This window comes from Molothrus ater, chromosome 2 (assembly GCF_012460135.2).
Source record: "Molothrus ater isolate BHLD 08-10-18 breed brown headed cowbird chromosome 2, BPBGC_Mater_1.1, whole genome shotgun sequence".
In the NCBI taxonomy this organism is placed as follows: domain Eukaryota; kingdom Metazoa; phylum Chordata; class Aves; order Passeriformes; family Icteridae; genus Molothrus; species Molothrus ater.
The window spans coordinates 7,620,778-7,909,135 of record NC_050479.2 but is presented as its reverse complement, the minus strand read 5'-3'; the positions used below and the strand labels follow the sequence as shown (position 1 = coordinate 7,909,135).

General features: G+C 40.5%; 5 protein-coding genes across 11 annotated transcripts; 4 read left to right on the top strand and 1 right to left on the bottom strand.

Moving 5' to 3' along the window:
- Window positions 1-11,605: 11,605 nt before the first annotated feature.
- On the top strand, window positions 11,606-29,089 carry DDX3X (DEAD-box helicase 3 X-linked). The gene is made up of 17 exons (XM_036389593.2): window positions 11,606-11,766; window positions 13,853-13,910; window positions 14,891-14,941; window positions 19,587-19,710; window positions 20,893-21,036; window positions 21,119-21,218; window positions 21,736-21,871; window positions 22,227-22,312; window positions 22,947-23,045; window positions 23,120-23,280; window positions 23,453-23,597; window positions 23,714-23,858; window positions 24,153-24,334; window positions 24,425-24,542; window positions 24,961-25,117; window positions 25,964-26,091; window positions 26,569-29,089. The coding sequence occupies exons 1-17, from the start codon at window positions 11,722-11,724 to the stop codon at window positions 26,649-26,651; spliced, it is 1,962 nt and encodes a 653-aa protein (XP_036245486.1). The 5' UTR covers window positions 11,606-11,721; the 3' UTR covers window positions 26,652-29,089.
- Window positions 29,090-57,803: 28,714 nt separating this feature from the next.
- On the top strand, window positions 57,804-62,723 carry NYX (nyctalopin). The gene is made up of 2 exons (XM_036388006.1): window positions 57,804-57,825; window positions 61,258-62,723. Exons 1-2 carry the CDS (start codon window positions 57,804-57,806, stop codon window positions 62,655-62,657), a joined length of 1,422 nt encoding a protein of 473 aa, XP_036243899.1. The 3' UTR covers window positions 62,658-62,723.
- Window positions 62,724-77,717: 14,994 nt separating this feature from the next.
- CASK (calcium/calmodulin dependent serine protein kinase) lies at window positions 77,718-266,355 on the bottom strand. Of its 7 annotated transcripts, none has more exons than XM_036391774.2 (27): window positions 266,123-266,354; window positions 217,015-217,127; window positions 186,569-186,674; window positions 179,878-179,955; window positions 178,505-178,577; window positions 160,622-160,724; window positions 151,106-151,281; window positions 148,836-148,958; window positions 146,444-146,527; window positions 144,803-144,902; window positions 139,678-139,695; window positions 131,900-132,021; window positions 116,332-116,409; window positions 114,953-115,033; window positions 111,029-111,217; window positions 110,473-110,551; window positions 108,109-108,194; window positions 107,006-107,074; window positions 101,448-101,516; window positions 100,029-100,064; window positions 97,039-97,235; window positions 95,692-95,807; window positions 90,797-90,877; window positions 90,623-90,703; window positions 88,999-89,201; window positions 87,122-87,205; window positions 77,718-81,392 (listed from the first exon to the last, which is right to left on the bottom strand). In XM_036391774.2, exons 1-27 carry the CDS (start codon window positions 266,179-266,181, stop codon window positions 81,216-81,218), a joined length of 2,781 nt encoding a protein of 926 aa, XP_036247667.1. In that variant the 5' UTR covers window positions 266,182-266,354; the 3' UTR covers window positions 77,718-81,215. The 7 variants fall into 7 exon arrangements, with proteins under 7 accessions (XP_036247667.1, XP_036247676.1, XP_036247684.1 ...); XM_036391783.2 differs by having other exon boundaries at window positions 90,797-90,862; window positions 266,123-266,352; XM_036391791.2 differs by lacking the exon at window positions 139,678-139,695 and having other exon boundaries at window positions 266,123-266,355.
- Window positions 162,336-166,931, top strand: GPR34 (G protein-coupled receptor 34). Its single transcript, XM_036391840.1, is given in 3 exon segments — window positions 162,336-162,437; window positions 163,910-164,166; window positions 164,169-166,931. Coding segments are annotated over 2 exon segments (1,143 nt in total). The 5' UTR covers window positions 162,336-162,437; window positions 163,910-163,931; the 3' UTR covers window positions 165,077-166,931.
- Window positions 172,103-173,146, top strand: GPR82 (G protein-coupled receptor 82). The gene has a single exon (XM_036391851.2). It carries the CDS (start codon window positions 172,103-172,105, stop codon window positions 173,144-173,146), a length of 1,044 nt encoding a protein of 347 aa, XP_036247744.1.
- Window positions 266,356-288,358: the final 22,003 nt, after the last annotated feature.

Here is a 288,358-nt window from a genome sequence, read left to right as displayed (position 1 = left end):
TAACCCCAAAGTATACAATTCCTTGATGAAAACATCAATGAGCATTAAGAAAACTGTGTATGCATGCTTAGGTCAGTGAAGGTTACATCTTATGTAAGGCCATTTAAAAGACAGAGCTCTCACAAGAATTACAAATTATTTGGGGCCCATGAAAATCATCCTGGTTTCAATTACAACATTAAAGACAAATCCACAAAGTTGTAAGTTCTGCTGGCATGGCAAGCAACCATTATAAATCTGGACAAGGGATCACACAGAAATTGTAAGTAATGACTGTGAGAGATTTCAGTACTAGCTATTTTTGTCTTTAGAAATGTTTTTCATTTCAAAAAGTCATTAGCACTTGTGCTCAGCCAAAACTTGCTCATAAGACTAAGCAGGATTTCTTAACATAAACTGTCCTTAAAAGGACACTGTCAGCTTCCCACTAGCCTGTTTTTAGGAAGAATTTTAAAGATGTTTCAGTACATGAATCCCTGGGGTGATGCCTGTCCTTTTATCACAGTACTTTACCTTTCTCTCTGGTGCTTTACCTTGCCCTTTTGCAGCATCAAAGACACCATATGAACTCAGGGAACCAAAAAATAGGGAGGTGAAACTGAGAGCCTGGAAAGCACTGTAAAAAGCTGAAAACAAGCCAGAGGAGCTAAACAAAGAACTGAAAAGGTGTATCTCCTTTTATTAATTTTAGGTTCCAGATATTGTTTGGAAAAGAGACAAAAAATGTCAGGTAGCGATGTCCCTGTATTTTAAAGTTTCATTACAGCCAATACTGCAATTAAAAAGTGGAAATCTGGACAAAATTTAAAATTCTCTTCTGATATTAAGATGACTTTGAAAAAAAAAAATTAAAAGACAAAGAAATCAGCCAAAGCAAGAGTTCAGCACATTTTAGAACAGGCATACAACAGAGTTCCTGTATCCTGAAATTTGTTATGTAAATCATAACCAATGATACAAACCAGACATTTGTTATGTATATCATGATCCAATGTCATGATGGAGGTGATAGCTCAGTGGGTACGGAGGGGCAGACTGGGAGAGGAGTCCCTCAGATCCTCAGACAAGAGTTACACAACTCTTCACTGCATTTTATTATATTGCATTTGTGTCAGCAGCCCTGTCCTGCCAGTGGGATTTGTACAGCTGGGACTTCCTCTTGCTGAGACCCTAAATGACAGCAACAAAAATCTTTGATAAGGCTGGCACTGTGAGGCTGGGGCCTGAGCTGGTGGAACAATGGAGCGGTTGAACAGGATGGAAAGTTCTCTAAGGCTAAAGGTCTAGAGTTTAAACCACACTGATTCTGCCAGGTTTATCTCAGTACTACTCATTTAATCAGTACCACTCAGCAGAAAACTCCCTTGACTTTCTGATTCTAGCTGTACTGTCATTTGGCCTGGAGTGTGACTGGGATAACTGTGTGTTTATGCAACTTTTGGTGATGACTTCTTGAGAAGTTATTTGCAAAGACGGAAAAACCCTAACTCTTCCTGCTCATTGGAATAGTCTAGATGCCAGAAATTTTGTGACTGACTAGACAGAAACTCGTACAACTGGACCTGTACAATAAGAAGTATCAACTATTTTCATGCGCTGATAAATAGGAATTCACACCATTAAAATACCAGCCAAGAATCAGTTCCAATGAGAGTGGAAGGCAGAGGTGGGTGAAGAGGTAGAACTGCTGACAGTGGGGCAGAAACATCTGCAGTGTAACCCTTTCCCTTCTCCTGACCCCTTTTTAGCAGCTCCCTTCTCAGATTCCAAAACACTCTGAAACCCACACAAAGGTTTCAGCTGGATTCAGGTTCATTGCCCCTCTGTAATGAACCTGAATCCAGCTGAAACCTCTTGGGCTTTTCTTACCTTCTGCATTGGCTTGAGAAGGGCTGCAAGGAGAGCCCTGAGGAGCAGCCCCAGTGAGCCTTGCCCAGTCCAGTGCCAGCTTTACTCCAGATGAAGAGACCTGGAGCTGGTAATCCAGACCATCCATGCAAAATGAATTCCCTGCATAAATGAGCATGCACATGAGCCTGTCATTATAGACTCCTACCATGTAACTTCAGCTGCCTAACGCTGAACACCCAGCAGGGAAGAGCCCTGTTGGAGGTGCTGTGTCTCCTGCTGACTCAGCAGGATGACAAACCTCCTCACTGGTGCCTGCAGCCAGCCTGGCCATGCTCCCCCTCCCACTGTGCCAATCCCTCCCTAGGCACTTTTCCATATACAGCAGGCAACTCACATGCTACATATACATCACTCCTGGTGCCTGCTGCTATCCTACAGACAATTATAAAATTGTTATTTGGAAATGGCAGAGCTTCTTAAAGAGACAGCCTGCTAAATCTTGGGATGCAACTCTTCTTTCTCTGCTTTCTTCTTTCCATTTGTCTTCTCAGCTGCTCTTGTCCAGCATTTGGCACTGCTCTAAAAGCTGTTGTGCCAGAGGGTTTAAAAAATAAGATAACCTTCTCCTGTGTTTTGTATAGGTCCATTCATAAAGACCAGAACTTTCTGTCCTGCAACAGCAAAGAGCTAATATCCCTGAGATACTCCACTGTTCTACATCTGTAAAAAAGAAGCCAAAGCAAACCTGAAAGAATTTAGTATGGAAAACATATTCCAGCTTCAATGACACACTGGGGTTTTGTTTAGGTTTCTTTATTACGATGAGTCACAGTATGTAAACTTCACATGCAGTTACTGAAGTCATGTGTCTGCCTTATTTTAGCTTCAAAAACAGCAGCAATGCCAACATCCTTTGCTGCCTTTGAGACTTGAGAAGTCCTGAAAGCCAACGTTATGGTCCCCTTGTAAGCACTGTGTTGCTTTTTCACCCTTTGGCTAGAAAATAAAGGGGATGATTCTCCAGGTGAGCCTGCTCCCCTTTGGTGCTCCTTTTGGAGCATTGGTAATGCTGGCTGGGCTCTGCTGCTGTCAGCAATGGAGGGATCCCCATTTGGATGGTCTGACAAAAGGATGTCTCATTCTCTGTCTCTCCTGCCTCAAGAGGAAGTGAGCCACACACAGGTGAAATCAGCAGAGTTGTTAGTGCTGGAAGTTGCACTGCTACTTGTACTACTGGAGTTGTTCCAATCAGAAGTCCAGTCAGGGTGAGTGGAGTCCAAATCCAACTCCCCACCCCTGTCCCCACCTTTCAGGCAGGCCCTGCAGGAGGCTCAGACTAACAGGGAGATTCCCTCTGCTGCCATTCCCCAGTGAGGCCCGAGCAGTGCAGCTCTTCAGCCCCGTTCACAGACAGGCAGAGCAGATTCCCCTGGCTCAGTGAGTGCAGTGCCCATCCTTGCAGGTATAAAAGGGCAGCATGCAGCCATCTATATAAAGAATGTTCTTCAGATGGGTTATGTATAAACTGCCTGCTGGCAAGGGTATCAAATGAAGGTTGAACATCAGAGACCTTTAGGCTATTACGAAATATGACTCATGGATTAGTTAACTGCCTGTCAGATTTTCCATTATGAAATTTAACCACAGCCCATATCTGCACAGCAGCAACACCTGTAGAAGTGCAAACAAACAAGTGGTTATATATGCACTCGCACTGAAATGGGTCAGAAGATGTGCTATGGTATCAAAAAAATCTTTTCCCTTATTAATGAACTATTAGCTAAAGAACAAAAATGAGAAAAGGGGGAAAAATGCTGTGGGAGTAAAAAGCCATTGTTTTGAAGTTCCTGTTTGCCAAAAAATCTGCAAGATAAATCTTTACAGTTCAACTGTATCAGATGAATTAACATAAAAATTCCCCTCTGCAGAATATCATTATTATAGCCATGATGAATATCTGTGCTTCCTAATCCAAGCATTTGCTTTTCATGAGCAGAAGTCAAAAAGCAGCTATTCCTGTTCTAGAAAATTACTATTTACACACTAAACTAAAAAAGAAGAATATAATAAATTTTGTTTCTGAAAATCAGTGAAAATATTTAGCCATTTGTTGGAAGACCCTCATAATTCTCTCAGCTGGTTGTTTGGAGGTGGCTGTAAATTCAGAAAGGCAGAAGATGTGCTCTGAAGGTTCGCCATGGGAAGTACAGCTTTTGACCTGTGTGTCACTGGGTTGACTCCACAGGTGAGAGAGACTTAGCTCACCTACTTTTAGGTGTCTTCTGTGTCTATCAATGCATCTGAGCCTGTTGCCCTGTAGGCAATTTAAAGGTATGTCTTATCTCATCTATTTTAAATATCTACCTTAGGATGAGATGATTCATGACCTCAGTGTCTTTTTTTGCTGTGGCTATATCAGGGGCTGGAGGTGACTGGCTTGGCTGCAGAGCCTTTCCTGTGGCCAGAGATGAACTCTGCCTGAGTGTTCTGCCCTCACAAGGCCAGCAGTTTATGTGAAATGAGTTGGTTAACACAGCTCCTTGCTATGCAATGGTTTGTCCATATCACGAAGCCACCAGCACATCTGGCACAAATGAATGCTAGCAGCCTGAAACAGCCTAGAGGCTACTGATTAAAGAGGAAACCTGAGCCACCTTGATGGATTTCATCATTACATCCTATTCTTGCCTCTAGAGATGTTCCAGATCACAAGGTAGGCATGGAGTTCTCACTCCTCCTACCACTGTGGCATCTAATCTGTGAAGACATAAGTCTCCATTTCTATGCCTGTCAGTCCAGATCATTCCATAAACACTACATTCATTGAAATGCTAAACTGCTGCTCTACAAGAAGTTCAGAAGACATAAACTGTAAGGCACAATGAAAAACAATTCAGTCTCAAGAAGCAAAGTCTGAAGAGGGACAAAATAGCAGCATACAAATACATAAAAAGCAACTGCAAAGAGGAAGGAAATAAACTATTCTTCCTGTTTACTATGGAGACTTAAGTTACCCCACAGTGAGGTGACATACAACAATCTGTGCAGCCACTGCTCACAGCTGAACAGCAGCATTTTCCCATCTTTTAGAGCACGGGGAAGCCACCAGGAGCTGCTGTCTCCCAGAGAGGCAGCAGCAGCTCCCACCTCACTGCAGGCACTGAGCTGCCTGCCTTGGAAAGGGGTGGGAGGGTTACAGCTCCACCGTGTCCGTGGGTGTCTGAAAGGAGCTGGGAGCCCTTGGCTCACTAAGCAGCTTTTCAGTCTCAGCATGAAGCAGGGGTTCCTTCCTCACAGCTGGGGAGCAGTGGCTGTGGTGATGTGCCAGCATCCTGGGGTCCTGCCCCTCAGGAGAAGCCAGTCAGGGCTGGGAGCCCTCCCCCAGTTTGGGGATGCAGTTGGTATTCTGGAGATCCAGTCTGAGGAGCATCCACCCAGAGTGGATGGATATATTTAGTCTTAAGGCAGTGTGATGGACTAGATGTCTCCAAAACCCTTTATCTTTAATTATTTAAGTGGAAAGGTTGCAATAGGAACACTGAAGCCTGAGCTAAGCCTCTTACAAGGGAGTGGGCCAGAGCTCCAGCTGTGTGACCTGCACTGCTGACCAAAGCCAGCAAGAGGGACAGGGTGGCCTTTGAAGACGCATCCAGAAAAAGAGAGACTTTTCTCCTGACAGTAGATTTTTAAATAAAACCTGCCTTTTAGATGGTAGATTCTTTTTCTGCTGCCATCTGAAAGATTATGCTTCTGGGTGCTCCTCTTTACTACTCCTTGTTCCTCTATAGGAAACACTGCTCCAACATGGTATAAACAAGGTGGAAAACATTAGGAGAGGTGGGGATGAGGGGGAAAGGGGAAGAAAGTGATTTAATTTAAAATAAAACCAGAAACAAAACAGGTTTCACTCAGACATATACCTATTCTCACACTCACATGAGCAGCCACCAGGCACCAGGCCAGCATGTTTAAGCCATTTAACCAAAAATTCAGGCAATATGAAGTTTGTGCCCAGGTAATGGTTCCAGGATCTGTGTGATACCATAGAGAACTCAAGGGATGCCAGCTCTGAAGTCCTGGATTATTCTGGGATTGGTGACTATGCACAGGGTTTGGATATCTTTTCGTAGCTCTTTGGAACTGTCAGTATCTCCACCTGTCTCAGCTCTGGCAGTCGTCAGGACTAATCACGTTTTTTCCACATCTGAATGCCCTGAGAGACAGCAGGTCAATGCCCTGTGGTCTTGATGACCTGCTAACCTGGTGACATTAACTCAGGCCACCAACCTTTGTATTACAAGTCCCCACACCACCCCCATTCCCTTGCTGGTGATCCTTTCCCTGCCAAATGACAGAAACAACACTGCAGCATCTGGGAGGAAAATGGGAAGAGGGACCTTCTTTCCCCTTTCTCCCAAAGACCAGTGTTGGCTTTGCCTCATGGGCTTCATGGTTTGTCCTTTCAGTTCCTGGCAGGGCTGTGGGGAGCTGGGGGTGTCCTCAGGACCCTGACAATCCTGCCCTGACAGGCATTTCTGAGCTGTCAGTCACCCTCTCACTAAGGAGCAACACTGGGCATTCCTCAGATGGCTGAGGCCACTCTCTCAACCCAAGCACTCCTGGCAGCTGCAGCACACTGCACAACCACCATCTGCAAGGGTCAGACCTTGCCAGGTGCTCACAGCTGGCAGCTGAAGTCAAACCCCTGCACACCAGAGGGGAGAGTGCTGGCAGGTGGTACTTGGTCAGTGAGGCTCTGAAGGGCTTTCAAAGAAGACTCTAATGTTACATCTATGTTACATAACATAGAAGTTGCACTTGGTATTTAGAAATGGTAATTAGAAAAGGCTTACAGAAACTGAAATGAGAAACATTAGTGCCTCCTTCAAAGTAGAACTGATGCTGATTAATGTAGGAGCCATCTTGACTAGGTGCCTATTTTGATTTAGGCAATTAAGAGCTTACTAGTTCAAACCAGTTCACAATGAGAATGTGAATCCAAGATTTACTGATGTGCCTCTTTTCTTTCTTCTTGCTGCTATGAGCTTCTCTTCTTTTGTCTTCACCTTCTCTTTTTTGGGCTTGCCTACAAGAGAAAGGCATACTCATAAAGTTACAATCTACTTGTAAACCAATAGTTAACTCCAGGCATTCACTCAAAGAGGGGCAGTAGATGGATACTCATGGCTTTGCCATATTGAACAACATCATAAGGATTTTTTTTTTTTTTTTTTTTTGCAAAGGACTCAGTTTTTAATAGCTACATGAACAGAGTGGAAGGAAATATCTTGCACAGAGGCAGCAGTTCCTACTTCTGTTCTGTGAGTGCTGTGGATTGGGCTGTCCTAGTAGGGAAAAAGCCGCAGTGGGCAAGAGCTGCTCCACAGCCCAAGGCAGAGCAGCAAGAGCAGCAGTCACCTGGTGCTGTGCTACCCTTGCCCAGCAGACTGGGGCTCCTGCAGAGATCAGGACCATCCCCCCAGCCTTTCTTCCCATTTGGAGGTTGCAACCTGCAGAAGGAGCTGCTGGACTCTCTTTGTTCTGATGTAGGAAAACGTACTGCTTTGCAAGTTCTTCCTGCTCCTAATTGACCTGATCTAACCTGAAATAAGCCATTTGTATTCCTGCAGAGGAATACCAGGGACTCCACGTGGCTTTTTGCCCAGGTTTAACTTAATTTCTTTAAAGCAAACTGCAAATTAATAGTAGTGTAACTTTCCTGTGCAGGCAAGCCCTTAATCTAATTGGAACATGTAAAACAGCATTTGGGAAGACAAAGCAGTGCATAGACTTGGAGAGTGAAAGAGGGAGGCAATATAATTTGGAGTCCAGTGGGGATGATGCAGAAATCTGAATGCAGAGAAATAAAAATTATTAAGGTTTTTAAAATCCAAGCTAGCAAGGAGTCTAGGGATGCAAAAACATAGAGCCCAACTCAGAAATTTTCAGTGTTCAGAGAATTGCCACATTCTCTCCATTCATTCTTCCACTGGGGAGAACAACCCTTGTCATTTTAGTCAAAAAATATTCTCTCTTCCATCCCCTAAAAGTCTGAGTCCAAATTCATGGCTTCACTTTCCCCTGTGTCTGATCCTCACGTAACAAGACATATTGCTCATATGTCTTGAACAATGTGTTCAAGAAATATGAACAAAACTATGCTTGTACTTCCTCAGTTCTCACAGAAACCTGTGACTGCTTGATCTTGTCACTAAACCATTACAGAAAATAAAAACAGGACTTCAGTAAAGAAAGAAAAAAAAATGAGAGAGACAGAGAAGCCTTGAGTGCTGCCTCAGATAAAGACTAGTGTATGTTTGAAGTGACTAAATCTTTTGTGTGTGCCCTGCTCTAGAGTCATAACTTATAAAATTTCCTGATTCTGTCTCTCCTTTCAGCTAAGAGTCCCTGCTTTCTGTAAACAGTCTTTTGTGGTTTTTCAGGACAAGATGAGAATTTCTTTGAAGCTTGAAAACAAACTCCAGGCATCTCTTTGGAGAATAATCATGAATCTGCTCTCCACTAAGCCCCCTCCAATTGATTGTGTGCATTCCACCTACCAGTCTGGGAACATGGAGAGACAAGGGAAGGGGAGCCAGCAAGGCTTGGGGGGCAGCACTGGCCAAAGGATGAGCAGCTCTTTATCAGATTGCCTTCAATTCTTCATGTGAATTAAAGGCATTATGTGCTAAGATTGAGGATAGAGGTGTACTCAGCAAAGGCAGTGATAGTACAAAGTGGTGCAGCACTGGGGAGTATTTTGTAAGAATTCTGTCAAATGTTGTCCAAGCACAGTTTAGTAATCACTGGAAATGCCAGTGAGAGGAACCATTGGCCCCACACACTGAATAAGATTCTACCTTTTGATGCTGAAAAATGTCCACAGAAATTCAGGAACTGATCAGATGGAACATGTGGAAATTATGCTGCTAAAGACAGATCTCTGATATAAAGGAGAGATATTTACTGTTGACTAAAGACTGTTTCCAAATCCCTTTACTAATTTCTGGCTGGACACCATTAAATTTATATTTTGATTACCCTATCATCTTACAGTATTAAAGACTCACAAAAATACAGTATGGGGTCTTAGCCTCATAGGCAGCTGTGTAGAACAAGAACCAAGTCTTCACTACTGTGACTTGAGAATTACATCCATGGTGGGATCATTTTTTATCAGACTCTGGATGTCTGAGCTGCTTTACCATTAGTGAAATACCTCCTTTCCTTAGAAGTGAGTCCATAGCTGTGTACAGTGAGAAACCTGCTTGTTAAGATGTTCAGCAGTGTAGGACCTGTTGATAGTTTCAAAGCAGATAAAGAAACTCACGTACACAAGGTCAGTGTCTGTCAGCATTGGGTAAAACACTCAAAAACTCAGATACAACTTCATAAACACACTGACTTCACAGCACACATGGCTTGGTGGCAGTGGGTGATATTGGCTTCCTAACACAACCTCCTCAAGACTCAGTTGCATTTTGTGCTGTTTTGGGGCTTTCAGTGGAGCCTTTCAGAACTCCTGCCAGATGGGGCTCTGCAGGTGAAGGAATACCAGATTTGGGAACTTGCTGGGATTTAAGAACTCAGTGTCCAAGAGCCCAGCAGTGTCAGCTTCTGAGGAGTTTTGGTTGAGCCCACTGGCAAAATCTGAGTTTAACATGAGCAGGGCTTGTGAGGACTCTGGTGTTGACTCAAGTGCTCATGAGCTGCTCAGCTTCCTCCAGGGAATTGTGTCTGAGTCAGCTGTGGGAGAATTAAAAGTGAAACTGAGAATAGTCCTGCTTAGTGCAGATGGCAACTCAGAGGGAAAACTGACTTCCCCAAGAACTGCCTTCCCTGACTGCAGGATCAAGGTTTAAATTGCTGTGATACTTCTAAAACAGCAAAGGATAAATTAATGTAATTTTCTAGTGCATATGAGTTATCACAAACAATGCCCTTGTTTGTAAAACACTGCAGACCTTGCAGGGATGTAAAGGGAACGGCACAATTGTTTAGAAGTTAGAATTGTCTGCAAAGTTATAAGAAGAAAAGGAATTAAAAGTATTACTTAAAACTTGCTTTCAAAAAAAAAAACCCCAAATTTGGGCTTACATCCAGTAATAGCTTCTTAAAAAATACAGAAACCTTTTCCTTTTAACTGTCAGGAAGCCTCAATGAAGAAACCTGTGAGCTTTTAGATGATATAAATAGGTGCACCTGGGGAAGAAACACAAGCATAAATCTTTAACTCTGGAGCTGTAGCTGGCTGGAGAAGTATTATGGAAGGTGAAAGCAGAGGACTGGTAAATATTTTGTTTAAGATTAGAGCATCACAGAATGCAGTGATTTGTCTGTGAGGAATATGTGTTGTTCATTCAAGCACTTGTTTGTGGATATTTAAATCTTAAATGTCATTTAAACTTTGTCTCATAGTGACAAAAACTTCAACAACAGTTTCTAACCTATTTTTAACAATTGGGCCTAATTTCTGCATCAGGAAGACTTTGGCTCTAGAGCTCCAATTTTAAGGGCAGGAAAAACCTAGGCAGAGATGGGCTGTTTAATGTGTGAGTACTGTGGAAAAGTCCTGTCTTGTTTTTAAATTCCATGACGAGTCATCCTTCTGGAGAATGGGTCTTCCGTGTGGTTTTCTTCTTGGAAGAGGCAGGAGCCTGAGGAGGAGGAGGGAAATGGAGGAATAATTGCAGTGTGAGGATCAAGGACAGCTCAACCCCGAGTCCTTTTCCCTGTGCTCTCACGGCCCCGGCCATGTCCTGATCCCGAAGCACGTTCATCACTGCTTTTACTGACCCAAATTCAAGGAAGCAGCTTTACTATTCTGTGTCAGCAGGCTGTGAAAGAAGGGAATGGGGTTATTTGTGTTATTTTTTTTCCTAATGACAGTTTAATGTTAACTATTTGACTGACGCTTAGTCTAAAACTCCTGATGAATCCAAGGTACGGCTATTTGTGGATGCAGAGATAGCTGGCAAAACTGACACTACAAAGGGCAGTCCTTTGGCACGTCAGTGTGTTCGATGGCTGAGGGGCTTGGAGAAAGAGCTGATGAAGATGTGGTGACTACCGGAACCCAGCAGCAGTGCGCTGGGGTGAGCGGCTCACAGGGCAGCAAGCACAGAGGATAGTCTGAGCCCTGCAGAGCCGCCGGTTGGCGTGTCCAGGCCTGCTCTAGGGGCAGGCGGGGGCAGGAGGGAGGCCGGTGTGTTCCGGGCACAGTCGCCCCTCCTCCCCGCCGCGCCGCCATTACGCGCTGCGCCACTGCCCACCGAGGGGGGAGCGACAAGATGGCGGCGGCGCCCGCCCACGTGACCCAGGGCCCGCCTCCTTCTAGAGGTGTCTGGGCCGCGCGCGCGCGCGTAGTGCGCTCTCGCGAGAGCGGCGAACAAAAGGACAGCGCGGCGCAGGCTGTGTGTTGGGGTGAGGGGGAAAAGTGTGTCGTGATCTCGCGAGAATTCGCCGCCGCTCTCCTCCCGAGCAGAGCCGGGCGGGAGCGGGGGGAGGGGAAACCTCGCGGTACCGCCGGGGACTCGGCGCGGGCCCGGCGCCCCGAAATCTCGCGACAGCTCCGGGAGCGCGTCCCTCACCAGCCGCTGGGCTGCGCGGAGTTCTCGCGATAGCACCGGGAAGGGAGGGCGGCGGGGGGGGGGGAGGGGGGGGGCGGTCGCCGTGCGCGCTGAGGTCAGCGCGCGCGGCCGGGCGCGCGGGGGGCGGGGCCTATATAAAGGCTGGGCCCGCGGCGGGGGGGGCTCAGTCAGGGCAGCGATTCGTGGCGGAACCAGTGACACCCACGGCAGCGACCTCCCGGCCCAGCGGATCCCCATTTCTCGAGGCGGAGCGGGACGAGCCCGAGACCGATCTCTCGTTATGAGTCATGTGGCGGTGGAAAATGCCCTCAGTCTAGACCAGCAGGTGAGGGACGAGAAGCGGAAAGGCCGCTCCGTTACCCGGAGGAGGCGCGCGTCGGAGCTCTTGGGGCAGGGAGGGCGGCAGGGACGGTCGGGAATCTTCGCGCGGGGCTCCGCTCCTCGCTCCCCGGCGTTGGTGTCGCAATTCCCCCCGCGGTAACCCCCACCTCCCCCCCTGCGCGGCCTGTTGTGGCGCACTCGGTCGTTGCGCAGTTAACGCTGTGCGGCGGCCCCGCGCCGTTCCGGGCCGCCCCCCGCGGGGGTGCGTTGTCCCCGTGGCCGGGGCAGCGTTGCGGGGGTGTGGGACCGCCGGTGCCGCCTGGCCCGGCCCCGGTCCCGCTTGGGCCCCGTGGCCCCCGCGCCGCGCTCGGACCCGCTTTGTGTGGGAGCGCCGGGAGCGGCAGCGGCCCCCGGCGGCCGCAGCGGGAACTGCAGCGCGGGGGGAGGAGGAGGAGGAGGAAGGGGCGGTCAATGGCCGCCATTGTGCGGGGCGGGGGAAGGGGGGACACACACACACACACACGACACCGCGCTATGTGTGACGCCCCTTCCCCGGGGAGGCGGCGCTGGCGGCCGCCTTTGTTCGAGCTCCGGTGCTGCCGGGCCCCGGTGACGCAGTTGGGCCTGGAGTCGTGTTGGTCCGCACCATTTTTTTATTATTTTCTTTACATTCCTGCATCCCCCCCCCTCCCTCCCCGCGCTGGGCGGGATCGATGGTTATCTATGGTTATCCAACCCTCGGGCGAGGCGGCAGGGGCAGGAAGAGCCCCATCTGCCCGAGGGGCAGCGCTCTCCCTCGGCCTCTCCCGCGAAGTAGGTCATGGAGACGATCCTGCCCTCCCCTTTCCCTCTCCCTTCTCCCCCGCGCTCCCCCCGCGCCACACGTGACGGGCGCCGGCAGCCGGATTAGCCGCTCCCGCTGCGCCGGGAATCCAGCCCGCAGTGCCGCACTGAGATGGCGCCGGGGCTGCGCCACCGGGGCCCCCGGCAGCGCCGGGGAAGTGTTGCCCCCACCGCGGGGATCCACTGAGAGAAAATTCATCCATCGCTTCTTGCTGATTGTGGAGAGCCTTTAAAGTGCTGTTAAAAATAAGAAGCATTCTTGAACGCTGCGTTGATGCTTCGATCAACTAGAAAGATGGCGTTTTAAGTGGTAGCTCTAAAGAGGATGTTACGATGTCAGCCGTGGGAGAATTCGTAAAGAATTAAACGCTCCTGCAGCTGAGCGCTGGAAAGCACAAGGCATTGGAGTCTTTGCTTTGGACTAATTCAGCTCATGTTGGAAAATACCTCTGCGCAATACAAAATTTATTTGTATTTAAACATGCCTTATTTTTCTCATACGTGTTTATAATCCCTGACATGCAAACAAACAACTGTAATAAGTTGGTTCTTAAACTTTATTGGTTTCCCGCTGCTTTCTGCTGAAATGAGTCCATATTGTGTTTGACTTAACACCTCTGAGCGGCACACCAGCACTGCGTAAACTGAACATCTGTTGGGTAACTTTACTGTGAGACCGAAGGCTATAAAGGCTATTGTTGTTTTTGGAAAAATAACCCAAAAATGTGTTTGCCAAAGATGTCGGCAGACATCACCTAATGTTTTGGGGGCAGTAGTTGCCTCAAGTGTGAAGACTGTAATGTCTTAGTAGTGTTAATGCAGCTGAAATTACCTTGAGTCTCTACAAGTAAAGTGCCCAATTAAATTGGCATTACTTCTGCTGAAGTTTCTGTAGCAAAAAAAAAATTGTCACTGACCCAAATCCGAATGCATTTGACTGAAACAGACTGAAATTCAGTCTTATTTAAAAGGGCTCTTTAGCCTGCAGGTAGTGTGAAGCAGAAGTCTGTGGTAGTGATTTGGTGGGTGTGAGATACTCTGCTGGCCTTGCTGCCCGTGTGGGTGTCTGTTTATTGGTGGTTATAAAAACATTAAACATGATACAGCCTGAGTAATAATAGGAAACCTAATTTGGCACGATATAAAAAAAAAATTGCAGTAGCTCGTTCTGATAAATGAAAGGGTTCTTTTGTATCTTAGCATAAATTCATGGTACAACATGTTGATACTTGTCTTATTTCTTCTAGTTTTCTGGTCTAGACTTGAATTCCTCAGACTCTCAGAGTGAGGGAAGTTCTACAAGCAGTAAGTACATGCAAATTCTCAAGCTTACAAACACACTTTTAGAAATTGGGGGCTTGCAGCTGTGAAAAGCAGTTTCTAAAGCCAAAGTTTACAGAGACTGATGAGGAAATAGGAGGTTGCCAGTTAAGCTTGCTTTGAAAACACTGTGTGTTTTAGATAGAAGTACTTAATTTTGTAGTGGTACAGTATGTGTGCACATTTCTGAGGCACTTAATTAGCTGGAGAGAACTCAGTGTTCCAGTTCTGTCCCAGATTGTCAGTTGCCTCTCATCTGAGGCCACTGACTGTAGTAATGTGGTGATTTGTCTTCTAAAGATGCCAGGTGTAGAGCAGGAATGTCAACTCTGCTGATCTCAATTCACTGAATAGAAAGTGATATTGATATACAAGGCTTAAGTATGTTAGGAGGGGAGAGTCTTCCAGGAACTCACATTCAGCTTGTGGCTGGTATTTTCTCATTCATGTTGCTGTAGCAGACAGATGTTTCTGGATTGTAAGTGAGGAATGCTATTCAGAGGCAGTTCGTTGTGGCTTCTGGTTTGATCTGACCTGAACGGAGGGGATGGGTGAATTTAAAGGGAAGGAAAAATACTGGTAGTAGTACTGTGAGTGCCAGTATTTGAATGTCACAGTAAATACCTTGAGCTGCTCAAGTATCTGGCACCAGCTTAAGCCTTAAGGGGTTCCAGGAAGACAGGTTTTGTCGTAGACACTGTAACACCCATAAATGGGTGTGGGATTCGGTCAGGAACACAAGACATCTGTGCCTTAAACCAGCTGTCTAAGTGTGTATGCAGGACCTTTAAACTTCAACTGAGAGCATGCTACCAAGTGCTGTATTAAAGATTCTTGTTTAAAATGCTGCAAGAGGCCTTAAAGGCAGATGTTTTTACTAAGCAGAAGCTGTCGTTGACGAGATGAGCATTTCAGGGTGTGCTGACCCCACGGGCCTGTAACACTGCCTCTCTTTTGTCCTTCAGAAGGCCGATACATTCCTCCTCACTTGCGGAACAGGGAAGCTTCAAAACAGGGTAAGTATCAGAAACACTGTGGCAGCACCAAACTGGCTCTGGCATCTCCAGGAGCAGGCTGTGGGGGTTCTGACAGTACTGCTGAAGGCAATTACACACACTGCTTGACTGTCCTGTGCTGCTTTTAGTGTGCTCTTCTAGATCCCTTCACCAACTGATATCCTAAGCTCAAGTTCAGTATCTAACTGATGAAATACCTTCTGGGTCTGTGTAATGATTAGCTGTGACTGAAGCAAGATGGAGTCTCCTGTCTTAACTTGCTGTGTAATCTTGAGTGTTGGTCTGAATGGATTTTGTGGGTACTAGTTTTTCTGCTAGTGACAGTGTTGTGGAAGTCACAGCAATCAGTTGTTTATTATGAACAAACAGCACAGTTTCACTTTGTAAGTGCATACCTGTACACAAAGAGGTGTCGTCCTTTTTCAACTTCGTGCAGTTTTTATGGAAGCCCCTGGGAGTACTTGCAGAAGGAAATGGAGGCTGTTGGTGAAGCAGACAAGAAGTACATGACCTGTTTTGGTCACATGTTTACATAGGTGTTTATGTTGAGAAACTGCCCTTCCTCCTTCTGTTTGAGTCTCTAAACAGAACAGAATACAGAAGAAACGTTTCTTGGAACACTTCAGTGAAGTAAATCATGACTTTTCTGTGTAAGATCCCAAGGGGGAAGGTGCTGCAGCACATGTTGTCATGTCTGGTGACTTGGGTGGATATGAGAGAAGCATTTCCTCTATGAAATGCACCAGAATGCAGCAGCTAAAACACTTCCTACAGTGCTACAACATAAGAAATTGAGGTTTTGTGGCATGGGAGGACTTGGATCTCATCTGTATCTAAAGCTGTAAACTTTCACAGATTCTTCTCCATACTGCAGGAGGATGGCTTCCATTATGAGTGGGTGGGAGGGCAGTCATTATATGCTAATATATCTCACAGTGATTTTGGAGCTATATCACTTTTAACTGACTAGATGAGAAAATGCTCCATTCTAGCCTTAAACCAGTTGAAGAAAGAACAGTCTGTTTTTGTCTTGCCTTCATATGTGTCCAAGCTAGTATTGGGTTTTCAGGGTTTGGGTTTGTTTTTTTTCTGTGGTTTTTTTTTTTTTTTTTTTTTTGTTGTTGTTTTTTTGTTTTGTTTGTTTTGTTTTTCTGGAGTTGTTTATTTGGGTTTTTTCTTCTGTTTGGTTTGGGGTTTTTTTTTGTTATGTAAAGAAGCATGGCCTGAAGCACCAAGTGATGAACAGCGTGTTACCAGAGCTGAATGTTCTGGGCAAAGGAGAAGGACTATTGGTTGGCAGCCAGTTCAGTGCTCTTGTTCCCAGTCACACCAACCTCAAATATGAGCAATCTTGCAAGAAACTTGACTTGCCAAATCTAAAGGATTGTGCAGGTTTCTCAAAAGCAGGGATCAGCTCTAAGGTGGTTGTGAACATTTGCTGTTCATAGATTTCTTCTTCTTGTATGATGTTTAGTACCTAAGTTTTGTGGGCAAAAGATGTATAACCTTGACTTCTACCATGACCTATTATGGGTAGGACTGGCATTGTACTTGTGTGCAAGATCAGAGTTCAGACATGGCACTGTGGGTGTGATTACATGAGGCTTTTCTGAATACTTAAGCTTCACCTTGCAAGAAGGTAAATAGGTCACGAGACCATAATCTGACCTGTGGCTTGTCCAGTTAATAGAACTTTGCCTGCCAACTTCCCTTGGTAAACCTAATGTTCAAAAATTGCCTTTAAACCTGAGTGCTGTACCACTGGCATCTTCCTGGTTTCCTGGGACAGGGTTCATAATTGCTGAATAGAAAAGTTCCAGTTCAGCATCCTCTTGGAAGCATCACGAGTTTGGGCTTGTAAAGCTGAGCTATCTTGTAGGATGATTTGAAGTCTGTTCTGCAGTTGTATTTCTATTAAAGTCAGGTTTGCTTCTGTTTACATAACTTAAAGATTTCTTCATTGAGGTGCATTGGAACTTCTGAATTTTGGCTCCTCCTTGGAATTTTTAGTGACAGATTTTTCAAAGCTTACACATGAGGCAGCAGCCTTGCATGGTAGTGTTTAACCACACAACAAACTCTTAAAGCAGCCTTATAAGTGTGGTAACCGGATTGGAAAAATCTTCCACTTAGCTGCAGATCTGTCCCACTAGTACAAATCTATTATCTTTGTAAGTGGGGAGTAGGGCAGTACAGAACTGCAGGAAATAACAGCCTGCATCAAAATAATGTTCTTAGGTTACTTAATGGCAGTTGATTTCTAAGCTGTGGCAGCTCAGTATGCAGGGCTGCCTGGCCTGAATTGTCTTGCTTCCATGAGCTCACTTGGTGATACTAAAGCTTGTTGTCATTTAAGTTTCTTCTTAAACTTCCTGGAAGCAGCTTCTGGATATTTAAACTGTAATCTGATCTATAGTAGATCAAAAAGTAAATGTTAAGAATTCACCTTAAAGGTCTTATCCTCCCTAAAGGAATCTATCATTCTGTTCCTCCTATCTTAAAAAAAAAAGATTATTGCTACTTTATGTGGCAGGTTTTCAAGTGAGCTGGCAGTGATTAGTGTTACAAAACGTGAATTAGAATACTGGTTGAGGGAGATGCATTGACATCTGTAATGCTGTTCATAGGTGCAAGGGGTACAGAGCTGCTCTGGAAGTTGATTAACTTAGTGAGTTCTTATCCCTGCCATGAGGAAGGTGTGCTGGATGGAATCTCTACAGGTTTTTACTTAAAACCAAAAGCACTGACATTTTAAGGAATTTCCTGGTAGTCTTTAAGCAGCATTGTAGTCATTCTCTTCACTTTAGAGGAGTTGATCTCTGGTCTGTTATGGGTTTTCTCAGGGCATTTACTTCCAGTTTTAATTTACCATTTCATGTCTGAAATTCTGACTATTATGCCTGTCATTTACTTCAAATTGACTTGTGTGGCCTGGTCCTGTGTTCTGTGCTGATCCACAAATAAAGGCAGAGTAGGAATGCCAGACTGAAGGGCCTGGCATTGGTGAAGCAGGATGTGCACACCTGTCTTCGGTGTAGAAGTTGCTGTGCTACCTTAAAGTTTTGGCAAAGTACCAGCTTCAGAAATGAGTTATTCACCTGCTCTAATGAGCTAGGTGAATGAGGTTACTTTGTAGGCTATTTGGAGAAAAAAAAATTGACTCCTTGGTAGAAAATGTGAAATAGTGTCAGTTAAGTTTTTTCACTGTTAAGAAACTACATTTATATCTCTGAAGATGGCTCTGTCAGTACCACTGCTGTTAGATCTCATGGCAGGATGACGTATCCAAATAGTTGTAGTGGCCTGAAAGTTACTCATAATAAAATCTGTATTTAGCTATCTTTTAAACAAGCCAAAATAACCTTCTTGAAATTAATATCTTTAAGGACTATACTGCTTCTTTAAGCACTTTGGAGGTCTTAAAGTGTATTCCATGATCTTGGGTACTAAAACTGAATGGATGGATTGTTTTTGGTGTCTGTTTCAGTTATCCAGACAAAAGAGTTACAGTGAATCACAGTAGTTTTCTAAAGTTCCCTTGTGACCTGTACATTTCTGGATTCTGGGTACTAGAATTCTTAATTAAAAAACAGAGAGGCAAGGTGAATGGCACTCTTTAGAGAACATGGAAAAAGGTAGGGTAATTCTGGTAGCAAAACCTTTTCAGAGAGACTGGGCCTAGAACAACCCCTTTCTTTGGAATGAATTTGTTCTGTGGTTGCTGTTATTGTCTCATGAATAGGTCTGGACTGGTTTTGTGCTATGGAGCTGGCAAAGCATGCTCACAAGAGTGACATTATTTGTTTATCTGTTCTGTTATTTAACTTACTCTCTGCTGGAATCCCATAGCTGAGATCAAATACGTTGCACAAAGTTGGGGAGGTTGGACCTCTGAAAGAGAATTTAAAATTTCTTAGTCCAGAAACAGAGTAGTGTTTAAAGCTTCACATTTCTGCTACCTCACAGGCCCTGGTAGCAAAAGAAAAGTGTGGTTTTTTTTTACTCTGGTATTGGCAAGCTGAGGTGCTTTGTATTCTTTTGAGTTAACGTAAATAAGTAGGCACCTGCTGTAGGCAAAGGTAGAAGTGCTGTGGAAAAATACAGTGTGGTTAATTTGTTGTGAAGAGCTTCATATACCTTCTCTGAGTATGGTGCTGTTAGTTATAGCCTGTGCAGATCACATAGCTTTGTGTACTTGCAGGATGATAAAACATTCTAATCTCTGTTTGGATTTCTGATACCATTTATTGATCTGAGAGGCCTTGTTAACCTCCAGAAACTAAATGTGTAGTCAAGGATTTGTGTTGGAGAGATGACATAGACGAGGCTTGGCAAGACTCAGCATCTTAAAGTTTCTTCTGATACCCATCTTTCTGGGGTAGGCAGCTAAAATACTTGTACTAAGGCAGGTGCATGTTTTTAAAAAAATCCAATGGGCTTGTGCATGCAGGGAGCAATTTCAGTTCTGATGGTTGGTGAGAAATGCTCAGTCCCTTGTTGAACAAGTCTTAACATTCATGCATCTTGTGTTCATGAAGGAATTCAGTCCTATAGATCTTTCAGTGAAGGTTTCATGGGCAGAGGTGTTTTTTCTTGCAAAGGCCTGTGCTGTGCAGTGTTTGGCTGAACTGCCTGTGTGTGCTAGGTTTCGATAGCGGTGGCTGGAGCTCCAGGCGAGACAAGGATGCCTACAGCAGCTTCGGCGCGCGCTCCGACCGCGACTCCAAATCCAGCTTCTTCGACCGCGGGACCGGCTCCAGAGGAGGGAGGTGAGTGCCTCTTGGTCTGGGTGTGCACACTGAGTCTGCCTCAGCTCTAGCACTGCACTTGTAATCTTGATGTTAAAATTAGGGTTCCAGGTGTGAGCAGCATGAGGTAGGAGGAGCCTGGGAGGGGAGGAGAGAGGGAGAGAACCTTGCCTTTAAAGCTACGTGATGTCAAAGATGGGCAATTTGCATGTTGAAAAATGTGCCCTGTAGTCTGCCACCAGCCACTCACTGCAGCTGTAGTGCCTGGCTGATTTCAGCATTCACCAAAGAAGTGCTAGGTGGGTGGCTACTTCCAGGAGAACCATGAAGAGCTGTTGGGAAGCCCACACAATACATCACTATGGATTTTTTTTTTATTTCAATATTTTTTTCTTGTTTAAAAAGTGTAGTTAATAAAACTGGGTGAGACTCTTGCAGGTTCTCTGCCTTACTTGAGCAGTCTTACACACATCATGCGTTGTATGCACAAGTGTGGTGAGAGTGACCTTTACCGACTACTTAGTAAAGCTGACCTAGTCCTGTATCCAGACTTTTCTCAAACATGATTTACCAGGCCAAAAACTAAACAGTTGAGGTAAGGACTTCTTCCACCTTCTTTCCAAGTCAGTAATACAGGTGAGCTCCCTCTTTATGCAATAATTATATGACATAATGGAGGTATTTGGTCACATGTGCGGTGGGGGAGTAAAGGAAGAAATTGTAGCCCTGGAGGGTTTTGTCTGGACATGGGAAACCTGTGTAGAATGAGGCAGAGGAAAGGGTGGGGGGAATACAAAATAATGCTGCTTAGGAGGTTTGAACAGAGCTCCCCACAAAGAAATGGCAAAGACTGAGCAACTTGGATTGCAGCTCCACTGGCAGATGGCTGTTTATATTTGTTATGCTTAATCAAATAAAACTGGTGATACAAAGTTCACTGTGTTAAGCTAAACTGAGCTCTGAAATCATGACAGACTCTCCTGTCTGACACAGAAAAATGTGACCTGGTCTGATGGCCAGGACTAATTTCTGTGCTTAGGTCAAGAAGCAAGTGTAGATAACCTGCTGTGCTGATTCTGAATTGTTCCACAGTTGTGTGTGATATACACAGAGCATACAGTGCTGCATTGTTATGGCTTTGATTATGCATGCCAGTGCCCCCTGTTGCTGGGAAGGGTGGTCTGATTCTCGTGCTGTGTTTAGATACGAGGAGCGTGGCAGAGGTGGGGACTATGACCGGAGTGGCTTCGGCAGATTTGACCGTGGCGGCGGGAACAGCCGCTGGTGCGACAAATCAGATGAGGATGACTGGTCCAAGCCTCTCCCCCCGAGTGAACGCCTAGAACAGTAAGTCATGGAATACTGATTGATGGGAGGGGGTCATTTGATAATTCCAGCAAGTAAAAATACTTTACTCTTTTGTTTTTAGGGAACTCTTTTCAGGAAGCAATACTGGCATTAACTTTGAGAAATATGATGATATTCCTGTTGAAGCAACAGGCAGCAACTGTCCTCCACATATTGAAAGTGTAAGTTTTTTTTTAAAAGTCTGTTATGCTAATATATCTAATAGTGACTATTTTGATGTCTTGATGTCTGGAGTTTAGGGAGGAAAGGGAACATTGTCTTCCCTTCCTACAGCGAAGCTGTTTTGCAGAAGAGAGTTGCATATGATGAACTAAGGGAAGAAATTGTGTAAGCTTTTTCAGTTAGCACTCATAGCTTACTTTTTAACTGTAATTTGTCCTTAAACAGTGAACCTGTGAAGAGGTGCTGACTGGGGAGCAGTTGCTAAGGCATGGGCAGTGTTATGCTAAGCACAGTGTGTGCTAGTGCAGTCTGCACTTCAGGCTTGGCTGGCTTTTTTAAGAATTGCTTAGAAAACTGAACTAAGTATCTATGTGACTGTAACTTTATAGGCAATTTCTATTTGAGGGGCTTAAACAAGAGGTATATGTTATATAAATGACTTGTTAAACTGAATGTTGTGTTATATGGTAGTTGAAGAGAAGGATTCTGATGTTACTCCTTTTAAATATCTTACAGTTCAGTGATGTTGACATGGGAGAAATTATCATGGGAAACATTGAACTCACACGCTACACCCGTCCTACTCCAGTCCAGAAACATGCAATACCTATTATTAAAGAAAAGAGAGACTTAATGGCCTGTGCTCAGACAGGTAAGTCAGTAACTCTTTGCTGTTCAGTCACAGTAGAAGTGGGGTCTTGTCTTACTGCAGGTTAGAGGTAAAACCTCCTGTGCACTGTAGAAATAGTTGTGTGTTGGGAGCTAATTTTAGTTTTATTCTTGCATCTTCTTTAGATGTGACTTGACTAGATTTTCTGTGTTTGTCCTGAGACGTGTTCATGTCTTAAACCACATTTGCTTCAGAGTTTTGGGCTGCTGAGGGTGCTCCAGTGCCACAAGTAGCAGCCATAGTCCAATGCAGGTGTTATTGGGAGTGTGCTCCTGATACAGGGTTAGTGCTGTAGTTGATAGTAACTCTTAATTAATACTGGCTTGTATTCTACTAGGGTCTGGGAAAACAGCTGCATTTCTTCTACCAATACTGAGCCAGATATATGCAGATGGTCCTGGTGATGCCTTGAGAGCAATGAAGGCAAGTATTTAAATACCCAGTCCTGGGAAAGCGATGACCAGTGTCATAGGTTTGGGATTTTTTTCCCTCCCTACATGAGCTGATGTGTGCTACTGAACACAGTAGCTGATCTTGAATGTTGTCATCATTTTGGTATGATAGTCAAGCATCTCAGCTTCTTGAAGACTTCAGCTGTTTCTCTTAAAAAATCCAGACTGTGGATTACTTTTTTCCCTACCTGAGGAGTTGGATGCATAACTGTCCAATTTTTTTAAAATGAATGGTTTTGTTGTTGCATAAGTTTAAAAGACAGTTCCCTTGCTACCAAAAGCTATTTGGTCACACATCAATGTCATGGTAAATTCAGAATAGGAAGTAACTGCTTCTGTGGCTGTTACTTCTCTGCTGCTGAAGTTTGGGATTGCAGTGCTTGTTGTAGAGACCAGGGTTGTGCAGCTATTGCCATAGTAACCCACAGCTGAACCTTGGGCACTGTAATAGAGCTGTCTTCAGGGGCAGTGCTCAGATTGGCTCTCAGCCATGCTTGGTCTTTCTTAAACTTGATGACCTGTCTTAAATATTGCCTGTAGTAGCTTTTTCCTTTCCCTTTGTGTTTTGGATGCTCATGCCAAGGTGTTTTTTTTTCTTTCTTCAGGAGAATGGGAGGTATGGGCGCCGTAAGCAATATCCAATCTCACTGGTCTTGGCTCCCACTAGAGAACTGGCTGTGCAGATCTATGAGGAAGCCAGAAAGGTAGATATAACAGTTTATTATTATAACATAGCTCAAGTAGAATTTTTTTGGTGCTAACTTCCTTTGCTTTACAGTTTGCATACCGCTCCAGAGTTCGCCCCTGTGTTGTATATGGTGGTGCAGACATTGGCCAGCAGATCCGTGACTTAGAACGTGGGTGTCACTTGCTTGTAGCAACTCCAGGACGGCTGGTTGACATGATGGAGAGAGGAAAGATTGGACTGGATTTCTGCAAGTAAGTGTTGCTTGTCCATGTACAAATGACTTGAGCAGGATACAGTTAAGGACCTCAGATTGGAGCTTTTGGACTGTCTAAACATCTAGTTGAGAATTCGTAACCCAGTGCAGACACCGGAGCACAGCTTACAGAAAAATGTTCTGAAGATGTTTTTTTTACTGCTGTTTAGGTACCTGGTCCTTGATGAAGCTGACAGAATGCTTGATATGGGGTTTGAACCTCAAATTCGTCGAATTGTTGAACAAGATACTATGCCACCAAAGGGGGTTCGTCACACCATGATGTTCAGTGCTACTTTCCCCAAGGAAATCCAGGTACTTAACGAGAATTTAAATACTTTAAAAGCTCATAAAGCCAAAGAAATTTCACCTTTGAAAGAAAGGAAAAAGTATTATTTGATTTAGTTTTTTTTCCCCCTCCTGCTTTTTAGATGCTTGCTCGTGACTTCCTTGATGAATACATCTTTCTGGCTGTTGGCAGAGTAGGTTCTACATCTGAGAACATCACACAGAAAGTAGTATGGGTGGAAGAGCCAGACAAACGATCGTTCCTGCTTGACCTGCTAAATGCCACAGGTAAAGAACAGATGCAGATAAAAATTTAGAATAGGCAAATCTAATGACTCAAGCAATAAGAATTTTATTGATTAGGTGAATGAAAGGGTATTTTGTTGACATGCAGTGATACTGGTTAAATGCCAGTATCAAGTTGATGTAAGGATGTCTTAATAAAAGAAGGAAGGGAGGTCCCCAGTGACGTTACTTTAGAATAAACAGGCAGAGAATTGAAGCTGCCTCTTACCAGGTTATGGAGTCCATATTTGTCTGTGCAGCTTTTCTTCTGCTAACTTGGGCTTTAATTTTTATTAGGTAAAGATTCCTTGACTCTGGTGTTTGTGGAAACTAAAAAGGGGGCAGATGCTCTCGAGGACTTCCTGTACCACGAAGGCTATGCCTGTACAAGTATCCACGGAGATCGCTCCCAGAGGGACAGAGAGGAAGCACTGCACCAGTTCCGCTCTGGCAAGAGCCCCATTCTTGTTGCCACAGCAGTAAGTGAAATCTGTAAAACTCGAGCATGTGAGCCTATTTCTTGGCCTGTGGAGTCTTACTGAGGTTTGACTGAATCATTTAACCACTAGGTAGCAGCAAGAGGACTGGATATCTCAAATGTAAAGCATGTCATAAACTTCGACTTGCCAAGTGACATTGAGGAGTACGTACATCGCATTGGCCGTACAGGCCGTGTAGGAAACCTTGGTAAGTATCACCTGGGGTTTTCACAGACAGCACTTCATACCTAAACTGACAACTGCAGTCATATAGGCTGAGTAATAAATTTCAATTAAGTACTTGAGAGAAGCCTGTGAGCTGCTTTCTGTGACCAAAAACTGGTCACTGCTGTCTAGCCACTGTGGAAAGTTTACCAGTTCCTTTGGGTAATATTCTTAGTGCCATCAAAAGACTCTCTTACTACATGTAAGCCTGGTGTCTGCTGTGTCTGTCAGTCCACATGATTTTGTGACTAGCTGTGGTGGAGTAATGGTCTCAAACAGCTTTCTCTTTAAGTAATTGTAGTGTTTTCAGGCTTGGCTCTAAGGAACTGGAATGTGGAATGGGTTTTAAGTGCTGTGGTGTACTTGGATTGTGTGGAGCCAAAACTGAGTATCTCCTTCAGGTCTTGCCACTTCATTCTTCAATGAGAGGAACATAAACATTACAAAGGACTTGCTTGATCTCCTTGTGGAGGCTAAGCAAGAAGTACCATCTTGGCTGGAGAACATGGCCTATGAGCAGCATCACAAAGGAGGAGGCAGCCGTGGGAGATCTAAGAGGTAAGAGGCACAGCTTTGGCTAGAGATGTATATTCAGTCTGTTAAGAGACAGTTCTGTTATTGTTTCTCAGTCTGAAAATACACTTAGAGGATGATAAGTGCAGTAGAAGCTGAGCTTGGTGTGTGCAAAGGTGACAGGGTCTGTCTGGTTCTATCTATTCATAAGGCAGTTAACACATGAAACGTCTTTCCTTTTAAGCAAGCAGCTAGATACAGCAGAGATAGAATGATGTTATCAAAAACCATTTTAGAACTGTAAAAGCAGCTATAAAACACAGAAATGCATACCCCTCCCTGTGCCAGAGATGTACCTTAAACAGCTGTTCTTATGTTCAGGAGAATGTAATGCAGTGCCTCCTGACAAAACAAGGAGAGAGAAAAGAATGAAGGTGTGAGGCCACTTGTTAAATAGTTTTGCTGTGGAAACCTGAAACACTGTGATACAAACCTTTGTTTCCTGGCTTACCAGGGGTAGGATGAGAGAACACTTCTCTTAATATAGTTAACATGATCCAACCACATTTGGTTTGGTGTGAGTTTTTTTTTGTTTTCCATTTTGCAGTATGCTTATAAAATACTCATTGTGTACATCATAAGATAGAGTCATAAATGCATCATTTAAACACTGAGATAGGGTTGGAAATCTTTTAAGCGGCAGAGATTTCACCAAATCAGATCTTTCCGGGTAGCCTTGGGATGCTTGTAAAGTGTGCTCACCTCAGCAGTGGCTGTTGGCCTGCTGAGGTTGGTACCCAGAGTCAGAGCACATGACTCTCAGTGTGTGCAGTGCTCAGAATGCCCTCTGTTTGTTGACCCCAGTGTTTGTTTGTCTCCTGCCCTCTGCAGCAGTCGGTTCAGCGGAGGCTTCGGAGCCAGGGACTACCGGACGAGCAGCGGCTTTGGCAGCAGCAGCTCCAGCAGCAGCCGCTCCACCAGCAGCCGCAGCGGCGGGAGCGGCAGCCGGGGCTTCGGAGGTGAGAGGGAGGGGCTGGCCAGCTGCACACACAGTGCTTGCTGGGCTAGAACTGGGTGTGATCTTGGAATAAGAGATCAACTGGTGCTTGTCACACAGTCTCAGCACGCTGCTTCACACACAGTGCTTGCTGGGCTAGAACTGGGTGTGATCTTGGAATAAGAGATCAACTGGTGCTTGTCACACAGTCTCAGCACGCTGCTTCACACACAGTGCTTGCTGGGCTAGAACTGGGTGTGATCTTGGAATAAGAGATCAACTGGTGCTTGTCACGCACTCAGCATGCTGCTTGGATCCTAGTGCAGGTTATCTGATTGATGGTTTGATGCTACCTGCCTTTCCAGTGTTATTTTAATGTTGTGCATTTGGCAGTACTGCTGGGTGGGGTTCTTTAATAGACAGCAGATACCTGGGTTGTTGTGGTAAAGGTGCAAATCTTTAGAGTTAATTAAGCGTCACTTTCTCTTGCCTTTCATAGGTGGTGGTTATGGAGGCTTCTACAACAGTGATGGATATGGAGGAAACTATAACTCCCAGGGGGTGGACTGGTGGGGCAACTGATCTGCTTGCAGCAGATACCCCACCAAACAAGCTAATATGGAAACCACATGTAACTTAGCCAGACTATACCTTGTGTAGCTTCAAGAACTCGCAGTACATTACCAGCTGTGATTCTCCACTGAAATTTTTTTTAAGGGAGCTCAAGGTCACAAGATGGAAATAAAGGAACAAGTAGCCCTATCTCGAAGGTGGTTTTGAAGACTCTTATTGCTGTAGTCAGGATTAACTCCCCTCCCACCCATCCCCACCCAGAAACTGCATTTATAATTTTGTGACTGAGGATCATTTGTTTGTTAATGTACTGTGCCTTTAACTTTAGACAACTTTTATTTTGATGTCCTGTTGGCTCAGTAATGCTCAAGATATCAATTGTTTTGACAAAATAAAAATTACTGAACTTGGGCTAAAATCAAACCTTGGCACACAGGTGTGATACAACTTAAACAGGAATCACTGATTCATCCATAATATTACAAAGAAAAACTTATGCGGTAGCCTGCATTAGGGCTTTTGGTATCTGCAGATTTGAAAAATAAAACATCTTGAAGCATATCAATGCAATTAGTTTCTAATGTGGCAAAACTGTACTAAGTTAAAGTTCTGATTTGCTCACTCTATCCTGGATAGGTACTTAGAACCTGATAGCCTTTAATAAGCCATTCCAGTCATGATGAGATGATGTATGGATACATGCATACATTAAAAGCACTGTTTTTGAAGTTAATGCAAGTAAATACAGCAATTCCTTTTTCAATATTTAGGCAGATCATTAATGTGAGCTAGCCAAATGTGGGCAGAACATTACAGGGAACGTTTAAAGGTCTGATAACTTGAAATAGTTTTTAGGAGAATTCATCTATTTAGACTTTTTAAAAATGCCTGCCATATGAAATTGAAATGGTAGAATGGCTGACCATGGCAGTGATTGGTCCTCCGTAAGGGCCTGACTGAATTTTTGGTCTAATAACGCATGCTAGTGTTGATGTTTTTTGGTCAAGAGGGTATGAACAGGAAGAATTATGCAGCAGGCTTTATTTTAATGCAGATTCACATTACTCTGTTCAAGCTGCGTGGAGATGTTAAACTGGCTTACTGTAGACTTTGTAAAATGGCTCCAGAAGAGTAACAAACAAACCTGAGATCACAGAGGTTGGAAATGTACATAAACTGCACAAGGTTTCAATTCTGCTATTAAAGTGCAGTTTTAGTCAGTTTTAGTTGCATAGGTTTCCATTGTATTTATAGTCTGTTATGCTAAATCTGGCCAAAGATAAGTATTGTCCACCAGAAAAATGCCTCTGCCACTTGGAATTTCTGTGCTAACTTTGCGGCCAGAGCATTTAACAACTAATCTACAGTGGCATAGGAAAATGGCAAAAATCTCCTAAAGTGCAATAGATTTTTTCAAGTGTATTGTGCCTTGTTCTAAAACTTTTATTAAGTAGGTGCACTTGACAGTATTGAGGTCATTTGTTATGGTGCTATTTCAAGTCTAGGTTTAGGCCCTTGTACATTTTGCCCATAACTTTTTACAAAATACTTCTTTTATTGCACATTCAGAGAATTTTATATATGTCTTGTGTGCGTGTCCTTAACTTCCAATCTTATTTTGTCTCTTGGAGATTGAACGCAGCTTGTTTAAGGAGAAGGAAATAGATTCTAAAACTTATTTGGGACCATGGGAATGATAGCTGGGAAGAAAACTATTTGCACACGACAGATTTCTAGATACTTTTTGCTGCTAGTTTTGTGTAATATTTATTGAACATTTTTGACAAATATTTATTTTTGTAAGCCTAAAAGTGATTCTTTGAAAGTTTAAAGAAACTTGACCAAAAGACAGTACAAAAACACTGGCACTTGAATGTTGAATGTCACCGTATGCGTGAAATTATATATTTCGGGGTAGTGTGAGCTTTTAATGTTTAAGTCATATTAAACTCTTAAGTCAAATTAAGCAGACCCGGCATTGGCAGTATAGCCATAACTTTCTGATAGTAAAACAAAAATTGGCAACTTAAAATTAAACATGCCAAGGTTTTGATACACTTGTCTTAAGATATTTATGAAACACTTCTAAACACTGATGTGAAGTGTCCAGATTCTCAGATGTTTGTTGCGTGAGTTTTGTTTAGTTGTGTGTTTTTTTTTTCAGTGAATGTCTGGCACATTGCAATCCTCAAACATGTGGTTATCTTTGTTGTATTGGCATAATCAGTGACTTGTGCATTTTAGCAAGTTTTATCAGCCAGCAATATTTTCAGTTCAGATACAAGGATTCAAACCAATATGCAAGAATGGATTTAAACTTGCTGAATGTGAAAATTGAATTTCAAGTCACTGTAGGTTTAGAATTGCTTATTGTATTAGTTTAGATGCTAGCACTGCATGTGCTGTGCATATTCTTGATTTTATTAAAATAAAAAAGTTGAACTGCACAGTCTATTCATTTGTGAAGCGTCACTCCTGGTTTCTGAGCTCTGTAGCCCCAGCAGTCTCATTCACGTGCAGCTCTGGAAGCAGGTGACTCTAGTGTGGCACATGTCAGTGTGGTGGCAGATGGCAGCCAGGCTCAGGGCTGTAGCTGGAATAACCTAAAGTGGCCTGTGCCCCCCAGTGCAGGGTTACTGTCAAGTGTCAGAGGTGAGACAGACAAAAACCACCTGGGTTTGTTCATTAGGGGAACCAAGTGAGGCTGTGACAACCTAATTAAACCTTGTGGAGTTGGGCTTGCTTCCTCAGCCCCTGACTGCTCATCTCACAGTTGTCCCTCTGAGTTTCACAGGAGTACCTTGTTAGAGAGCCTTGAGTTTTGGGGTCATACTTGTTCATTGTTCGTAGGTATTGAAAAGCCAAAATGAGGTGAAATATTGGAATATCCAAGGGAGTAGAGCAAAAGGAATAGATTCAGGTGTTTCGAGATTCTTTGAAGTGAGATAAATTCCCTTAATTTGAAAGAAAGTGATTTAGAAAAAGCCCGGGTTTCAAGTTTGGTGCTGAAATGACTGTAGACATTTGTGACTTTCTGGTTGGTGAGTAAGGAAGAGGGTGGGGGGGAAAAATAATGCCTGGGACCTCTGATCCATAGAAGTGTGATGCAGGTAATGGCATGGGGTAAGGACTGGTAAAGGTGTGATGTGCCCCTGCAATCCTGTATCTCTACAGGAAATAAAACCTACCCCACCAATGCAGTGTATGGGCCTTGGAGAATAATGGACAGCATGGACTGATTGCCAGGATAGCTTGCTGGAGCAGCTGCACTGAGCACACTGACTGGACCACACTAAATTTACCTGCTTTAGACTTGCATTATCAACCTCATCATGCAGGGCTTTGTGTTGTCATGCGATGTCCCTGGATGTGCAACATGCACTTAAATACCTTCCAAAGGCAGTTCTCCCTCCCCTGTGTATCTGTAGAACCACACTTAGGAGATGGATGTGCCAAGGGAAATGTGCACTGTGGAGGTGGCCTGTGGGATCTGGAACTCCAGCTTTGAGTGTGAAGGTCTGCATTTGGTGCTTTAGCTTAGGTTGGTCCCTGGCAGAGTGCAGGAGTGGCAGAGGAGTCATTTGGCAGCCAAATCCCCAGGAGCACAGGGCTGTGAGCAAGGCTCTGCACTGGGGCTTGCAGAGGTGGTGGAAGGGCTAATGTAATGCAGTAATGGGCACAAAGTGGGTGAAAACCAAAGGAGGAGGTCTGGCCACAGGAAGACAGTTCTTACAGATTGGAGGAAACCATTTACCTCTGGAGATGGAAGTTAGGCTGGGGAAAAGGCAGAGATGGAGAGCCTTGAGACACCAAAGCTACTGGCTAAGAGAAGCACAGAGGAGGTTCCCACAGAGATGGAAGTTTGTATCTCAGTAGTTCTTTGCATACTGGGCAGTAACATTTTTCCCCACAGTAAATAAAAAAGGTTTGGGAAGAGGTGGGCAAGGCATCCTAAGTTGTAAAGAAAAAGGCTTTGAAGTTAAATGGTAAAAATGATTATTTATTTGTCTTTGTGAAGCTTTGTTGTGTGGGACCTTCAAAATGTGCAGTAAAGTCAGTCTTTGGGCAGTAAATGTGCATGTGCCAACAGTGGCAGAGGTTATGGCAGGAAGGTTGTAGTAAATCCTGCTCTTGGTTTGCCAGTGAGGTTACTGTGACCTGTGCAGATAAGGAGAGGTCTTGAAACTATTTGACTAATGGTGACAGGGGTGGGACTTGGGTTGATGTCCTGGTGTGGAGTTCATAGAAGTGGAGAGAGCAATGGGGTTACCAGAGAGACTTGGTTACTGTTTGTTTGGTGTGAGGGTTGAGCACAGGAGAGGCAGCTTGTACAAGCAGGATGCTACTGGGGCTGTGGCAGCCAAAAGTTGCCCTATAAACCTCATTAAAGCTGTGTGTCTGTAGCCTTCCAAGTTTGTGAATCCTCATCCAGTGCAGTGTTCAGTGTTGCTCATATTGATCAATGTGTTCATGAAATAGCCTGCAGTCAGTTACTACAGACCACATTGAATTACACATCCCAGGTGTTGCTGCTCATTCTTAGGTGGAGGGGAGCAAAGGATGGGTCAGGAGTTTCACTGTGCTGTGAGCTCTGTGAACTTCAGTGAAGCTGGCTGGAGCTGTCACACCAGCACTCAGACCAACCTCACAGCCTGTCCGTGCATTGTTTTTGAGGGGTGGATTGCCAAGGCTGTTGAGGTGACAGTTTCATGCTGTGTTTTCTGTCTTGGTTACCACTTTGTGTCAGAAAACAGCAGTACAGATCCTGTCTGGTTCTGCCAGCCCTTGGCTGGTTGCTTCATGGAATCTGTGGCCTTGTGCATAACATGGGTAGCAGTTGTGTAAGCAGTCCCAGGAAGTGGGAAGTGGTTTGTGTAATTATCCTGTGCTCACAGAAAGATGACCCTTAACAAGCTGAAGTCACCTGCTGGTGGTTAATGAGGCAGGCCTGGAGCAGAGCCAAGGCCAGGAAAAGTGTAAGTGGTGAGAGGCCTTTGCTGATGTACCATGAAGAGCTCCTCTGCTGCTGTCCTTAGCTCTTTCCTGGCATTATTTAGGGAAGGTCTGGAAAGGCTATCAGTGCTATGGACCTGCAAGTCTGGCCTGTCCATTTAGGATAAGCAAATTCTGCTGTGTATTTAATCATTAAGGGCACTGCACTTCCTCAGACAGTTTTTGTAAACAATTGAAATTCTGCTCTAAACTGCATTCTAGCAAGGGTTTGTTCTTTGTCCTGCTACTTCAGGGGAAATTCACCATCACCTGATTTGTCAGCAAAAAATATTGCTGCTGAAGGAATTGCATGATTCAAATAAACATTCATTGTGTTCAGAGCATAGATTACCCTGTTCTGGGCCTGATTAATGTGCAAGTTTCAGTAAGTGATGCCATCAAATGATGTATTTGGTGTGATGAAAGCTTTGCTCCCACTGGACTTTCATGCAAACTAGAGTTTGTCATTAAGGGTTACAGGGACTACAGGCTTTGCAGGGAAGGCTGAAGTACAGCCTGGAGCAAGTATTGGCATTACTTAGATACTCAGTGCAGAGAATGAAACTGTTGCTTCAAGGTGGGACCTGATTACCAGGGTTTTTTTCAGAGGCTAAAGGGTTTGTCTAATCTCCTTCAGTTGATGATTCACTGGCAAAGAAGGAGTAGTGATAAATTTGAAAAGGAAGCAGAATAAAAGGTTTGGCAAAGACACAAAACATCTGCTCCCAGCTGTGCTGCTGCTCTGGGTAACCTGAGGTCAATCACATCGTCATGCTGCAACTGTTCTCTTTGTCTCTTGTTCTTCCTGTCAGTGTAAAGACATCAGCTTTTTCAATCAGCAATTGCAGCACCAGTATCCAGTCTCATCTGTTATCTCACCTGGGACTTGTAGGTTCTACTTGAAACCAGTAATTTGCAGGTACATTCAGTTTAAAAAATGACAGCCCAGTGAGTGCATAGGACACCCTGGCATATTCCTTGATTATTCTACTCTAACAAGAGAGAGAAATGAGATTTCTGATAGCTTTTCTCAAATATTTACCCTAATTCTTTCTAACCCAACTTCCTTTGTTTACTTTTCTTTTTTTTCCCTACATGCTTGCAGTCAAAACAAACATTGCTTCTGATGGCACTTGAGATCTCAGAGGCTCATGTGATTGAAAACATTTCTTGTGCAGCAAGGGAAACAATCTCTCAGGGTTATTTACAAAGAAGGAACAGTGAGAAATTCAGTGGCCTGGGACTCTTAATGGAAGCAGTTTGTTAAATACCACTTGTGTGCTGAGCTTAGTCAGAGATTAGATGCAGGTTAAGGGAAGTGTTCTCTAAAGAAATAGAAAAACATTGGAGATCTGAGAACTGGCTTATGGAAACAGAGAACCACATGGCTGATCTTTTCCAGCTCTCCATTTATGCATGAAGAAGATATGCCCAGGACTCTGGGTGAAAAGACTGTACTTAATTATGTTGAATTGTGTGAGTCTACAAACATAGCAGGATCATGTACTTGAAAGCTTGCCTGAATTTTCTGACTATATCAGCTGGTCTGAGGAAGGATGCAGCCTCTTCTCACAGCTCCTTAAGCAGCTGAGGAATCTGGTAATTAGGCTACTGTTAAATCACAGTGTGCATTATGAAAATTCCCACAGGGACTCAAGTACTTGCCTATCTCATGTGGATAAATTAAAATGATGGGCGCATTGCAACCACTGGTGCTTCTACAGAACTTCTCAGGAGTAAATCTCAGCAAAGTTTGAAGGAGGTCAGCCTTGCCAGGAAATGGGGAGACAGAGCAGCCAAGCAAGGGGCCAGTGGCCGAGTTAGTGTGGAAGCCCAGCTCTCCTCTGAGTGAGTGACCCCGTGTGGCTCAGACACACAAACATCAGCTTCCTCTCACCATGACCTGGGGATCTGGGAGCAGCCCAGGCTCCTGGTCATAGCATGGGAACTTCACTCAGCCTGCAGCCACTGCCCTTGCCTTGGGACTCATTACCCTTTGGGAGTAATTCCCTTGGGATCAGAGTTCTTCGTGCAGGATGAGCCTTGTGGCGGTCACCAGGCTTTTACGAGGTTTTCTGCTACTGCTCTTTGCTCTTTGGTTTAGCACCAGAGTGATTTACTTTTGCTTCACTTGCTATAAACCTCTGAGGTGTTAACTGTGAGGTTTTTAAAGGAGTTAATTGTGACTTTGAAATGCCCTTGACAGGATCCCATCACAGACTGGTGGCAGCTTTCAGTGCTGCAGTCCATGACAGCATCCCCAAAACTCACAGCAAATGGAGCTGAACCCTGCAGTGCCTGATGAATTTTCTGGCCTGGTCTGTGCTCTAGGATTATGAATGTCTTAACAAGCTGGAAGCATCAGGACATTGTTGTTGATGTTGTTGACATCTGCTTGTTGATGTATGCCAATAGAATGTCTGTGATAACAGCAGTCACTTCTCGAGGGCCTTGTTAACTCAGTGGAGACTCTGGGATGCACCAGAGGTCATACCATGCCTTTTAGTTTGGATACTGGAGTCTCCCTTCCATGTCAGGAAAGGATGATACTACTCTGACCAGTACTTATAATATTATTGGCACAGATTTTGGTTTAGAAGTCTGATCATCTTTCTTAACTGAAGCCCATGTGGACAGGCTGTAGACACCAAATACAGGTTCATCCCTACCTCAGTTTCAGTTCTTGTGCTGAAGGCAATGGATTGGAGATGGATCCTGCAGCAGTGGAAACATCTGAAAGCAGTTTAGGTTATCAAGAAAACTTATCAAGAATTATGTGAATTAATTATAAATTAGGTTTAGGGACAAGGAATGTGTTTCCACATGGATGGTTCAATTGGAAACCCAAATTATTTTTTATGGTGCACTCAACCTTGGCTGTTGGAGTGGTTTTCTATTTGCAGTCACCAGATTCTCCATGATTATGCTGTGCTGTGCTGGGTTTTATATCCATCAGTGTGTGGGTAGGGTGTTAAATTGCCAGCCGTGGAGCTGGGGACCACCAGTCATTTACTGCTGTGTGTTTGTGCCATTTGTCCCCTTGGCCTAAAACCCTTTTGTTTTCCTTCTGTCCTCCCTGATTCCTTCTTCTAAGCCCAGGAACTTACACTTTCCTCTGAGTCCCAAAGACATGCCCTCATCCTCCTGCACCAGGTAACCCTTCCTTTTCCCCCAGACTCTGCCCACCAGCTGCAACCTCTGCTTGGTTTGGGTAATTTCAGAGATCCACCTGCCTTCTCAAAGTCAGAAATTTTCCATGCTGTTGTTTCCCTCCGTGTTCCTGCTCCCACAGGCCTGCTCCTAGAGGAATAGTTTGCAGGGCTGCTCAGGCAGCATCTGATAAGTAACAGCTGCAGGAATATGGCTGTGCAAGGCTTTTCTCAGCAGATTTGTTACTGGAGGTTATTTAAACATAGCTCTGCTGGGTCACTGAATTCTTTCAGCCCAGAGCACTAGCTGGCAGGACTGTAAATGGATATGGCTGTCAAATTTGCATGTAGTCCTCAAAAACTGCTTTATGAACTACTAGGTATTTGAATTTTCATCAGTTCAGGAGAAGATACAGCTGCTTAGGGTTTTTACTATTATTTTACCAATAGCATAAAAATTAAAAGAATACAATGACTGATAAACCTCCAAAATGAGGAAGAGGCTGGTTTTTATTTACATTTCATATTTAATTTTGTTTACTAGAGCATGCCGTGTTATTAAAATTAGACCTGGATGAAATGTTTTTCCTTTTCCATGGAATCTTTCAACTTTAAAATATTTTCTCCTTGCCAATACAGATCAAAATAGCATGTCTTTGATGCAACATAAAGTCTGGGTGGTTTGATAGCTTTGGGCTTTGTTCTATTGATAATTAAAAATTGCAGTAACATGGTTTTAGTTTCTAAATCCAATTCTCAAAACACACCCTTTTAAAGAAGGGTGACATTTTGACAGTTCTGAACCAGTTTTCACAGTGCCCCCACCTTATAAATGTTTTTTCACATATCAGCATTTTCTAACAGCCACAGAACAGTTTTGTTGAACAGCTGCTGTCCAGCTCTGGGGTCACTTCATGTCAGTGTGTGACACCATTTTCTTTGTCACAGCGTGACTCAACATCTGCTGTGCCTGTCACCAGTTCAGCCTTGGGTGCTGTAGGTTCAGGTATCAATGCAGGGTGACCCCAGTGTAGGGAATCAAGAGTCTTGACTCCATGGTTGAGAAGGTTGAATAAAAATGCTTTATTCAAGCTATACTATATTACATTATTCTAATTTTATACTATACTAAAGCAAACCCTGTGACCCCTTACAGAGTCACAACACAGCTTTGACCCAATTGGTCAATCAGTCCAAACAACCATCAGCAGAATCTAATTAACAAATCCCTTTGGGTAAACAGTCTCTATAACACATTTCACATGTGCCAAACAACAAGAACAACAAGTAGAGATAAGAATTGTTTTCTTCTCTCTCTGAGCTTTCTCACTACCTTCCCCAAGAAAAATCCTGGGAGAGAGAATTATGTCTCTCTCTGTTCAAAAAGTCTGTAAATACCACATTCAGGGCTCCTGTGTGGGTGACACCTGGCAAAAAAACCCTTATTTTAGCTCCAGTGAGCAGCAGGGTTCCTGTTTTGCTTTGCTATTCACTGTACTGTTCTATATTTTCATTTTACAAAGTTAGCACCAATTTACAAATGTACAGCTTCAGCAGTCTATGTGTTCAGTATGTGGATTGCAAAATATATCTGATTTATAGCCCCATCCTGGTGTCAGAAATGTAGAGAAACTGTCTATTGGATTTTCTCAAGAACAAAAGTGGTCCTTTAAGCTCTGGGTTAATTTGTCTCCTTCTGTGCATTGTGCAAGGCTGATTCTGCTGAGGCCAACACTAGTGTTACATCATCTCTATTAATGCTCTTGCAAAGCACTTTTCCAGGCTCAGAAGAGACAGTTGAGGCAATATTTCCAAAGCATCCTGCCTCTTGCTATGCCTTCACCACTGTTTTCTTGAAAGGAGTTCCCTGCAGATGCTGAGTGGGAAGAAATCTCAGCAGCACAACTCTGCTGACACCTCCCCACAACCCAGCACGGGCAGAACGGGGTGAGAGGAGCACCAAGGTCAGGCAAGAAGGGATGAGAGGAGCACCAAGGTCAGGCAAAAAGGGATGAGAGGAGCACCAAGGTCAAGAAAAAAGGGATGAGAGGAGCACCAAGGTCAGGCAAAAAGGGATGAGAGGAGCACCAAGGTCAAGAAAAAAGGGGGACTTCCCTTAGGGGGACTGGGCCAGGAGAGGTGTTCAGTGGCCTGCCAAAGACACCAGTGTCAAATTCAGAGTTTTTGTTGGTTTTCATACAACAAAAGGTTTCCCCTTCCCTCAGTGTTACTGAGTGATGCTCTTTGGACACTAAGCAACAACTGCAGAGTTGAATGAACAGCTCCTCACATCTTTTCATGCAGTAAAGAGCAGGCTAATGTCACCTGTGGGCACTGGGCTTTGGCTACCAATGAGCCTGGCTTTTTCCCCCAAAAAAGAGAGATCACAGAATCTTTGTGTCCAGGAGGCTGAGGCCTACTCACCTGGCTTGTTGCAGAATTACAAAGCCCAGTGAATAAAATTGCAGTGCTGCCCCTCAATACCCAACAACTGCAGGAAGACATCCCTTAAAGAGACCCTTGGGGTTCTGGTATCAACTTCCACATCCCTGTGGGAGCAGCTACAGAGATCAGGAGAACTTTTTGCCCCACCCTGTTCTATTAAGGGCTGCCCTTTTCTTCCTGGTATCTCCTGTCCTGAGGATGTCAAAGTAACCAGGAGGAAAAATGCCATTCCATGTTTCATTGTGTCTGCAGCCTGCAGCATCCATTCAGAACCAGGCACTTTCTGGAAACCATGCTGCATGACTCTTGTTTTCAGGAGGAGGTTTGTTATCAAGGCAGGAAATTGTATTTGGATAGTAAATAAAAGTAGTAAAAGCTTCAGAATTCTTGATTTCTGTCCCCTTCCTTTTTAGTAAATTCCACTTTGGTTTTCAGAGTGGCACCTTCTCAGCTTAGTGCTCTTTGTGTCTTCCTATCTCTTCTGCCTTTATTTCCTGCTCTGTTTCTTTCCTAGTGTCTGACTTTACCCATGGCAGCTCCAGCCAAGAACCCTCCCCTTTTTTTTTTTTCCCCATTCCATTTGCTGAAACAGCCCTGGGTGAAGTCATGAAGGCTGGCAGTGAAATGTCATGGTAAGATCTTGATCCACTTGGGTTTCAGCCCTTTCAGAGCTTTGCCTTAGAGGGCAGGAACATCTTTTCCTTGCTGGAAACTGGAATTCCAGACCATTGCAGTGTGTGCCAAGGATCACAGAGGGGAATTACTGAGGCTCCTGGGGTGCTGTTTCTGCTGTGCCTCCCAAGGGTGCAGGTGACAAGGTGACAAGCTGGACCACAGGAACCTCACGAGCTTCAACAAGCCCAAGTGCCAACTTCTGGGTCAGGGCAATCCCTGAGTCCTGGATTCATCCTTGCTTTTGCCATTTTCTTGAAAGGAAAGTTTCCTGCTGGTGCTGAGTGGGAAGAAATTTCAGCAGCTCTCACCACTGCTGATGGGGAGTTCCTGGTGGGCAGCTGAGGGTGATCCCTCCTCTGCTGTGCCAAGGGGCTCCTCTGAAGGAGGGGACAATCTCAAGCCTTGAAGGCAGCAGGTGCTCAGTCATGGGGTTGGTTCTGGCCGCTCTCAGTGAGGTCTGCAGTGGGTATGACACCCAGGGGGAGGCAGCTCAGCCTTGCTGAGGAAATTGCAGCGTAGGCTTTGCCCTCCAACGTCAAAAGCAGAGAGTGGGAATGAGATCAAAGCTTTGGATGTTCCTGCTTTTAGTCACGGGACAGATCCCAGTCTGTGTCCTGGTCTGTGTACCATGGGGGCCGGCTGGAAGCAGCAGAGACGCTCAGGGGGAGGATGGAGGATGGCAGCTGTGTGTGCTGGCACTGGTGCAAGCTGGCTGCTGCTGACGCTTGCAGGCTGGCAGGAGGATGTGCTTGATCAGCTTTGTGGGTAGAGAAAATGTCCTGGATCAGTTCGTGCTGGCAGGAGATGAAGTGAGAAAAATACTGAGACTGAAGTGGTGGAAGTGAGTCCTTCCCTGGTTTTCCACGCCGAGTATTCCTCAGGCCCCCTGCTCACAAGGTACATAGCACATTTTTCTTTTGAAAATCACTAAAATGATCCTCTCCATACAGAAATTATCTGTTTCCTTCTCACAGTGGGAGTTATTTAGCCATTTAACTTGTGAGTGGCTGGTGCTACCCTTTATTCCCATTACCCCCCTTGAAGTTCAAAGTTGTGTTTCCTTGGGCTGGGAGGTGAGGAAAACCTTGTGGCTCTGGGGTGACACCTCCCACCCAGCCTGATTTAACCTGTGGTGCTGCCCTCAGATTTAGTCTGGAGTGGGCTGTACTTTTCCTTTTCTCCCAGCAGAAAGGTCCCACTATGGTTCTGCTGGAATCACTAAGGGGTCCTCAGAGTTCTGGCCTGCAATAGTGCTGGGCATGGCAGAGTGAGCAAAGCAGCAGCTGAAATGAGTGTCTTGGTGGGTTTGATTTCTGTTGTTCTTGTACACCAGTGACTTTCAGAGCACATTTTCAGGTATGCTGGGATGCTTACCTGCAGGATAACAGGACATTGTTAATAAAGGAGCAGGCAGAAAAGAAACATGCTCAGGTTCTTGCAGATCAAACTGGAAAAGAAGCAGCTAGGGAGTGAGGAAACCATGATTTCAGTACAGTAGAGAAGGATGTCAGGCTTGGCTGGGTGGTTGCTGATGGGCAGGAATGGAGTGCAGCAGTGTCAGAACATTCCTTCCCCTGTTGCCTCAAGTTTCCAGGGCCCAGCTGGTGCAGGATGCATATTTGCATTGTGAAGTGCCAGTAAACCAGGCTAGAGAGGAGTCAGGCTTCTCCTAGCTGACTTAAATAACATAAAACTACTGTCCTTTAGTGAGAGACACTAAAAATCCCAGGGATAGTGATCAAAACCCTTTTGTGTGATGAGAAATTAATTCCATTTCAAATTTAACACCATATAGCCAATAGTGAGCTTAATTTATGCTTCAATTTCTAACATTAATCTTTAATTTAGCCCAGTGCCTCTTCATCTAGCTGAGAGCTCAGCTTTTGATTAAAGATGCTACTCCTCAAGGGCTAGAGCCCCTCACACTCTACAGTCACACACAGCAGATGGTTACCCAGGGGAGCAGAGACAGTCCTGTCTGCTCAGATTGCTCAGTCTGTTCAAAACTGACAGCTTGTGGATTGGAAACTGGATGTTCTATTAGTTTTGGAGCTGAGCTCTTAAACAGTGCAAGAGTCCTTCCTTTTTAACTGAGGATAATTCAGTTTGAACTGGACAAGGATTTTGCATGTTCAAATACAACTTTTCACTCTTTCCTTCCAGCTTTCCTGTTTTGCTGTACAGTCATGTGTCACCTGTGTCACAGCTGCTCATGTTCTGATGGACAGAAGCAATTTCAGGGGAAATCTGAGGCCCCAGAGCACACAGGGGTGTAAGGCAGAGAACCAGGCTCCAAACTTCTTCCATCTCTTTCATTGTCTCTCACTTACCTTGTTGCCAGGTGCTTTGGTTTTAACACCACAGAACTCCTGCATAAACTCTTTCTTGGACCATCTTTTTCTACCTCATCCCACTTTGTCAGCTGTGAAATATGTCTCCTTTCCATTATTTACCTCCTTTGCCCAAATGGGATCACAGAAGGGTTAGGGTTGGGTGGGACCCTAAAGATCACTCAGTTCCAACCTTGGTGCCATGGCCTGGGAATTTTCCACTAGACCAAATTGCTCAGAGCCCCATCCAGCCTGGCCTTGAGCACTTCCAGGAGCAGGAACTGCACCTCTCTGAGCAAACCTCTCTGGGATCATCCCTCTGGAGGGTGACAGTGTGCATGCCAGGACTTGTGGGACAGCAGGAAACCTGTGGAAACTCACAGGAAAGCAGGAACACAGTCCCAGGACCTCTGTGATGTCCTGCAGCCTTTTGCTCCATGTTTGTACAGCATCTAGGGAAGTAGCATCTTATCTGAATTGCCTTGCAAATCCATAGGATTAGCCATGGGAGCAGGGAGGTTTAACTGTGTAATTCAGAGTGATGCTAATGAGAGCTCAGAGAGGGCATTTCATAGTGCTCTCTTAGGTCTTCTTCTCTCCAGGTCTCACCTGTGAGCTGTGAGAGTGTGGCTGACAAACTGTAACCAGATGTTACAGAGCTGAGCAGAAATCCCTGTCTGGGGAATAAACAAGCAGTGTTTTACACTTTGCTGTAGGAAATTCAGGGATTAGCTAAGGCTGTGTTTTAAACCTCCTCCATAAACAGACTCCAGCTGTGGCAGTCCTGGGATCTGAGCCCTCTTGCTCCAAGCTGCTGTGCCAAATTAGAAACAGGCTTTTTCCTGGGCAGGCTTTGGTTTGTGAGTGTGTTCTGACTTGGCAGAAACCCAGTTGTTTAAAATATTCATTGAGCCAGCTGTGAACCTGCACAGGCCCGTGGTGCAATGAGTGACCACAGGAGCCACCAGAGCCTCAGCCAGTGCTGGTGTCAGGGCTCACAGCTCCAGCCCAGGCCAGCTATGAACCCCTCATCACCCTCACCTGTCACAGCTGAGAGATGGAGGTACAGCTTCTTCTAGGAGATAAAAGACAAAAGGAAGTAAAATCCATCAGCAGCCTGGAAATGCCTTGCAGTGTTTGCATTGCAGTCTTCTATGTGCTAGGCTAAAATAGGACATGTCTGTGTCTAGCTTAACAGGGACAGAGTCCTCCAGTGACCTTCCTGGACTGTAAACCTCAGACTGGATCATGATGTCTATTCACAGGTATAGAATCAAATGTTTGGTCCAAAAGGCTTGCTGCCAATTTGCTGTGCAGGCTGTTTGATTAAATCTCAATATATAATTTTCCCTTTGATGGAAAAGAAAAGGCCATCCCTTACAACAAACCCCTGCGTAGTGTATTTGTGACAGCACAAGTTAGGCAGATGAATAACAGTGTTTGGAGGAAATTTCTGTAAGCTGCTTAGTGGTTACAAGAGCCAGTGCTGAATTACATGTGCCATTTGTCCAAGTGGAGCCACTGCTGTGTCCCCCTTTGCCCCACACACAGCACCACAGACACACTGCCTGCATGGCTGGGTACCAATGATGCCACTTCTCTTATTTAGGGATGATTATCTGCATCTTTCACTTGGCCTTTCATGTCAGTCCCAGGTGAGAGCACTGAGTTTTCCAGGCTTATCAGTGGATTAAAGCTGGCAAGAAAGTAAAAAAAAAAAAAACCCAATAATTTCTTCTTAGCTAGCTTATGATAGATAAAGGAACTCTGAAGTATTTCTATTTCTCCCCAAATAGGGAACTGTTTCCTGCCTTTCCTCTCAGAAGAATATGGTGTGGGAGGTCTCAGAAGTATTAAATTATTTTTACTTAATCAGGAAGACAAGAGTCTTGGAGCCTTAATAGAGACATATTTTCCTCTCAACGCTTCTCAAACATTTGAGCTACATCAGATTTAATGATACAGGAGTTTTAAAGGGGCTGAATCAATCACTGCTTTTCATTTTGCTCAAGTGACATGCTGGTGATAAAGCTTCTGTTAAAAACCTGGTAGACCTTTCAGGAAAAAAACAGCATTAAAACCAGACTGAATTCACTGTGTTTGAAACACAGCAGTGGAAAAACATGTCTCAATTACATAAATGTTACTGTTCAGCACAAGAATGTCAAATGTGCAGGAGGTTCTTGGAGACCTTGGTTATATTCAGTAAATATATTCAGTTACTAGTGGTAACTTGGAAGACAGGAGCAGGGGAGAGAAGGAGGGATCACTGAGCAGAAAGCTGACAGGGGCTGCAGCTGTGCAAGCATGGCTTGGCTGGCTGGAGCTGCAGCATGGAGGCTCTGGCAGGTCACAGCACAGTTTGTTCTTTCTGATTTAGGAGTCCCACACTTTGAGCATGTCCTGGCTTTGCTGTGTTAATGGCTTTGAGTGCCCAGGAGTGTGTGCATGTCTCATCAGGGGTCAGTGTATCACCAGTGTCAATCATGGGGCAGCAGCTCTCTGCACACACTGCTGCATTCCCACCTGCTCAAAAAGCTTTTGCTTTGCAAAATGCAGAGCCAGGGCTGTGTCACTGCCCTCCAAATGGGACCCTGAAGGGAGCAGTCAGCAGATAGAAAGGGCACAAGAGATTCTCATTGCTGTGGGCAGTCAGACCAAGCTTGTGGTGCGTTGCCAGGTGAACATTGCACCCTGTATTTCCAGCCCAGCTCAGCTCAGGTGCTGTTAAGCCCGGAGAAGGAAAATAAATAAAGCAATATGCTTGCATGTACTGCTAATACATCACATCCTGTTTATTGCATAGAACTCCTCCCACCCTATTAATAAAACGTCCCTAAGGTTTCAAAGTGAAAACTCAGCAGCTGCTGATGCAAAATGACAAGAGCAGAGTGATGGTGCTTTATACCACGCACAGATCAAGACTGAAAGCTTTATTTACATGCTGCAAAGCTGTTTGCACAAGGCCTTACCCACTTTGGAGCATGAGAAATCCGGCGGTGAAACAATTCAGTTGTGTTACAAAATTGAAAATCCTTCTAAAGACTTAAGGCATTAAGTGCTCTTTGTGTGCTGCTGTATTACATTCATAAAATACCCAAGCCTGGCTCTAATGGGCTGTAAATGAACTCTTGGTGAAAAATATATCAAAATAAAACTACAGGCAGCCTGAGAAAATGCCTTCCAGGTTCCTCATAAAGACTTCATACTAATTAGCAAAGCCAGTCCCAGGGAGCACATAACAGGCTTTTTACACGAGGCCTTGCAGATACTGGGATGTTACTTTATTTTTTGCAGTATCAGTATTTACACCAGCTGTGGCTTTAGCGAAAGAAACGCAAGAATTTCTGTGAGAGCAAGGAAACGGTATCATTTACAACAGAAGATAAACAAAATTGCTACTACCAGGAAAATGGGAAGTCAGAGCTGTGTGGGCTGAATTCTGTCCTTATTTGGCTTTGGGGAATTATGTGATTTTATTCTATGACTCAGAGTTGTTCTTACAGCATTTGCGTCATCCAGAGAAGTTGAATCTGCATAAGACCCATCATGTTCCAGGAGACAATATTTTGTTCTGTAATGTGAACTGGCTAGCAGGCACTGACAGGTCTCATGTTTAGCTTTATTATTATTGTTATTGTTGTCATTTAAGCATAAACTGCAAGATGTCTCAGAGCTATCAGTTTGTGTTACTGCAGCAAGTAAGTGCAGTATCAGGGAAAATCCTAATACTTGGAGAATCATTTTACAAATCAGCAGCAGTGAATTCCATTTGCTTTCAGTTTGCCTCCTTTGACCTCAGTTCACATGTGGAAAAACACAGCCTGTGTCTGACGTGGATAATGGAACTTCCCTGCTCAGTTCCACCCGGATCTCAACATATTATTTCACTTGCAGAGCCTCACCCATTATAGGTGCCACAAGTCAGCCACTGCCCTGAAGTGCAAATGCTTGTGTTTTTCCATCCAGGAGGCTGGTTAGAGAATTTGGCACATAATGCTGCAATGAGTTGGCAGAACTGAAAGTAGGTGAGCTCAGACACTGGTCTGAAGAATGCAGCAAATCCAAATTTAGGGCTCTGGAGGCTGGATCACAAGAGCTGCAGCCCTGTGATACAAAGTGCTGATCTGATACTGGCTCATTCTGCTCGTTCAGATGTGCTCTACTGTTTCTGAGAAGTTATTTTTGTGCTGGCAGGCTTTGTGAGAGATCAGGTGGTGTCTGCCCATGAGGCTCTGTCTTTCTGCAAGGCTGGAGATCATTTCTCTTCCTGCAGCTGCCTCAGAGCTGTCATTAACTGTCTGACACTGCTCTGGCTAATTAGCAGTGAGGTTGTGTGCCTGCACCCAGCCTGGGGCATCCTGGCAGCTGTGGAGGAGCCTCACCCCCATCCACTGCTTCCACTGCTCAGGACACAGGAACAGCTTGGGCAAGGCTGAAATCCAAAGCAAAATGAGTTTGTTTTCTTGTTCCCAAGGGTGGGACACTCATCTTTGACCCCTCCTCCTTTGTGGAGAGCGCTGGCATTGGACTTTGACTCCAGTTCCCTGTGTTGCTGCTTTGGCACCAAGTTTGGGCCTGAGGGTGCATCGTGGTCCTGAGGGCCATTCCTATAAAGCAAACTTCCTTCTCTCTCACCTACTAATTTTTTAAAAAAAATTCTCTAACAGTGTTTTGCTAGTGGTCTGCTTTTGGCTTTTGCTTTCTGGTGGCTCAGGTTATGTCAGAACAAACGGGGACATCTCTGCAGCCTGGGAGAGGGAACACTGCAGTAATTTCCTGCTCTCTGTCTCTCCCCTTGTGTCCAGAGGAGAAGACAATGAAGCCTGACATGATTATCAGATAGCTCATTAACTGAATCCCATCAGAAGTGGTCACTCTGCAAATTCTTGCTCATTCAATTCCCCCATTTAATTAATTCCTCCCCTAGGAATTATCAGCTCACATTAGAGGCAAGTTACCTGTTAATTTTCCATTTGATAATTAGTGCTCTTCTAGGCCTTAGTTAGGCTTTCTTGCCTTATGTCAGATTTGATCAAAAGGAGACACCTGAGCCTTTGATTTGTGTTCCTGCTAATGTCAACATTTCCCCTTCTATGTGTGAGCTCAGGCTAAGGCAGGGTCTGACAATGCCCAGGAACCTCCTGCACAGAGGGTTCCCTCCCCACTTCTGCTGGGGGCACTTTGCATGGCCTGGGAGAGACAAAAGGCAAAACACCCACCCCAAAATGATTACAGTGCACCCCTGTGACCTTTGCAGCTTCTGCTCTGCTGGTGCCCAAGGCCTCTGAGCGCTGATTTTTTATCTGCCAGGGGCAGAGGCCTGCAGGGGGTGGCAGTGCAAGGGCAGCATGGAGGGCTGTGGTGGTGGATGGGGGAACCCTCTTGGGCTCTGGCTCTGCCCCCGAGGCTGCTGCTGTATTTTATCTACAGATTTGTTCCGTGCAAAATGCAGAAGCTGCCCAGGAAACAGAAGGCGCTGCTTCCCCCGCCATCCCCCCGGAAGTGTTTGCAAATCCCTTCTCCTCTTTCTGTGTGCTCCTGCCAGAGGCTGCTGGCACTTTATTCATTTCACTGCTCAGTGTCATGGTTTCAACTATTTATTCATTTCACTGCTCAGTATCATGGTTTCAACTATTTATTCATTTCACTGCTCAGTGTCATGGTTTCAACAGGAGGGGGGGATAGTCCCCTTTTGATCTGTGCTGGCCCATGCCTTCTGTTGGTGGGACACTTCTCCAGGGGAAATAATGGGGCGGGTTTGGCTCTCCTGGAGCTTGGACCTGCTGCCCTTGGGGCTCTGCTCCCCAGGCAAGCACTGAAAAAGCTGCTGGTTGTCCATCCTGGGGCTGGTGTCACTGATGGGGAGGGTTTGCTGTGCTGCACAGTCTGTCCTTGCACCCTCCCAGGGCAGGGAAAGGCTCAGTTCACGGCTGGTGTGGGACAGAGCTCAGAGCACTTGCTGGGGAGGCTGCAGGGCTGGGCTCCCTGCAGGAAATGAGGTTTGAGAGCAGGGTCCCAGTGATGCCAGACAGAGCCTGTTTGGACTGGACTGCTTGGTCATGAACAGGCATGATGGACAAAAGGCAAAGACCCTGCAGATTTTGTCATGGAAAAGTGATGGGCACATTCCAGGCTTGGATAAATAAAATGTTTAGATCTCCTTGAGGTGCTGCCTGGGTCTCACAAAACACTCCTGATCAAACATTCAGGCCCAGAACCTTGAGGATGTTTCAGCATCCGTGCTGCTGACATTCCCTGGCATACACTACATCCTTTTTAGTGCCACCCAAACACAGGTGCTGCTGCCTGGCACAGCCCCAGAGCTGCAGGTGAGGGTCTCAGGCAAGGTGTGTCCAGATCTGGGCTTTGCTAGCACAAGCCAACCTCTCTGAACTCTGTCAGTGCCCTGGCTGCTCATTCTGCTCCCCAGGGGATGCTGCTGCCCACTGAGTTGTGTGTGCTCTTCTTCTCCACAGCCTGAGCTCAGGCTGGTGCTGCAGTCCTTAGCTGGAGACTCTCAAGCACCTCACAGCCAGCTTGAGGCCCTGGTGGGGTCCCCCAGGCTCGGTGGGATGCTCTCTCAAGGCACCCACTGAGCATCTTCCCCAAATAATGGTCTGAGAGCATCCCAGCTTGGTGCTTTCATTCATTGCTTCCACAGTCTGCTCCTTATTTTGCAAATTTGAAACTGCACCAATTGCAGCCCCAAGCAGCAGGGTTTCCCTTTCCAAGGGAAGCATTTCTGTAGCACTGGTGGGTCCATTGCTCTGGTGAGAGAGAGACTGTAGAGGCTGTCACCAAGGGCACCTGAGTGGCTGCTGTGAATGCTCAGAGTGCCAAGGAGAGAGAGGGGATGGTTTGGATGCCCCAGAGGTGCTGCCCTATGTGGCCCAGCAGCTCCTTCCCCCTCCCACACCCTCAGGTGCCAAATGTATCTCCTTTGTACAGTCCAGTGAGGCTCAGGGAAGTGTGAAAGTGCTGTTGAAATCAAAGGGAAATTATAATCATGGTGAGAAATTCTGGGTGGAACACAGGTTTTTTGAGGGCTGTTGTATCTTGCAGAGCCCTGGTGTGATTTATTTTTAATGCTGAATGCCTGGCCCTCCATCTCATTTCCCACCTGTGTTGTTTACCCCCTCATTTACTTGTTTCCCACCATAAAAGGTGGGCAGACACTCTCTATCTCTGTTATAACTCAAACTGGGCACTGTAGCTCCAACAGCTTGCTGCTACACACTTGTGGCTAAAGCCCAGCTGTTGTGGCACAGCTTCTCTGGCAGGAGCACAGAGGGTTTCCCCCACCTGCCTGCATGAGCCCAGCACAGCCTGCATCCCTGGATGCAGCCCAGAAATGGTCAAGGGATGAGCAGGCTGTGGTGCTGCTGCTGTTAAGCTTGCAGGAGTGGAGCTTTCCCTTCCCCTTGCCAGTTGCTGGGTCTGGGACTCAGCACTGATTCTATCCAGGAGTGTACTTGCCCTGCTGCACAGGAGCTGCATCCTCTGCCACCATCAATTTGATGTCTCAGAAAAAGGTGCTAAACTCCTTGTGCCTCAGGTAATGTCACAGACATCTTTTATGAAAAATCCTTTCCTTAGGATTTTTCCTCCTGAGAAGCTGAGGGCCCTCAGGAACAAAATGTAACCAATGGTTATCTACAGCTGTGGGATGCAACAGCTGGATTTTGATTGGTCTCATGTGGTTGGTTCTAATTAATGGCCAATCACAGTCCAGCTGTCCAGACTGTCTCAGTCAGTCACAAGCTTTTGTTATCATTTCTTCTTTTTCTATTCTTAGCCAGCCTTCTGATGAAATCCTTTCTTCTATTCTTTTAGTATAGTTTTAATACAATATATATCATAAAATAATAAATCAGCCTTCTGAAACATGGAGTCAACATTCTCATCTCTTCCCTCATCCTAAGACCCCTGTGAACACCACCACAAGGTAACCAGGCCTTCTGCAGCTGGCAGGAAACAGAGTCTTTTGCATGAGCAGAAGTGCTGTACTTCTGTGATCCATAAATACACCCCAGTGTGGGGGATCTGCTGTCTTTGCCATGTCATGGCTGTGGGGGCTTTTTTTGGCAACAGCCAGGGTTGGGATGGAGGAGGAGGTGTCGGCAGCCCATAAAAGCCCAGGCAGGGAACGAGTGGGAAGCAGAATATGTGGGTGTAAATGTGAGCTTATCTCCTGCAGTGGCTGTCCCCTCCCACCCCCAAGCTCTGCTAGCTTTAATCATCTTAGACCCGTGCAAAAACTCTGCACATGTCAGCTGCAGGATGTTTGAGCAGCTGAATTGCTGAGCTGCAGGATCTAAACCCCTTGAGTTTGGGCTTTGTGGAGGTGGCAGACAGCTCCCAATGGCCACAGCCCCTGACCCCAGTGACTGCTCCCTCCCCCTCTGGTGTGCCCTGGAGCAATGAGTGTTTCACATCTGGGCTTGATATATTCAGAGAATGCTCAGCCACTGCATATTCAGTAAGGCATGATAAGTTCATTTAACAAATCTTCCACATCATCTGTGAGTGTACACTGCTCTAACCTCCTGTTTAATGTGCTGATTATTGTACTATTGAAGTTTATTTCTGATTTGATGCTTTCCTCCTTTCCTGCCTGCCAGCATCTTTGACAGACAACAGAATTCTATTTCAGATCTGTACCAGGTAATTGTGTTTGCTTGGCATGTTGCAGTGCTCCTTGTTACTTTGCATTCAGAAGTGTTACTCAGGCAGGGCAAAGTGCCATGGCAGGTGGAGTAAAATCACATTGCAGCCCAGCTGTAGCCCCCAGGTCCCTTCCTCCAAGACTCCCAGGGCTTGTGGTTCATTCTCCCAAGTATTTAACCTGGCTACAGAGCAGGATCCTGACATAAATGCCTGGGTTAAGCAGAGACAGGTAAAGTGATGAACCTGACCCAAATATTGACTCTATACAGGGGTGAGAAGGTGGCACTCATCCTACCCTGGAGGTGGGAGAGATGAATTACCAGGAGGTAAATAAAGTGTCTGGTGAGTCCTGGGAGGGCTGTTGGCTTGGATAATGGATGGCCTGTTGTGCCTTTACTGCAGAAAGGCTTTTCCAAAAGGTGTTTGCAGAGCTGTGCTCAATTCATTGTGCATTGCCTGGATGTGGCTGTGGAGGATTTTGTTAGGATGAATGGAGCCATGAGCACTAAGGGAGAGTTAAGCAGAACTCACTGCCATGTCCTTGCCTTCCTGTGTGCACTGTGCAGGCTGCCCAGGAGATCACAAGGAGCTGCAGCAGCCTGTGGGAAGCATGGCACAAGGACCTCAGCAGGACATGAGCAGCTCCCTGCCATTGTCCTGGCTGGGAGTGGGAGCCCCAGACAAAATTTACTAGAGAAACCCTGCCACTGAGCCATGAGGTGCAGAGAGGACCTCCTTGCTTTTTAAACTTCTCAGAGAGGAGCCTGAAGGTGGCTGGATCCAATCTTAGCCTCAGACTGTCAACAGTTCAAGTAACTGTGACCTGAAAAATTTAAAGATGGATTTAAAGATGGCAAAACAGATATATGTTTATATAAAACAAATTATTCATTATGACAAATGATTAGACAAAAGGTCTTAATCAGAATTACTAACTACACAGAATAAAAGCTGAAAGTACTAATAATTATATAGCATAGTGCACTAAATTAAAGCAATTGTATTAAAGGTAGCAAAAAGAAACAGTTACTAAGTAGACATTGATGTAACTCACCATACCAACACAGAGTGGACAGGTCTCTTTCTCTTAACATTGAAGACCAACCTTGAGGGCCATCCTATTCAAGGGAGAATATCCAAATGCAGTCCAAAAAGTCAGAAGAACCTCCTATATAGAAATTGGACTGGATTTTTAGAGTGTAAAGGGGCTGACTGTCAGTCACATGCTGCAGGCCAGTTTAGCAGCTTATCTGCCAAAGCTTTGCCTTACTGTCAGGATGTCCATTTGGGCTTGGTGTGCCAGACTGAGTTTCAGCATAATTCAACACCAAAGCAACACATAGGACCCCTCTCAATCCACCCTGATAGATTGCAAATAGAACATTGTCCACTGAGTTTTTGACCACATTCCAGGTCAAAACAGGAGGGGGTGTGGGGGGAAAGCATCCTGCCACAATTGCACAGGATAGAAATGACTCCCCAGATGGGCTGGAGCAGAGCAGAGCAGCTCCCCAGCTGCTGGGAAATGCACCAGGAGCCCACACTCCCCCAGGGCTCCCCGGCTGTGACTGCCCACATCAGTGGCACCCTCGGGTGGCACCTTCAGCAGGGAGGGCAGGCTGAAGGTCCAGGTGCTACCAGTCTTGGATATCCCCATCTGCTGTGTGACACGGGAGCAGCAGCTGCTCCTTGGGTGCACTCTGGATTCCAGTGATGCCCTGCTGCACATGAGGGCTGCTCAAAGGCAGGAGGGAGGGCAGGGCTCCCCTCACCCTGCAGAGGAAGAGGATGCAGCCCTGTTCAGGCTTCAACAGCAGCAGCTTTTCCCTGAACAGAGAACCCTGAGCACAGCTGGCCAGTTTTAATCAAAGCCAAGAGTCACAGAGTGGATGTGGGAAACATGGATCCAAGTCCCTCTTCAGTTCTGATTAATGCAGACCTGAGCCCAGCTTCCCTCCCCTTCCCCAGGACTGCTCTGGGTATTGAGGAGAGTTACCCAGCAGCCCAAATGATGTTGTTTTTCAGCACTGCATCCATACACACATCCTGCAGTGGGGAGCAGGAACTTGCTTCCATGGCAAACACCCAGCCCCTCACTGCAGAGCAGCCCTCACTGCTCCTTTCTTGCTGGAAATGTTTGATTGGCATGAGAGAGACATGAAACCACATCTGCAGGATGGGCTGGGAGAGACCTTGTGAGCTGATGTAAAATCCAGTGGCCTGGACAGACATGGAGAGGATCTCTGTCCTGCTCTTAGCAAGCAGTGAGAGGATTTGACCTTGGTGGAGCTACACTCCATGCCCAGGGCTCCTTGTCCTCTTTGTGTGGGGTCTGTGGTGTCTTACAGAGCTGCTGGCAGAGTTTGGGCTGGCAGATGAGTGCACTGGCTGTGCTTTGCTGTGCACTGCATCTGCTTCAGGCTGCCTACCCTAGAGTGTGCTGTTCCCTTTCAGAAATGCTCCTGCTGCAGCTGCTCCTGCAGCACGGCTTGGCCATCAGGCACCACCCGGGCTGGGGCTGAGATCTGGTGCCCAGCTTGACCGTCTCTTCTTCCTGCTGCTTTATTTGCTTTAATTCATCACTTTCCACGTGATTAAGTGGCTTTTTGGTGGCTATTTCTTGCCAAGTGCTGCTGCTGGCTGCTGCTGGCTGCCTATCTCATCCACAGACCAGGTGGTGAAGAATTCTCCTGCAGGATTGCTCCTGCAGGCAGCTGCCAGCTGCTGTGCCCTTGGGCTGGATTTGGGCATCGTGAGGTGCTCTCAGTCCACAGTCAGGTGTCCATCAGGAACCTGTCCCCACTCAGGCCACTCTGTGATGGCAGAGATGATGTGTCTGTGTGTGTGTGCTGGGGACATGGCTCAGGTGGGATGGTGCTGGGAGCTTGAGGCCCTCCTTGCTGAGGATACACAGGGAGGACCTCGTGGGGGAACCACAGGAGCTCTTCTGTCCAAGGGATGTCTTGAAGTGGTGTTGGTGTTCTGCAGGGGGGGGAGCAGGAGAAGGCAGGCTGGCAAGGACAATGCCTGGGTGTGGGAACCCAGAACACCCCTCTGGCTGTCCAGGATGGCCAGGACCCCTGCCAGGGGGCTCAGAAGCTCTGGCACAGAGCCCAGAACATCTGTGGGTTTGATTATGACCCGTGGAGCAAATCACCAACCTTAGATGAAGATCAGCAAGCCACAACAGTTTAGGCAGAATAACAGTGAAGTTATCACGGGGTGGAAAAGTAGACTTTGGGGTTTCTGGTGTGGGGGTTCAGGGGGCAAGATGGAGGGAACTGGACGTGTCCAGCCTTTCTCCTTCTTCTTCTTCTTGGCCTCCATCTTCTGCTGTGATGTTGGCACTTACAGATTGGTTTAGAGTAGAAGCTCAGTGTCTAATATAGGTGATAGGTATTGGAAAGTAATTGTAAACATTGTACACGTAGTTTTTAGTATAAAGACATAACACTGCCCCAGGGGCAGGCAGAGTGCCTGGAACTGTCTTGCTGAGCAGACCTTGGCAGGACAGGAGAAAGAATTTTATAGATAAGATACAATAAACAACCTTGAGACCGAGAAATGAAGAGCTCTGACTCCTTCTTCAAGCGCCAGGCTGGGAAAAGAGACTTTTAACATTTCTCAGGGTCACTCTGACAAGCCAGAAGCACCAACACCTGGGCAAAGTTTGGTGGCCTCAGTCTACACAAAAATGAAACCCCTGCCTGCAGATGGAAATCTGTCCTCTCTTCAACTCCTTGCTCTCAAAGTCCTGGTTGGCTCCTCAGCTGCTTCTGCAATCTCCTGTGAGCAGCCACATCCCACGTGTACCGAGTATTTCTGGTGGCAGTGCAGGCTGTGCTGCAGCTGCAAACCCCAGAACAGCCACACTGGTCCATCCTGTCTGCTCACAGCTCTGTGATCCTACCACAGGACACATCCTCTCTGCCCCAGCTCACCCCAGCCAGGGCTCTGTGACCATCCTGTGTGCAGCCTGGTCCCACAGGCAGTGCTGACAGCAGGAGCTCTGCCAAGAAACGCTGAGGCAGCTCCTTCAAAGGTCACCCTGGTGATTATGAGCACAGGAAGGGCTCAGATGTGACACAGCTGTGGCTGGGAGATGAGGGGAAGTGTGCACTGAGCTGTGACTGCTCTTACAGGAGCTCAGGAAACCAAAGCCTGCAGAAGGCAAAGGGGCTCGGGGCTCTGTGGCACGAGGACCTCACCCCAGCACTGGTCCCATGAATGCAAGCAGCTGGTAGAGATCAAACCCAGGGGAGTGGAGATGTTCAGCCACCAGAGTCAGGCAGCAGCTCTGCTCCTTCACTGCCCAGCACTTGGCTGGATGTGCTGGGATGTGCAGTGCTTGGGTTCCAGCCAATCCAGCACTGGTGTCATCAAAGCTGCACGTCCTTGGCTGTCTTGCCATCCTGTCAGAGAAAGTGAGCCCTGCTGAGGGCCATGGTGGTGCCCACAGGGAAGTGGCCAAAGTGGGTGAGATGAGACCTGTCACCTCCAGTTAGGTAAAATGAGTCCCACCAGCTGTTCTTGGACAAACTTGGAAGAAAACAGGAGTATTTTAATATGCAAGCAGTGGTCTCCAGTGATAATTTAAAATAATATCAATGTATATTAGAGATAGGACATACCTACAGATTCTTAAGTCAGCATCATATTAAATGCCTCTGGCCATGAAGACATGGGCTTTTAGAAGCAATCTTTGTGCTGAGTCTGCACAGGATTGCCCTGCAAGGCAGACTTGTCCTCACCCCCAGCTGGTGAAGCTGTGCCAAGGTTTATGTCCTCACAGCACACAACTCTGGAGCAGAGTGGGTTCCTTCAATGAGGACCCAATTCTCCAAATTCTTTTGGTGGAAGATGAGATATAAACATCTATTGATTTTTTTTTTTCCAGTGGCAGCATATCTCTGCAGCTTTCTGGTCTTGCTCCACTGCTCTGTTTACCACTGGCTCCTCAGAGTTTCCAGAGATGAAAAAGAGCAGGATCGATCATAAGAAAGAACTCTTGGTGGCAAAAAAAATTTAACAGCATAGGGCTGCAGTAGCACAGTCTGTGGCTTCTGACTCTACTTCCAGCCTGGCAGCCACAGCAGCTTCCCAACATGAGCATCTCTAGTGTGGTCAACCCTCAGCATTAACCAGCCACGAGTCATGCTCTAAATAATGCTGAGATGTGGTTTAGAGCTCAAGTTTGTTTCTTTAGAGAGTACATGCTGTGTCCTTTATGTACACTATGGTATTTAAGTTTTCCTACCTAAGATGACAAGAAACTTCTCCTTTTCAGGCCTCTTTCTCACATTGTCATGCCCTTTCGGGGCCAGGGGTTATCAGGAAATGAGTCAGGAGTCACCAGAAGTTCAAGAGGGCACGAGGTGCCTGCTTGGTGCACCTGCAGTGCTCTGCTGAAGCCACTCCCAGGGCAATACTCCCTGACTTTCCTGGAAATAGGGACCTCATCCCAGGGCAATGCTCCCTGACTTTCCTGGAAATTGGGACCTCATTTGCCTCCCAATCCCTGCTCCCCAGCCTCCCCCCAGCACATGCTGAGATGTTCTCTGTGCCAAGGGCTGGAGGTGTGCAAGGCTGCTGCCCATGGGTGGTGCAGAGGAGCACAGGGCTGTGAGCTGTGGAGCTGCTGCTGCTGCTGCTGGGCGGGCAGGAGCTCTGGGTGTGCCAGCACTGCTGAGGCTGGGGCTGGGAGGGCTCCTGGTGGGGCAGGACAGAGGCTCTTCCAGCTGTTTGACCTCCAGCCACAGCAGGAAATGCAGAGTGGGGCTGGGCTGGCTGCAGTCGCTGCTCTGTGTGTGGGGTGGATGCTGATGGCACAGCTGCTGGCAGAAGCTCCTGCAGGAGCAGATGCTGTCTGTGCAGCTCTCTGGTGAGGCTGCCTGCTGCAGCAGCTCTCTCAGAGGTGTTCCCTGCCTGCTTTCCTCCACTGCTTCAGCAGCATCACCTCTCAGCACCGGGGCTGCTGATTCTGCAGTAGGCACTCACTGCCACTGCCCCTCGCCCCCAAAAGGGGCTGCTGAGGTGCTCACGGGTCATCAAAGCCACCAAGGCCCAACCCACCAGCCCCCCCCACCTGCTGTGCACAGCAGAGGGTCCCAGTGCCCTTCATTGGGAATTGTGCTGGTCCTGCAAGCTGCTCCTCTGAGGGAGGTGGTTCTGCTGATCACAGAAACACTTCCCAGGGCTCAGTGGGCCTTCATGTCCCATCCCTCCAGCCCTTCTACGTGCACATGGAAAAGGAGCAGTGAGGCACAGGGGAAGCCCCAAAAGCTCACAGTGAGATTTTGTGGTGCAGACCAGCCCCTCCATGTTCCCTGTGAGCAGGTTTAGTGCTGCTGTGTAAACCCAGCTGCAGGTCTAATCCCTGGGGAGCTGCCAGCTCCTCTGACACCAGTTTGTCCCCAAATCCCACACACCCTCCTTGCTCTCTGCCTTCCCCCTTGCCAACAGCATGTGTGCACCTGGGGAGGGACATTCCTGGTACCCCTGATAAGGCTCTTGCAGATACTGGGGAAGAAAGAAGTGGGAATAGCACTTCCTCCACCTCCCCTCTCAGTTTCTTCATGGCTGAAAGTTCAGTCATCTCCTTTCTGTGATCAGGGAGTTGTGGCTTCCTGGTATTCCCATGGGAGCCAGGGCTTCCAGAGCAAACATCAGCTGCCCCAGCACTGCTGAGGACACAGCTGGTGCTGGTTCTGGTTCTGTCACCACAAGGTCTCCAGCAGCTTCAGCTCTGTGCTGGAGGCTGCAATGTGCCTGTCTGTGGCTTTGCAAATCTCTTTCCTCGTCTGCAAAACAGCGCCCTGCAAAGCACTGAAGTGCAAAGCTGGAGGGTTTATTACAGCAGGTGGTGGAGAAAGGCTTAAAATCTAAAATACAGCTGAAATCTGTGCTCCATGGGTCACCCCCTGCCCTCCAGCCTCACCCCAGCACAGCCTGCTTACAGACTGTTGGGACAGACAAATTTCCTGAGGTGCTGACCAGATGCCTTAAGACTGAGGGAAAGCCAAACCAAAATAAACCTGATGTAGCTGGGTGCTTTAATTTGTGGAAGAACTGTGCAACAGCAGGCTGAATATTTCTTGCTGTATCAAGCATAAATTCATCAGGTATTCCATTTCCTGGGAAAAAAAAATAAAGCAGAATAATTCACTTGGAAATAAAGAGTGGGGCTATTTTTCCCTCTGACACGGTGAATGCAATTACCTAAGGCATGGGAGGCTGAGATAACTCACTGATTCAGCCCCCACTCTCCAAAGAAACCATCATCATTCTGTCAGAAAAGGCTTTAAACTCCAGTTCACATCCTGAATGCTAAAACATCACCACATACAGAAGCTGTCCTTATGATTTCCATGCACCAGCTGCTGCATCACAAGGAAAACACACTCAGAGACAGGCCAGAATTTATTATTGTCGAGGCCAGTGCAAGCTCCCTGTGTTTGCTGGCCCTTTTCCTGATGCTGTTGGTGTCTCCTTGTCCATCAGGAGCAATGTTTCCTAGTGAAACAAAGCCCACTGGCACCCTGTATAGTAGTGTGTGAGCCATGCTGGGGCTGGGAAAATGTGCATGGGGGTTGAGAGTCTCGAGCTGTGTCTGTTTGTTGCAGACATCTTTTATGAAAAATCCTTTCCTTAGGATTTTTCCTCCTGAGAAGCTGAGAGGCCTCAGGAACAAAATGTAAACAATGATTATCTGCTGCTGTGGAATGCAACAGGTGCATCTGGGATTGGCCCATGTTGGATGTTTCTAATTAATGGCCAATCACAGCCCAGCTGGCTCAGACAGAGAGCCCGAGACAGAGCCTTTGTTATCATTCTTTTTCTATCCTTAGCCAGCCTTCTGATAAAATCCTTTCTTCTATTCTTTTAGTATAGTTTTAATGTAATATATATCATAAAATAACAAATCAAGCCTTCTGAACCATGGAGTCAGATCCTTGTCTCTTCCCTCATCCCAAGACCCCTGTGAACACGGTCACATCTGTTTGTAGAGCTCAGTGCAGGCAAGCCATAAGCCTGTGATTGCCCCCAAATTTAATTCCATTTGGGCAGCACTCTCCCACCTCTTCTGCCATTACATAATGGGGAGCAGAGTAATGACTTTCAGCAATACTGTTTGAGTGGCAGCAGTCCAATTCTGGACTGTATTATTTTTTTTAATGGTGGGGGGAGAGCAGGTTGGCAGAGGGGAGGAAGCATCCGTTTGTTTCGTCTGCAATCCCTGTTTCACTCTGGGAGCTTTAGAGGACAGACACATTCTTCCATCTCTGCTAATCCTCCTCTGATACAGAGGATTTTCCTGCCATTAAATGATAGCTTGTGAGAAAAAAATGCCAACTTTTCAGGGACTGACTCATGTGGCTAAGGGCAGCCTCATGAGCAGGAGGGAGGACACAGCCACCTGCCTGGCCAGGTAAGAACGCATCCTGTCGGGATTTCTGTTGGGAATTTTGGTTTCCACCATTTAATGCTGAGCTGGTTACACTCCTCTGTACCAGCACCTATTTCCTGGGGATAGAGCCAGTCCCTTACTGTTGGTGATCCTTTCCCACCTCAGATGAGAGGAATCTGCCTTTGGCATGGCTTGTGGGAAGGACGCAGATGAACTCCTGAAAAGCAGTGGCACAAAGCTGCAGGATTCCCTGAGAAGGTCAGTGGTGGAAGACAGATACTCACCAGGAAGGTGCTGGGGACTTCTTCAGTTTGAAAGTGTGTGAGAGAAGAGCGTTTTCCTTCATCTTCCTTTCTAAACATAGATCTTTTTGTGGAAAAATGATGCAGGGAAATGACAGAGGATGAAACCCGTCTCTATTCTTCCTGTGTGCTTTTAGATCCCTTAAGTTTGCTTGCCAGACCTGAAATGCCAGTAGAGAATAATCAAGGTAATGTTTGCCATCGTTCTAACTGGTGAGTATACTCTTATTCTGCATTATCCAGTAGTGGATTAGACAGATCATTTGGAAAGGTGGTGGTTAAATATTCAATTATTGTAATCATTGTCTCTTTACTCTTCTTAAGACCTGCAACCTTTATTTTTTGTTTCTTTTCCTTTGGTCTCTCACTCTTTCTTCCAAATATTGAGTTACTGTAGTATTTAAAAGAGTGAAAGATATCATCCATGGGAGGTGATTTTTTTATTCTTTAATGTCACAAATGTTTTTGACCTTACTGCTCTATTTCACACATCTCATTCGAGTGCTCAAGTGTGTCACTGAGGGGCTGAAAGCTTCCAGCTGCTGCCCTTTTTTAGGGAAGGGGAAGGAGTGAGGTGGGAAAGATGGGAATGTTTCAGGCTATGTTGATCAGAGGAGATCTCACAAATGGGGAAGAGCTGATCTCTTTTGCCCTGAGCAAAAGCTCTCCCAAGGGTTAGGTGCAGTTCATGTGGAGGATTTTTTCCAACTTCTTTTCCAGGGGAGAGAGGGGAAATTGCCCATTGCTGAGGGGTTTCTCTGAGCTCCTGTTGCTGGGGGGATATTTTCTCATTGGATGGTTCTTACACTCTTGCTGTCCACGTCCCACACATTGCAAAATGCTCTTGTAAACAGAGATCTTAGAAGCCTGCTATGAAAAGCCCCTAGCAGAAGACCCCGATTTGGCACTTGTGTATAAGGAAAACAGGCTGGATATGGCTTGGGGCAGACATTTCCTTTATTGAGTGATAGAGGGGAAGCAGGGGGGAAGGAGGGGATCTGGTTATCAGCAGGCTCATTCCTACACTGCCCACCATGGGCACAGCAGTGGGTGGAGGTCTGCTCTGAAGGCCAGGAACGTGACTGAGCTTGGGGCAGCTGGAGCTTGCTCAGGACAGCCTCACCCATGGGACAGCCCATGCACAAATGCCCCTCTGGATGTCACCCTGAACCCACACAAGGCTCCCTACCAGCGGCAACCCTTGCATCCATCATTTTCCAGACAACCACCTGCAGCCAGACATTTGGGAACAGGCAAATCCTTAATCTGTCTGGCCCTGAGTTTATGTAACAGCCTAACAAAAACAACATATGCCCCTGCTGACAGGCAGAGGGTGGGCTGGTGCAGAGGGGAGCAAACAAGGCAGCCCCTGGGCAGACTGCACAAAGAAAGAGCAATCTGAGACCAGCTTATTGTTCCTCTTCTTGTCCTTAAACTCCAGCTGTTATCAGGAGGATTGAAGGGGACTTTCCTTTAGCTGTGGCTCTTAGATAAGGGCATGGGGAAAAGGGGAAGAGCAGACAAACAAACCTGACAACCTGTCTGAAATCCTTTCCACCTCCCAGAGTCCTTCACTATCATTTATCCTTGAAGTGATGTTGTTTTGCTAATTCTCCAGTCACAATAGTGTGCCCAGGCATGATGAGACCTGAATTTTGATGAAGAGGCCCCAGCTCATCCTTTTGTGATGCTCTCTGTGTATCTGAATACCTTTCCTACATGCAATAACCAGAATGGTTTGAACAGACCCAGGCTCCAGGGCAGCTCCTGGGTTGATGCCCTTCAGCAGGGACTTGCCCAACAACTGGTTTTGCAAGTCTCTTCTACACAGGTAGTGTAAAACTCCTAAATACAGCCCCATGCATGTTGTCTTTAGAAAGGATGGAGGAAAGGCAGAGCAAGTGCAGCCCAAACTATCGTTTGTCCTGTACATTAAAGCCTTAAGGACTGCAAAATTAAAACTTGATGCTTGCTGAAGCTGATGCTTCTGGGCATATCACCTCACAGGCCTGTCCTGTTAAAAATGCCCATGGGAATGCAGCTGTAGTGGGCAATCCCTGTGCTGCCAACCACAGGGAGAGGCAGCTCAGCTGCTGGGAGCTTCCCCCTCTGGACACTCAGCAGGAGCATGGGGGAAACCCCCCTGATCCCAGCAGCACAGTAGAGGTGGCTGTTGGTAAAGCTGTTGGTGTCTCATGTTTTGCTGAAAAAAAAGAAAAAAAGGGTTGTGATTGTGTGGGAGCTAATAAACTGCAGCAGAAAACTAGTCAGCAGCAATAGCACCATTTTGTGCTTGTGACTACACAGAGGTTGCTGGTGTGGCTGCTGATTTTGTGGAGGAGGAGGTAGGGTGTGTCTGGGACAGCAATTAAGGAAACTGCCTTCAGTTCTTCTCTCTAATGAGTTTATATTCATGGAATCAGAGAAAGGAAGGGACCTAAAGGATCATCTCATTCCAGGCCCTCTACCACGAGCAGGGACACCTTCACTAGCCCAGGTTTCTCAGAGCTTCATCCAGCCTGGCCTAGAGCACTGCCAGGGCTGAGGCATCCACAGCTTCTCTGGGTACCCTGTGCCAGGGCCTCACCACCCTCACAGTACAGAATTTCTTCCATATATCTAACCTAAATTCCCTCTCTTTCAGATGGGAAAAGCATTTTGAATTAAAAAAAAAAAAAAAAAATCACTTTTCAGATTTTTTTTTGACTGGATTTTTTTTCACTGCAAAAACCCTGTCTGTGGAGGCTGATGTCTCCCAGTCCTTTTGCTCCTTTTTGCTCTTCTTTCAAGAACCTTCTTCTCTTCCTTGTTGTTCACCCACCTGTGTGGGACTAACCTGGGAGGAAACCACAGCCTTGCACCTCCCATGTCAGGCTGATCAAGGACAAAGTGGCTGCTCCCATCAAACATAAGGCACTATGGTGACTCTTGAGAACTGGCAAAGTAGCAAAAACTGCTGGAGATGCAGAGTTTCTCATCTATGATGAGATCATGAAGCCAGCAGTTGAACAATATCTCTTAGTTTGTTTTCACTCACGCTGTTTCCCACACAGTGGGAAAATGTTTTCAAACACTCATTTCATCTCCTTGAGAGCTGAGAGTTCCCCTTCCAGTGCTGCACCAGCTCATGGCTCTGGTGGAGAAAGCAAGGAAGGAAGGAAGGAAGGAAGGAAGGAAGGAAGGAAAAGAAAGAAAAGATGAATTTGGCACACTTTGGGCAATTAATTGATCTCCCCTGCCCATTGCCAGACTCAGCATACACTGCCATCCCCTTTTCCACACCCAGGAATGCTGTAACCCCCCCACAGCTGCTGGCCTTCAATGCATTTCTGCCTGCTCCCTGGCCAAACCATGTCCTCATCAGGCAGCAGAGAGAACCCAAAAGAGACACTTGAGAAACACTGAATTCTAGGTGAGCCCCCTCTTGGGGAGAGGGATTAATCAGTCTGTGTTCCAGGTGACATATTCTCAGCAGGTTTAGAAAGTCCAGAAGATTTTTAGGAATTTTCCACAAGAGCTCCTCAGTCAGCACTGGTGTACAGGTGGCAATTAGCTTGGCTAGAGGGGAGGAAAAGAGAGTGTGATGTCTTTTTACTGCTCTAATTAATTTGCTAATGATGCATTCTTTTCTCTGTGGGGTGGCAGTGATCCTTTGGCTCCCACAGGTGCACGGGGCATGGGCCTGTGTGCGCTCCTGCCCTCCCAGCTGTGTGTGCACCCCGGAGAGGAGCTGCTCCGTGCGCTGCGACCGCGCCGGGCTGGGCCAGATCCCCAGCGAGTTCCCCTGCGAGGCCTCCTCCATCAACCTGGATAAAAACAGCATCAAGTTCCTGTCTGAGAGGGCCTTCGGGACGCTGCCTTCCCTCAAGTCCCTGTCCCTCAACCACAACAACATCTCCTTCATCACGCCGGGCGCCTTCAAGGGGCTGCCCAGCCTGACGGAGCTGAAGATGGCCCACAACGAGTACATCCGCTACCTGCACACGCGCACCTTCACCGCGCTCCGGCGCCTCGTCAGGCTGGACCTGGCCGACTGCAACCTCTTCAACATCCCAGACAGGATCTTCATCGAGCTGCCTGCTCTGCAGGAGCTGTTCTGCTTCCAGAACAACTTCCGAAGGATCCCAGGCGCCATCAGGGGCATGGAGAACTTGACCCATGTGTACCTGGAGAGAAACAGGATTGAAGCGGTGGCCTATAACTCCCTGCAGGGCCTGACCAAGCTGAAATACCTGAATCTGCAGGACAACAAGATAAATGTCATCCACGAGCGAGCTTTTCAGGGCTGTCAGAGGATGGAGTACCTGTACCTGAATGACAACTTGATCGCTGAGCTTCCAGAAAACTCCTTTGATGGCCTGAGGCACCTAAAGATGCTCAACCTGGGGGGGAATTTTCTCAGGAACATTTCCAACACCTGGTTCCGGGACTTGGGGGAGCTGGAGTTCCTCTACCTGGACCGCAACAGGATCAGCTACATCGAGGAAGGGGCTTTTGAGAACCTCACCAGCCTGGTGGCTCTGCACTTGAACAGCAACAACCTGACGACGCTGCCCTTCTCCGTGTTCGAGCCCGTGTACTTCCTGGGCCGGCTGTACCTCTTCCGCAACCCCTGGGAGTGCGACTGCCGCCTCGAGTGGCTCAAGGAGTGGATGGAGAACTACAGGCTGGTCAGGGACATCCCGTGTGCCTCCCCCTCCTCGGTGGCTGGCGTCGATCTGACGGACGTTCTCTTCGAGAGGTCTCCTGAAGGTTTCTGCCTGGACCCGGAGGAGCTGAACGTCACGTCCGAGCGGCCGACCCCCAGCGAGGAGCCTTGGTCCACCACAGAGAGCAAGTTCAACAGCCTTATCTCCAAACTCCTGCTCCACATGGGCCTTCCTGAAGAGGTGGCAAACGCCACTGAAGTGTACAGTAACAGCACGCAGCCGGACGGACAGACTGAAGGGGTTTCTTCCGGCGTGGGGGAGGACAGAACCGAGGCTGACTCCTGTTCCTTGTACCTCCCAGCACTTTTGGCAGTGATTGTTCTGCTGTGCAAATAATCCAAGGGCTGCATGGAGCAGGGGTTCTGCTTAAGTGTTAGACCCTGCACCTACTTAGTCATCAGAGTGGGCCTCTGATAGGTAAAGGGCTCCAAACTCTTCCAGGTTGGATTTGTTGGATCTGCCTCCAGATTCCCCTGGGAGCTGGTGAGATCTGGGTCCCACTCTGGGTGACAAACCTGCCCTGTGGGTGTCCCAGAGCCTCCTGGATGCTCACAGGGAGATGAGCAGCACTAAGGCTGAATTTTGCCCACAGATGTGTGATGTTCCTGCTGGGAAAGGAGGGAAGAGGGGTCTGTGGGGTGTTTGTCCCATTGGGCCAGCTTGAGAGAGCAAGATGTTCCATGGTGACTGAGCTTCATGAGAGCAAGAGGAGGCTTCGTGTCCTGACAGACACCCACACCCACGGCAGGTATTGCTGAACAACAGGAAACTATTCCTGATTCCCCCAGTGGGTGCAGGAGGGAGCAGGGCAGTCCTGGGCAACATCCAGGGGTGCAGCACTAGGCCTCATGAAAACATCCAGGGATCATGTACAGGCCTCATGGAAAGATCCAGGGATCATGTACAGACCTCATGGAAACATCCAGGGATCGTGTACAGGCCTCATGAAAACATCCAGGGATCATGTACAGGCCTCATGAAAACATCCAGGGATCATGTACAGACCCCATGGAAACATCCAGGGATCATGTACGGGCCCCATGGAAACATCCAGGGATCATGTACAGGCCTCATGGAAACATCCAGGGATCATGTACAGACCTCATGGAAAGATCCAGGGATCATGTACAGGCCTCATGGAAACAAGGAAAGTGCCCAGGGGGGCACCTGCCCCAGGCAGATCTGGGATGGGCACAGTATTTTGGCTGTGACCACAGGCAGGAGTTTGATGCTTTCTCCCCCCCTGTTATCCTGTTACTGGTGCAGGAGAATCAGATGGACCTGTGTTTGTCCAAACATTCTTCTCTGAGGCAAAGCTACTTAACCTACTTATTCCAATAATTTCAATGTGTTTAATTTTTCAGTGAATATATTGTTTCAAGGAATACATTTTTTTATTTGTAGATTGTTTCATGGCATGGCTGCAAGGGCAGAGCATGGTGATGACAAATGCAACCAGGGCCTGTGAAACATATGTACCATGTAGTGTGTACTATCATGCCATACTGATAATTTTCTTTTATATGGTATCTTAAGTGTTTTATCTTTGAAATCTTCAATGAAAGCTGCTAATATGACCAGAAAAGATGATGTTTTATGTATCAAAGCATATTAATAAAATAATTTGATATTTTACTTACAAAAATAAATTAAGTGCTCAAACCTAGGTTTTGGGTTTTTTTGAGATCCTTGAACAACTCTGGTGATTTCTTTTGTAGGTTGTTCAAATGGGTGCACACTAGTGTCCTTTCAGGCCTAGAGCAAATGGCAAGCTATTTATTGCAACATAAGTACTTTCACTTAGAACCTGACTGTGCTTATGTTTGTGTTAAGCAGCAGCACTTGAAAATATAAGTGACTATATAGAGATACACTTCTGTCCAAAAAGATCTACTGCTTTCTAATTAGTGCCAGAGATTTCCAGAGGAAAGCTGAATACAGGGAAAACCAAGCCTGCAATGGCTTCTCAGTTATCTGTAGCTTGAGCACAGTTTCCCCAGGGAATCAGAATGCCAGATGGTTTGATAAATGCCTATTTGACCTGTTCCCTGAACTAAATTCAATGAGTTTGGATTTCCAGGCTATTTATGAATCCATTAATCTTCTTAAGTGCTAAATTCATCTGAGTATTATAAGAGGCTGTTTTTCAAACCTAGTCCAGCCTGGTGCTGTAGAGGCATATTAGGCTAAGGATGCCTTTAGAGGAGCACTGTTTCATCCTGTCAGGGGAGGTTTAGCAATAGGCCTGGTACAGATGGTAGGACACAAATGGTTGTATTTCACTTCCTATAAGTACAGACGCCTCATGAGTGAATTGTTTTTATAACCCACAAATTCATTTTCTGTGCTGGGGCACATTAAAGCTTGTTGCAGTGTGATGCCATTTCCTGTTTCACCTATCCCAACCCCCCAGGTGTGCCAACCTCTCCTTTCCCCTCCCGCTGTCCCCAGGCTTAAAAGGAGACGGGGTCGGGATTCTGTTGGGAGCTGTTACAAGATTCAGAGGTCTGTCATCCTGGAATAAAACTCTGGATTAAAACTCTACAATTGAATCCTCTCCTTTCCTCTTCACTGTGGCCTGAACCTTTTCCACCAGAGGTAAACTGAGTTCCTGCTACGCTGGATTTGTTCTGAGTGCCCAGGCTGCAGTACCCAGCTGGCCAAAGGTATCTCTGGGGTGAAACACCAACCACAGCTGCTGCCTTTGGTGCAGCAGCAAGGGCCAGACGAGCCCAGGCACGTCCCACCAGGTAATACTGGGATTAATATTCCTATAAAAGCTGAAGATCACCTCACTGTGCAATTGCTGAGTGGCTTTCAAGTCAATCAGTGCTTCAAAGATGCTCCTGCTTTACCTGCAAGATGCAGATCTGAATGTGAAGCATCTTAAAATGTTGTTTTTAGCAGAGGTTGTGCTGTCAGGTGATGGGCAAGAGGGCTGGACATTGTACTCAGCTGTGTGACAGCAGGGACACTGACCTTGGGGCCGATGGTTTAAGTGTCTCTTGTGCTCAAACACCTGCCTGGCCCAGAGAGCTTTCCCTGTGCTGCTCTGACACAGCCTGGAGAGAGTGGCTGACGTTGTGCTGGGTGTAATGTCTTCATCCTCCCTGCAGGAATGGGGACAGACTCTCTGCTCTCCTGCTCTGAAATCCTGCTCTGAGCTGAGAGATCAGCAAAGTGTGTTTCCAGTGGCACAGAGCAGCTGCACATGGCACTCCAAGTGGATTGGAAAGGTCTGTGAGCCTGTGGCTGCTTTTCTCCTCTACTCTGGGTTGCTCATTCCGTGAGGAGACACTAGAACTGCCTGCTTCATTCTTTCATGATCCTTGTTTCTAAACTCTTAGCAAATGGCTTGTTTCTCTGATTACTCAGGCAGGTGACAACTCACAATTACATTTTGTTGGATAAATAGTTTGGGTTTTTTCTTTATTTTCTTAGACCAAACTCTGCAAAATTGTGCTTCAGCTGGTAAACCTGAACCAGCTGGTTACAAGTCCATGGCTCAGAATCCCTTCACAAATCAGTGCTGTTTTCAAAATCTCTCTCTGGACTGGGACACCTCCAAAAATGCCAAACCTTTGTCTGTTTAGAATAACTGCTAATATTTTTCAGCAAAGTGGTGCTCCCAGCCCTGCCCTCAGCATGAGGTGCTGAGATTTTATTTGAAACAGTGGGAAGGGATGGTTGTGAGCTGCCTGGAGTTAGGATACAGCTTCTGACTGAAGTTTATTCAGAGAGCTGGTGTCCCCAGGCACCTGAGGTCCTGGAGAAGGAAATTTGTTGTAATGTGTGGTACCTGCTGACACTGCCCTGCTCTGCACTGGTGCAACTGGTTTTCATGCTTTACCAGAGTTACTGTTGGAGCAGAGGGGAGAAGTTTTCAGTGTAAATAGAGGAAAGAAACAACTGGACTTTTGGATATAACCTGTGAGTCTCAGAATTCTGTTGCTATGTTGCTCCCCTTGGATCATACTCAATGTTTTAACATGAACACCTTTGTGTCCCCTCTATTTTCTTTAAATTTGCAGCTACTGCCTGTAACTCTCCTGTGAAATGAAGCTATTGGCTGTTTTGCTTCTTTTGTGGATTATCATATTTCCTGCTTTGGAAAAAAACATGAAGTGCAGGACATGAGGAACTGCTGTCCTTTTCTAGAGAGGCAGCAGCTGCTGTCTGAGACTGACAGCACCTGGCCAGCCAGCACTCAGGAACTTCATGGCCAATTTACAAGGGTGCTCTATTTTGGCTAATTCTTGTCTTCACAACATCTGGCTGATAGCTTTTTAAAAAATTAAATGTTAATTTGTTGGGTTTTCCTTAAATAGTTTTTTGTGCTCACAAATTCAAGAAGAACCAAATCAACTGAGTTAAATTCCAGAAAACTCTTGTGCCTGCTCTGGAGGATATTAAGCCTTGCAAGGAAATAGTCTGTCATGGTCACTCCTGCTCCAGTGTGAGCTTCAGGAGACAGGGCTAGTTTGGGTGAGAAAACAGAGATTGTAAATGCCTGCTTTTGCAGAATCAAGGAATGGGTTTGTTGCAGAAACACTACAAATACTGATCCTTCCTCTTCCCCCACCCAGATCTGATAGAGATCAGTGGAGTTTGAAGGATCTGCTGCAATAACCTTCAAAGTAGTTTTAAAAGAACTTTAAAGAAAATGGTAGCCATGGAATAAAGACCAGAAATTATAATTTAAAAAAAAAGGTATCACAAGTATTACTTCAAAGAAAAACATATAGCTAATATTTAAAACATTAACCTAAACATGTGCAAGATCAGCACCAAAATTCCATTTCTCATGGGACAAGGCTGGTAATTTAAACTCCAATGTAACAGATGAAACAGAAAATAGATATTTCTGGACAGAGAATTATCATGCCTCTCACCCAAAGCCTAATGTTGTTGACCCTGTGGTTACTTGAACCAGTCTGATCTTGTACTCTGTGGTTAGTTTTAGCCTTGAATGGGAGAAGTTTATTTCTTCTGCAGTTCTTCTCAACTTTGACCTTCACCACATCCTTTGATTTTTGTTGTACTTCCTTCTTCATCTGTCCTTTAAAAGACTGTTTCAGAGTTAGTTCTTAACTTGCACATCATAAATCTTATATTTTTAATGAAAAATACTGAAGTTTTAGGTCTACAAAAAGACCTAAAACTACCATTTGTTTTTCTGTACACACCTGATGGTTTACTCTTCGTGCATATTCTATATATTTGCCATTTGGACTAACAGCTGATTTCACTTTGTGCTTGTTCAGTAGGTTTTGTCCTGTGTCAGGAGCTTCTTGACGTGGCTGAGGTTTGCAATGAGGCTCGAGGCATCCTTGTTCTGCCTCCCCTTGTGTTCCACACCCTCCTTTCCACTCCTCCTTCCTCTTCTCACCTGCTTGTTTCTGCTCTGTGCCCTCACTGTGCTGCTCCAGCAGGGCCAGCTGTGATTGAAACTGGATCAGTTAAAACCAACATTTAACCCTTCCCTCCTTTTTCTTGATGTTTAGATTCCCTATTATTTCCCCTAATATTTTGTAAGTCAGGTTGGCCCATAAGTGGGTTAAACTGGGGATAACTGGAACAAAATGTTATTGTTGTATCTGAAAGGGGGACAAGCTAAATGGGAAAGATGGTGCTCAGTTGCTGCTAAGTTTGCTTAGGCTGAGGGCAGACCCACAGGCACAAGGATATTGGGAAGAGGCTTAGAGAGTTCTTGGGGGCAGAGCAGGGGATAAACAAGTAAACACTGAGCCCCTGGTGAGATGAGGATGTGCTGGATTCACAACAAACTGTGGCATGCAGCCAGATGTAAAAATATGTGTAAAAATATAAGTGGTTTTACTTCTGGGCTTTTGATGATGAGAACAAGGCTGAGTGCACAGTGCCAGGGTGGGCAAATGTGATAAATCAGTAACAAAGGACAACCAGCTGTGCCCACATAAACTGGGATGGAATTGGCAGCAGCAATTCCTCACAGTGCTGAATGATTATGTGTCAATGTGCTGTGACAATAAGAAATGCATCAGACTCCAAGTGGACAGGCACTTTCCTGATGTATGGGACTGGTAAAGAGCCAGAGGGCAAGCACAGAAATAAGTGATAAACTTGCAATCAGACAAAGCTGGTTCTACAAAGATCCCTTTGTTTCTGTTGAAAGCACCTGTGAGCAGTCTAGATCTCCAATGCTGCATGGATCATGGGCAGTGTGGGACAAAAATGACCACAAATTCTGAGATGGGTGAGACATCTCTGCTCTGTGCCACAGGGCACAATGACCTTCCCCAGAGGAACCCCTGAGGATGTGAAGTTGATTTTGATTCACAGAGCTTTTCTCTTTTCCTAAAGTAGGGCTGGGTTTCTGTGTTCTTGGCTCAGATCTTGTCTGTCTGTGGTGGCTCCTCCAGTGATGCTGCCAACCTTTATCAGGTTATTTTACCAAATCTCAGCTGTGGATCTGTGACATCTGAGGGCCAGCTCAGGACACCCCTTGGCCTAAGGTTAACAGAGCACAGGAGGCGTTTATGCCAACACAAACCAATAAAAATCACCATGTAGCTCTCAAGGATACAGAACCTACCTTTTTGAGAGGAAAATTTTTTCATTAAATCACTTAAACAGGACAAATCACTGTTTGGATTGGAAGGGATCTTAGAAATCACCAAATTCCTGCCATGAGCAGGGACACCTTCCACTAGGTCAGGTTGCTCAAAGTCCCAACCAATCTGGCCCTGAACATTTCCAGGAATATGGGGCATTCACAACCTCCTTGGGCAACCTGTGCCAGTGCCTCACCACTCTCACAGTAAAGAATTGCTCCCTTATACCTAATCTAACCCTTCCCTCTTTCAGGTAAAAGCCATTTCCCCTTGTCCTATCACCATATTCTCCTGTAAAAAGTCCCTCTCCATCGTTCTTGTAGGTCACCTATATGTACTGGAAGGCTATGGTGAAGTCACCCTTAAAAAAAAAAAAAGTGTTTGTCAGAAGGAGTTTGGAAAACAAGAGACAAACCAGACAGGAGGCAGATGCAGGTCAGCAGGAGAAGGAGAGTTGCAGCTGGTGTCACACTGGAGAACAGGGTTTAGAAAAACAATGCCCTGAAGTTGTGAAATGGAAATAAACAAAACCAAAAAACTCCCCCAAACCCCCCCCCCAAACCAAACCAAACCAAACCAAAAAAAAGGGACCCACATCTACCCCACAGACTGCAAGGGTCTGGATTTTAAGGTCTGTGGGCAGCTTCCTTGGCTCAGTGAATTGTTCCTGGTGAGCATCTATGCTTCCATCTTCCAGCCCTGAGAATTTCTTAACTCTCAGTCTTTGGCCACTGGAGCCACAGAATCACAGAATATTCTGAGTTGGAAGGGACCCCAGGGAAAGATCTTCCACAGGATGCTGCCTGTGCAGCTCAGTATTGAAAGTGCTATTTAGTGTTTCAATAAACCCACCAGTCTTTGGGGCATGGATGCATCTGCACCACCCACTGAGATCCAGATTTGAACCCCAAAGTTACTGAGATGGGGTAAAATCCCTGATGAAACCCCAAGTTCCCTCACATGGGCCCTGCAAGGGCTGCTCAGGGGCTGGGGACAATGCTCACCATTGGGATTGTTGTCACCCTGCAGCCTGACCTTGGCCTGACTGTAACACATGTGGTGTCGTGTCCCTAATGCACCCTGAGCAGGGCTGACACTGCAGGAAAGAAGTGCAGGAAGAGGTGAAGGACTCACCCTGTCCTGCACAGCAGATGATCCTGCACAGCTCTCAGGTTCCACATCTGCTGCTCTCTTGCTGAGCCTTTGCCTTTTTATTTTCTGAGTAGAACCACTTACCTTTCTACCAGTTCATTCAATACTACTGTTCCATTTCTACTGACAGGTACCTTAAAAATCCAAATTGGGTTGGCTATGAACTCCTGAAGTGGAGTGGATTACTCAAGTGAAGTTCAGGAATTTTCAAGTGACAAGAGATAAAAAACCTGACAGCTGAACTATCAGCTTAGACTGAGCAGCAGTGTCACTCTTCCCTCCAGGCTCATTACTGCACACAGCTGGGACTGAGTCCGTGAGACCCAGGCAGGGAGGATTTCATCACTTTGTGGATCCTAAAAGGTCCTTTTTAATGTGAGACTGGGCATGTGAACCCCAGCCAGCCCCAGAGCCTACAGAACAACCCAGCTGCAGCACAGCTGGGACAGGCAGAATGGGGAAGTAGAGAGTGGCACCCCCAGGGATCTCTCACTCTTTAGCTGTTTCAATGATCAAACCAGATAAATGTTAAAAACATATTAATAAAAGTACACCTCAAGACAGAAAGTCAAAGATTCTTGAATTATTTTGAGTCTTTCCATTGCCCTCAGAGGCTTAATATCACAAATTACAGCCAAAGGGGTAACATTGAGTCCAGCAGCCCACAAGACAGGTGAAACATTTTATTTTCTACCTGAAATCTTGCTAATTTAATATCCCAAACTGATGATGTTGGCAGAGTGGAACTCTGAAATGACTGGCACTGAAATTCCTTGGAGGCTGCTCCGGGCAGGGGCAGCTGCTCAAATCAACAAGGAATTTTCCTGGAAGCAGGATCTCTCTCCTTTCCTTTCCTTTCCTAACACTTGGGAAATACTCTAAAGCCTTTACTGAAATTCTTATTTTGATGAGTGGAGAAACAGAATATTTTACTTGAAAAGGGTTGTTGTGATTAGTATCTCATACATTTCAGAGACAAATCTTTTTTATCCATTATAAAGTTTACTTGTCTGCATTTTTCCCTCTAACAATAAATGAAAAGAAGAAGTTTTGAAAATTTTCGTAATAAACAAAAAACAACCTTGTGGGATTTATCTTCTTTCACCTATGGGGTAACTTCATAAATCTTTACTGATTTATAATCCAATAATCCTTACTGAGTTGTGGTTTTGACACAGATTTGTTGCACTTGTTACATCCATCCTAGTAAACAAAAATGGCTGTAAGGCACAGTAAGGAGATGTTTAGACATTGAAATTGTTGAATTTAGTGAAAAATGACCAAGTTTTAACAACTTCATTCCTGCATAAGCCTGGGGTGGATTCTTCAGCATTCAGTAGTATGTGCTGTAACATTACTGCAACCTGTAATATTTGTTGCTTGTTAATGAAATACTCTACACAACAATCCATCCATCTCTCACTCCACAGTTAAGTTAGTTAAGAGATGAGGGCTTCTGTAATTTCATCCCCTTGCTCTGAACTCATCTCAGGAAACTGTTGGTTGTGCAGAGGCAAAGCAGACAATTGTGTTGAAGCCATCTGAAAATTCATCCAGTGGATTAGCCCACAAATGACTCTTTCATCCTTGATAAAAAGGAGCAGTTTTTATTCACTTTTAAATAAACTTTAATTCCAATTACAATACTTCCTATTGGTAATTCCAGTTTTGGTTACAGAGTCATTTAGGTTGGAAACCAGCTCTTAAAACCATTGAGTACAACCCCCTTGGTTCAAGCAATGGGAGCTGCAGCAGGGTTTTCACAACTGTGGGCACTCGAATTAAGTGTCTACAGAACTTTTCTATAAAGTGTTTTTTTTAAGGAATTTAGGAAAACCTTCTAAAGGTTTTAGGCACATGCTGCAGACCCTTGATCTTTCCAGATAAGAATTTCCCTAAACAGGCTCATCATACATGAGCCTCATCTCCCAGTGGAAACTGTGGCATGTTTAGGTTGGCAGCTCTGAATTGCTCTGATGTGCAGCTGCAACTTATCAAGGAAACACCTGGAGCTATTGTCATGTCAGGTTCTAAAATCTGACCTACCTGCAAGCAGGGTTAGTTGGAATTGCTTGGTACCTGCTCAGAATGCTCAGGTTTTTCACAGTAAGATTGGGTATCTCTTGAAAACTACAAATATATTGGAAGTCTACAGAAAAAATGAGCATATGTAACATATTTTACCATTGCCTTGCTGCCTCACTTTTAACCACAGTTAATATGCCTATTAATGCCAGGAACAAACTTATTTTTCTTTATGGGAAAAGTGACTGGCTAATGCTGGGCATTCTACCTCCAAACACTTTTAAATAATTCACTATCCTAGTTTATTTTTAAAGAGTTTTTCCATAGCAAATAAAACAAATACAGTGACATTGGGATATTAAAAATAAAAGAGCAGGCCATAATATACACAACTTTTGAAAAAAGCAGCAACATACATGGCTTGGCCAGATCAAAGAGAGCAGTCAGCAGCAAAGCTGTTGTTAATACTCTTTTTAAAAGGAGGTGAAGCTGCACCAAGGTTCAGGCAATTCCAGGAGCAATTTCTTCACTGAAGAGATGGTTAAGCACTGGGACTGGATGTGGCACTGAGAGCAAAGGTTTATTGGATATAATGATGTCCAAGTTTGGACTCAATGTTCTTAGGGGTCTCTTCTAACTTCAGTGATTCCCTGATTCTGTGTAATTTACAAAGTATCTGATTCTCTAATTATTTACTTGCATCTAAGATGCTTTGTTATACTTTGAGAAGTTCCCAGTTTCTTTCTTTTTTACCTGCAGCTATTTAAAAAAAGTGAATTTAATTTATGTTTTATTAGGTCGATTTCATTAATATGGTCACTGAAAATAGATATTTTTTTTGTCTCCCATTTACCTGATCTTAATTTCTATTCCAAATTTAATATGAAGGCTTTAAATATTCTAAAATCTTTTTTGCAAAGGCAAACTTCTTGCTTTCCCCCCCTTCTTGTAGACCTTTCTTGATGAGCTTTACTGTATTTGTGGATTTGTTTTGGATTTCTTATTTTTTACTGTAGTTAGTCAGTTTTGGTATAAGAAGTACAGTGCTGTGCATTTTTTAAAATTTTGGGGTGAAATTTTAATACCTGCTGAACAAGTCTCTATTTGACTTGTGGTAGCATGTGACAGAATCTAATGACAGAATCTAAATATGAATAATTAAAGTTGCCTGTGTATATGAAATATAAACAAATATGGAGACAAATTCCATTACCTGGAATCTCCCATTCCAGTAACTGGATTTTCTCTGCTACAGTTGTTGGTAGAATACTACTGAAGTGCTTTTTTGATCACAACTAAATATCTTTTTTTTGTATCTATGTGGTTTTGTTGGCACAAAGATTCACATGAACTGAAGATGACTGAGCTGAGTAATAGTTTTGATTTTTTCAGATTTTTTTAATAGGGTAATTCAGTTGGAAGAGATCTCTGGAGGTCTCAGGTTTAAAGTAGGGTCAGCTCTGATCATGGGCTGGATTGCTCAGGACTTCATCCATGTGAGCCTTTTAAAACCTCCAGGGACAGAGCTTGCACCAATTCTCTGGGAAATTGACTCTGTTACATATGAACTCTTGCCTTCTGCTATGGGTCTCAAAATACTCTTTTATTGTTCAGAATTACCTAATGCATACATTAAAAATTAAGTCTGGTAGACCCAATATCTGAAGAAAATCTGAAAAAGGAAAAATAGATCAGCTAGTTGATAACAGGCTCGATTATCTGCAGTAAAATAATTAAAAAGAATTAATCTAAATAAAAATAACTAAATTAACTTTTTTCCTTAAAAAAGCCTCAAAACAGGCTTTATAATGAAACCAAAAGAGATAATTTTATATTCAATTAGTTCAACTTTCTGCATAATTTATTTCCATATGTATGCTTTTCTGTAAAAAGTTTTTTTCTTTTCCTTAAGGCAATTTCCTGCTCCTATTAAAGGCTAGTGGAGATTAAGCTCCTGATGTGAATAGAGACCTGATAGACCCATCCATTTTTAATTTTGTTTACATATAAAGTTATTTAAATCCATTGCAGTAACTTCAAATTTGTTATATGAAATGGATTTAAAATAAATTGCAACCCTGATTTCTCTAATATATTAGTGGTTAGAGTAAGACCTTTGAAACAAACTGTGTGATTGGGAAGAATTCCATGAAGTGTAGCTAACACAATAGAAGTTTTACTCTAAGAAACTGTACAATTGGTATGGAATTGAAACAATGGATGACAGTAATTATTGAGCAAGAAGCTTAGGTTTCCCTTAGCTGTCTTGTGGCTTTTTGAAAGAGGGCAGTAATACTTGTTATACTTTCTCAAAAAAAAAAAAAAAAAAACCAAACAAAAAACCTTATCCACAAAATAACCACAAAATCAAACCAACTTTTTGCATGGTTTTAATTCTTGTTGCTCTTCAATACCCAGTGATCATTGCATGGAGGCACCTCTGAAGGTGACCCTGGGGTCTGGGGTCAGCCCCCACCTCACTGAGGGAGCAGGACCACCAGCCCTTTTGCCTCTTCACATCCCATTGAAGAGCAAACCCGGGCTGCCCTTTCCTCCTGGTGCCCTGTTGCAGGGTGATTTCCTGTTTCACCCATCCCAACCCCTCAGGTGTGCCAGCCTCTCCTCTCCCTCTGCCCTCCTGCTGAGAGCTGTCCATCAATCTCAACATTCCAGCAGGGTCATGGTGTGGTTGGCAGAAGTTCAAAAGATGCCCCTCAGGTCCGGGCTCCTTGGCCTCTCCAAGTGTCTTTAACCCTTGAGCCTTCCCCTCCTCACACCTGGTTGGCCCTCACCTGTCCCTTCCCTCCCCTGTCCCCTGGGGCTTAAAAGGAGACGGGACCATGCGGCCGGGGTTCTGTTGGGAGCTGTTACCACACTCAGAGGTCTGTCATCCTGGAATAAAACTCTGGATTACAACTCTACGACAGAATCCTCTCCTTTCTCTTCACCATCGCCTGAACCTTTTCCACCAGAGGTAAACTGAGTTCCTACTTTGCCTGGACTTGTTCTGAGTGCCCAGCTGCAGCACCCAGCCGGCCAAAGGTGTCCCTGGGGTGAAACACCAACCACAGCTGCCGCCTTTGGCCCAGCAGTGAGGGCCAGACGAGGCCAGGCACGTCCCACCAGGTAATATTGGGATTAATATTCAATAGTGCCCCATCATGTCCTCTGCTGGGAGGAGGAGGAAAAATGTCATTCTGTGTTTCCTTGTGTCTGCAGCCTGCAACATCCATTCAAACCAAGCACTTTCTGGAAACCATGCTGCATGACTCTTGTTCCCAGGAGGAGGTTTGTGATACAAGGAGGAAATAGTATTTGGATAGTAAATAAAGGTTTCAGAATTCTTGATTTCTGTCCCCTTCCTTTTCAGTAAATTCCACTTTGGTTTTCAGAGTGGGACCTTCTCAGCTTAGTGCTCTTTGTGTCCTCCTTTCTCTTCTGCCTTTCTTTCCTGCTCTGTTTCTTTCCTAGTGTCTGACTTTACCCATGGCAGCTCCAGCCACAGAGTCTCACCACATCATTTTTCCCAGTCCACGTGCTGAAACAGCCCTGGGTGAAGTCACGAAGGCTGGCAGTGAGATGTCATTGTAAGATTTTGCTCCACTTGCATTTCAGCCCTTTCAGAGCTTTGCCTTAGAGGGTAGGAACATCTTTTCCCTGCTGGAAACTGGAATTCCAGACCATTGCAGTGTGTGCCATGGATCACAGAAGGTTTCCTCTGCTTGAGATGAACGTGAACCTCCAGAGACCTTTTAAGTGAAGGACGCCAAGTAATACTGAGGGTAAACCTCATTTTCCTGACTGGTAGGAAAATGCAATATAAAATCAAGTTTGTAAGAGTGTGTAACTGTGAGGGGAAGCAGGTGGCAACACAGACAGACCCAAGTGTGAGGCAATTCTGCTCTTTTTCATCTATTTACATTTTGGGAAGAATGATGAGTACTCCACCTGGGTGGCCAACAATGGACAAACACTGACTCATGGTCCAGCTTTGAGATGGGCTACACTTAAAAATGAGCAAATTCCACCTTTCTTCATGGGTGTTTCCATTATGCAGACACTAAAGCAAGCTATGGCTGCTGCTAAGGGAGAATTTGCAAGTATTACTTTGCTAATGATCACCATGAATTCTTTAAAGCATACAGCTACTAGTTCAGGTATCTTCCACAACACCAATGGAGGCTCAAGCTACATTTTAATAATAACACAGAGATGTGGCCTTCTTAAAGATTTAATGTTCCTGGTTGTCCTATGGTAATTGCTAAGTGATCCAGCAGGATGCATGGAAATGCATGAACACTCCCCCCTCCCACTATTTTTGCTTAGAAAGGTTAATATTACCTGAGAGGCCATCAACTTTCTGCCCAAAATCTTTCATGAGAAATGTATTTCTGAGGTAAGAAGTAATTATTTATTCATGTACAGGTCTGAGAAAGAGGCTTAACTCTGAGGCTAAATTGTAAGGAGTCAAGAAGCTTTTTGTACTTGCTTCAGTCCAGCTTTCACAGGATTAAAGCAGGAGATTGTTAAAAATCACTTAAGGGGAAGAAAGTAGAAATTACTATAGGTGCACTTACTGTATCAGCAAGCAAAAAACCCCAAAACACTGCAAACATTTACAAGTGGGAAGTGGCTTTGTATTTTTTTGTGTAGCATTAGTAAAAACAGTCTCTTCTATCCTAAGCTTGAGCACTTGTCCCCATGGTGTACACATGAAGCACAATTATTCAGAATTTACTTCTGTTCTGTTGGCCAATGACATGCTTCCTGTTGTGCAGATATTTTGATTTATATGTGACTATTTGACATAATGTGCAGCAGTTTCCTTGGTAAGAGTTATGTCTATCTCTGAGCTCATTAAAGGTGAGAAGAAATTAGTGTGGGAGACAGGTCTATTAAGGAAATGAATATGCTTTACATAAAAACCCAGACTTTTTATGGTGCCTGCTTTAGCTCATCCTCTGTCAATTTATCTTATAAAAACAGGTAACTTTTTACTATAATAGTCAGGAAATAGATATATTTTTCTGTAGCTTTCAAAAATCCTTTTCTATGAAGTATTTTAAAGCCTAAAATTGAACTCTAACAGCCTTCATTAAAATTGTTGAATACTATTGGCAGTGGAAGAGAATGGGGCCAGAACTGTTTGCATCTAGGATTTCAATGCAGATTTGCAAAGCACCCTGCTGCTCTGGCAGCCTTTCCAAGTATTTCCTTATGTAACAGCACTCTGAAATAACTTCCTTATAGAAAAGAATAAAAATGGAACAAATACTGCTTAGTCTGTGCTTTAACTTTTCCTAGTGGCTCTGGTACCCAGGTTTGGAGTATGCACACCAGCCCAATGTTGCTCAGGTTGCCACAGCCCTTCTTCATTGTTGTGTTTTCAGAGTCAACTGAGTAACCTTCCTCATGAAGTTTCTGAGGGAGGTAGTGGTGTTTGCTTTCAGAGGTGAATGGCACAGCATTGTTCTTCACCAAACCATAGAAAAAGAAAACCACTGCTAGAACACATGGAAGAATTTGGGTTTAGTGATGAGATTAAGGATGTCCATCAGGCAGTGGCCAGGAGTCTAAGCTAGGCTACCATTTCCATGCAATAATCTTACCACTCTGAGACACTGAGTAACCTAGTGTACTTTTATTAGGTAAAATGGAAGCAGAGGTTAATGAACATTTATTGGACCAACTTAACACCTTGAAATCACAGGCATCAGTCAGACTGAGAGGCAGCATACTGATAAGGTCAAGTTTTCTTTACAAATCTATGAGCCCCTGTACAAAAATAAAGTATAAAAGGGGCAAACAGAAATATTTGTTTCTTCCCAATCCCAGGGCTGCTTCTGAGGTCACATTCAGCATAAATTTAGAGAAGTCCATGTGGTGCTCCAAATTATGCAGTGATATTTACAGTACCAGGAGGACCCTTCTCCACTTGGAGACTGAAAAAAACAACAAACTATAACACCAGCTTTGCACCTGCAGGAGCCTTCCCCATGCAGGTGAAGCTTCCAGCTCAATTTCTGCAGAATTTTGCCCTCTATGTACCACACAAACAACAGAAACATTCAGAAGGGTTTGAGCAGGGTGGGAGGAGTGGACAGACTGAGGAGTCCTGGGCTTGCTCTGTCTGGGACTGTGCTGAAATCTGCTCACGGAGCTCACTGTATGCTTTGGATCTGCTGAACTTAAAGCCTAGGCAGGGTTTCCAATTTAATCTTTTGCTACTGAAGGCTCCAAGGAAAACAGACTGTGGTAAAGAGGAGGCAAGAGAGGATGCTAAGTGTGTGCTTTACAGTTTTTGTCTCTTGATAAAAGGTTATAGAGTAATAAAAGAAACAAAGCTCTCCAGGTCAATCTTTCTACTGTGTAGCATTAACTGAATGGTAGTTCCACTTAAGAGAAGAAAAGGTATTAATTACATCAAATCACTACTTATTGTCATCTACATAAGGCAGAAGCACCCTCATGGGCTTTGTGAGATTTCTTTCCTTACGAGCTGGATACACAGAACTCCAAGAAATTCACATTAACAAAGTGTAGTTAAAACATTTATGATGGACTATACTTGAATTATCAAAATTACTTTACCTGTTTAAATAAACATTTGAGATGAAAAACATGTCACTGAAGTCAGACACCAATGCTCACCAGAGAAGTTTGTATTTCTAACATCAGAAACACTCCACTGCTTGATTTTCAGTAGGTCTTCCCATCTTTGTGCTTTGCTGGGAAAAGAGGTAGTTCTGAGAGTGAATTAACCCTTTCACTTCCATGAGCTCAGCCAGCATGGACTCACCACTGCAACAGCTGCCTGCAGGACACCAGCTATGCTTCACCAGGACTAAACAACACAGCTACTTGAAAAATTACCTCTTACTCACTGAATAGTTCACAGTTTGCACCATCCCCTCCTTGTGGGGCTAAACCAGAGCAGATGAGCACCTACAACTCCTCTGACAGCTCCCCTGCTTCCCTCCACGTGACTCTCTCATTCCTTCCTTCCCACAAAACCACAAACTCGAGGGATTCAGGTACAGCTCTTGTTCTGGGATGCAGCCACAGAACTGTGATTCCAGCTGTGGCACTAAGGGCACTCAGCAGGTGGGGTAAAGTGATGGATGAATTTCCCTTCTGTGGGCTGCAAGCCAGGCTCTGGATGCTGCAGGAAATAAACACCTTTGCCTGCCCTGGCTGGGTGGGAGGAGGCACAGCCAGACTGAGATTGCAGCTGTGGATTTTACAAGAATTGTAAACATATTTGACCACCCAACCTGCAGAAGGAGTCAGCAGGAGAAAATTAGCAATAGGATTACCCTTGTGAGAAAGATTCAATCTTGAGAACCCTTTTCTGATTGCACATGCAATGGTCCCAAACAACTGGAACAGCCCCCAGACCAACTCCAGCTGCAAGTTCCACTGTGAGGAAAAATCCTGTATCGCTGTATCATTTAAATATAAACACTAAAATTCTTATTGTACAACAGCACAGCCAACCAAACTTTGAGGAGAAGTCATTTTAAGGAACAGTGTGCTTCTGACACCTAAAAAGAGGTGGCAATGCCTGCTGCCTTTAACCATTTTCAGAGAAAATTCAGATCATGTGGGCCAGCAAGGGCACCAAGAAGGAAAATGAAGTGCCAGGTCCATCCATGGTTACACTTTCTCAGTTGGCTCTGCCCTAATTCCAGCTTTGTGGAAGGAAGCCTGTGCTGATCCAGGAGGAGCAGAGCCCCTGGGACAGACTGCAAGGTGTGCTCCTACAAAGGCTTCCCTTAAAGACTTGAAGACACTTTTCCCCACTGCACGAGTCACTGATTTGCTCTTGAAACTCCCTGTGATGAAATGAAGGACCCAAAAGCATTTAATTGTTGAACACATAAAAGGAAGTATATTTAAAATAAAAAAAAATTGGTCAGACTGTAGAGTCAATTACCATTTTTAAAGGAATTTACAGGGCTGTTGTAGATGAGTCTTTTGGAATAGTCAGTTTATCGCAATGTCTAAACTGGTTTCTTCATTGCACAGTATTTTCTTTTAAAATGTGTGCATCTTTAAACAATTACATACATATTAAAAATCAGCATTTCTTTGCTTCAACTTAATTAAAACGTTAATACTCTCAGACAACACAGATCTGAAATGGTGAAACCAGTAATTGCCCCCTCCCACCTTACAACAAATTAAATTGAGACAAAATTACAAACACATTTCACTACATGATTATTATTAATAAAAATCAGTTTTTCTTTTTTTTTTCTTTTTTTTAGAAAGTTGCCCAAAATGCAAGGGATGTGCATAGGTTTACAACTTAGTCAGAATAATATTTTGCTTTATTCCCTTGGGTACGTGTTCCCATGAACGGAATGTACTTTGCTGTAGATTACAGGTTTTATCAACACAGATACACCAACGGCATGAACGCTTGCGACTGTCCACATGCATTAAGAGTCAAGACCCAATTTCAAATTTCTAAAACTTTTACAGAATTCTTCAAAGAGACAGTATCACATTATCTGGATGTTACACAAAAAAGTACTTAAAAATACTAGCCTAGGAGAGAAAAAAAAAAAGCATGGAAAAAAAAAAGGCCTTTAAAATTTATGAATTTGTTTTGTAACCACTAGACTAATTACTTCAAATAAATAAAGGAAAGCAAAGTATTCCAATCCATAAAATCAGACTCTAAAAAGAATGTAGTGTTCCACCCCCAAGTTAAGGTAACAGAATCATATTATTATTACTATTAAAATAGATTATAGAAAGCAGCATCTATTTTGTGCAGTTTTTAGGGGCCCTTGAAATAAAAAGCTATGATTTCCAAAAATATAACATTCCAAAAGACTGAATAGTACATACATTTAAAGATACATTTTATTAAAGTTTAGGAGAAATGATTAAAAAAAAGATACTGTCTCTTTAAATTAGTGTTTCATCTTTTTTTCCCCCTCCTCCTATCTATTCGGACATGACAATAATTATATTTTAGGTCACACTACATCTAGGTAGTCTCTAGGGGCCAAGACCTGTTGACACAAGGTCAATAACGAAGAGGTTTTCCATGTATGAGGTGGTTCCCAGTAATGACAGGTTTTTTTTTTCCCTCAATTCTCTCATTCCTGGTCTAGTAGACCCAGGAGACCGGGACCCACTGGGAGGCTGTACACACGAGCTCGATGGCTTCCTCCAGGTGCCTGATGGTTTCATCAATCTCATTGTTGATAATTGTTAGGTCAAAGTAGTGTGCATATGTTCTCTGTAAGATCTCAGACTCCTTCTGCAGGCGCTGAAGGGATTCATCCTGTGCGGCGGCCGGGAGAGAAAACGGAGAAAACAAAAGTTGGATTCTTTTGATTCTTTCATGCTCTCCCACAAGAGCTCCTCAGCTGAGAAGGAAATGGGCAAAAAGGCCTCAGGGAGTTGAGGTGCTTTAGCTCTCCCACCTACAGCTATGGGAATCACATGGGAGAAAGGGCACAGCTCCCTCTGGAAGCTGACACTCAAACAGCACTCGGTTATTGACGTTCTGGGAGACAAACACAGCTCTAGAGTTAAAAAAGCAAGGTAGAGGATGAAAGCTTGGAAAAGCAGCAATGGAGACCACATGTGAATAAATCAGACCTGGTACACAAGTAAGAGCTATTGGGCCTATGTCCCCGTGAGAATGTGAGAAACAGGAGGAGGGGGAGAGGCTGTCAGGAATCAGCTGTTCCCACTTTTGGTAATGTTTTCTGTTCCACACCAATCCTCTGGGTCTGCTTCCTTCAATGACAATTTACTGATGAGGAAGTTCTCACTCCACATCACTGCTCTGTGGTTTCTGTCCCAGAGCAGGGCATTTCCAGCCCCTCTCAGAGGGAGGTGAACCAGGCACCCTGGACATCAGACCTTTGTTAGCAAGGTCTGCCTGCTGAGGCAGCTGGATGCAAAAGGCTTCTTCCCATGGCTCTGCAGCAATTGTAAGTGCGAATTCTCTTCCTGCAAATTACCTCATGAATTAAAAAAGAACCCAACAAACCCATTTGCTGTTTTCAGGAACCTTGAAATAGTCACAGGAAAGCAATTAAGTCTTTCCTGTCCCACAGGTTTGGGGTGAATTTGGTGCAAAGTGACTCCTGCTGCTCTGCAGCATCCATAGGCTGACTCTACTTGATCAATCAGCTGGGATACACTTTGCTAAACAGAGGTTTAGGCTGCAGAAGTACAGACACAGTGCCCACAGCTTTGTCACTAGAAATTATTCTGGAAACAGATTTTTATCCAGCTGTTAAGATGAGCTTCACCTTTTTTTTTTTTTTTTTTCTGTTTCAGTTTCCCAAGTATTTGTAATTGCAGTGGCAAGTAGCTGTGGAACAAGAGCTTTCAGGTCCCCTCAAGGAAACAACCTGCTCTGAGACAGTTCTCCTTCCCTGCTGCAATGAAACCAGCCACTTCTGGAGGAGAAGTTCTCTGCCAGAGTTACAGTTCTGCTTCTCTCCTGAAGCTGCAGCCTCAAATGGGGAGGGGGCTGTGTGGTGTGCTTGTCTTCACTTGAAAATTATTACAAATTTCCTTCCAAGTCAGGCAAATACTCCTCACCTGCATTTCTATACAAGGGATGTTCCCTGTATGGGCCATTATGCACCACCAGCAACTACTCCTGGAACTTCTGTAGAAAATTCCAGTGTGTCCAAATTTAATTTATGCTATTAAAAAGGAGAACAATGTGGATTAACACTAGTATTAATTATTTTTGTGGACTATTTCATATGGCCCAGTGTCTTTAAGCCAAAATCCTAGTCAGGTGAACTTCCAACTTCTCAGAGATTCCAAAAGAGACATCAATTTGTATCAGCTGAGCATCAAACCTTTCCTGCTTAAATTAACCTACAAAGGAAGGTCAATAACTTGTCATGCAGACTATTTTCAATGCTTTAAATGTATCTAGCTAAGATTAATTTTGTATTTATAGTCTGTCTTGTCCAAATCATAGTGCACCTTGAAAAGACTTTTGATCTATGACACAGGGCTAAAAGTACCCTGGAAGCCTCAGAACTGTTAAGTTCTTATGCAGATTTTGAATTATTATTCAGATTTCCCATCAATGTTACTTTTACCTACAGATATGGACTTTTCTCACTACAGCATCTATCCTACTGTGACTGACAATGAAAATCTGAAAATCTCACAGCTCTCTCATCTTAAAAAAAGTGAGCTGGTAAACTTTACATTGCTCACACAGGTTCCACTAAACTCTTTCAAAAATTCATTAAATTTCAGGATTTTTCTGACTTAGCTTCTCCTAGATCCAACTCTACTGCGATCAAAGTGGTCTTTATTTTGGAATATCTAAATTTCCCAGCCTGCTGGAAATGTAATACATTACTTCTTTCATATACTTTAATGCATAGTGGTAAGGTTGGGATAAGCCATTGCCATAAGTTTCAAATAGGTTCAAACTTTCCTAAGCTCAGCAAAAGGAAAAGAGACAAAGCTCTTGATTTTTGTTTCATTTTGGGACTAACTTTCACCTGTGTTTGTGATAGAGTATCTATTTGTGCATGTCAGACTTCGCTGTTTTCTCTGAGTCTGCAAGACTTAAATACCAAAATTCATCTTTGAAGCTAGCTGTAATCAAAGTATTTGCTGTAGTAAGTTCCTCTCAATTTCTCTAAAATGTCTTAATTAAATTTTGCATACTGAACATCCCAGCTTATGTTCCAAGAAGGAAATTCTTCAGCAGTTGTGCTGTCAATAGTGTCAAGAAAGAAGATATTTATCAAAATGTTCAGTGAGCTGCAGAAAAATGAATGGCCACAGCTTCAGAAATTAACATTTGGGAGCACAACATCTGCACCTCCTTCTTCCCTCAGCTCTTGTGCAATAGGAATTTTAGGTGGTCTAGTTGCAGTGTGTCCATTACTGGATCAGACTTTTTCTTTCTAATTCAATTCACTTTCATAATCTCTCCTTTTCCACCACAGCTGAAAGGAGTTAAACATGGCTTCATTAATGAAGTACTCATGTACATAAAAGCCACCAGTGGCACCTGCAGTCTCCAAGGACTGGGTTGTTTTGGCCTGAAAATACACAGAACAGCTGCCACTTGTGGCAATCAAAGCCCAGCCCAAAAAATTACTAATATTCCCTTCTAAGGCTGTGGACAAGGTGTAAACACCATCAGGCCTTTGCCAGTTTTGCTTCAAGAGAAAGAAATTTACAATTTAAACAGCTGGTGGGCTCCACACTTACTAAGAAAAATTCCTTTTATTGTTTGGCTGTAGGAATGGAGGAAGCACAGCTAAAAGTCTGAAGAATTTGGCTCCAAAAGGTTTACATCAAACAAATGGAGCCTGTGATCTCTTTGCTGCTGTCTGGGCAAAGGAGGTAGGAACAGCTGGAGGAAAGAGGAACCACCCCAAGGTTTTCTGATGCATTCTCCTCTGTTTTAGCACAACAACCATCAGATTTAAACTTCCTCTGTGATTTGACAGGTGGGGGCACTCTGGGAGATTCCCTGTATGATTTACATTGCTCTTGTGCTTTGCAGCTCTGCTCAGGGTGCATGGCTACATCCACTGGAAATGACAATATTTTGTCTCCTGACTTGCTGTGTGGGCCTCAATAACTGAGACACTTTGTGTGGTCTTTGACAGCATCATCAAGTGTCTCAAGAGAGACACTGTTAGGATCAGGACTCTGCACTGGTTTTACCACAGAGTTCAGATATATATCTGTAAGAATATATTTTTTACTCCATAGCCTCTCTTTTCACTAGCAGATAATTTTAGTGCAGATATCAAAAGTCATTATTATATTAAATTTTGACTCCAAAGGCAAAAGTAATGTTGCATGGGAACAAGCATGTCTACATTCTAGAACTACTGCAATAACCAGGGCTACCTTGTGATCCCCTAGCTGGTACTTACAGGCAGTTTTCTGCACCATTTTGGCAGCTATGTACAATTAGTACGAATGCAGGAAAATGAAAAGAAAAGCAAAGATGAATTTTAAGAAAACATGGGGAGGGGAAAAAAGGACAGTCATTACAGAAGTGTTCTCAAAAAGTGCAAGTCAAATAAAACAAGGCAGGGCAAGAGGATCAACAGAAAGGGACACTCATTATGCAAATGAACCTTTCAAAAAGGAAGCATGAATGGGAAATAGGAAACACACACACTTCACCCTTGTTTGCTGCCCTGCAGGCTGCTACACACAGACACACTTTGCTTATCTGCCCAGAAAACCTTGGAAAACAGGATTCTGTGTGTGGGTAAGGGCTGTTGCTATTACCATTGCCTGCCCCTCCCTTTCCTTAGTTTTAATTGATTAATTAAATTAAATTAGCATGTTTTGTAGGTGTGGCCTTGGCTCACCAATTCATGTGCCTGGGTGAAACTCTGTGGGCACAGAGACTTTTGTCACAGGGGCTTAAAACAGGTTTTACAGCACAACACAGTATTTTACTTCTACTAATTCTTTGGCATGAAGTACTTCCCCACCACTACTATAAAAGGCACATTTCTGTTCTCTTCCCAGTGGATGAGGGAATAAGTTTTCTCTCTCACATTAACTGTCCCAAGTATCTCTGTATTACATCCTACAGCTGGAAGATTAAAATTTAAGTACCACTGGCAAATGAGTGAGGCCAAGGAGAGACTATCTGGGAGCTGAGGCAGGTATGGAGGCAACAAGCCTGAGCATTTGTGAATTTTACAGGGTACCTGATGCAATGCTATTTGTTTACACAAAGAAAATTCAGTGTAGATGACAAAATTCTAGTACTTTATCCAGCTTGTACTGATTCCCAGCATCACACCAGCAGTTACATGAAGTGTCTATTCACTAACATGGCAAGCTGGGCTGTGCTGAGAGATCTTTGTTCTTACACTCTTGGGTGTAAGAATTTTTATCATTCATAATATCATTTCATAATAATGATCTACAACACATTAAACAGCTTTACTTACCATGAGGGTGTGGGTCCCTAAGACACAGTGAAATGACATGACTTAATGCTGTGAAAGTGAACAGAGCCATCTTCCCCCTCCTGTCCCTCTTTCACTGCTTGTTCTAGCACCGGTGCTTAAAAACTAACAAAACTCCAATTGAGATCTAAAGTAGCTCACTAAAGCATCTTAGTGAACTAGCAGAATGCCTCAGCTGTCAGTAAAATTCCAGCTTGAGGCCAAAATTCTTCACTTTCCACTTTTGGTTTGAATAATCATGCAGGTTATTTGCATTTAAATGTGCAAGTCTGGCTCTTTCCTTTCCTGCAAGCCTCTGCAGTGATGTCACAGCTTCATGCTTATGATATTGTAATGACATTTCTCTAGAAACCTGCTGTAGTGACATGGCCTCTGACTTAGTGTTTTGATGATCAAGGAGACACCTAGGATATTTGGAACAGATTCATGATCAAATCCAACCGATTAAATACTTTAATATCATGGTTTAAGGAAGGTGTTTGTGAAAATGGAGTTTGTGTTAGTGTCAGCTAAATCCAGAATTGCTTGGTAACCCTGAAATGAGCAGCAAGAGCAGATACGCTATAAAAACTAAGTAGGAAATGGATGATGTGGACCTCCATGAATACTTAGCATCATTCCACAAGCAATTACCCCTGGGGTCAAAGATTCCAGTTCTTAGAGGGCAGCTGACAAAATGAACAAAGCCTATTTCTGATACTTATTTGCTGTGCAGGGAAAATGCTAAAGATAAAGGTGGGATCAGTGCTGGCATTGCAACTCACAATTGAGTAATTTGTGCCAATGATTTTGGAAATGGATCTTTGAGCTGGAGCAGGGAATGAAATATAAGAAATGTACTTTTAGCATACAGCACATGGATCCTTCCTCTTGAAGCCCACATTTTGAATTATCAGTTCATAAACAATAAATGTATGTCAATCAACTTAATAAAGCCCTTATTCAATTATTTTTCTGCCTCTTCATTTACAAACAAGGAAACAATTGAAGAGTCTGATTTGCACATTTGAACCTCATCCTTAATTCTGTCTCTGCCAGGACATCAGATTGACACGTGCCATACCTCATTAATGCCTGGGGTAATCGTAGGTGCAGCAATAAAAACAACAAAAGGAGCAAACTCTGCAGTTCTCAGGACCTTCAATGCCTAGGGGAAAAAAAATCAGATACTTTAGAGGAAATCTCCAACAATCAATGTGAAGTAAGTTTAGTCACACAAGCAAAAGACACAAATTCATGATCTACCAATGCTGGATTTGTTTTAACTGAATTGGAGTCAAGACCTTAGTAATACAGACACCTAACTTTTTCTATTATTTTATATTTTTGGTGGTCAAAACATGTATTTATCCTTAATTAAAGTGAGTTTATGAGACAGTAAAAGCTTTAGTATTTTCAGAGTGCCTCTCCCCACTCTCAAAGAATGTGGAATTCTGTTTACATTTAAACTGACTGATGAAATACCATGTAAAAAAAATCAGCTATACTATAAATAGGGAAAAGAGCCAACTGTGTTTCAGAATATTGATTAGAGTATAAATTTTATTATTATAAAATTATTATTAAAAAAAAAAAGAAATGCGATGTGAGAAGTTTGAAGTGTTTAAAAACTGAGCATAGCACTAAATGCAATAAATACAGCTCCAATCTCCTGAACCAAATCTGTGCAAAAGAGCAGAGTTCTCATTAAAGAGTTGCCTTAATGAACTGAGTGACACAGAGCTGCCACGTGTGACACTCTGTCACAGACCTGGGCTGGACTGACGTGCAGGACAGTGGGTTAAACACCTCAGCTGAACTCAAAGGGATGGACAAGATAAAGTCAGACTGCTAAAGGTCACTCTGGGTTTGGTCTTTTGATTTCCTGTCTTCTCCAAAGCTTTTTCTTTTTAAAGAAACCAACAAAACAAAACCCCCATAATCCACCCTCTCCTGAGCTAAAAGGTTTTCATCTCTGCTGCCACCAACAGGAATTCACCTCTCCCAACCTGCTCCAAACAAGAGACAAACCCCATAACTGAAATGCAAGAAAATCCATAGGAGTGCCCAAGGGAGAACAGGCAAGGGGTGTAAGAGAACCAGGAATAAATCCACAAACAGGTTGGCCTCAATGAGCTGAGATGGATGAAGGAGGAAGCTGGTTAGTAAAGTGGCTTGCTGGACATGAGCTGGAGGAAATGTGGCAAAGGCAGCACTCACCAAATATAAATATATTCCAACAAAGATTAAAATCTCTTCTGAGAATTGTATAGCTCTTGAATAATGCATATTGAAAAAGTTTATCAAAAGAGTGTGCTGTTAACAGCTGCTCCATTTGAACTAATTATAAATGCTGCTCTCCCTGAATGCTGTTAAATGTGGGATTTTATTTCTAAGAACACCACCACACCATCATACTCTGAACTCTCTTAAAATAATTTAGTCAGGTATCTCATTTCTGTTGTGAAATTCTTAGAAAAATCTGAACTTCCTGAATCCATTTACAAAGAAGAAACAAATCAGCAAATTTAAGTAGATAACCCCGGTCACAATTTTGTTCTTCCTCCCATTTCCTTCCATCTGCTAGAATAATATGAACATCACAACTGTCTATATCCATGTTGTTTCATTTAACAAAACATATAAACAGATCCCTGTGAATTGAAAGTAATGACTGCACAGATGTTTCAAATGAAATGTATCAGAATTCTCCACAGATTTTCTACAATGAATAAATAAACTATTAGTGTTTCTTCAGAGCCTGTTTTTTCTTTCTCCTCTGTGTTCTTCTAACCATATGATTACCAGAATTCCAGATTGATATCCTGGTGGTTCAAGGATTTTTGTTTCACATCACTTTATGCAGCACTTACCTAGTGTGCAATCAATAAAATCATTTCAATGAAACAAGGTTGAAGGATTTGTGATGAGTCCCATTTTTATACACTTCTAATTAGTTACCTGAGGTTCTACATCAAGTATTGCAATTAGTCCCTGCTCATGGATCTTTCGTATTGTTTCCAGTTTTGTCCCATACATTGCATCCTCATGGCTGCCATATTCCAAATATTCATTGTTTGATATATCCTGCATCATTTGGTCATGTGATACAAAGTAGTAATTTTTGCCATTTTCTTCATCTTTCTTTGGAGGTCTGGTTGTGTCTGAAAATACAAAATATTTTAGTACAGGAGCAATATTAACGTTATATGTGGCTTCTCTTTTCTGTTTGTTTATCAATGCTTATTCACTGAACTGAACCTGTCAGATCACACACAGAGCAATGAAGGATGAGGCAGTCAGAATGACAGGCACTGGGAAGAGAAGGAGTTTGAGGGATATGTGTTGGAAAAAGCAGCAGTGGAGTCCCTAGGGTCTACTGAACTTAAGATACTCATATTTCTCCTAAATCCCCTTCTGTCCCAAAAACATTTCTACTTTTTCCTTTTTTTTTAAATTTTTATGAGGTTCTTATGAGTGAGAAAAGGATAAGTCTAAAAAACTGTTTAAAAACCTGATTACCTGTGGTCAAGAGAAGTAAAAGCTCCTAAGGAATAACATACTTTTTGAATATTGCTTCTACAGACTTGTAGTAAGAGAAGCATGGACTACTAATCTTTACAATTAACTGCCATTGTGCCTGACCTGATATTTTTGATCTGGTTTTCAGTATGCAGGTAATTTCTTCATAAAACATTCTTCTAAACTCCTCTAAACCCAATTTAAGGCCCATCTCAAAAGCTACCTACTACACCATGGTTTTGTAAAGGGATGCAGAAAATGCATCTTGTCTTATAAAATCAGTGAAACAATTTCAGAGACTCCACAGAGCAGGAACCTAATGCAGGCAACCTAAGGCATGCTCACCATGGTAATAGGCGAGTCCATTTTAAAAGCATCTGCAGATAAAATCACTACTTTCTGCGAAGAAAATTAAATGAATGTCACTTGTGAGCCATGTATGGCATTTCTGAGGTCAGTCTGAAATAGAGTGGACAGGTAGGGGCTGGATGCTCTTGTTTTGGTGTGCTCAGCTTGAGGACAAAGGATGCATCTCCAAGAGATCATGAAATGGGATCTGCAGTTCCTGCAGGGTACTCATAGAGATTGTCATGAATGGAAAACACCTCTGTGCTCTTCATAACAACCCACTGGCAAGCAGTGAAATTAATTGTGTTTTCTAGAAACCTGGAACTATTTAGTGCAATACCAGTCCTTAAGACTTGGCTGTGTGAAGTAATTAAAACACTTACAGGTTCCCTCTAAATCCAGCTCATACTTCTTCTCATGGGAATGATACAGTTAAAAACGAGAAAACTTTTATCCTTCATTAACACAAATTTGGGGTAGAGAGAAGTAGGTTTAACAAGAAGTTTTGTGAACAGTAAGGAATATTTGATGCAAAAATGGTGTTGCTTTCCACCCTGCCCTCTGCAAAAGCAAAAGAACCAGGCCCAATCCTACACAGCTCCCACCTTCAAGGCAGGATTTGTCTCAGCTGAGCTGAACACAGGCAGTAGAAGCAGGAGGGTGTTGCCAAGGAGGACACAAACAATTCTGCAGCACATTGAGCCCTGCTACTTACGAGGAATGGGGTAAGCAAATCTGTCCGGGTGTTTTGTGATGAGCGTGTTTTTTATGTGTCTTCTTCCCACACCGTGGGCACCTGAGCCACAACACAAAAAATAATTTAAGAAATATTCCACCAGAAAGGCTTCAAAGCTATGATGCTATGTTCAGAAAAGTAACTGAAAATTACCTAGTAGGACTAGTGTTTTCCTTTTGAATGCTGGCAGCTTTACTACTTCTTCATATGTGACGAGATCTAATTGATCAAACACTAAAACACAAAAGAAAGGCCCAAAGGATAAGAAAAAAAAGGCAATATGAAGGGTGACAACTAATTCTGCTACAAATTAAAATTTTATCAAGATTTAGATTTATAATACAAAGTAACATGTTATGGAAAATAAAACCATTCATTCCTTATGCAATTTTAACAAGAGTGTTCATTTAAGAAACTGTAAAGAGCAGTAACAAAGCTACTGAGATGCTCAGCAAAGTTTGCATGTCCTTTCATGCAGTGTTCAGCAGACCACAAAAATCAGCTAGAACAGCATGCCATTCACGTTTGCATTCCTGAGAAATAGCAATACTAAAGAAAAATTTGTGGACAGTGACCGACATGAATACAATATGAGAACATCTATTTACACTGAAGATAGGGATACTTTCATAATAATGTTTTAACAAGATCTATGAGAAATGCACAGTGTTAATACTTTGTGGTATTTATTCTTTCAAACCACACCACTTACTTGTAATTAGAGTTCTCTTTAAACACACGTGCTAATTAAACTGACATGCTTTTAATACTTGTGAAAGAATGAAGAATTCTAATGAGAAGTGATGGCATTACAGAAAAGAACCTCCACCATATTTAGGGAAAAATTGTAAAAGTATTATTTCAGGTATCATTTCAACTGCAGCTGAAATTGGATGAATTCCAGCATGCCTATGAATCTGTTGTCAATTGCCAGGGAATATAGTGATTGACAAATCAAGTTTTGTTCATTAATAACAGCTTATTCCTCCTGTGCCCAGCAACACATCATCTCTGGTAACTCCTGCTGAATTCTAATGAGAGAAGCAGGCAGGAGGCAGTTATTTATATTTGTAAAGATTGCAGCAACCAGCAATTGTGGAGCAGAATAATGAACAAGAGTTTTCAGTTCTGTATTTCTGCACGCTATGAAAAGGAGGCAGGAGAGACTCCATCCAAACTATGGAATCTCTCTCTGAGTGTTTCCAAGGCTTAAGTGGTGTATCCACCTCAGCTATATCCAATCCATCTTTTAGGATGAGTGTGGCTATCTCTCAGTTTTTCAATTTGATGGCAGTCTTTTCACCTGAGAAGTCCAATGGCTTCAATTTGGTGAAGCTACACAAATCAGCCAATTGACACACCCAACTCTTTAAGGCCTTGAAAAGATACAGATAGAAAACTTCCTAGTCCATTTGAAGCATTTTGAATTTCATCCTAAAGAAGAATCTCTTTCAACCTTTCCCCAAATACTACAAGCAAGAATTTAGTCATATTTTTCTTTCATTCCACAACGGAATTATTACTCTTGTCCTTTTTGCAACTTCACATTATTTAAACAAATCAGTAATTCATTTCATAATAATGATCTACAACACATTAAACAGCTTTACCATGCTAACCACCTAAGCCTGCAAGTGTCTTTTTCCATTGAAAAATAATAATTAAAAAAGAAATCAATCCTTTATTTTCTTCTTGAACAAAGCCATGTTATGTTAGATACAAACAACAGGAACAAACACCAGAAGTGACACATATTAATGCCTTCATCACAAAGTAGTAGCATGGAGAAAATGTGTCTCAGTCTACATGGATTTAACTAATGATTGTGGGGTTCTCAAATGCAAAAGAAAAATGATTAATTTCTTAATATACAAAGATAGGAGGAATACAGGGCACACTAAAGACTGAACTTCAATGCTTCTGTGTTACTAGCTGATAAAAGAAAAGGAGTTCTTGAAAGGAAACAGTAAGAAGCAAATAAAGAGGCATTGTCACTTGACAGGTTACTTACATGCACAGAGGCCATTGGGAGTAAGACAGCATGAAAAATGTACAGGGGTCATTGAGATATGGCTTGTAATATATTAGTAAAATAAAAAGTATATGCACAAAATAAACTTTACCATGCAATAGTCTAAACACAAGGCAAATAAATCACATTAAGAAATGATAAACATATTTTATAAAAGCTTGGCAATTTTCTACATTATGCATAATATCGAGCATAGTTCTGGAATGTTCTCTTTTCTGAAGCCCTGCAATAACTTTTCAGCAAAATAAATGAAAAATGTATCTGGATATCACTGCAGCATATCTCTAGAGCATTTATAAAAATGTCAGTGAATCTAATAATGGAAAAGATATTTCATTTTTTCTGTGGGCTTTGGTTTAAAACTGATTTTATACTGATAAAACATATGATCATGAAATTGCCTGATACTCTAATATGAAGCATGGAGGAAAGAACAACAGGATTACATTTTTCTTGCAAAGGAGAATGTATTTGCTTCTAATTCTAAAAGGTAACTGAAATAATCTCCTGTTTACTTCATAAACTATGTCTGATTTGCAGAATAATCTCAATTCTACTTCCAGTAATATCCCAATATGCCACACCAGCTCTCAAATCATCAGCTGGCCACACAAATCTGAGTTGACTATGAATTATTTTACTGGGTCATTTCTCAGCACCCCAGACCAGTCTCACCCCTAAGAGAAAAATAACACACAAGTCCAAATAGATTACAGGCTGCTGATCAATTTATTTAGTTTTATACTTGAATAAAAGAGAAATAAATTCTACTTCCCTGTAAGAGCAACATTTTGACAATGATTATACTTGTTTTGGATCCAGCAGAAGAAAAGATCTGGTTTTAATTGTGAAGCAGAAGCACTGAAAGGCTGCAAGTGCTGCCATATTTCTGACCAACAATCCTGGATGTGACACAGCACTTCAGAGAATTTGGTGAATTCAGTGCCACCTCAGGTAAACCTGAACTCACACGAGCACCAGAGCAATGAATAATATTCATAATATTGAATATTCTATATTTGGTGTCATTCCCTGGAATATTACTGGCATTACCTTCAGTACCTCAGGGACACAAAGATCAATAACATTTCTACAAGAAATCTTGATTTCAATCTGTGCTTACATTAACTTTTTGACTTAGGGGAAAGGGGAAGCTGCATTCTAAAGGGAACAGTTTCTTTTATGGTCATTATCACAATTTTTAACGTTGGTATTTCTAATTCTTGGCAAGCACCTGCTCAGATATAAAGCAAATAAAGATACAACACTGCTGGTGAAGGCAGGTGAACTGTGTGAATCACAGTGCCATCAACCTACTCCAAAATGTCCCCCTATGCCAAGACTGCAAAGTGCACATTCCTTTCAGGAATTTAACTGATAGAAAATCTCTGAGCTAGGTCTGCTCCTACAGTACTGCCTGCTTCTCCTCCTTCCCTGGCTATCCTTCCTCTAGCTCACTCCCTTGTAGCAGGCCCTGCTTACTCACAAGACATTTTCAGTTCTGTATTTGCATTGAGAGATGCATTAAGAAATGTACCTGCCCTAAAGATAAACAATTATTTTTTTGGGTTGTTCTTGATCCAGTTCACAGCATGGCCACAAGTGAAGGGAGGAGCAAGGCTGTGAGAATGTGTGCTGGGAGCAGATGATACCAGTACTGGGAAAGGCTTTGGCTCATAAAATCCAGTTTACTCTCAACAGCTTTTGTAATAATTATTAAAATGTGGTTGAGTGCTACTGCAGTGAGGGGGAAACATTAGAACAAGCAGGGTGTTACAGCAGCAAAAGGAAGGAACCTACTACTTAAAGCTTTCAATCTTTGCTTGTGAAAGCTTTCAGGGTAACAAATAGCTTTATATTCACCTGTGAACATCTTAAATGCAACAGTGAATTTAAAGAGTATAAACAACAATTACTGTCTTAGAATTTAGGCTTTCTTCGAATTTACTGCCAAATTACTTTAAAGGAAACACATATTCTGTATTAGTGACACATTATGAGCTCTGATCCTGCACACATTGTGCATGTAAAGAGAAATACCTGAAAATATGGATTTATATTGTTTAATCAGTGTGCTCAAGAAGGCAACTGAAAAAAAACCCCTAGAAATTAATGTAATATAGAATACTTTCATTACACTGCTTGGACAGGTATCTATTCTGATTCTAATAAAAATCTCTGCAAGTCTCTCAGGAGACCACAACAACATAAGCATCACAGAATGTGCTACCAAAGCAGGAGCAACAGAAAAGTGTTGAAAAGCAGTTTCAGCACATTAAGTATTTTATATTAAAAGAAGAAAAGAAGCAAATTCAGCTCATAAATGACAGGGTCTGTCTTTTTTACTACTAAAAATAATGACTTTTGCTTGACAAGGATCTCTTACTCTACACTTCTAAAATTTTCTAAAACAATTCATTTTTTCAGCACTCAGAAGAGAAGCCCAAACTCAGGATTCAGGCACAAACAGAAGCCCAGATTCAGGATTCAGGCAGGAATCACTGCAAGGAGGATAAACCTCCACAGCTGGCTCTATTTGGTAGCTGTAAATAACACACTGACTATGCAATGGCTCTTATTCTACTTCCAGCTGTGCCACTTCAACAAAAATGCTCTTTCATGATGTTTTCACATATGTAATCTGTAACTATAAATACATATTAACAAGGATGCTACAGAACAGTCTGTTGTAGAGCACAGTACAGTAATATAGGTTGCAAAAATCGTATCCTGTTTGTTTCTAATGCTGCTTTACACATAAACCCCAAACAATCTAAGCCTCTATCAGGATATACTATGATGCACTGCTTTTGTGGCAGCTTGCCTCTCACTGACTAAGCTCCATGCTTAAATAGCAAAGAGCAAGCAGAGTAATGTTGGCATAACTAGAATTTTACTTATATTTTCCTAAGTAACTCATTAGGTTTATATAATACTGCCAGCTGAACAATTAATGGCAAGGCTTAAACTGCAAAAAATGTAACCTGTTACAGATACCTGCATTTTCTGTTCATACCTGCATTGTGCTTTGCCAAGTATTTGTCTTTGTACTGCTTTTTTTTCTTTCCAAACCAAGTACAGCTGGCCTGTTGCTCCTGTTTGGTCTTCTCCATGGCAATACAAGCAACTCGCCTGACATAAGGAGGAGAAAAAACATTTTCTGTTGTAATCAAGGATCTTTAAAAAGCTGCACAGAATCATTTAGAAAAGCAAGACATTTTTATGGAACATGAGTACAGTAAAACTTTTAAAAACATTTTTTTTAATGACTTTAAAGAATATATATACAGGGGTACTATGATGTAAGAATATTTTCTTAGAGGTAGATGATGGAAGCTCACAGATGAAGTGAGCATGGGAGGAAGGGCAGCTCCTGGGATGAATCCAGACCACTCTGCAGCAGATCAGAAGGGAAAAGCACAAGGTCTGGAATGACCACCAGGGTCTAAATTCCTGCAGAGCAAGTGGTGCTGTGCTGGGGGACTGTCTGGAATTGATCTCTAGGGTGGAGCACTGCAAGGGACCCTGCTGCAATGGGGATTGTGCCTCCCTTACACAGGGCTGGCACAGAGCTCAGGACATGGAACTAAAGGTCTTGTCTGCCTCTTGTCTGTCCCTCTTCTGCCAAAATCTCCCTTATCCAGCACAGGAGCAGTGCACTACTCCAGCTCTTTTACATAGCAAATCCTGGATGAAGCATTTTGGGCTGGATTATCTAAAATTTACTGAGTTATGGCCACACCTTCCAAGGCCCAGGATTCGCACTGATCCATTTAAAATTTTTTATCAACAGCTCTTGCAAGAGGTTGTTTAAAGGCTCTGCATTGTTCAGTGCCACTGCTGTTCATTGAACCTGCCACTAGCACTGTGATTTTGTTCTGCTTTTGACATTCATATGAAAAATGAAAAGGAAAGAAAACCCTAAAACTCCCTCAATGACCTTTTTGCCTGACAACTTGCTAAAACCCTATTCCTGCAGCACTTGCACGTACACAGTACTAATAAAACCCCTGATTAGAAGCTGAAAGAGAAATGAATTTGACCCTCTTATATAACCAATTTGCATGTAGCCATCCTCAATCCTAGTTTCCTACAGTATAATAGAAAGCACAATGTTTATTAACACAGGAATTTATTTTTTTAATGTAATCACACATATGAAATTGCAGGTAACCCTTACTGCTATGCATACATGAGAAAAAAATTAATACCACTCAAATTGAATGAATATATAGACTTTGGGAAAAAAAACACAAAGAAAAAGAGAAAATAATTCAAAGGCTAGCTATCCAACAATGAAAAGTATGAAAGACAGAAATAAAATCAAAACTAAATTCATTTTTATAGAAAACTTAAGTCATACCATTCCTGAAGTTCAGGAGAAGGAATAAGACCTGCAGTACCATTTTTGGAGTTCTCAAGTTTACCCTGCCACCAGTTATGATCATCTTTGCTAATGATTTGGATAATATCACCAACTCGGAATCTGATGCCAGCTTCTTTGCAAGGAATGAGGTCATCCTTTGCTGGATCATATTCAAATTGTGCTCTTACATAGATCTAGAAAAAGAAGAGTTTATAAGAGACACTGCAGTATCATCACTGCTATTCAGAGTTATTCAGAGTAACAGGTGAAATCTGATCTGTGAATGCAGCTACACACATTGGTTGCAACAAGCAAAGAAAGAAATAAAAAAGGAAGGTGCCAAAGCATAAGTGATAGTTGAAAATGAAAATGCCCCCTCCAGCAAATGATGGAGACATATGATGTTATTTCAAAAGCTCATGTTTCCTACATTCTATAGAACCTGAACAGTAAAAATGTAATAAACTCATGGAGTCCCTCAAACAGTTATTAACTACCACAAATCATCCCAGAACAAAAGCCAGCACCTTACAACTCAATCTGTGTAATGTATTTTCCAACTGAAGTCCCATGGTATGTTTTAAAACTTTCTGTGACAGGAAATTTTACTGGATGCTATAAAGGACTTTGGCTTTATTAGTGATCTTTAGAATAAGAAGTTTTAAGATTTAAGACATTAAAAAATATATTTTTCAGGAAGTCCTGTATTGCTCCTACCACAGAGTTACTCAGGAGGAATGTGGGAATTCTCTGTATGGGTTTTTCAGTAAAAGTCTGCTCCTATGTAAATAGAACTCATGATTTGAGCAAGCTATTCTCTAAAGAACATGAACAGAAAGAATCCAGACTCTGACTTCACAATTTAAAAGATGATACCAATCCCTTCCTTGTGTGTTACTGAGGTCTCAACTCTAGAAAATAAAAATAAAAGTGATACCCAGTTTTGCTTGCTAATTGGAGCCCTGATGCACCCAAGGAACTCAAAACCAAAATTAGGTGCCATGCCCTAGATGGATAATTTCTAACTTCAGTTCATGAACTTCCAACATCACCCTGCAGCGTCTCAGCCAGCCTTGTGTACATTTACTGCTGATTTTCTTACTAAAAATGGACTAGGCTTTAAAAATCCCCAACAATTACATTGCAAAGTAATATTCTTAGAAACGGTAACAATCACTTTTCAACTCTGCTCAAACTCTGCTCCAGTAATAGCTGTAACTTGTGCAGTGTTAGCACTATTCATGGCACTTAAAAAAGTAATCCAATCTGCACCTCAACACTGAATAAATTAACTTAAAATGGCTAATCACTTTTCTCTTGTATCTGATGTATTTTTATTGGTTTGCAGTGAGAGCATCAGATGACAAGACCAACACAGAACTCAATTTTTAATACATTAAATCTGACCCTTGCTCTGTTGTGCATTGAGTTTAAAAAAAGCGACCCAACTTATTTAATTACTTGAGAAATAGGATATTTCGAAACCAATTATGTTTACTTAGTAATTTGTTTTTCATGAAGTAATCAATATTGAGCCAATCCCTTATTTTGCCTGAAGCTTATTCATACAGGTCTAAAAACATCAGCAGTATTTTTACTATCTAGAAACTTCCCTGCTTTTCAAGTCCCTGCTCCAGTTTGAGCCATTATCCACCATATACTGGCAGCTCATGGAACATTACAGACTTCCTGACACATAAAAATATATCCATTAGCCAAGCCCTCACTGGTTTCAAGGATGACAAGAAAAATATGCTGGTTCAATGGGAAAAATCAGGTAAAAATGGAAAAAATAATGTAATTATAAATGGTGTGAGTAAGAAAAACACCATTATTTTGATATTGTCTTGAACAAAGTTTTTTCTTCTGGGAAAAAAAAAAAAAAACATGAGGAGCAAATGAAAACCTAATATAAATGCCTGGAAGGTATTGCATGGAGTCTCTCCAGGTTTACATTCAGGCAGCTTCAGAAGAAAATGGAAAGTTGAAAGAACCATAGAGAGCTTTAAAAATGGGAAGTGAAGTAAGAGCAAACCATTCTTGTAACAGAAGTTCCAGCCAACTCAACCAGACAGCAATATAAAAAAATTCTCAGAGACAAGAGTTAATGTAGCTGATTGACTTCTTGAATGGAATTGCAAGAGCTATTATAATAAGTCCTGGTAGAGAAGGAGGCTGAGTACACAGTTAAAAATTCAGAGGTAGATTCTGGAAAGACTATAAATAACTGGAGCAGTTACTGGAGATGAATCACAAATCACTTCATGGTATGTGCTCATTTGGAGGCTGCAGAAAAAGAACAAAAATTCTTAAAATTGCAAAAAGAAAGACAGGGAATCTTCTGACGAGCCCCACATGCTTTCTTGGAATTTTCTGGAGAGGGAAGATCATTCCTTGGTCTCTGCTGATTTGCACAACCACCAGGTCAAGGTAAAAAAGTTAATGGAGGTTACTGAAAATGGGACTAAGGACTGAAATTTTAAGAGACCATCTTCAGATTTATCAAGCCCTAACAGAAACTATCCTTAATATTTTTCTTTGAAAAACTTTGCTAATGTTAATAATTAGTTTCAGATAAACTCAAGCTTTACAATCTCTGTCAGCACAATATTTTAGAGTTTTAGACACCTGCCCTACTTGTCTCCATTCCAGCTAAAATAGAAATTTCAGCTTTCCTCTAAGATTAAAACCTGAACAGGTCACTGCACAACAGGAAGTCTATTAATGCATTCTGAACTAAATCAACATCTCCAGTTAAATTCTCAGTGAATTTGTAACTCTCACACATGTGGACACATGAAAAAAAAAAAGTATTTTGAATTAGCTACAAACAAATGAGTTAAAAGAAAAATGAAAAAAATGGAACAAATTTTTCAAGCTTAAATGTTTTAGTCCAGCACATACAGAGTATGAGTGAGGAAAAGGTAAGCAGGGATGTTTACTAGCAGCTAAGTTTACAAATATTCCCATGGAGGATATCTATTCACCTGTCGTCCTTTTGGTTGTGTTGTCGATGGCAAGTCCTGCAGAATAAAGTCAACCCAGGAGAAGAAATTTTCATTTTACTTTTTAAGGGTACATAACACTGTTTGTTAGTGATTCATACTACATTACAGTAAAATGGTTAAGTTAGACAAAAGTATAAAGCATTGACCCATGTTTAGAAATAACTTTTTTCTTAAAGAAAAATCAAACCCAGGCTGTTTAGCAGCAAGCTGAAGAAAGCAGGTAAAAAGTTTAAGCAGAGAGAGAATGTGCTTTTTAATAAATAATTCAGCATCTTCAACACAAAAGCACCACCAAGTGAAAGAGGCTCTTTATGTGAATGCCTTTTCCATTTAAGTATCAAGTTTTGTTTTTAAAAGAGAGAGGCTATTATAAATGTTAAAAAACCTATGATTAAAAATGTATAATGTGATCAGCTGTGCTGAGAATTAAGATTATAACTAATTTCATGTTATAAATTTAATTTAATTCACAAAAATGTCCTAATTTTTAATTCACAAAATTATTTTTCACTCTACTAATTAATAAGCACTTTACCTTGTGGCAAATTATGTCTAAGTTGCAATTTTTATCAATAGTTAAAGAAATAGTTACTTGGTTTTGGGTTTTTTTTTGGTTTGTTTTTAGCTGGTCCCATGAACTCATGATGTTGACAGCACTCACTGAAGAAACTTGTGTGCAGTTACTACATTGGTCCAAACAACAACAAATGAGAAACAAGACGAATTTTAACACCAATGTACTTTAGGAAGAACAGGAGATCGACAGCACCTTTCTACCTGAATACATACAAAACAGAAGTACTTTGTGTTAAAGATGTGATGGTAATAGCTTGGTTTGTAGTGCAGTTTAAAGCCACTTCCTTTTGCTTTCCATATCCAGGCAAGGCTCATGTTTCACACAGTATGTGCACGTACCACGACAGCAGAGAGCACACCAATTCCTTAACTCAGATAGCGGAAACCAGTACACGTTCCAGAGGGCTCTCAAACACAAAACTTAAAAAAAAAAAGGATCTAAAATGTCTTGGGATACCAACTGCACAGTTACTCTCTTCCTTCTAACTCTGCTTCCAAAGTTCAGGATGGAAATAAAAGCTTCCACTTTAAACCTCTGCTCAGTTTTGAGGAAAGTGCTGACAATGATTTAAGGATGACTGAAGTGTCACAGTACAGTTATTAACATTTAATTCACTGTATGGCTTTTAATGAGAAGAACATGTTGGAAAAAGCCCTTTAAAAAAAAAAAAAGGAAAGAAAATGGGGAGTTACATATGTGATAACCTGGGTTCTCTCAGCAGGACAAAATTTTCCACTGACCACACGATAAGTATAACAGTAATGGCAGATGAGCACCAACAAAACTTTCACACTTTCTCTGTGTGGAACTGGAAATCTTACCGAAACAGAATTGTTAGTGCTGCTATGACCATTAGCGGGGGACTGTCTGGATGTAGAGGGGGAATCTCTCTGAAATAAGACACAAGGTTCATTAACAACACAACACTATCACAGGAACACAGAAATATTTCAAAGAACAGTTACATCCACAGCCTTATAACCATTTGCTTAGCTGCTTCATTTGTGAAAGCTTCCACACTACAAACTCTGTAAAGCTGAAAAGCTTTTCCACAGCTTAGGATTCAGGTTTGACATTTTGATTTATCTGAGGTAATAATAAATCTGGTATTTCTATGTTGCCTTCAGCTTTTTAATAAATAACTGGGACTTCAGAGATCTCATGTGGTGGACAATGCTACCAGCCCTCAGTCACACACCAGTCCTGGTTAAAGCACCTGGAAGTTATACCCTGAACAGTACTTGGAATAGAGTGAGGCCCATATCCTGTTTTAAAGATGTTTCTGAATATTTTTTCAGCTTTGTGGTGGTTGTCAGTCTCTACTCAGCAAGATGCATCTCCCTGCAGTGCCTCACAGACACTGAGGAGAAAGCTGGATTCTCTCTCCTCCCTTCTCATCCATTTTACAGCACAATGAGGGTTTTCCTCCAACATTCTTATGGACTTGAAAGTATCAAACCTTGCCAAAATACAGCACTTTAAAAAAGCCAATTCCCTTGACCCAGACTACCAGTGTGGCCCTACACTTCAGTGCAGAGACAGCAGACACAGGGAGCACACTGGGAAACTCTACAAGAAGGATAACAGGAATTTCTGGTGGGTTTTTCAGAGCCATCTTTTTCACATGCCATTTTGACTGCATAGTGCTTAATTCCATGAAGTCAGATAATTGAGCCATGTCTTCTGAAAATAAAATAATCACTCATATACTGTTAAAAAAAATCCCTTTACCCTCACAGGAATTCTGGAATATAATATTCCATGTCAGAGGTCAGCTTAGGAATGTCTGGTTATTTTGTATAACATCAAGGACAGCAGAGAAAAAGGGCTAAAACAGTTTCCTAAGCAAACAAAGTTAACCCTGTCATATTTTATCAATACCATTATTTTGTGAATAATTAAAAACCTGGAGCTAAACTGTTCATGCAACACTAATCTGGGATTAATGCCACATGCATAAGAACAAAACTTGCCTCCCATAAGTATTTGCAATTTGTAACAGACTGGGGAAATCAGCCCGAATTCTAATTACAAAATCACTCCAGCACAAGTTTAAAATATTCAAATGAGAGCAAATAAACCATTCATTACTGAAAAAAATTTAAAAAATACAAAAAAAGAGAGAAAAGCCTAAAGGAATCAGTATTCCTTTTTTTTCTTTTGTGTACGGATTATCAGCATCATCTTTATCGAATTATAACCGTAAGAACTTTTTTCAAAAAGACAGTAACTTCCTTGCTTTATAAAGAGATTATATGCTTGCTCTGCAATTCTGTCTCTGCTATTTTCTCACTTTCAAGAGGTGAAAATAAATTTTAACTTTTTTTTTTAATATGGTTTCTTATGATCTGTTTTCAGTGATGGTTTAGCAAGGAAGCAAGGGAAAACTTTGGAAACTGATGCAAGCACCCAAATCATGTGGAGAAAAACAAGTTTAGAGAATGCCACTATTTCTGGACTGTCTTGAAAGATTCTGCCTTTGAAGGAAATTTTCTTGGTTTGAGAATGTTTTGATTTGTATTCCTCCAACAATTCCCAACACAAGACAGCATATTATTCAAAGCAAATGTTCATCATAACACACTGAGGAAAATATACATTTTCAGTGCTACTGGTGATTTCAGTGCTGTCAGAAATAATCTAACAAGTTAGTCAAGAGACATTTTTTTATGTATGACTTTTACATAATTAGGCTGCTCTGTCAGAATTTCAAAGGCATTTAGATTCTTTATTTTTTAGGGACAATTTTCTTTCTTTCAAAAAATACCAGACTGTAAAGTTAGGAGAAAAACTGTATTTTGGACAATCTAATGAGACAAATCAATAAGCACAGAGATGCTTGTAGAATAACAAGACTGCCTAGGACTGGCCTGGAAAAATTCAGTTTGGGTTGTGAGTTTGTTTCTCCAGTAAATCAGCAGAAGCCCTTCTTTTCCTGGGAATAGGGGCAGAAAAACACTTGGAGGATCCAGTGATTCTGGATGATGTAGAAAGGTTATTATAATTATATTTTAGTAAACTCAACTGTCTGGACTTCCCAGCCTTCTCCAGCCCCAAGACAAAAAACACAGAAACCTTTGGGGTCATCACTTTTCAGCTGAAGAGCCACAGAGCCAGAGCCTTAGAGGAAACAACCACAATTATTTCCAAATGATGGCAAATCCAGTTTCCTGTTGATTCCCCATTTTTAGGTGTGGTTTCTGAATGATAAACTAATGTATTTGAGATGCAAATCTATAGAGAAGAACTAAATGATGTCTAATAAATATGACCTGATCAAATTAGATACTGACAAAAACGGGTAGAGCAACGATATTGTTGCCAGATACAAAAAAAGAAACTCAAACAAGAAAACCAACAAAACCAAAACCTCTAATAAAAACAGACAGAATTTCCAAAATTCTGGAAATACTTTACATTTCTGTCTTGCTCAAGGAACACATCTGTCAGTATCTTTAATACAAATTTAAAAACGGTTTAAGACAATAAAAACTCCTGATGCTTGAGCACTAATGGAAACCATGGAGGATAAAAGAAAAAATCCGTGGTGATTACCACCAGGCTTTTAAAAACTCCCATGTATAAAGGCTTTTCTTCTTAATAAAACAACTTAAGAGTTTCACAAAGTCAATCTGAAACATAAAGAATGTTTATAGGGGTTTTTTTTTGTTGTTTAAAGAAAAAAAAAAGAGAAAGATAAAGTACTTCTCTTACCATTGTCACATATCTGACACTATAAAAAGTTACTCCGGGTGTTGTGTCAGTACAAAGTAAAAATGCAAATGCAGCCAAAACAAAATGCTTAATCATTGGGATAAAACTGAAACACATAAATAGTGTACACAGCCATCAGCCATAAGAAGGATGTGTTGCAATAGTTACTTAAGTTCATGTTTATGTAAATCTGCAATTTTCCTGGTATCTGATGAAGAAAACAACACCCTGGCCCCTTGTTATCTAAGTTTGTGTGTGTTAACTCAGGTCATTTGCCATGGCAGTGACTAAACAGGTCACCTCACACCACATCAGCTGATCCAATTTTTACACAAGGGAATTCAAAATTATTATGTCTTCAAGCAAGGTCTGCTCCATGAAATAGAAGGTCTGGTAACTGAATGGAAGGCATGAGTGCAGGAAAAGCCACAAATGCCTAAAAAATCTGAAATTATTCAGCTGAGATTTTGCAAACTGCCTAGTGACCCTGAATTACATAGTGTAGGAAAAGACTTCCCTATATATATATGCAGAAATGGCTCAATATTTAGAAAATAGCACTTATTTTAAATTACTACAAAAGAAGACAAATATGGCAAGTGAAATTCGAATCCCAGTTATTAAAAAAGAAACATTCCATGCCCCCCTCACCTTTTGAAGGCCTAGGATTGTAAATAAAAGACACATCATCTCTGATTCTACTAATATGCAGTTTTTTCTTATTCAAGATTAACAAGATGTTTTGCAATTCAATGATGTGATCCTGGTAGGAGCCTCAAAGCCCCCAGTCCTCAATTCTGTTTTATATTCCTCTTCTCATAAAACTACACTACATGAGCACCAGTCCATGACTGAAGGAGGGGGGAAACCAAATATAGACTGAAATGTTGCCAGAAAATACCTTAACTAGGAAGATTATATTAGTGAAGACCCAGTATCTCTCTATTTATCCTGCTGGCGGGCATGAGAAGCAAGATTTCTGTGTTAGTAATGTTCAATTTTAGCCTTTTTCAATAGTTAAGGATTTGATTCATTTTCTGAATCATCTTCCTGAAAAATTCTGTGAAAGAAATTCTCTGTGTGCCAAAGGACTAGTGATGCCTTAAGAGGATGATTTAAGAACACTGGGGTTTTTGTGTACACCTGTAACTGATGAAAACCAAGCCAAAGCCTCAGTGTGGCTGAGCAAGTGGAAAAGACTCATCCCTCTCTGACTTAATGAATGCTAAATGCTACAAAGTGGGATAATTAGACATGATTTCTTTTTCTCTTTGATCACACATTTCTAGTTTAGCCATTTTCTTCCAAAGAAAGGTAAGAGTATATTTTCCATTCTTCTGTGAAATAATAGTCATGAAAAGCCTAAAGACACAAAACTAAAGATATTATCTGCTATTACTAAAATGACAACTAATAGTATTAATTTAAAGCTGTATGCTGAGTCTTCCAAAATAATCATCTTCTCAGCAAGTCTGCAGTTTCACCAGTTTCTGTATTTCAATATTGGGAAGTAAGGTATCTTTTAGTATTACTCCTCTTTGCAGCACAGAAGTCAATACATGAATTTGTCAGCATGCTGCATTTTTTAAAAGCCTTTGCATTTCATTAAAAACTTTTGGTTTCATATTTATTTTAAGGAAATTGGCCTCAGAGGTGAAAATCTGTCAAACCTTTTACCTCTAAAACCTTTTAGTTTTTCTTGAATTCTACTAGAAGAAACCGAAGGCAACCAAAAAGCAGCGACTTTTTTCCTTGCAGAACAGATTGTTCTGACAACCACAATAGCAGTTTCTGTGTATTCTAGCATCTGCTGGGCCATAAGAACAATTAGGGTGAAATCACAGCTCTAATTAAGATAAGGTGCTTGACTTCAGCAGGGGTTGTGATTTCACTTGGAGAGTTCTAATTCGGGAGCTGTTTGCGCAGTAAAGCGCGTGGCTCAGAGATTGGCACCGTCCCCACGCTGCAAATGCCATCTGTGTGCTCACACTGAACAGGGGCTCTCAAGTAGCCATTTCATACAATTTAATCCCCTTCAGTTGCAATCTGGAATCTAACTTTGTGAGCAGAAGGGAATTAAACGTTGCTGTGCAAAAGCTGTAATACCAAGTTTCTAGTTCAGCAACAACTCGGAATCTGTTTTTCTTCTGTAGTGACAAAGACCATTTTTTCATGGAAACATAATATTAAGCCACATGTAACTGTTACACACGACCATCACAAATTTACCTCAACAGGGTTATACAGAAACAGGTTTTTCAATTAACCCTTAACAGCCCAAAGCAGTAATATAATGTTTAAAGCCTAAAAAAGAGGAGGATCGTTCCTCAGCTTAGGAACTTTAATAGACTTACTGAAGTATGAGTTTAAATGGTCATATTTTTAAGGGGCTTCCTAAATGCATAAGTTGAGGATCCCCTTTCCTATTTTTTTTTCTTTAATAGGCTGTAAAGAGTTAGTTAAGGTGCTGATGAGATGAATATGAAGGCAGGGCTGAGTAGGTAGGTGGGACCTACTCGCGTTCCGTTATCTTTGTTGTAAAATTGGTGTGCGATCTAACAGGACAGGCAGAAACAATTTCCCAGAAAGCAGGAACATTCAGCCATCAGCAGGCAGTTAGTTACAGGACTGAGGAAGAAAGGGGATGGCTCATGAAATTCATTACCTCACAGGATGAAGACTGCGTGCGATAACTTGGCACAATCTTGAAGGTAATACTTCCACGCATTTCCCTCTGTGAAAAAAGAGGCATTTTGAGACTAACACTGAAGAGAAAATCTCCAAATTGTTAATGCTAGAAAGGAAAACATCATAGTCCAAGTATGAAAAGCTAAAATGCTATGGGTGAGTTGTGATATCACCTATAAACAAACATTCATATTGTCCTCATTAATCTAAAGGATGAATGTGCATTACCAGTTTGTTCACCTGACTAGGTTTTGAATGCCTAGAATCCAGAATTGTATTTTTATGTAAGAGATTCAGAGATGTGTAGGTTTCTTCCGTGTTAACCTTTTCTTTGTAGCTACATTCTTGTCATCTACAGTCTTTTCTACCAAAGTGGCATTTTCTTCCCTGTCACAATACATGTTAAATAGCAAAACTGTATTCAGTTTCTGGAAAGCTGCATTTTCCTGAAGGTAGGAATTTCAAAAACAGTCTTTCATCAAAACAGGACATGGGGTCTGCTACTTTGCATTTAGTATTGTATAAGAATATTTATAACAAGTAGTAACTCCAGAATAGCAGCACATTGTGACAACATATTTTCTTAAATGGCACTCGGAATACTTGTGAATAACACGTGGCTGACAACTGCAGGACTTGATCTGGACAGAATCAGAGATCACTTCAAGAGATCTCAGAGTTTCTCCCCTTTCTCTCTTTGGCTGGCTTACTGTGACCCCAAAAACATTCTATTTCCCTTGAAGGCTGTCTAGGATTAGTGATACCATCCAAGATGTCAAGGTTAGTGTTGCACGCAGAAAAATTAACAATTGTTATGGAAATATCAAACAGACTCTACTAGCAAGGACAAAGGTGGAGTTTTCCTGGAAAAAGACAGACTGTCTGAGCTCAAAGTAATGTTTTTTACATTTTTAACTGTGAGCTCAACTGTAATAAACTGAAAGAACTTTTTGCTGCATGGACATGTAGCCTATCAAGAACACTAGAAAAAGGGGAAGTTAGAACCCAATTAAACAAAAGTTTTGACCAAATAAGACAGGCATTTTTATAGAGGATATGAAGAAGACTTCAGGCACTTACAAGCATTTTTTGTAGTTGCTCTACAGTTTGATTTGCCACACTGATTCCATTTATTTCTCTGATTTCATCTCCTACATGTAGCGTACCTGCAGAGTTAACAAACACACAATCACCTCAGTTTCTACAAATTGAAATAATCACAACACAGCACTATTATTCATAGAAAGGCATAAACAGAAAACAACATTAAAATAATTTTTTTGCTAGATTCAGAAAAGGACTTTGTATTAGCTACAAATCTGTCTTTCAGAGTGCAGTGAATACACAGCAAGAGATGCCCAGGCATCTCCTCAGTAAACAGGAAAAACATGTTTTTGTTATTGAATCAAAACCACCATTCGGCCTGGAATAGCATAAAGATTCTCTAATACTATTCAAAACATAAAACTGATGGAATTACATATTAGACTGAGAATCAGATTCAGTAACATCCCTGTATCAAATAAAATCCCCTTTTCTGCATCGTTTCCCATTTCTGTCACTCTGACAGAAGTGAATATTGTTATGTTCATGACTGTAAGGAGAAGTATACATAAAAACTAGGAATAAAGAATGGACATTTGGCAGACATGTCAACAACAAACAGACAATTTTTAATGACTGACACTGGTGTTTCATTTCTACTGAATTCTCTGGAAGGTGTGAGTAGATGGAATCTTTAAAAGCCTTTCTTCCCATTTCAACTCTGCCACCTTTGGAATAAGAACAATTTCAATCACCAGGACTAGGCAGAGCTGGCCTAGAGACAGGAGACAGCTTCACAGCAGCTACAGTTTTGTGACTGGGAACTGCACAGTTTGTGTTTAATATTGTTAGACCTGAAATTATACAGTTCCTGTAAGCCTCACAGCAGATTTATTATCCAGACACTGCAGTTTTCCATACAGCAAAAAGAGACAGCAGAGAAAAATGATCTAACACTCCCCAAAACCAATTCAAGGCACAGGTCCTACCAATAGGATTCAAAGATGGTGCTTGAGATCACTGTCAAATTACACTTGTGTTGTTCTATTCAGTAAAAATATTCTAAATACAGGTATGCTGAATGAAGCAGTGAATCTAAGAGACATCTAGAGCACTAACAGAATTAGAAACATTAAAAAACCAGATGACCATACTTAAGAAACACTGAAGTAAAGCTCAATTTCATGTGTAGAAGCACTACCTTAGCTAGATGGAGCACACAGAAATTGAGTAAATTTCCCAAATCTTTAGAAACAAAAGATACTGTATAATTAAAAAGAAGAGTTGTAATGGGCACAGTTGGATATTTTACCCAGTTTTAGCAGGTTTTAATAGTTTTATTAGCCCCATTATGGAACACAGTCATGTGAGGCAATACTGTGCAGAGCATCACCACTACCTAAGCACAGTTGGAAGAAAACCTTGCTCCTGTGAATCTTAGAGCAACCTCCTTTTAAAACTCACTTTCAGAAGCCAAACAAATTTCAATTCAGAAGGTCCTCCAAAGACACAGGATTCTCTCTGAATTGCATCTTTCTTTGTATTAAAACTTTTGTCTTTCCTGCTTCCTGACAGATTTTACCATATCAGTGAGACAAAGTGAATATGTTTTGTCTTCCTAATCACCTGTTCCTAGCTCCCTTTGAAATAGAACAGTAGGCTAGAGGGAACTCTGGTCTGAAAAACTAAGAGAATTTTTGTTTTCATCACAAGGAAAAGATGGCAGTCTGAAAAAACTGAAGTAACCCTTTCATGGCTGCAATCCAACTTGCAGCCAACAACCTAGTAGGGAAGTTCATCTGTTTGAAGCAGGACAAAACCCAGTTACTTCTGGACATCTGATCTGAACACACAAAATGACAAAAAGGAGAAGACTAAGGATGAGAACAAAAAGCACGTTTGCAGGATTTGTTATGGTAGTGAAAACTGAAAATAGAGATTTAGAATCTAGGCACAAGTAATATTTTTATTTCAAACCTCATTTTTGTGATTCTCAACACCAAAAACATAAAGATCCTCAAGAACTGTGTGGACAAAGCTCTTTCATTTTGGCAAGAGAAAATACTGCCACTTGAGTAAGGATTTTTTTAAACAGATGATTAAATAAGTACAGCTCCAAAATTATTGGTGTTTCCATCTCTTGCTGAGCTATACTCAGTAATAGGATAGTATTTTTAATTAATTAAGACCTAAATGAAACACAGTGGGCCCTCACCTCAAAACACTGGCAGACATCTGCAACTGCAAGGTAACTAAAGCAGTTAGCAGGAGTCCATGCAGGCACAGAGAGACACTGCTAGGGAGTAGTAGCAATCCAAATCAGGAGATTGTACACAGTTTGTACAAAAGGATCTAAAATAACTGTGTTTGAAGACAAAGCTCTTGATGAGATGTGATTACCTTGCCGGTGAATCATTCCTCCGTGCATAATTCTTGCCACAATGCAGTGGTTCAGCTCATTCATTTTTAAAGTGATTCCCTAGAAAAAAAGAATGTTTATACTTTTAAAATAAAATATTAAGCACTGTGATTCTTGAGTGCTTAAGAATAGTCATGTTTCCTGAAAGCTTGAAGGCAGGGTATAAATTTTAAGATTAAAATAAAATCTTTGTCACTCACTTCAAGATGAGCAATAAGACCAGATACTATTTATAAGTGAAGATGCAATAATTCAACATATGAGTATATAAGGATCTGGTTTGCTAAAAATGTGATTTTATACTGAAGTGTATGTAAAGGCTCCAGTTGTGTTTAAGGAGTAATTTGCTGTAGCTTTTAAACAAACCCAGCCCTAGTGGCACAGCAGCAGTGTGAGTGCACACAAAGCATCTCAAGGAGGATAAGTATCTATTCCAGTTAATTGACAACCCCATCTCAAAGTGAGGAAATGACACTAGAATCATCACAGCACTGGTCTTTACCAGCACAGAGGGAAATGGTGAGCTATCCCCCATACCATGGGCTCATCTGTGTTCTTCTGGAACTGCACCAGGCGGACGCGCGTGACGTTCTCCATGTCCATGTCGCCGTTGGCGCTCTCCGGGGAGTCCCCGTTCAGGTAGGGCGAGGTGGGAGGAGGGGTCACCCGCAGCGCTTCGTCACTGTAAACTTCATGTGCCACTACGTCATGGGTTTGAAGTAAGGCCTGCAGGACAGCACAGCAACAAAGTGTGACATTTCCATCATCTCCTATGTCCCTTGCTCATTTCTTGTAAGGGTTTTTTTTGAAGATTTTCAAGGAAATCCAAGATATTTGTGCCCCATTTTCTACTGAAGAACTTTTCCCTTAAAGGAGTCCTACGACAGACTTTCAGACTGCAAATGCCTATACACACTGAGACTCTAAAGCCTGCATGAGTTAATGTGATTTTTACTGTAGGGACTTCAATGAGAATGATGCTGCCTCCCTTCCCCTCATCCTCTTGACACCTGCAGGGTGAGAGTGAATCCATCTTCATGTGCATAGATAGAGAATCAGGAATCTAACTTTCTGTGCAAACCATTCTATAATAATTACTCTAGTAAAATGGAAAGCTACTCAGATGCCATGGTATCTCACTCTAATAAAGTCAGACTGTAGATCAATACCAACTGAATGAAGAAAACACTGTTTTTTTTGTTGTTTGCTACCATAATTGCTTCTATCGTCCTTCCTCCCCCTAGAACTTGGTCCCAGCACAACCACTGAGTTCAAAATGCTTCACAAAAATTAAGAGTGCAAACCAGCAAACTGCTAAAATACTGCTTCATTAGCTTTCATTAGCTACTTCAGTAGCACTTCTAAAGGGTACTGTGTGGTAAAAGGTAATTTCTTAAACACTTTATGTTCTCATTTCTCTAATAGATTTGAAACTATATTTGGGAAGTCAACACTATAATGATGAAACAAAATTCCCCAAACTAACAATGCTTTGCCCATATTCCCTCCCATTTTCCCAGTGTTTCAAGCCCACTTACATACATACTATTTTTAGTTAAATATTAACCTGTATCTGTATTTCCTATTTTTCATCTTATTTTGTCAGCCACTAAGCTCAAACTCCCAACAGTTCCTCTGCATTAGACCGCTCTACAGAAGAAACATTTTATATTAGAGATCTGGACCATGTAAGTTAAACCACTTTAACAATATTAATTAAATTTTGATTTATTTGTGTGTCCATTTATGTGTGGGAACTCCAATGTAGGTTAATGGTTGGACACAATGACCTTGGAGGTGCTTCAGTGCCCCTGCCTGTATCTGTTACACTCTCCACACTTTAATATTACATTTCTTATGTAATCCAAGTGCTTACATTTTTATCACATCAAATATTTGCCCTGCTTTAAATTAATTTTAGCAATAATATTCACCTTGCAGGAGGTTAACATTTGGCACATCCAGCATTTTTAAAGGTCCATAATTATACTTAATGACTTCTGAATATGTTCACAAAAATGAACACTACTTCAGAAATACATTAAAGTACAGCAACCTCAAATTAATATTGAAAACACTTAATAAAAAGATTCCTATTGGACCTTACTTAAAGATGTCTGTTTTCAGGAATTTCTGCTAATTTTGATGGTTTTTTTTCCTGTTTTTCCTTTGCAGAACATGATAATCTTGCTAAAAATTAGTTTAGTGAGAACAACTGCTTTCTACTGTACTGCAGGATCACTGCAGAGAACAGCACAGGAGGCATATGATGATGGATAAAACTTCAATATGTCATTAAGCAAAAGTCTCCTAGCAAATATTTCAATTGCTACAACATACTAAACTTATATAATAGAATCTTTTACACATGAAACTGGCATATTTGAAAAGCTACTGAAAGTCGTGAAATGGAATAAAAGCCCTCTGAAATGTGTACAAGCATAACAAATGAGGTACTTCACAATGCTTTCAGAATTCTTAAATTAATTATCTACTGAAAGGCCTTCATGCAAAATTTACACACGTTTCTTTAAATTCAAATGTTAAACATGCACAGAATAAATTGATAATTTATTTCTGCAGCCATAAGGCACATGAGGGCAAAAGAAAATTAGAACATAACACCCTAAGATCTGTTACAAACACATTGGCTTTGGTTCTGTGAAGGCCTGCACATAGTTTAACCCACTAAAACTGTGGTTAAGTAAACAAGACAGGTCATACTCTTTTTTCTTCTGATTAGGGATACACATTAGATTAAAAAATACTAAAATAGTCCATTATCATATAGATGTAAATGAACACTCCTACTTATTACACTTAATTGATTACTGAATTAATGTGCATTAATAACCAGAATATTGCTCTGTACAACACCTGGCAAACACAGTGTGGGATAACAATATTGGTTTACACAATTATTCCTTTTCCTAATAGTTTCCTCTAAAATATAAAGGCTTTTGCTCTGAAGGGAAGTTTAGCAGAATGCAACAAATGCAAGAATAATTTTATTAAAGTCTGCAACCCCTAAAGATGCATCTGGGAGCAGGAGTGGGAATGATGGAGAGGATGGAGTTGTCCCTTTGGCATCTGGAGACTGGGGATCTGCAGGTGTGGATCCACACCAACTTACGCTGCTTTAATTGCTGCTTTACATTCCTCCCAAACACAAACCACAAACTGTTTCTGTTCCCCTGCTCATTCTGGCTCTGGCAGCATGCCTGTTATCCTAAATTCTTTTTGCTAAATGGTTAGTTGGGGGTGTTTTTTGGAGCAATTTTCTACTAGTTCAGCTGAGGGCAACATTAAAGTGCAGTTCTAGATGAAAGCCAGAACTACAAGGGAGAAGATGAAAGATGGGGAAAAAAGGGATAATGGGACTTCAGCAACTGGCAATTTACCCTGGGATATCACAGATTCACTTGCTGAAATTACTCCTCATCAAAAGTACTTGTTATGGAATTGCAGCTTATTCCTTATGAAAAAATACTTTTCATAGATTTGCAGCAAAAGAATTCTGACAAATGGTTTTAGCTTTATGAGCATATCAGGGAACAGAGATACCTAAAAACGAAAATTTTCAACTCAATTTTCCTGCCACTTAATTTGATATATAAAATTTCTATGTACCACAATAATTTAGTTGATGCTTACTCTGAAAACAATTTATACTTAAAAAATGCTCTTTCTCAACAGTGCTTCATGTTCTGCAATACTGTGGGCTAATTACACACACACAAAAGTAAACAAAATGAACCTGTCAGATTCCAAATGAAGCTGAGTAGGGAAAGTCAAATTCTTGATTTTAAGCTGACAATAGTGTATAGCAGATTTAAGCAAACATCTTTATTTCTCAATTTCTGAACTTCACCTACAGCATAAACAAACAAATCCTTCAAATTACTAGAATTCAGCAACTTGAACCAAGTTACAAAGGAGTAACATCTCTGAATTTAGGACAATTTTTGTCCTCAAATCAGATTTGAGAAACACACACAGTAAGTGTTGATATGTAATACAAACTCAACAGACTGTACAAACTACTGATTTGTTGTAAAATAAAATTAAATGAACACTTATTTTGCAATGAATTCACACATCTTTATCCTAAGAAGGCCTTTGGAAAAAGAAAAAGGAGGATCCCACCTCTATCTATGTACATCCAAAAGGATTAATTCTTCTTTCCATGTGTAACACAGACCTCCAAAAACACAGTGAAACTGCCCCATAACTACACTACTCCAAACTGCTGACAGTTTTGAGCACAGTAATGAGGACCAATACTAATTCTTTTGCCAGAGCAGCAGGTTAGAAATACTTATTAATAGGTGTATTGTATGCAATTCCATCCCTTGCAGATTTTGAGAATTTACTGAAGTTTTCTAACATAAAGAATATTAAAAAAAAAAAGAAGAAAGAAAAAAAGAAAAAAAAACCTAAACAAGAGTAGGATCTGCTTACCATGAAATGAGGTTGTGTTAAGATACGCTTTAGCTCCTTTGCATCATTGTTCTCTGGGTAACATGAAATTTCTTCCAATACCTGCAAAATAAGCAGGAGAAATGTCCCATAGTAACTTTCTTTTAAAGCTATTGAAGAAACTAAACCCCTCACTGCTCAGTCAGAATATCCACCAATGATTATACACACCAACATTTCTGGCACAGGGAAGGGTTTAAGAGAATGTGCCCCTACCCAGCTGCCCCAAGAGAATAAAATACCTTGTTCCAATGCTCTCTCTGAAACATTAAAGCAGAAATTTGAAGCATTTTTGTTTTTTCAATTGACAGCATTCCTCCAACAGCTAAATACATGGGGACAGGAATGGAGTGCTAACAGGTGACATGCAAGACCTCCACCAGTTGTGCTTTCTTACATGGCCTCAATTTATTAAAACAGAATTAAAAACACTCACAAAATCAAATGTTAAAGACACCAAGTCTAGGTGGGCCATCTCCTACCCCACCTCCAAGCTCAGATTTTATAAAATCTGAGCCTCTTTATCACTGGGGAAGGAGTAAAGAAGCTTTAACTCATTTGCCTGCAACCTGATTATTACACCTTATTTTTCACATGCAGCTAGCTGGACAATGGAAGCAGAGTATTTTGCTTCTGGAAGCCCCCCCAGGATTAACTGACAGCAAATTTTGCAGAACAGGAATTGAGGGCATCTGTCAGTGTGACTTTAGCTATTACATAGAGTTTTAAGGTCTTCCTCCTTTAATAGCACAATAAACAGTTTTCCTATTCTGTAACCCCTAACAACTGCATGAATTTTTACTGAAAATGCATAATACAATATGGGTTTGGGTTTTTTACTGCTTGCCATAAATAAGCAAATAACATACTATTTGCAAGGTACAAGAATCAAGAACATCTGTGTCTATCTTTGGTCTTAGTGGGTCACCTTCACTGCATTTCCAAGTCTGCTCTTCTTAGACTTATCTATGATAAACTTGGGTCTTTTTTTCAATTTAAAAAGCTGACACTTCAAAACATTTCTTTTTGTGACTAAATTGTATAAACATCAGATTTCTGGTGCAGATAAATAACCTGAACAGGAAAGATTCTGCAATTACCCAGCAGGAATATTCCTTTTAACACCACTACTGTTGAAGAAAAGGTTAAATTATTAAACTGAGTAATATTCATAATCCTTACACAGATAATGGAATTCTGCAAGTTTATGCAACTTGTTACATAACTTGGGTAAGCAATGGTAATATTCAGAAATAATTCAGATAATGAGCCAGAATACACATCTTAATGAAGAAAAGCAAGTCACAGTTTAAATACAATCAACCTTTCAAAGGAAAAAAACCATTCTTTAAAGCCATTACCTCTTTGGCTCTCTGTACAGCATCGCTTGGAGGATTCCTGATTTGTGGTGAAGATTTTGTGTTTATTTTGTCATAAAGCTGAAATAACAAGAAAACAAATTATTGAAATCATATGCTACTTTATATAAAATAATGAGTGTTTACAATAGCCTGCTTATGTTACCAGGATTAGGATGATTGCTAAAACTGCAAAAGTCCCAGATGTTTTGTATACAAAATCTAGCAGCCTAGGTTTTGGCTTTTCATTTTTAAACATTTCCTGATTTGAACAGTGCCATAGATTCAGAGTTCATAGGATGACATGGGAAAGTTCAGGAGGTTAAGGGCTTCTGCAAACCTCCCATGCTTTTGCCACGGATTTACAGAAACTATATTCTTCTACTAGAAGTGACCCTATGAATCTTGAATAAATGCTATAAACTAAACATTCTGCTATAAAATCAAGTTAATCTGCATATCTCGCTTTTCTCAATAAATCAAATATTCTGAGCAGTAATTTAAATAAACCTTGGAATATGGGAAAATGCTCTTGAAGATAGAACATTACAAAAGCCAAATATTCTGAGAACAAAAAAACAAACTTTCCAAGAAGGAGTACTCATAAAAAAGAGTAACCTTATTTTACTAGGATTTTCTGTTAGACCGAAGAATGTCATTGTATTAAAACAGGCTACTGCAAATCTTCCACGTTTATTATGATTTTAAAAAACCCTTTTAAAAACTATTAAACTATGCAAAGCACAACAGAAGAAAGATCTTTCTTCAAGTTTCAAGTTAGAGATAAGACATTATAGGCTCTTCCTCATACAAACCTAACAGACTGTTCCTGTTCTAAAGGAAAAAATGTATACTTAAGAATAAACAGGTACTGTAACAAGCTGTATTTTCAAACAAAACATTTTGGCTTACATTTCAAGTGATATAAAGATGGTCATGTCTGTAATTATTTTCTAATTATGTTAGACTATTTCTTTGATGGCTAAGACAGAAAAAAAGCACAAATAACATTTTTAGGGAATTAGAGACATTCTTATCACAGCAAGGGTGGTGAAACACTGCAACAAGTTGCCCAGGGAAGTTGGGGAATCTCTCAACTTTGGAAACACTCAAAATTTAACTGAAATTCAAAATACTGAATATAAAAAAGCATTCAAAATACAAAGGTGACTCTAAAACCTTCAGCAAACCCTAACACTGCCAAGGATGAAGTGACAAGAAATCACCATTCAGGTTGCTCAGCAAGGAGTGCTCAGGAGCTTCCTCTGGAAGTTCACAGCTCCACTGTTTGGCTCAGAATGGCCTTGGATGTCTGAAAAAGGGAATCCTGCCAGGACACAGAACTGCCTTCTTCTCTTTCTCACACAACATGAAATACCACTCAGTTTAGATACATAAACTGCCATAAATGCAACCTAACATCACCATCACTTCCCTAGGTTAACAATTTAACAAACATGTTGAACAATTCAAGCCCATACACAAATAAGCACAAAACCAGCAAACAGTGTCACTTCCAAAAACCATTCCCTGCAGGACAGTTACATCATTTTCTTGGGGAAAGAAAAGTAGAAAAGTCAAGCTGAATCAGTTTCTTCCAATGCAACAACTCCAGCTTGTGCTGCCAAAACACCACTAAACTCCACAGTTTAAGCAGCCTTGAAAGCTTTGTGATAAAAGCTTTCTTCTAGCTTGTAGTTCAGGAGACATTTTATTTGTGCACACAATTATTTGTTTTACCTTTTCTTAAATAAATTAATAAAATCTACCCAAACTCCAGCAACTGCAAATTACAAAGTACCACCCTTCTATGCCTGTTAAGAAACTGCACTGAGCACTGTGTCCTGACCAAAGCACAGCAGAAAATGCATGGCACCCACCATGAATATTACTGAATGTCTTTTTCCTTTTAAAGAGTAATGAAATTACAGAAAGGTTACCTTGAAAACATTTCTATTAGTTATTTCTAGCAATGGCTGAAAAGCTGTGTTGCTGTAGTTGCTGATTTCCCTCGTTACTCTGACCCAAAACAACCAGCAGTTTACAGAAACAGTTTTTTCCCCACTAGCATGGGAGAGTTATCTTCTGAGATTAGGAAGGAGGCAAAAAGAAAATTAGGGAGCAGAGTTCCTCAAAGAATGTTTAGAAAAAAAAAAATCAAGGCAAAGTTCAGACTAAACAAGAGTGCATTTATTTTTCCACAGTGCCTTCATGCTGAGGCATGGCACTTAAATTTCATCTTCCAGGATTTCTGCTTACTGAGGTTTGCTTTGAAGGCACCAAACTATCAGAAGGAACTCTGACAGCATTTAAAAGAAAAACCTTCATATTTGCATTAAGGTTAAAGGATGATGTATTACCCAAAGCAAGGGATCTTTTAATTGTGGAGCTAGAACATGGATGTGGATTTGGTAGATTCACTAGCATGAGGAGATCTCTTCATTTTGAAATGGCATACACTAATTTAAGTTAGTTCATGGATTTTTTTTTTTACAAGAGGCAAGAGGAGCAGAGCTTATAATGTGCATTAATGCACCAGAACTGGTGAAGCAGTCCCACCTCCCTTGCAATCTTTGAAAGAAGACTTTTGCAATATTTTTCAATATTTTTGCACTTCAATACTACCTACAGCAAAAGCAATTTAGAATTAAGGAATTTACAGCTTGCATAATTAATTTGTGAAAGCATTTGAATGTAAAGGTTTCATTCAGACATTAAAAAGAACATTTGCTCCCTTGGATGTAAGAACCTAACACACATTTACACGAGAGTTTTAAGAAAGTGTATAAGAAAACTTTGAATAACACCTGTTTGTACACATCAGTGATTAAAGTGAACATTAATTACATCTCAGCCAGGCTCTGTATGCTCCCTGTGGTCGAGAACACATTACTTTCTGCAGTAAGCTACAACATTTTCATCACAGAAACCCATCCTGTTCACAATGCTGCCTCCTTTCAGCAACCCTGAAAATCTAAGTTCTACAGGGACCACATCAAAGGTGGTTTCTTGTAGAGAAGAATGAACTGGCTCATTCTTCACTGTCCTCTGCAGAAAACTTTTCTATGCCATAGCAACAGACCTACAGCAGGACAAAATGTGTGCCCTAATCATGGCTTTCTTTTTGCTGGGAGTCTCTATTTTCCAGCAAATAACTCTGCCCCCTCAGCCCAGGAGCCCAACCTCCAAGAATGTCATTCCAGAATAAGCATAAACATATAAATTAAAAATTTATAATAATTTAAAAAAAAGTAAAATGCCACAGCATATGTAACTTTTGGCATTTCCAGACTTTTGAATACTTTGTATGTCAGTCTCACTCCTCAGCATCAATTATTCTGCATTTCCTAGAAAGAAAATTGAAATTGAGAGCTTGCTCTTGACAAGATTAGGAATCCCAACTGATGTATTAACAAACTTGATATAACAAACATACATTGACATTATAGCTAATAAACAGAATAGTACTGCTTATCAAGACCACAAGTTTTGATTTAAATTTTGCATGCTAGAACAAAAAATCTATGAAAAGAATACCCACAAGTTGAGTTGCTATCAGTTCACCAGCTTTTGCAGTGTCAACACTTTTTGTCTTCTGCCTGTACAAAGGGAGCTCCTCTCTTCTGATATTTAAAGCAGACAGTCCAAAGCCTAATCCACAATCAGGCAGTCGAGACAAAACAACAAACTCTTCTGACTAGCTTTTCAGATGTGCAGAAATTCCTTTTTAACCATTTCCTGTAAGAGGAGTCAGAATACTGTTCCAATGCAACAACCCCCATTCAATGTCACACTGAAAAATTTAGGTATTTCATAAGTAGCAGAAATGCAGCTTCACCACCTGGTCTGATCCTGAATGGAATAAAGATCAGATCACACAGTGAAATCAGTAAGTATTTTAGCTACCCAAACCTCAAAGTTCCTGTGAGGCAAGTGAGAAACTTCTTAAAACAAGAACTACTGAACTGCTAGAGCATAAAGCCTCCTGATCATTCAATACAAATACACATTTTGTGGGGATCCAGTTGCAATTCAGACCAGATACTTGGCTGCCAACCTCAAATATTAAACCCCCACATTGAAACATCTAAAAATAATCATTACAGTATGTCCTTATAGATTTCACTTTCTGAACAGATTAACCACAGGCAACACAGTGATATTAGAGGGTTGTCTTTCATCACTTTTAGGTTTTGGGACCATCTAAAAAATTCTCATCTGGAGGTGCTGCCCCTTGCACAGCAGCATTTACTAACAAAGAGGGTTTTGCTTTGTTACCTCCCACTGCTCCCTGTCCTGGTTCTCCATCCACCCCTGAGGTTTTATGTGTTCAGAGACTGAAAGAAATTCATGATCCACTGAAAAAATAATACTCACAAGTAGCAGTATCAAAGAATGGCTAAAATTAAAGGGCCAATTAGATTTATGCTAGATCACATCATTCTTTCTTCTGCCAGTTCTGTTTCACATCTCCTTTTCCATGCAAAATATTATAATGCTCCCATGGGTGCCTCTTTTCCTGGGATTCTAAGCTCTCAAGGAAACACATCCCTGAAGCTAATAACTCTTACTGGAAAACACAGAGTAGCAAGGTCACAGCAGAGGCTTTATCTTTGTTTAAAGACAGTTTACTCTTTCCAACCCTCTGTTCTCTACTGTTAAGGACTGTGCATGAAGTTCATTTTTACCATTTCAGCATCAGAGACCTAACATTTGCTTCCCAGCATAATTCTACAGAACATGTTACACTTCCATCCTGTATCAAAGTCCAAAGCATCTTTCAGACTCTCTGTTCCTGCTAGAGCATTTTGGCTACAGCACTCCACAGCTTCAAACCTTTTTCTGTGATACTCACTGTAGAAGAGGAGCATAATCAACATCTGCATGCCAGTTCCTCACCCAGTGAAATGCTGAGCAATGCAAACACAACTAATTCAACAAAAGGGTTCAGGAAGCAGTTTATCAGCTAAAATCAAGACTCCCTAACAGAGTGTTCTCACAGAAGACAGTCTGAAGCAGAACATGAATTCTGTCTGAACGAGTGTTTGTTTCTGTCATGCCCCAGAACTGGCAGCTGCCAACACTGCAGCTTGTTACTGGAAGCACTCAGACTTTCAGTAACCCTGACAAGGGTTATGCAGATTTGAAGTACTCAATTCCTCTGTGCATATTCACATTCAAGCAATACATGAATAATCTTTCCAGTAAAAAATGTTGCAGTAGCAATTGGACGCTGAATTTCAATTTTAAGTTTGATCATTCATTAAGTTTGATTCATTCTGTTCTGTGATAGAACAGAACAGAACAGAAATACATACTCCTCAAATTTTTAGAGGAACTTTTATCTGCAAAAAGCTGGCCAACTGTACCTTGTTTTTAGAAGCCACCTATATTCCTACATACTCATTATGTGTCTTTTAGAACAGAGTGACACCTGTTGCTACCTGTATCAGAAATAAACATAAAACCAGATTTTCTTACAACTTTACCTACTACACGTAGGAGAAAATGATGCAAGCTAAACTCAGTCAGTCCTATGCAATTTCAGCTTCAACTGGAAGGTGCTTTCTTTTTTTTTTTAATCATTCCTTATCTGGGCTTCTTCACTTGTTTTGTTATAAACCAAACCGCAACTTTTTTGGAGGTAAGAACAGAAGAGAGAAACTCAACTGGGCAGAACCATTTTTCTCTGAGCATTAGTTCAGTTCCCACTGTGTGTGACTGGCAAACAAGTGCATTGTAGGGAGTGAGAATGACAAACTTCACTGCACAAACCCTGAGATCCTGGCACACCACTGGAGCTAAATGCCAGCTGGAGAATGTTTAACATGTATTAACAGGTTGTTAATGACCACATTTCTGAGGCACAGAAGATAATACCTGCTTCTCAGGGGTCAGTGCCTTTGCTATGGGAGAAGAAGGAGATCCATGAACTGATCTGCTTGAAGAATGGATAGAATTAAATTCCTGACCCTTCAGTGTGTTATACATGACAACAAACTGACTGTCAGACAGGCAGACAGAGTTGCCAGAACAGCATCTTAGTAAAACACAAATGATGAAGGTTTATTTTACTGAGGATGAACATAAATGACAGGTGAGAGATATGGTTCCCTTTAGTCAAGGTGGAACCCTGAAATGATTTTAGGCTCCTTTGAGAAGGAAAACACATTCCCCAGCCACAGCCAAAGACTGCATGTATTGGCTTTGTAGTGATCCAAAGGGTAAAAAGGATCCCAGAAAGAAATCCTCTTCACTGCCTTCCCAGGGTCTGTCAGGGGCAATCTGGTGACACAAGAGCTGTAAGGAAAGCACACAGCCCTTCACCTGTGTCAGCAGCAGGGAGAGATGCCCTGTGGCATTAGACATTACCAGTCAATATTTTATCAAGAATATCTTCCACTGACATATCTGGTATGCTTGGAGACATGAGGGGAACCAGAAGGTTCAGGTAAAGACCACTTAGAAGGTTTTTCATCCTGTTATGTAGCCAAGTGTTGGCACATCTGTTGTGAATCTTTTGATCAAAACCTTAAAAAGTGAAAATGCATCCAAGTTTAAATTCTCTCAAAAGGTTATAATGCTGTAGCAAAACTGCAGGCAGTCATGAACTGAGGGAAACCAAAGTTCAGTCTGAAACAAAGACTACACAAATACCTGCAGCTCCACACACTGACACAGTGACAGATCCAAGGACACACTGCTGCTTACATTGGTTCAGACCTCACAGATATTCAGTAATATCTGATTTGTACATTCTATTTCTTTGCAAGGGTTGAAGTTTCTACCTTCAGTGTACATGAGCTACAAACAAATTTTAGCACTGTTGTGGAACATATTCCTTTTTAGCAGAGATTATCAAGTGCTATGCACTTACTCTGTAAAATCAAAGCCTTATCACTTCAGAGGCAAAAGAGCCAAGGAAAGGACTATATTTGTACAAAATAAAACTCCAGGCTGTGTGCATTTCCCCCCCCCCCAACAGACTTTTTGAATTGTGCCTCTGGATTTGCTTCACAGTTACCAAGAAAACATTTATTTATTCATTTATTTCAAGTTGTCTCACAGAAATACTGAAAATGAATGCTTATGCTACTCCTCAAAATCACAGCAGACATTATTTTCTTCTACTTAATTTCAGGTGTCCCTAAATGCCTCATTCATGTATGATGAACCCAGACTCCAGTGTCTGACAGCATTTTATTTCCTTACAAAGTAGGACTCTAACCCAGTAATTTGTCTCCTATTTTAAGGAAAACCCATATTAATACTCATCATAAAAATGTTATTGACTGTAGAAGCTGCAGTTCTCCACCAGTGACAGAAGATGTTGAAGACATGCTAGACAGTACAGAGACATAGCCAGACTTTATTCTGTTCACACTGCAAATGTTTAACCATCTTTTGCAAAGATGAAATATGCCAAACTAGGATGAGATAAAGGTACTGCTTTGCACATGGCAGTACCAACAAAACCAGCAGAGCAGTTGGAAAACCAATACAATAAAATTCAAAGGTCCCATTTAAAAAAAGCAAAACACTCTCACTCTGGAATGTACCAGTAGTAGTGCTGGGAAAAATTTGGGCTTACAACATTATTTCCCAAGATACTCTGACATATCAGTGGCTTCAAGGACACAAAAATCCCATTATTTCAGTAAGAGAGTCACTTTTTTTCTTTTTACTGCATTGGATATAATTGAAGCTGATCTTAACAAAACCAAGGCAAAGCACTTTTTAGAGATGACACCATGCAGCTGATCAGATAAAAGTAAATGTAAAAGACATTGAGGTGCTAAAGGGAGTTTAGGTAAAGAGTCTGGAACAGAAGTCTAAACAGGGGGAGCAGAGAACTTGGGGTGTTTAGTCTGGAGAAAAGGAAGCTCAGAGGAGACCCTATCACTCTATAACTCACTCAGAGGAGGAGCAGGCTGGGGGTTGATCTCCTCTCCCAAGTAACAAGGGGACAGGTCAAGAGCAAATAGCTTTAAGTTGTGCTAGGGAAGGTTTTAGATTAGATATTAGGGAAATTTTTCACAAAAAGGGTTATCAAACTCTGGAACAGGCTGCCTGGTGAAGGGGTGCACTTGGCAGTGTTGGGTTTACAGCTGGACTTGATGACCTTAAAGATTTTTTCCAACCTCAATGATTCAGTAAGCACCAGGAAAAATGACTCCCTCAATACAGAAGGGCTTCATAAAGAGATTTATTCCATGGACAACACCTTGCTACACCCCACAGAATAAGCTTTGCTCCTGTCTTTCCCCCAGCTTTCAATATGGACTTCAATAACCAAGAACAGGAACTAACAGAGTTGGGTTAGGCCTGAATGGGCTTCATTCCCAAAGCTGTGCCCAAAGTACCTTGTCAGGGTTGGATTCTCACCCTGAGGAAAAAATGCTAATGACCACAAACCTCATTCCAGGGGAATACAGAACCCATAAAACCAGTTAAATCCACAGTAACTAACAAGAACACAGCTCCTCCCCTGTTTTGTGATGTGGAGCATACCTTGCACCAGGAGGTGCTAATGCTGGAATTCACAACTATTCTTGTTTCTCCCTGTTCACATGAATTTTCTGCAAGGATATTCTGAGAACAAAAATACACTGCAATGAGATCACCAGCACCCAGAACAGTCAACAGGCCCCAGCCAAGTACCTGAAGGACTGGAAGAAGGAGGCAGAGAGGAATGACTGAATTCAGACACAGAGGCAGAGCTCTGTCTGTTTATAGACAGCTCTGGCTGTTTATAAATTGCCTTTGGGTTTTTTGAATGCAAACTAAGTGCAGACTGAAGCATCACTCCAAAGTTAAGCTCCCAACACTAAGAAGCTGAAGCATTATTCAAGATTGGCAGCCCAGGTGCTGCAGCATTTCCTTATTTTTGTCATTTCTCAGAGCAGATCCCAAACTCTAGGAGAAACAATAAAACCAAGAATCTGAAGGTTTATAAGGAAAAAATCCCAAACACAACAGATAGGCCTTATGGTTAAAAAGAAACTTGAACTACACACAACACAAGAAGTGAAGAAAATGTAGAAAGTTAAATAGGAAATTGATCCCCTTTATCTCAAGACATTATCAGTGAAGTTAATTAAATATTTCACAAGTGTCAGGAATACAATGCTATTGTTCTTTGATGTATCAGGGCCTAGTAATTTAAAACCAGACTGAAATAATGGGGATTTTTAGTTCCACATAAAAAAAGAATTTGTGGATTTTGGTGTAAGAGATGTTGGTGCACACAGACACAATGACACGCCTTTTACAGAGGGGACATGACATCAGGCCAAGAAGAATGGACTAAGTACTAAAATTCCCATGTAAAATACATTATCAAGCTGAATTTCACCTGAGGATTCACCATATCAGTATCAAGCTTATAATTACTCAAAATGACAGAATATTAGTTAAAAATAAAACAGGTTAAGCATAACAAAATAACTCTCACAGTGTCATGAGAACTGAGCCAGAATTTTGCACTGTTGGAAAGTGGTGGATACATAAATTTCTCAAAAATTACTCTCAATTAGTATAAAAGTAACTGTTGGCTCATATTTGTATTAGCCTTGGGTTTAAGAGACTCACTCACTTATCAATATTTCATATTATAAAAATGTGGAACAGTGCCTTCTGCTCTGAAGACTAAATATAAAATAAATTCCCCATTTCATCTGTAAGGCAGAGGAACAGGAAGAACAGGAAAACAATGAGAGGATGCTGAGTGGCAAAATGATCCACCAATCCCAGCAGCAGAGAAAATGAAATGCAAAGGTACGATGGAAGATGAAAATGGAAAGGATTTTAGAGAATGATTATGAAATAATGCAGAAGGAATTCCAGGATAGCCTCTGCTTTTTGTGTTCTTTCAGACAGAGCTTCCAGAGAAGTTACCTGTTGGAGAACAAATGCACTGCTCTGGTGGTGATGATCCAGCCCACCTGCTGAAGGAATTCTCCCCAGTTCTAAGGCTGGGTCATTGTTCTGTCTCCACTGCCTGGGAAAGGAGCTCCCACTGCAGTGTGGGACAGTCCCTCCCACTCCTGGGGCTGAGCACGCTGCCTCTGCTCTGGGATAAAAGCCAGATTTGATTCCCCAAATAGCAAGGTGCCTTCCTGCCAACATAGTTTCTTCTGGGTTGTTTTTTTTTTTTAACAAATATTTTCCATGTGTTTTTGTCTTACAATGATATGAAATAAAGAACAATTAAAAATATGAGAACAATGTGTTTTAAAAATGATAAAGTAATATTTCACTTAAGCATAACATGCTCTGAGGGATTTTAAGCAAGACATCCATAACACACTTTGTGGTCTGTTTTTGCAAAAGAGAAGCATTCAGGTTTCATTAAAACATGTTCCCCCTATAAGTGCTAACAAAATCAGTATTCAAGAGGGTAAGGACCAATGAGCATCCAAAAAAACTCACACCACACTATGTGATTCACATATAAAGTCATTCTCATTCAAATCAAAACACAATAAAACTGGATGATCTAGGAAAATATTTAAGCTTTCTATACACATCTGCTAGTTTTATTTTCTACATCATATGATAGATATTCCACCAGTCTATTCATGATTTAAAATAAAAGAAAAAAGGAAACGAAAGCAACCTGAAGAGAAAAATCTAAAGGTTTTTTGTTCCCCTCCTCTTTTTTTAAATTCTAAAGTATATATTAAAATTGTTAAAGTAATACACTTTGCTCAAAAAAGAGTAGATCAGGGATAAATACATGGAGAGTTTAAAACATTGCCAAGCAGAGGACTATAGTATCAGCCCTGCCTGGACACTGCTGAATAACTGCAACTTTTACAAAGGACATTCAAATTTACTGTGCCAACATCCAGCCTGGGAGGGTAAACAGAACAAACCAAAATAAACCCAGCAGAAAGCTTTAGCCAACCATGTAAGAAGCTAAACTGAGGTTCCAACAACATTCATTTTAGCAAAAGAGAAAATATGTTTCCTTAAAAGTCTGGACTTCAAGACCAAATCTGTCTGGATGACAGAGTTCAAAAGAAATCCTAAGGAAACTCTGAAGTGGGCAGAGATGCAGGTTCCTGTGAAACACAACCAGGAGCAGAAAAGGATAACAGACACACAAGTGAGATTCTCTTGAGAAATCAGCATGCCTTAAATATGCACTGTGAATATAAATTAAACTAGAAAAAGAAAGAAGTGGCTGCACACATAGATATGATACAAATGGCCAGTGCAAAATGTATTTATCCTCTTTTAGTTAAAACCATACATGTGTAATGTATTAAGCCAGCAAAAAGTTAAATAAACTTTCTTGAAAGCTTGTAACATTTCTATCACAGAAATAACAACACTTACCTCAATGATTCCATCTATGAAAATATTGTAACAAACTTTTAAAATTAACAGCCAAAAAACATCAGCCTAGAGAACTATCTCTGCCTTGGGACAGACAGATGCAGACAAAGCCAGCAGAGAGGCCCCAGTCACACAAAAGCTGATATTGTTCTCCTGCTGGGTGAAAATCTCACTTGTAAATTGAGGGACATCTGCATTCAGAGTCAGCCCAGGCAGGGCCCTGCAGAGGTGACCAAAGCCCAGGAGAATGATTTCTGTGATCTCCTTCGGGGCAGGCAGCTGCAGCAAGCAGCAGCTCCTGGGTTTCCACCTGAGCAGAATTCCTTAGATGCACTGACAGAGATGAAACATCATGGATGAAACATCGTGGATAAAACTCTACCAACTAAGCACAGCCTTGAAGCCCACTAGACTTTGCAAAACAAATAATAATTGAAGTAAAAGACCTCCAAAATTAGTAACCTCTTCACAATTCTTTCCAACTTGTTTATCAGTACTGCTAACACAGGACAGCAGTGTCTCCCAGGATGTCTTTCATGAAAGTCAATAAAAAAGAATTTAATTCCAGCATTTGATAAGGCTTCTAAAAATCTGTCCATGGTAATAAAAAACTGTCTTCACTACTTAAATTTAACTCTGTTTTTCCATAAAGTTATTTATATACTGTACTGCATTCTTTATCATCTAAATTGGATATTGGAATGAAACAGTCTATAAAGCTTTATATAGTCATAAATCCAGACATTTCTAAGTGACACAGAGAAATGTCCTACAGCATTCACTGAAATTTTGATCATCACACATTTAACAGAGCAAGAGAAAAGAAAAATCCGTCCAAACCAAAGTTACTCTTTTACTTAAAAAAAAAAAATCAATTAATAAACAATAAATTTTTTAGGCAGTGAATATTTCTATATGGCTGTTTCTAGAAGGGCCTTTTCTTTACTCTCTGCAGTAAACACAATTAAGTTTTTAATAATGAAATGTGAAACTTATGTGCAGGAAAAACCCCACTCAACAGAAATAATAGGATTCTATAAAATGATGAGAAAACCACACAATGAAACGATTCAATAACCCACATCAGGATATGCTTCTGCACTGCAGATTTTGGCTGAGAGTGATTAACTACTTTCTAAGCAGTTGGCACCTTTTTTCCCCTTGTTTTGAACACCTTTGGCCACCAAGTAAATTGAAAGAGAGCCTTAAGACAGTTACCTAAACAAATTAATCAATTAAAATCAATCAATAGAATGATGCCTTCTCTGGCCTTCAGAGGTGCCTGTCCTCATAACACCCAAGTTAATGAATTACTGAGAAAGAAGATTTCTATTTTGTAGTCTGAAAAAACCCCAACACATGGGTAACTTGCACCCTTTACAAAATAATTGTTCTTTCCTTTTTGGCCTTCAGAAAAAGTTATTTCAGAGGCAAAAGAAGATATTTCAGCAGCAGGCATGATCTAGCATCATGTGCTTAATCTAAAAATAAGGATAACTCTTTCTCAAGAGTAGGAACATGAGAACAAATTTAACTGTGGAAAATGGCCACAGAAGTATTTAATGCAAAGTGACAGCCACAACTTCACAACAGAAGAGAGAATTCCTACTTAGTGGGATATAATGGTTTATAGGTTACTTGGTCTGGAAGCTTCTTCAGTAACCCCAAATACTCTAAAAGGAATAAAAAGTTTCCATGACAGAATTTTTCCTGAGACAGAAATCGGAATAGTATTGATACAAAACCAGAAATCAATCTCCCACATGTAAGTTACTGACATGAAAAAACTACCCTTTCAAATAATACTGAAACTTGCTTCAGGCTTTAAAAGATGTATTTCAGGACACTGCACTCTTTCAGAATTTTATTCTGTATTTTTCTAACCAAAGCATCTTTGGGAGGATTCTATCATCTCCCTTCCATGTAGCACAATAAAAGAAAAATGCTTTTTGATGGCATTTTGTTCTCACAGATATCTTTATAAGGTGTAATTAAATGCATCCCTTTCTGTTTATGAGAAAAACTGTGATGAAGAATGTGAAAATTGCACAACTTCACTGCTGGTGTTTCTTATTTGAAAAGCTACAACAGACCATTACAGCAATAACAGGTCATGAATGAAGTACTAGGAACCTGACTGGTACTGTCAAGAGCAGAAAAAAGCAAAAGCATTGCAGAAGCATGACTTAATGTCTGGCAGACCTGCCATCCAGAAAAGTACTGAAACTAAGGCCATATGGTGTACCAAAGCCCAAGAAGTTATATGATAACACAGTAATGGTTAATAAATATCTAAAACATTTCTGCATGAGTGACACAAGTATTTTGGTTCTTACTACACTCATATTATTCTACTCCTCTCCAGATTTTTATTTCTTGTTCATATTAACTGAGCACCTTTCTGTACTGCAGCATGCCATATAAAAAGTAATTTAAGCATCTGGTACACAAGGTGAACTTAAATTGGGAAAAAAGATTCATATTTTAATGCAAATTTGCAAAGATGAGTTGTTGGAGATACAATTCAGGAAAGCCCTGAGCTCCTAGTCCCTTCTTCCTGCGTGTTTCATATCATTTTATCCAATGACTGTTGATGTAAAATGCATCAACAGTTATCAGAGAACAAAGATGAGAACTGCAGTGTTGTGCCAGGGCAATGCCACCATCACTTAGCAGCCATCCCCATCTCTGGATGCTGCAGTCCCAGGGGCAGCTGTGCTGTGGGGGAGCTCTGCCAGCAGCTTTGTGTTCAGGCCAGCTCAGAACCCAGCAGCTGGGGCCACTTCCAGACTGGAATCCCTTAAACTTCAAGAATGCACAGAATTCAAGTGACTGATCAAACTGTAACAAGTATACAAATCATTCACTACATTTTAAAGAGTCTGGACACCAAAGGACCTGTGCCTCTGTTTATATTCAGCTCATGCTCCTGCAAAGCTGCACAGAGGAACCACAGCACTCAACAGTTTTGCAGAAACTCTCTCAAAGTCTCTACAAACATCAGACAGCTGGAATGACTCCTACTCCTGTGGCTCTTTCACTGGGTGAAAAACACACACACCTTGTTAGATTTGTGATATTCACTGGGTTGTTCAGTTTTAGACATTGTACTAAAAAGGTCATCATCCATGTGATCACACAAACATTTTGGTTTGATCCAGGAGTGCATATTTTAAATTCATCTCATTTTGCCCACCTACCATTTTTTATTTTCCACTATACAGTGTTACCAGAGCATATTTACTCTCAAACAACATTAAAATAAAAGATGCTGTTCATCTACCAGTGGTTATTCAGCTCACAGGACTGCAGCACAACTGGCATAGAGTAAAAGCAGTCAGAACACACAGAACTGGCAGCCCTGGCTCCTCAGTGCCAGCTGCTTTGCCCTGCAGATGTGCCCCTGCTGTGTCACAGCACCTGCCAAGCTGCTCCTGTGCATTTGGTTCCATCTGGAGTTTTTTCTCAGTGCAAGCTGTAGATTGCTTTAGAAAAAGCTGGTCTTCCCTAAAAGCAAGTCCTCTGTTTTCAACATGAACTATCCACATAGCCCAGAAAAAAACATCAGGGAAAGTATTTTTTCTGCTACCCTTTTTGACTTTTATTTTAGACCTCAGTGCTGTGCAGATACAAAGTCACTGACAGCATGGTGTGCTTTTGAATTTGTCATTCAGTGAGTGTTTTGGCACTCCAGTAAGACACTGCTGCCTTATGGACTAGCAGCTCTCCAGAACCACAGAGAAATACAGATTTTAGATGATTGAGCCTATTACAGACCATGTCCAAGCATGAAAGAGAAATGAGCATATCTTGGTGCATCACACAAAAAAATTTCACACTTGTAAGAATATCCCCAGACCTGGCCTAACATTAGTAGATTTAATGTTAATAATAATAGAATATGTACAGTTATAAAGTTGCAATTCACATATAAAATAAAAACTAAAATCTGGCCCTTATTAAAGGAAAAAAATCTATTCTGTTTAATCATTTTATAGCAAACCTATTAACTCAAACTCTTAATCACTTACATATTCTAAAATACTCTATGTTACAGTAGTAAAAATGTATTTTTGCATAAAGTGCTGGATGATTCTTACATTCTACAACTAAAGAAATTGATTTTGGTATCAAACAAGAAGGGGAATATGCTCAGGATAAAATAAAATATTATCCAATGAACAACAGATACAGGAACACATTCAAATTTTTATCACAGAAAACTTACATCAAGTAATGTGTGAAGATGCTGATCCTGGAAAACACTGTGAAGAAAATCTAAGTCTTTTTCACTGCAGTCTGTAAGTGCATGAATTTCTTCCAGGCTGTCCAGCACCTGTGAGACTGCTCCTATGGGGCAACAGACAGGGAAAAAAAAAAAAAGAGAATAAAAAAATCAATAAAGCAAAGGCTTATGGTAAACTGAACTTTGGAAAAAGAAACTTTCAATTCATCTGGTACAACTGGAATAGGAGCTTAAAAAAGCTGGAGTTTTAACAGGAAAACTCACTGAATAAATTTTACATATATCAAAAGTGCTCACAGCTAATGCAATTATACATAAGAAATGGCTTAATGGGAGAGAGGTCAGAACCTGATTTTATTAAGCTCAGCTTTGTTCTCTTTTAGCTGTGTTTCCAACAATGTCTTATGGAGCCACTTGGATTATTGTTGGCCTGTCCTCACCACTCCAGCCTTCACTTCTCTTTTTGAACTGCCAGACAACTTCAAATACATATTGTACAATTTTGAAACATCAGTAAGAATTATTTTGAAATCAAATCCCAAACATTGGTAAAATCAGGAAGAACCAATGCTTTCACAAATATTTTTAAAATCAGCATCAGGATAAAGGAGGGAAGAGGGAGAAACACCTGACTGCTGAATCCCCTGGGGGACAAAAAAGGCTGTAATGTGTTTTTGTTCTGTTTGTCCTGCTTGCCTGGTTATCTCCTATCCAGCTATCACCCTGCTTTTTCAGCAGGGCATGGGTTTGGTCATAGGATGATGGGGATGATTTTTATATGGCATGGGGGTGAGAGAGAAGTGAGAGCTATGGAGACAAAAAGGAGAAATGGGAGGCACTGTGGAAGGTGGAAGTCCATGAGGGAAAGCTGAACTCTCAGCAGGAGAGGACAAAGAAACACAACACAAATCCAGAGCAAACCACTCCACAGTGGTTCTGTGTGAAACAACTTGTTTAAAAATCTGAGTATCAATGGTGGCTGCCACCTGTGTGCTTTACTAGGATGCCAACTTTGGCTTATCTCAACACCCATGGATCATGTCTTCACTTTTTCCACTGTGGTAAAAGCATTTGGTAAGAAAGCAGCATATCCAGTGAGAGTCTGCAGCAATGCTGGTGGTCTGGCAACTGGATGCTTTTTCACAATAAAATTCTTAATTCTGGATACTGAATTCTAGACATGCTCTATTTCACTAATTTCTCATCAATATGCTTATTCTGTTTACTTACACATTGCCTGTGTCTTTTTGACAAGATAGATAACATCTAAAAAAATTGCTGCATTCCTTGAAATTCTATCTTCTATTGCATGAACAATTCTTATCAGCCCTCCTTAACTCAAAGCCTTTTGTACTGCATTTTCAGAATGTAATAAAAACAATATACCAAACTGCCTCTTAACCACACAAGGAAAGAAGTTAACTTATTTCTCTCAAAATCTTGAAAAAGTGAAATAAACGTAACAAAATACACAAAAACTACTATACAAGACTTGCAACCTCATGGCTAAGAAGGAGAAATAAATTACAAATCTAGAACTCTTGCATCACATTTAGTACAAACCTCAGCCTAAAATTCTCCTCACAGTTGTCTGTACAAGGTTTGAGAACCACAATATCTCCCTCACTCACAACTCATGTCTCAGAGCAATAAAACTTCTTAGCTCTCTCCCATCAAGTCTGTCTGACTACTTACACCTATTTGATGTATTAATTTATGTTCTTTTAAAAACCTATGGCTGTCAGCAAATAAAACAAATGGTTTGACTTTTAGTAGTTGCTGTGCACGAGGTCAGGTGCACTGAAAAAAGAGAAAATTTGCTTCCTCTTTGATAATGAACAAGAATGCTCAGCTGAAAGGAACCATCCACATCCCTCTGCCAGAGACACAGCAGGAAACCTGAGGAAATATAAGGACTGGGGATCTGCTGGTAGGAGGATGGAGAGATCCCAGCCAAGCCTCAAAGGCAAGGAAAAAAACCTACCCAGGGACCCCAAAAGGACTGCACTGTTTCCTTTCCATGTTCAGCACATCGGTTAAAGGCTGATGGACTTAGAGATCTCCAAGCCTGAAGGAAAGTGCTTGACTTTCCAGGATCCAGTTGGTAGAAGAAAATTTGTTAAAATTCTCTTTTATTTCTGCTCTTTTCACGCTCAGAGTTTGAATTATTTTATTTTCAAGCAAAGCCTCTTTTTCTGGGTTCAAAGCCTTTTCTGTGTATCTGGGGTATTTAAGGAAAACTCAAGAGAAGATTCTTGAGCCTGGGGATCTTAAGAGTCTCTAATACTGCTCAGTGTTGCCCATAATCCCCAAAACCTGAGCCAAATCTGGAACCAGTAAGAAGTGTGTTCCAAGTTGCCTGCAGTGCTGTGTTACTGTGAAACAACAAAAGCTCTGGACCACTACATACCTTATTTGACAGTATTATTTCCTTTGCAAACTTTATTTTGTGGAATACTTTGAGGGCTTTGAAATAGAAATGAAAGTTATGATTTTTCAATATTTGCATCTCAACAAGCTCTTGAATATTTGGGAATTTAAAAAAAATTAGGGTTTGATCATCAGGTCTTTTTTTTCTCCTGTTCCTTGGTCACATTGAATAGAAGGCTGTAAATAAAGTTTCCAAGAATGCCCTTAACAAATTTCATGGGACTTTCTGATAGTGACTTTGTTAATCTCCCAAATGACAGTTTTTATCTTATATTTTTGTTTTTACCTATAATCTTATGTTTCACCTACTGCCATGCCCCTCACTCATTTATAAATAATGTGCACCTGCATGAGCAAATGGCATAGCAGCAATATACTGACGGCATGTTAATGCTTAAAAAGAAGTGACAGAAAATTTTACAGGAATTTTTGTGAACACCTAAACTCTCTTTGTCACAGACATCTGTTAAAATGTCTAAAACTTCCTTTCAGAAGAGTCTTAAATTCAGGGAAGAGATACTACATAAAATGAAGTTAACCAACCTTTACAGCACACCTATTTCTAAAAACATTCATATTCAAGCTAAATTCCTAACCTTTGGGGAAAGTGTAAAGGTACTCAGTATTTATAATTAAAACTTATATCCTCTTGAAATAGGATTTAACTTCTTTTCAACATTGCAAGTGCACCCATTTTAACCTCAGCACAGATGATAAAGGACTTAAGTGAATTATTGCAGTCATACAAACTAAGATCTCAGACTTCTCATGGTCTGTAGAATCTAGAAGTATGAAAATTAGAATGATGCATAAATATTAGTAAGGCAGGAAAAATCAGGAAGTTGACTAACTTGACTGACTGTGTTAATTTGTTTTTAAGACTCCATAAAGTAAACTTTGTTAGAAAATCCTGCTCACTGCCCCAGAATTTTCAAGCAGCCCCAACTTTTGGGTGAGATGAATCTCACCCTGCACCTTAAGTTACTATAAAACCAGATCCAATTGCACAGGAAAGGCTGCAATTCCAGTGATATAAATAGAAGACTCTTCTCTGCAGAAACAGGAATAAAATCCACACCAAACATGGTTCTGTGAGAAGACTCTGGATCCTCCTGTAAATGCACAGTAAATGACCTCAGTGTCAAAAGGAGCAGGGACACTCTGGGCCATGCACACAACCTTGTCTTCCCTGTATTCCCATAAGAAAACCTAAGAAAGAATGGCTGCAGCTACTCAGAGTTTCCTGGGGACTGCCAACTGTGAAAAGTTGAAAACTATGAGCTGTCATATATAAAAAAGAGGAAAAACCACATTAGAATGCTTATGACAGTCTCCTGCAGTCACCACTAGTACATAAAATGCTTTTACAGTTACTGGAATGACTTCCTAAGGATGATACCCAATTACTTCTGAGAAGACAGAGATGAATTGAGCAGTTTTCTGCCTACTGAGGCAGATCTGTTATTTATCAGAGACATATCTGCCTTGTGAGGCAGAAACTTGGGAATTTCTCTTCACGCAGTGCACAAAGTTACCATGGGTATTTTGGGCAGGTTCTGCCACCTCATTTTTGGAGAAGGCCATTGAGAAATAGTTTTCTGTTACAGCTGAATTATGCCTCTAGAGTCTGTGGGTGTCATACAGTGCACCTGAAGTTGCTATGGACACAGGTTCTTCAGGCTGGAAGTAGGCAAAGCTTTGGTAAAATAGTGTTGTTACTACAACATCCAGCTATTCTAGCCTGGAACAGGTGGTTTGACTAGAGAAACTGAACTTTAAAGGTAGGGAGGAGTTGCTTACTTCTCCCCAGAACAGAGTAAAAGAGAATTTTGAATACTATTCCAAGAATTGCCTACATGTTCTGCAGTTGCCAGTCCCCCCAGTACAAAGCATCCCAAAAGTTTGCTTTTCTGAGGCTTCTCAGCACACCAGGGAAGTATTAACTGCCTCCCTCTGTTATGTAACAGGCAGTAAATAGAAATAGGAACCTCTTTTCATGTGACATGATCTGCAACATTGTACAACTGAATGAAGTGTTTAGATAAAGAGACTCAGATATTGCTACAAAGCACAGACTACATCCTGACTGCAAACACATTCTATATGAGGGCAAAAGAACTCCTTGGTTTATTTTTTAACACTGAAGATTATAAATACTCATGTAAGTCTTGGGTCAGTCATAAACCCACTTCTGAGTAATGAAAATCCAGAACTCAAGAAGCCTGACATAGTTTAAACACAAAACTATAAATACCTTTTTGCCAGTCTCCTGCAATTACTATGCCAGGAAATAACTCTGCAGAACTTATAATAACCATTATACTATTAGCAAGTTTTTATGAAAGAGACATTGGCAAAATCTAAATCTCTTAGATTTGTAGAGCCACAGAAAATGAAGTTCATGACACCAGCCACTCATTTGTATCCTGTTCATTCTTATAAACTATCTTTATTTGACTGGCTTTTCAATTATTCTTTATGTTGTGTAAATAGGTAAGTAAGTGTGTCTTGAAGATTTCACAGTGGTATTTAAATGACTAAGCAAGGCTTTGCTGTCATTTGCAATTTCTCTATATATCACAGTTCAGTCCTTATGCCAGCCAATCTACAATAAACAGAAGCTGATTTCTCTCAGCCTCATCTTGTGGCTGCCTTCTCATGGGCAGCTGCTGGAAATGAAATTAAAAGACCAATCCTGGCTCTTAAAGCACAGCCATTTCAGAAGGCAGGATTTATTTTACTTTGTTTGTGAAGAGGTCTCAGGGTAGTACATCCAGCAAGGAAAGACGAAAAATCATCAGAAATTGTTAAATTTTAGAGAGACCAAATATTAGAATCACAAAATGAAGTCACAGGATACAACCTCACAAAAAAAAACAAAAAAAAACCCAAGCATGGGCATTATTATAAAGTGCAGACCTTTCCACTACTTTAACTGATGTAACTTCTCAGATTTAGAGACAGCCAGCTGAGCATCAGCTGTTCTTCATCACTTGCAACAACATCTGCAAAAATCACTGGAGCTGAGATGCCTCTGATCTCACAGAGTAATTTGCTGCTCTTTGCTGTGCACTGTATTCCAGAGCAACTGACTCTGCAGGAGCAGATGACAGCCAAAGCAGGTGTATACATGTACATGACTATAATAGTTTAAAATAAGGTGGCAGATACATGTTTTACATATACACAGCAGTGTAATTAAAATGTAAGGCAAGGTAAAGGCTCTGTCCTGCTCAAATTTGAGCTATATGGCATTTTATGACTTCTTCCTTCTTGGACTGAAATCAAACAGTGAAGTTTAGATACCCTATAAATTTACATATAAGCTCCTACATGCACACAGTTCTGTGAATGCTACTGGGAAGCAAATAAGGCAGTGATAAAAGAAATATATGTATATACATACAGTGCATATATATAAAACAATCAGCAAGAGTGTAGTAAGAGAGCTGGAGGTTTATCGAGATGACAAGAACAATTCAGAAAGAAGACTGCTGGTGCAATGGAAGGGTATTGGGATTTACAGCTACATTAAAGAAGGTAAGAATATCTAAGGAGTACAAGAAAGGAGAGAAAGGCATGTAAAGTCAGAAAATAAACTCAAGGAAATAGGTGCAGGAGAGAAAAACAGGGAGAAAGAGGCTAAACAAAAGAAAAAAGAAAAATAAAGAAAAAAAGAAAACAAGAGATTAGTGTTTCCAAACAGCAGAAGGAATATAGAGGAGAGTACTATGTATGGAAAACAACAAAGGATGGGGGGGAAGAGGAAGTGGTGGGGGAGAGGACAAAGAGGGCAGCAAGAAACTGATGCTTAATTTTGAAGAGACTTTTTTCATCCTGCCCACACAGGGGCACTGAGAGTGGACAAGGCTCCACTTTCTCCTGTCTCCATACTTGGCACCTTCACACAGTTTGTCAACTCTTTTTCCCAGCTACCCCTCACTGAAAATCCAACCATAGATATGACAGAAGCCAGTCTAGTGTGGTGGCAAAGAAACAAGCAGAAGTGTTGTTTTACACACCAGACCTGTAGCTTACATGTAAGTGCACTCACAAGCAACTAAACAAATAAGTGTTTAAATAGATGAATGCCCTTCACTATCCCTTCCTTAGATCCTTTCTTTCTCCTGGCAAAAATGTCTAAAAACCCCCTTCTGACCAGCATGACAGCAGCACACCCTTATAGTCAGTTTGTGGAAGAAAAGTCTCTATGCACAAACAAAAACCCAAAAATCATGGCACAGGCTTTGTATAAGATTTTTTTTTTCTTCCCCCCTACAACTGCTTAAAAATAATACTATCACAAAACTTTTATACAAAAATCCATTGAACTTTCACTCTCATGTTACTGGACAGGCATTCTGAGATGGGGAGATAGGAGGAAAAGGAACAACTTCCCTCACAATCTGTAAAATCAAAAGAATGAACCAAACAACAACAACCACAAAATCCATGATTGATCAGAGATGGAGACAGGGACAGACGTCCTGCTGACATGTCCTGACCTAGGACAGAAGCAGAGCTGTTAATCTACAAGTCTCAAAATGCTGCAGGAAACCCCCACTTTCTATAGCTTGTTTTTTGGGGAATTAGTTTTGCTGAATTAGTTGTTTTTGAAATGGTTGTGGTTTGTATCAAAGGATCTAAAATTTCACAGCTTCTCCTCCGCCTAGGTTTTAGAAATGCTTGTGGTCCCACTTTCTCACAAAGTGTGCAGATGCCTTGCAGCAGAAGCTCCTCCCTACATGCTAACAACGTTCCTTCATTGAGGAGACACATTTTGGATAGTTATTGAAATCAGGTGTATGCATATCCACAGTGCATATGCATAGATCAGGTAACACATATCAACACAGAAGGATCAAGAAAGTTCATGCAAGCTGAGAGCAAGAATATAATATTTGACTAATATTACAGTAAATGTTTGGTAGTAGAAAGAAAAAAAGCAAACATTAGTCCATGAAAACAATTTTGGAATGAAAATGCAAACCCAAAATATACTTTATTAATTCAATGAAAATAAATTTTAGTTCAGTTGTGTTGCAAATATTAAATATTGGGAAAAAAACCCCAAAACTCAGGTAATTTTAATACTGCCTCTAAATTAGAAGCTTCAGAATTGTCTGGAAATCATCCTTCTGCTTGATTATACTGTTGAATATATATTACACTGTACACAGATTTAGTCAATACCATATAATTTTGTCTGAACAGGCAGTATTAAAACTGAAAAGAGCAAAGAGAAGCAAAAGAAAGCAGATTTTTAAACATGCAAAGACACACACCATAGCTGACTGATATGCCTTAAAGGAAAACAAAGGGATACCTACTTTCTGCTGCTAGAAGTCCTAGAAGGAAGGCAGCATTTGGACAAACAACAAACAGTATGAAGATTTCAGAACCAGCCATTTATAAAGCTGCAACCTAGCAGACTAATTTAGCCACAAAATAGTCTCAACAAAGTGACAAGGATCCCCCCAGTTTTTAATATGGATTTTCTATGTGTGAAGCAAATGGCACTGGCAGACTGGGATGGGAGGAAAACAAACACTTGGCATTGGGAAGGCAGCACATGGATGCAGTCTTAGAGATCTATTAATACCAGACTTTTCCCAACATTGGTTAAACAATTTTAAAAAACTCATGGACAAAAAGGGATTTTTTAGTAAAAATATTGTAGGAGTTGAAATGATAAAATAATTCAACATACTGCAAATGATTCATAACATATTAATATACTTAGTAAGCAAAATTTAGCAATGTTATATTGAAATCAAAAGTTTCAGTGAAAAATGTTATGTGAACCATTTAGAAATGCAACCACTTCTTTATTGCTTTTAATTAACAGTGTCTTTATGCCCTTTTTAAAAAATTTAAACATATCAGAGCAAAGAATCAATAGCTGAAAATCATAAAGTTAATAATGGAATGTTGGAAACACACAAACTCATGATCTCAAAACTGATAGCTGTGCTTGTAATACTAGCAAAGGAATTAGTAACAATTATAAGGTGAATGTAGTTTTTTTCTCCCCAAGCATTCATATTGTAAAATGTTACAGAACACCCTTTGCAAATATTTACGAAATCAATGCTAATTTTTGCATAACAAAAGTGGGTTTTTTTCCTTACTTCTGTTGATGAAACTGATGGGTTTTAAGATATGGGCTTGTACGGACAATATTTCATGAATTCTAAATCCCATAAAACAACTAATCATTCTAACTTGTGAGTTCAGCTACTTCCATGTATGTTGGAAACAGTGAGCTCACAACTTGTCTGTATCTGTGCTGTTTGACCTTGCTCTGAAGGACTAAGAGATTTAGCTTTATTCCCATTTTTATTATCGAATTTGAAAATCAAGATCTCATGCTGTTAAAAACTTCTTGTTTGCCACGACAACACAGAGTCTGACAAAACAGTACAGGATGAAAATTTCAATTTGCACACATCAATCCTGAGACAAAATACCAAAAAGCATCTGTAAAAATGCTGTGTGTGGAGAAAATGAGGCAGAAGCGCTGAAGGAGCCTCAGTGTGGCTGCTTTGTGTGCAGTGCAAAACCTCGCTTCTGTTTATCTGCTTCCGGAGCGACCACAGAGCCCAGCACTGACAGGAATGCAGGAAATACTGCAGCAGTGCCACTGCTCAGCACAGATGCAGGAGCACATTTGGCCATTCAGGCTCTTCTCTTGCTCTGAGGTTACCCCAAAGCACAGCTCGAGGATCCTTTACAGGAATCCAGACCTGTTTTGTGGCAAAAAGCTGCTCTGAAACCTCTTAGTCACAGTTCAGAAATGTGTGCCACAGCCCAAGCAATTCCAGCAGACATCAGAGAGTAACAGCCTTTAACAAAAGGTAAAGGTTGCTTTAATTAAAAGTCAGTTATGCAGTTTTCCAAAGACTATGGACTAGCCATTAGCTTAACTCCAGCACTGACTGGAGTGGCTACAAAAAGCTTTTGGAAACATAAATTTTACAAAAAACCTCTTCAATTTATCACTTTTTCTAACTGTTCGCCTGAAAACATAACCATTTTGAATCTACTTAACACCCCATATGAAACAGTCATCCTCAATTCAGCTTCTCAAGTCAAACCCCAAGAAGCAAAAGGAGGAAAAATTAAAAGCTTTACATTGGTGCTGTTCATTCCTAGCCTGAGGCACTGTTATAAAAACACTTGAAAACTGTATGTCTGTACATTCAGCTGGGGAACAAGTGGCCAGCATATGACAGAAGGAGAGGAAATCCTGTCTAGAGCTAATGTGCAACCAGGAGGGTCAGGCACTGGGCAGGGAAAGGGAGGGAGGCAGATGGGAAAGGGCAGCAGAGAGCAAATGCTGTGAATTTCCCTGGCACCTTAGGGATTTCATGGTCCACTTCAAATACTTCCTACTGGACCAGTTTTCCTCCTGTGACAGATTTAGCTTTCAGGGCTGCTGATTGCTACTTCTGATTTATGTTTGTTTCAGCATATTAAAAATATCTGAAACATTTGTTGCCTTGGAGAATACACATTTTAGAATGTCTTGAAGATAGGCAACCTGAAAGTCAAATGTTTCACATTCTAGAGAAGACCATTTGCAGCAGGCTTGTCAGCTGAGCTGCTTGGTGGCTTTGCTGGAGAAGTTACTGAACAGAGACTGTCAGCAATAAAGCAGAATTGTAGTTTGAAAGTATTTTAAAAGGTTTTGTCACACTCAAAATTCAGCAAGACTGGTTTGTGCCATGTTACCAACAGGATGGTAGCAGGATTAATTCAAGTTTTTCAGAGGATGGTTGCTGACAAAAGAGGAAACAGACCACCCAGTGATCAGCAAGTGGTTGGAACCAAGAGTTGTTAACACTGTACAAAGGAAAGAAAGATGTGTACAGAAAAAAAAACCTGGTTGACCTTAAACAAAATTTATCTCTTTTCATTCCCATCGACTTTAGCTATGCAATTTTCTGACTTTCACTGGAAAACTCTCTAACAAGAAGATCCTTTGTGATTCTGCATCTACAGAAGTCATCCAACTGGCTGCCAGCATTGCCTTCCTATCCTGGGGTAGCCCTCTGGGGTAGCACAGGAAGATGCTTCAAGGTTCCAGCAACCCCAGATTTCCATACTGAACTTTGAGAAAGAACACCTCTAGATTAATTGGGTAAAAAAAGAGAATTGAATTTTTCTGGTTTTGTGTTTGGAAAGCCTTGGAAGACAGGAAATGTGATTTGCATAACTTAATAAGCATCTATATTTCTGTATATTTATCTCTGTAGGAGTTCTGTATTTGCCTGTTTCTGACAAACCATTTAATTACAGTGACAGGCTTCATGAAATTTTATGGGAGGAATAATTGGCAGCCACATCTAAAATATTAAATGGTCTTCATTAAGAGTTTATGATCTGGAATAACATTATGAGGTACTAGGAAGGAAACTTAAATAACCTTAAGATAATCAAGTTTCTACTGCAATTCTTGAGTTTTAATTTCTCCAAACTAGTTTGGTTTAGAATCATCACAAGACCCATCCTCCAAGCCAGAAGTATTGAAAATACTATTAGTGTACTTCTGAAGAGGAAACAAAATAGATTTCGGTATCTAGGAATTCCAGCTGAAATGTTATAATCTCTGAAAGAGAAAGCTGAAAGAGTTGTAGAGTCTTTTCTTGCAAGGCTTAGTGTTCAATATTAAATATTTTGTCAGCTGAAGTAGTGGGTCAGAGAAACATAATGAAAACTACCCACTTAGGATGGTCTCCTGATCACTGTGATCCCCCATCAGTTTGATCAACAATATCAGGTTAGAGATTAACTTTGCTTTCCTGAGAATTCCTAGCTTTTGTTTCAGTTCTTTCAGAGATGAGCACAAGCTAACAATGGATCCAACACAGATATTCTGTACAATTTACATGTGCACTGGGTTCAAGAATTCTGTGAGCAGAAAAAAATAGAACCTGGAACTTTCCTGTAGAATGATATCTGCAATTACATCACTCTGAGGAAGACACATGTCCTGTTGATATGAGACTGAAACTGGAAAGCAGAACTGCTGTTTCCAGATTAGGAAAGTTGCCACTGCCAGTCATGCTGGTGGCCATTCACCACTGAAATGGGGGAAGTAGATGGAAACAAAAATTAAGGCACTGCAAGTAGTTCTAGGTGAAGTAAAACTGACTTATTCTTTCTTTAAAAGGATAGGTGGATCCTTAACTGCAAGTACAAGTATCCAAAAGCTGTGCTGAACTTAAGCCATGAGGCTTTGATTACTCATTTGCAATAAATGATCTGAGATTCTCAATCATTTCTATGGGGATTATGAATGGTGTTCGTGTCTAAGGACAAAGAAAAGTTTTAATTTTACTACTTGAAGTTGGATTCCAAGAAGTGAAATTGGGAGAATTTCAACCCAGAAAAGTTGTCCCCATTCTTATGGGGCATATCATTCCTATATTAATGACATTGAAATAATTTCTAAAAATTACTTGCTTAAATGAAATAGAAGGAAAGAAGTAATTAATTTATGCAGTCAATACATAGTTTTCTCACCTATAGAAATATTGAGACAGAGAATTATCACACAGCAGATCAACACACGCAATTAAGTTCCTGAAATGTCTTCTAGAGAAGTCATTATATAGCTAAAATATTCTGCCAGAACTCCTAAAGTGTTTAGAAAAATTAAAGACAGTCCTTTTGGTCTTAGGTTTTTCTTAAAGGTTAATTTAAATTGATCCTAAATCCTAATTTTAGATCAGACAAACCAACCCAGACTTTTGCACTGCAAATATTTTGAGCAATGTTATGTCAAAATTAAGATACATAACTAAGACAAGACTGTGTTAGCTTAAGGACTGACAGGTGATTTAAATTTCTGAATATGGGCTATGGACAAAAGGATTGCTTGGTAAGGTCACTGTCCTGTCCAAGGCCTAGATCAAAGCACAAGTATTATCTTCCCCTTTGAGTACATGTATTGTCTCTCTCTGAAGATTTGGGGTCAGAAACACTGTCCAGTGTGCTTTAAATAGGACACAGTCATATTGTTCTCTAAAACAGGAGTCAGGAAACTTTGGTACATAATGGCTTCTTTTTATAAATAACTATTAGTAAGGTATTAGAGCTTTGCTCCTGCCTAAGAATTCAAGACAAACTTTCAATAAGCTTTTATACTCAAGTAATATAAAGAGAAATGTGAAATTTTAACATTATTTATAATTAAATGTACATACAGTAAAAAAATAAAAAAAATCAGACAGAATTTCTGTAGAAGCTTAAAACTGTGCCGAGATTTTCTCTCCATTTTTGCTAGCTGTGAATGCCATTGTGACTGAAAATTATTCATCCTTTCACATGTAAATGTTAATTTAATATTCAATTTTATGGAATCTCAAGAAATGAGTAAATACTTGGTACTCTGGTCAGTATGGACTTAAGACATGCTGACTGCAGTAAATACACTTTCTGTTAAAATACCTGAGGAGGTGGGGTCTTCAGAGAAGTCTGGCAGCTCTTCAGGGGGGTCACCATAGAAGGAGTTGAATTTGTGGCTTGACACAGCTGCTAGTACTGCCCCCTGAATAAAAATACCCACACAGTCTCAATTACACAAAGCAGGATAACAAAACATTTCCAGACCCCTCGGATCACTCAGTCTCCTGAGGTCTCGTGTGTGTTGACCTTTTCAGTTTCTAGTCTTCAGCTCTGCCTCCCTTTTCACAGTGACCATATCGAACAGAAGAGCTGGTGATACACTAATGAACAGTAAAAATATTCTTTGCAAAGGGATTCATCAGAACAGATCTTTATGTGAATGCATTTTGAAATAACTGTGAGGCATGAATTCACATTGTAGTACAATGGAAACAAAATAACTAATCTCTTTATCTTTTCCTCTTATCTGGATTAGCAGGAATAAAATTTCACTCTTTAAAGCAAAACACTATGTTTTTGTTTTAGAAATGGTCATAATTTGACACTGACAGCACTAGAATACTTTGACACCCATAAGACATCAATATAAAAATAGTACAGTTATATAGACAGTTGCAGAGTCCCAGAATGAGCATTACAGGGGAATTTACAAACCCAGAAAAATGGTCACCTCCTTTGACATATATTTACTTGTTCAAGTAAATTACACTTTAACCACTCAGGTTTTAATGCCTCACAGTTATGGAAGTATGGATGAATTTCATGAAATATACTGCAGAACAGTGCTTTGGATCAAAAAAAAAAAATAAAATGAAGGTCTAAAAGCTCAGGAAACTAAATATAGTGGCCTCCCCAGGAAGAAATTCAGGAAATATCTGAAATTGCACCTAGAACAGGAATCAGGTCATATTCTAAAATGTAACAGATAAACATTTTAATGGAAGGATTACCTGGGCATACAAACCACCTAAGAGAAAAGAGCTGTTCATGAACTGTGGCAGCTGTGCATCCTCATCATCAGCCACATGAAACTTTTGCAAAGCAGCAGCTCAGTGTGAATACCTGATTCTGAGTTTTACTACAAACTGTAAAACAGCCCATAAACTGTAATGCTTCATGTTCCTGTCATAATTTTCTGAACCTTTCAGTGAATTCAGAAATGTTTCTGTTAAACATTCCATGACAGGATCAGAAGGAAAACCATGTTGTTTTGGGCTGAAATGTTAACATTCTTTTCAACATGGCTTAGAAATAAACTAGTATGTAGTTAAACATAAATAGGATAAATTGAAGAATATGTATTTACTCTTCTTCCACAAAGATATTAAAAATTACTATGTTACTTTTACTGTAAATGTAACACAATAATAACAGAAGTGATTGCACAATTCTCTCCAGTAATTCATATTACACAGAATTACTGAATTATTGAACACCTCATATACACCTTGACTGATACCAGACAATTTACACTGAAATTTGAAAACTATGCACTAAGAAAGAAAGGAAGGACAAACAGCCTTTCTAAGCATTTCAATAAACATCTGTCAAGGCCTGCTGCAACTTTTTATTTTATTGCTGACTTCAAAGCATGGATTTCTCTTAGCACTTTTTAAATGAATCAAGTATCACACAAAATTCAAGCTGTGTAATTATATTGTTTTAACACTACATTCAGTTTACCTTTAGTTTTCGTCTTGCATTGAATTTTCTCAACTGTTCTACTGTTTCTGGAAGATGAATCTTGTATGCATAGCGATCTCTCTCCTTGAAAAACCCCACAAAAAACAAACCAAAAGAACATTAAATACAAGCTTTTAATATCCTCTTGACACTAAGAAACCAGACAAGAAAATACCAGCTCATAAATATCCTACAGAGAATGAGGATTTGTTGCAACTTAAGAAAAATTTCCAGAAATTACGAGGGATTAAAGTGCTTTGACAGAATTCTTAACTTGGGCCAAGGATATTTTCTTTCTGTAATTGTTTCCCACCTTGTAGTAAGACCCCAGTGTTTTGTTTTACTGTTGTGCTTCACTGAACTTTGAAGCAGAAAGCAGTTCTGCTGTTTGGAATTCACAAACCTCAGTGAAGGAACATGCTCAAGCACTCTTTGACAGGGTGCTGGATACTTCAGGTGAGTTTGGGAGATGGGGTACCTGTCCAACAGGGCAGGAAATGCCAACCCAATACCAGCCAGGGGATGGTACAGGAAGAATTCTCCATTGTAGGTGCAGATGAAAAATGTGCCAATGAACAGTTGCAGTGACAGAAGGGACAAAACTTGCAGCGGCCATCTACCTTTCCCCCTGAAATTGTATAAAACCATTAATTTAATGTGTTTATCCCCATTCTTCTCCTGAATCAGAGTGAAACCACAGCAGTCTCTCTATGGCACTAAAGCTGTCTCTGTCTCATGCTGTATTTGCTCCTATCTATAAATGGTTTGGAAAGCTCTGAGTCAGCAGAGAAGGCAGTTTATTGAAGGCAAAAATGAGAAGACTGACTGGTGGAATGCCTGGTAAACAAAGTTGTCATAAACTAAACCATGTGACTTCCAACAAATAACAACATGGTCAAAAAGAGACCACAGACACCAGAAGTGCAGAGCTGCACAGGCAGAGCTTGCACATGCACATTTACTGAACTGCCTTTTTAACAAACCTAATTAGCTTAGTTGCTCAAACAACAAAAATTACAGGTTTTCTGCCAGAATGACCCTCAACCAAGCTCCAGCTTTGGCATCTCAATGTGGGTATGCTCTCACAGTAAAGAAAAAGTCCACTTACAAGCAGGTAAAAACAAATCACCTGTGTTTGTATAACATTCTGGGATTCCAAAACACGGTGTTCATTTCCATACCCTTTGATATCTGATACACTATGTATACTCCAGACCAAAAGACACAACTTTGCCTCTTTTTGAGTAGAATGGCTTGAACCTGCAGTTTCCCAACACACAGAAGAGCTGCCTTAACCACTGCCATTTCTGAGAGGTGAACACTCCCAATCTCCTCTGATAAGCTAGACCATTCTGCAGCTTGGAATACAAGAGTCGGAGGCAGAAAGAGAGCAGAGAAATGAAAAGTGACTCCATTCACTGGTGGTTACACCATTTACTTGGAGGGAGAAGAGCATATGGTCCTGTTCTTCCCAGGTTCTGTCTTTGTGGGTTTCTCTTTGTCTCATGTAGAGCACAAAGAGTCCAGCAGTAGACACCAGATCAGCCCCCTTTCAAAATAAGTGCCTTGTTTAAGTGAATGATATTATGACTTTTCTACCCTGGACAGCCACTATAGAAAAGCAAAGGATAACCAAGAAAATAGTTAATTCATCACCTTCTGACAAAGGTGCTTTGAACCAGCACTTTTCACCTTTCAATTCTGCTGCACAACCCATCATTCTCCAACCCCAATGTTTAGTACAGACTGAATGATGGAATGCTGAGAAGCTACAGGTGTATTTTCTCCTTTTCCAGTTGTAAACCTTCAGTGTGCAGCAATTACTCTTCCACTGGCTTAAAGTGTGTTTTAAGTTCTGCCATCACTGAAAAATAATTTGATTACCAGATGTCATATAATTTCATGCAGTCACAGCGGCCTTGGGGCAACACTCCACTACTTCCTTCCTTTTTGGTGGGATATTTTCAAGAATCTAATGTAAGGAAGCAGCACAGTTCAGCAGCATAACCTGCAGCAGTAGAGTGCATGGCTACATGACTAACAGGAAAGAAGTTTAGATATGACTGAGCAAAAAGGAGATCAGAAATTACTTCTCTGGAGTTTGAGAGCCACAGAAAGACACATTAACAGCTTCTTTAAGCTTTATGTTATGTTATGCCCTACTCCCTGCACTCTGGTGCTGCTGAAGATGTCCAACTGAGTTTGCTCTTAAGCAAGAGTTTAAGCCTGGCAATTACCAAAATCTCAGGCTCTAATCCTAGAAAGCATTTAAAGCATATTATCCCACATTTTGTACAGTTCATGTCTACCTTGAAAAGCTCAGAAAAACAAAGAAATCCATGTTTTTTTCCCTTAAATGAGAAAGTAGCATGTCAACAGCTGCTTTTACTACCTTTAACCAGGGGTGATTCAGTGCTTCATACACTGTTATCCTCTCTGCTGGATCCAGCATAAGCATGCGGCGCACCAGATCTTTGGCACTTTCAGAAATATGGCTCCATTGCCTAGGATTCATCTGATTAGGAACAAGAAAAAAAAATAGTAATAAGAATGTAGAAAAGAACTAGTATTTATCTACAATAATTGCAGAGATTTAACACTGGTTGGTGCTTGCAAACATTTCTGTGTAATGAATGTAAAATGAAATTTCTAAGGGTTTTAATAACTTGTAAAAATGGAATGCTAGTTGTTACTGAAATGGCACAAAAACTGAAGACATAAACCCTGACATGTCCTTAGTATTATGTTATAATCACATTGTAATTTCTACCTACTCTACATTCTGCTCAGATAAAAGGCACCACTCACTAGATAAAGTAAAACATAATTAGGCTCTGTTTAACTGTTAATGATGCATATGATAAATGCAGAAATTAAATCCACTCCTGAAATCAATATATGGCAAGAGAAATTATCTGTTTCAACCCACAATTTCATGCTAGTGATTCTGGGTAAGAAAGGAATGAGAGAATGCCTGTTGTGAACTACACTGGTCCTGTCCTGAAGGTGCTATGGACAAGGGCTCTTCCCAATAAATTCCTTTCAACTTCACAACAGGTAAAGTTTTTCCACTAGGAAAAGGAAAATGTCCTTTTCCTTCCTTTCTACAGGAAAGCATAAAAGGACAAGACAATACAATAAATCAGCAATTGCAACACTTTCAGAGCAGAACTTTAGGGGGTTCAAAATGAAGGATGATTTAGAATAAATTTCCATTCTGTGGATATATGCAGGTTTGTGCCCAACCAGTCAAAATGATGGACACCTGATAAAACCATAGCAAAGTAAGAAAATTCTTTATGTGATAATAAGGATAATATCTTTAAGGTATTTCTAGTATTTCTTTAAATTATGAAGAAGCTAAGTTTTATTTAGATGATAGATAGCTAACTTTACAAAGAACTAAATGCAAATTCAAAATTATAACCAGACTCTTCTCAATGTCACAATCTGATCATTGTAAGAGGTCCATTTTATTTAAAATAAGTCTTTACAAAAAACGGTCACTTTGAATGGAGGCACTCAGCAATGTTATCTGGCTATGAAATGCACATTTATAGCTGTGATTTAATTTCTTTTTCAGCTCTAATGAAATGAAGGTAATTGCAAATTTGACAGGATTTTCACTGAATAGACAAATTATTGTGGAAACAGGAACAGAAAAGGAACTAAGAGGACACAATGTACTGGTTGTAGCTTTTTTTTAAAAAAAAGAGAAGTTAACTTGTATCCTTCAAGAAGGTTTTAGCTGCTTAAGAGATTCCATAAGAAATCTTCCATAAAGTGAAATATCTGTCAGTCTGTGCAACCCCAAAACTAGTGCCATGAAGAAATGCTGCTCTTTCTAAGATTATAAAATGGAAAAAATGAAATATGTGCTCCTGACCAAGTCCAGTAACACTGCTGTCACTTACATTTTAGCAGGCTGTTAAGGTGATATAATAAATCAGACTGTCAGGCAGCTTTGAGAGCTTCCATTTGTAATTTGCTAATGCACAGCTCATGTATGACGTTGGTTCCAAAGCACAGCAAAGCTGATCTTAGGGAAACCCACAGTGAAGTTGCAGCTTTAAATTTGTCTCCACACTGGTCTGTGGGCTGAGGCTGTGAGAGCTTCTGTGTGCACCCTGACCTGCCCTTGGCTGCAAGTGGCTCCTGTTGAATCATCAGCTGAACTTTACTGCACTAAGAAGAAAAATGCCTGCCTGTATTTCTAAAATAACATGCATTTTATTTTAAATCAAGGCAATATGATGATGATGAATGTTTATGACAGCTCTGTTATAAACAGGTAACAGATCAAATTTTTGATCTGTTAGCTGATCAAAAATTTTAAATTGTTTATAAATCTGAGGTTACAGTATGTTCAAATTCACAGCTAAACCTCTTGTCTTCTTCCTGTTGGGCTCAATGTACAGTTAGGGGCTGGTTGTAATTATTTATTATTTCATCTGAGCACATATTTCCATATTCTAATTCCTAGTAATGATACAAAACACATCAAGTACAAGACAGACCGGAGAGGGAAAATAATTTCTCTTCCTTGTGACAGATTTCCATAAACTTTAACTTAAATCAGGCTAAATACAAACATCAACTTTCAGAAATGTTACCAACAGAGTTCATCTCATTGGAAAAGGATTCATGTATGCTGTCATTTACCTTGTATTTGCCTTTAATAATGCCTTCAAATAATCTTTCCTTGGTTCCATAAAAAGGCAAACAACCACTTAGCAGGATAAACAGGATCACACCACAACCCCAAACATCTACAGGCTTCCCATATGGTTCTCTTTTTACCACTTCTGGAGCCATGAAGTGAGGTGTTCCTACACGTCCTGAATGGAAATAAAAAGAAAATTGAGTCAAAGGGATGTGTGTCAAACATGGAAATGAAGAATATCACTGCATTAAACAAAAACAGTTTTAATACATTTTGTTCATGGTTTAAAGCTTTAAACACAATTCTTTTTACCTTAAGTTTATATTTATATACATATGTAGTGAGATAAATCAGCATTTTCCCTTTTGCTTAATTTTTACTTTAATAAACTGAGGAATAGTCCACCCGAGCTGGGAGAATGTGAAATAAGACTTGTAAGAGCACTGGGACTCTTCAGTAAAACTTGCCATATAAAAGTAAACCCATCAATTTGGACAATCTTTGAAACAGGAATTATTTAGAGAGCAAATACAAAGATGCTGTAGAGTTCTAGTCCACACTGATAACTTGAAAAAGCTGCATCTAATTGGCAAGAGCAGAGTTTGGTCTGATGCTCTGCCCATACCTTGGCTGGTCTACTGAAACTGCCAGCAAAAATGCAAAATGCCAGCAAATGTGGTATTCATTTATTTGAAGAGGGCAGTATCTTACTGCAGATGAAAAGATAATGCTAATTTCACAGAGTGCTTTCATTGAGTGTAATTAATGTTTTCCTATGAAAACAAAATGTATTTAGCACCAACTGATCTTTTGAGCAGATAAAACTGATTAGAATAACTTAATTCAATTTCTATGTAACACATTGAGCCAAATAAAGCAATTAACATTTTAACTCTTCTTATAAATGTTTCCCATTGTAAAGAGTTTTGTCTCCACTGCAAAAATTAAGCTTGGAATGCTGATGTTATCACTGCCACTTCAAACACTGCAGTCTTTGGACTACTCTGGTTCCACCAAGTACCAACAGAAGAAAAAGAACATCAGTTCAGCAAACTTTCACCACTAGCACCTCCTTCATAAATTATTGTTGCTTACTACAGTGGATTCCAGAGGCTCCATTCCAGGCCTGCAGCACCTGCTGGTTAGGAGAGCCTAAAATGCAGCCCAGAGGATCCAGGATGTTTTCAGGGCATGTATTTAACTCAATTTTGTCTTTGTAAAGAGACTCTTGTTGATCAACCTGTCCTGCTCACCCTCTGCATGGGAGTCAGCCAAATCACAGCACTCAGAACACCTGGGGGACTATTTGGATGTGGCTTCCTCAGTAAAGACCATTCTTTGGTCATCCCACCTAATCCAGGAACTTTATCTGACCATGTTCTTTTAATTAGTCCTTTTTGCATCTAAATGATTAAAATATTGTCAGAAAGACAGCAGCTTTTCAACCATACTCTTAAGAAAAAAACACCACAATTGCCATATTCTTCATGTGGCTTTCTGTTAAACCTTTTCAATCCCAGTTTAGCAGGGAATTCCTCTGCCAAACAAATGTTAGGGATCTGTCTGTGACAAAGGGATGTGACCTCATCACTAGGCTAGGCTGGCATCTTAACAAGTCCCTGCAGTCCAGGCTGATCTGACAGCAAAGGGGCAGTTCCACAGAGCCTTACCCAAGTCTTGTTTGTCTCAGTGGAAACTTTTTGAGACTTGGGTGCAAAGGAACCCACGTGCAATTTTGGGGCGGGTGTAACCTTTTTTCTTGTTGAAAAAAAAATCTTTTGTGGTACTAAAGCGCACTTAAATCTTTTTCATAAATACAAATGGAAAAGTGTATATTCTCTGAAAATTCTGCCTTCCCACCATGCTTTATAATTGCTGTTATAAAATCTGACAAGTGTGGAGAAGAGGAATTACTCTGAAGACAAACAGGGGAAATCAGCAGAAGACAAAATATCACATGGGATAACAAGCTATTTAAAAGAGGCATTAAGGTACAGTTGTCTGGAGAAAGTAGATAATGAATTCATGAACCTTAGATATCAAATGATATCTAAGCTGATTTAATGTGCATTTTCAACAACACCCCTCTCAGCTCAGGAACTTTCTGTGGTTTCAATAAGACATTGCAGAGGTGAACATGGTGCAAAAATGACTGTGTGCTGTGAGAACAACACTTAAAGGTTTGGGTTTTGGCTTTGGAGTTTTTTGTCAATGCACTTAATTCTGCTGGGCATTTCAGTGAAGGGTAACCTCAAGAATATCTTGTGTCCTTGCAAACAATTACATTTTCTCCTGGTGTAAACAGCATATTTAGCAGCTAACACATGCTATAAAAGCAATCCAATAGCATGATGGAGTGTAGGAATTTAGGTGTCAAGGTGCTGGTACTGGGGCTGCAGGGGAGCTGCCCATGCCAGACACAGACAGTTCCAATGGGATCACTGCAGGCACAGCTCAGCCCAGCACTCAGGACAGTGGTGTGAGAAAGCAGGGAAAGTTTGCGTAAGAGAGGGGAAAAAAACCTGCCCAGCAAGTGAGGAGGTTGGGAACTGTCATTTCCCATCCTCCCTGAACCACCTGGGGCTGGGGGGTGAGTCAGGAGTGAGGGGGTGAAGCTGAACCTGGGAATGTGAGGAGAGGAGGTGGTTTAATTTCTGTCTTTGCTTCCCACTATCCAAATCTATTTGATAATTCAAAGCTCCTATTTTGCTTCATCTGGTGACCTCACATCAGAATGTCAGGCTGCACCTTCACTTGGTGCTCAAGTGCTCTTACAAACAGACAAGTGATGGTCAAAAACCAGTCCCTCTCTGATCATCACACAACTTCTTTCTGGTACCCTGAAGTTAGAAGGTGTTTCTTCCATCACAAGTAGAAGAACTCACTCTTTGTTGGCCTGGTCCAAACCCAGGACACAATAAAAATCCACTTTGATGAACTGCTTGTCATGGAGCAGAAGGAATAGAGTGGTTTAGTGAAAGTAAACACCACACAGCTGTTTAAGTCCCCACCAGGCTGCTGCCATAAACCAGCTGAAAAATGGATGTTACTTAAAAGCAAACTGAAAAAAATCAGTGCTACTAAACCTTAATACTCACTTTTAAACTTAAAATGAGAACTCCATAAATACAAAAGAAATGAAAAAGAAAACTAGGCTAGGTTAATGAAATCCTATCATTTACCACTGCTAGATTATAATTAGTTGAAACAGTTAGAGACAGATTTGGTTTTGCTAATGCTGATTACAAGATCCCAATACTTTGGATGAGAGGGATGAGGTGGGTACTTATGGTGGTGGAAATCACAATTTTATGTCCATGAAAAAGCAAATCCAGAAGAAGCAGAAACTTAACTGGTTGAGACTGAACTGTCCAACAGTCAAACAGGATTAAAAAATGCATATATATATATATATATATAGGAATATATGTACTGGAATCTTAAAAAGGCTACAGAAGTTTCTGGGCCAGCTGTTGTCCTTGTGACCAATCCACTGGGTTCATCAAAGGAGCAAACAATGATTTTGAAGTCATTCTAAAAACTGACCTGAGCAAGGACTATTGAGCTGCACCTTTGAACTGAACTTAGCTCAGGAAAATGAACAAAGTGCACACATGAACTTACACAGATGGGGAATTTTCCTATGTTGCAACTACAAGAATTGTAAGGAATATCAGTAACAGCATAAATACAGTCAATAGACAGCAAAGTTGTCTAAAACTATGGATATTCACTGCCCTTTAGCTCAAATATCACTTCTGCTGAAAATTATTTAGCAGAAAATCTGCCTTCTAAACATGTCCAGTGTAAAATTTTAAAATTCTTCTCAACAGCTCACTTTTAAAATATTTTAGAGATTTTCAAATTTTCTTTGGGAGAAAATCTGCACTTTTGGAGGCAGTTTGAAGAAGAGCAGTAAGCAAAGGCACTTTTCTCTGAAACAGGTGACTTCTGCCTTCCACAGGCTTTTTATTCTTCAGAATATAAGCACACTGATGGATATATTCAAATGACTGTGCATGAAAAAACAACATTTTAACTGAATATAGATTGCATGCATGCACACACAGAGGACTTTTAGTTGTATCCATATATGAGAAGAAATCATATGGAAGACTGGAATCAATTTTCTGTCTGTGTCCATTTAGATTCTTTGTTCTAGAGTGGCAATAACTGAAAATCATCACTGTACCAAGACTCAACAGTGGCATGTGATACCTGCCTCCATCCATTTCACTGCAAAAGCCTACACCAAAGTGTTTGCTGAGTTAGGAAGCACTCAGTGTCTGGACAGAGACATCCAGGTTACACTGGTAAGGATACCTTATTTCTAGAAGTAAACTTTCTTACCAGCCAGTTTTTAAGGCATGTTGGCTGCCTGTAAATTTATAAAGCTGCTAATTTTGCTGATTTTTCCTGTGGGTAAACAGAAAGCTTCAGTCTTCAGGTGCTGTCAATCTGATATCATTTATAAGCACTAAAGATAAATTTTGACTTACCTTTGGTAGGTAATTTAGTTTCTATGACTCTTTCCATATTATTCCAGACAATAGGGCTATGCTTTCCACAAGAAGAAGAGTATATACAGAGACCCAATCAGATTTTGTCATCCCTAAGGCAGGGGATTGATGACCAAGATATCAGAAGGAGAGTCTTTCAACAGCAGTAGTATCTGAACGATGTATAAGGAAACAACTGGAACAAATAATTTTTAGGAAAAAAAATGTGAGGTACTAATAAACATCACCATCTGACCTCTCACAATAGTGTAATAAGAAATATGCTCACAAATTAAGGTCCTTCTAAAAGAGTGGGATGTCCAGAATAATGTGGAAGGAATCAAAGAATCACACACAACAGATCAGAGAGAGCAGTACTTTACTACTATTAATTCCTTTCCACATTACTCCAGACAATAGAGATGTTTAAAGCAAGTCTACAGAGGAGATGAGTAGATTAAAAAAAAAAAAAAAAGGAAAAAAAGGAGGCAGAAAAAGGGGTAATTTAGCTTCAGCACAGAAGATTGTCTGAAGAAAATGTGTTTAAAAGATGCATCAGCAGACAGCTGGACCACTGGATATGAGTGTCCAGAAAACAAACAAAGCAAAGCTCACATGTTAACAAGACTAATCATAATTAATTCAATGGCCTTTTCTGTCATAAAACTATGATGAAGGAAGCAAACCTAAATGATTTCTCAACACATTAACCTCCTGTAAGCACTCTCAAATCAGCCCAGATGTGAAGTGGCATTTCTGTGAGAAAGTAAACCACAGCTGTATCTTTTGAATAAAACAAAGTCTCTTAAAGACAAAACTGTGAAGGGACTCACATTCTTTTATTTTTCAGGAAAAACAAGAAGTGAAAACACTACCCTGTAAGAGAAAGAAGAATAGTAGTGTAGGATCTCAGCTTACAAAATTTTACTTCTCTTTGGAAAACAAACGAAAGCTTCAAAATACCAATCAGACACTGATGATGAAAAGGAAAAAGTGCCTGTGCAGTACAAAAACCGTCCAATATTAAAAACAAACAGAAAAAGAGTTTTCTAACCTGGGGTTTATAAAACCACCAAGATTCAGTTTGGTGAAGCACTGAAGATGCTGCCCAGAGTGATGGCAGATGTTCCACCCCTGGAGATATTCCAGGTCAGGTTGCTCTGAGCAGCCTCATCTGTTGGAAGGTGCTCTGCTCCTACCAGGGGGTTGCACTGGATGAGCTTTAAAGGTCCCTTTTCAACCGAAACCAATTGATGATCATTTTTACATTGATGAGAACAAAACAAAAAATAAGGAACTCTAAAAAATTCTGCCCCCTTTCCCCCCCATTTCATAGTCCTAGCTAGAGGGAAATCTCTGGCAATGCCTTCCTTTGCTGTTTTGGTAGTAAGTCTAAAAATACAGCTCACAAGGAACCAAGAGCACTTGGTATTTATGTGCTGTACTGCTACTAACACATAAGATGTTTTCCAATAAGAGAATAATTTACATTAGGATTCTTCAGGATTTTGAGGCAGTCTAGGGCATCTAACTAACAATACATGAAAATGAATACTGGACTGGATTAGCATTATGGTATCTGTGACATTTTGCTGCAGAAGGTAAAATGTGAAAGGCAGTTAACTATCCCCAGATAAAGAACCTCATCCTACTTAGATCTATACAGTTATCTTGGCACTAGTTGAAACCAGGAGAAATTAAGTAGATTAAGTGAAGGAAATATCAGTTGTGAACTTGATGGTTTTTGTTCCTTCAGACTTTTATACCATATACTAGTTAAAAATCCCAAGATTTAGCATCTAAGATATTTGATATCAGATAAATCTGATGTCACATTTAAGAAAATAATATGACAATTCATACTATGCTTCTGCAAGAAAAGCTCTTCAAGGAAGGAGACAGAGATCATAATGTGAGATTAGTCTATTAAATCACTGACTTCCCAGAGGTTCCACTACTCCAGCTGCATCATAACAATGCAACACAGACTGTTTACCGTCTTATGGAACTGTGCTGCTCCTTAAAGGAATTCACTTATAAATTATGATGTTCTCTAACTCCTGTGTGTACTGCCAGAGTTCCTTTATAAAGTACTTCAAGTCTTCAAGTCACAATTTTCCACTACTGATCATAAGAACTGAAGCAAGAAGAGACCTTCAGAGATTGGTAGCTCATGAAACCTATTTCCTCTAGCTCAGATGACAACACATGAATTTTAGCCATTTATTGCAGCTTAGGGGCAAATGGAGTGGAACAAAGAATATTTCCTTACATTTTCCCCTCTGGCCTTATGAAGAAATGAGTTATGGCTAAGTCCTTTTTTTTTTCATGTACTTAACTTACATAAAGTAAATAATAACAAATAATTGAACTTTCTTAAAAATAATGTCAACTGAGCTGTTAGCTGATAAAATACAGTCACTCCTAAAATCTCCTCCATACACATTTTCATCAATGACATCTAGTATGATGTCACAGCTTGTTCTCATGAGCTCTCTTACACTTCTGTAAAACAGCCATCTAGCTGCTTGAAAGAAAGAATCCTATAGTTACAATCCTTCTAAACTTCACAAGCTTGTCTTTGGACTTATAAAGAAAGATTTTAATACCTGGGGTTTAATTTAACTTCACTACAAAAATCCTTCCCCATCAATTTATGCACACTCTGATAAAGATGCCTTTGTCAAGTCAAAAAATGTTACAGTCCCAAACAAAGCAAAAGCTGTAAGCTTGAAGACTGGCTTCAAACACACTGAGGGAGAAAATTCCCTTTAGTTTGTTCTCCTGGGGCTACACAGAATCTGGGATTGCCAGGCACAGGTGTGTCAAGGTGTAGAGAAGTAGGAAAAACAGCATAAAGAAAGCACAGGGGATTTCAGGTCAGCAAAATTATCTTAATGCCCTGCTAGATTTTATTTAATAGAGAATTTCTTTTTTATGTACTAACCATCAAATACAGGCATTGCCATGCTAAAAGGATAATAATGCTATGCTAAAAGGGAAATAATTGACTATATCAAGAGGAATCAATGTTTTCCACTAAAAATTAGAAAAGCAATGTGAAAGTGAACAGGTTGGTTATGATGCTGCTCAGACTTCTCTATTTGGAGAATTTCTACTTTTTATGAGATAATTGAGAAATAGGAAGTGCCTGTAAATTATTGTTACTATTATGACAAAACTTTTCCATATGAATAACACCCTTAAACAAATGTGTAGATAAACACTGATTTATAAGGAATTTATAGTCCAGTTCAAACAGCCAGTATTGACAGCTTTCATATAACACGTGTTATATTATAAAACTGAATAAATAAGACCTTGCCAGCTCTGTGTAGGGAACTGTCTAGTAATTTGTCTTCAGGTAGGGTTCTGGCAGGGAAAAGAATTGTCAGACAACAGAGGTAGTTTGTGCTTAGAAGACTGGAATGGAAGATGAGGAGAAAGAGAGGAGTCTGTTAAGGAGACTTTCCACAGTAAATAAATGGAGTGGAATTACCCTGGGTATCCCTGAAAATGAGTGGAATTTGAAGCTGAAAGCAACAAGTGCCAATGAAAAGGCTGCAAACTGGAGATGCCAGTTGAGAAAAAGGGAAGACAATAATTGTGTGAAGGCAGACCAATATGGCAGAAGTTGAGGTGGAAGAAGCAAAAGATACTGATAAATATCACAGTGTTGAGGTTTGGGATCTTCTGTGAGAGCTGCAAGCAGAACCCCCAGCACTGATCACTGCAGGAGGTTGAGCACAGAACAGGGAGTGGGATCACAGCACTGGGCACAGTAACACAAAAGGAAGTCCATGGCAAACTTCAGGAAAAATGCAGTAATTTTTTTTTTCAAAGTTGAACTTGAATGTTTCTTGCTAGGCAATCGGTAATCTGAAAGTACATTGCATCTGACTACCTCCAGAAGAGTGGCTGAAACAGAAGGAGTGGGTAAAGTTGCTCAGCAGAACATAAAGAAAAATGAGATAATTATAAACCAAAGTGTAGAAACTGCCACTAAAAAAAGCAGTGACTGAGGTACAGGTAATTTGAGTAACACAAGAAAACAATGACTTTTTTTACAGCTTAACTGAATGGGTACTTTCTTGGAAAAGATGTTTCTAGTTAATCATAAGATACTTGGATATTTCCAGGGTATCAGCAATATCTGGAAGGGAATGGAAGCTGTTGATATGTTTATATTTGAATTGCTTTTTATTTAAAAAAATGTACAAAACTCAAATTGACACAGAACGTTAAGTGATTAAATTAGGAAATCAGAGATTTTGAAGATGCATGGTACTGAAGAAAGTTATTAATTCAGAAGAAAAAAATATTAAAAGTAACAAAATGTTTTGTTGTGGTCTCCTACTCTGGCAATGAAAGCATCAGAAAATTGATTGGGTCTTCATCTGTGCAGGCTGATTAAAGCATAACCCTATTGTCTGGAACAATATGGAAGGCAGCTAGAGGAAATAAAATCCACAGAAAACAAAACACAGTCAAAAAATATACATACGTATCAAGATATTGATGTCTTATGCAATAATTACAATGAAATTTTAAAACACAGAAAAGAATCACATGTGAAAACCAGTAAGATTTTGCTATTAACCAGCACAGCATTCTGACAGGAATTGCCTATCCAACATGGCAGCACTGATGATGCTGCAGTAAGTCCTTACTCAAGTGCTTCAATGACTGCATTTTTATTTTCTTTGCTTTACCAAGCATGGCAGAATTAAGCCAAAGCTTGTATTAAAGTGGAAAATTCTTTGGGTTTTTTCAGTTTTATTTTGATCAAACCAGCATGAACTCTTGTTAAGTGACATTTACAGGGATTTAATGTTTGAATGCAGATTACATTCCACTACCAATTTAGCTTGGCTGTGTGCATTTACCGTGTTAACTTAGTCTGTAGTGAAATATTATTTTTGAGCTCTTGTTTTGCAGGCCAGGCTGTGTCAGAAGAACAGAACTCTGCAGTACAACATGCACAATACTAAATAACTTAGAAGGAAAATTTCTTACCTCCAGCAACTAGCCCAGACTCTCCTAACTGAATTGCTACCCCAAAGCCACCAAGCTTTACTGGGGCTGAATTCTCTTTTGAGGCAAGCAGTACACAGTGTGGCTGAAAAGACAAAAATTCAGACAAATTATTACACTGTTTGAGAAAAACAATCTGTATTTTAGCACTTATTTTCATAAAATCTGTGAGCAGAGGTTAGATTTTGGTTTTTAAAAATAATTTCTTAATTTCAGTTATCTTCTTTTCTGGCATGGACTCCTCTTTCTACATTGGCTTCCCTTCTATTGCCCCAGGCATAGCAAAATCCTTTCAGAACTTATCAGAACTAGCAAGGAACACAAAGTGAAATCATGATAAAATGGAAATAAAAACTCTTCTCTATAATTTCTTACCTGGTATTATTTTTCATTTTTGTCTTCCATCCTATTAACCCTTACACCGTTTCAATTCTCCAGCTGAACTATCTTGCTTATGATGTGTTTTGTGGGGTCTTATCCTTCCCACAGAGAACATAAAACTCTGTTTTGAGCCTTAATCACAGAATTGACTCTGCACTTCTCAAGTGCAGGAAAGAAAAGGAACACCCCTGGAATATTCCAGTGAGGGATATTCCTTAGGTGTCTAAACTGGAGTCCAGCCATAGCCATCTATACCTTTGGTATTCCACAAATAAGTGATGGGTAATGTATAAAAATGAAATAATATTATACAACATTCAGATGGGTACTGACTGCTGCAGGAGGAAGCAACATACAGACAAAATCTATTAGAGCACAATTTGGTATTAAATACACATACCCAAACAATTGCACTTAATTTAGAACTTCTTGCATTTACTCAAAGCATCTCTTTTCAATACTGTATTATTTAAAATGAAGAACCTCAAATTTGTATACTACTTCCTGAGAATACGTTACTGCTTAAATTGCAAAACTAAGAACTCAAAAAAGTGCACAGGACCTACCAAAAGTTCCTTCTGACTACCTGTGAAGTTTTCATCTCTAACCACCCACATCTTTTGGTAAAAGTTTAAATTATATGAGAACAAAGACTTCAAAACAATGTTCTTGAGATTTCATTTAATTAAGGCCTTGTCATATTAGGTCTTCTAGAATCCACTCTTAAATTCCAATTTATAAATGTAATTTTCAATTCCTATGCACCACTTGGAAGAGTATCAGCAGGTGGTATTATTGCTGCATATTGTATTTCACTTCTGCCTTAGTGAAATGGTTAAGATGCACACTTTGGGCACTTTCACATCCTCTTGTCACTGTCATTTGGAGTGGGAAAGAATTCTGAAATTCTAATCCCAGGCAAGGAGAAAGGTAGATGGGAGAACTATATAAACATTTACAAAATGTACCACTACACTGTGGTGCTGACTTATCTTTACCCTCTACTGGAAAAAAGTGACACTACTTCCACAAAGTATTAAAGAGATGACAGATAGTACCAATATCATCATCACCCAAAAAACCACTGGCGTGGCTCACCAGAAACAAAACCTCTGAGAAAAATCTTCCAGTCTCCAATTCAGAGCAAAATTGAGAAGAACTGATTATAGAACCTCTCTCAGCAGAGCTCAAATAAACTGGGGAGAGCCAGATAAAAATGCCTTTAAAAAAACAAAGCAAAGCAGTTGCAACACCAGTTAAAACTTCCCCCTGTTGCCAATTATACGAGTCAGCTGGAGCTCGCCACTTTCAGAGAGAAGCTGCTGCTGCAGCTTTCTAATAAAAGGACCTGCACGTTTCTCCTCCCCGTCTTCACCAGTACTTTTGAGAACCAGCAGAACTTCTTAATACATAAATGGTAAGTGAATTTTTTTATCCTTAAGCTATAATTCTCTTAATATCTAGGTTTAAGCACGCCTGCTTGCTCAGAGGTGACGCAACTTGGGAGAGTGAACAGTTTTGTTCCCAATCCATTCGCCGCGTAACCCAAGTTTCTCTCTCATTGATCTAAACTTCCTTATACAAGTCCCCATATCAAACATTTTCATAGAAAAGCAACTTAAACATGAAGTCATTGCAGTAGATGGCTTTCAAGAGATATTTGAAAACATTGCAGTTTGAAATCAATCTCTTGAAATGACGTGCCCTGACAACATCATGAGGCAAGTATGAGAACAGCTGGTTTGGAAACTGCTAATGAACCCAACCAGTTTAATGCAATTGTAGGGTCAGACAACACAGGATCTTAAAATATTTTAGACTCTCCTCTCAAGAATTCAGATTCTGTAAGTACATTAGGTCTTCTTAGAATTTTGCCCAAAGTGTTGCCATTTTCACTGCTGTGGCTGCACCACAGAATTAAATGTAAATTTGCATTTTTAAGACCTAGCATGCAAATTGCATGGCCTAGACACAGAGCTAGCATTAAAGTTATTTTAAAATTACATATACAGCAGTGGGTTTTTTGGTTTTTTTTTTCCGTAACAGTTGCCAGAAAACTAAGTGCAGAGTGCTAAAACCACTTCTGAAAATTTTGTGAGATTATAGGAAAAAAACTATTTCCTCTGTAAAACTAAAATATTCTAAATAAACATTTGTATGGCATTTCTTGTTGCTATGACAAACAAGTTGAAGGCTGAAGTTTTGTCATTACTTATCAGTGATAAAACCTCTCTAAACACCTTTATGTGACTGCTCTCCAAACCACACACTTCTGGTTTTCCTTTGTTGGTCAAGGGTTACTTATAACACAGTACATAGCCAAATAAATATTATTAATTGATGAATGCTTTTTTAATTGAGAACCAGCAAGTCGCATGTGAGAGATGTGAATTATTTAAAATTAACACAGATGAGTTTAGACTTCCTTTAATACACCTCTATGTACTTTGTGTCAACACTGAGAATACTTAGCTATGCTTACCTGTCCCTGCACCTCAGTTAAATTTTTTTCTGTGCTAGAAATCGTGGTCCTAAGAAGTGAACTTAAAAAACTTATTTATTCTTAGAGATAAAGAAAATTCTTTGCAGGAAAATGTAATAGTTGACTCTTAAAACAACACAAAACAGTAATAACGCTGTAATTACAGAAATATTTGTCTGTGAGTACTCTACACTATCTGTTCTTTCTTGTCTGCAGATTACCTAGACTTATATTATTTTATGATATCTGGCTGAAACTCCTTCTATTCAGCTACACCAATACTTGGTGCATTAATTCCTTTTAGCTACTGCCTTTTATGTCCATATCACATTAGACTGTAGGCTATAAAGCAAATAGACACTTGAATGGAGATTTAATTCTTAAAATCTCTCTTTGTCTTTTTGCAGAACAGCTAAAACCCCTTTGCAAATGATGGCTGCTACTTCAGCTGATTTACCAACCATTGGTCCACACAAGGAAGAATTCTGGAGTAACCAAACCAACCTGACCATAAATGCCTCAGAAAGTCACAATGATTCCAGCTGTTCCTTGGATGACAACAACTCACTGTCACTTGCTTTGATAGCTTTTTACTCCATTATTTTTGTTGTTGGATTGGTTGGAAATATTGTAGCCCTGTTTGCTTTCCTGGGCATTCATCAGAAGAGAATTCTATCCAAGTTTACTTGCTAAACGTAGCTGTTGCAGATCTCCTGCTCATCTTCTGCCTTCCCTTCCGGATCCTCTATCATGCCACCAACCGCTGGATGTTTGGGCGGGTTTTTTGCAAGGTTGTGGGAACTCTGTTTTACATGAACATGTACATTAGCATAGTACTGCTGGGACTAATTAGTCTGGATCGTTATATAAAAATAACGAGGTCTGTGAAGCGTCCAAAGATGCTCAGCACTACGCGGAGCGTGCAGATCTGCTGCACGGTGTGGGCCATTGCCCTGGCAGGATTTATAGTGGTAGTTGCACCATCTTTCTTTAAGACTGAGGACAGCAACTCTACCAAGTGCTTTCATTACCGAAGCAAACAGAATGCAGAGAAGACAGAAGCAATTTTAAATTATATCACTGTACTGATTTTTTGGATAGTTTTTTTCCTTTTGATACTTTCATATGTTAAAATTGCCAAGAACCTTCTGAAAATTTCAAGGAGAAGGGCAAATTTTCCCAATGCAGGAAAATACACCAAGACAGCAAGAAATTCCTTCATTGTTCTCATAATTTTCACCATCTGTTTTGTGCCTTATCACATGTTCCGGGTTGTCTACATCACATCACAGTTACAATCCCCTTCCTGTTATTGGATGAAGATCATTCACACGTGCAATGAGGTGATGCTCATATTTTCATCATTTAACAGCTGCCTAGACCCAGTTATGTATTTCCTAATGTCCAGAAGTGTCCGTAAGACTGTATTCCAACTGATTTGCAGAAAACTTCATGGAGAGAAAAGCCTAAACCTGGAGAGCACTTCAGACATAAAACTTGGCCAATACGCTCAAGAGCGATTATCTACCACCACTCCTCACTCCAGCTACTCAAGGAAGAAGTCTGTGATTTGAATGTTTAAATGGATCTCTGTCACTCCAGGTGACCAATTTCAGATCACAAAATCCTCTACTCTACAGCTACTAATTCTGCCTCTTTCCTCCTGTTAAGAAAAATGAGAAGTCATACTTCTGGTTTGTGAAAATGAGAAGTTACTTTTCAGAAGAATTTTTTCGCTCTTGTTTATCCAAGAAAACAAACTAGGAAGTTCTCAGACATTTTGTGTTGGACTAAACTAGAACACTAACTCTTTAGGGACATTTCCACAAAGGGGTTTGAACCTGTAAAAGTAAACTTGTATATATACATTAATATTAGTAGCTTGTATATGTAAATAATAGATGAATTTTGCAAAAAGTAAATTCTGTCCTATTTGAAAGATCTAGATACCATTACATGTTTTATGTATTTTATAGTTTTCTCTGTTTTAATAGGTTTCCAAGAGATCAGTATTTTTCTACATTTATAAATGCATTTTTAAAGAAAATATTTGAGAATTTAGCAACATGCATCTTAAAAATGAGGTGAAGAATACAACATCAATTCAGTTTTAAGTACAGAAGACACTCTTAGTTTTATTAAGCAGCAAAATTTAAAAATTCAATCCTACAAAGACCTTTGTATTTCCAACATTTTAATGAGTGTCAAGGTCAAACACCTGAGGAAAAGCAAACGACGCCTTCAGAAAATTCTAAATAAATGAAGGAGAGATGATGTGGATATTTCCTAAGATTTCCTTCAATGTGACAAATTTGATGACTGCACAAAGTAGTTCAGCAAGGAACATCAACTCACAGAATGGAGCAACAAGATCAGCCAGGCTCAGGCACTGGTCTACTCCTAGATTTCCAAAGCCACACATTCCAGCTGCATGCTTCCTCTCTGGCAGGAGACTTTTCTTTCCATGTGATTATTTTAATCTTGATAATTGCTGATGCCATGTGAACAGCAATGTAATGACAATGTTTCATAGCTACAGCTACATTCTCAGATACTAAACAGCTTTATGTATTTGGGCACAAACAAATTTCAAACTGTAACATTTCTCAAAAACCAGAGAGCTGAAGGTGGGGAATGTCTGGCACCAAGATGACTAAAGCAGCACAACCATGAACAAATTAAATGTCTGGCACAACAGACCAGAAAGGTGAAAGATATAGAGGCCAGACATCAAACTCTGTAAAATAAGGATTTATTGTCTTTACACACACAAACAATACTGCTCAAATAAGTAGGTGTTAAGAAGTTGGTTTTAATATGAATACCAGTAACTTCTTTAATGGATCATGTGACTGTTAATGCCAAATCTGTGCCAAAATGTGTGGTTTTTTACTAATTCCATACAATATTCTGATTTTACAGAAGATACTCATAGTACTCTGATTGAACAAAGTAAACATAAGGCTTCACTTCAGCTAGATATAAACTTGGTTTAATTTTGATGTAAATTTACATCATTCAGATTTGATGGAACTGGATATAAACACGTCAAACAAATTACAATGACTAGCCAGTCACTATTTTGTTTTGTTCCGTTTTCTTTTTTTTTTTAAATAAAAAATTAGAGGGTTTCCTTATCTTCAAAAGAAAGATTCACACAAATGTGTAATTTCATAAAGATATGATGGTAACTGACTTTTTCTTAAACATTTCAGCATACAACAGAGGTGTTTGTACAATAATTTCTAACTGATTCTCACAGAAATTGCATTTCAGGATCTTTTATCTATAATTTTGCCATCCTATTATATTAAAGCTTCTCTTGGTTTTGTATTTGTCCAGTGCAATTTTATTATGCAATACTATAGTTCTACATAATGACATCAATTCTGGTACATCTAGTGGAGTTTATAAGCCATAATTTCACAAGATTTATATGTTATCTCATCATTCTTTCTTTTCTTTGCTCATTCTGTGAGCAGTTGGTTGATGATACTGAACAGCAGGTTGGGGTGAGGGTGTGGGCTGGGGAACTCAGGAGAGGACAGACATGAACAACAGCAGCTTTAACACAATGCGATGTCTAAAATTCTTTTGAATGAAGTGTTAGACCAGAATTCTCATTCACAACATTTGTAGTTCATGGACACAGGAGTATTGCCAAATAGATCTCTTCAGAAGATCAAGTAGTAGTATAAGGTTTCAATACTGAAAATCCAAACTGCATTAAATTAATTAACTCTCCAGCTCAGAAATGAAAATCTGAGAGGGAACAGGTCTATAAGAAAATCTCTAAGAGCAGACATGGCACAGTAGAGGGGAACAGGAATGACCACATGATCTTGACAAAGTGCAGCATTAAGGGAGCAGCAGTCAGAACAAAGAGAAAACTACAGAAAGCAATCAGAAAATACTTTTGGATTTCTACAACTCTATAAATCAGTGTTTCAAGATATTAAAGGCCAGATGCATCCACTGGCTCAGAATAGGATCTGAAACTAGACAGCTCTGTCATGTAGGAAGCAGTCACTACTGACCAAGAAACAAAAGCAATATATTTACTCTTTAGAAAAAAAAATTAATCCTTATGTATTTTTTTTCTGCAATAAGTTTTCCCAAATTTAAAGGGTGAAACACCAGGCCTTATAAGAAAATATTACTGAAGAGCAAACAGTCCAGAAACAACTTGGAAACCCGCTGAAAGTCACACTGTGATGTGTCAAATGACCACAGAATCAGTCACTCAAATAGTGTGTCTTACTTCTCCTCTCCCTAGTGCTTCCTGATTACCTGAGTCTTCAGGTGAATTTTAACATGACAGTAATTCTATTTATTTTGCTTTCTCTATGTAAAGGCTAACTCAAGACACATCCCCATATAACTGCATGAACCTCATTTTCCTCTTTACTCAAATCTATAAACACACACTTAAATTTCAGCGGGTGTACCAAAATATACCAGTGTTGTGCTGGTTTTGGCTGGGATAGACTTCACAATATGGGCTGTGGTTTGGCCTGGTGAACAAAAGCATTGATACAGCCCAGCAGAGACAGGCTGGGGGTGCACAAGGACATGGAGGGGACACAGCAGGGACAGCTGGCCCCAGGGAGATCCCAGAGCACATGGTCCATGCTCAGCAATAGAAGCCAAGAAGGAAGCCTGGCTGTGTTGCTATTTATAGGAACTCAATGGGCACTGGTCAGATGGGGTTGCTTTCTATCACTTGGGGTTTTTTTCTTTTTTTTTTTTAGGCTTATAAACTCTTTCTCACAAACCATGAATTTCCACTTTTACCCTACTGGTTCTGCCTCCCAGTCCACTGGAGAGGAAGGAAGTGAATGTGTGGGATTTGGGAGCTTTCTGGGATAAACCACAACCACTGACTTTAGTTGATATGGGCAGATTTGATCAGTGTTTCAGACAAAGCAGGAGAGCACCAGAAGGTGAGGTCTGTTCTGCAGCACAGCAGCCACAAGAACAAGACGGGGAAGAGGCAAAAATCATAAACAAAGTTTTCTCAATTTGACCCTTTTGATTCTCCCCAACCCACTGAGGAGGAGTACGTGGGCAGCTGTGAGCCCACCCTGTAGCACCCACCTACCAGGGTTAAACCACAACAGCAACTTTCATTTTTGCACTAAAATTAAACGCAATTGCGGTTTTAACTTGAAAACTGGTGTTTCTGAGGACAGACAAATGCAATTATAGAAGAGGAGTGCAACTTATACTACTGAAAAACAAGTGAGAATCATATTATTCCCAGAACTGGGAGATTCACGTATGGAAGCTTTAGTCTGATGCTCTGATAGCACACAAGGCTGTGAGAGACAATGTCAAAGCCTTGCTCAAGTTGAGGAATTCCAGCACTGGGATTTCCTGGGTTTTGTGGTTTTAGGGCCAGAAATCAAGTTGTCTGCATATAATGATGAAATGCAACATATGCTACCTATTGGCAATATAATATCTAGAACATGTTTATACATTAAGATGTTTATACATTAAGAACCATGATTAAGAGTGATCATGGTTCGAGAATAGAGAAAATGTAAATCATTGAGGTGAATACACATAATTATGATACACATAAAAATAATTATGAAGAACATGAGAGTGAATGACATAAAATGCATGTATTCCATTTGACTATCTTCAAATACATTTAGATAAAACACACCATTTGTAACTTAGGAGAAAGGAAATAGTCCACTAAAAGAATAAGGAAGGTGCTTCCTACAGCTTAGGACCAACTGCAACTGTATTCCTGGTACAGGTGGCATTTTTAAAAAACTTGTAATACTTCATCACTTTGCTACTGCTCTCAGTAATCCATTCCAAAATAAAGTCTGATAGACTCTAGTTTACTACAACAATCTATTATCATACGATAATTCAGAAAAAAATGTAGCAGTTATCTCTTCTTACAGCATGAATTATTAAAATTAAATTATAAATACTACAGGCAACAGTCAATAACCAACCAAATAATACTACCAAATTGAAAAAACCTGCTAACAGGAATTTTTCACACCACTCTCAGCAACTTTTTAGAATATGCATACTTGTATCTAAACCTCAGTGGAATGCCACAGCAACAAGGACTTCTGACACTACTTAAGAAACTATTAAACATGTAATAAATAGAAGACTGTCTCTGTTACAATGATTTTTAATATAATATACATTCAGAAGTGGAAAACAAAGTATAATTAAATCTAACAAGAACAAGAATTAAAGTACATGCAAACTAATTAAAGCTTCACAACCTAATTACTAATACTCCACAGCAAATAAATGTAACTGTAAATGAGCTCAGCTATGAATTCAGAATAGGAAGCCAGCTTATATGTCCATTATTTTAGAAAAAAAATAGTAATAATGAGACTGAATAATGATAACAAATCATGAGGAGAATTTATGCTTAAACATAAGCCAAACTAGCAAAACAAGAACCTTACCAAACTCGTGTTCTCATTAGGGACTTAGAGGTTATCTTACGACCACAGATGTATCAGAAAGCAGAAAGCCCAAAAGTCTCAACTTCTGCAGAAGTGACCAGAGTTTGCCCTGTGATCATATCTATGCTGTGGAGGATGAAACTGTCACGTGTAGACCTCTGGATGCTTTGTGTGAAACACTGCATTTCTTGGATAGTCCATTGAGTCCATTTTGCCTGCCAGAACCCTTGGATGCATCAGGTTTAAATTGTTCCCCCACAATCCATCACCTGACCAGACAGAAGGCATGTGTCCATGTGGTCACTCATGTGAGGACAGACATGGACACAGCAATACTGCACATGGCCTTTGGGAATAGACAGCTTGTGGAGCTGAAAACCTGTGAAATATCAGTGAAAGGAGAAGTTTTCATGCATAAAATAGCAGTGTGAAGAAAAGTGGGCAGTCCTAAAGAGAACCCCTCCACCCCCAAAAGAGGAAAGTACTACATAAAGGATTGTGAGGTGTTTTTTTCCGTGCTGTACCTAAAGGAGTGTCACAGCTGCTCTTCCATGCTATCTCCACCTTTTTTCCCTAATGCAGCTGATCCTGACTTAATTTCAAAGCCTTTTTTTGTACAGACATCATAATTTCTGAACTTTAAATGCCTACCTGCCTCCTGATATTGTAAAATGAAAGAGAACACTCTGGAAATCTAGTTATGTCAGAGAGAAATTTTTAACTGTACTCTCCAGGTTTCAGTGCCATCACTTTCACTGCAGCAGTGGAGAATTAACAGATACCAGGCAGAAATATTTCCTCTCAGCAAAAGACGGTGCCTGCAACTTGTATAGGTAAGCTTAAAATTACTGCTTCATTTTACCTGATGAAATTTGGTCAATTGCAAAAATTTTCATTAGACTTCTAAAATAAATAAATTCATTCAAGAATTCAAAATTCATTCATTCATAATTTACTTATTTACTTCTAAAAAAGTAAATTAATAATTACTCTATCAATTCAACTCATTATAATAAAAGAATTTAATACATTTTTGTTCAACAATACATATAGAACTTAGTGTACATTAAAATGCAAGAGCTACAAAAGTTAGTTTAATTTGCAAGTTTGTCAAACACTACCTACAGTACAGTTTTAATACTTGGTGTCTGAGCTTTTTATAATTGCTATACCAAAACCTCTTTAGCATCTGAGTTCATTTGTTTATAGCTGTTTAAAAAAAATATTATTAGTCTCTAAGTTTGAAATCTTTTTTTTTCATATGATTTGATATGAAAAAAAAGCTAACTAGGATACACTCCACTAAAATATGTATGTATATCTATGCATACAACAGTAAAAACTCTCCACTACAGGGTTGTAAGCTGAAATGTCACTTTTTACACACACTCATTGCACGGCAGTTTCATTCCCTATTTTCAGTTTGGAAACTGAGAAAAGACTGAAAAATGAACTAGGAAAAAAATAATATACTGCAGTTTTCAATAATCACTGTCTATATGAAAAAATATAGACTGAGTTGCTAAATGTACATCTGACATTAGAGCTGTGATAAAGTAACACCACATACAGACATGAGCACAGAATAAATAAATAGCTATATATATATATATATATATATATAGAGAGAGAGAGAGAGAGAGAGAGAGAGAGAGAGAGAGAGAGAGAGAGAGAGAGAGAGAGAGATTCTTCAGGTATACAGACTAATTTATAGTTAAATGGAGGTACAGATACTCTTCTGCATTTCTGGAATTAAAGTAATTCTTTGCACTTAATTTGCTCATTTAATTTTCAATGGTCTGTAAGTGGTTTCCAAATTAGGTTACAGGCATTCCAGAAGACTGAGAAATAAACCAAGATCATAGAAGTTATTGCCAGACCCTAGCTTGAACCTTCAGCTTCCTAATTTATTTTATTAGATTCTAGGCACATAAAAGCTTTGGGGTTTAATTTTTCTTTATGAAACTTCAGTGGAAGAGAATGCCCAAGCTGTAACCTCATGCAAACTTAAGGTAACAGCATGAAAAGTCAGGGAGACAGAAACAGCTCAGATAAGAGCAAAGAAGAGATGTTAGATGTACATTATAGAAATAATAATTTTTAAATTGGGTTTCAGCTCTGACCACTCAAGGAATCCTGCCATAAATGAACAACTCATCATGTCTTCAGCCATCATCAGCTACCACCGTAGCTCTCCCCATCCTCTACTCCTGCCTGTTTCCCGTTGGAATCCTTGGGAACTTTCTGAGTGCCTGGATATTTTTATGTAAAGTGCCCACCAGAAGGACGCAGTACATTTACCTGGCCAACCTGGTGGCTGCAAATCTGCTGGTTTGCAGCACCATGCCCTTCCTGGCTGCCTACTTCGCCAAGGGGCACCGCTGGCCCTACGAGTCGGCGGCGTGCACGATCGCCCATCACCTGGGGACGCTGGTGATGCAGGTCAGCATGTACGTGACCATCATCATCCTGTGCTCCACTGCCCTCAGCCAGTATGCCACCCTGAAGAAGAACTGTGGCCCACAACACTCCCCAGCTCTGCCAGCAACCCTCCACGGACGCCTCCTGCACGAGTTCCGGCAGCCAAAGTTCGCTAAATATTTGTGTGCTGTTATCTGGCTGATTGTGCTCTGCATTACAGTCACAGCCATCACCTACAACGTCCAGGAGAGGGTTTCAGGAGAGTTCCCCACGTGCTACAACATCAAGGTAGAAGCTGGTGAACGTCCTGCAATGATTGCAGCTTATCTTGCCACTGTCTGCTTCTTTCTGGCTTTTATGACTGTTTTGTGGTCGTACTATTCTCTTACCAGACATCTGAGCAGAATACAAAAAAACACCTGTATTGGAGAAAAACATCTCATTTACAGAACAGTGAAAAGAAACATTCTTGTCATTCAGATGATATTAACTGTCTGTTTTCTTCCATACCATATTTTTAGGCCAATTTTCTATTTACTGCTTACAGATAATGACTGTCCAAGGTTAAATTATCTAGTAGAAATTAAAAATGTTCTTACTTGTCTTGCTGCTACTAAAAGCAGTTTAGATCCACTTATAACCCTTCTGTTAGATAAAACATTTAAGAAAAGTTTTTATGGCCTGTTTACAAAACCTACACCAGAACATCAAAAACCTAATGATGATATTTTCACTGAAATGGGAAGGAATATGGAAAGACTTTCATAGACTATAAATAATAATAAACTAATTTTAATTACCTTTAGGCAGGCTTTGATATAAAATGGCAAATATTTAAATAAAATGGTAACATATTGTATTTTCTTTTCAAATCATCTTGCTGCATCAACATTGGCCATATTAAATCCAATGTGTATATCCAAATGAGTCCAAGGAGTTTGTAGAGTGAACAGTGTAATACCCATTCATCCATGTAATACAAAAGATGTTTTACATTTGAGATATGGACAGTTCCTTTTACCTAAAAAGTCAAGGAAGAAGGCAAAAACTAGGCTGAAGTTGAGGACCCAGCTCTCTCTTGTTATCAGCAAGAGTTTTGGACACAGGTTTCCTTTACAAGAAGGCTGAACAAAGCACAGACACTTTCCTTGGGATGGGGGAACCACAACTGTGCTACACATCCAACAGCCAAGTAACCCCAGCAAGGCAGAACTGAGCAGTCAAAGCTTTCCAGATGGCAAAGTGCTGCTGACAGGACTGGTTTTAGATCATCAGCTACAAGTCTGGGTGAGCAGAGCTGTTCACTACCCAAGTGCTCTTCTGATCTGCACAAACCTAAACCCAAACCCCACCACTTCTGTCCTTCCTGAAGTACATTTTATAGGGAATGTAGCTGAATTCTCAGCAAAATGCCTGTCTGGGCTTGTTTCTTTTAAAACAGTTTTTGAGGGCAGCATAGGCTGAAGACATTCCTCCTACATTTTTCTAGTCACGACCACTTGTTCCCCAGTGCTTATCAAAAAGGCGAGAAAATGAATGAAACTTGGGGAACTACTAATCAAATATAACTTTGTGACAGACTCTTAGCAAGATCCCATTCCAACACTTCTACATAGTACCAAAAAATGACACATACCTGATTATTTTCCTATGCAATCTGCTCAAGATGATGTCCTTTAAAGTTCTTAACTGCGTCAAAGTTTTTCTTGTTTCAAATAGTGGAAAAGCTTTTGTGCAGTACAGGCAATTAGAGAAACTACAAATTGAGTCCTGCACTGGTCTAGTATTTGACAGAAGAGTTCATGGAGGAAAATGCCCCAAAACTTAAAGGCATGAGGGATGAGGAGAGTTAGAAAAACACTACAGCAAAACAGAGCTCATGTGGCAAACTTCTTGCATTGCTTGGACATGTTGGTGCCAAAATCAGAAGTTAGCAGGTGACATGTGAATTGTTTAATAAAAACAATAAAACAACTAATTTCTATTGCAGAGAACACAAAATCATAAGGCAAACAGGCACAGAACCTGGTTTGCAAAGCAGTTTAGAGACCACAAGAGCCTGTCAAATTTTTGGTTAAGCCATTCAAATGTGCTGCATGGGAAGCCAGCTCATCAATCAGAAGACGTGAGTTTTCTGACTGTGGAGCAAATGACTAAAACATATAAACTTATTGACCATAAAGTTTGTAGATGTTCAACTCCAGGTAGGCCAAGCAGAATAAATACACTTTTCTCAGTCCAACTGCTTCTGAACATACTAAGAGGTCAACAGGAAAAGGGCTGGACAAAACAAGCATGGGGACCTTGAGATAGGAAGCAGGGGCACAGGAGTGAAAATAAACAGGGGGAAAACAGTACTGCCTGAAGAAACACTGAGACATTATACTGAAAGTTTTGTTTTTGGAGTCTCTTGCACATTGAATGAGGAAGTGTATCTCAGAAAAAAATGTGGCCAGGTAGGACACTCAATTGCACCTCTGAAAAAGGTGGTTTTGCAGCCTTAATCACTTTTTAACAACTTAATTTGTAACAAAATCCTCACCAAGAAGTTGCTACTAGATCTCAAGGATCTAGTAAGCTCTAGAAAATACAGAAAAAACACCAATTATTACTGTATGTCCCCAGAAAGCATAAAAGAAGTTTCAAAGTGAAAGGACTGGAAGGAAAGTACCATGCAACAGATTTCTTGTTCTGGGTATTCAGAAAAAGATAAAGAACAGATTCTATCCTGGTTATTTTTTAAATAGCCAAATATACAATTACATAAACACACACAAACACATATATACTAGTTTTACTCATTTTTTAGATATGCCTAAAAGCAGAAGTGTAGGAGTGTTGAACTCTACCAGCAAAATCTGAACTGCTGAGCTAGAAGCAGTTCAGGCAATGAAAGACAGAAGTGGTAACTGAGTGTGCTCTCAGAATTCATATCACGGGTTAAGTTCTGTATAGTGCAAAAATCACCATGCAAATCTATCCACAGGTCAAGTCTCAGGTCACCTGGACCAACTCAGATGTATATGTGACATGCAGTGCAGAGCGTAATACTTGATCCTATTCCCTGGAAAACCTCTCTGGTTTTGGCTCCCAGTCACAGAAGTATTGAACTGAATCTTAATGACAGCCAAGGCAGAATATGTGTATTTTTGCTTTAGCAGGTTTATCTATTTAGATGATCACATGTAGGAAACAAGCGTTCATACCCATTCAGATAAAGCCATAATGAAAATTTTGGATGTCTGCATTTTGCTGACAGGCTTACCCTGACCCCAGATGCACACTAATTTGCTAATCAGTAACATATAAAGGTACCCAAACTATGTGGAAATCATGGAACAATGCTGGAGCACTTGGAATGAGTTAAGGATAAAACTTCAGCAACTAAAGCTCTTGATGTGATTAAATTACTCTGACACCTTATATACTCTCACTCTTATATCCCTCAGTTATACTAAGAGGTACTTTTATAGCAACAATTTTGCAACTATGGAAAATTCTACATAACAACAAAGGCTCAGAAAGGATTGCAAAACCTCTTGATGTTTTACTGATAAAAACCGTTCTGTTAAAAGTTATTGCAAAAATAAGCCAGTGACAAATGGTACTCAAATTGCAGTAGGAGTTTTACAGGAAAACACAAGAATCTGATTTCAGAGCCACTCCCCCCCCCTTTCCCTTTTGCTGTTCTCTTACATAAAGATTTCTCTGTACACAAGCTGCTCTGTAATAACATTTGGTAATGGAAAAGACTTCCTTTCAATGCTGCTACTTTCAACAGTCACCTTCTGGGTATTCCTGACACAGCAAGGTTATGACAGAAGAAAAGGAATTGCTGAGTCCTCTATCAGTAGGTTGAAAGAACAGGAACAAATGTTGAGGTAAGGGAAAAAGTTCTTGACATTCACATTTTTGATGCACAGCTGTTTTGAGTTTTCTACCTTCCTGCATCTTCTGTTTTCCTTACCATATGATGCAGCTTCCAAGCACTGCAGGATCATGTTCACTAGGGTGAAGCAAATTTTTAATTGTCACTGATTATAAAGCCTTTAAGCAATGCTGAAGGGGGTCAAATGATGTACACAGGCTCAAGAAACATCTGGTCTCACAGAGCAATTAGGACAACTGCAGGCCATCCTGTCACATTTTGATTCTGACATCAGAGGTGAATGTGGGGCACAGGGAGTTTGTCCCAGGCTGGAGTCACTTGGAAAAGTCAGGTGAAGTTTTTGGCACCAGACAACAGCAAACTTTAATTTTGTCTACTATAAACTGAGTAACTTCCTAATCAGCCAGGAGCTAAAGGAGCACAAAAACAGCTGAAAGACACCTGAACCTTACATGGACTATAGGGTGCCGGTTTTCCTGAGCACCAAAAAATGCCCAAGCATTTTACATTTCAAAAAAATATTCACAGAAAGTCTAAAAGGGAGAAAAATGTAGCCTGACTATATCAACCTTGCAGATTTTATTAAAGCACTTTCACTTTCACCCATTCAGGTAATTTCTGAAGTGGTCATTTAGTCTATATCCTTTCAAAACAACATCTACAGTGACATCTAGAGCCTGGATACTGCAGTTTAATGTGTTCAACTCTGAAACCCCACAGCTCTGCACTGCTTTTGCCAAAACAAAACACTGCTGTGGTTTACACTGCTTTACACTGATACCTTAGACATTTCTTCCTAACCCATGTAATTTGAACAGGTTCACTTCTAAGGATGGTATTTTAAAATAAAACAACCCTGTGATTCTGAGGTTCTAAGAGACAGGATAAGCACTAAAATAAATCCCCACTTTACCCTCAGCGAAATGGCTTCCCTGAGAGGCCACTGAAGATAAAATTTGTGTTTTTTTCAAGAATATGGTCCAAGAAAAACAACTGGGGCTTTCATGAAGACACAACAACATAAAGATGAAGTTAATTCTGAAATTCCTAAGGTACCAAAACCAAACAATTAAAAGTACCTACAACCCTCAACACAGAACAAGATGCGACATTCTACCAGCAGTTAAGAGCTGGTATTCAAAAATTCTAATTTTTAGACTCTGTTTTAAGAAATGACTATTAAAACAAAAAAACTTAAAAGGAAAGCCAGTTACATAATAATCTTGATTTTAAAAGGAAAGGAGTAAGAGGTTGTGAACGATCTGCAGTATCTGGGTACAGAAGACCAAAAGACTTCTCATAAAAACCACAAGTTCAGTGTCTGTACTGTCTCCCCTCACAGGTCACCTGCAGGAGTCTGAAGCATAGTTTACCCTCCCTCCATCCTCTCTGTTCACTAAAATCCAAGAGTCACTTCTCAAACTGCACCATCAGAGCTTGCTAATATTTTCCTTAATTCCTACAGTGCTTGACTCACTTTGGATGAAACCAAACTCTTGGAGAAGTGGGAATAACTACTTTTTAGGCAATGACAATAACAAAGATTATGCATATTCAAATTGAAGAGAGTCAAGACCACTTGGGTTAAAACTCCCAGCTACTTACAATGAAATACTTTAGGGTAAACTACTTCCATAAATATCCATAGAAACAGCACAAAGTTTACCAGATTAAAACCAGTATGTACACACACTGGTCTTAAACACTGCATTTATCCTCCCAAACTTATTTATGTTAAAGAAGTTTCCATAATAATAAATGTTTATTGGACTGTCTCCAAGAAGCAGATAATATTACTAATATTGTAGCATTTAAGCCTGTGCATCTCTGTGAAATCTTAGTGTGAATGAGGGCTGTCATTATGCTGTCAAATTGATGCCAATAAACTACCAATTCCAGTTTAATTTATGCAATTAATTTATACACACATTTTTCTAACAAGAAGAAAATGCAAGCAGATTCCATATGAATATTCAAAAACTAGAAATTAAATTGACTTTCAAAGCATGCTGTAATCAAATGCATGTATAATTTGTGAATACAGACCTCCTAAATGTTCTATATTGATGGAATTAGGGTGGGCTTCAATCTTACATGACACAATAAGAGTAAAGACACACTCAGCAAATAAGAGATTCTTTTTCTACAGCTCCTCCCCTCTCTAAATTATAGAAATTAAAATTCAGTACTTTGCATTATTGTGGTGAAGGAAAAAAAAAGTAATTAAGCCCCCTTACCTTCACATCTCTGTGAATTATATTATTATCATGACAGTAACGTAGAGCTTCCAGTATCTGTCTCATGTAATGACTGAAAAAACAAACACATTATGCATGACAAACCTGCAGGAAAAATTACTATACACATTTAACAATCTAAGTATTACAAGTCTAACTGTATAAAACTGATCAACCAATTTAACCTCAAACATACAGAGTTTTGTAGAATGGAGTTTAGGTTTATAGTAGTGAATAATACAATCTAAAGCTTGAGAATTATTCTGACTGAAGATGAGGGAAATTGAAAAAGAAAAATCTGTGTTTTCCAGGTTTTTGTAAAGGTTTCAATATTTTGTAAATGTTCAATATTCAATATGATAAAGAAGTCAGGGACCTTTCATTTTTTTTAGTTAAAAAAAAAAAACACAAAGAAAAAAAGAAAGAAACAAGTGAGTATCAGTGCCTGATTTATCTGAAAAGGACTGCACCAAGGTCTTGGCTTGCTTGGTGCAGACTGGAGAGCATCCTCGTTCTCCACTGTGTCCCAAGGATGCCCAGAGAGATCACTGCCCACAGCAGGGCCAACACCCTGTGCTGCATCAGAGCATCACTGGGGCTCAGGGAGTCCTCTGGGGGCTCCAGCCAGTTAAAGGCAATATTTCTGCCCACAGGAACATCACAATGCACTGGATCAAGCTGCTCAGGGAGGCTGTGGAATCTCCCTCCTTGGAGAGGTTCTAGACCCCACTGGACAAAGCCTGAGCAGCACGATACAAATGCTGTGCTGAGCTGAGCAGGAGCTTCAAACACAGACATGGATGTCTCCTCCAACCCGGCTCACATCATGCTAAAAAATCTGCACTGCTAAGAAAAGCAAACAAAGAATGCTGTGGGCTTTGAGCTCAACTACCAGGCCATTAGGACAGTGGATTTCTTTACCCTTTTGCAATTTTATAGTCTTTCATCTTAGGTAATCTCATAAGTGAAAAGGTGAGGTGACCATAAATACAGTGATACATTAGGGAAAAAAAACCAAACCAACTCCATCTAGAAATAAAAAACCAAACCAACTTCACCAGTAAAATTCTCACCCTGTCAGGTAAGTCACTTAATGCCATCACATGAGAGATCCATAAAGGCAAGCACAGCCAATTAGGTATTAGATGTGAAATACAGTTTTACTCAATAATCTCATCCAACTCTGTAACTAGTAAATGGCAAAATGCTCAAAATTCTACTTTGATTGTGCTAATTATTGCAATAAACATCTAGAGTGTGGAAACAGGATTATTTATAGTACAACTTTTAACTTTTAGCTAACAGATTGTACAACACTATATTCCATTCTTTTCTATTTATCCTGAGGGATTAATTAAAGTTATAATAAATACCTGGCTACAGCTTCACTGTAGACAAATCCAGCATCTGCTCTCTTCACAATTTCAAAACACAGGTCTGCTCCATCCATACTGCACGTAAAAAGAGGCAAAAATGCTTAAAAACTGGTAACTACAATCAATTACATAAAAATGCTTTAAAAAAAATCTATTTATTTCCCTTACATAAATCTTACATAAAGTACTCTAGACACAAGTACAGTGCATTACTCATTAAAACAGCATTTAATGGGTAATCTAATAGAAAATAGCTTGCCACAGGTTAACCATTTTATGTCCCTCAAGTCATGTAACAGTTCTCTAAAAGCATTACCAATACCAAACATTTACTTAATTGCTTAAACTGCTCATTGAACAAGGTGTGCAAGAAAAGTCAATGCCCTGCAAAGAGGACACTGCAATTTAACAATTAGCTCCTGATATTAGGTTAAGTGTGTTCTTATAAGCATTACAAGTACAACTCTATACTAATGACTGTAGTAATAAGAAAATGTTTCTCAATTTGAATTTTAAATGAAGACTTTAAAAATACTCTAGAAACACAGTACAGTCTTGCCAGTTGGCATTGTCCTCTGCATAATTAAGCAGCCAAGATGAGATTTTACAGCTCACAGATACCTGAGAACACTGACAGCCCACATACTGTATCACCAGCTCTGAAACTTGATACCTTTTTCCTCTTCTCCCTCATCTTTCTGATCACCAAACTTCCCACAATGAGCAGCACTACACTTTGGATGGAGATATATTCACAGACCTTAGTCTGAAACTAGGCTGGCATTTCTCTAAATGAAAGCAGCCTGGTGCTGCCCTTCTTTTCCCTCTCCTGAAAGGGACCTAAGATTTTTACCTAGAAATGTTCACAGCCTGATGGGGCAAGAAGAGAGTAACAAGAGTTAACAGGAACAACAAAAATCACATAACTCATGTTAAATAAGGCACTTGCAAAAATATTGAATGTAACGTGACATCTTCGGCCTTCACACCTTTTCTTTTTACACTCCACACAGAATCAAGGGGGAAAAAACCCAAAAGGCAGAATTTCCAGGGCATCTGGACAGCCAGCATTCCCAGGGCTGTTTCAGTGAGTTATTCAGAATATCAGCATCACTTCTGCTTTGTTACATGCCTGCAATGCCAAACTTCTGCTTAGGGAGCCACAAGCCATGTACAGAAGCTTTAATTCCCAAATAAATCCCTACGGTCTCCCTCATGCAAAATACACTATCATGTGGATAGAGCACTGAAAACTGCAAGAGGGACTGGTGACCAAAAGAAAAGCACATTGAAGAGTGCAAAGAGCCCCATACTGCCAAACCATGACTGTTCTTTACTGCATCAATATTCCTCTGTAGGTTTTTTTCCCAGCAGTTTTTCTGTCTTGCACAGCCCCTGACACCAGGTCTGCATACAGGGCCAAATATCACCCAGAGGATATCACAGAGTCCATACATCCCAGAGGATGTAAATATAAAAAATGTAAATATAAATATAAATATATAAATATCACCCAGAGGATATCACAGAGCCCATTCAGCAGCCATGGGGTAGGGACCTGAAATTCAGTGGCTCACTGGAAAAAATCCCTCATGTCAACCTCTCAAACCTCTCTCAAATGGAGAATATACAAAATTTATGATCAGCTACCAAAAATAAGGAGATGGCATTCTCATGAAGCAGCAGAACCCTTTAGAAGACTAATTACTGTACTTTATAACAAGTCAGTGAAATGAAAGATCCAGAGGCACTCAAGCTTTTTAGCAGCATCAATAGTTCCTGAGACAAGGAGGGAGGAGTGTAATGTTTTTACATTAATTTTTCTATTACACAAGGTGTTTATAATCAGTCTGGTCTTTAACATGTTATTTCTACCTCCCACTTACAAATATCAGCATTTTTAACTGAAATTTTGTACCAGTAAGTGCCAGTTTGAATTTCTTCTTGGCAAATATGTTTGAAAGTTTTACTCCATTAAGATGAACTCTGTTGGCCTCCCAAGCACAAATATCAGTCAGGTGTATTTTAATCTCTGACTTTAATTGACCATTTTTTTCAAGACAAAATGTTTTTTAAAGAGAAGACTGTGATTCATGTGCAAAGAGGGATTTTATCACTCCATGTGATAGAATATATTCAATACATGATACTGAATTTTACCTGAAAATCAAGAGACTTTTGTCTAGCTGAGGCTGAAAACAAGCCAGAGTCAACCTCAGTTATAAGAAATCCCAGAAAAGTCAGTGAACCAACAGACTAAAAACTCATCAACAGCGCAATCACAAGATGACTTTGCAGAAACTGAAAGCCTTGTATGATAAAAAAAAATAAAGTTTTTGAATATTGATGGAATGAAAGTTTAGGAAGTCTCAAGGGTTTACAACTATCAACATAAGCATGTGAAAACCACAAAAAACTAAAAAAGATAAGTTCAAATCCACTGAAGTAAACATACAAATATATTCATGCTGAAGCCATAAGTGGATGATGCAAAAACATTTAGGAAAAATCAGAACACGGTCATAACCTGAGAGAATTCCCTGACACCAGCAGAGGGAGCTCATGGAAGGGACATGAACTGACTGGGATGGATGTATTTTAAATAAATAAATAAATATACACAATAAGTAAGTAAGTAAATAAATAAATATATACATACATATATATATATGTGTGTGTATATATATATCTGTATATATGTAAATCTGCTCTGACACCAGCAGTGACTGAAAAGCAGACAGCATACTGCTTAAGAAATGTGTGTTTTGATACTGGGCTATGACAGCTTTGAATTTTGCAGACCTAATAGGATGTGGCTTACAATTTAATTTCTAGATGAAGAATGAGCAAGCTTTAGAAGCCCTGCTTCATTTAGGGAACTGAATTATTACATAATGAAAATAAGAGAAAAAAATTCAGAGTTGACATACTACTCTGAGTTTACTGAGTTTTGTACCACGTATGTTCAAGACTTGTGCACAATGGCATTTTTCCCCTCACCTGGCCAGTTTTTATATATTTGTCATCTTCACTTACCTCAAGCCAACTGCAACCCTGTTAAATACTGCTTTTATGAATTTGAGATTTTAAACCTGAAGCATTTTCACGTTAGCTACATTAAATGGCAAAGCAATAGGTATACAACTATATTTATATATACATCCTAACTGCTAAATCTTAACACATCAATTCTTCTAATGTCCCAAGATATAAATCTCTCTTAGAATACACCAAGAAAAACAAATCCACCTATGTATAGTGGTGAGACAATACTCTGCAAATTACCAAATTATCAAGGTATTTTGGAAAGCACTCACTGCTCCTGTATCTGAGCTCTTCAGCATGGAAGTACTCTCAGTCCATATATACTAAGGATAAACTACAAATAATGTACTCATAAATCTAAAATCTAGTTTTCAGACCCTTCAAAATGAACATTTGCTTTCTTTTAGAAATATTGCAAGTAGCTCTGACCCTTCTCAAAGTACTCTCACTGATAAAAACCAATGATCATTAGGAAAAAATGTAATAAGCAACAGAATATTAAGTGACACTTGTATACCACAGAGAAAGCAGTATTCTAAATTAAACCAGGAGGCTGATGGGGGATCTCACCAGTCTCTACAAATGCCTGAAAGAGGTTGTAGCCACGTCAGGCTCAGTTTGTTCTCACAGGTAACAAAAGCAATCAGAAAAGGCAAAATGGCCTTGATTTGTGCTCGGGGAGGTTTACATTGGATAGCAGTAAAAATTTCTTTACTGAGAGGGTTGTCAAGCATGAGAACAGGTTGCCCAGGTTAATGGTGCAGTCACCATCCCCTGAGTTCTTTAAAAAATGTGTAGATGAGGAGTTTAGGGACCTGGTGTAGTGGTGGACTTGGCACTGCTGGGTTAATGGTTGGACTTGATCATCTTACGAGGTCTTTTCCAACAGAAATGACCTCATGATTCTATACAGCTGCCAGCAAATGACATCAAAAATGGGAAAGAAAATTGCAACCTTATTATTGAGAGTAGAATTGGCCTTTCCCAGATGTAAGGTGTCTCCAGAGCCTCCAAGGGATCATTTCCTTCAGAGTAAAGAGCCTCTCTAGGGGGCAGCTGGGATGTGTGTGAGGGAAACCATTTTGCACAGGTACATCCTCTCTCATTTGTTATACAGTAACACCTAAATACTTTTAAAATAATATTTTCAGCTTAGCAATAAGGCCTTCTGAGATAGGGTCTGCTTCTTACTGCACACATGCACTTCATCTATTATGGCCACCTGCTTCACTGCAATTTATTACAGCAGCACCATGCAGCCTGCTGGTAATCTGAGATACAGGCCATTCTAAAGAGTGCTTGAGCTTGTGTATGAATAAGGGGTTCAAAATAGAGCTCATTTTTTGGTGTTAAACCTCATTGCTACTGTGCATCTTCATCAGTGCTTCTATGAATCACGGTTTGATTTTTAAAACATTTCTTTTCACAAAAGCTTTCAAAATTGGGCACAAATTGTACATTTTCCTGAGTGGTTCAATCAGTTGTTCCCAGGTACATGCTACATTTGCTTATTTCACTTGAACTTTTCCTGTATCAATAGGTTTGGCAAGATATTCAGGGTTCTAGCAGCTGCCCCATGCAGCTCACAGCCTATGAACAGCAATGTACCATTTATGTGCAAGTGATGGCACCAAGGTTTAGGTCTGGTTATTCCACACATTTTATGTGCTGGGCCTGCCTTAGTTTCCATGCAAAGCACCTGCCAGCCCACAAATCACTCATCACAGATGGGTTTATGTCTCCTCTGCAGATCTGTGTTATCTTCCCCTTTTCAGTCCCTTCAGAGTAACTAGACCCTAATGAAATATATTTTATTACTGTAGACAGAAATTTGCTGCGAATCAGTTGAGCTGGTTACAGTAACAGCATAATGAACAGAAAGCAGTATGGAGGAAAATGAATTACCTACATGTACAGCGATGCTTTTGTGCTAACTCCAAGTTTGTTTTTCTGGTCACAGCTACAGAGTGTGCCCCTAACAGCTCAGACTCAGACCATGCAGTCTCACTCCACACAAACACCAGTCTGCTGTGAATCCCTTTACCAAAACATCCGCCCAGCACAACACATCCTGCCACAGCCCTTCCATTCCCTCCCACATCTCAAGCACAGGTGCTCCTCCTGCCTCATTTTCTATCACTGCCACAAAGGACTGATGATTTTTTGTGTACAAAGGAAACAAGGACATACATATAATAAACAATCATCATCCCTCAAATAATTTAGCTTTGTAATTCCTTCTTTTGTGTGGCCTGAAGTCAGGTGCAGTGTTTGTGTAGTAATTCTAATTGTTCAGACTTGCTTTTTATGTGTACAAACATAAATTATAATAGGGTTGTCATTAAAAAATAATTACTACTTTTGTCTCATATTTCTGAACTATCAGCATGTTAAAAATAGAAGCAACCCCTTTTTTTTTCATTTCAGAATCTTGTTAATTATCTGAGTGTGACTACCCAAGGTGTCCATAATTATTTCATAATAGGGTAATTAAAGTGTCTCGGTCAATGCTTTGGGATTCTCAAAATAAAATGCAAGTCAGTATTGAATCAAAATGTACAGAGAGGAAAGCATATAACAATTATTTCACAAAACTGTAGGCTTATAAACTCATTTAAAAAATACAGAAGACTTGCAAACAACAATTTTCTGCTTTACCTAATGTTTTTATTGTGGATTTTCTACTACCTCAGTGGTAAAACATGTGAGAATTATTTTTTATGTGGACATCTCAAATCAAATTCTTGGCTCTAGTGGGTAAGCCAGTTTTACCTAACAAACCTGTGTGATGTGGTTACTCCAACATCAGCAGCTCAAATCCACCAGAAAACACAATGGAGGAAGATCAGAGAAATTTAGGAGGTACAGTTAGATATGCCCAGACTGACTAGGAATGAATATATGGGGAGCATAAAAGGAAGAGATGGTAGGCAGAGAGAAAGAAGATCAAATCCAGAACATGCACAAAAGACCATTTCAACATGGCTGGTTGTATCCTTCCCATTTAGATAAAACCTATCTCAAGAAGAACTAATAATTTGCTCTCAAAGAAAGAATGTGATAATTTCAGGGCTGCCCCTCTTCTTTGTTTCTTGATGTTGAATAAAAATACCTGTCCATTGCTGAAAAGTCATGTTTTCTTTCTCCTTACCACTAAACTTTTACATTCAAGCTTTCAAAACAAATCTTGTAGACAAAAGCCTCTTTTCATATATTGTGAACAGGTATATTGATTTACAAGAACACTTAAAAACACCAATAACTTTACCTTCTTATCTAATAATAGGAAAGCAGTGCCAAAGAAGTAACAGTGTGGAAAGAAATAAATAAAATTTCACAACTGGAACAAAATACCCTCAGTTACCCGAAGATGATGTCTACCAGCAGATTTTCAACTCATTCTTTTACCCTGCAGCCATCAAAAAGATCATGCCTGTCTTTGGAAAGCCCTGATGTTCACCACTTAGACAGTGGGATACTTGGGTTTTTTTATTTGGGACAATCTTGACTTGCCAGAAGTAAATATTTTCAAACTACTCAAGCCCTCTGAGCTACAAAACCTACAGGTATGAGCAGCCATACTTGTAGGATTTTATTTAGCAAATGACAACAGGGAAAGGTGGAATCAAGGAGAGAAACTTACAACTCAAAGACCATATAAAGCATTCCATCTGAGCTGTATGTCTCCAACAGTTCAACAATGTGAGGATGCTTCAGCATGTGACAAATACTGGCTTCTCTCTTCAGATCTGTGGAAGATAAGAAGGTAGTTGCAGGTTAGCTATATATTCAAGCTGTTCAGAACACAATGTTTGAAAAGATGTACACATTTGAAATTTCTAAAAAATTCATTAATCTTTATAAAGAACTCTGACAAGATGATACTTAATTATGCTTAATTCAAATACATATCTCTCAAAATTTAATAGATTATTGAATTCACATATTAATAGAAGATCTCCTTGGTCATAGACTGAAGAACTCTACAGAAGTAAGTTCTTTGAATGTACAGTGGCAGACTACACTGAGATTTTCATCCTAAATATTTAACAATGCTGCAGAATTACCTCCAAATGCACAAGAAAGACTTTCACCACACTACAGAATTACTAATCAGTGGAGGTCTCTCAATCCTCTGCTCAAAGCAAGGTAAACTGGAGCAGATTGTGCAGGGCCACACCCAGCTGAGCTCTGAACATGTCCAGGTGTGGAAACTCTACAACCTGCCCAGAAAACCTACACCAGTACCTGATCATCCTCAGAAGTAAAGAAGTGCTTTTTTATAGTTGAATTTCTTGCCGTTTACTTCTTCAATAGTATTTATTTTAAAGTCACATTATATGAAACGGCACTGGCATAAATTTTAATCAGCATAAATTAGTTTGCATCTCTGCTCTAGAGAAGAGTGAATAAAGCAGGAAAAGTTGCAGCTAAAAGAAGAGCAGAAACCATCCTGAAATCTCTCAAAGCTTACAAGATTTTGTTTTAAACAACTCCTACTTTTTCTGATCAATCTCACAGATCAATCCTTCTGCACAAAAAGAAATGCAAAAAACCAAACCACGCTGAATTAATTTTCTTTCTTCTTTGTTGAAACAATTTGGTATTTTTGTTATTTAATCATCCTTAAACTATTTTTCTTTTAACTTATCTACTTGTATTCTAGAAAGAATAGCAAAATCTTGAATGAATAGCTTTGATGATAATTTGATAAGTGAGGAAAATATCAGTCTGAATTCTGAAGCAAGCATTTTACTTTTCTATCCTCTTTCCCTGCAGCTGGTTATCGATCAAGAATGACCTACACATGAATTTATGGAGAAATAAAAATATCATTTCTTGGTTTGAGAATATTCACCATATAATTGGGCTACACTAGAAAGAAAATTACAATGCACTATTTTCACATGTGCCCTCCTATGTTCTTAACACGAATCAATTATATTGAAAAATGCAAGCAGCAAGATGAAGATTCCTTTATGTGAAACATTTAACAGGTAACTCAGATTTATGCTAGACTCTGGATCTTTCAGCCATCTATAAATTCAAATGAAAAGCTGATAGTTTGGAAATGACTGAATTTCAATCCAAGAAAAATGTTCAGATCCATGAAGTGCAAATTTTGTTACCAGAACTTTCATGTGACACCTGCATTATGTGTCCCCTCCCTCAGAACCTTGCAAATGCAATCTAAAAGCAAAATGACAGAGCAATGCTTTAGAAACCACCATGTAATGGCACCTTAGGAGCTGCAAGCTGAACAGCAAACAGAAGTATCATTCAGTGATACAGAAGAAATTTTGATAAAGAAATTAATGTAAAATTTGGCCTTTATTTGTCCATCTATTTATTTAGATGAAATTCTACAACCTAAGGAAACAGCAGCATGTCTTTCACTATGGAGAATACTCACAGTATCAGTTCTTACACCACCTTCATGCACAATAACTACTAAAGCCACACTGTAACCTTCCCTTCCATCACATTAGGCAATGATTTGACACTAAATGGTTCCCATCCCTTTCCTAGGCAGAGGGGTTCACTGAAGTACACATCCAATCCTTTCCAAACAGGATCAGAGATGAGCACTCTGAGGAGCAATGCAAGGGAATGAAAAACTGTGATTCTGTGAATGACTATGATCTTCAGAAAATAGGCTGCCTGAATTTTGTCTCTCCCTTTGTAACAACTTCAATGCTGCCACACTTCACCATGGATCTGATACTTATTTCAGATGGAAAGCCAAGTGAAAATATTCAACATGAAATTGCAGGAAAGTTCTGCTTTATTTACAGGCAAAATCGTGCTCAAAATAGTTTATTTTGGCTGCTCCCTTTATTAATATTTTGTGGGCTTTATTGGAAAGGAATTAGAACTGAAAGGAAGAAAGTATATGCTGCCATTTCCCTCATTCCTCTGTGTAATATTGGATGAGTGCAGCAATTGCTCAGACTGAGCACCAGCACATGAGGAAGGAGAAACAAAGTGGAAAATAAAATCTCCAAACAGGAAAACAAATGAATAGAAGTTACAGAACAAGGCTCTTTATGACTAAGGGGTCTTGGGGCTAAGAGCAGAACAAAGTCCTATTTTAAACACAGCAGGGACTTGTTCAACAGTAGGCCTATTAAGAAAAAGAAAAGGAGGTATAAAGAGACAGACAAGCACATGCCACACTGATTCAACAAAGCCACAGGGCAGGAAAGAGATGATGGATTTTGAAGTACATTTGGATCATGACCCAAAGGCCAAAATAAGTCATGTTTAAGACCAGTAAAAAGGAAAGGGGAGGAGGAGAAAAGGCAGAGATGACAACTATGTTTTATTGTTTGCACTTAAAAAATGACATCAGCATCTACTCAATCCTTTAGCAAATGCCTTTTTTAGACTGAATTAAATTTTACCTCTGCAAGTCAAAGAGGTAAATAAAGTGCCAAGTACCCAGAGACACATTCTGAATCCAACACAAACCCAAGCAGATGCTCACTTGCACCAGGTGATTAAGGATATCCCAAAAAAATCCCATTATTGTCTTGTGAGCCACAATATTATCTGAGGCATCATTCTGAATACCACATTGTATGAACTATTTGCTACCTCCTGTTAAGTTTTCTAAACTTCTGGTGAGTATTTGAGCCATGTTGTGTAGTAATAAAGGTCACAGACACACTTCCCATATTCAAATTAACCTTTCATAGTCCAGATGCTTACAAAAGATTCAAGACAACTCTAGAATCTGCCAATGGAGCAAGTTGGCTTTAAGCAGCAAGAGGTGTCATTTAGCAGTGGTCAGTGTCCCATATTTACAGCTGTCTCCTCCACAAGTAAACAACATTTAGCTGAAAGAACACACCCTGTAGGTCTTGGAATCTAAACCAAACTGTCATCTGTTAGTGGCTGGACTATTTAACTTCATTTGAATCCTTTCTGAACCTTCATCTGTTCATTTTTCTCTTGTTCTTCATATGGCTGAAGAAATTACTTTCTGGTTCATTCTTTAATCCTTCCCTGCCAGCACTTTTTTCAAAATTAAACATAATTGACAACAGGGATAATAAATAGAACTGCAAGTTTTAAAAGCACAAGTTTTATAAGTTTCTTTACCAGCTGCATGAAAGGTATTGTCACACAACCAGGAAGAGGGACAAAAACCTAGTGTTCCATTTAACTTGTTTAACACACAGGCTCATACTTTACATCACAATTTAAAAAGCATTTACAAGCTATCCTTTTACACAACTGTTACCAATAAATGTTCCAGAATTTCAGTCTGTTTACAAAACTTTGAGGTTTTTTTTAGCAACTGGAGACATGTTAAAGTTTCCATTTTAGACCTGGCTACTTATTTAGGGAGGCACTCAAGTTGTTTAAAGGGCAGAAAAGTTCAGACTTTAGTAACAAAGAAGAAAAGTTCAAAGATGGAAAAGAGAATTCCCAACCATAATCAGCACACAGAAAAAATGCAGCCTCATGTGTGGATACCAACACTGAAAGTGAATTGCTGGATGCACTAAAAAAGATAACTGCTCTATATAATTGCACAGAAAGATATATCAGTCTTTGATAAAAAACATAAAACATGAGTATTACTTAAAATTCCCATGGGAATTAACAACCTAATATCCTACACACCTCTGAGAATTCTGGCAAACACCTAATTTCCTTTCAAAATCTGATACCCAAGGTTTTAAAACACCTCAAATATACTGAACACATTTTCAAAGTATGTTAATGGAAGAATTAGATGATCTCTAGCAGCCTACATAATAGCACCATTTCATTATTTTAAAAGTAACATGCACAGACTGCAGCAGCCCCATCTTTTTTTGGGACAGACAGCTCCAAGTTTCTTAGCAAGATGGAAGACATGTTATTTTTATGTATACACAATTCATTTTTATACATACACCATTCTGATTTTCCAGGTTCAGTCCTTTAAAGGATTAGTTTTCCAGCCACAGCTTGGCCATCACAGTATTTTGAAAGGAAGTACTTCAAGAGTAAGCTTCTTGCTTAAACTGCTTCTGTATTTTTTTACAGCAAGATATGATTATTTATAACTTAAATAGATTTGGTAGTACTGAGTTTTAAAGGGAAATCAATATGCTTTGTTCACTTGGTTATGTCATTCTCACCAACCATCCTTAGGTGAGCATCATGGAGAAGCTCCTGACCACCCAAATGGAATTCTTCCAGAAACAGCTAAACTGAACTGTGTGTCTTGAAATGTGCCTGATGCACCACCTGAAGCATGGACAAGGGAGACACTGAGATCTCAGCCCCAGCTGTTTCACCCTACACACAATTGTCCTGTGGATTATTAGCCTTTGCTAGATGTTAAACTCCCACTCAGCTGGGCAGGGGTAGAAAATACATGTAACAAGAACAAAAAAACCTCATGGGTTGAGATAAATACAGGGAAATCTGGCTGTAAATAACTGATAAACAAACACTCTTCATGAAATTAACTTTTTTTTTTGCCAATTAAAAGAAGATAAACACGAAACCAAGAAATCTCCCCCCCTCCTTTCATGGGCTTACCTCCACTGCTTCACTTCAGCCCCTCGAGCCGCAGCTGTGAGGGGTGCAGGGGTGAGGGCCATGCTCTCACTGCAGGCTCCTCTGCTAGCCCAGCAAGGGCTCTCCATCTGCTCTGCCATGGTCAGTCTCCTCCTTCCCTGCCCTTGCTGTGCCCTCTTTTTGTTCCACACTCCCTACACTTTGTCCCAGGGTTCCCTACCCCTCCTGAGATGTATCTGCACAAAGCACCACACACGAGGCTGACGGGTTCAGCTTGGGCCCACTGGGGCTGTCTGGGAAGCCACAGGCCCGAGCCTCTTCCCACAAAGGCTGTCCCTGCACCCTCCTGTCATCAAAAACTTGCCACTTACATTTAATCCAGACCTAATTCCCTTTCTGCTGCAGACACCACACACTTCTGCCTCAGATCATCCTGTAACAGCCCCGTGGAACATCCTGCACAACACCAAATTCCAGTTTAACCAATCACACCCTACCTGAGGTGACACTTCCAGGGAAATACTGACTCCAAAAATTTCCCTGTCCTCTCTCTTTGCCCATTCTTGCTGCTCTCTGAAAATTACTTCTAGGCTCTATTATTCTAATAATACATCAGAGAAGTCATAAAAGCTCTCAGTGCAGCCAACACACCGCAACAGGAACGAGGAGCTGGAGGTGGGAACATCCTGTATTGCCACTGGCAGTGAACCTCCTGTGCTGCAGAACCACAGCAATGTTTCAGCCCCAAAGATTTGTTCTTTTTAAGTATTTTTTTTTCCTTCCACGAGAGAGTATTCCCCTTTCCCTTAATTATAACAGCACTTCCTGTCTTCCTGGGACACGTGAGTGATTCCTCATCACACAGACACATCCGACCAGTTAATGACTCCTTGCCTCAACAAGCACTAAAAGCTTTTCCAGCCTCTCCTCCCACACACCTTGGGGTGGCTGAGGCTCTGGGGTAGCCAAGCTGATTTAACTGCTGGCTGTTTCCCCCCTCATCCCACACACATTCCTGCCCTCTGTTCCAGCAGCCTGCAGCTTGTCACACCACACACCAAAACCATTTCAGTGTTAACTCAGTTAAGGAAAATATAAATTTATTTTTGTCTCCACTGGGTCGCTGTTTTTGCAGTTTTAGCACAGGAAATGGCTCATGAGCAACCTCAATTATGGAACTTGACTTAAAAGAAAGAGAAGGAATATGGAACAAGTAACACCTTTCCCTGAAAGTTTCTCCACTGTCACCAAATCCTTATTGCATAATCCATCTGAACCTTAGCAAACATGCTCAAAACATGCACCAAAAAGAACCAAATGCATGGAGAAAAAAAAAAAAGAAACAAAGGGCTGGAGTGGCCCTTAATAAAAACACCATGGGAATCAACAAGCACAGTGGCAATGTGAGAGAATCCATCTCCCATCAGTATATTTTGTTTTAATGCTACTGTTTGCAAACAAATGCTGGCATGAAGCAAGAACAACAAAATGCAGTTACAGTTAATATTTCCCTTTCTGTGATCTCCATGAAGAAACCCATGGAAATAATCAGTTAGTGGAATTAGACTTTGTAGATGTTTGCTAAATTTTGAGTAACTTTCACTTGCTACTCTATTCTTTCTCAGTGTTTGGACACAAATATAAACACGTTAATGGCTTTTTAGCTGGAGCTGGAGGTCTTGGGAGACTTAAAGGCAATTTTTCTTCCTCAATTTATACTCTGTTAGCTATGATGAACATGAAACTAACTGGGTGTGAAAAAAATCCCACTTTTCTCTCAACTTCTGATACAGGCACCAGACTTGTCCAGAGTCAAGTATCTGACAGATAGTGTACGTTGGTTTCCATGATTGTATCTGCGAAAAAAAACCCTTTCCTTTTATTCACTTCCTCATTTTTACTGACATGCAAATAAGCAATGCTTCATAAATAATATGGTGTATTTTAGGAAATGAATCCACTTGAACTAATAAAAACCTTTAAGAATACCCAAAAGACTATTTAACAGCTGCCTACTGCAGATGATCTAAACCCATTTCATTTAATTAAATAGTAATTCTTAGCAACTTTTTACAAAGCACCCACCACATTGAAAAAAAATCTAACATTTTCCAAGGAAGAATAAAGATTAGATATCTCTCATCTAAGACTTTCCACATTCTATGTCCTCTTGGTTAATACTCAACAGCAGGTTCAGAGGTAGGGGGGAAAGGGAAAGAAGAAACATAAAAATGTGAAAGCAACACTTTCTGGATTATTATTGTTTTTTAATTAATTATATGCACAATCTGTCTTTTCTCTACAGCAAAGCAGCAGTTTCTGAAGTGCTTCACAAACTCAAGAAAGAATATAACAATCAGAAGAAGGGTTAAAAACTCCATAAATTAATTTTAAAAGGAGTAGAGAGGGTTCTCTCTGTCATGAGGCTGGCCTTCCAAATAGAAATGGAATTGTTGCTGAAGACATTTTACAACCTGTGCTGTAAAAATTGAAACACTTCTAATGTTGCACTGTTTTCAATAATTAATGAAAGGAAATTGAAAATAGCCATTGACTCTCAAGCTGTGATCGATCAAGTTATGAAAGCAGGTTCACTACTGATATCCACATTTATTAAATCCCACGTTCCCACCTGTTTCCCAGCACTGTGTAACAGCCTGAAACCCAACACCTTCCCAACAGACCACAGGTTTTTACACTGCAAACCACAATTTTAAACACTTTGTGATACAATGAGTTCCTTAAAAGAATGAAGTGCAGCAGCAGATCTGTCAAGAGTATGCCGTGAAATTTCTTTTAGAAACAAACAAAAATAAAACAGAGAAATAATTTGCCATAAGGTGTGCATTTGATAAAATAATTCTACATGCTGGCTGGAGCACTAAACTGGCAAAATTTTCACCTCTGTGGTCACAGTGGACTTTACTGAAATAATTGCAACGCTGTAATTTCATAAAGTTACACTGACTGTGCTTTCTTCTACTGAAAACTAACACTTTAAAGTAGCAGCCCCATTAAATGCAGCAATTGTTCCCTCTTTGTCAGCTCCTTCTCCCCCCCTGCAGCATCTTTCCCGTCAGGCTGGTGCAACGCTTGTGCAACTGCATTATTAACACAATCAAGGAATGATCCACCTCAACTGCAAACAATCCTTTTCCCACCTCAATGCAAACAATCCTTTTCCCTCTGCCCTTGGTGGAGCCCTGGTTGAGCTGTTTTTCCACCAGACTGGTTCTGGCTCGTCTTGGGAGCCTGCACAAACACCTCTGAGCACAACAGCATTGATAGCCTGGCAATAGAAACAAATGGCCAGATTACAGCAGCAAAACACATCTGACAATATGTCAAATCTCAACAGTTTGTACATTGCTGTCCTTCTCCTAATGAGTAAAGAAGCCACAAAACCAGCTTTCACAATATTATCAAGAATTGCTAACTTGCCATAGTTTTAGGTTTTCATATGCTTAACTACACCTCAAATTAAACTGAGACATGAACTTTAGGTCAGGTGATGTTTCTTTTCCCCCTCTGCAGTGTCCAGTTTGTGCAGCTCCACGTGGACCCGTGCCCCTGCAGATTTCTCACTAGGTGGCAACACAGCTCCAGCTTTGATCCATGTGCAGTCAGCAGCTGAACACACACAGAGCCTGCACGGATTCAGCTGCAAAGAGCTTTGTGTTTGGCCAGCTCTGAACCCTTGATCTGACTAATGACATGTACAGCTCAGGCCAAAGAGCAGAGAAAAGATGCCAGTCAAAAATATTTAAGGTACATCCAGGGCTAAGTGCCTTTTCATCCAGATTCTGTGCAAGACCAGTCTCTGCTCTGCTTCCAACCAGAGAGGCCACACACCAGTATCCCACTACACTACACACAATGAGGAGGTGTATAACACAACCGGAATATGTTTAGTTTGCTCTCACAAACCAGAAATTCTTCATTTAATCCACAAACTATAACACAGTCTGTGTTTATTGCTATAAAGTCTAGCAAAAAGCTTTAGAAAGCTAAAACCTGCAAGTAGTTCATTTTAAATCACTGGAATTTCTCCTTTTTCAAAGGTTAATCATCTAGAGCGGAGTTCTTTGTTGCATCTTTTTGTACATTTGTTCGTTTCTAGAGGGTTCTTTTTGCTGCAGGTGTATGTATGTGTGTGTTCAGGGTTTCTCTCCAGCCTCTGGCCATGGCAGCACAGGCAATGCATTATCTCAGAATGTGCTAAAAGCATTATTACCAATGTTATGCTTAGATTGGCACAACGTTTTTGTGCCAAATGTTGATATCTTCTGGCCAGAATTCACTTAGGCTGATCAGGTTAACTAAAGGTTACAGACATTGCAGTCCTTTAAGTGAGTTTTTAGTACTCATGTACTAAAATGTAATGACATTAAATCAAGTAAGTGCCCTCAGAGGCAATGGAACATTATCAAGAAGAGGATGTTAGCTGATCCTGAAAAATTAAGTGATTTCTCTGCTGATCATTCTAATATTTGAAGGTTTTTGGCTTTTCTTTGTTTGAAATGTCTTTTCTTCTGTGACTTAGCCTTTACTTAAATGTAATGACAGGCAAATTTACTTTTTGGTATTAAGAGAGAATCTCAGTTTTACAAGAAAACCTCTGGTATTTTAAAGATACAAAGGAAATCTCTTCATAAGACGTTCAGCTAGTCTAGACAAACTGTCTGTAACTCCTACTCAAGGAAGGGTTAAATAATCCATCACACTGCTTCTGCTGCTGAACACCAACAGTCAGAACAGCCCAAAGGCACCCACAAAGGGAACTGACTGCCTAAGATGCTTCTCATGCAGACAAATGTACTTGTTTGCTGTGATCAAAGTCTCTTTGGTCTTGAACTGCTGGGCTCTGCACAGCCAATACAAAACAAAGCCAGTTGCACACTAATGCCAGAAAGGAAATCATCTCCTTTACCCAAGTCTAGACAAACCAAGCAGCAGCAGCATCTACAATTTACTCCAACTCCACAGTGCCACAGAGCTCAGTGACTGACAGTGTTTTAATGGGCAAACAGCTCAGGTTAATTTAGTTTTTCTCAGGTAAAATAGTACAAGTTGCAGTAAATGCTGCTGTGAGGGACAGCTGAATTCTCAAAGTCCCTGCACAGCACAAGGAACTCAGCACAAACAGCACCTACAGTGCACCCTGAGTAACAGACAACCACCTAGCAAATGTAAGAATGATGCCAATTCTGTTCTACTTGGAAATTGTGTAGTGGAATGATGTCTGAATGCTGGAGAACAACTACCATAGCAAAACTTGTTTTCTGGTTCAGTGACAGAACAATGTCAGGAACCAGAAAATTCTTCTCAGGCAGTAATAATCCAGGATATAAGAAAATTTAATTTTGGTTTGTTCCACTTCTGCACATGCTTCTCTTTGCAATTATTACCAAAAGCCAAAAGAATTTTTTTTTGTTTTCTTTGTTAACTGACATGTTATAAAGCCAGTTTTGTGAAACTGGTGTGCACGTCTTAGTTCAGTCATTTAAAAAATTCACTACAGAATGAACTTTTTAGCAGCACTTTCAGAATTCCATACCAACAAACCAACAAAGTTTTAATTATACTTGCTGCTACTTACCAAATATCCATAAAGTACTTCTGCATACCAAGTTTGTAATGCTTTTAAGAAGCACATTGCCCCTTTTCTGCTTGTGCACTTGCAATACTCCTCCAAGCCTCTGAAACCAATGCTTTTAAAACACATTCTCCTCCTTTCACTCCACAGAAATCAGATGTTAATGATGAAGGCAGTGCAACTGAGCTCAAGCCTGTTTCTAGCAACATTGAGGTCACAGCTCAAGGAATAAGGTTTTAACTTGCCTGACTTGTCTCTGATTTTACAAGAGGCTGAAAATACCACAAATCTTTACAGACTGTCACTTATGCTTTCCTTTCTAAAACAGGTTAAGCTTACAGAGGTAACATACCCCCATAAAGAACCAATCCAGTGACAATTTTGCCTATTAACTGAGTCCCAGCACAATTACAGGTCATCAAAGAAATATTTTCTTTCATAACATTCACACACTTCTCATGTTATTTAAAGGACAATTTCTCTTCACCAACACAGACAGGAAGAGTTTTTCTTCTTTAATCTCAGCCAAGCATTAAGGAAATAATATTTCATTTCCCTTCTTTATTATCTGGTGATAAGCAAAAAACCACCTAAAATTCATACTTAGCAAAAATTGAGTTAGAACTCAACTAGTTAGTTTGATCAGCTAAAAAATCTGTGAACTTGGAAATTGTATTGAAGTAGGAGATGGGACTTGCAAACAGTGCACCTGCATGGCTTTTTACCTGACTTTTGAGAGAGTTTCCCACTGCCTCTGAACTTTCATGTGATGCCAACAGCAAAAATCACATTGTAATACACAATTTCCTTCACTGTCACAGGGTATTTTAAGGGACTGACATGGATATATAAAGCTTTGTAGTAACCAGCTGGGAATAATGGACAGCTCCTCGTGCTAGACAGAGCAAAGATTGTTTAAGTACTTGCATATAAACCCTTTCAAATTGCATGAGCCTTTCCCAGGTGCTAAGAGGTTTGATTCAAATCTGTTCAAATTTCTTTCACAAGTGTCCAAATTTGAAATGATGATCCATCACAGACTAAGAACAAACCTTTATAAATTCTGCCCGTTTTTCTTGCTCTAAAGTGCAAGAGCAACTAAGCTTGTATATATATGAAATTATCAAAACATATATCCACAACTATACTTTAGAAGTCCACAGAAGTAAAATAACTGATAATAATCTGTATCCTCTCTGCAAAATAGCTTTACAAGAGCACTGTAAGAAACTGTTAGCAGGGTTCTTTTGTTAAAATAAACCCACATTTCCTTTCCTCACAAGTTAAATGCCTGACAAGGATAAAGAATATCACTGACATGATAGGGTACATGGAAATGTAAAACGTGACACATCAATCATCTGAGTTAAGGAGGGCCCTGACCCATTCCACAGACTTTTTAGAGCACCTTTCCTGTCTGCACAACAAAAATTAAAACTATTTCTTAACATGACAAGGCACAACTCTTAGGCTGAACGCAGCCTTGTCTGGATTCTGAGAATAATCTGAAGCACAGGGAGTTGCACAAAGTGTTCTCCCCACCCTTTCTTGAAGGAAGAAGCAAACAGAGCCTGACCTCCCTCTCCTCACAAATCTCTTTTGGTGAAGCAACCTGTCCAGTGCGTCTCAGGCTGCACAACCTGTTCTCATTCTCCAGAACGCTGCAGCAGGAACACAAGAAACCAAGGCAGGGAGGGGCAGAACACTCCACTCAGAAAGGAGATGAATTATGCACCTGCTACTTTGACATAAAAACTCAAATTTGCAAACCCATGAGCTGTTTATGCAGGTTGTACATGCATCTGCAACAGAATTAAAAGTCAGCTCAGGTCCTAGCAGAATTTATGAGCTTAAATGCAGTATATGCACAGCAGTTCTGCTGCTTCAGGGCACGATGATACAGAAGAGTCTCTGCCAGTCAATACCTGGATTAATAAACCATGATGGACTTGAGTTAGCACCACACAGGGTCACCTCAAAGTCACAGGAACCCTGATTCTTGAGGATATTCTTGTCCAGCTAAACACAAGCTCTGGAAATGCCAATGAACACTCCCTGAAATGGCAGTGCCAGGAAAATGGGGCTGCCACTCTCCAAAGGGTCAGTTCTGGACTGGTGCTATGGTAGAGCTCACAAACCTTAAGAGATAATAAAAACACACTGTACATGTTTTGCACATCCAAATGCTTTCTAACAACAGCTGTATTATTGGATCTATTTTTTTCTTATGAGCTACAGTACACCTCAGTTTTCATTTACATGGAGAATTAAGACTTGACTGCTTAAATCATCCTGCTCCATAAATCTTCAGTCATGAACAACTAATTAAGGAAATAAAATGGCCTCAGAGCACAGAGAAATTAATACTCTATATATATGTGAGTGTACATGTGTATATATATTTATATACTACATATTACAGTCAGTTTGGCTAGCCTATTCATAATTCCTAGGTAAGCAGGATTTAAAAACAGCCTAACTGCATCATAACATTCTTAAGCTGAAAAAAAGAATAATTAAAGCTCAACACATTTTTACAGTTTTGAACCTTGAGCATTGAAACCTGAGCCTAAAGCCTTGAACTTTTCTGCAATCTTGAAAATTTATTGAACTGGCTTTCCTCTCCTTTTTGTTTCCCAAATGCCACAGAAAATCACGAAACTGGAATCCATTTAAGCCTTTTGTTACCACAAGCAATATTATTCAAGTGATACTTGTGCCAACTTAAGAACAATCACAGACACAGAAGTGCTGTGTGCTTTAAGCAATGAATACTGGAATCAAAGCAAACAACACATCTATCATAATCCATTTTTAAGAGTTTTTGCAAAAACACATGTACCAAATAAAACTTTGAGGACAGCTACAATGGATGTTAATGAAAGCAAAAATGGAAGTAAAAATGTAAATGCTGCACAAATGCAGCAACCATTTCTTCTATAGAGTATTTTCTTTGTTTTGTTGTTTTGTAACTGCAAATTTAACTTTAAAATGCTAAGGTTCACATGATAAATATTAAACAAATCCAGCAGCCTGTTGGTAGTCATGAAATCTGATTCATCATCTTCAGTTTGGAAAAGGATTTTGAGATACAAATCTATTATTTACACATAGTAAAATTAGCAAGCACAAAGAACTCCCAACCTTGTAAGAAAATTTACAAAATCTTGAATTTTTAAAATTTAAATGTTAAATAATTTTCTTCTTTTTTTAGTATACAGATATTCCTCACTACTATAACACATGTTCACTGTACTCACTTGATACTACAAGTTACAAAACATTCAGCAATAACTGAACTTTGAGTTGAAGTTTGATCACTCTTTGAATGGGTAAAATCTAATGGAGAATGGACTTAGACATTGAAATGACTCATCAGGATAGCATCAGATGAAAGGGTAAAAACCATTGACTTTCTACCATTTTTCAAGATCTAAGGAGCCATGGAGTTGCAACAGGACCCACCAGAGCCCTGCCCAGACAGGAGGCTCAGGCAAGGCCCAGAACAGAGCTGGCTTGTTTGAACAAGCTCTCCTGAGTCCTGATCCCTGAAACACACGGTCCTTCTTGGAAACAGGTCAGGTGGAGAGAAACCCACCAAAGCCAGCTACCAGATCTCAGAACTCTTTTCTGCGTCAGACTTTGTGCAAAAGCCTCCAGACCAGATGAAAATGACAATTTACACCTCAGTAATTTAGGAACACAAACAAAACTGCTCCTCTGTCCCTCCCAGAGTGCTTCAGCTACCAAGATCTCCATTTACACAAACAAGTAACAACACATACCACATTGCAAAGAAAATTAGTGTTACATCACTGTAGTCCTTACAGTCTCTAAATCTCATCAGGAACTGGGCCCTTGTTCAGTTGGTTCAACTCTTCCTCTATGAAAAGAGGAAAATGTCCAAGTGACATCCATTAACTTGCTACTAACACAGCAAGACTGTCTGCTGCCAGACAGGCTCCATCCAACTATGGCAGGAACAAGAATCCTTAAGCTCTCACAGCCTCAGATAGCTGCAGTGGAAAGTTCAGACTGTAGGGATACAAAGCCAGGATCTGTTCACTTGGTGAGGTAAGGAACTCTTACCTTCTCATTAATTACAAGAAGGGCAAAACAAAGCAGTGCACAACTATGCACCCAGTACCCACAAAACATAAGTGCAGCAAGAGTGGGGTGATGCAAAATTTAGAAGCTTTGTACCAACTGATAAAGGAGGGCAGAATCTTCAAAGTCATATGAAACAAATCCTGAAATTTGCCTTATCTCAGGTGTTCCCACATTTATCAGTTCCTACTCATTAAAAGCAACCTCAGAACCAGACCAATTGTAATTGATTGCTGTTTTGGGCCAGGAGACAAACCAGGACAATCACAAATACAGATTCAAACTGAGGCAACAAAGCATGTACAGGTACTGAAGGTCCAAGGCTTGTTATTCATAAGAGTAATTGCAAATTCAGCAAAACAAAGGACTGCAGAATCCTCTTCACCTAGTACAACATTCTTCAGAGGAGCTACTTCCCTTGTGCAAATCCAGCCATCAGTTTGCAAGAGGCAAAGATGATAGTGCAGTGTAGTGCTGAGAGCAAGGGGGAATCAAATTACTGCAGTGGCACATGAGAATACAGATTTGATTCAGGATGTGAACCTGCCTTCCTATCAGCAAACAAACTGTCACCACAGCAGGACCAGCTCTATAGCTCTGTTCTACAACATAACATGTCTAAATGCTGACACAGAAGAGACACAATTTTATAAAGAGACCTTCTCTCCCTATCTGGGTTTATAACATTAAAGAAACCCATTTTTCTTGCAGTAGTTATCACTACATGGAAGACAGAAAAAGACTTCAAAATGCAAATTGTTTTTATAAAAATAATTATATTATTATAATATAATGTCCTCAGTCCTCAGACCAGCATTTGCAACACAGATTAACCTGCCCGAAGCTGTGAATAGCTTTGACTGTTACTGTACAGCCCATGATTCCTCAGTAGTTACTAAATACAACATGACCAAGGCAGAAGATTTGATTGTGTTCTAAACACAGAAGGATAAGCAATGAACAAAGCAGCGCCCTGCATCAGCAAATGACCGAGTCTTCACATGGGAGTGAAAAAGCCAATGTGTAGCTGCAGGGATGGACACCAGGGAAGGGGAGGGATGTTTTGCCTAAGCTTGAATGTGTTTGTTTCAATACCAGAATCAGTAATTAAAAGTTTGTAAACTGACAATTAATTAAATTGATTGGAATTCCCTCCAAATTAGTTAACTCTTCATTTGGGTATGTGATAGGGGAAAGTAAGGATGATGACACAAAAGGAGCTGAATAACCTTCAGTAATCCAGAGTAAGAGGAGTTAATCACACAGATAGATCACACCAACTGAACAGGACATGGCCAAAACAAGGAAATTGGTGGCAAAAAAGCCTGGTAGCCCAGACCACTTCTAGAACGAGGTGCATATTTTCAAGTCTTTAATTGGTATTTATTTGCTGACCAGTCCTACCAAGCAGACAGGAACACAGATAAGCTACTATTTATTGCAGTTCTGATAAGATTTGAGGCTTTCTCCTCTCCCTTGTGTTACCTTGTGCATACACTTTCTCCAGCTAGGGTGCTTGTAGTTTAAGGCAAAAAAAACCAAACCCAGAACAATGCCTATGAGCTATTTAGGAAAGACTGAGGTATCAACCATGGCTATCTACAATACATGCTCCTACAGTTCCTACTCCAAAAACCCAGACTACATTTCTGTCCTAAACAAAGTCACTGGTAGCCCTTGCAAGCTGTGAAAATCTCTTCTGTTTTCTGACCATCTCACACCGATTTCTCAGATTCCAGAACAACACAGAGCACACAGAATTATCTTCCCCTAAAGATAATATCAAGAGTCTCAACTGAACAAACTCTAACTATGTTTGCTTGTGCTTTCCCCCTTAACAGGATAATTCCTCTTCAACCCCAACAGGTTTCTAAATAAGGTTCATTTAAAAAAGGAAGCAAGCCAATCAACAAGACAGTAAAGACTAGGAGACTTAGGGTACAAGTCCTCTCTTCACTTTTTCTCCCAACTTGAATTAAAATAAATCAGCCCAAAGGTAAAAAAAGCAGCAAAGCAAACCCAAATCAAGCCACAGGACTGCAGAGTAAGGAAGGTGGAATGAAGAAGCAGAGCTTTACCTTCTGCTGTTCAGTCCTGCTGAGGGGGAAGGGGAAGATGCAAAGCACTGATACTCACCCACACACTGCACAGACAGTGACATCTAATAGATGTTCCCATCCTACATTTCCAGGGAAGCCTAGCTCCTTTGCTGGTTTTCCCCTCTATCAGATAAGCTATTCAGAGGTGGAGATGGTGGGTGCCCTATCAGCCTGCAGCACAAGATTGGCTCCTGTAGAACTACAGCATCAGAGATGAAAAGCTTCTCTGCAAACCTGTCAGCCCCACTTGTCCAGCCCTTGCTGGAAACACAGGCTCCAGCTTGGAACAGCTTTTCAAAGAGAACGATGAGGACACAAAAGGATACAGCAATGATAACCTGTACAGACCTGAAAAGAGATGTGTAACATACATATTGTAATAAACATTTTTGTGGCAGCAGCTTGGATTCAAATCCTAATTTGATTTGGCAAAGGAAAAAAAATCTACTTTGCTCAGGCAAAGTAGTACTTCATAAGTCATTTTCACGACTCATAATGCTATAAACTAAGGCAATATTTTCAGTAAGACCTGCAACTGTAAATTGTCACTATATCACAGGTAATGTAAAAAGTGACAGACATTAAGATATCTGCAGTAACTGGTTCTGTCACAGTAGATAAAACTGTATTTTAAAAATTTAATTTTATTTAGTCTTCTAAAGGAAATCAAGAAGCTTGGGGTTTAGACTGCTGACTGTGCTAGGAGCTTTCAGTGGAACTTAAAATAACTAAAAAATTACTTTACAGATATATTCTAAGTATTAAAATTAAGTTCTCATTTAACTGCCTTAACAAATGCTAAGATACCCTGAAACAACAAAACATTACTTTTTAGCACCAGCCTCTTCTGCAATTGGGCTTTTCCTTCCACAGCAATTTCAAAAAACAGAAAAAAACCCTGACCACTGAATATTGTAGGCAAAAGAAATACACAGAACAAACCCCCTCCCCCAACCAAGAAACACACCATAAATCTTATTCATATGAAGTGATCTTAAAAAAAAAAAACAACATCCCATGAAAATCTCTGTCATGGATTTTAAGCAAACCAACCATAGATCACAGTGATTTTACTTACACTGCCAATTTACTCACTGTCACTGTGTCTATTTGTTGGTTGGATTCATATTAGGAAATTAAATACATACAATATATTCAGTGTGAGTAGCCTGTCCCTGGTAAATGTCATCATTAAAATAAATGGCTTATAGCTGGAAAATGCCATGCCAGAAAGGGCTCAGTAACACAAAGAGCTGGTTAACACAGGTCTCTATCCCAAAGTTACTGCTTATACATGGAGTGGTTTTAAAACACAGAACCAGATAAAAATTCAATGCAGTATTAAAGATAAAATTTAATTAATATAAAATATGTTCATTCAAGGTTTTATTAAGTGGATTTTTACCTAAAATATAACTGTATAGACAATAATTTATTGCTTGTACCTAACTTCTTTCACTCCATTAAAACAAGGAATATACTGGAAGAAAACTGATGGTAGGGATGGTAGAACTTGAACATCAGATAAAATGTACAAAGTCTTGAAGAAACAAGTTCACAGATCTCCTCAGGACTTTCAGGTCTTAGACTTATTTAAATTTTCATGCTTCTCTTGACTGAGCAGCTAAAAAGCTTCAGTATTGTACTGTGTATGATAGCCAAGACATACTTTTACAAGATAGTTTCCAAACACAAGTATTTCCATTTGACTTCATATCAAGTAGACCTAATTGTTCCTCTTAATATTTGTCTTTTCTCAAAGATTTTTTTTTTACTTAAAAAGATTACAAATATATTCTTTTTTCCCCTTTTGAAGCAACTCTTACCCTGGGAAAGAGCCATTGCTTGGCACTGTGCACAACTGGACTAAACACTCTCCTACATAATGACATACTATGGAGAGCTCTCAGCTTCTACATATTTCATGTATTACTCATAAGTATTTGCTGATGCAGATGTTAGAATGAAAATTTCCATGGAAATCAGTGTGCAGTTTCTACAACTGCAGTACAATTGTGGCACTTTGTCACTGGTCTTCAGCTTCACCATTTTTTCCATGCTTAATTTTTCAGCTGGAAGAGCAGTTGGATCATAGGAGGATTATGCTACGTGTGTTCACTTTACTTTAAATAGACAGACATCTATACACTGCAGATGAAAAATATGCCCCCTATTTTAAACTCTATAATTCTCACTCCCAACTGATTATTTAGGGGGTCCATTAAGATTTGCTAACACATCTTTACTTTTGCAAATTTCCATTGCCTATAGCTCAAAACTCATTGCTATATGACATAGCTCATGTTCATCTCAAATCTCATTAAAACACCACTAAGTGCAGAAAAGCTCTAAGAGGAATGTTTGTAGCTGACTGATGGGAAAATTGCCCAAGATTGTGACATACCTACCAAACCTAGCAGAAAACTCTGGACACTACAAAAGAATAGGAATCTGTGCATCAGAAACCATCAATCTTGCTTTTATAAAAGAAATAAATAAAATAAATATTTTAGACAAGCCTTGCAAAGGATTGAAACTGTCCCAACCAAAACCCACACAACCAAAAGACAGGGGTTTCACCCACGTCCTACTGCTATGGCAGCACACAGGTTTGTCATTCTAACAGAGCTATTGCACAAGGATCATTCTTTATCATACCACAGTGACATATATTTTTAGATCACAAAACAACAAACCCCAGCATTTAAGAGTCAAAAAAGGTTCTCTTTGGATCAATGAATTAACAGAAACTGCAGCTCAGCTGCAATGAATTTTGAATTTTGTTGATTGCACAAACCAGAACAAAATACACGCTAGCACATCCAAACAGAAAATATTTGAAAATACAGCTGATGCTTATTATCCTCCTCCCCTGTGTTTGTAACCAGCCTGAATTCCAGCAAGCACAGCTAGAGCCTGTTTCTGGACTATTGGCAAGAACCAGATTTGTTAGACAAGTACAAAGTGTGTACAGAGACAGAAATGTTTTGAAAAGCATTTTAATTTTTCAGAACCTGAGTTGGACATACCTCATGAATTCTGCAGAAATTAAAGACAACAATATTTAAGAATGAAGTCTTGAGAATATTTATAAAATAAATCTTTAAAAAAGTGTACTTCCAGATTCTAAAAAAATAAATTTTATTAAGACTTTGATTTGCAAAGATGGTGAAGAAACACACCTTTGTCATTTGGCTTATTGTATTGGTAAAAGCTCCAAGCATTGTTTACTGCTCTAGGATAGCTGGAGCAGGAATATCCTTCCTTATCCCTCCAACCTACATTTCTTTTTCAAATACCTTTACTTTACTCAAATTCTGTCTCAAACAATGAAGGATGCTGTAATTAAACCAGGTTTTTAGAAAAGAAAATCATTAGGTTATGTGATAAAACCTCATCTGCAGACCCACAAAGCAGCACAGGGAAACAGTGGCATGCAGGGCAGGGGAGAGCCCAAACACTGCCCTGCTCAGCTGCTGCCAGGTGCCCACAGGAGAGCCAGCAACCCATCAAAGCTATGAAGTGGAATCCCAGAATGGCTGAAGGGACCTCATGGAGGTGATCTGGTCCAACCCCTCTGCTCAAGCAGGGCCACCAAGACCCCATGGCCCAGGATTGTGTCCAGGCAGCTTTTGAGTATCTCCAACAATGCAGAACCCCCCTGGACAATCTGTGCCAGTGCTTGGTCACTCTCACAGTTTAAAAAGTATTTCCTGAGGTGCTGAGGCAGAACCTCCTGCACTTGTTTGTGCCACTGCCTCTGGTCCTGTCCCTGGGCACCACTGAAAAGAGCCAGGCTCTGTCCTCTTTGTACCCATCAACAAATTCCTCCTGAACCCTTCCTTCTCCAGACTTAAACAGCCCTCCCAGAACAACAGACGAGATGTTCCCGTCCCTTCACCTTAGTGCCAGTCCTTTGCTGGGCTCTCTCTGGTACCTCCATGTTCCTCCTGTTCTGGGGATGCAGAACTGGAGCCAGCAGTGCAGTGTGGCCTCAGGAGTGCCAAGGAGGGGCAGGACACCTCCCTCCCTCCCTCCCTCCCTCCCTCCCTCCCTCCCTCCCTCCCTCCATCTGCTGCCAATACTCTGCCTAAGGCAGCCCAGGATGCCACTGGCTCCTCTTTACCACAGGGGTAAAGCTCCTGGCCAGCTCCTGTTCACCCTGGGGCCAGCACAGGAGCACATCTGCTCTCCTCCAGTCCTTGGGCACCTCTCCCTCTCTTTGTTCACTCCAAGATTATCCTGAATGTCCTCTCAGTGATATCTCTAAGCTCTGTCAGCACTTCTGCGTGTCACAGACATGGTTTATGAAAAATCCTTTCCTTAGGATTTTTTTCTCCTGAGAAGCTGAGAGGCCTCAGGAACAACATGTAAACAATGATTATCTGCTGCTGTGGAATGCAACAGGTGCATCTGGGATTGGGCTCATGTGGTTGTTTCTAATCAATGGCCAATCACAGTCCAGCTGTCCAGACTGTCTTGGTCAGTCACAAGCCTTTGTTATCATTCCTTCTTTTTCTATTCTTAGCTAGCCTTCTGATGAAATCCTTTCTTCTATTCTTTTAGTATAGTTTTAATATATCATAAAATAATAAATCAAGCCTTCTGAAACATGGAGTCAGATCCTCATCTCGTCCCTCATCCTGCAAACACCATCACATCTGGATGCACATCTGTGTAAATACATTTAACAATTCATTATCCTCAGGTGCTTCAGGCCTGTTTCAGACTGGCAAAACACTGAGTTCTCAGACATCTCTTTTGCTGCATACTTCACATATTTAAATACCAAATGCAAATACATAAGTCATCATACTCTTACACTGTCCTATGCATCCAACTAATACTCAGTAAAGGGACAGACAAGGCTGAAGTATGAGATTTTAAAGCATTTTTGAATAGCACTGAAGTGTGTCTGTGGTATTTTATTTTTGGGCAGAGCAAGGATTAGGCTCTTTAGAATCCTGCTCAGCTACAATCTTTTTCACACTATGGTTTGGGAGATTTGCAAAGCAGAGTCACATTCAGAGTGCCTGACTGAGGATGCACCTGTAGCTGACTGGGATGAGCATTTCAATGACAGGCTTACCACTGGCAAAACCCCCACAGAACAAGCCTAGGACAGCTATCTCCAAGACTTTTGTAAGCTATTCAGTACACCCACAGGCATCATCCTGTTTGGAATAAGTGGTATTAACTGCAGCATACCTTTTCACTTCTGTGATTCATGCTGGATCACAAGCCCTATCTGAAAATGTTTCTGCCAAACCTACTAAGAATTTAAAGTATTTTAAAGTTTAATTTTCAGTGACACCTGCATTCTAAATGGTTGTGAGCTTCTGGGAACAGATGGGATTCAAACAACAGGTTTCAAGGACCAACCAGTTTTTGTCGCGGTGAGGTGATGCATTCATTGAAAGAATTCTTCACTGAAATTTTCCTGAATTAGCAAATACCCTGTAACACTTGAAATGACCAAAATGAGCATAAATTATGTTTATTTCCTTGAAAAATGGTTCAATATTATACACTACCAGAATAGATACACTAGTTATTTCAGTAAAGATTTTAATCAAATGGTGCCTAAGCCCTATATTATATGTACAAAGAGGAATTAACTTTTAAGTGGCAAACCTTATTTCACTGAGATAAATGACATGAAGTTTAAAGGAAGTTTTCATCATAATATTTCTTGGCATTGGTCTTATTTTCTTGTTTACAAATGTGAATATATTTTCTTATTTCACATCTATGGAAGTGTGATATAGAATCATAGGACAGTATGGGTTGGAAAGGACCTTAAAGACCCCGTAGTTCCAAACCCCTGCCATGGGCAGGGATACCTCCCATTAGACCAGGCTGCTCAAAGCCCTGTCCAACCTGGCCTTGAACACTTCTAGGGATGAGGCATCCAAAATTTCCCTGGGTAACTTGTTCTAGTGCCTCTCATATGAAGTGAGAAAAAAGATTACAGAGATGTTACTGTAGGAGCACTTTTTAATCAATTATGATTACTTAAAAACCCCCAAACTAGGCCAACTGAATACTCAGTTATGTAACAAAAATAACAGTTAAATTATCTATTATCTGCTGCATAAATTCTGTTTAGTGCTAATTACATAATCATTTCCATTATTATATGTGTTCTAAGAATTCCAAGATACAGCAATTTTTTAATTAGCACCCTAGTAAGTTATTCTTAGAATGAATCTTTATTAAAATGGCAGTTAAATACACTTGATGTAATTGCATTTTGAAACCTGTAAAGTGTACCATTTTTATTTATAAAGCTGGGAAATGTTGCTTGCACTTGCTGCTCAGCTGCACGACACCTTTCTCAAAAGCAGCTTCATGATAATGTCAGGCAAACATCTGGCAGCAAGTCCACAGTGGTTTCAGCCACTGGGCACAGCAGTCATTTTTCACACTGCTGGCACCACAGTGAAACCAAGAGCAGAAGAACAAAGCTGTCAGAGCCAGCAAGCAGCCAAGCAGCAAAGATTAAAAGAGAGGGAGGAAGAGGTGCACCCCTACAGAGCCATTGTGTGTTCAGTGCTGTACTAAACCCAGAAAATCAGACACATGTTAAAGGCAAGGGACTGAAGTCACACAGCAAACAAAGCTGTCCTTTTTCTAGAGACTGATTAGAAGGAATAAAGAACCAATTGTTTGAGACACATAAAAACTTAATTATTTTCCTTCTACTTAAGCAACAGTGCATAAAAAAATTAGGTAAATATGCTTTTATGCTTTAAAGTGGGTGTAATAAATTCCCAAGCTTTCACTCCTGAAGATGGAAAAGAAAAATGTTTCATGAACACTGCTCTTAATATGCTTGCATCAGTATTTCCAGAAATTTTATGTTCTTGAAGTAAAGTAATACCATGCAGTTGATCTCTATAACTCTTTGCTTATGATGTGGATAATAGGCCATATTTCCCTACAGTACATCATATTTGCTTCCTGGGACAGATCAAATTTGCATGTGTGACTCCAAATGAGGTCAAAACAATGATAATTTGGTCAGTGACACTTCGTATCCCACTCCTGGAAGCCCGGATCTGGAAATCCTAAAAAAAGAGAAGACCCCTTACACAAAATGCTGTATTAAAAAAAAAAAAAAAAAAAAAAAGTGAAATGTGAGAAATGTGGTCCAAGACTGAATTCTGTATTTACAACCAGAAAAATATGGGCACCATTTCTGCAGTGAACTGACTTCCAGTAGCAAGGATAAAATGAGCCCTTAGAAAGAAACCCTTGTTAAGTGTTCATGCATTCCTGTGACCCTTTATATGGATCTGTTCTATGGCAAACATGCTGCCACACTTACAGAAGTGTCTGCTGGGGGAGAAGCCTGCTTCCATCTCTTATGTTACATTTCTGCATAGAAGTATTTAATTCTAATGACACTTTGTCTATGAAAGTCACAGCAGAGCTATTAAATTTAGATATTTATGAAATTTGTACTCCTCATAGAAAGAACTATATTTATAACCAAACCAGCTGACAGGTTCTCCAGAAAAACAAAGAAACCTCAAATCCTTCATTAAGTTAAAGGAAGCAAACCCCTCAGAAAGGCTCAGGTAACATTCCCTGTACCAAAACAGGACCAGTTCCTGGTTCTGATCCTACCCCTTTGTGGAAGAAGGAGAGCTGAGACAGGAACAATGCATTCCCCAGAAATGCAGAGTCTTGAAATTACAAACATCAAAAGTGACTTCAAGTATCGATCTTCAAGTCCTCCTGAGAGGCATAAATTACTACAGGTCCCTTCTATCATGACCCAGATATTTTTAAAAAAAATTTCCTAAAAAGCACTATTTTTTATATTAGATTTTATATTAGCAGAGGTACATGATTAATTCAAATTCTCCCTACCTCTTTATCCCAACTTGCTTTATTGTTTGTACAGTCTACACAGAAACTACAGTGGTATTTTAAGTACCAGCAACATAAACTCCATGACAGTCAGACTAGTTTTAAATCAGCAAGATTTTAGAGAGTTTCTTTTCAAAATTCCACATTTGTGCATTTTCTTATGAACAGAGGTGTCACTAATACCATGTGATTTTTGTGGTCTATAAAAAGATGCCTCAAACTCTTCACCACTGAGACACACACACTAGATCAATCTTCAGGAAACTCCTGTGTAACAGCAGTTATACCTGCAACTCTACAGTCACTAAATACTTGGATCATAGGGTTAAAATGGTAACTCAAAAGCAAAGTCAGGCTGGTACAGAGCTTTTCACTCTCTGAAATATCCTCATATTTTCTGCCTTCAAAGAAATGAAACCTATAATGGTGCCTTCCTCCTGTTTTCATTAGATCACAGAAAAGCTGGTGGGAAATGACCTCTGATGGACATTGGGTCCAACCCCCACTTAATGTGAGATTACTGCACACACTGGGTCAGGTTTGCTGTGATTTCATTGAGCAAACTCTTGAAAACCAGGCTCAACCTGAACCTGAACCTTCCAGGCAACAATTCCTGGCCATTTCCCTGTGCTCCAGCAACTTCACTCAAGCTCAGCTCTAACATTTTTGTAGTTAAAGACCACATTAAACACCCTCTCAGCCTCCTCTTCACCAGAGCAAACAAACCCAGCTTCTTCAACCTCTCTTTGCCCATCGTGTCCTCTGCAGGGACCTTTCCAGCTCAAATGATGAAGCCCCAAACTGGGCACAATAGTTCAGGTGTGGGCCCAATAATGTCACACAGAAGGAAGGCACCTGCCCTTGATCTGTGAAATATGGTACAACACAGAACTGACAACACCAGAAATTCCAGATTAGTTGGTATTTCCAAATCAAAGGCAATGAGTCACTTGTTCTTTCTTCAAATCCAGTCTATATATGGTACAGTATCATGAAATATGATGACATACAGATTTGTAGTATTTTTTACTCAAAAGAGATGAGCTCAATGCTGACAGTACATTTTTTTCTGAAACCCTTGAAAACACGCAGAGAGGGTAGTGCAGAATCTTACAGATACTTTTGTGAAAAATAACTTATGATTCACTACAGCTTCCAAAAGCTAAAGATACTGTCATGCAATTCCACTATGAACCAAATAAAGCCTTTTGAAAACACTGCCCCCACAAAATGATTCTAAAAATGCAAGTCTAAACAGATTAAATAAGTAAAAATAAGAAAACAAAAAAGGGTAAGCTGTTTAATGAAATAAGCAGAACAAGAGTAAGGTCTCAACTTTAAGAGTATCTCTCACGATCTGAAAGGTATTCAGGGATAAGATTTGTGGGCCCCACAAGACAACAACTAAAACACAACAAAACCTTCCCAGTTTTCATTCCAATGCCCCATTAAATAATTTTGGAATTCTTCTCCTGAAGTGGATTATGCATAGCAAGGCCAGTTTAGATTCAATTATCTTGCCCCTCTCTGCGCTAGAAGTAGTCCAAGAACTGTATTTAAAACACTGCTTTCTTGGTTACAATTTTGCTCTTTGTCACAGACAAAAGTATTTTGCAGACTGTTTTCACAGCCTGCTTCCAGAAAAACCAGTTTGGGTTCTGAAGGAAACCTCAGTCTCTCCTTATCAGCTTATTCATTCAGCTTCCCAGTGGCCTGAATGCATACAAACCTGTGTATCAACCACACACACTACCCTAATAAACAAGGTGCAGAGTATTAGAAGGCTGGAGAAGAACTGGTAACCACTTTCTTTGTGAGGACATTTCTATAGAAATGAACTACAGGTAAGAGAACCTAATATATGTTGAATTAAATTCTGAAAAACAACTTCAATGCACTATAAGCACAAAACACGGCCCTTTAAATTGCTTTAAAAAACACTCAGCATGTTTCAAGAAAGTAATCTGGATTTAAGAAAAGGCAGATAAATTATGTGCATTGGCTTCTAAGTAGTAAGGACTCATCACCATTCTGCTCCTGAGAAATGGTGCCTGTGTTAGAGAAGGTAACTAAAAATCAGACATGCAAGCTGTGCAGAGAAAAAAACACAATAGAAAATGCATGGGATGTGAAGAGAGCTGCAGAGGAAATGGACAATCAAACTAAGATGTGAGCTGTAACAAACTCAGAAATAAGGAATACGCTTCTCACAGTTTTCTATACCAGAAGTTCTGAGCATAGCAACTAAGAGCTGTACTTGAAAATAAGTTTATTTACACTGATATATTTTTTTAGACCTCAATGAATCAGCTACTACTGGCTTCTGAGAGCATCAAGTGCTCTTCCACATGGATTCTCTCAACTGAACAGTAGAAAAGAGACTCTTATGTCTAAAAATATTCAACCTTCACATTTTCTTATTTTTGATTTTTTTTTATTTCTGTGATATGAGTGAACTGTAGTAGAATCTGTCAACGTGTAAAATATCCAACATTAATCCACAGATCACGTGGCCACTTGAGCAGTGACAAGGTGTCAATATACTTCATTAATATGGCTGAATTACAACACTACAGAGATTGATGATACACAATATGCAAGACCATGAATACTAATACATAAATCCAATAGAATTTAGCCTAGATTAGATTTGCTAGCTGTCTGGCATCGTTACATTGCATTAATTTTCCCTGCTATTATCAAACCACTCCAGAGATGCAGCGAGACACAAAAATCACTTGAGATGTCTGTGTCTACACATGCTGTGAGTACTGAGCAGCCTTATGGAAAGAACACCATACCTGATAAAAGTTTGTCTTATTAGCTAGTGGCTTCTCCATCATATGCCACAAATGCTCACAATAACACCAACTGGTAACACATCAGCCTAGAGAAGCATTTCAGCTTGTTTTTGTTACAATAATGGTATCTCCTTATTAGGAGTAAGACACCAGTAGGTATTTTTCTAAATCAATTGTTTAGAAAACAGTCCCTTTAAAACATATTTGATGCCCAGCTGTCTCACAGGTTAAAGAAATCAAAACTAGTTTTAAAAAATTGTATCAAAACTAGTTTTAAATTATCTCCTTTTTAGCACAGTAATGCTATGCCTAAATTTTCTCCCTATGTAGCATTGCAACTATATTGGCCCACAGATTACATGTTGCTACAAACACCACAGGATCATCTAGGTTGGAAGGACCTTCTGGAGGTGATCTAGTCCAAACTCTTGCTCCAAGCAGGTCAAAATAGACCAGGCAGCTTGGAGCCTTGTGCAATCCACATCTGAGCATCTCTGAGGGTGTTCTCCACGAGCTCTCTGTGCAATCAGGTGCAGATTTTTCTTTTCTTTGTCTCTAACTGGCATTTCTTCATGTTGCAATTTGTCCACATGGCCTTTTGCCATTTCACTGTGTGCCCAAATCAAGAGTTTGGCTCCATCTGCTCTCTATCCTTTTATGAAGTAATTGAAGACAGCACCAAATCTCATCTCAGCTTCTCTTGTTAATGCTTGACCAACTCAGTCCATCTCTGCTGGTCTCCTGCCAGCACATCATTGCTTTTCTTGTACTGGAGAAACCAAGAGTGCACACAGTGCTCCAGGTGTGGCCCCACAAGGAAAGAACAGAGGAACAATCTCTTGCTTTGCCTTGCTGGCTGCACCTCTGCAATGCTCTGCTCTGCAGTTGGCTGCCTTTGCCACAAGAGTACACTGCTGACAAACAAAAATGAACTTCTTACCCATAAACACATCATCCTACAGAGGTATTTGTGTAAAACCACTCGAGAACAAAGACTTTTTAGATTTAATCTGAAAGTGTGGAGGCACACTGGGATCTTTAGCTCTTAGCACTCTAGATCTATGTGAATTAATGGAAGGAATTGCCATCAGCTCCCTCACATGCAGAATGTCCTGTTCTCCCACTCCTGTGCCTCAAAGAAGGACTGGAGGTGGAGAGTTGTGCAAAAATAACCTTCAAGAGCAAATTGAACTTGCAGGGGTCAAAACTTCAAGGCAAAGAGTATCTCCAAGGGTTAATCTTATCACTTCATTACAGCTCACACTTTAACACAGTTTACAAACACAGCTTCCTCACAGGTATATTTACTTTATACCAATACCACCATGGTGGCTGCCCACCAATGTGCTTAAGGAATGCCACATCAGAAATAAACAAACAAACTAGAAAAAAAAAATCTTTAAAACCCCCCTAGAACCTAGATAGAGTAGAGGTGCAAAAAACCACCCAACTAAAAAGACAAGCCAATGAAAAACAGGAAAAACAAAGAGTACAGAAGAGGGAAAGGGTCTGTGAAAAATTCACATTCTTGTGTTGAACTAAGAACTTGTTCCATGCTCACACATTTATGTGTCTTTGTGTCTTAATATTACAAATCTAAGGCATAACAATTCAAAACCTTGAAAAGAACCAACCCCAAAACAACAAAAACAAAGAAACCCAAACAACAATCCTAAAACCACAAAACAAAACAAAGCACCACTAAACGCAGAAAATGCTTATGATCATACCTCAATGATCTGCTACCTGGAATTAAAATTACAACAATACAACCAAAGTGGAATTGGAAAAACCCCAGAGTTCTTAATACACTCCCAAGCCTATTCTTTAGACCCAGACAGAAACTGCAAACCATCCACGTTTATCCTTTTTTCAGTTAATCTATTTTTACTGTTGGCTTTTCTTTTCCTCCTGATGAGTCCCTTTTCTTTTGCCTATGACTTTTCCCTTTCAGAAATTTTTCAAGGCCTCAAAAGGTTGAATTTTACTGTCATGGAGCCAGGAAGGTAACATTCCACCAAAGGCAGAAACGTGTCCTGTCATCAGCAGTTCAAATGAGGCTTGGAAAAAAAGGAATACAGACACAACCTATTTAAAAGGTATCAAACCATTTCAATAAACATTCAGTAGCTCAGAATGCAATGGCTTTGGTGTAACTTGTCAAAACCATGATGGAGCTAATGAGAAGCTGAAGATTGTGGAAAATGTGGCTTATATTTTGTTACAGGGCTAGAAAAAAGAAACAGCAATGATATTATTAAGTGAAAATATCTGACAAAACTGTTATTTACCTTGTAAATCAAGTTAGTCATTAAGGCTCAAGATACTGTTTGTTATAAATGCCAAAAAAAGTCATTGATCCTTTTTTTGCCGAAGTAGGGTTTACAAGGATTTTGATGGCATCAGTGGAACCCTCCAAAAACAGCACTACACAAAAGAATTATGATCTCCAGAAAAAATATACAGGACATGCAGAATTCAGCAAATGTCACTCAGCTGGCAATGCTCTTCTCCATGCAGGGTAAAAGAAGAACCTTATGCACACACAAGTTGTGTATTCAAGATAGATTGTTTTACTCTAAAGCAGGAAATGTTAGAGAGTTACAGCCTTGTGTTTACACTGTAGCAGTTCTGCAGCATTGCCTGTAATCCTGACTACGTAAAAATGTATTTTTACATAATTTGCACTTTAGTAGCAAGTCTTCACCCATTTATAGCAAATTACTCGCTAAAACTAGTATAACCAAAACTCATGTGTTCTTGCTTTACTTCTTGTGTATGCTTTTTTGACTCAGAACTACCTTTTTTCTTTACAAAATTCACATTCTTAAGACAAAAAAATCCAAACAAAGATAGAAATGGCTTAGACCTAACTATCTTTCTAGTATTTATGATCACCACTGAATATATGTAGAAACTACTAAAGATTAGAAATGCAAGCACTGAGCTAATTTTGAGATATACAACCTTGCTTTAAAACTTCTAGAAAATATAAAACAGAAAGTACCATAAAGAGAGCAAACATAGGAAAGGCTGACAAATCAAAAAAACCTGTCTGCTGGGAGTTTGCTTAATTATCAATTCTTACCTTCTGTGCTTAATCCAGGACTTGAAGTGAATTTTGCTACATCGACGATCTTCACAGCGAACTGCTGCCCCGTCTCCCTGTTGATGCATCGCCGCACGACGCTGAAGGGACCCCTGCAACAGAGACCAGCCATGAAAAACCATCCTCCTCCTCCTCCTCCTCACTGGGCCACAATGCCCCTGCCTCTCAACAAGGTTTTGATGTGTGCATTCAGGTGTAGTATCTACACAGAATATACCTCTCGTCCTTGCTGCCCATTAAATGTAAAACGAATGGTTCCGACCACTGACTGGTGTAAAAAACATCGCTGAGTTCTGTATTTTCCTGTTTTAAAGACATTTCTCTTGCCCTGCCCCTTCAGAAAGGCTATACTCTTAGAAACCTTATCTAATATGCAACTGACATCATCATTATTAAATTTTAAGTGGACCTTATTTAGATGCAAAATCCAAATGGGGAGGTAAACAGAGGTGAGAAACCCATTCCTTCTTTCAGTCCTGATCTGAAAGGATAATGGACAACGACAAGAGTAACAGAATTGTGAGCTGTTTCAGTTTGTCTGTTTTACACAAACTAGGTTTATTTCAAGTTTGGCATCACTAGATACAAACTTGTGATGTATCTAGTACATCACAATGTTCTCCATTACAATATTTTGAAATTCCACAAAAGCTCATTATTTTCTTTCATTTATGACACTTGGAGAATCCCAGAAGTTAGAAATTAAAAGATTAAAATTAGTTCAGAGAAATGTCACTATTGCACTCAAATAAAAAGAGTAGTTATTTTTTGATATTGAAGTTACATTTGCCAAAACATCAGTCAGAACAATGGCAACCTTTTAAAAACCACCAGCACAAATGTGTATTTTTGGGAGCACCTTTTAGTAGGTGATTTAAGTTTTTGGTGCCTTAACTTCTAGTAAGGAATCTTCTGTCCAATGTTAATAACAACCAATACAATCAGATAAACAGGGTATGTCAAGCTTTCAAACATGAAGTATAAATATGTTATGAAAACAGAATAGGATTGTTTCAGGAGTGCACTAGCTGTGGCACATCAATCCTTTTTTACTGCTACTTATGTAATGACAGACGTGAGTTCTAAAGAAATCCATTCTGAAGTCTTCTCACAAAGATGTGAGGGGAAAATTGAGGATGGAAAGAGCCTTTGTTCAGTTTATTGAGTGAACATTCACCTGCTGAGTGAAATAAATGCTTTAATATAGCTTGAAAGAAAAATTCTTCCATTCAAACAACGAACTGGAAGTTAGTTGACATGTTCATGAGCAATGGGATTGCAAAGCAACACCATTCTCAAAATAAAAGGTACCCTGAGGAGGCAGAAATGTCCCTCTGAGGGCACTTACAAACCTTAATAACTGGCTTTTGGTATTCCTTTACACACCAGATGATCTGAAGTGTGTAATCCATCACACTACCAAACCTGTACTCACATAGCTAAACTCCAGGTTTTGTACTCTTTCAACACACAACATACTTGCAAAGATTTCTTCAAATAGGATTATTTCTGACAGAGAACATGAATACCAAAAGTAGTCAATGAATGCCAGTCTAAATATTCACAGTAAGGAAGATATTTATTAGCACAACTATGGACATGTGATGCAGTCAGAATAAACTACTCAAGAAAGCGCATGTTTGTTTTCCTTCTTCTTTCCTTGCTCCAAACACACAATGAAATCCCCCATACTGATGGCTATTTTCCCTTCTGAATCCACAGCCCACTATTATTCAGTACTTGGTCTTTTACCAAAAATGACCACAGATATTTTTAAAATTATGATCAATTAAGCCTCTAATACATAGAAATCCACTTTCATCATTACATGGAAAAGATTCAACTGACTTCATCTGGCATTGGAAGGATACAGCAATTGGCTAAGAATCCTCCCTCTATGTTTCAAAAAGTGATCTTCTACGAAAAAATTCCACTTTATACAGATCATGATTTTATCCCAAGTTCCTGCCTCCTCTTTTAGCATTCAAAGTAAAATTGCTTTACAAGAGCATCAATACATTTAGATTACGCTGATCTAAAAACATTTCAAAACCTAAACCGCAGCTTTGGAATAATGCTGGCAACACCTCCTTTCAATCCTAATTGTCATAAATCACTAGAAACTAAACATATTTATTTCAAATGATCCTTTTTCTTTTCATTGCCATTGTTTCCCCCCCCCCCCCCCCCAAAGCCTTTCTGGATACATTAAATAATGCTTTTAACATATTCTGATATGGAAGAGTAGATCTGGAGTGCAGAGACACCTTACAAGACCATATCCTTAACTTGCAGGCAGATCCCCAAATTCTGTAAATTCACCCAAACTCTACAAATATCAGAAATTCTCACCATTGCCTGAGCTACGTTTTTATCTCCTGGTTTTGCCAAGCCTGGGCAGGAGAGCTTGCCCAGCTACCAGTGTGTGTATGTCCCTTCAGCAGGCAAAGAGAGCTGGAGGAATCATAAATCAAAAAGGACCCTACAAACTGCAGTTCTGAGAGGATCAGATCTGTGTGTAACCTGCCCTTATCTTGTACCACCATATCCTGATTTCTCCTTCCATTATCTATTAACATTTTAAAATTCTGACTTGAACAATTTCCTTCCTGCATATTAAATCTGGGACAAAAAATTTAGAGCATTTTATTCAGTTCTGTAACAGAAAAGGTACAGAGACATCCCTACCATATCAAAATTTATGGCCATACTGCAACTACACTATGATTATGACAGAGGCTTCTCTACTTGGATTGAGGAATGTCAAAGACTCTTAACTAAACAAAATGTGCTGTAAAGCACACAATACAAAAATTGGGGTTGGAACCAAATGATCTTTAAAGTCCCTTCCAAACCAATCCATTTTATGATTGTGTGAATTCAGTGACACCCACAATTAACTCACTCTATTGAAACAATACAGCAATTTCATACAGAAAAAAAAAAATTTTAAACACAACCTGAAGAAAGACTTGGCTATTTACAAACCTCAGACTTCCAACTTTTTCAAAACACTCTCTCTGATACTCAAGCTACACACAGCCTCAAAATAGTGTTAAGACACTACATTAGATGAATGCATCCCATGATAATAGCATCACAACAAAAGCTTGTACAGTCCAATTTTAGGTAATTTTAAATCACTCACAAGACATGCCCTGATCAATTAAGCAGACAGCATCACTTCCACGTGCCAAGTAACACAAAGGAACTTTTAAATAAATTATGGTTGCAGTTATTCCTCTCCAGCTGCAATGGCACACAGCAAGTTTACAAATGAAGCCCACAGTGATGCTGTATAACCTCAGTCAGGAAACAAGAATCCCTGTTTCCCAACACAAGAGATTCAAGCCTTATTTAGAAGCTGAGTAACAAAAGTCTTTGAGCCCACCCCGAGTCTCAGCACTGAAAGCACCCAGTGAGGAAAGGAACCACAACGATTCATCTCTCAGCTGAGATGAGGAGCTGCTCCTGCCCAGTTGTGCCTGCAGATGGGGAATGTGTATCACATCCTTGCTAAACGACAATTTCTAAAGCTCATTCTGCCAACCCTGCAGCTCAAATTTTACAGATCTAAAGTACAGAGGTGACACAGACTGGGGAAGGAACAACTGTAACCCCAGACACAGATCATCAAAGCTGTCAGAGATAGATAAGACTCCTTATTTATTAGGAGTAACTGAGTTAAGTTGTATAAGACTTCATTTTCTCAGTCATACAAACTGTAATCCTGTCATGTGCTTTATATTTCATTTCTCTCTGTGCTACCTTTAACAGACATAACCCAAGCTTGCAAAATCTTTCCCTGCAGACAGCTGGCACACCAGAGACTACAGCAGCTCCAAGATGAGGATCCTTAAAACATGCAAGCAAGCAGTAAGGACAGATGATTCCTTCACTGATATTTTATCAAGGCTGGCAGCAGCACACTCCAACACCTGGAACACTTGGAGTCCCACCTGCAGTGTATGGCAAAATCCAAAATGTATGAACTTAAACTGAAGCTGGGATTCATGATGGGTTTTTCTGTCTTATGCAGATGGAAATCCAAGAGTTACATTACTGAGGAGGTTAGTGAGTACATATAGGCCAGAAAATGTGGATTGAAATGCTAAAGAGGCTGTCTCATGTCTTTTCATTAGTCCAAAATTTCAAATTAGCAAAGCAGGCCTGATGTAACTTTAACCCCACTGAAACTATTTTCTGATGGTAACTTTACAGAGCAGTTCATTTTCCATCAGCTAACACAAACTTGAAGAAAATCAATTATTAATTACTCTCTCCTTCAGTAGTACATCACCTGAATAAGAATAAAACCTTAAAACGTTGATAACATCAAAGCCTTTTTTATCATCTCCTTCACTTTAAATTATTTTACTTTGTGTGTCATTGGGACTTCAAGGACAATGATCATAAACCAATATATTGCAAACTATCTTTTTATACTAAAATCTTGTCAGTTTATCTGTCTGTTCTGCATCCCATCTCCTTTCCTTCAATCCCTGGTGGTGTGCAAGAAGGAGAACTGGTTGTGGTTGGAATATTCCACAGCCTCTTGCCTTCCCATGTTCCCTCAATGAAATGAGCTGACCTATGGGAATGGAATTTCTGTAAAGACATTTCCTGAACCCCTTTGCTTCAGAGCCTCAAAATTGGAGATTTTAGATCATATCAGACCATCACGAACTTGCTCAACATCTCTTCCAAGTAATTTTTTGAGGAACTTAATTTGAACAAGGTGTTTTGGCTCTCTAATTCTTTTTCATTAAATTTAAAAAAAAAGTAAGAAACACAAGTTGAGCACTTTGACAGAAAAAAAACCCCAAATAATGAGCAATATCCCCTCCTTTAAAAATGATCTTCCATTTAGAAGTAAAAGGCCCGGGACTCCTCTTCTTTATTTAACAAGATTTAATAGTTAAGAACTTGAAACATGCAACACAGGTCTTAAAGGCACCTTAATTCAACATTTTAGATCAAGTGTTTAGATCAAGATCAGTGTTTTCTAAAAAGGGTTTTGTCAGTTTGTTGCAATAAGATACCACAGCAGTATGCACATTAAAAAAAGATATTTATACCCAGATTGTTTTTTATTATTTAAAGGCTGTACATTTGCTTACCTAAGCAGCAAACACTACTTTGTATTAACGTGATTAATACTTTCAAAACAATTGTATTCAAATTGATCAAAATTACTGGGAAGAAACAATTTGCTACTACATTTAAAGAGACAGATGTTTTTCCCTCTTTACTCAACCACAAAATTTATAACATATATTTGTTCTTTAACTTTCCCTTTGCCTTCTATTGGACCTCTTTTGAAAATTAAGTATTTCCAGAATTAATTAAACCTCCAATTAGTCACTATCAGCTCATTTACACATGGCACTGCAGCTTAAAATAGTGATAAAACCTTTCTGTGAAACAGCACTTCAGATTAGAAGGCATCCACATTTAGAAAGCCATCACTGGCAACGCTGGGTTGACACTTTTTGTTTTATTCTCAAAGGAAAATTTAAAATAATGCATTAGGATGACTATGGCACAGAAGAACATTTGGGTTGAAGATGTCATACTTTGGAAAATTAGATATCCCAGTACAAGCCATGAAACTGAGTTCCCAGACAGCAACATTTCTATCACATTCTATCTATTTCTACTTTTCAACAGCTCACATCTTTGAAACCAAGACTATGCTTAAACCTGGCTTTAGGGTGAAACCTACAAAGAACAAAGCACAAGACAGCAGTTCACTGCATCTCACCCCAATATGAATACATAGTCATAGATACTTTAATATTATTCCAAGAGAAAAAAAAAGAATACTTAACACCAAATCTTAACCATTGCTTTCCATCCACAAGAAAACCAGAGATGGAGCACTCCAGTGCTTGTGAAAGGGAAATACTCCCTAAGAAAACCTTAGGATAGGCTTGGAATTCATGCAGCAAACTGAAAAAATATTTACCTTCAATTTTAGAGATTTTCTGAAGTAGTTCAGAAGTGTGTTTCCATGGTTTTGTCAGTATAAAAGCAAAACACAGGCCAAAAGAGATTTCTTCTACTGTCCTGTCTTTGATACCTCCAAGCTAAAAGGGGGATAAGCTATCCTTAAATGATCAGCCACCTCTACCAATAAAATGGTAAGGTTGTGGTCTGATTTTTCTTCTTATCAAGCAAAAGAGTCACAACTATTTTATCAGTCACTCTATGTATCTACTAAATCTCTTAGGCATCCAGTAGGCATCCATTATAAACAGATGCTGGTATGTAAAAATATCTTTAATGTATCTATAGTTTGTAAACAACTCTTCTTTTACACTGACTGGCTGGGATATTGAAGGGATGGAAAAGGAAGAACATTGAGATAAGATGCTCACTAAATTTGCTAATCTATTATCATGAAATAAATATTTCAGCACCAGGCACCTGCAACATTCTTCATACACAAAGGATTCAGCAAGTATTTTTATGTTCACATATACTTCGTTTTCTGAACTCCACAATTACCTGTTAACATTGACCTTACCCTTGTCAATTCTCCTATTTTATTCATGGAGTCACAAAAGGGTTTAAGCTGGAGGGTACTTCTGAAGTGATGTGCTTAATAAATTTTATCAGAACATGCACTTGTTGCTATCAAAAATGGTACACCCATGGTTTGTTTTTTTAAGAAAACAATCAATCTCCCTCTTCAAAAACAAGCATTTCCAAATAATGATTTACTTCAACACAGAGACAAGCAAAATCTGTTTTCAACAAATATTTTAGTAAGAGGTTTCATGATCTTAAAAGAATTGCAGCTGTGGCAGGTACAGAAATAGGAAATGCACTTTGTCAAGGCCTTTTGGAGAAAGGTGCAGCAGGAGCTGCTGGGTGGCCTCCAGGGGCACACACAGGAGGTCCCAGCACAGCATCTCCAGGTCCTGGCTGGAACTGCAGTGTGGGGACTGCCCCAAACAGAAGCCACAGCTACAGACACAGGGCAGCCCTTCAAGAGCCCAGCCTCAGACCCTCCCTTCCTATTCTTCAACTCATTAAAGGTCATTTCCTAGCAAAGGGTCAAGACCTCAAATTCAAGTAGCTACTAAGTAGAACTTAAGGAGTTCAGGCTCTTGGCTCCACAGATTCCTTTTGCAGCTCATTTCCTCCTTGAGAGTATGTTTCCAATTGTTTCCAATGATTCACTGCTAATTTACTTTTTTTTTTTTCCTGCAAGATTACACACTGGACACTCTTTTCACTTTCCTAGAATACACAGGTCCAAAACTATGATTCTAGAATTAATCTTCAAGGAAGTGACTGATTGGCATTTCCAGATGGATGAAAGGAGGAACAAAAATGATTTTGAGGCATGTATGTATTAAGCATACACAGGTAAATGATGAGACATTTCCCTGAGGTATAAATAATTATTAGGATCTCAGAAAATGGAATTTACCAATAAGTTTTTTAACTCTTGGTACGAAAGAAGAATCAAAATTGGTTCATTAGGCTGAAATGAAACATTCTGCCCCCTCAGCAATAAAGAACTCAAGAAACTGATGACAAATATAATTTTCTCTCTGGTTCACCTTGAGGTAGATGAGAATCTATAGCTCCCACAAAAAGTGATTTTGGGCTAGTGAAGACTGATAACCAAAGCACAGATTCTAGTACTTGAACTGGAGAGGGGAGAAATAAGGAGAGCTTTGTCCACTGATGTATTTCCACTGTGAGTATTGGAATAAACGCATAGAATCAAAATCCTCAAAATTTATTTTTACACTCAAACATCCTGTAACACTTCACAGAAAAACAAAAGATGCTGGCAGCTGAATCAAAAGCATCAGCTCAAGAGTGTTCAGAAAAACTGATGCTGTTCTAACAGACTCCTTTAATACATGACCAAGTGTTTTGCCTGTTTCTCTTCCTTGTGAAGAAAAAGAAGAGAACATCAGGAGGAAGTGATTGAAAACAGAGAAAAAAAAAAGTAAAACTACTTTAGGTATTAAATCATTCAACAGTGAGGAAAAAAGCAGCAAGAATGAACAAATGTGTCAGAAAAAGCACTTCAATTACAGGAACAAAAGGGAATATATTAAAAATAACAGCTTTGCCTTCAAAAGAAGAGATGTTGCAGAGCACTTCAGACTCAGCTCATCAGATGGGGATGATGATCACTGTTTTTCTTTTTTTCAATTCAGAGAACTTTTTTATCCCATTATGTGTACCACAGCCTTGTTCCATCCATTCCAGGCTATGGCCTCACCAGGATTTCTTCAGCAGAGCACTGGCCAAACCAGCAGCCCCTCTGGCCACTGCAGCATCCCAGAACAGCTTGGGCATGGCTACACTCAACCAAATCAAAGAAGAAACTAAAATTACTCAAAATACCCCAGACAAACCAATTCTCTCTTTTTACACCGTGTTTTTCAGTCAGGGCAGATGCTTGGTTTGGCTTGAAGCACAGCTGTGCAAAGAGCTGTGTCCAGACAGTCAGACCCAGGAAGAACAGCTGGGACAGGAGGTCAAACAAAGGCCTAACGAAGCAGCACTGCTGCTGCTAAAGCTGAGCCTTGTCTCAGACCCCAGTGATCCTAAAAGGGTCCTACAATGATCCTACAAGGGTCCCACAGCCCCCTGTGGTACCTGCACCACCGCTTCACACCTCACTCGTGCAGTGGAGCAAAGGAACTGATCGGGCAGCCTGGGGTAAACCCACACACAGCTGCCTCCACTGTGTTAGCTGGGCTGCAGCTACACTGGCTTTGATTGCATGCAGCACACACAGCAAAATGAGCAATAAAAATAGGAATGTGTCAGCTACCACCATTGGCAAAAACTCCTTCATGAGATTACACCCTCAGGTGAATGTAGATGCATTAACCACTCCCTACATCACCTCTCCCCCTGCATTCTGGTTACATTTTAGACTTCCCCTTTATGACTTTTAATGTCCACTTGAAATCTATCAGTCCTGCTAACAAAACTGAGCTTACATACTGTTTTCTCTACTCTCTCTCACAGATCAATGCAAGCCTAACAAAACACTTTTTTTTAATGTCAGGGTCTCTCATTTCAGAATCTCTTCCTAGTGCCTGTTCCACTTCTAATTTTTCTTAACAAAAGTAACCAGAACTGTGAGTAGAACTCCAGATGAGGTCTTAGCAAGAGTTTGCACAATGCTAACAACATTTTCTTCTCTGCTGGAAATACTGTGTCTGGTACACAGTCCTGTGCTTGCCTTGTTGACACACAGATCACTGAGCCAGCTACTATAGCTGTGTTCTTGTGCTGAGTTGTTGACACTCAACCAGCCTCAGCCCACCCCACAGGCTGTTACTACTTTTTCCATTCTCAAGTGGTGAGTCCTCTTTTAGAAGTTCATAATTTCCACCACTAAAGTCCTTTCTGGATGGTGTCCAGGTCCTCCTCTGCATTGTCCTCAAATGTTGCCTTGCAAGAAGGATACTTAAACTGTAATAGCACAGTTCAATTTAGCACTTTTAAATTTTAGAGTAACCTAACAGACATCTAACTCAAAACTGGCCAATGACAAAACTTCATTTTTACACTATTCCTTCTCTGAATGCCCAGTGTTAATTTCCTCTTTAATCCAATACAGACTACTTAGATTTATCATATTGCCATCCTTCTGCTTGTTTTAAAAAATGCCAGCAACTCAAAGTACAAGAGGGAAGTCAGAGAGAAGCACTGGAAGATCTGATCCACAGAAGGGTTTTTCTCATTGCTTGAAATACACCAGCACTAATTCAGCAGCCCAACACAACTGCCTGACAAAATCAGAAACTTCCTACAGGTTCATTACAAAGGACAAAGGTACATCTAACTTGCAGAGGCCAATACAGAAGTAGAGAAGAAACTCCACATTTTTAATGGAAATAACCTATTTTAAATATTGATATTATGTCTGTGGTAACATGACAGTTCCTCAAAATTGAAAATGTATCACCTTTATGTTGTATTATATGCAAAAAAATCAGCACTTTTTAAGGGCCTCTCAGTTCCCAGTATTTGACTAACAACAAAACTTCCATTTAATCTGGTAGCACAACACAGTAAAGTCTAAAATTTGAAAAACAGCAATGGTCAAACAAAATAATATTTTCATAACACACACATAGAGCTAAACAGAATTCACTCTGATAGTCAGTTCAATCAAAATTCCTTTCTGTGTAGCTCAGAATTCTTATTAAAAAAAAAAAACAAAACCAAAACCAGCCAACAAAAGCAAACCAAACCCAACAACTCAGTTCAGTCTGGCTGTCACTGACAATCCCAGGCTCAGGGATATTTCCATGTGCATACCAGTTCACAAGACCCTTTGGAAGCAATAAAGAGAAATTATTGAGGCCAGTAAGAGAAACCAAGTTTCTAAGTGAGGAAGTTCTCCATTGCAGCACTGATCAGTAAAGCCAAATTATCTGAAACATCTTGATCCAGACAGACTTTCCTGTACTTTTTACAGGAGTGTGGCCTCTGAAATGCCAAACACATTCATGTGCTAGGAAAAGGAAAAGTATCCTGAAAAGAAAGTCTGGCCTATGTGTTTCAAAACTATTAAATTTCATAAGTTGTCATCAAAATTGTGTATGAAGTGATGGAAAACATAAATACTTGAGGTTTTCTTTTAAAAATGTTGGAAGACTTCCAGTATTTCAGAAATTGAATTTGCTGCTCAAATCATCAGCCTTTAGGGTCATTCATAACATTTTAAATTATGGAAGGATTATGGGATTTATTAAGAACATTCAGCTGAAGATCAGGAAAAAAATATTTATAGAAGGTTATTGAATTCTCTTTGCAGGAGAGAAATGAATGAATTCTGACCTCTTAAGGTCTGACCTTTTCAACAGCATACTGAAATGAAAAACCTGTCACAGATCAGGAAAATTCAGTTTTTCTGTCTGGATCTGTTGGGTTTCTGAACAGCAATTTCTTGTATTTTTACATATTTAATGCATATAAACTACTGTTTGAAGTCATGGTATTCTTTCTGGTTAGGGGTGTTTTTTTTCTAATTTTTAAGTATAGATTAAAAATTAGAAAAATTTTTAATCCATACTTAAATAGCAATAATAATAAATTTCTTTTAAGAATAGATTATATTTCAACAGTCTAGGAATCTCTATGAGAAAAATATTAGTCTATACACCATCTGTATTCAGTTCAGCCTTTTCCTGCATTGAAATAAGCTAATTTTTAGTAGTTTAGTTAGAGTTGGACTCGATGATCCCTATGAGTCCCTTCAAATCCGAATATTCTGGGAAATATCATCTCTCTTGCTAACTTCAAAAATTAAGCTAAAACTATTATATGATTCTACAATTCTTGGGAAAAGCTAATGCAGCTACTAGAAAAACCTTTGAAAAGAACTATTTACCTAACTAAATATCTGGATGGTAACAAATACCCTCCCTAAGCATTTAAACATAATATAACAGCTTCCTGTAAAACAAGTGTTCATGAATTTTAAATTCACCTCTTCTCTCCAGGTGCCAAAGCAAAGTTTAAGGTCTGTCCTTAACAAAATCTTGCCATTGTGAAGAGAATCTGTAGAGAATCTGTCATACTAACTGCAGGACAGCTATTTCTTTGTGAACTATAACCACCTACATGACAATTATTGGTACACATGAAGCACAATGCATAACATGTTCATTTCACAACTCCTTTATTAAAAAACCCACAATGTTTTCTAATGGCTAAACATTTAGCAGAACTGTTAACTGAAACTAATTTAGTTTAAGTGAAGCCTTTATTTAAAAGCCACATAAAATATTTCTTTTTTTTTTTTTTTTCCATTACAAAAAGGGAAAGCTGCCTGGATGGATTTCCCAGTGAGCTCTGAGCACAGCTGTACTGAAGTTTGTGCCAGAACCACTCTGAGGAAAGCACAGGGTGCCAGGAGAGGACAAGGCTTTTACTACTGCTTTTCAAAAAAGACCAAACAACAAATTACTCCTGGAAATACAAAAAGCAGGAATCAGAGCATTGACTCCATCAGTGCATGGCCAAATAAAGTGCTCGTGTTGAAACACCCACACTCCTGCAAGTGATTATTTGACCTTTGGGACACTGACAAAAATAGGAAACTGAATCCATGGTCCAGGTCAGGAACAGCATCAGCATTTCACCAGGTTCCAGCTGCCCTTTAGTTATGGGCAAGGACTGAGCAGTGAAACGAGGCAGCCAAGCAACACCTTGGGTCCATGAGCAGATCTCAGTTTGTTTCCTTATGTTCTCACACCAAAAAGCAAAAAGTCAAAGTATTCTTTCAATCATGTCACTTCAAATTCAAATCAAACAAAAGTGATTTCACCTGAAGTGATAAATGCTGTGGTTCCTCATTTGGGCCACAGACTCAAATTCCTTCCCTAAATTAGAATTTGGTTTGGTGTCTCAAAGCACCAAACCACCTGTACACTGATGTTCTTAAAATAAAACAAAATTAAAAATATCCAGTGACACTGGTAGAAGTCCTAAAGAAGAATTAGGAGACTGATGAGTAAGAAACTTTCTGCTGCCTATGAGACATTCCCAAGCATTGCTCCTTTGGCTGCCACAAGCAGCTGGTGCTGCTGTCACTGGAAAGGAGCCCAGCAGCACAAACGCAGCTTCCAGCTTTGTTCCAGGCTACACACACATGGAGAAATAAGCACATCTCCACATCAACCTCCCTGGCTGCAAAAAGGCAAAAATAGAGAATTCAACTGCTCCTCTGGTTTGAATGATGGAGTTTTCTTGAGGCTATGAAGAATCCCAAGTAATAGAAAAATAGGGTTACAAATGTGAATAAAACCAGGATTTAGAATTGCCAATTGCTTTTGGACTAATAGTATATACCTACACTATGGAGCCCTACCATAGCAGCCTGCTGTTTTATACTAGAAATTGCATTGAAAATTCAAGTCTAACCATATTTTTAGATGAATTGAAGGCTACACAAAACAGAACCAGAAGTTAACTGCTAAGAAAGGCAACATTTAGGAAAAAGTGAATGAGGAGAAATGCGCTGGCAGTTGAAGACGGGGGAGAGGGAAATGGGACAAAGAAATCAAATTATCATACTATATTTTCTTTATTATGCTTCTCTAGTCAAAACAATTTGAAGAGGGGTAAAAAAGAGAAAGACAAGTGCTATAGACTGCAGAGAATACACAGCATTGCTCAAGCACAGAACACAACTCCCTGTTGGCATGCTTCTCAAAGTACTACACAACACTGCTTGTAAAGATGTAAAAATATAAATACCCAACACTCAGTACTTTGTGTGATGCATGTGAAAGTGAAAACCAAAACCCAACCACAACCAACCTCCAAAACTTTTTAAGAAAGCTTATGATGGTTGCTAGTCCCTTCAAACACCCATCCAGCACTGTTTGAGTCAATAACTGGGCAAGTGTTTATGCAGGTGAAGCTGACAGCAAGGCTTTATTTGGCTTTCAGGAGCACAAGATCAACTTTGACAGCTAAAGCTTGTTAGGAAGGGACAGGTTCCACAAAACCAGGGCAAAGCAGTTGTGCCAACAGGATAATCACCCTGGAAAATGAACACTTTACACTTTTGTGCTTTTATGGGCTGGGGAGTTGATTTTCTTCATAGCAGCTAATATGGGGCTATGTTTTGGGACTGAGAGGGAAACAAGGCCCAAAGCATAAAGTCTCACCACCCTCACTGCAAAGAATGTCCAAAGTCATGTCCAACCTACTCTATTTCAGTTTAAAACTCCTGCACGCTCTATTGTCACCACAGGCCTGCAAGAAGTCTCTCTACATCTTATAACCCTCTCTGAAGCACTGAAAGGCCACAATAAGGTCTCCCTGGTGCCTTTTCCAGGATGAACAACCTCAAATCTCTTGGCAGCAGAGGTGACCCAGCCCTCTGGGTATCCTGGTGTCCCCTTGTCCATCACCCCAAATCCTCCCCATGCTGGGGACCCAGAGCTGGAAGCAGCACTGCAGGTGAGCTCTCCCCAAATAAACTCCTCCTACAAGTTATGGCTTCACTGGAACCTCAGCAATCCCCTGAAGTTGAAATTTTATTGGTTGATAGTACTAAATTAAGTTTCTAATTAAAATGAACACATGGCAATGTATTTAAAGCTGCAGTTCCTGCACACCATGAGAAATTCCTATACTAAATTCCCTGGTAAAACTGCTCTAATATTCAAAACTGATTCAAAACAACAGCAATTTCAAGGAGATTGAAAGATTTAGCCTTTCCAAGCCAGATTTAGCCTTTCCAAGAGTTGAATGAGTACATTTTTTGTAATGTATATTGGCACAGATATATGAATATATGTGATGCATATATTCACACCCCAAACCTCCCCCCATATATGTGCACAAAATTAAAATGTGGTATAGCAAAGCAATTCAAATATATGTTCCTGTCAAATCTCTTGCAATCATTTTAAAATCTGCTTTTCTTCTCTGAAAATTAAGTGCATTTGAGACTGCATTACTGGGCTGTCATTAAGTAGCTCAGATCATTCTTCTATATTTTAATTTTACTCAAGTTCCTATTCTTCAAAGACCAAGCATGCAAGACACCAGATCAAGTTATTGCCTTCTGAACAAAAAAAAAAAAAAAACACCAAAAAAGGCTGATAGAACCATAATAAGTTTTCAGCTTCATTTACTCTTGCATAAAATGCACATCTGAGGTATCAATTTCCCCATCTTGGATATTTTAATTACTATAGCACACCAGCACAAAAACATCTCACACAATGGGTCAACAATGAAAAAAACCCCAGTAATTTAAGTTATATTAAATGTGATAGTGTTTGGAAGCCTTTATCAACAATGCAGTGCTGATCAGACAACAAATTGAGCCTTCCTGTAAAAATCAGAGTTGAGCAAAATTCAGCAGTCACAGACTTTAGCTGACTACAAGATAGAGAAGTGCTCATGTCTGTGAAGCACATCAAGATTTAACTTCTCAGAACAGCTAAAACCCAATTCAGCAGGACTGACTTTGATACCTCTTGTCAGCTGCTGGAAGCTTTCATTGGCATTCTGTGTTCTCTACTCTTTTCACCCATTAGCTAAAATCTGCACATTAGTGCAAACAGAAAAACAAGGACAGACTTGTATTGTTTCTTCAGGAAAGTTAAAGAAGTCAAATCCACTGAAAGAGTAAACTCAGTGCATTGCTGAAATCTACCATTCTTCCTGATGTGTAATTTGCAGAAATCACTATTTAGCACATGGAAAGCTCCACTACAGCAAATTGCAAGCTAAAGAGCAACACAAGAACCCATGCCAGTTTTGTGAAGTTTATATTCATCATTTATAATAAAGAGTTTCTTTAGTCCAGCACAGAGTTGGATTTTTGGTTAGAATGCACAGTTATGTCCCATCTTCTCTGTTTGCCTATCAATCTTTCCCATCTATTGACAAAGGTTTAGCTTCAGATCACAATCTAACAACAGACAAATATTTTAATCAATATTTTTATGTTGTGCATCAGATCTTTATCTGGGAACAACAGTCCCTGAATTTAAGTTAAAAGAAAACTCCTCTACAGACAGCAGAAGTGAAACAGAAGGACACATTTAGAATGCAGACTATTTGCAACAGCTAAGATACTTAAATCCACAGACATAATTTAACAACAACAAGAAATTATCTGAGTACCACAAATTCTCATTTCCAAAGTTCTTAAAAAAAAGTTAAAGGCTTTGAAAATTGGTTATGTTTCCCCCCTGGTAAGCACAGATATTCAGGAGCTCGCTGCAGGTATGCACTGGTATCTGGTATTCAGATCCCCTCTCCCTGGCTAAACCCCTGGTATCAGCTACAGAGGGAAATCACAGGGGACATCTCTCCTTCACCTCTCAGCTCTTCAGGAGCTGTGAGTGAAATGCAGAGCCACAGGACCTTGCCATCTACCAAAATGACACAGGAGAGCCCCTTCCCTACTTTTTAAAAATTTCCCTTAAAAACCACTATTGGTTGATAGTACTAAACCACAGATTTTAAAAGCCACATCACAGCCTGCTGAAATTAAAGTTTCCAACTGCAACTGCTACAGCTTATGAAGTTTTTTCATTTGGAATTCAAGCAGTCCTGTGATACTAACAAAGAAAAAGGTACCTCTGTGCTTTCGTGGACACTAGTGAAGAAATACAGATATCACAAATTTACCAACAGAGAAAACACAAATGGATGAGGCTCCTTTACTCAGAGCACTTTAGTCTTCTGCTGTTTGCAAAAAGTTATGCTGACAGTCATGAAAACAACTACAGCTCTAACACAGCAACAGATGAGAATCTGCTCAGACTTCCTTCACATTAGAACTCTGTAGTAAGCTCTTAAAATTCTTCTTCTCTCCATGGTCATGAAGCTTAACATGACACTTCTTTGGTTGCCCCCCTTGCAGCACCCAAAATGACCACATTTTCTTGAAATCTTTAGAGATCAGCTCCTTCAGTAGTTGACTAAGGATGCCTCACTAATGAAGGCACTTCCTATATCCAAGAGATCCAGTTTCAGTATATGTTTTTTCTGTCATATTTGTAACACAATTAAAAAGTTATTCTTAAAAGCTAAACACTTAAAAAATTGAATTAGTCACAGGTTATCAACTGCAGTTCCTGGAAATGCATTGTTTTCCATTTTAAGCTGCCTCTGCCTTGCACAGAGCATCTTTCTTTGCACCTTAAGAGCAACATAGACCACATCAAAGTGCCTGAATGTTACAGCTGTGGCTGAATGACAAAGTCAAATGCACAAAACAAAGCTACAAAAACTTTCACACTGCTTCTGATCAGAAGTCTTTCCAGGCTGGCTGCCTTCCTAGCAGCTTTCCTTCCCAGGAACACCCAGAGAGCAGGTTGAGCATTGGACAGACTGTAGGAGCAGCTGTCCTTAATGCATTAAAATAACAAACACAACACAAATTTACTAAAAAAAGAGAGTATAAACATTTTTGTACATGCCTTAGAGTAATTTAAATGCAATTTAGGCACTGTTTTGGGTCAAAACCAAATACCACCAATAAAAAACTCTATTACTGAACATGAATTTCCAGCACAAGCAGAGAGCTTTCCACTCTTATGTACCTACTTTACACGCAAGCAGATTATTTTGGCCAGACTTCAATGACTCTTTTCTGTGCTCTGCTGCACCTCTGGACATTTTACAAGAGCAGAAAAGTTGGGGAAATGCCAAAAGTGACTCCAGCTGCCACCTGGACTATGGCTGGGTGGGTGCTTTAGGAAGAACTGTTATAGAGGTAATGAGGAAATCCTGTCCTTCCACTTCTGCCAGGTTCCTCCTGGGCAAACTTGTGGTCACAGGGGTGAGACAGGTAAGAAATAAAACCAGTAAAAAACAAACCATCACAAAGAACTGGGTGTTTATGGGCTGGTTTTCAGTTCTCTTCTGGCCCCTGGAAAGGATCACCTCCTTCAGAAACAGATGTTACTGCAATCAGCTTGAAACAAGGAAAGGAGAGTGTAACTTGAGTGCTTGCCAGTGTTAAAGGACAAAAGATTGTTAGCAGAATCAGACAGGTGTCACAAATATTTGAAAAATTTTATTTACAAAACAGGTTTGGCTTATCTTTTATACTGATACTCTTCTATTTTACACTAATTCAAATTACACCAAGATTATTCCATCCAGAAGCTTAATTAAAAAAAACAAACCACGAAGATCTCACTCATATGAAAGCAAAATTCACATCCCATGACTTTTCCATCAAAAGCTAATTCACTTATGCCTAAAGTTTAGATTCAAACAGTTAACCTATCATTCAAAAACACATCTAAAGGAGGTGAGAATCTCAGGATACAAAATGCTGAAAAAATCCTGAAATTTTAAAAATTTAGTATACAAATAGATGAACATTAAAAAGCAGCTCTCCAAAACACTTATTTCACTATCAATTAGATAACCCACACTGCACTTGTGTAATTATGCAAGTTCAAAAGTTATTTTAGGCATAACACCTGCCTGAAAAAATCTCCCAAGTCACAAGCCAAATAGAAAATAATTTTAAGTGAGCACTATTTGGCAGACTTTCCAATATGTACATATAAACAAGTTCCTAAATTATGTGCACAAACCCCTTCTTTTAGAATAGAACCGAACCAACTATTTAAAGCAATCCAGTGCCATTTCCCACAGACTTTAGACCATCTGCATTTTCCACATTTGCTTTCATATTTGTTTTTTAACTGTAAAGTTCATTTCTCAGGTGGGAAGTGACCTCTGGAGGTCATTTGGTCCAAGCCCCTGCTCCAGCAGGGCCTCCTAGAGCCATAGTCCTGCCCAGGTGACTTTTGAGTATCTCCAACAATCAAGAATCTCCCTTGGCAATATGTGCCAGGGCTTGGGAGCCCTCACAGTTAAAAAGTGTTTCCTGGTGCTCAAGTCTGTGCCTCTGTCTTCTTTGAACCCTCTCTTCAGATATTTGTACATCAGTGAGATCCTTCCTGAGCCTCCCCTTCTCCAGCTCTCCAGTAATGTCCCAATATTCACACAACAGAATGCACAGTGATCAAACCACAATGTTTTGTTCTGCTAGCAGGACACAGTAAATTGTCTCTTCATATCTGTGTTGATGTCACTCCATCAGGTTTGTGTGAGTCTTGACACAACCAACAACCAACATCTGGGCTGTCACAAACCAAAAAACACATTAAGGTTGGATGATCAAGAGACTTAATTCAAAAGAGCAGTTGTGAACTGAGGAAAAAAAACACCAGCAATGGAGACACACTCATACTGCAGGTCTAATGATTTTAAACAATATTTCTCTGCTACAAAGAAATCTAAATCTTACATTGGTAACAGAGAAAAATACATCAAATACTTTAAAACAACCTAAACTGTAAACCCAAAGGGATTAACACTGTTACATCTTTTTTGCACATTTGTTCTTAGAGAAAGATAGGCTCATTTTCAAGTACTAGATGGGTAAATTTTGGAGTGTTTAAAGATGCTTTGAGAAAGGCCAGAAGTGTCATATGGTTTACACAGTTCTGTTAAAATCCCATGTTAATACCCAACCCCCTCTCAAACCCATTAAGAATTAAACTATGATATATGTATATACTGATGTGACTTGGAAACATTAAGTCATACCACTCTTAGGCAGACATCTGAGAGAAACAGTAACCAAAAAAAAAAATCAGACAAATGAAAAATTTTAACACCTATTAAAAATCTAATTGTTTCCCTTTGAAGAATTAATATTAAGAAGTGACTGAAGAGTTCAATTTGCTCTTTTTCAAATTTACATTGCATAATTAATCTCTTGATTTTCCTTTTTTCTTTTCTGAATTCACAAACTGAATGCTAAATTAACTTCAACATTTCAATGCTTTGGCAGCAATCTTCTAAAAACACTCTATGGGGAGACACACCATGTAACCTATGGGCAGAAATAGTTACACTCCTTTTCACACTTCCAGTATTATTTGAACTTATTTCCAGGCTTTTTTTAGGATCACAGGTATATGCTCTAAATCATAAATATACAGCTGGAGCATCTGGAAGGCAAGATTCATGCAATTTGTATGAAATCTAGCCACATTCACTCCATGAGTATTAAAATACAGATATATTAAGAAAATTACTTTCACTGGCTCATCTTCTCAGTACTAGTTAATAATGGCACTATGTTGGTAACTGTTGGGGGTTTGATGCCTCAGGTTTTACCTTGTATGTTTTTCATATTCTGTACTGTTTTAGTGTATAGTTCTGAGCTTCATATGAGGGGATGGTGAGCTCTCTGCACAGAGTAGGGAGACAAAACAATTCCTTCTCTAGCTGGGGACCCAAGGACAGCTGATCCAGATCTCGGGCCCAAGAGCATAAACAACATGGACTGAAGAGAGAAAAACAAGAAGGATGGGACTGCATGGGCTAAAGCTGTAACTGGACAATTAACTCCAATATGCAAATGGACCAGATTTTATAAAAGTGTGAGACCCTGTGACTGGTTGTCCATTTTGTGACCATTTTGGGTTCATCTTGGGTGTAGCCCTGGCTGGGCCCTTGTGCTGCCCAAAGTGGATCCATTGAGGCCTTTTAACAAATCCCTGCTTTATTCTTTAGCTCTGTCTAGCCTCTGTTCTAAGTCAGCCTTCACAGGGCATCAGGTTAACCCAGCGAGGAGCAAACACAGGCACTCACTCACTGCCCAGCCCCAGTGGGATGGGGCAGGGAGAAAAGGCAAGGTGTGGGCTGAGATAAAGACAGTTGAATAGGACAGAAGTAAAAGGGGAAATGAGTATTAATAATCATTATACTATTTATTCATTATTATTACAAGCCAAACAAGTGATGCACAATGCAATTGCTCCCCACCTGCTGGCTCGTGTCCAGCAGCCTGAGCAGCAGCCTCCTGCCATCTTCCTGCCTTTAGTTCACCCACTGAGCACTTTACATGGTCTAGGATATCCTTATGGGTCAGCTGTCCTGGCTGTGTCCCCTCCCAGCCCCTGTGCAGCCCCAGCCTCTCCCCTGTTGGGATCAGCTGAGGACCAAAAAGGCCTTGACTCCCTGGAAGTGCTGCTCAGCAACAACACCAACATCCCAAATCCCAAACTCTCCACTGTACAAGGCACTAGGAGGAAAATTATCCCAGCTGAAAGCAGGACAGTGACCAATGCAGAAAGAAGTTTTCCAAAAATGACACTCTAGAAAGTGGGATTTGTTTAGCTGTACACTACAGAAGTTTGTAGAGGTTTTGGTCCCAGGCACTGCTGCTCAAGTCACAGACTTGATGTGCTTTTTTTCCCCCTCAGTTAACATCAGGATGTAAGAATCAGCTAACAAGAGATGTTTCAGCGAGAAAGCAACTTCAGTAGGTGCCATAAACCCAACAAAATCAGCACACAATTCATTCTGTTCTTCAGTTTGAAGAGTCAGTCAAAGCAAAGAGCAAGCTGCTGTAACCAGGGCTTGGAAAAAAAGGTATTGCACTGAATGCTTGATCAGCTTTGAACTGCAGAGCTATGTACAGATAATACTAGAAAGAGAATCATGTTAGATGTTAGAGATTTAAAACACAGGTCTGTTTTGCTAGTAAAATCAATAAGCCAAGTTTGCTAGATATAACATTTCTCAATTTATTAGTACTGTCAGGGCACATTTTTTATTTAAAACAATGCAGCTCATTGAAAGGATTTTTTATAATGAAAATGTCAACCCTAAGTTATATTCCCACAACCTTGAGATAGATTATGTTTACTTCTATGTATTTAAAAGAGACAATACAGAATTCTATTTTAGCAAGATGTAACTCAATTTACCCAAAGAATGTGAACTGCAGGTGTAAAGCAAGCCATAGTCCAGAAATGGTGAAATCTCTTAAATGTCTGTATATCTGAACTACAGTCTTACTGCTTATCTGAATGACAGACTTAGTGTTACCAATGTCAAAGAAATAAAGCAAATATTTCTACCAACACTGTAATTTGCCCAAGCCATAACAACTACAGAAGAACAGTGTTTGTAGGAAGAAGTTATGCAAGTTTTACTCATATAGGTTGAAAAATCATAGAGACAATACTTCCTCTAATGAGTTCTGACAGCAGAGTTTAATGTAACTCTAATCCCATAACAACACGCATTTTACTGATTGCACTCCAATTCTGTTTGAACATTTTATCATGAACAAGCGGTAATTCTTACAATTCCCAAAACACACACGAAGTCCAAGGCCAAAATCCTTGTTAAAACTAATAAAAATGCCAGGATACCAGTAGTTTTGTCTCAGAAACAAGATTAAGTAGCTCTCACTCACGAAATTTCACAGACAGGAATGATTACATTAAACAACACAAAGAGGGGCACTCTCTCCTCTGCTCCAGTTTGAACCATCTGTCAGTGCTAGAAAAGCCACACACAAAAGAGAAGTTTAGAGAACAGGAGTCTGCATATCTAACACAGAAAATAAGATGCTACCCTCAACAGCCACAACAAAATAAAGCCCCTTGCAGTGCTATGTATTCTAATTTGAGACACATTGAGAAGTCAATACATAGAACTAAGTTCTGCACATATTCCTTATGGTCACCGAATTCACTTCATTATTTCATTACTTGAATCACTGCAGAGCTTCTGTAAACACATAATGTGGCTCTTCAACAAGAAATGCAGGAAGGGTTGGATGTTGTGTGTGTTTGGGAGCTTCTGTTTTGTTGTGGGAGCTTTTTGGTTTGGTTTTGTTGTGTTTTTGTTTTGTTGTGTTTGAAAATTCTTTTTGTTTGGTCACAGTTTGTGCACAGGACAAACTTTTTTTGCTTTTAGAAAAAGATCTTATTATTACTTTGGGATGTATTTTAGCCATTGAAGATGATGTACGGAAATGAGTTCATTTTACTAAACAGTAGTAGTACAGAAATTTTCACAGCATGCAATAATGTTACCTTGAAATTGTACAGGAATTCCACAGGCACTTCAATGATCATTAGCTCTGGTACATATTCACATCTAGTTTTATTCAGTATCACAAACTATTCTTCAGTTTTGAACAGAAAGATTAACAGATCCATAAGGAATATAAGAAAAACAGCTACAGGAAAAGCTATAAAGAAGAAAAATTCAGAGTTAAGGAAGTTGTTAAGAAAGTGTGTCTAACTTACACCTCTGTGCTTGCAATCAAAAACAGTAGCATGTTGGTTAAAGAATCACTGCTCACTGGTGGCTGATTTGGAAAATATTTCATTTCTGTTTGCACCTAATTGAAAATGGTCTCACTATTCATAAGCAGCATCTGCTCAGGCCACAACCTTGGGTTTAGAGAACCTTGAACACAAGAAATAAAACCACTAAAATTACTGTCCAAGGACTATGCTCTAAGGCATTACCACACACAGGACAAACCCATTTAAATAGTGTCCATATTAATAAGTTGCACTATTTCCAAAACAACAGAATCTGATTAAGTAACACTCATTTGCATCTGCTAGTGATGCTCCTTGTCAAAAATCTCTCAGACACAGAGGTACAAAGACCTCCCAAGACCATGCAAGAATGCAATAACAAACGTTAATTTTTCTCCATAACGTTATAAGATGAACCTTCTGACAAATTTATATATATTTTTCAAAGAGACAGATTAGATACCCTATAAATTATATTTATATGCATACACAGTACACATGACAAACACAGCTCTAGAACACTGTGCTTGGAGATATCAATGTGGACCTGAGAAAAGTGTATCTTTTTTATTTCTCACTTATCTTACACTAGAAAAAAAAATTAAGAGTTCTAAATAAAATGCCCAAATAATACATTCTCCAATTACTAGTGAAATTATTTTCTTTATTTCCCTGTGTACTTGCCAAAGCAGGACTTATCAGAATTGGCAGGGGGAATGTGCTCCTGAAATTGTCTTAATGTACTGATATTAAAAGTATTTGCCACAAAACAGTTTTGTATATGTCACAAAACAGTTTTGCTACAGAATAACAGTATTTTCTCTGTCATGGCCAGCATTAAGGCTATAACCATGGACTTAAACCCCAAACAAATTACATATGGGGGAAATGCGAGCACACATTAATTCTCACTGCACAAAGGAGCACAGATTTAAAAAACCCAAACTTCTCCCAGATTTTAATTTGCTGCCATACTATTTTTCAGCTCATAAGCACAATGAGGTATTATTAGTTTCCCAGCTGTTAGTCTCAGGAGTATTGTTTTAAAATTAATTTCTCTGTGACTGGGTTGCAAATCAGAAATGTGCCCTAATCTCCTACAGGGTCAAGACTTCCAAGTAAGTGACTACTACAGCTAACTCCACTATTAGGCAAAACCAGCTTACAGAGAGCACATAGCTGACAGGTTTCAGTACTGCTAGCACCTAAACACAAATCTTGGCCCTGTTAATGAAGAAACTGCTTTGCCCCCATGAAATTCCTCCCTCTGTGTGTCACTCTACTGTACAGAAACCAAGACATGCTGCTTTGCATAAAACAATGACAGTCAATTACAGTGCACAGCACATCATCACAAATGTATTTTTTTTATGGATAAAGTATAATAGACAACAACTCTGCCACCTTGTATACATGTGTGTTTAACCACTTTCAGGAATTAATCTAAATAGTCCTTCTTTGAAGACCTAATTACTCATCAAATGCCTACAAGGTCATTTAAATTAGAGAAATAGCATTATGCTGTCCTGAAAAGGATTTTAAAATTCTTTCTCTTGGCAAGAAAATTATTTTTATCTGACAACCCCCCTACCACCTTAACATTTCGGTAAAAATTTAAATTATATATATACAGTTCAGGTGATCTCTGGTCTCCCATTCTTGTATAGCAAATTTTGAGGACATTTGTTCCAATTAACACACAAGTTCAAGTATAATTTAACTATGGAAAAGGTATTTTTCATTTACTCTTCTGGAGCTGCAAGTTTGAAACAGGTAATGCTTTGTGCTCTTTTCCATATCAATTTACTTATGTCTTTTTTAATCACTGAGGAAATTATAAATTATATCAATTGTGATGGGTGAAGCGTGGTATACTCAGAGAAGAGCTGAACACTCCCTGGATATTTGACAATGAATTTATCCAACTAATTACTGAGGCATGCTGCTAACTCCTGAAGATTTTAAGAGCTAAAATCACTAGATGGATTTGTCCCCCTCTCTTTCTTCCCATGACTAAAAATTTTCCTTCTTTTCTTATTTACTTTCACCACTGAAGAAAGGTGCATTGAAAAAGTGCTCTTACTCACCAGGTGGGTCCCCCAGACACAGAGGTCAGGCTGTAAGGCACCCACAAGCCTGTTAAGGGGCCTGCTGCCAAGGACTGGCTTTAGATCTATTTATAGCATAAACATGGGGAAGGCCAGATAAGTCTCATTAGCCTATTTAACAGTTATTTGAAGATTTGTTTATTTAAGATGCAGTAGCTTAAAAATAACTGCATAAGCTTCAGTTTCTTCAAAACATTTTAAAGCTTAAGCAACACCCTGTTAAGGTTGTTAGCAACACTACCCTTGAAAGCTTTTCACACCTTTAATAACTGCAGAATATTGCTGCATTAAAGGACCTCCTGAACTCCAACAATCACAGCAAACAAGGCCTTTCATTACATCACCTTCAAGTAAAAGCCTGTATGTGCATACTAAATCAGCAAGACAAATTCCAGAACTAATACCTTTTTGTAACTGGATTTAAATAAGCTAATTTTGGTCTTTGGCACTAGGTCTCAGTAACAGGAGAGAGGCTTAAAATCACAGACCCACGTGGCTAAACCAGAGAAGAGTAAACATTACTGCTGCACAGATGCCACTGGAGGCAGAAGGATGCAACTCAGAAAGAAGAACGTGATGATCAGATTTTTAAAAGAAAGATAAATAAACTGAGCTCATTTTATGCAATGGAGTGAAAAATAAGGTATTTGAAGTGTTTGCCAGAGAGGCAAATAAAGCCCTAAGAATCATTCATGGACACATTAGTGTAAATCAGTTGTAAAAAACAACTTCCTCTTAGGAAACACAAATTCCTGAGTCACAATTAAGGCTGAAAAGAAAAAAAAAAAAAAAGAGAAAAGAAAAGAACAAGCAGAACAAACCATGAACTGCAAGCAGGTGGACACATTTTGCTACAGGAAATAAAACAATTAATGATGACCTTTTTTTACACCTGACTTTCAATGTGAGGTGTATCTCTGTATAACATGCCTCTGGTTTACATTTCAGTTTAGATTTCACTATTATTTGAAGGGGAGGAAAGGGGAAATCAACTCCATAATTATATAATGGTTTTAAGTTAAGCTCATCTTTTTCCACTCCTGTGCAGGAGACTATTTACTTCTAGCTTAGCAATGGTGGTCCAGCAACCACCTAATCAAATGCCTACATTAATTTAGCAGAGATTTAAGTGGAAAAGTTACCTTGTACCCAGGTGTTTTACCTACTGCTGTTATCTCCCTTCCTGAGAGAAGTCCACATAGAAAACCAAGAGAACATGCATATTCATTCATGTTTCTGTGATGGATGCAGTGAAACAAAAGCTTTGAAAAATATTCCAATTTTTGCTTCTCTTTACAATGCAGAATTAGAGGAGGCTGAGAAGCCATTAAAACTTTAAAAATAATTAGGTTTACTAGCACATAGCTCCATGCAAACCTTGTCCATTCTCACAGCTTCTAGAAGAAATGTTAACTGGAATGTGGTGTTCAAAAGGAGGAAAACATTAGGATCCTTGTTAGCTGCAGCTTTATTGTCTTGTACCCTTTTAAAGAATGATTTATTCCAGTTGTTACCAGCTTTACAGAGTTATACACAATAGCACCACACTGTGGGAGAAAGCATTGCCATATACACAGAGTGAATGAGGCAGCAATTAAGAATTGAGACATCATAAGAAATGTTTCCAATGTTTTGGAAGTTGTGTATGGCCCTCAGGTTTATTAGGATAGGAGGTCTGAAGTGCTGTCTAATAACTTCTAGTACTAAGTGAAAGATCCAACTTAAGATGACAAACTTAAAGGAATATTACAGCCAGATTTTGAACACATTTCTGATCTCAGCAAATCTGAGCATGCAGAATTGTGCATCCCATTCCCACTGATTTCATAAACTGCAAGATACTGAATGAAGTACAGAGGCCATTCCACCTCAGAAACATCAAAAGCAGCTGCCACATGCAAACCTTGGCTGCATCCAATTAAAAACTCAATGCTTCAGCCTCCTGCTGAGAAACTTGTCCCAGACCTTATAAAAACCGGGAATGATGTTTCTCTAAATCATGTACACAGAATAAGAGAATGGCTGGGGTAGAGGGAAACTCTGGAGGTCATCTGGTCCACCCCTCTTCATCAAGCAGGCCACACACAGGGAGCTGCCAAGAACCATCTGCTTGGAGCCCTCTGAGCAATCTGGGACAGTGCTCAGTCATGCTCACAGTAAAAACCCCAAGTCAGTCTCGTGTTTCAGCTTGTGCCCATTGCTCCTCTGATCTCCCTCAGCCTCCTGGTGACACTCCTCCTAAGGCAGCCCAGGATGCCACAGGATGTCCCTTTTTTAGCACCAGGGCTCATGGCTAGTTGGTGTTCACCTTGTTGGCCACCAGCCCAGACTGTCCTGCAGACACTCCCTGCAGCCCTTCTGGCTCCTGGGGTTGTTCCTCCCCACTTTCCACACTTATCCTGGTGGGATTGCATGAGGTTGCTGCCAGCCCTTTGCCCCGGCCTGCCAGGGACTCCCTGGGTGGCAGCAGCCCCTGGTCCCAGTTTGGTGGCAGCAGCAGAGCTGCTGAGGAGCAGACTGTGCCATCAGCCAGACCATGCAGGAGCGTGCTGAAGAGCACCGCAGCCAGTACTGACCACGGGGTACAAGGATGGGTTCTGGCCTCCAGCTGGACTTTGCACCACTGATAGGCACCTGTTCAATCCTCCTCACTGTGTGCTCAACCAGCCCCTATTCCTTTATTTTCTCCAAGATTCTTAAGTGACACATTTTCAAAGGCCCTTCTGAAGTCTAGAGAGACAACATTCTTTGCTTTCTCTATGATTTCTTTTTCCATAAGGGAAAAAAAAAAAAGATGAGCCAGCTGTGAGTAGGGACCAAAGTTCCTTGAAAACAATTGACAAATCAACCACTCAATTAAACTTCAAACATTTTTTCCATGAGGGCAAGCTGAGGAAAATGAACTTGTGTAGCCTAGAGAAGAGGAAGTGTAAAGGACTAGCTGGCACTAATCTTTCAGCAGCTAAGAGGTTCTCAGGAATACACAGCCAAGCTCTTTGCTTTGGCCCAACAGCACACACATAGTGATCATGCATGGCATAACTCATTCATTTCCAAAACTTCATTCACTTATCTGAGTCCTCAAGCTTTTTTTGTTTGTTTTGCCCAAGCAACAATGCAACACAAATCTTATTTATCCACTCTACTGCCTATGGACTGATGGGTCACTATACAGGAGAGAAAACTGCAACAGCAAAAAATGTTTAAAGGGATATTCTTTTTTTTTTCCCACCCATAAATCTTCAGACACTGAAAGAGGCCAGCAGCAAGAGAGTTTGCACTGCATTTTTTACTATACAATACATTAAGCATCTCCAGCCTTATTAGTCTGAGGCAGAGGTGACAATGCCCTGCTTCTTTCCAGCAGCATAAAAGACAGAAAATATCTGCAGGGAGGAGGGACAGAGCACCATTTTCTATTGTTGACTGAATATAAATAACTGTCTGATTGACACAAAACCCCATCTTCTGACTACATCCATACACTGGAATCTTCTTTTTCAGTGACAGATAAGAGCATCACACAATTCTATAGAGACATGAAAAGCTGAATGGCATCACAGTATCTTGCACGTTTCTAAGAAGGAAATGTAAAATTACAATGCCTGATTTCTGGTAAGCCACTATACAAAAATACTATGAGCGAGGGCTATTTTTTATTAGGTCTATACAGAAGGTTCTTTTACAGAAAAGCAGTGCTTCAAAAGGCTATTTTTCAGATTAATGTTTGTAAAATAAGTATTTCTACATAGCAACATCCTTCCAAGAACATTTAATCAACTCTTTCTTTGTAAGATGCCAAAAGCAGCTGAAGGTGAATTGTGTCTGTTGGTGACCTTGTACAATCCCACCCTTAGTCAGAAACACTGTGAGGAGAGGATACAGGAAATCAGCATACAAGGATACAAATCAGCCTTATGCTGATTCCTGTGCCACTCATTCATGTCTGGACACTAGACTGAAAAGCCAGTCTGGTTACAGTGTTCACACTGCACATCACAGGAAATGATGAAAGTGTCACACTTGCTAATTTTAAAAGTTACACTTACTAAGTAGCCCTGGATAATTTTTCAGTTTGCAATGCTAGCAGGATTTTTTTTTTAAAACCGATGACTTACATGCGTCATATGGAAATGTTAACGAAAAACAAAATACTTAGAATTTCAAAAAGTGGAGAAAATTACTCCTTCAGAAGAAAGACAGAAGAAGTACCAGTAGGTAGATAGATTAAATCCACAAGACTCAGAATTTTGATGTTAATAGAGAATACATTGATCATTCAACTTCAGAAGACTGAAATAAACCAACCCATCACACAAACCTCCACCCCAAAACACCAAAAAAACCCACCAAAACTTAAGCAAACTAAACAAAGAAAGGAAAGGTCTGCTCTGACAGCAAGATTTTAAGAAAAGCCTGTCAAGAGGTAGAAAATTCTTCTATATTTTCTACACTGTCTAAAAATAAGTCTGTCAATTGAGCATGAGTTGACAAATTTTGTCCAGTGCATGTCTTCAAGGTCGGTTGTGCCAATAATGTTTTCATATAATGGTAGCAAGTTTGTATTAATAAAAAAGGCCCAAATGACTTTTGCTAAATTGAGAATTTCTAGGTATTCACAAGACAGCTGCAGTACAGTGCATGCAAACAGGATCAGGTAACCCAAGCTGTCAAACACAGCTATAACCAAGTGCTGTTTCCTCTGTTGGAGATGAACACAATTCCATCCCTCACCTTGGGATTCCTGCAATTGTTCCCTAACCTGCTTAAGTCTGAGCAAGCTAGGCTAACATCACAAAATTTCTGAAACATTTAAATTAACCTAGTTTATTTAAAATGAAGGGAGCTGTGCTACAAGCACTGGAGACAAGGGAAGAGCAAGAATGAAGATTTAGCAGGAGTAATCTAATCAGGTAAAATATAAGGATTAAGAAACAGGGGAAATATAACTTGAGATGGCTGACAAGAATCAACTATTACTACACACAATTATCTCATGATTCAGCTCAGTACAGTTTTCTCAAGTCAACATTTTTGTTCATATCTTATTTTAACATACTAAGAGAACCTCTACTCTTTTTGCTCTTCTGGCTAAATGGCACACAAATAAAGAAATAAATCACTGCAATTAAATAACATTCAACTTAAAAGCCACCGAATGCTGAAGACTTGATGGCAATAACCTTGTCAAACATTCCATCCCTACTCACGAATCAGTCTTTGTGCCCTTCTGCATTCTCTGCTTTGCTAAAATGGTCTCCCTCATGTTTGAATATCACCTCACTAATCCTAATCCTAATCCTGCCTTTCATGAATCTCACTTCCATTCCTCTTCCCCCTTCTCCAGCACCAGCTGTGTGTTTTCCACAACCTTTAGCTCATCTGGGATGTTTTCCCTCTTCTCTTTACAAATATCCTGTTATTAACCAGTAAATCAATTTCTACTTGCTGCTGCTTTTCCCTACCTTAACCCACTTTGTCTATTCTTGCAGGCTGGCAATCACAAGATCTCCTCTGCTTGGTTGTTCAATTTCACTTTTCAAACTGTTCTTTATTCCTTCTTATAAACCTACTTTACTCATCTTTTTTCCTCTCTCTTCCTCCCACAGTCACCCTCAGTAGGAATCTTTCTCTCAGCAGCTTCCTATTCCAACTTCTGTTCCCCTTCTTTCTCATCCTGCAGCATCAGCAGAAGCAGGCTGGACCATGCTCCAATTAAAAAATAAGCTTCCAAAAATCCACTTGGCCAGGATTTCAATGATTCCTGCTCCCTCCCCTTCAGGAATAACAGAAAAAAAAAGAAAAGAAAGAAGGCAAAGCACTAAAGCACTGAGAAGTTATAAATTTTTTTAAACTAGGTTTTAGTTTTAAAACAAAATATGTAGATTTTTCACAAATTGTTAAAGAAGCCCTAAACCTTGAAGTCCTTCACTTGGTAAGGATAACACACATAAACAATGAATCAGTCACTTACTAAAAAGCTGCTGCAGGAACTTTTAGAGTTATTATTTTTCCACTGTATTGTCTGTACCAATGACTGCTTTTTCATACCTTTTCCATAAAACATTATAATATAATAATTCTTAGTGAGAAAACAGAGGAGTTTTTACACCTTTATGCTCTGAAACATTGTTGCTTCTGCTTTTCTCCAGCCTTCATTTCTTTGTATTTATCCTCCTTACAGAGAAGTTTTGTATGTTGGATCTAAAATGCAACTATAATCAATTTCACAGAATTCTAGGTCAGTTTTCGTAAAATATTGGCGTCTATTCTCCTTCTTCCTTTTCCTATCATTTTTTCTGGATTTGGTAAAGCTCTCTTTACGACTCTCAATGACATTCTTCAGTTTTTACCTCTACTACTTTTGTTATGACACAACTTATATCTTTTTATACAACCTAAACCAGTTATTATTGCACAGACAGTTCACCTGGAAAAATTAATAAACCAAACTGACTCTTCAAAGCAGATAAAAATCCCAAACCACAAAACACCAAGCCAAAACCCAGCATTCATGAGAGGATCTGTACACAAACAGCCAGAAGGAGCACATCACACTTTAATGGACTGAGGTGCTCTTCCTTAGAGCAGCATGGAACAAGATGAATAAACAGAATTAGAAGCTCCAACCTGTAAACTGCAGTTTCCTTCACAGGCAAGAATACAACCTAAATTCCCCACTACCAGTGGAATTGTGTAATTTTGGGTACAGAATCACCCAGCTAGAACAGCAGGATTGTAGAGCTCCACACCTGACTGACTGCTCCAGAATGTAACTATCAATTCTTTTCAACACAATATGAAATTAAGGTACATAGAAAGCTTTAAAAAAAGTAAATAAAGACACCAGAACACCTACAAACTGAATCACAGCCTACAGCCAAGGCTCTGCCAGGCTTCTCCAAGTAGAATTTGGGCAAAACCTTTGGTCTAAACACAGCCCTGAATCAATTCCATTTAATACACAGATGTAGATTCTTTGACAAAAGCAGTGGCTGGAACTCACTAATGACTTTAGCAGGCATATTATATGACTAAAGCTAATTCTGAGGGGAAAAAAGAATGAAATGACATTGTAGAAATATAAAGCTTTTTTTTTTTTTTTTGATGTAGAACTTCATGCCTAGAAAATGCCTATTTACTGCTACCAGGACAAAAAGCCAAATGACTAACTCAATGCCATTAAACCACAGATAAGTATCCCTTCAGCTTGTCACAATAAAAAAGCTCAAACTTTTAATTTGCTTTTATGTGTAATAACCCATAAGAGATGTGAATATGTTCCAAAAACATCTGCACTGGGGATATTTGGAAAAACATAATCGTTTTATTCATCTTAAAGCAGCAATGGCAAAATACTAATTAAGATAAAAATTGGCAGCTCAGTATGAGTGATAGGTCCAAAAAAAGCAAAAAATGACATCTTTAGCTTGGACAGAGCAGCATGAAAATATTTCAGCAGGTAGTTTTCTCTGAGTATATATTACAATTTCTGATGTAAGGTATCTGACAGTATTCAGTCATTGTTGAGACCTGAAGACGAGTCAAGGAGTGGGCAAGTCCCAGAAATGGAATTAAAACAAATTCTCACAAGACATAAACATCCAGCTACCTCTATAGCAATAATAACAATATTAATAACAACAATAATAACAACAACAGTAGAAGGCAGAAGAAAAGAGGCTTGCAGATGCTACAGTAAATGCCTCAAATTTGGGTGCAGACAAGGCTCAGTCTTTGCAATGAGAAAGTGGCAAAAGACAACTGAAATACACACTGGGACTGGGGTGAAAGACTTCAATAGACACGGCAGGAGATGATAAATCTGCCACAGCCTTCGGCGCAGATGCAGCTTCAGTACAACAACAACAAGTAGAAAAAAGTTTCAAGGCTGTACCACATGAACCTTCCCAGCTGGAGTACGGCTGAATGCTGAAAGGAAGGATTTATGGCCAAGCAGTTTGTATAAAACTCTGGTTTTCTCCCCCAATATACTGAAAATTATGCTATGCATGTGCTTTAAAAACAAGCAAATGAACAAACCTGCTTTTGCCCCCACAGACATTTATCAGCTTATTATAAAACTCTCTTGGGTAAGCTTAGGCCATATTTCAGAATTGAATGTACTAATTAAAATAAGGACTTACAGCAGCTCAGCAAGGTTTTCTTTCACCAGTTTGTTAAAGCATTCATTTCAATTCTATCCTACCTTGCAAAAAACTAAGTCTGATTTACCCCCACCTGAAGACCCAGTGACAAAACCAGGAAGAATGATGGTCACAGTTACCTCCTTTTTCTCTCCACATTCAAGTGAGAAGCAGCTGAGTAGGTCAAGAGCTGCCATCTCAACTACCCCTACTAATGGAGATCCCATTCCTGATTCTCAATGCAAACACATACCACAGAGTGAATAATCAAAGCCCCCTTCCCCATTTTTAAGTTAAAGTTCAACTGGAAAGACTAAAGCAATACTGCACACACCTCTTGAGACTCAGATCTTGCTTTTTCCCTTCCCTCTGGGTGCAGACTTGGAATGCAAAATAAATAGTCTTCTGTATACCTCAGATCTGTTCTCTCCAAATATCAAGAGGGTGATTCCCACCCCCCAATTTATAATGGAAATCTTACTCAACACCAACTGCTATAGCCAAAAGCAGAATGAAAACAATCCATGAAGAGAGTGCTATAAGGTATCTAGAAATCATTTTAGATAGTTCAGAGATGTCATAGTTCAATTGTACGTCCAGGGCAGCAGCACTTGGGTTGAGCCTTACTTACAAAATTGATTATTTCCAACTGTTTGCTCATTTCATCTCTTAAGGAGAAAGGACTGCCTTCATATGGCTAGAAAATTCCATCTTTACAGTCTTCACCTATCTGCAGGTATCTGCCTAAACAAAACTTTAAAACAACTGCTTTATTCTCAAGGGTTTAGTCCAAATGTGACTTCAAATACAAGCTGGAGGAATACTATGCCAAACTAAAAGCACTTTAAAAAAATAAGTATATTCAAAACTGCTAATGACCTCCTGATCCTCCTCCACATGATTTTTTTTCCCTTTGGATCATTCAAGAAAGGTGCTAGTCTGGTTCTCAACAAATGAATTTCTACATGTGACACTCAAGGAATAGATAATTGTGTTATCTATGTGATAGCCCTCTGTGACAAACTAGATTCCAAGTACCACTAAGGCAGCATCACTGAAAGGCCCCTTCTCCCACAAATGTTTTCCAGCACATGACAACCACATGTAATCAATCCACTGTGAAGCACAAAATATTTGTCTGGGAGATTAAAAAAAAAAATATATAATCTGTGCTTTCCTTCCAAAGATACAGACATGTAATCTTCTTTCTGATAAACTGGTTTCCTGGCTTAACTGTTTTCATGGTTTCCATTGCTCCCCAATTCCTATCCAGATGAAGATTAAAGTTTTAAGAGTAATTGCACTGTACCTGGAAAACTGGCCAAAGTCCCTGAAGAGAATGACTGAGTGGGAAACCTATGAAGAGGTGGGGGGAGAAAGACATTTTTTTCATCAGTCTAGTTTAGCCACCCAAAAGAGCAAGAGCATGAACAAAAATGAGAAAAAGGGGTGGGGGGACACATCTCAAGGAACACTGCTTGATAAGACTTTTTTGGGTTTTTTAAGAACTTCATTGTATACATTTTACTACATAAAGCACTTTGAAAATGAACACTTGCACAGAAACTCCTTTCTGGACAAGACAAAGGTAAACTTGAGCTGTGCTATTAATATTGTGAATATTTTCTACTTGCTCTCAACTTCCTCACAAGGACATAATTCCCATTTTACAGAATTGCCTATAGAAAGCTGTAGGATTTTCATACACTGCATAAACATTACCAACTGTTTACATAAACTAACATGGACTACAATTTAAAACTGTTCTATGAGACCTATCTGACTAGAGTTAGAATCTCTACTACTAGACACATTTTCTCAAGAACTTAAGTCAGGAAACCATTTCAACTGGTAAAAGAGCAGATGCTAATCAATTTTAATTAGCAACTCACCTTCAACATAAAACTGAGCAGCTGAACACAACCTTTTTTTCAGTCCACTCTGAATAGCACCAAACATTCATAAACACACTGAGAATTTTTGGATCATTCCAAACCATATTTACCTTGTTGATTACTAGCTCACTAATACTGAACAACAGCCCTTCCCAACCCACCTGTTAAAAAGGAGGAGTAACATAAAACATGCTCTACTGAGAAACAGGACTAGAGAGGACAGTGAAAACATCTGGAACTACTAGGAGAACAAAACAAAACCCCAAAAATAGAGAATACTTTCACATCAGATCCACACTGTCCTCTTTCTCACTCCTGGCATGCAGTAGTATGGCAGGATCAACAATGTGCTCCTGATTCTGCCTATAACAACTCAGCTCCCATCCATTAAAGCAGACAAAAAATAGGGGGTTTGCACGTTTTGCAGGGTCTTAACTGGAAAGAAGTGAAATTACTTAATTAGCACTCAGTCAAATGTGATTTTGGACTTGGCACACCTCTGTGCATTTGAGCTGCTCGAAGGAATGCTGATTAAAGATTTTTGCACATCATTAAAGAACAGTATATTTTCTGAAGCTTTATAAAGCTTCCAAAGAGCACTTAAACTGCTAGGATAGAAGGTAAAAATTGTGTTTGCTAGAAGTGAAGGAGAATGGGCAAAAAAATTGAAGCATTTTACCGGCCCATTTACATGTGGATAAATTTAAAAACATACAGTGATATCAACATACAGTGCTGATGTCAGCTCTGACATACTAACAGGGCAGGATCACACAACTCTTCCAATGAGTTTACTGGTGTAACATTTTTCACAAAACATGAACTCCTGCACGAGACAAGACTTTGGAGATACAACTTTCTCCTTTCACTTGGAATTTTGTATTTCTGGAAGTCCTTTAACTTGGGCAGTAGGTATATAAGTTTTCCTGAGATTTCAGGAGTTATCCTGTAAGACAGCATCAGCCTAAAGAAAGCAGCAAGGAAAAAAAAAAAAAGCAGCACTTTTTAATGCAAAATCACAGAGATTAGAGAAAGTAGAAAATGCGAAAAATACAAAAAGCAGTTTCTGCTAATTAGAGTACGCGGGAAAGAGTGGAGCAGGTTCCACTCTTAAAACCTTATAATAGGTTTATCCTTTTTAGGCATAAAACATTGTTTTATAAGCATTGTTGCTGAAAAACTCTTATTTTCCCAGAAACTGACTGGGTAGAGAAGAATGGTTGCTAAGACAAGTAGGCCAAGATCTTATTTCCCCTTGGTGAGAAGAGATCAGATAAACTTCCTTCTTCCACACATGCTCACAGGAACACAATTCCACTGCAGAGAACCACCTCTCTTCCTTTAATTCTAGGCAGAAGCACTGAAGCCACACAACTTTATTTTTTCCATGCTGCAGAGGCAAATTTCAACCTGTGGAAAAAAAAAGCACTTTCCTCTACAGCTTTTACAGGGGAAAAAACCCAACCCAACCAACCAACCAATCAACAACAACAAAAAAACCCCAAAAAACAAAAAAACCAAAAAAACCCACCAAAACAAACAAAAACAAGCAAACAAACAAAAACAACAACAAAAAACCAAACCAAACCAAACGTCCCATTGAATACCTGAACTGTCATCAGGACTTTGAGACAGTAACAGAACAGGTTACCCTGTACCACTCCCTCTACAGAAAACAAACACAGGTCTCAACACTACAGTCTCAGCTGGTGGAGATTCAAAGATAAAACTGTAAAATGATGACACTTTTTCAAAGGTTCTTGTAACTCTGAGAAACCTTTTGTTAGCTGACGTTTCAGACACTCAAACTGCAGTTTGATTTTGCAGCAAGCCAGTTTCCATGGGAGCAAAATTCTGACTGACAGCCATCCTACAGCCTGCTGGGAGCCCTGTAGACTGAAGAAAACTGAGATCCCAGTCTAAGCCAGGATGCACCATGTGAAACTTTGTATACAAGTTGTTAGGAAAAGTTGTCATTGATAGGAAAAGAAATATGAGGCAAAACAGGGGAAAAAAATCCAGAATGAAGCTTTGGCAGAGCTACCGAGGAGTGTCACATTACAAAAGAATGCTAAAAGATGAAAACTGGCAAAGAAACATTTAAAAACCATTCAGGTATATTGACACTCAAACTGGAAGTAAAATGCTGGTACTGAAGAGACCAGCAAAACCCAAAACTGTTCTATATTCAATAACCAACCAACAGAATTTACTGTCTTGATCACAGTAAATACAGTAACAGGAGACTTACAAAATTTAACAGACAAAATGAGAGCAAAAAATGCTGGAAGTTGGCTTATTAACTAAAGCTGTATCTGAAGGTGAAACCAAGAAGAATACAAGATATTAAGAATACAAGATATTTCTCCTTAGAAAAACTCCCTAATGTATTCTCAGGGGGAAAAAACCACAGGGGACAGCTATTTTCCTCACTGATACAAGCTTTACAAAACAAATTCTTCTAACAGCAGTCATGAAATCCAGCCAAAATCTGTCTTTTTAAGAATACAGATGAAAATGCAGGACCAAATAGCAGCTCAAGATAAATTTCATCAAGAAACTAGAGATGGCAGCAAAGTCTCAAGCTAGCATCTGAGTGTAAGGGGAAAAGTTAAATGAAAAGGAAAGTTCTGAGTAATTATTACAGCTTTATCCAAATGGTAAACATTTCAAGTTGCTTTTTCTTTTTTCCTTTTTCAAACAGTGACAAAAAAAGGGAAACCTATCAGTAAGAACAGCTCCAAACCACTGCAAGTCTCTATTTTTAAATGCAAAAACATCACAGATCAATTTTTAGCACATATGAGAAAAAGAATTTCAAAGCAGCTTTCAGCAAAATACACATGTTTAAATTCTAACATGCAGCAATATTTTCACAAGTCACTGCTGATTTCTGAATGTTCCAGCCATTTATCTGAAACCACATTTCAAGAAGGCATTATTCTTACACTCTTCCTTGTCTTTGCAACTTTAACAAATACTAAGAAGCTGGATATAGCCTGGGTTTTGAGAAGAGAGTTTCCCAAATTAGTTTTCTGGAACACTTTAATTTTTTAAAAAATACATTAGCAATATGAGAAGCTAAGTCCCATTGTGAAATACAATGAACATTCAGGGAAAGAATCACAGAAGTTTCACCCCTTTCTGCTTAACTGCATCCCTGAGAATAATTTCAGATTATACTTCTGAGTTTGTAGTTTAACACAACACCTAAAGGATGCTGCATATTGAAAAGCACCACCTCAAGAGACATTCTAGCTCACCAGCATGGAGGATTACCCAAACCAACAGTTCTGCTGTGGATTTTGCCTCACTGCTCCTGGGACATGTTCTCAGAACTTGTCAGTCCATGCCACCGCATCATCAGTGCTTGGAGCAATCCTCCCAACATCAGGACACTCAAATTAAAATCCTTCCCTAGCACACAGTGCCTGTGAAAGCACTCACCAGGCTAGAGGATACAAGAATCAAAACTCCCAGCTGATGTTGTATGGAATCATTTAAAAAGCACCAGACCCACTAAGAAGGGAAATGAAGCATCCATGATGATCATCTTCACAAAGCAAAAATCCACTTCCCAGTCCCTGTTCTGTGCAAATTTTAAGTATTTCAAACACACAACACAAAACAACTCTAAAGTCAGCAATCTATTTGAAAACACCTCTTATCAACACAGCAAACAGACAACTCAAACTTTTGAAAACTTCAAACCAAGAATCCAAGCAAGAAGATGCATCTGCAAGAGCTGAGGAAGTATCCTCAAAGTGTATCTCAATGGCAGCTATGAAGTTTTGAATACTTTACAATTACAAGTGCCTGCAGCTGATAAAAAAAAATTGACACACTTGAGATCTAAGATTAGGGAAAGAACTTCTGATATTTTAAGCACCCTGTTTACTTTATGCTTTTAAAGATAATTGAACCTTAAGGGCTGAACATCTGAGAAACTCGGCCAACAGATAACTGCTTCTTCCAGAAAGGAAAAAGTAAGAAAAATAATCTTAATCTAATAGCTCTAACTGAGCAATACAGTTCTGTCTGACCTTCAGTTTTGAAAGCCCCTTTTGTTCCTGTCATGACTGTAATGCTGAAGGTCTGAAATTAAGATACTTGCAGAAACACACTAAGAAAGAGGTTACTTCTAGTTTGGGGGGCTGTAGAAAGGAAAACAGTGTTTTCTGTAAATGGAAGTTGGTACTTTTCAATCTAAACTTGATCCAGATGCACTAACACAGAACTTCTCCTAAAAAGACCGGAAACAAAAACCCAGATAAAAAACCCTAAAAAACAAATGGACAGGTAGGCAGATATTTTAACTGAAACAAGTTCTTGATCAATACAATACATTTTACATTTGCGTTTAGAGCAAAACAAAATCTGAAAATAGGTGGCTTGGGAAAACTTTGGTTTTGAATTTCTTCAACATTCCTAAATACGTTATCAGAGCTTTTGCACACAATCACACCAGAACCAGAAGTAACAGATTTGGTTTCTACAAAGATTAGAACTACCCACAAACAACAAAGCACGCCTGCTGTTCAGAGTACATTCAACTGTGAACATTTTATGTTCTGAAGGACCCAACAAGGCACATGAACATTTGAAGAACATCTAACCATGTCATAAGCTAATATACTTCAAACAATTAATTCAAATATTCAACAAATAAAAATCCCAGAGTCAGTTGCCTTCCTAATTTTAATTGACTGTGTCACCAATTAAAATCCTGAATGAAATGAGGTCCTGATGTAAAGTTAGTGCTTGGTTTTAATTACAGGGAACAAGAATATGTGTATAGGAGGAAGGAAAAAACAAATTAAGACCATAAAAACAACTCTTTTTTTGTGTGCGTGTGTTTATAATTGCACGTTAATTTGGAATATTTCCTTTCCCCTCAAAAAAAGGAATCTGTTTCCATTTTTTCTTGTCCTTTCCTTACCATTGTCTGGATTATTGCAGAAGAGGGTTTGGAAGCTAACTTCCTGATTATACAAAAAAGCCAAACATACTTTAAAAAAAACCCCTAACGAAGCATTTTACGACATGGTCATAGTAATTCACTGTTGCCAAAGGTGAGAAGAGGGGAGAGGTGCCTGCACACTTTATCTCTCTCCATCCCTGAGTCTTCTACCTTGAGCAAGCCCTGACTGCACTCTAGGTCTGGTCAAACCAGTGAAAACAGCAGAAAAAAAATCATTTCTGTGGTGCACGTGGCTCATACAGAGCAGGTGAACATGGGAGTGTGCACGGGGGAAGGAAGGGTGGATCACTCGGGGCACATAAAGAGAGCAAGGTCTCTGAGAGCAATGCTTCCTTCTTCCAGCAGCAGCAAACTTAATTCAGCTCCTGGCACCAGGATGCCCTCACCCACTGCCCACACAGGGCACAAAGAGGAGAAAGGGTACCACTGCCATGGTTACACAGCCTCCAGCACAGCTACACCTTGTCACAGCTCTCCTTCCTGAACTATGATACACTTGCTGAGGCTGCAGGATCACAGAGGTGCAGGATTTCACCTCAATCCCCACCCTGGTTCCTGCTCTGCATGCAGCCAGACCATTGCTGAGCAGACAGGTCTCTCTCTAAACCCATCCAAACACAACCTATCTGCTGCTGCTGCATGCAAGTTCAACCCTGGCAAACATAAAGAGCTCCACAAAGCTCTTTTCTAGGAAAAATTACTAGCTCGGATCACTATTGATGTAGAAAAGATCATATCACTTAATGCATAATTCCCAAAATTGTTTGTCATCTTCACAGGCCACCCTCACTCCCACCTCCTCTATCATCTTCTCCTAACCAGGAGGAGAGGGGTGGAGGAGTGGTTTCAAGAAGGGAGATAAGATTACCTCACGTGCTTCTTCACTATCCCTTCCATTTACAGGTGTATTGATCCCTCTCACTGAGTGTAAATGAGTGCTTTCCCACAGTTCAGAACTGTTCCCCTCTGCTCAGTATCAGGACCAACATCTGGAGCCAGAATAAAAAGGAGAAAGTGGGCAGCTGACAAGTCCATGTGGATGATCAGGATTCCCTGGAGCAGTGTGGAAGTAAAGCAGTAACACACACTCCTTTGGCTGCCTTCTCTAAGCTGGAACATCAAGGACACAGCCAAAGGTTTCACTCACAGACCCTCTCCCCAGAATGAAAGTGGAAGGAAAAAGGAGGCAGAGGAACATGCCTAAGTTCTGAGATGGTCAGGACAAGCTGAACTTTCTTTTAGGAGAAGTTCTTTAGATTTTTCTGGGTTTTTTATTTTTCTTTTGCTTTTGGTGGTGTTATGTCTGCTTCACAGACCCACAAAACAAGACACCTACAAAAAGATTTCATGAAGTTCTGAATATCTTACAGACTGTACCTGAGAAGCCTCAACCTCTCTACAGTTAAGACTTCCTTCCTTACTCCCAGTGATCTTTAGATCAAAAATTCAACTTGCAAAGTCAACTGCCTTCCAAACTCTGGTAACTGAATTTATATGAAGTCACAACTTACCCTAGAATAGGTAATGTGTTCCTAGGCAAGGCACACATTGAAATTCTAAGGGTTTCTTAATCTCAGCTGCAGCAGAACTGACACTTTGATAAGATAAAACTAGTTTTGCAACTTGACTTTAAGTGCTTCCAAACAACTGAACAGAACACATTTGGAACCACTGTAAATGCCTGTACACCCCAGCTTTTACTTCTAAAAACTTTGTTCAGAGGAAAGTTTTGTACAACTTTCTTAGTTCACATATCCTAGGAAATTTACTCAATATTAAATGCTGGGAATAACTGCTTATGTCCACATAATCCAGAAAAGAAAATGGAGGTGTTAGTTAAAACTGAAATCAGAGTAGCTGCAAGCAGTGACCTCCCATTGGGTAGTCAAAGAAACAGGTGAAGGAGCCAAGTAAAAGTCTATTCAACCAAATGCTACTAAGAATCCCTGGTGGAAGGCAAATATTCAGAACTTCTTAAACAGACAATGAACTTTGTGAGTTTGTAAGAACTATGCATCAGCTATTAATGTTTTCAGGTGCTGAAAACATGCTCTAACTGCTGACTCCTGAAAAAGTTAAGTCAATACAGAAATTGGCAAAATATTGACAACACAAGAATTCTGACAAATCCTAAGCCTGGAAGGAAAGCACAGCCCCACTGCAACAAAAGACAGAACATATGGACTAACTTGCTGGCTACCCCTTCTTATCCTATTCTAGAAAAAAGTGATGAAAATAAAAGAGCAAGGCACTTGTTAACCAAGGTACATTCAATTCTGCCCTGTGAGAATACATTAGGCAATAGTCCTCAGTCCTTTTAGTCCTAAATTTATCCTGTAAAAGGTTTTAGTAATATCTCTGGAAAGAGATACAAACTGAAGTGAAAAAATAAACCCTTATTACAATGTAAAGGTCTTTTATGGTCAATCTCCAAAAATTATTCAAACCTTATTTCACTGTTTTCACCTCCAAAAAAAGATACTGGTAAAAGGGAGCTTCAATACCCAGTAACACAAAGGTAACTGAAATGCCACAGTTTTGCTGTGCACTGCTGTTTCCAACAAGGGCAGCATTCCTTGCACCAACACACACCTCCCAAGGAGCACTGCAACCCATTCTGACTGCAGCACAAGTTTATGAAGAGAAGGCACTAACCTGGCACACAAAGCACAGTTCAGTTTACAGCCATGCTGAACTCAAGGCACTCTCTTCCCATGCTTTAGATCTCTAACCAAGGTTTCCTCTTACACACTTATCTGATGTAGGCAAAGAAAAATAAAAGTTTCTTGGGGTTCTTTTGGTGGGAATAGCTGATACACTATCTCAAGAAGTAAGTTTAATTTTTTTAACAGGTAGGGATGATAGTTCTGGCCATGCTGATAGTCATGCTGCATATTAAAAAAAAGTACTCCCTTCATTCATGAGTTATTTTTATCAACTCCACAATTCAGCATGAAATACCTACTTATAACAACCACTCGTTTCTGGAGTCATCCTTCTTTAGATGACACATTTAATATGACTACAAGTTTCTGAGAAGTGATCTTTGGAAACATCATACTGAGGTTAATAATGCTTGATTACCTTTCATAGTAGTGACATCTGTATAAAAGATTATAAAAAAGCACAGTGTATCAGAGAGAGGGCTAAGTAGGTGAGTAGCTGTTGACATAAAATGTGTCTCTCTTCTTTCCCTAATATTTCTTTATCCTAGAGCATTTTATCTTAAGTACTATGTTTGAATTGAAATTCAGAAGATTGAATCAAAAATCACTTGGGTTCTGAAGCCTGGCCCCCATTTTTCTGAAGCTTCATCCTATTTCAACAAAATGATCAAACTCCTAACTTATCAAAACTTCAAGTCAAGGTCACTTTTTTCATCCCACAACTTCTCACAGATATCTGATCCAGAATCTCAGTAGTGAATCGGTCTAAAGTCTTCAAACTTCCAGGCTGAAATTACACAGGATTAGTCTGCTCAGATTTGCTCATTTTCAAGGCTTCCTCCTCTCAGATGTTTAAACACATAACCATATTTGCAAAGCCCCTGCACAATCTTTCTCAGCTTGTATTTTCCCAGATCAAGTTCCTCCAAACTCCCCTCTTAAGCAATCCTCAACTTCCCAATCACTACAGCTGTCTTGTTCACATCATAAGAATCACTGAATCATTTATGTTGGGGAAAAAAACCCCAAGATCATCAATTCCAACCTCCGACCGATCACCGCCCCGTCAACTCAACCATGGATGGCACTGAGTGCCACATCCAGTCAGCTCATGAACAGCTCCAGGGATGGTGACTCCTCCACCCCTGGGCAGCTCATCCCAATGCTTAGCAACCCTTCCCATGAAGGAATTCTTCCTCAAGAGGGAGGTACACAAGAGTGCTGCTGGGTATCAATATTAGAAAAAGCTGTACAAATAGGGAGTAGTGGTTGAAATGTACTCTGCAACCAGGTTTGTTCATTCTATTCTGTGTTCAGCTGCTTCTCTTAAGTAGGCAGAGAGTCTTAAGTAGAAATGGATCACTGCTACAGCTAAAATCCATAGCAGAATAACCAACCTAAGGTTATACCCTAGCAATTACACACTACAAATAATCAACCACTATTTTCCTGAAGAAATGCACGTTATGACCTCATGCTTAAATCAAATATTTATTATAATCTGTTACTCTTATGTACTGTAACAGTGACAACAGCCAAGAATGTTTTATTAACAGAGAGTTTCAAACAGCATTAAAAAACTCAAAAGCTGAACTAGACAAATCAGTTGCAATATCCCAAAAAAGTTCCCTTCCCCCCCTTTACAAACAGTGAGTACATACTACAGTTGTTTCACATTTCCATTTGATTTGTCATTAATTACACCCATCAGTTATTTGCATTGGTTTTCCAGGAAATGCAAAATCTCAACAGTGTACTAGACTAAAAGTATGTTTGAGAGGTAACAGCATTCTAATTCCTGTGAGTGAAAATGGAGGCAATAATGAAAAACAATGCCACTGAAACCATCAAAATACCTCTACATAGTTTTGTTACCACAATAATTACAATTATTAAAAGTTTTCAGTATTTCAGTTGACAAGGAATCCAGGAGCTCTGTCATCCTTTTCCTGAACACTCCCAGACTGAGGCATAAATCTAAAGCACCTCCAACTCCAAGTAAGAGCTTAGGATGAATTACAACCACCACCCCTTGTCTGACTTCAGTGGGCTAGAAGCCTTCAAATTTTATTGAAAAAAACCAACCAAACAAATAAACCCCATCCCACGACTTTGCATCCTCAGCTCTCATCTGTGGTTTTCCAGCTGTGTTATCAGTCTGGAAGGAGAAGGGGACAATGCCTGCTGGCTCTTGCCCTTTAACTACTCTTTACTAGATGGAAGAGCCCAAGCAGAGAGATTCATCCCATCACAGATGAAAGAGGGATGAAAACAAACTAAAATCCTCACACGTGCAGTGCAGGAGAGGATTAGCCTCAACCAAGATTGCAGAGAATGTCCTGGAAGCTCTGACAGCATTAGCACCAAACATCATGGTATCCTTGGGTACTGGAAATGCCAACAACTGCACTACTACACACACAGCGATGGCACATACAGCCCACACACAGAAGAAAAAAATTACAAAGATGTACAGTTTAAGTGACTATTAATATCACACAACGGGTCAGGCTGGAAGGGACCACCGTGGGTCATCTGGTCCCATCTCCCTGCTCAAGCAGGGTCATCCCACAGCACATGGCACAGGACTGTGTCCAGATGTGTGTGGAATATCTCAAGTGAGGGAGACCCTGTGCCTTCTCTGGACAATCAGTTCCAGTGCTTGGTCACTGCACATTGAAGGAATTCTTCCTCATGTTCAGGTGGAACTCCTGGCCATCAGTTCCTGTCCCATTGCTGGAACCAGGGAGCAGAGCCTGGTCCATGCCCTGAGCCTCCCTGCAGACACAGACAGGGATGAGAGCCCCTCTCTTCTCGAGGCTGGACAGGCCCAGCTCCCTCAGCCTGTCCTCAGGGAGATGCTCCAGTCCCTCCATCATCTTCATCACCCTCCACTGGACCCACTCCAGGAGCTCCATGTCTGTCCTGTCCTGAGGAGCCCAGAGCTGGACACAGCACTCCAGGTGATCCTCACAGGGCTCAGCAGAGGGGCAGGATCACCTCCCTCCAGCTGCCAGCCGTGCTCTTCCTAATGCACCCCAGGATTAATGACTTCAATTGTGACCAAAGCCCCTTCAAACACAAATAAATGACTATCATCTTTATCCCATTGTATTTACAACTTAAACATGTGGAGAAATTTTAAGTAAGTCCTACTGTTAGAAAGGTCAGACGCTCTTTATGGTTCTCCTCTAATGCTAACATAAACTGATATGGATCTTAAGAGGTACAGAAACGTAAAACCAGATAATTTCAAATAAAGTGCTTGCAGAACAAGGCTCTATCATAAAAACCTTGCCTCACTCTTCTAGATCCAGCACCTACTGAAGACAGGCATTCTCTCTCTGGCATGAAGAAACCTCCTGCTACGTGTATGTGGAGCTTCTCTGATAGAACAGTCTGCACCTTGGATGAGTAGCCAAGAAGTTTCAATTTTACACCTACTACATTTTATAAACTACTCAAAGCCTTTTGAATGAAAATTCTAATAAAAAAATAAACAAGTACACTTAGCACTACTATCTGTGAGCTGTCAATCAAACACATGGTCTGATCCACATAGGAACAGTCTTAAAGATTTTAGACTCTGAACTTCTCAACCAATACACAGGGAGAATCTCTTCAAAGTCACCTGGAAGCAAGTTAGGAAAAAAAAAGGCACACTTGTGTTTTTCATCACTATCACTTATCCTGAGATATGTTAACACATTTATGAAGACTAATAAAGAAATCCCCAATTTCTTTCTTTCTGAAGAATGTTTGTGTCAGCCAAGTAGAAGAGATGGTAACCTCAAACATAACACGTCTGGTTAAGTAAAAATACATGACTAATGTTAGTGTCATAAATGCCACTTTAAAAAATTAAATGAGAAATTGGGATTGTTATTCCAATTTGTATTTTCATATAGCTTTCAGCAATGGAAAGGTATACTGGAAATATATGCAAAATAAGATTTCCTCAACATTTTTTTTCTAATGAAAACATGAACTAGAATTTCTCTCTATCCCTCCTGGCCTTTCTTTCCACCCACACCCCTTAAAAATGAAAAATGCATGCTTGCAGAACTTAAACACACTAAATGTCACACAATAAACAGTTTATCATTGTCATTCCCATCAATTCATTCATATACTACTACCCTGTAATTGTTCCTCACCAAAAGCTATTATTGCTGCATTTACTCAAAGTCAGTCTTATCAGTTTATTGTATTTAAAAGTGTTTAAAGCTTATCCTAAAGATCAGAATATGCCTCAACAAATTGGACTGTCTACTGTCAGCCAAGAAAGTATCTCTTGATTTCTCTGGTAAATTGTATGAGAACTTTGACTAAACACTCAGAAATTTTACAGGCAAAGACCTCTTTCCCACATCCTTTATGAAAATACCTTTTACTACCTTAAGTGACAGTGGTAACTACCTATTTAGGAAAGATAAATTACACATTTTAGTATTTCATGTGTCCGAAATGCAAATCAGAGCCACATGTGCTAGCTGCAAGAACTAAATCACTGCATCAATCAATAACAAATCCTGGGGACAGGCAGAGATTTAGTGTATGTTTCACTGAAAGATGTTTGGTCAGATGCATATGTAGCAATTCAAAGCAGATCTACAGCAGCTTTCCTGAAGTTTCTTATGGACAGGCAAGGTGGTACCCAGAATCTGCAAGCTAAATAAAGATGCTGCACCTCTGGTCCCCTGGAATTTACCTGCGTAGCATTGCAAATAAACAGGAATACCACTCATAAATTGTACATGAAAGTTGTGTATTTATATTTTAAATGTTTGGGTTTTATTAAGAGGATGGACTTGACATCTGTGTGGGAAAACCTGAGTAATCACAACCAGCTATCAGCCCTTCACACCACCACTGCTGCTATTTTCAGTGATACACCCTGTTTTTGCTACAGTGTTCTTGGCATCACCCTGCTGCTGTGATTCAATATTTATCTGTTAGATCTAGTTACATCACAACACTCTCTACACTACCTAAATCTCGTGTGGAACTTCTAACACCTAATCCACCGGTTTAGAGCTCTCCCTTCGAAATTCTCCAGCCACAGAAGAAAAAGTCAGTGGAGATGTGCAAACATCTGGCCCCCTGTGAATCGATCATCCATGCTCTGAAAGGGTGTGCAGTCATGCATGAGCACTGCACCTTCCTGCTAATGGCAACTGGGCAGGAATAAATCCCAGTGTGAACTGCAGTGGTTAGTATAAAACCACTTGTGAAAGGAGCGTGCCAAAAATTGTATTCAAAACACCTTTAACAACAAGAGTTCTGCTCCTACAGGAGCTCCTCAACGTCATCAAGTTAAAGCAATCATGTACCATTTATGATGGCAAACAAGGCCCTTGGAGCTTAATATTTTTAAAAGTTGTGTTAGGAGCAAGGTGGTGGTGTCTTGTGAAACGACACAACTGAGTGCTGAAACTTCTGCTGACAACAAAGCCACCTGCTATGTCCAAGACCAGCGTTTCAGTATAATCCTGAGAAAAGATTAATTCTGGAATATTTTTAGCCCTGGCTTTGAAAGCAGACAGCACTCCATGTATACTGAAAAGCATCAGGGTGGAGAGCGGGCAAGAGAATACATGCAGGAAACATTCTTTGTTTATAACCAAAACACGCTCAATTATTCTCATAAAATCCATTGTCATGAAGAAGAAAACTCCAGGCACACTGAACAGTGTCACTATTAAGGCTTGCAGAGCAATCCCAGCTTTGGAATCAGACACACGGAAATTAGGCAGTCTCAGTATCACTGTATCTTTCCCGTCCTTTTTGCAACACAGATACAACTACAGAAAATACATGAAAGACGATGAAGAAATAAAGAACGGATTTCAAAACTGAGCAGTCACGGAAATATGGGGGCAGGGGAGAATGGAGTTCATGTTTAATTCTTTATCACCATCTGATTTGGGGGAGTCTCTGCATATTCTTGGTGACTCGGATTGTCATTTTCATCCAACAGCGGTAACCCGAAACAGCAGCTGGGGAACGCCAGCCGCTGCCTCAACTCCCAGGTTTCATAAAAGCCTCGAGCATCGGTTTAACAGCAGTTGCATAATAAGACTCAAAAGGCCAAGCACTCCTCCTGCCTTGTACATCTCCATTTCCACACGAGCCAGAGTGATGGATCTGGACGAGAACCGAGCACTACCCGAGCGCCACTACCGAGCCGGTTATTATGCAGCAAAGAAGAGGAAAACCCAACACCTGGCGCACAAATATGCAGACACCCAGCGAATAGGTGGATCTACGGAGAGCTATCTTCCCTCTCCCTTCCCCAAGAGGCAATCCTTGATGGGTGTGCCAGGAATGGGATATCGGGGGGGAGGAGAAGAAAAGGGGTGGGAAGTGGTTGCCGCTTGCTGCAGCCAGGCTGAGCGATGGCGAGGTGGTTAATCATGGTGGCTGAGGAAACATGGGGTCACTTCTTCACTTCTCCCCCTTCCGCCTCCCGTGTGACGAGGACGGTGGGCACCGGCCACGGGGGGGACCCGCACCCCGCACGGACCCGCCGGCGGCGACTCAGGTGGGTCCCGGGCGGAGCATCCCCGTGCCCGGTGCGGGCGGGGGGCGCGGGGCAGCGCTCCCCCCGCCCAGCCCAGCCCAGCCCAGCCCTGCCCGCTCCCCGCCGCACTCACTTGCCGATCACCTCGCAGAGCTCGTACACGTCCTCGAACAGCACGTCGTCGTCGGCCATGGTCCGGGCGGGGGGGCTCAGCCCGAGAGGCGGCGGCCCCGGGGACGCCCGGCTCCCCCGCCGCTCAGCGCCCACCGCCACCACGGTAAATCCCGGCCGCTCCCAGCGCCGCCCGCCCGCCCGGGGCTCCCGCGGCCGCGCCGGGACTCCCCGCTCCTGCCGCTCCTCCTCCGCCTCCTGCCGCGGCCGCCGCCGCTCCCCGCGCGTGTCGCACCCCCCGCGCCCCCGCCTCCCACCCCCCTCCCGCCCCCTCCCTCCCGCGCTCAGCCGCGGCTCCCGGCGGGCGGCTCCGGCTCAGCGGGGCGGCGCGGGAGCCATGGAGGGGATCGGGGCGGGCGGCAGCGCCGGGTCACTCCCTCGCCGGGCGGGAGCGGGGCGCGCGTTCCCGGGCGGGCGGGCGGGAGCGCCGGGAGGGAGGATAATAGTGGGAGGGGGGAAGGGCGGGGGGAGCCCAGGCGCGGGCGCTGATTCCGCTCCCGGGCGCGAGGAGGAGGAGGAGGAGGCGGCGGCTGCGGAGAGGCGGCGGTCGCGACAGGCGGTCGCGATAGGCGCTCGCGGTACCGAAGGGCGGGCAGGCGGGCGGGCGCGCGCGCGTGCTCCCGGTGCCGCCGTCACGCAAACCCGTCACGGGGGCGGGCGCCGCCAGGGGCGCGCGCGCACGCGCGCGGGGGGCCACACCCCCAACCGCCCGCTCGAGGGGTCCGGGGAGGTGCGAGGCGAGGCGAGGCGAGGGGGGGGGTGCGCGCGGGAGGAGTGGGGGCTCGCGCAGGCGCGGGGCGCGGTGACGTCATGGCGCGGGGAGGGGGGTGTGACGTCATGGCGCGGGGAGGGGGTCGGGGCGCGGGTGCCGCTCGCGCTTATCGCTCTGGCCGCCGTTATCGCCTTTATCGCTCCCATCGCCCCGCGGCAGGCACGGGTGGGGTCCCTCCGCGTCCCCACGAACCGGGCTGTGGCAATAAAGAACCTCAGCGCGAACCCGGCTCGTACGGCTTTGTGCAGTGCTGTATTTCCCATTCAGCGAATTCCAGCGGGATGTGAGTGTTTCTGCAGCGCGATCCGAACCGCCTTTGTTGCTGGGAAAGCCGCTCTTTATCCCCGAGAGCAGCGAATTCACCTTTTAGGTATGCACCTTCAGAGCTGCCCCAGCTGTGCGGCACCGCTGGCTGGCGATCCTGCAACAGCCCCCAAAAACACCGTGCGAGACACCGGGTGAAGCTCAAAACACCCGAGTGCCTTCCCCATTCATCGTTCCATGGTTTTTAACATGTTGCACGTGTGTGCTTTTCCAAGTTTTTGAAAACTTGGCTGGTTTGTGGAAGAAAGGAAAGCTCTTCTTGAAGGAATTAGTCAGGAACTCATGCAGTTTACAAAAAGTGTTTCTGTCAAGGTACATTAGCACACATGTAACTTCCTAAAACACCTTAACAGAGGTAAATTCTGGAATTGTTCCCCAGACAGAGAAAAAAATCTGTCAGAGCAGAATTACCTGATGAAATGGTTTAAAGGTTGGCTTTGAAACCTTTGACAACACTTTACCTTGTTCCTGTCTCCAGGCAAATTTAAAAGGAAAAAAAAAATCAAGAAAAAATGGTTAAAATAATTACATCTAATTAGTTATATCCAATAATTACATCACTGCACGGTGCTGTCTTACGGAGTGAGAGACATTCATGTGGATCTGTGCTCCATCCCATACAAACCTTTTAAAAATATTTAAACCACCATCTGCTCTTTGGACTGCAAACAAAAAGCTGATATATTTAAACTGTTCTCTAAATTTCACACAGCTAAACGTGGGCACCCTTTTTTTTCCTTTTGCAGACCCACAAGGCTGAGTCCCACACAGGTCACTCAGTAAGAATTTTTAGAATATGGGTGAGTGTTCACTTTATGCTTTGAGCTGAAGCTGTCTCATGAAGCAAACCCATCGTGAGAAGTTAACATAAAAAAAAAACAATAAAAAAGTGCACAAGGAAGAAACTTGCTGGTGATGGATCTCCTCCTGAGCTGGGGCAAATGCTTTGGCTGCTCCAGCAGCATCACCTGAGGTGTTGTCTTCCTCTGGATGAGTTCTTGGTGTCACACCAGGCAACGTTGCCCAGGTGTGACAGCTTAAACTGAATAAAAGTTTACCAGACATAATATATGGGGGCTTTGTGCCAAAATATTGCAATAGAGCAAACCCTTAAGAACTTCAGAGGACTCTTGGGTTGGTTTTGGGAATAGGCAGCACATAAAGGTGGCTTTCTACTAAAGGACAAGATCTGGGGGCACGGGTTGGGGGTTGGTTGTGGGAAGGAAGGAAGTTGGAAGACCTGGAACAAAAATGGGCTTTTGCTGAAGAGAGGTGATCCATTCCCTGGCATCCAGGAATGCCAGGAGGCATCTGGCTTACTTGAGGAGCAAGGGCAGTGGCTGCTTTTTTAATCTGATGGACTGACTTTACTATTTTTTTTGTTTAATTAGTTTTTGGTTGTTTTTTTTAATTTTTTTTCCCAACCCTTGAGCAAAGAATGTGCTTGTTAGAGCAGCCCTAGCATTCACTAGGCTCACAAGAAGCAAGGTGGATCCATCAAACCTGTCAGTTGTCCATGCTCAGTGCAGGGGAGGGTGAACTCAGGTGCTGCCTCCTGTTTGAGTTGCAGGAGAAGAATCTGTCTGGAGCAGGGTTTGTTTGTAGATCTGGACCAGATCTGGACCATAAAAAGTTGCAGAGTGAGCCAGCAAACGCAGCAAGGATACCACTGCATCAGCAGTTACTGGAGCAACTGAGAACTGTGCTGTAACTCTGTTTCACATTGAATGGGCTCAGGAAAATACGAGCATTAGTCTGCCAGCAGCCAGGACCCAGTGGCAGGATAATCCAAGCAAAGCATTTACAGGTGTGTTTGTGATCAGACATTCCAGCCACAAGTTCAAAAGTACTCATTCCCTTTCATAATCAAGCATTCTTGATTTTCACCCATTTATCCAGTGTGGATCCTTATAGATTCTGGGATTAAATGAATAATTTTGAAATATGTACATCTAACATCTCAGTGTGTAACCATAATGTTTGACATAGGAGCAGAAGAAACTTTGCCCTTGAGGCCTGAAATGATTTCCTGGCAAGGTAATGGTCTGAAAACAGATCAGTTATTTTAGAGCTGGGAGAGGGACTTTTTGATCAGGAAGGAGCAAGAGAAGGACACTGAGTGTTCACATGAGGAAATGCTCTACAGCCCCTGGTGGCCTTCCCCAGAGCACTGCACTGTTGGAGCTGCCTGTCTGCCAGGTCCTGGACAGGCTGGTTAAGGTTGTGTATGCTTAGGTTAACCAGTTTTGCATTCAAAATATGCTAAGGAGTAGCTGAGCGTGGGCTTGGGCACTAGAAATCTTCTTTCTAAAAGTTTTGTGGGGTTTGCGAGTTTTATTCACCTGAGGTTCTTCTCATACAGTCTGCACAGCATGAGCCACAGGGCAGGTAAGTTGTTCAAAAGTTGGTTTTGGAACAGTAGTTACCAGTTATCCAAAGAGCCTTTATGGTGTTTTCATTTAAAAGTTTGATGTTAAAGGTTGGTGATGATGAAGAACAAGGAATTTCAGTGGTTTAACAGCGTTCTGTTATCCCACAGATGTAGGAAGCACCAAATCCTGTTCCTCAGATTCCAATTATAACAGGAATTCCAATTATAACAGGCTCCTGGGCGCTTTGATCTGTAACCCAGGTATTAATTCCCTCCCTCTTCCAAAGTTTGAGAACAACACTGAAGATGAGTATGAGCTGTTAGTAATTTGTAAGAGGGAACATTGCAGGCCTACCAGGTTTCTGACAAACTGCCCTATTGTTTAGGTGTGCAAGTTTTATGAGCTGAAAACAGTTCATACTTTGGGCAGTAGAAATGTGTTTTGGCTGAAATGAAAAGAGGAAGTGTTTTGATCACAGGCACTTTACATTTTCAGTCCTTGTAAAAACTGTTAGTGAAAAGAACCCTCAAAAGCCATCAGCCGACCTGGAGTAGGTCTGGATGACTCCTTGCAAAAGTCTGTAATTAAATCAGCTCAGAATCTGCCATGTGGCAGGGTAGGCTGCAGCTGCAGAGCTCAGGTGTAGCGCACCAGTTGTGCCACACTGTAATTAAGGAGGCCAGGTTTCCCATGAATGCTTGTCTTAACAGGTGAGTGACGTTTGTCTGGGAAGATCATCTCCAACTGCATTTTTCCCCCCCCAGTGGAGTTGTTTTTAAGCTCCTTCCCAGTGTCAGTTCTCCATTGCTCAGTGAGAAGGGGACTCTCAGTGCCACCTTTCCTCACTGAAGCCACCACCAGGTCTCTTTCCTGCAGCCACTTCTCTTCAAAAAGCAGTTGGAGCTTATCTCAGGCACCTGTACCTTGCCCCCGACTGATTCCGTTGGAATTGACCGCCAGGTTCAAAAGTTCCTGGGAAAGTTGGGTGCAGTGTGAGCATGGCAAAACCTCCTTTCCTTGGGCAGCAGGCTGAGAGGTGCCTCTTTGGAATGAGGAATTTGCTTTCACTGCCCTTGAGACACGGTGACCACATCCCCTTCCTCTGACACAGCTCACACTGACCCAGGGCCAGTAACCAGACAGGTCTTGGTCACTTTCCTCATCTGCAATTAGACTTTACTCATAATTAAACAGAAATTATGGTAACACTATTGAAGATGGGCATTAAACTAAACCAAAGCTGACCCAGTCTGATATTGTCAGAAGGATCACAAGTCACCTTTCAAAATCAACTTCCAGAGGTGAAACAGTCCCAGGTAAGAACAGCTGACAACATCCAAAGAGAGAGGAATACTTTAAAATTACACAAGCCCTTATTTAATTGAGTTTCTTTAGCTATTCCTTGCCATTCTGCTGATTTTCCCCTTCCTTGTGTACCATGTAGCTGTGTCTTGATTGCATTACTGGAGGTGTTTATTTATTTCTCCCAGCTGCAGCTTTTCCTCATTGATGAGTATGGATTAAATTATAAGAACTGTAGAGGAAATCTCTCAGGATGCTTTTATTGAAACTTTTTTTAAATTAAAAATGTCTTAGAGGGGTTAAAACCAGGTAATAAAAACAACTGAAAATTCCAGTTATCTTTTCATAATTTGCAACCATATGCTACATTCATGCACCTATATAGAGAAAAATAATTAAAAAATCACATTATGAAGACAATATCAAAATGCTAAGTACTAGCACAAAAAAATGAAAACTAGTTACCTTTTTATTTTCATGTCTTTCTTTCCTTCTTTCTTGCATTTCTCCCTCTCCTGTCTTTTGTACAAGATTATGAAGCTCTTTTGACTAGACCGGTGCCACCCTAATAGAAACTCCAGAAGGGCCCCACAAAGCAGAGCAAATGAGGAGCTTTGATGTAGATAAATGGCAGGGAATACTTCATTGAGAGGAAATCCTCATCTACACCATCCCTGCTGGATGCTGGGCTTGGAACTGGTGGTTGCAGCTCTGGGAAGATCCCTCAGACTCATTTTTCCAGGTGTTTTTCTGAAACACCTGCTCAGAGTACACTGACAGTCAAAAAAAAACAACAAAAACAACCAAGGCAGCATTGGGTGTGTCAGGAGAGGCATGAAAACAACAGAAAGAGTCATTTTGCCTCCACATGAAACTCCTGTGCACCCACAGCTGGAGGGTTGGGATGTTTTAGGCCTTCCCATCTCCAGGAAGATGGCAAAGGAGTTTGCAAGGGAACAGAGGGAGATTGGCAATAGAAACATCCTAGGGATGAGCCAGCTGCCTTGCAAGGAAAGGGAAAAAGGGTGGGATTTGTCAATTTGCAGAGAAGACACCTGAGGTAAGGTATACTTGAGGTTTACAAAAGCGTGAAGGTGAAAACAGTTGGTTTTCAAACCCTGCACTACTGAAACCAAGGGATGATCCATAAAGGAAGTGGGAAGGTAGTTTAAGACAGACCCCACTTTCAAAAAAATATTATACACACACACTGGATAGCAAACTTTTTGAGAACTTGCTGCCACAGGAAGCTGTGGACACCAATAATATCAGGAGGTTCAAAAAAGGAATTAGAACATTTCAGGAATGACACATCACTATAAAAAACCCCTGGGTGGAATAGGCAGGGGTGTGCTGTGGGGCAGACCTGGTACAACAACAGCAGGTGCTGGGAGAAGGAAGGGTTGCAGGTTGTGACCAGGCTTTCATGCACTTTCAGAGCTATCTCCTACTGCCACTGCTCTGTTTTCATTTTTGAAGGTGTAAATTCGGTTTTCACTACAAATTATACAGTCAGCTTCTCCACATTCAGGTGAGTCCCCAGAGTCAGCACACCTGGAATTCAAATAATCTCCTTACCCAGGAAGGCCATGTTACTGATCTCAGTCTTCCCTCTCAGGTCAGGAGGGCTAGGTGAACCCATTAGAGCATTTCTTGTGTTCTCAGCCCCTTAGTTTTATTCTGTATTTCATTTTTCATTCCAAAATTTGTCCTCTATTTTGTCCTCATTCTGCCACCAATTTATTTTCCAAACCCTCTTTATGAGGTTTAAAATACCTAATTTTTCTTACTGCATTTCCCAGATCACTATTAATGTGCAGTAATGCAATACAAAAGCTGACAAGGTTTACAGCTGAAGGCTTCTAAGACACAGCTATGGCTTTACCACTTATCCTATAGCCTCAGGGTAAGCTAAGCTTGCCACATTTTAAAACTTTAGAAGAGAATACTAATTCTGTAAGTAGTTGTTTACTAAGTATTTCATCTTCCTCTTTGTATCCAGCTTTTTTCTTTTTCTCTTGGTGTTCTCAGCCTCCTGTTTGTTTTTCTTTTTCAGATGGGGAATATCTTCACAGAAGAGTGAACACCCTCTGCCTCACCATTTAGTTACTTCCCACTTCCTTCTCCCTCTTATGCTTTCCCTTTCTGGAGTATTATGCTTTCTGGAGTATTATTATTCCCTTTCTGGAGTATTATGCTGCACTACATGATTGTTCATACCCAAACTTCAAGGTTGTTTTATATTTCATGAGTAAAACCTCCTGCAATGGAAAGAGTTGGTTTTGACTTCCTGATTCAGACTGGCCAAGTTCCCATTGAGAAAATTCTTGTAAACTTTTTACCTGCAGGAATCCAAGCCATAGATTGTTTGAAACAGATCTTTGAAATTTAGCAGGAGAGAAACTCCTGGAGGGCAAAGGGGTAAGGTTTTTCTATGTCCCATGAAATTCTATTCATGTCTGTCAAAGGGAAAAACTGGGAGAAAAATGTCCTTTTTTCCTCTGGCTTATGTCGGCAGCAGGACTCTGACAGCCATCCAAGGGGACTGGCCATGGCCATCCTCATCCCTGGCAGTGTCCTCAGCATTCACATTGTGCTGGGAGCCTGGCTGCAGCTGAAAAGCTGTTGTGAAACTGAAGTTTGGAGGCAGCAGAGAGAGAAAAAGACTGCCACACTCTATAACAGCTCCCTCTAGACCCCCTACGCAGCCTCTCTCTGATCACTCCTTTTATGGGCTCTCCCTTATTTTGAAGAAATTCCAGCCACTCTCCCTTGATGATCACCTGTGCACTGCACATGGTCCAAATCTCAGCAGAGACTTCTGTGAGTGGCTTGGGGCCTTTTCATTTGGAAGGAAAAAAATGCTTCCACTGAGGCATTTTTTTCCTTGGGAAAAGGCACTTGTGTGCTAAGTATGAGCCTATTTTTGTGATTGCTGCCCTGTTTGCTCTCGCTATTGGAACATCAGTGGAGAATATAACAGATGGTGGGAAGAAGTGAGAGAAGGATCTTGATTTAAGGACAGGAGAGTGACACATAGGTGAGCAAATGTTTATTTATGCTGTACAGTGTGGTCCTCAGTGATGCTTTGCCTGGTGTTTTTACATCAGGCCAATACGCTCAGCTTCAGGCTTTTTTTTGGCCATCAGTGCTCATCTGGAGACAGGACTTGCCCTCAATTTTCTCTCAGCTCCAGGTGTACAGCATCATCAAACACATCTCTCTGCTCCTTCACCAATGTAAAATATGTTATCATAGAAGCAGAGGAAAACCAAGGATCGTGGAAATATGTAAACACTTTCTAAAGAGCTGCAAGTGCCTGTTCTAACCTCATGTTATGCATGGTGACTCCTAATCAGAAACTCTGTCTGATGCTGTGATGCTGTGATGTCCTTAGCACAAGGAATAAAAAAGAATCTAGCAGAACTAACTTCTCAGGACTATATTTTTACAGTAACTTAAGAAGGACAAACCTCTAGGAATAATTAATTATTGTGTGAGGAAAATCACCAGAAGTAACACATGTTGCTGACAGCCCACCCAAACCTCTGTTCTGTGAGAGGCAAAGGGGCATAGAAATATCTCTGAGGCCAGCCCAGAGCAGAAATGCACACAGAAGAAATGGTGTCCCTCCCATGCTGTCACCATTCAGATCCCTCAGTCTCCCTTGCTGTTTGAGTTCTCTTTGGGGATTTTCCAGTGCCATGGTGTCCATTTTGTGCTCCACACCCAGAGACTTTGGTTGTGCCTGTGCCTGATGTCATTAAAGGGCTTCTTAGACTGGAGTCTTGAGTTTTGTCATAATAATTGATTATTTCAAACAAGGGCTAGACAGGGCCAAGTGTTTTCTCTCCTTTCAGAAGACAGGAGATGTTGCCTAAAAATCTTCTAAGTACTTATTTGCAGTGATTGTCAGATCAGTGGGTAAATCCTATCATAAGTGGAGAAGCTGTGACTCATAGTACTAAGAGGTTTACATGGGGTTGTGTTCTCCTTTCTTTGGTGCCTTGGGTTGGAAGCATGAAGATAATCAGAGAGCAGATGTGGCCCAGAGTAGCTGTACCTGTCCAGAATCATGTCAGCTCAAGGATGTGAAGGCCACAAAGACCAGGAATGAATTATGGACAGGGAAAGGCACTTGGTTTGCCTCTGCTGTGCAGATGCAGCCAGTGCCCAGCTGGTCAGGTAAACCAAGATTTTTACAAGCAGTGGTCACTTCTGTTTTCTCATCCTGTAGTTCCTAATGGAGAATCACATACAAATAATCTCATTAACTTTAGCCTTCAATGGTCTCCATCTCAGCTAATTGTCTGGGTTTCCTTTACAGACAGTCAACAGATAGAGACATTTCTGAGGCATAATCACTCTGGATATGCTGGGGAGGCAGTAAGGAGCTCCAGCAAGTTTTCCTTAAAAAAATAGAGATTTTTTTCCTTTGATCTTTCAAAGGGGGATGCTTTAAACTCTTCTGTTAATATAGTAATAGATGCCCTAAAAGAAAAGGAGAAGATTACTAGCTTTTAAAAAAGTAATGAGAAAGGTATTTTTTCCTTGTCTGGCTTTCACAGAAATGAAAAAATGTCTCCTCAATATTTCCTTGTTCTGGAACCAGCAGGCACCACAGAGTTTGATAGGGATCTGTCTGACTTGGAGTGTGAGCTCCTAACAAGAGCAGTGGAATTTGTAGCTTGTATTTAACAACTGGTTCAAGCCAGAACCTCTTAAAGACAAGGTTCTCAGCAACTTCCCTCTGCATCCTGAAATTAAACATTAACATAATAAGGAAGTTCAGTTCCTAACTTAATCTAACTTAATGAACAAGCACATGTTCAATTAGTCTGAGGTGCTCTGCGCTGATTCATGGAGTTGGAAATATCTCCCAGAGTATCAATGCTCCTGCTGTCAGATGGCAGCAGGTCTGTTAGCTCCACTTGTGCCACATCCTGAAACAAATTCATCTCAGCCTGTGGGATTTTCTGGGGTCCCCGTCATTGGAAGGAAAGATGAATCTGACTCCATGCTCTCAGAAGGCCAATTTAATATTTTATGCACTTATATTATATTAAAGAATGCTGTACTAAAACTGTACTAAAGAATAGAGAAAGGATACACACAGAAGGCTAAAAGATAATAAAGAAAAACTCGTGATTCTCTCTTAGAGCCTCAACACAGCTTGGCACTGATTGGTCATTAAGTTAAAACAATTCACATGAAACCAATCAAACAATGACCTGTGGGTAAACAATGTCCAAACCACATTCCAAAGCAGCAAGCAGGAGAAGCAAATCAGATAATTATTGTTTTCATTTTTCTCTGAGGCTTATCAGCTTCCCAGGAGAAGAAATCCTGGCAAAGGGGTTTTTCAGAAAATATGGCAGTGACACAACTGCTGTGGCTCTTGGCTGTCAGAAATTCTCAGGTGAAATGGCAGTGCTGGGACTCATCCTTTGAAGAAAGTGTCACGTATTCCTCTGCATCTGTCCACCTGCTGTGTCAAGTTTTGTCTCTGGCCACAGGATATTTCTTACAACATCACTGCTCTTTGCAGTCATTGCTCTTCATTCCCACAGTTGTTTCTTACAAAACGGTGACAGCTCCTGGTATCCCAGATTATGCTTCCCCTTTACCTTCCCCCACCTCATGTTTTTCCCATGTATCAGCTGCTTGCTGTGATTTGACATGAATTCCTAGTGAGCACTCAAGAGCAGGCACTCTTGTTTTCAGTTTTCAGTTGAATAAAATGTAAGCAAGTTACAAGTCATGTTACAACGGTGCCACGCCATTCTTAACAGCACTAGGTGCAGATCAGAATTGGCATCCATTCCTGTGTATTCTTTAACATTTTCTGCTGGCCTGTAGAGGCTGGAGATGATGGAGGTTATGGTTATATGACTAAACTTATATTTCAGAACAGAATTCATGGTTAAACAGGACCCCAATAGATGTCAGACGTTCCTGTATCAGGTATGCCAGGCCTAGCACAAGGGTTCAAATTTGGGATGCCATCTTTCTAAGCTGTTGTCTTTTTTAGCAGCACTGCTCCAGGAAAATGAGAATACTCTCAATGCACATCTAGGATAAGGGACTGCTGACTGCAGATTTTCCTTTCCAGCCAGGACATGCAGGCTTGTTTCTCCTTTGCGTTGGGAACAAGTACTTGCTGTATCATATGGCAAGTCTCACCACTTCCTTGATGAATTCATTTGTTTAGGATCAGGACAAATCTCTATACCCTTTTCTTAGAGTTTTCAATCCCTACATGAATTTCCTTTGCTCATTTTATAATTTTTCAAAGACATCTTAAAAATTATCACTCCAGTCTCTTTAAGCATCCATCTGACATTAAGAGCAGCCCCCACTTCGAGCTTGATAAAGATTATCAGTAAAGACAGAATAATATACTAGGCACAGTATGTAAATAGTTTTAATTACATTTTGTAAAAAACTTGTTTGTAAGAGCAGGTTTGACAAAGTCTGTATTCTGTGTTTACTTTTTTTTTTTTTTTTAATCTGCTTGATTCATGTAAAATCTGACTCTGGACCTTGAGCCACAGCTCAGTTTTAAAGTGGGTGAGTGTGCCTGCAGCCACCAAAACTTTCCTAGGTTTGCATTTAACTTGCAACTCATGTTTCTGTTGCTGAATGTTGTTTTTAAAGTACTACTTCCCAGATCCCTGTGACAGACAGCCAATTTCAGCCAAAACTTATCTCTGGGGAATGAGAGCATGAACCTTTTTAGTTGTGGTGCTGGCAACTATTGACACCCACATGCAACTGAAAGAGAATCACAGAGTCACAGAATGGCTTGGGTTGGAAGGGACCTTCAAAATCATCTCATTCCAGCTCCCCTGCATGGGCAGGGACACCTTCCACTAGCCCAGGTTGCTCAGAGCTCCATCCAACCTGGCCTTGAACACTTCCAGGAATGGGGCAGCCACAGCTTCTCTGGGCAGCCTGTGCCAGGGCCTCAGCACCATCACTGGGAGAGAGCTTGCACCATTCTCATTCTTGGAGTGGGTGGAAGAAAACTTGATGTTGTGATTACTTTCACAAGCCTCTCACTCCTTCAGCTTCTCAAGAGCTTTGAGACTGGCAGTGGCACTTGTTTCTGGAGCGCTTTGCTGTGTCCTCTGCTCTGCAGAGTGCCAGCCTTAGAAAGCTGGTTCTGGCAGCTCTGTCAGGCACAAATTTGCATGCAACATTTGTCTCTCCAAGGAATCTTTAAACCCTTTCTTGTCTGTCAGGCTAGGTATACTAATGATAACATCAACCTCCCTCGTGTGATCATTTCCTAAACCATTCTACAAAATGAGATGGATTAATGAAGGCTTATTATTTAAATTGCTTAAGGTACCCAGCTCATTTTTGACTGAACACAGGAGCTTCTGCCATGACTGCTACAACCAGAATGGATGCCTATTGGTCCCTAAGCATCCAGCACATCCCAGTTTTAAGATTATATGCCTTAGTTTAAACCTCATAAACTAAAGCAGCTATGACAAAATTTCTGAGAGTGTGCTCACTGGTTAAGCTGATTGTATATGAAAGCACAAAGCTGTGCATGGGTTAATTTGCTCCCCTGAAAGCTCTCTGATTTCAAATTGCCTCAGGTATCTGTGCTGTCCATTGCAGTCTTCAGTGAAGTTACACCCTGAGTTTTATTTTTGGTCCTGGGCTTTATTCTGTAAGCCTACAGAGCCAAGATGTTTAAATGGTTCATTCCTGTCTGGTATTTCTCTGGCTGCCATGGCTTAACCTGGCTCTGTGCACCAGCTCTTGGCATTTTCCAGAGCTTTGGAAAGCTGTGGTTCCCTGCCCTGGCTGCTTTACAGCTGCCACTGTCAGCCCACAGTAGCTGTGGCTCAGAAAATGTTCAGGTCTTGCACTTGGAAGTCTCTGGGTGTCACTCATAACTAATCACTCATCTCTGAAATGTTCTCCCCAATGCTGACAGTGTTTACAGAAATAATTTACTGGGGATAGGCAAAGAAAACTGCTGGCAATTTAAAAGCAATTAAAAATTTTCCATTTCAACACTTGAGGGTTTCCACCTTCAATACAAAAACATCACAGGTCTCAGCAGCTGTCACCCTAAAAGCAGACCCTGCTTTTATTGGAATTACATTTGAAATAAAAAGTTAAGGTTTTCAAAAGAACTTCTGATTTTTATTTTCTTGCAACTTTAACCTCTCACTTCAAATAAGAGGAAGCTGGTAGCATTGTTTGCCTTGTTTCTTAGATACTGGATAATGCACTTGCCTGGTTTTTTATTTTACCTTTTCCTCTTTATTCTTTGATTTTCCGTGTTACAAAAATGACACGGTAGCCCTAAATATAGCAGAAGATTGCTCATGAGACCATCTTAAATTAATCTTATTAAAATAATTGATTAAACTTGGTTCTTGACTAAAAATGAAATCTTTTTTTTTTTCTCTTTGTTTGACTCAAGGTCAATTTTAAGCACCTTTGTCATTCTTTGACAGATAGGCACAATGTCCTGGAAAACATTTTGAGGAGAAATAGCACAGAGGAAGCTTGTTCCCACACAGTTCTAAACCTCTGGGGTTCAATTCTGTAGCACAGTGAAAGATCACAAGTGTAATCTCCTCCTTACATTTGGGACCTCTAATATGTAGGGCTAAGTGTGTGTTTAAGTATCTGAAAACTTTGTGTTGTCTGTTTACCTGAATCAGCCCTCTAGATGGTGATAATTAAATCCAAGTACCTCTGAAAGCTTGCCTGGCTCATTTTCAACCACTACAGTAAAAAGACCTTTCTCCAAGGGGGAGATAATGCAGGGGAAATACTAACTGAGGAATCCCCCACCAAATTCAGTATATAGCCTTGCCTTGGATAATTTCTTTGCTGCTTAATATACCCAGCCTTTAGAGTGCACCTTCAGGTCCTGTAGACTGGACATAGACATGGAGAAATTATTACAATTCTATGTATTTTTTTCTCCTGTCTTCCTAATACACTTATAGGAGAGAGACTCAGTGAAAAGTTATCTTTACAGTATGACAGGCTGTTGCCAGGAACTCAGCATGAATGGTCAAACAATTTTACTAATCTGTTTTTAACAAAGCATGCAGAGAGGTAAGGAAGAATTGTGTCCTACACAAATATAACACAAAATCAGAATAATATTTTCTGATTCAAGTATCAGCATGTGGAAAAGAAAAGAGAAGAAAAAGTTTGCTCTGAAGTCAGTCATTTAGATGCTTTGGCAGAGAGTAAGTCAAAAGTTCTGCTGAAATAAGGAAAGAAATACGTGGAACATGGAGATCAAAGCCAGCCTACACTGTAGGATAACCAGCTGTCATTGGCTGGTCTCTCTGTGGTGCATTTATTTAAATACCTATGTATTCAAATAGTAATTGTTCTACATTTCTAAAGCTCTCTCTCTTCTATTTGCATATTGGTCTTGCATAATTTTGAATGGGACTAAATTGCTTCACTAATTTTGACTAATATTTTAAATGAAGCTGCCAAAAAGTTACAACCCTAATTTGCCTAATAGATTTGCTTCTATGAACTTTCCTTCAAGCTACTGCCTGAGTAAATATATTAAAAGTTCAAGTGGTGTAATTTATCTCAGACCTTCTGCAGTTAGGGTACTGTGTAATACTTCACAGTAGTCAAAAGCCAATACAGTGCTAAAATGACAATATTGGAACAAACTGATCAGATTCTTTAATTATGTTAAATATGTCAAGACCTTGAAACTAATATCTGCAGCATATCAGTGCTTTAATTCTGCATTTGAGAAGGAAGATTTGACAAAAAATGTTTAAATACATGATTACAAGGACCACTTAAGGGACAGGAAACAGTGGGGGCTATTGAGACAGAAACCAGAAAAATGAGTGGTGTAAAACATTTGTTCAGCAAAAATATTTGGTTTCTCATGAGAATTTCCCCCATCCCAGCATTAGAATGGTTAAAGTTGAACCCAAACATTTGGCAACTGTGCCCTGCTTGGAAATATTTACAGAAGTCTAATACCTAGCAGGTGGTAAAATTTTCCTACCAAGGATCTCCAAGAATTTTACAAAACATTAATAATCAGGCTTCATAAAAAAATGAAAGCACAGCTTTTCCAGATGTGTCTGCTCCTGGAGGTGGGTGGTTTGAAGCTGTGCCTCCCTGTTCTACCCAGAGAGGAAATCCTTGGAAAGCTGTCAGAGTATTCAGGGATGTGCAGAGGAGCAGCACGCTGCCTGCTCTGCGCTCACGTCCCCTGGCTTGTGATGCTCTGATGGAGTTATGGAAAAAACCTGCAGGAATCAGCACTGAGACAAACAGGGACCTGGCAAATCTTGGCTTTTTAAAGCACCACCTGCACTGGAGAAAGGAGAAAGGTGTGGAAAGGTTAGGAAACTTACTGAAGGTTACGCTGCCAATAGCTGGCAGAGCTGGAGCAAGAATCCAGAGCTGACTCTGAGCCTTGTGCCTCCATCACCAGGCTGGCTTTTTTTCCAGGGAGCTGCAGCTCAAATGGGAAATGAGAGACACTGCAAAGGTGTTAGACAGCTGAACAGATTGTAAGTGCTCTGGACAATCTTGTGATTACAGCCCTTGTGAGCTTTGCTTAACTGCTGGGTAAATGGGATTAAACAATTATGAATAGGTACGAGGCACCTAAGAGGATACAATGTGGTAGGAACAAACATTTTTCCATCAAGGAAGATGCAAGATTTTCTACAGAAAATAATAATTTAAAAGCTACCTAATTTCTGAAAAATTCTTTGTAGAAACCTGGGGGAAAAAGCTAGTTGTTGTGGATGAAGAGAAAGTTGTTATAGAAACGTGGAGAGACGCATACAGAAAAGTCAGAAGTGGCAGAATGGCCTGAGGCTGAGTACCAGTACTTGGTGATTAATGTAATTTGCAATCTGTAAAAGAATGGTCAGTGAGGTGGCGACGTTTGCAATACGACAAAATTGTCTGGGATAATTAAAACAAGAGAAGACCAAGGAGCACGACAGAGATAGCTAAGCTAGGTCACTGAGCATCAGATGAAAATTAATGTGGGTATTGCAGTTTGGAAGAATTGCCTGAACTGCTGTCAGAGGTCAAAGTTAATGGCAACCTGTAAAAAGAAAAAAAAAAGAGTGAAAACGTCGGTGCAAACCTAGGAGTGGCATGGAAGAATTTATGGATTTATATGGAATAAATCTGTGGTATGTTTATTTGGAACCTTTCAGTTCTACATATCATGTGAAAAGAATGAGTGGCAGAAAGAAGAGTTTAGAAGCAACTGGGAGGAATGACGTGGAAAAATTTCCATATAAAGGATTTCCATATTAGGATTATCTAGATAAGAAGAGAATATGTAGCTATAGAGTGCACATTTTAAAAGGGAAGATATTTCATGTTCTTGTATTTTTAATTGCAATACAAGAACAAAAAGATGTTCAAACAGTCCAAACATCAAACAAAAAAGATAAAACATCATATTTAACTGAAGACAGAATGGATAATAGGTAGCAATGGATGCAATGCTGTACAATACTTCTGAGGCCAGGAGTAGAACCAGATGGAGGAATGTAAAAGATATTTATGTCCTCAATTAGAACATACTGAACAATGCATAGAAGTGAAGAGAAAGGATAGTAAAAACAAACCTTAAAATAAGGAGATGGAGTGGCTATTTCATCTTTGCATTAAAAAAATGGATTTTGTCTTCCTCATCTGAAGCACCAGGGACTGTCAACAGCTGCTGATATGATCCTAGATGAGCTGGTGTCATTGAGTCTACCCATTTGGAAGTCAAAAGTGCTAATTAGAAGAATGAATATGAACAATAGAAAAAAACCAGCAGATTGAGCCACTTTCATATTTGGGATAGTCAGATGCTTCATTCTTTTTAACCAGGGAGTTTATTTTCACAAGGGGTATATAAAATTAACTATAATAATTAGTTTAGGCAGTATGTTTATACTTAGATGCAGGTATTTCTGTTTATAAGGAATGCTTTTATGGACATTTTCAGTCTGAGTCAGCAGGAGTCAGTCAGTGTATAGACACAGAGCAGTTCCTTTATCAGGTTGAGGAGCTCATGACCTATATAGCCCTGCCATCTGCCCATCTCTCACTCCAAGGTAAATCTGCCTCACTCAACTACTTCATAAAAGAAAGGAAATGCAGCAAAGGCCAATTTATTAATAACCAAAATCCTCAACTGTCTTATAAACATCAGAACAAGGATCAGAACAAAGTGGTTTTGCTGCTGCACCATGACCACAGCTGTAGCTATCTGAGCAAACCAGAAGTCAGAAATATTTCCATTTAAAATAAACAATCATTTGCAGAATAGCAGGTTATCCCACAGAGATTCCTGTCTCCATCTTTGTTTTCTTCCTGTCTGCTTTAGTGGCTGGGTTTTCCATCCTGCAGAAGAGAGCAGAATGTGCCTCAGGTGTGTCCCAGCTCATTACCTTGTCCTTTTGTGCTGCTGAGTTTGTGACGTTTCCATTTCCCTAACACTGTGGATGTCCACAAACTGAGAAGTCTCATGAGCTGTGTCTTGTCAATTGATCTTAAATTTTGATGGGCTCAATGCAATGTGAAATAAAGGCCATAAATCTCCTGGAAGACAGCTTTCACTTTGTGATGTAATTGGAAGGGAGGCAAAAATTAAGTGGCACAGATGTGATTTTTTAGCATATATTGCCTTCAGAAAGAGATTCACATGTCATGGTTGCTGGGCAGGCAGAATACATAACTAAAAGGGGATCTGTGTGGTGGCCTGAGTCCTTTTGGTCACATAAAACTCAGCAGCACCTCCTCAGGTTGGTGGCAGAAGTGACTGCCCTGGCTGCCAAGCTGTGAACCCCCATGTGCCTGGGGCTGCCTCTGGCTGAGTGGAACTGGGTATAAATAACCAGAATTTCCTGACCCAGGTGTTACAGAAGCCTTTCCCCCACTCTGCTCTTACTTAAACACCTTATTAAAAGTAGTCACCTTGCCCCCATGAAAGAACTATGTTTCAGCAGAACCTTGAAGAGTTTACATTTTTCTCATAATGAGGAATAGTTTGTTTTTAAAACACAGCTCAATTAGCACTTAAAGAGTTGCATTTAAGTAGCTTGCTGGGGCTCTTCAGTCCATACTTATATCCTTTTCTCTTTTTTTTTTTTTTTTCAATTTCTCCTGAAAAACAACTGGTTCCTGTCTTCTGCTGTATTATCCAGAATGGAGCGACTTCTGCTGAGGATGTGCCAGTGTCACAGCTTCCCAGTCAGGAGCACTCAGCTGGCAGCTGCCCCACAGCAGCTGAACTGGGACCCCTTTGCTCTCCTGCCAGAGCTGATCCTGCTCCACTGCTGTGCTCCAAAGGCACTGGAGTTTACTCAGACTCCACCAGGCTGAGGAAAGAAGGAGGAGTTAGGCAGAGGAGAAGACACGGGCATGTGTCTGCTCAGCTATTGGCTGCTCTATAGTGTCAAGTGCACTCCATAAATGCACTCTACCTCTGCTAAAACACCAGTTTGTATTTCCACAGCATTCCTGGAACCATAAAAGTGTCATTCCACACCTCCTCAGGTGTTAAAGCTTATTTAGAAACACCTTCATCCCCTATGGCATGTTATAGCTCTTGCTCTAGAGACCTGAACTTGACTGGACATAAGCTGGTGAATCCTTATTTTGGGATGTTCACAGCTGAGCTCCTTAAATTGGAAGGGATTCTGCAGTGAGAGCTTGGTCTCCTGTTATGGAAACAAGGCTTATAGTTATACCCAGCCTTCTCTTAGTTCTGTACTTAAAACCAGTACTTACAGTTCTTCAGAGTTAATTTCAAGTTTTTAGTACTCCTAAACTCCCTTTGTCCTCTCTTTGGCCCAAAAATGCATAGCTTTGTTCTTTAGTCTTACCTCTAAATAAAAACATTTTTCTCTTAATCCTGGTGTCTGTGATACTCTGTCCATATCAATTTTGATAAAGGTTACACCTTTGAACTTTGAAACCTTTTCTAGAGAATATTCCCATATTTGTCTGTGTGCCTCATTCTGATTTTTACCTGATTTCTTAAATTTTTCTCATACCTCCCTACAATCCCTTCTCCCTCTGTTCAGTTTATCCCACAGCCTCCATGAGCCTCACCCAGCCAGTCAGTGTCTGCTTTGTCACACTTCACTCCCATTGCCAGGACCTTCTCTTTAATGGGCAGTTCAGGCTTCCAGAATTTCCTAATTTCCCTCTGAGCAATCTTTTCTGAGAAATACCACCCCTTTTAACTCAGCCATTACTGCCTACCACTAGTAGGGCTTTGGGGATTCTTTTTTAAGCTCTACCTTCGTTGCATTTAAACCCCATTGGTTTTAATAGCCGGGCCATTAAAGAGTCAGAGAGTGAGAGCTGTAAGAATAATACACAGGATCTTAACTTGGCTATTAAGGGAGAGTGGTTTCTAAACACCAGAGTATTGTCAGTGAGACACTGCCTGGGGCCCTGGAAACACTCCAGCCCACAGTGTGGGAGTTTTTTCAGGGTGGCAGCGGGGTGTGAGCAATCACATCCCTACCTGTGGCTGGGTTTAGATGGTTGCTGTGGCTCAGAGCAGCTGCCTGGCACTGCCAGGGCCCAATGCCACAGGCAGGAGGCCACAGCCCACCATGATTTAGGCACTCACCTGATGTCAGGGTGTTGTGAGGGCCTTTCAGCTTCTTTATGTCCACATTCCTGTGCTGTTCAGTGCCCCCTTGCCTCTCCCTCTGCCTGTCCTCTCTGCTCACAGGATTGTTTCTCACACGGTGCCACAAAGGCTTTTTTATGACTCAGTGATTAGAAGGTGAGTCTCACCTGCTCTGATTAGATCTGGTTCAGCAAGGTTAAAGCAGCTGCTTTAAAGATTGTCTGGCAGACTGGGGAAGGATCTGTCTGTCTGTCTGGGCTGACTTCAGACAATCCCCTCCCAGAAATCCAGCTGGTTTGATAAGAATTCCCAAGAGTCAGGCCCTGAGTTCCCTGTTTCTGGGTGGGTGAGCCTTCATTCAGCCTGGCTCTTGTCACCCAAACCAAGGGATGTTTCCAACATGCTGTGCACTCAAGAAACCCCTGGCCAGAAGTGCTGTAAGGACCCTGCAGCTCTAAGCTGAGACAAGGTTATAAAACTGGGTTATAAAGGTTATAAACTCCAGAAGCCTGCCTGTTGGTCCCGTGTGTGTCAGATGTGCAGCTTTGTGAGACACCAGCTCAGCAAAGGTATCCTGCAACTGAAGACTGAGCTTCTCTATAGCTTGTGAATGACCAGCAGCAGCATTTCTGAACTGGGGACACAGTTAATGACTTTCAGTGAGATTATTGAAGTCCAGTGATTGATAAAGACACCCCAGTTTAGGCTCCCAGGAGTATACACAGTACTCCAAAAGCAAAATATAGTAAAGACTAAAATTTATCTATAAAGATTGGTGACTTAGTCTATAAAGGAAGCAGACAAATTCAACTGAGAATTGCAATTTCTTAAATAATTTCCTTCCATAACTGTATTACAGGTTATTTTATTGGGAGATTATGTTTGCACAGAAATAAAAGTATGTAATTTCAAATTTCATACCAGGCTATTTAATTTCATAATGAGCAAAGAAAAAAATTCAAGTATAGATAAAGTTGTTTGTATCAATGTGAAATGGCAAAATACTAAACTAAATAAAGTCCCCTAAATAAACAGCCATGGATGAAACCCTGTGCTTAAAAGTCAATTGCTTTTTGATGAGACTGGAAAAAATGTTGTTTTTTCCTCCAGCTTAAGTACTGTCAAAAAGATATTCAAATATACATGCTGGCTGGCTGTTTGGGAGGGAGATTGCTACAAGCCTTGCTTCTCTGGCATTTGTGATGTATGTGTTATGACATCACCTCAAAATGTATTGCTGGCAGTAATGGAACTTTGTAGAAGGTATGGAAGTTCCTGTTTATATTGTTTAAATTTTTCTGATTTATCCACTCTGCTTGGGGATTCTTTTGTCTAGCAGCCTTGGTGGTGTTTTATGTGTATGCCATCATTGGAGATGTAATGGTGGGCATTGCTAATGGGCAGAGTGAGGTGAGTGCCAGTAGTATTTACAATATATTTACAATATTGGACAACTTGCAGGTTATCTATTCACTATTAATCTGCCTAATATCCAAGTGCTAAATCAGAAGAGGGCAGTAAAGGAAAATTACATGGGAGATGTAACAATGGGGAAAATATTATTCCCTAAGGAAAAACAGCAGAGTGAGGAAAAAACCTCAAACTCTTCATTGCCTGTCTTCATCCAGTCTAGGAGGGTTTACTCTTCCCAGGACCTGAAATTAAAAAAAAGAATGCTTTAACCTCACAATTCTCATTCCAGAAATAAGAAGTGGGTTTACAGCAAATAGAAGCTCGTAACTACAAAGAGAAAGAGGTGGGGAGGAAGAAAGGTGCATCAAATATAACAACTTGTTAATTCAGGGATGGGTAGAAGTGGGAACTAAGGGTGGTAGAGTTTAAACCAGGGCAAGGAGATGGACATCAGTCACTGTGTGCTCTTTCCCAAATAGCTTGTGCCTTCCAGGTCAATGAATTAACAGTGCTGTGTTTCCTGGCATTGGTTTGAGATGTCTTTGTTAACCTGCTTGGGCACTGTACTGGGTTTGCGTGGCCTGGGTTTGGAAGCAGGGGGGCTACAGGGGTGGTTTCTGTGAGAAGCTTCTGGAAGCTTCCCCCATGTCCAGCAGAGCCAATCCCTCACAGCTCCAGGATGGACCCACTGCTGGCCAGGGCTGGGCCAGTTAGAAAAGGTGGTAACACCTCTGGGATAACAAATTTAAGAAGCAAAAAAGTTATAGTGCAGATGTGATTGCAGCCAGAGAAGAGCAGGGTGAGGATGTGTGAGAGGAAGAGCCCTGCAGACACCAAGGTCAGGACACAGCGAGGGGCAGGAGCTGCTCCAGGGGCTGGAGCTGGGATTCCCTGCAGCCCTGGTGAGACCCTGGTGGGGCAGCTGTGCCCCTGCAGCCCAGGAGGGCACAGGGATGCAGAGATCACCTCAGCCCGGGGAGGAGACCCAAAATGGGGCACAGGGATGCTGAGAGGAGGCTGTGAGCCCATGGGAGGCCCATGAAGAGAGGAGCCCACCCTGGAGCAGATTTCCTGGCAGGACTTGTGACCCTGCGGGGGACCCACATTGGAGCAGGCTGTGCCTGAAGGACTGACCCCGTGGAAGAATAACCCACAGTGAAGCAATTTATGGAGAACTTTCCTGTGGGATGGACTCACATTGCAGAAGTTCATGGAGAGCTGTCTCCCATGGGAGGGATCCCACACTGGAGCAGGGGAAGGATTCCTCTCCCTGAGCAGTGGCAGGAGCAATGTGTGATGAACTGACCATAACCCCATCCCCATCTCCCTGTGCCACTGTGAGGAGGAGGGAGAGCTGGGAAGGAGGGAGGGATGGGA

Excerpts from the sequence above, each read along its gene's own strand:
- DDX3X (XM_036389593.2), top strand. The coding sequence starts at position 11,722 with ATGAGTCATGTGGCGGTGGAAAATGCCCTCAGTCTAGACCAGCAG. Across the intron at positions 13,911-14,890 it reads TGAGGGAAGTTCTACAAGCA|AAGGCCGATACATTCCTCCT; the intron begins GTAAGTACATGC and ends TTTGTCCTTCAG. Across the intron at positions 21,037-21,118 it reads CCGAGTGAACGCCTAGAACA|GGAACTCTTTTCAGGAAGCA; the intron begins GTAAGTCATGGA and ends TTTTGTTTTTAG.
- GPR82 (XM_036391851.2), top strand. The coding sequence starts at position 172,103 with ATGAACAACTCATCATGTCTTCAGCCATCATCAGCTACCACCGTAGCT.
- NYX (XM_036388006.1), top strand. The coding sequence starts at position 57,804 with ATGTTTGCCATCGTTCTAACTG. Across the intron at positions 57,826-61,257 it reads GTTTGCCATCGTTCTAACTG|TGATCCTTTGGCTCCCACAG; the intron begins GTGAGTATACTC and ends GTGGGGTGGCAG.
- CASK (XM_036391774.2), bottom strand. The coding sequence starts at position 266,181 with ATGGCCGACGACGACGTGCTGTTCGAGGACGTGTACGAGCTCTGCGAG. Across the intron at positions 217,128-266,122 it reads CTCTGCGAGGTGATCGGCAA|GGGTCCCTTCAGCGTCGTGC; the intron begins GTGAGTGCGGCG and ends TCTCTGTTGCAG. Across the intron at positions 100,065-101,447 it reads GCACTAACAATTCTGTTTCG|GACTTGCCATCGACAACACA; the intron begins GTAAGATTTCCA and ends TTTATTCTGCAG.